Below are 288358 nucleotides of genomic sequence, written 5' to 3'. Positions count from 1 at the left end.
TAATAAGTCTCTATTTTTTTAAATTGTAGGACTATGTTTTTACAGCTGTTTTCAACAGTACTATGGTTTATTCTTTACCTGTATTGATGAATATCATTAGTAATTACTATCTTTATCATTCAAATGTGACTGATGAAAGCATCCAGGTGTGGAATACCCCATTCTTTCAAGTAAGCAAACTTAAAAAAATGTGTGTGTATAAACATAATAACTGTTAAAAACCAAGTGATAATAACAAACGAAATCTGTAAGTGTTCATCTTGTGACACTTCCTAGTCTTAAAACTTAAATTGGGGATGGTTTACATCTGGGTTCAGGAGTCTTAGTTTGCTTCAGGGTCAAGGAGGTTCTGTCTTGGTACTGATACTTTTGTAAAGCATAAGTATTTTTTATATTAATCATAGAAAAAAAGTGAGGTTAAAAATGAATATTGTTCGTCTAAAATCTAGATACTTTGAGTATTGAAAGAAGCTTGAGAAGTCACCCAGACAGTCATTTTTCCTCTAAATAGGACTGTTGGATTATAAATATGAAAATTAAGTCTCCAGAAAAATATTCAACATTTTTCTCTTAATCTTTATGTTTTGTTTTTCATATATTGAAAAATAAATGGACAAATATCTTTCTGTAATAGCATTTTCTATTTTCTATTGCTATACTGTTTTTTAACAGCTTTATTGAGATGTACCTCATACACTATCTGATTTACCCATTTAAAGTGAATAATTCAATGGTTTTTATGTTCATAGAGTTTTACAACCATCACCACAATCATTTCTATATTTCACCACTCTGCCAAGAAACCCTTGTACCTATTAGTTAATCACCCCCTAATTCCCCTCACCCCCAGCCAACCACTAATCTACTTTCTGTCTCTATGGCTATGTAATCTACACCCAAAACTTTTTTAGTTTGCTGTAATCTTTTGCCATCTTTAAATGGAAATCACATCGAAGATTAATTTAGTACTCATCTTATTATAGTTATACTTAGACATGGGGATAAATTAACATCAAATTTACATTTTAAAAAACTCACTGGCACCAAGGTGGAGAGGGATTTCTGTGGGGTGAATTGAGGTGGAGGATAGGAAAGAAAGTTAAAGAAATCGGATCAGAGATTCTTTTACTAAATAGTTTAGATGAGAGGAGATGATGAGTGTCTGAATTAATGCAATGTCAGTAACAATAGTGTTAGAGGGAAAAAGATGTTAAAAATATGTGACATAGTGACATACTTCATCACTGTTGCATTCATGAGGTGAGGAGAAGAAAGGAGTCATATTGCTTACAGTTTTGGGTGATGTGGTGCATAATAGTACCATTCACCAATTTTGAGAATATAGGCAGAAGAGAGATTTTTGTTTTGTTTTGGTGGAATGAAGATACTGATTCAGTTTTGAGCCTACTGAGTTGTTGGTTATCCTTGTGACATTTGCTTGATGGACATGTTAGGCATTTGGTTGTATGAATCTGGAGAGATTTCTGGATAGGAAATAAATATTTGTGAATTACCAGTGCATAGGTGATGTTGAAATCATTGAAGTTATAGATCGTCTTTTGTGATTTTTTTTGTGAAATATTTCAAGCCTACAGAAAATAAACAACCATGTATCTACTACCTAAATGTTTCAAATGTTAACTTCTTGTCATACTTTTTTTTATTTAATAAAACTTTAAAGATACAGTTGAAACCTCTAGTATATCCTCCCCAATCTTGTTCCTTTTCTACTCTGTGAAGTAACAACCACAATTCACAATTATAATTCCTATACGTGTTTTTATGATGTTACTACATTTGTATGTATCTATAACTATTACAAAAGATCTTCAACTTTCTGTCAAACACTGACATATAACCATACCATTTTTTAAAACCAGGGGAAAGAAATGAGACTTTTTAAAAATCACTATTCATGGATATAGTTTTATTAATGTTCTACATTTTTTTTTCTTCCTTTATCAGGTTCTGCATGATTGACTCCAACTGTAGTCTCATTAATCTCTACTTTTTGTACTACTTAGCTTACATATTTGTTGGTTCTATCTGGGTCTTCCACTATAATGTACCAGAGTTTGGGACAAATTCCTCAGTGTCATATGGCATGAATTAAGGAATTGGCTTTATTGCTAAAAACTCAGAAGGCTGGGGTCAACAAGATGCACTGTGTTTCCACATCATCCTGTGGAGGAGTGTGCCAGGGCCGGGGTGTCTGCTAGACATCGTGTGGGTTCTGTTCTAGTGCAGAATACTTTCCTGTCCCATGGGTATATCTTCTTACAGAACAAGGGTAAGAAGAGGGCCTTGCTGAAAGTGAGGGGTAATACAGTACCCTTGGTTCTGGGTAGTTTGCACTTGGGGCACCAGCTGTTAACTGGGTAGTCTGGAAATGTTTGCTCTCTGTTCCTGGTCCTTAGGGCAACTAGGACTGTTGGGGCCTGTGCGAGTTATAGTCCCCCCTGCTGGAGCGAAGAAGCTTCTAGTTCCGTGGGAAGCTGAGCTTGGGTACAGCTTTTCCCAGTGGGGAAAAGGAGGACCCCAAGATCCCAGCTGGTGCATAGTCCAGGCAACCAATGAAGGCGTCAGAGATTATCCTGAGATGCCCATGTGCATTGCATAAGACCACTGGTGAACATGTTAACTGCTTTTCATGTACCTTGTTATTTTTAATTAAATGGTGAAGCTTAATTTATATGCCATATTATTCGGTGTGGTAGATAAGAAAATGGAAGTACACTGATCTTCCCGGGATCATGTAGCTATTTAATAAGTAGCAGAGTTGGTACTGTAGCTCACTGCCTGTTAACTCTGCCACCTGTTCTTCCCTATAGACTGTGCCTAGGATAGATATCCTAATGTTTTTCTTCAGAGGTTTTGGTAGCCTTTTAGAAAGTAGTAAGATGATATAAAGTGATTCTCAGTTCCGTTTCTTATTCTGTGGTTGTCTTTCAGGAAATTACAGACATCGTTTTTAAAATTGAGCTGTATTTTCAAGCAGCTTTACTTGGAATCATTGTTACTGCAATGCCACCTTACTTTGCCATGGAAAATGCAGAGAATCATAAGGTAATGACTCAGTTAAAAAAATTACAGGTATACTTTGCTAATAAGATATCTCACACACAAAAAATAACCTGTTTCACATGAGTGCAAGACTTCTGTGTAATTATTACCTCAGGAGTAAGTAAATGGAGTATAAATACATTTATTAATAATAGTAATAACTATCATTTATACTTGAGTCCCTGCCATGTACTTTAAAAGTTACATTCTTTAATCTTTCAACATTGTGAAGTAAGTTTTATATTACCTGCTTTATTTATAGGTCACAAAATGGAGGATGTGAACGTTCATATAGTGTGCCCAGGTTGACTCAACTTAAGTAGTGGATCTAAGTGGATCTGACTATGATCCTTATGTTCTTAATTGGTACACTAAACTGCCTCTCCCCTTTAACCTTTAATAGAATGTGTTGAATGTATAAGGCATTTAATTTTTGTTAAATGAAAAAAAATAGGTAGGAAATGATTGTGATCATCAGGGCCTAGGAGACATTACTGTGTGTCCAGAGGTTCTTGGTGTTCTTTCATCTTCTTTTCTGCTCCTTTCTCTTATGAGGTCCCCAGTGAGTTGGTGATCTTGTACAGTCTTTTGGCTGTTCAAAGCCTTCCACTCTTCCACTCTTCTGAGATTATCTCTTTCTTACTCCTCTAATCAAAATTTTCATTCTTTCCATGTCTGTTCTTAGTTCAATGGAAGGAAATACGTCTAAATTAATTTACACAGTGTGGTGAATAATAAGGTTAAGCTTCACAGCAGACAGTTACATCTTTTAGTAATTTTCTTTAGTGTAAAAGCAATGCATGAATCTCAGGAGACAGTTTTAAAATATATTCAATTTTTCTCTTATAAATATATATTCATTGTACTAACCTAGAAAATATAGGAAAGTATAAAGAAAATAAAGAATAATTCATAACTCCCGCAACTCAAATATAAAACTTACTAGACAATTGCATTTTTCTCTTTTTTGTTTCAACCTGTGTTTTTTAATTAAAATTTTCATTTAGAGATAACTGTGGGTTCATATTAGATTGCAAGAAATAATACAGCAAGATCCTATGTACCCTTTCCCACTACCCCAAAAACATCTTGCAAAACGGTAGTACAGTATCACACCCAGGATATTGACATTGATACAGTGAGGATGTGGAACAGTTCCATCACCACGGAGATCCCTGCTATTGCCCTTTTCAAGCCCACATACCCACCCCACCACCTCCCTGACCTCTGGCAACCACTAATCTGTTCTTCATTTCTATAATTTTGATATTTCAAGAATGTATAAATGGAATCATAGCATATCTTCTTTTAGGATTGGCTATTTTCACTCAGCATAATTCCCTGGAGATTCATCCAATTTGAATGTATCAATAGTCCATTTTTTTTTTATTACTGGGTAATATATCATGGTGTGGATCTGGATTATTTCATTTTTGACTATTATGAATTAAGCTGCTTTGAACATTTGTGTACAGGTTTTTGTGTGAACATAAGTTTTCATCTCTCTGGGATAAATGCCCAAGAGTACAATTGCTGTGTCATATAGCGATTGCATGTTTAGTTTTATAAGAAATTGTCAAACTGTTTTCTAGAGTGGATACACTGTTTCACATTCCCACCAACAATGAATGAATGACGAAAGCAAGGATTATCCAAAATAATTGTATTTCACTTGGTTTATGTTTTTATACTTACATTGAAATTTATGTTTTTGTTCTTATAATTCATTGAACATGAAAGTTGTCCTTTTTTTTAATCGTTTCTCTTCTTAACTAATCTTTATATTCCATGCTTCCTTTACCTCGCTCTAGGGTTAGCTCTTTCATATAGCACTTTTAATAACTAGGAGTAGATTTTTATTTATTTATTTTATTTTTGGTGAGGACTATTGGCTCTGAGCTAACATCCGTTGCCATTCTTCCTCTTTTTGCTGAGGAAAATTAGCTCTGAGCTAACATCTCTTAGCTGTTAACCATCTTCCTCTATTTTGTATGTGGGACGCCGCCACATGGCTTGATGAGCGGTGCATAGGTCCGCACCCGGGATCCAAACCTGCAAACCCTGGGACGCGGAAGCGGAGTGAACTTAACCACTATGCCACTAGGCCAGCCCCAGGAGTAGATGTTTTTATAGATGAAAAAAATCAAGTGAATAAAATTATTAGATATTTGGATTTATAAAAGACTTAAAATTTCAAATTAAATAATGAGACCATGAGAGAGTTAGGAAAACTATGATCATTTAAGTTTACTGTTAGTACATATGAAAATGCTATTGTGGTAGTAATAATAACGTAGATGTATGTACTACACAGGAGTCTATAGGTGGCTTTTATTTATTTATTTTTTTTAAATTTTTTGTTTATTGCAGTAACATTGGTTTATAACATTGTAAAAATTTCAGGTGTAAATCATTGTACTTCTATTTCTGCATGGACTACATCATGTTCACCACCAAAATACTAATTACAACCCATCACCACACACACGTACCAAATTATCCCTTTCACCCTCCTCCCTCCCCCCTTCCCCTCTGGTAACCACCAATCTAATCTCTGTCTCTATGTATTTGTTTATTGTTGTTATTATCTACTACTTAATGAAGGAAATCATACGGTATTTGACCTTCTCCCTCTGACTTATTTCACTTTGCATTATACCCTCAATGTCCATCCATGTTGTCACAAATGGCTGGATTTCGTCGTTTCTTATGGCTGAGTAGTATTCCATTGTGTATATATACCACAGCTTCTTTATCCATTCGTCCCTTGATGGGCACTTAGGTTGCTTCCAAGTCTTGGCTATCGTGAATAAGGCTGCAATGAACACAGGGGTGCGTGTACCTTTGCAAATTGGTGTTTTCAAGTTCTTTGGATAAATACCCAACAGTGGAATAGCTGGATCATATGGTAGTTCTATCCTTGATTTTTTGAGGAATCTCCATACTGTTTTCCATAGTGGCTGCACCAGTTTGCACTCCCACCAGCAGTGTTTGAGAGTTCCCTTCTCTCCACATCCTCTCCAACACTTGTTGTTTCCTGTCTTGTTAATTATAGCCATTCTGACGGGCGTGAGGTGATATCTCATTGTAGTTTTGATTTGCATTTCCCTGATAATTAGTGATTTTGAACATCTTTTCATGTGTCTGTTGGCCATCTGTATATCTTCTTTGGAGAAATGTCTGTTCAGATCTTTTGCCCATTTTTTAATTGGGTTGGTAGTTCTTTTGTTGTTGAGATGCATGAGTTCTTTATATATTTTGGAGATTAAGCCCTTATCAGATGTATGGTTTGCAAATATCTTCTCCCAATTGTTAGGTTGTCTTTTCGTTTTGTTGATGGTTTCCTTTGCTGTGCAGAAGCTTTTTAGTTTGATGTAGTCCCATTTTTTTATTTTTTCTATTGTTTCTCTTGCCCGGTCAGATGTGGTGTTTGAAAAGATGTTGCTAAGACCGATGTCGAAGAGCGTACTGCCTATGTTTTCTTCTAGAAGTTTCACAGTTTCAGGTCTTACATTCAAGTCTTTAATCCATTTGGAGTTAATTTTTGTGTATGGTGTAAGGTAAGGATCTACTTTCATTTTTTTGCATATGGCTATCCAGTTTTCCCAACACCATTTGTTGAAGAGACTTTCTTTTCCCCATTGTATGTTCTTGGCTCCTTTGTCAAAGATTAGCTGTCCATAGATGTGTGGGTTTATTTCTGGGCTTTCGATTCTATTCCATTGATCCGTGTGTCTGTTTTTGTGCCAGTACCATGCTGTTTTGGTTACTATAGCTTTGTAGTATATTTTGAAATCAGGGAGTGTGATACCTCCAGCTTTGTTCTTTTTTCTCAGGATTCCTTTAGCTATTCGGGGTCTTTTGTTGTTCCATATAAATTTTAGGATTCTTTGTTCTATTTCTGTGAAAAATGTTGTTGGAACTTTGATAGGGATTGCATTGAATCTATAGATGGCTTTAGGAAGTATGGACATCTTAACTATGTTAATTCTTCCAATCCAAGAGCACGGAATATCTTTCCATTTCTTTGTGTCTTCTTCAATTTCTTTCAGAAATGTTTTATAGTTTTCGGTGTACAGATCTTTCACCTCTTTGGTTAAGTTTATTCCTAGGTATTTTATTCTTTTTGTTGCAATTGTAAATGGGATGGTATTCTTAATTTCTCTTTCTGCTACTTCGTTGTTAGTGTACAGAAATGCAAGTGATTTTTGTATGTTGATTTTGTATCCTGCAACTTTACCATATTCGTTTATTACTTCTAAAAGTTTTCTGGTGGATTCTTTAGGGTTTTCTATATATAAAATCATGTCATCTGCAAATAGTGACAGTTTCACTTCTTCCTTTCCAATTTGGATCCCTTTTATTTCTTTCTCTTGCCTGATTGCTCTGGCTAGGACTTCCAATACTATGTTAAATAGGAGTGGTGACAGTGGGCATCCTTGTCTGGTTCCTGTTCTTAGAGGGATAGCTTTGAGTTTTTCACCATTGAGGATGATATTAGCTGTGGGTTTCTCATATATGGTCTTTATTATGTTGAGGTACTTTCCTTCTATACCCATTTTATTCAGAGTTTTTATCATAAATGGATGCTGGATCTTGTCAAATGCTTTCTCTGCATCTATTGAGATGATCATGTGATTTTTGTTCTTCATTTTATTAATGTGGTGTATTACGTTGATTGATTTGCGAATGTTAAACCATCCCTGCATACCTGGAATAAATCCCACTTGATCATGGTGTATAATCTTTTTAACGTATTGTTGTATGCGACTTGCTAGTATTTTGTTGAGGATTTTCGCATCGATGTTCATCAGTGATATTGGCCTGTAATTTTCTTTTTTTTTTGTGTTGTCCTTGTCTGGTTTTGGTATCAGGGTGATGTCAGCTTCGTAGAATGAGTTAGGGAGCTTCCCCCCCTCCTCAATTTTTTGGAAGAGTTTGAGAAGGATAGGTATTAAGTCTTCTTTGAACGTTTGGTAGAATTCACCAGGGAAGCCGTCTGGTCCTGGACTTTTATTTTTGGGGAGGTTTTTGATTACTGTTTCGATCTCCTTACTGGTGATTGGTTTATTCAAATTCTCTACTTCTTCTTGATCCAGTTTTGGAAGGTTGTATGATTCTAAGAATTTATCCATTTCTTCCAGATTGTCGAATTGGTTGGCATATAGCTTTTCATAGTATTCTCTTATAATCTTTTGTATTTCTGAGGTGTCTGTTGTAACCTCTCCTCTTTCATTTCTGATTTTACTTATTTGTGCCTTCTCTCTTTTTTTCTTGGTGAGTCTAGCTAAAGGTTTGTCTATTTTGTTGATCTTTTCAAAGAACCAGCTCTTGGTTTTATTAATTTTTTCTATTGTTTTTTTAGTCTCTATTTCATTTATTTCTGCTCTGATTTTTATTATTTCCCTTCTTCTACTGATTTTGGGCTTTGTTTGTTCTTCTTTTTCCAGTTCCTTTAGGTGCATTGTTAGATTGTTTATTTGAGATTTTTCTTGTTTGTTGAGATAGGCCTGTATCGCTATAAACTTCCCTCTTAGAACCGCTTTTGCTGTATCCCATAAATTCTGGCATGTCGTATTTTCATTTTCATTTGTCTCCAGGTATTTTTTGATTTCTTCTTTGATTTCTTCGTTAACCCAGTTGTTGTTCAGTAGCATTTTGTTTAATCTCCATGTATTTGTGGCTTTTCTGATTTTCTTCCTATAGTTGATTTCTAGTTTCATACCGTTGTGGTCAGAAAAGATGCTTGGTATTATTTCAATCTTCTTAAATTTATGGAGACTTGTTTTGTGGCCTAATATGTGATCAATCCTGGAGAATGTCCCATGTGCATTTGAAAAGAACGTGTATTCTTCGGTTTTTGGATGGAATGCTCTGTATATATCTACTAGGTCCATCTGTTGTAGTGTGTCGTTTAAGGCCAATGTTTCCTTATTGATCTTCTGTTTGGATGATCTATCCGTTGGTGTAAGTGGAGTGTTAAAGTCCCCTACTATTATTGTGTTACTGTCTATTTCTGTTTTTATGTCTGTTAATAATTGCTTTATATATTTAGGTGCACCTACATTGGGTGCATAGATATTTACAAGTGTTATATCCTCTTGTTGGATTGTTCCCTTGATCATTATGTAATGCCCTTCTTTGTCTCTTTTTACAGTTTTTGTTTTAAAGTCTATTTTGTCTGATATGAGTACTGCTACCCCAGCTTTCTTTTCATTGCCATTTGCGTAGAGTATCTTTTTCCATCCCTTCACTTTCAGTTTGTGAGTGTCTTTAGGTCTGAAGTGTGTCTCTTGTATGCAGCATATATATGGGTCTTGTTTTTTTATCCAGTCAGCCACCCTATGCCTTTTAATTGGAGCATTTAGTCCATTGACGTTTAAAGTAGCTATTGATAAGTATGTACTTACTGCCATTTTTTAACTTTTTTTTTTTTTCTCAGTGTTTTAGTAGTCCTTCTCTGTTCCTTACTTCTTCTATACAGAACTGATGGTCACTTTAGTTTGACCTCTGTCTGAAAGCTGTACTCTTTAACTCCCCTCCTCCCTCCTTTTATGTTTTTGATATCATATCTAACCTCTTTTTTGTACATTTGTATCCATTACGTTCTAATCATGGAAATAAATAATTTTTCCTATTTATAGTCTTCTCTTTTCCCCTTAAATCAGTCCCTTTAACATTTCTTGTAGCACTGGTTTCTTGGTGACAAACTCCTTTAATTTTTGCTTATCTGGGAAAATTTTGATCTCTCCTTCCATTTTGAATGATAACTTTGCTGGGTAGAGTATTCTTGGCTGTAAGTTTTTTCCTTTTAGCACTTTAAATATATCGTGCCATTCTCTTCTGGCCTGTAAGGTTTCTGCTGAGAAGTCAGCTGATAGCCTTATGGGGTTTCCTTTATATGTAACTTGACATTCTCTTGCGGCTTTTAGGATTCTCTCTTTATCTTTAATTCTGGACATTTTTATTATGATATGTCTTGTTGTGGGCCTCTTTGGGTTTATCTTGTTTGGGGCTCTCTGTGCTTCCTGTACCTGGATGTCTGTTTCCTTCCTTAGGTTTGGGAAGTTTTCATCTATTATTTCTTGAAATAGAGTCTCTGCCCCCTTGTCTCGCTCTTCTCCTTCCGGGACACCTATAACATGGATGTTAGTGCGCTTGATGTTGTCCCAGAGGTCCCTTAGACTGTCCTCACTCTTTTTAATTCTTTTCTCTTTTACCTGTTCACCTTGGGTAGTTTCTTCTAGTCTTTCTTCTAGCTCACAGATCCGTTCTTCTGTATCCTCTACTCTGCTTTTGAGTCCCTCTAATGAATTTTTCATTTCCAGTATTGTATTTGTCATTTCTGATTGGTTCTTTTTTATATCTTCCATTTCTTTGTTGACATTCTCACTGAGTTCATCTATTCTTCTCCCCAGATCAGTGAGCAGCCTTAACACTCTTAGTTTGAACTCTCTGTCAGGTAGGTTGCTCATTTCTGTTTCACTTAGTTCCTTTTCTGGGGTTTTGTCCTGTTCCCTTACTTGGAATGTATTCTTTTGCCTCCTCATTTTGCCTCTTTCCCTGTGCTTGTTTCTACGTATTAGGTAGGTCAGCTACGTCTCCTGCTCTTGGATAGGTGACCTTATGTAAGTGATGCCTTAGGAGGCTTCCAGTGTGCTTCCCTCAGTTCTCAATGTTCCAGGGGTGACCCCTATGTGGGCTACGTGTGTCCTTCTATTGTGGCCTGTTAGCTCTCCCTATAGGCGCCCAGGGAGGCTGAGTTATGCTCCTGGCTAGCTGTTGTAATGCTCAGCTGCTTGTAGTTGTTGTGGGCCCTTCCGTCTCTTTATCAGGTGTGGGGAGCCCCAGCACGGTTGGCTGTAAGTTCTAATACCACATTTGTGTTGCAGTATTTCTTTTAATTGAGTAGGCCCCCAGCGTGGCAGGTTGTTAGGCTCAGGGCCTTACAATTGCTGTAAGCCTCTAGCCTATTAGGTCTCTTGTCAGCTCTCTGAGGATTGCAGCTGGGTGGGGCTGGCCTCAGGCACAGGAGCACCCAATTGTTTCAGGCTTTGGAAGGTGGGGCAAACCTCCTATGTGGGTCTTTGAGAAGCACAAGTCTTCTGCAGCTGACAAGCCCTGTTGCCCACAGGTCCACACCACTGCCAACACAGTCCTGCCCAGTGTGAGCGCCCCGACCTCCCCAAGCGGACCCAGTCTCACCACGGCGGGAGCCCCACACACTCCGCCACTGCCCCACACTCTCCACCCGCTCCTTGTGCACACCCTGCCCGCTCAAGTCGGCTCAGTTGCCAGGCTGCAGAGAATCCAGTCACCAATCTATGCAGGCCCACACGTTGCCTGAGGGCTTGTTGTTGGGTGGGGCCAGTCTCTAGGGTGGGCTGTCTGCCCTGGCTGAGCTGGGTTAAATCGGTGCTCTAGCGGGTGGAGCAGACCCTGGGCTAGCAGGCCTCAGGGAGAACTCCAATGGCGTCTGTGTCAGCATGCTCACACCAGGCCACAACAATGGCCGCCGCCAATGTCCCTGTCCCTGGAGAGGTCTCACCCCTCACCGAGATACACTCAGGGCCTATTAGGTGAGTCTCTTGTCACCAAAGCACTGTGCACCTTTCTTTCTGGTGATTTTAGGATGCTTTCTGGAACGGGTGAGTTTGTGTGTGGGCCCTTTAAGAGCCAGTTTTAGTTTCTTTGTGAAGCGGGTTTTCTGGGGGTCCTCCCCAATGCTTTAGCAGCAGGCAAAGTCAGATATTATGCCGCTGGTCTCGATTTTGCTGGGTCCACAAAATGCCCACAACGGGGGCGCTCCCCAGCTCAGGGCCCCGTGCCTCCAGGGAGGCTGCGTACCTGTGAGCTGCTCCAGGCAGCCGTGAAGCTGGCGGCTTGTGAAGGCGGCGTTTTTCCTCTCCGGAAGGGGGTCTCTGCCTCTTCTACCCCAGTTAGGATTGTCCGTTGTTGCAGGAGTTCCTCTCATCCAGTTTTCAGTTCTGTCTCAGGGGTAATTTTTCCACCAGTAGTTGTAAATTGGCTGTGTCCGCGGGAGGAGGTGAGTTCAGAGTCTGCCTACGCCGCCATCTTGACTCCGCCCATCCTATAGGTGGCTTTTAAATGCATTATCAGTACCAGGTGTCATGCCTAACCTGAAAGCCCTTTGTAAATGCAGAGGTTACTTGGCAGTTTGTTAGCGTTTTCATGAAAGGTTAATTTTTAAAAGTGAGAGTCCTTTTCCTGTTTAAAACATATTTTTCCATCTATTTCCACAGATTTTCAAAAGCAGCAATGTTTTGGCTCCTTACTGCTTGCACAGCCTTTACTTCTGTGAACGCCTTTTGCTTTATTTTAGTTTTGTGTTTCTTAGCTGCTCTGCTGTATTCTGATTCTGAAAAATTTTGTTGAAATTGTTATTTTGTTATATCTTAGAAATAATGAGCCAAATTAAAGGCTAAATGGAATTTATACTTAGCTCTAAAGAGGGCTTTTATTACTTGTAGATCTGTAATGTGACCCTTATTGTTTTGTTGATGTAAAATTAAGAGTTCTACAATAATTTGCTAGAGTTTTTTGTTTGCAAATGTTTAAAATTATAATCCGTTTTTTCCCTTTTTTCTTTTAGATCAAAGCTTATACTCAACTTAAACTTTCAGGTCTTTTGCCATCGGCATATTGGATTGGACAAGCTATTGTTGATATCCCCTTATTTTTTCTTGTTCTTATTTTGATGCTAGGAAGTTTATTTGCATTTCATTATGGATTATATTTTTATGCTGTAAAGTTCCTTTCTGTGGTAAGTTAACATCAGTTGTACTCATGCTATTTTTAAGTAAAATGTTATTTTAAAAAACTAAGACTTTATAATGTGGCAATTGGTTGGTTGAGTAATTTGGATATTAATTTTTTTACAGAAAATAGAAGCAGCATCTGTTTAATTATTGTATATGATACCAGTAATGACTGCAATTTATATTACTATAAGCAATTTTTAAAACAATAACTTACTACGATTATAAAATAATTCTTTGAAACCAACGGGGTCGTTCATGTAGACTGTCTACTTGTATGTAATCAGGAATGCTTAAACAGTCCTTAAAATATCTTCCTCATTTCTATGCCTGAAAATAACTTCCCAAGGAAGAAACTCTTTTATTCCATAATTTAAAATATGGTTTAAAATACTAAGGGAGAGTATGATTTGCATTCATGTTCACATGTAAATGACTGGTACTCAACCCTTTCATATGAATGATGTGTATTAGGAAAAAGGGAAGACAAAGCTAGGTGAGGGTGGGGTTGCTGAAAGGAAACTTACCAGTTTTGCCAGAGATCATACTGACCTTACATATTAATTTCTGCCTTATAAATTAATAAATGTTTTTCTTAAAAATTTACACAGTGCATTAAATGTTGTATATTAAAATGGTAGCTAATGGTTGAGAAAGATAAAGTTGTAACCAGCTGTTATACTTTTTTTTTATAATAAAATGATGAGATACCATTTTATTTGGCATAAAAAAGAACTACAAATAGTGTTCATTTTAAGTGACTTGTTCAGGATTATGTTAACAATTAGTTAAAGGCATGAGTTTTACTGATTTAGGAGAAATGTGCATGGTGACTCCTTAAGTAATCACAATTTCAGTTTTTGGAGTGATTTGTTGAGCAATAAAATTTGAAAAACAATTATTCCTTAATATTTTAATATGACTAGCATTTTATATCATATGTATTGCTAGCTATTCATGTTTTTACATAAAAGTGCACATTTCTGTTTTACAGGTTTTTTGCCTCATTGGTTATGTTCCATCGGTTATTCTGTTTACCTATATTACTTCTTTCACTTTTAAAAAAATTTTGAATACCAAAGAATTTTGGTCATTTATCTATTCTGTGGTAAGTTACATTTTATGTTATTTTACCCCAGCTTTTCATAACAGCTTATTTGAAAGTCATGAACTCTTTTGGGATTATACTCAAAAATGTTACTGTGTCTTTTCTAAGTATGGAACTCAGATAATAGATAGCTGGCAGCGTCTTTTTGTGTGTATATTTGTCTTCTGCATCATCCAGTCCATGAAGGGATGATATTGAAAGCATTTAAGAACTGCCGGCTACAAACAACTGGTACCAGCATACTGATGCTTCCTGGCTAAGTATCATCTCTGGTTCCATGTTTTACTAGAGGACTGAAAACATAGTTAATGCTGAGGCACAAACTTACAAGTAAGTTTGTATGAAATTTCTAAACAGTTTTTCACTTGTTTTCTCGTTTTTTTCTCTAGACAGCATTGGCTTGCATTGCAATCACCGAAGTAACGTTCTTTATGGGATACACAGTTACAGCTATTCTTCATTATACTTTTTGCATTGTCATTCCAATCTATCCACTTCTAGGTTGTCTGATTTGTTTCATAAAGGTAGGTCTGTTAGGTATTTTAATATTTAAAAAGCATAAATACTGCTTATCTTTGAGATATTAGTTCTTGTACTGAAAATAGAAAAAACATCATGTTAGCTGCTGCTACTTGATTTAAATATTATGAATGCAGCCATTTAAAATTACTGTGGAATCTTTTCAAGCATGTCTTTAAAACTTAAAGTCCCAAAGGAGAGGGACCATGTCCAGTACATGTTCTTTGGTGCCCAAAATGATGTACATGAATTACAAGTATGGTCTGACTTGAGTCAGTATTTGTTTTGGGGGAGTTTTTCAAGGATTAAATAATGTATTGTAGTATAAAGGGATGAGAGAAAATAAAGTGTAAGAGATTTCTTTCCAAGAAAAAAATAAAACAAAGATTAGTTTTATTACGCCTGGATAATTGAAAAACATTTCCATATGATTTGAAAAATAATTAAGTGATGAATTATTGACTTAGGATGATTGCTAATTAAGTCTACTCACTAACCTCCCTTCTTCTTTCTTTCCTTCAGTTTAATATGTTGAATTTATACCTCCCCAGATAGAAATATTTTGGGATGGGGAAGATTGTAATCTAACTAAAAATTATAGCTATTAATATTAATAGCTAATTTATGTATCAAGAATACGTTTGCTAACCAAATGCATTTTTGTCATTTTAATCCAAATATTTCTACTCATTGCAGCTGAAAGAAAACTAATCACAACACTTCTGACACCAAATGTGTGGGGTTTTTCCTCACATAAAGCAATTCTAACACTAGCTACCTAGAGTTAGTGTAGACCCCTCAGGTTAAGGGCTCAGTCCCACACGACTGCCTCCCGTTTCAGATGCCTATTACAAGTAGTGGGTCCCCCAGTTACCCACACTTCTGTCTAATTTAGATACAAATCCAGGGTTCCTGTGACCCCTTCTCAGGTTCAGTAATTTACTATAATGGCTTATAGAACTCAGGGAACACTATTTACTATTACCGGTTTATTATAACAGGTATACAAATGAACGGGTCAGATTAGGAGGTGCGTAGGGCAAGGTCCAAAAGGGTCTCAAGTGCAGGTGCTTCTGTCCCCATGGAGTTCGGAGTGTGCCACCCTCCCAGCACATGGATGCTCTCCCAACCCTGTGTTTAGGGTTTTTATGGAGGTTCTGGTACTTAGACGTGATGAGTTAATCAATCTCCAAACCCCTCTCCCCTTCTCGGTGGTCAGTGGATGGGACTGAAAGTTCCAGCCATCTCATCACTTTGTTGGTTCCTCTGGCAACCAGCTGCCATCCTCCATGAGTAACTTCATTAGCATAAACTCAGCTTTGCTTTAAAGGGGCTTGTTTTAAATAACCAGAGATGCTCCTGTCACCTCTATCACTCAGGAAGCTCCAAGGGCAAGAGAGTTAGAAGCTGTGTGCCAGGAACCCAGATCAAAGACCAAAATATTATATCACAATGTCTTGGCAGTGTATACAATTCAAAAATTTTTGTCTTAGATTTCTTGGAAGAATGGTAGAAAACATGAGGACACCTATAATCCATGGGATAGGCTTTTGGTGGCTGTTATATCGGTAAGAAATAACAGAAATGTTTGTGTGTTAGCATGTTACCTTAAGAATAGTTTGGTTGTATGATTTTAACTCTCTTTTTAATTTTTATCCTGTTGCATAAAAACAAAAGTGCATAAAAAGTCAAGTGTGTTAGTTAATGGTAGCTAATGTGCATTTTAGTGGTAATAACTTTCATTTACTGAATATGTCCATTTTAATATACTTGGCTTTTTCATGTTATTCTATTTAATTATAATTCTGGCTTCCTCAGAAGCAAAAACAGAGCTTTTTTTTCTTTGATTATATTTTATGAAGTTGACAACCAGTGGACTTTACAGAGGTAGAAAAATATGTGAAAGATTATTTTACTAGAAATCTACCTATTGAAATTTATTCTTAACTCATATGACATGCAAAAAAAAATTGTGATTAATTTTTTTGGTGATGGTAAGGAATCTGATGTATCTGGTCTTCATTCTGTTGGTATAAGGAGAAAAAAAAAGATTTGGTCGTGAGCTGTTATGTGTTCTTCTTTTAGCCTTACCTGCAGTGTGTACTGTGGATTTTCCTCTTACAGTACTATGAGAAAAAATATGGAGGCCGATCAATAAGAGAGGATCCCTTTTTCAGGTCAGTTAGTTTTTTTCTAAATTTTAATGTTTTTTAGTATGTTTACAGAGTTGTGTAGCCATCAGCATAATCTAGTTTTAGATCACTTCCTTTATTTCCAAAGGAAACCTTGTACCCGTTAGTGGTCACTTCCCCAACCCCCCAGTCCTATACAAGCACTAATCTACTTTCTGTCTCTATAGATTTGCCAATTTTGAACATTTAGATAAACGGAATTATACAATATGTAGTCTTTTTTTGTCTGGCTTCTTTTACTTACCATAATGTTTTAAAGGTTCATCCATGTTGTAGCATGTAGCAGTACTTAATTCCTTTTGTTTTTTTTTTTTGGCGGAGTAATATTCCATTGTATGGCTATACCACACTTTATTTATCTGTTCATCAGTTGATGGACATTTGAGTTGTTTCCACTTTTTGGCTATTATGAATAATGCTGCTGTAAGCGTATATATTAACTACTGGATACTTCCCACATCCGTGGAAGGCTTAGTGTCTGGTTCTCCTTCCTCTTTTCCCTCATTCCTGTTGTCTTAGGGGAGACTTCAGCATCCACCTAGATAACCTTTCTAACACCCTGCCCCCTCAGTTTCTGATTTTCTCCACACCAGTTACTTGTCTCTTTTCCATTTCACCTATCTCTTTGCGTCAGATCCATGCCATCTCTGCTCTTCACTTCATCTGTAAAATCTTAAACTTCAGTGTCCAACTCTACCAGTAACTTCATTTTTCCAGCTTTCTTATTTTATTAGTCCTGTTGGACTTTTCTCCTATGGTTTCATACCCTTGAGTTTTTTCTGTTCTCACAAATGTATTAGCTAATCCTTGTTTTTACCTTTTTCTCTGTCCAGCCTTGCTCACATGATTCATCACTTTCACCCTCTTTCAGCACCCTTAACTTCTATATCTCTTTGACCTGAACGCTAAAAATCATAATTTTTGGTGAATCTTAGCTGGAGAGAAATAACATAAAAGTGCAGTCTGAAAATACTGCGTATTTATCCTATATAAACTCAACTTTGACACTGTTTGCTAACTCTATCACATTTTCCTAGTCAGCACCTTCCTATCTCTTCCTTTTTGATAGTTATCCCAAACCTTTTTTGTATTCTTCAGATTCCCAAATTTCACTTGGCCTCACCTTGTTTCCTCCTTCTCAGTAGATGATCTTGCCGTCTAAGAATAAACAGAAGCACTTTATAGTTTTATAAATTTTTTCACACTTATCCATCTCTTCCATCATTTTTGCCTTTTCTTAGTCCCAGAGGAAGAAGTACCCCTCCTGTTATCTAAGTCTTCATTTATTCTGTCTACTTAAGGATGTTGCTCCGTCAATTTTCTTTTCTCTTCCTATGTTTTCCCCTTGTGGATCTTAATAGGGTATTTTTCTTTCAGGAGGAGGTCACCTTTCTCCCTTATAAAACAAAGTAATAGACATCAGAACTCATAAATCTCATTTAAACCTGAATCCCTCTCTGGCTCTTATCCCATATCTCTCTTTTCTTTCATGGCCAAAAACTTCCACCTTCAGTTCCTCACCTCTCATTTATTCCTTAGCTCCCTGCAATCTGGTTTCTGCCCTTACCCTTCTGTTGATACTGTTTTCAGTAAGCTAACTAATGACTTCTTTGTCTTTCAAGTAGGCTCAATTTATTTAACTAATCTGCAGCTTTTAATATGACTGACTTCTCCCTTCTTATACTTTTCTCTTGTTTGTTTGTTTTCTATAATGTCAACTCCGGTTTGCCTCTTTACCTCTCTTACTGTTACTTCAAAATTTCCTTTAGAAGAACTTTTTCCTCTACCTACCTTTATGGTGTTTCTGTGGATTCTTAATTCAGCCCTCTACATCTGCTCTCCTGGGCAATCTCATTTATGCCCAGACTGTAAATTATTTGAGGGAAGGGTACATTTTTTTAATCTTTTTATCTTTGTGTGAAATAGTACCTGACACATACTGATCAAAAATAATATTGTTGAATGAATGAATGAATTTAGGTACTGTCATCCAAATGGTATCACTGAATGAAAAATAGCTCTGTAATTCCACCTTTCAGAGATAACCATAGATCTCATATTGGTATATTATTATTTTAGTCTTTTCTCTGTGTAGTGCTTGAATTTCTTACAATTTTAATTTTCAGATCTACTATCTTTATATATTTAGGACCCATCCAACAAAGTCCAAAAATAGGAAGTTTCCAGAACCACCAGACAATGAGGATGAAGATGAAGATGTCAAAGCTGAAAGACTGAAGGTCAAAGAGCTGATGAGCTGCCAGTGTTGTGCGGAGGTAATTTAGTCTTTATCGCTGTCATGTTAAATGTGCAATGATTAGTTCCGCATACTTAGGAATTAATCTGAAAAATATTTTTCTTTCCATATGGATCTATTTGAACAAAAATCTTTCTTTGAAATAATAGTTTTGTCCACTTACTTTTGAATAAGCCATTATTTTAGTCATAAATGGATACTTATTTATATAATACCCTTTATTAGCAAATATAGTTCTTAGGATATGGACATGAGTTGTGTGCAGCCTGTCATGATGGGTATCTGAATTATAACTCTCTTTTTAAATCCTATTTCCCTTATTAGAAACCAGCCATCATGGTCAGCAATTTGCATAAAGAATACGATGACAGGAAAGATTTTCTTCTGTCAAGAAAAGTAAAGAAAGTGGCAACTAAATATGTCTCTTTCTGTGTGAAAAAAGGCTGGTATTTACTTTTTATTAAATAACTTTTCTAGAAGAGTAATTTCCATTTTTAGTTTGATTTACGTATGATGATTTTTCTTTCAATTCCTTTAGGAGAGATCTTGGGACTGTTGGGTCCAAACGGTGCAGGCAAAAGCACAATTATTAATATTCTGGTTGGTAATATTGAACCAACTTCAGGCCAGGTATGATATGTAAGGGTGTGGGGTATGTTGACTATGATTTACATTTTTAATTAAAATAAATTTATTAACGACAAATTAGGATTTTGATGCTTAAATTTTACATGGTTTTAGTATTAATTTTTTGGTATAGCTTGATCAAATTATTATCTTTTTTGGTTATCTGTGAAAATAATGTACATAGTGAAATTTTCATGTACACGTGCAGACACAAGCATATACAGTACAGTTATGTGCCGCATAATGACTTTTCGGTGAATGGTGGACCACATACACTATGGTGGTCCCATACGATTAGGACCAGGTAGCCTAGGTGTGTAGTAGGCTATACCATCTAGGTTTGTGTAAGTACACTCTATGATGTTCATAAAACAACAAAAGCGCCTAATGATGCATTTCTCAGAATGTATCCCTGTCATTAAGTGACACAAGACTGTATTTCTGCTTTTATAATTATTACAATTACAGGTGATTTGTCCACCAACTTAATGGAAGACAGTCCTATTAACTTCAGGATATATGGGAGCTAGTCTTGACCCTGCCATCACTTGGTCTCTGATTATAAGCATATCACTCACCACTTTGTGGAAACTTTACAAAACTGCTCTGATCCTATCTCTTGCTCCTCTCCCCCTTGCTTACATCACACCAACCACACTGGCTCACTGTTCTCCTGGAAAATGCCAGGGACACTCTTTTCCTTGGGTTTTTGCCTGTTGGCTATTCCTTACCCCTTAGAAATCCAAATGACTAAATTTACTTACCTGCCTGGCTCAATACCACGTCCAGTGAGGCTGCCTGATCATCCTAGTTTAAATTGGAGCTGGGCTTCCCAGTCAACCCTGCATTCCTAATTGCCCTTTCCGGCCATGTCACTGAACTCTGATTTAGCTACTTGTGTCCTTTCTTCATCAAAAGGAGTAAAAATCTCACCTGATAGTTCTCTGGCTCAAGGAAGGAGTTTGAATTCATTCACTTGCCACTTCCTTCAGAATGTAAATTAAGCAAAAATGGCTATTTAAAATTGATTTGTATTTCTGTAGGTATTTCTAGGAGATTATTCTTCAGACCCAGCTGAAGAGGATGATTCCGTTAAGTGTATGGGATACTGTCCTCAGATAAACCCACTGTGGCCAGATATTACATTGCAGGAACATTTTGAAATTTATGGAGCTGTGAAAGGAATGAGTGCAGATGACATGAAAGAAGTCATATATCGGTAAAATTTAGAACCTTTTTGTTACCTGGAGAAAGGTTTACATTCCACATTTAAAAAATTTCATAACAGGCATTTCCGTGGGTCATAATTTTCATGGAAAATGCTCATTACTTTTTCATATATTCTTTACTGAATTATGATAGCTATGAAAATAAAAAGGCAGTTTTTCTATTTCTAATTACAGAATGTATATATCAATAAGTGTCATGAAACATTTTAATTCAAAGTGAACGTTTTTTATTAATTTGTTTAAAATGATGTAAATTGGAGGTCTAATTATAGTAAGCTTCAACTGAGTGTTCTAGAAAAGAAAAATGTCAATGATCACAAACAGTAAGTGATAATACATTCATTTTGTATTATCTATTTTGCAGAATAACAAATGCACTTGATTTAAAGGAACATCTTCAGAAAACTATAAAGAAACTACCTGTAGGAATTAAGCGAAAGGTACTTTTATTAAAAAACAAATATGTGTATGTTTTCTTGATAGTTTAGTGCCTGATACTAAACCATTGATAAAATTCCTTATAGTGAAGCCTTATTAGTTCCCCCTCCTCCTGTTTTCTTTCCATCTAGTTGTGTTTTGCTCTAAGTATGCTGGGGAATCCTCAGATTACTCTGTTAGATGAACCATCTACAGGTATGGATCCTAAAGCCAAACAGCATATGTGGTGAGTATGATATTAAAGACACTTTTGAGACACATTATACTATATCACACTTCAGAATAAAAGAATATTTTGTTATAACTAATGGTTTTATAGTAGTTATATATACATACTGATTTAAAATCCTACACAAATGATTAAATAGAAATTAAAAATTAAGTATTTTGATTTCTAGAGACTCCTTTAAACTTTATATTTTTCATGAAGTAGTAATAATATTTTATATATTCCAGAACAAAAATGAGTATACAGGTAATTATTAAAATAAAGAGTACTGCTGACTGAATAGTTTTTTTTTGTGTGTGTGTGTGAGGAAGATCAGCCCTGAGCTAACATCCATGCCAATCCTCCTCTTTTTGCTGAGGAAGACTGGCCCTGAGCTCACATCCGCCCATCTTCCTCCACTTTATGTGGGACGCTGCCACAGCATGGCCTGACAAGCGGTGTGTCAGTGTGCACCTGGGATCCAAACCCGGGCCGCCAGCGCGGAGCGCGAGCACTTAACCGCTACACCACGGGGCTGGCCCCCTGAATAGTTTTTAAAAGGTTTTTCTTAGTTATTTAACATATAATTATATGATATATGTATAATTAGATATATATTAAATATATATAATATATAATATATATAATTCTTTCTTATAATAATACTGTCTTGAATTTATGTTGGAACTCTTTCTAGGAATGCACAGTGCCAAATAGCTGACCAACTCTTTGAGTCTAGATTTCCATGTCTGTAAAATGTAAGCTTTGGTTTAGATGCATGTTAAGGTTTCTCTGTGATTCTATGCTATTTTTATTGTAACGTGAAAAGGCATTTATTTTTATAATTCATTTTTTAATGCATAGAAACATTTGACATCACAGAATTTCTGACTATTTGACAAGCTTTCAAAAATAAGGGAAAATAAATTAGAATAGAAAAATCATAGTTGGGCAGAATATAGTAACTATAGCAATTGATATTTGATAAATTATAATTAACCTAATTAACCAAATAGCTGGATTTTTAAAAGCCCACGTATTTTTATTAGCATTCAGATGCTTTCTTCTCTTTTTATTTTATTTATGTTTTGTAGGCGAGCAATTCGAACTGCATTTAAAAACAAAAAACGGGCTGCTATTCTGACCACTCATTATATGGAGGAGGCAGAGGCTGTCTGTGACCGAGTGGCTATCATGGTGTCTGGGCGGTTAAGGTAGAAGTCTGAACAGCATGCCGTTTGGGGATGGGTGTGGGGAGGTGGATTTTTAATGTCATCATTTCAAAAACTTATAATAATACATAATAATTTAAATGTAAAAAAAATGTTTCCGTGTTTGAGTTTTTCAATCAGTTAGCTTTCTACAGAATTACTTGGAAATGTGTTTATTTTTTGAAAAAATGGCTAGCTGCTTTGCATTTGGAATTGGCTTAATTATTCAACAACTTGGAATGTTATTTTCAGGCATGATATTTGTTATTTTAAAAAATTGCTAGGCATTGTATTAGATTATAGCCCAAAGTATAAAATGAATATACATAAGTTCATACTTATATAAATAAATGATTGAATAAATAAATAAATGTGGGAGAAGAGGCAAATCTTCCTTGCAGAAAGATTTCAAATAATATATGTAGATACTAACCCCTCCAAGGGGGGAAGCTTAATCCCCTACCTCCCAAGTAGTCTGGACTTGGCCTGTCTCTTCTAATGCACAGAAAGGGGGAGAGAGTAACTTTACAGTAGAGAAACCTGACAAATACTACCTTAACCAGGCAATGTCATGTGGATGTCATGTACTGCCTGCTATGATGTGATAAGAAAGGTACTTTAGCTCTGTGGTCTCCAAAAACCTGTAACCCCAGTCTAATCGTGAGAAAAACGTCAGACTACTCCAAATTGAGGGACATTCTACCAAAACACTTGACCAGTTCTTCTCAAAACTGTCAAAGTCATGAAAAAGAAGAAAAGAGTAAGAAACTGTCACAGACCAGTGGGGACTAAGGAGACATGACAACTAAGTGCAATGTGGTATTCTGGATAGATCCTGGGACAGGAAAATGACGTGAGTGCAAAACTGGTGAAATCCAAATAAAGTCAAATAAAGTTAATAGTAATATACCAATATTGGTTTCTTAATTTTGACAAGCATACCATGGTAATATAAGATGATAAAATTAGGGAAACTAAAACTGCATGAGGGGTGTATGGAGACTCTCTTATTATATTTACAACTTTTCTGTAAATTTAAAAGTATTCCACCATAAACATTTTATTTAAATCATTCTTTAAGTGAGATATCATTCTTTGAAACTGTCAAATCATTTTATACCTGAATTTTCTTTTAAAAATTACTACAGATGTATTGGGACAGTCCAACATCTGAAGAGTAAATTTGGAAAAGGCTACTTTTTGGAAATTAAATTAAAGGACTGGATAGAAAACCTAGAAGTAGACCACCTTCAAAGAGAAATTCAGTATATTTTCCCAAATGCAAGCCGCCAGGAAAGGTAAAGATTTTGAAAATTTAGTTATATTTCTTTGTTTAGTAATAGTCATAAAAATTGGTTATTGTATTAAGGATTAGGAAAAAAAAGTCTGTATTATCACCGATATTGGACTAATGTAGTCAGATGGCTGGAATTTTATATCTAACTTAGTGTTAGATATAATCTAGATATAATATTTCAGTGTTTGATAGTATTTAAACTTTTTAAAGTTCTTGTTTAGTAGTTATGAGAGTTATTTTATTGTACATGGAAATACTTTAAGATTTCAAACAATTTTTATCTAATTAAGTATCAAAATGAGTTATTGGAGTTTAATTCTGAACTTTAAAAATTTTGAACTTTAGCTTTAGAACATAGTAGTAGTTATCTTTTAATTTTCCTACATTTTATCTTATTTTTCTTTTCAGTTTTTCTTCTATTTTGGCTTATAAAATTCCTAAGGAAGATGTTCAGTCCCTTTCACAATCTTTTGCTAAGCTAGAAGAAGGTAAGTAATATTTGAAAAACATTGCTAGGTAGCTTTCAAATTATAAAAGAATTTTATTTAAAAAGTCTGGAAGTTGGGACTCAGCTTATTATAGAAACTATAGTAAATAAGAAGATAACCTTTCATTAGTTTAATCTAAGATGTAGGTAAATACTAATATGTAGGGGTTTGGTAGATCAACTATATTGTAGTATAAACCTTTTCCTGTCTTTAGTAGACATCACCACAGTTTTTCACATTGTGTCTGTGAGGAAGTTCAGTGTAAGTAGTCCTCACTAATTCTGTCCGGAAGTGGGAGCATTGAGTTTCTTGAATCCTTACTTCGTATTGAGGCACAGAAATAGCGCTGGTGGCAAGACTCCAGTGGCAGCAGGAGAGAGGAGAGAATTCATAGTGCGGGAGGGTGGGCATTCCTAAAAGCTTTAAAGAAGCTTATTGAATCCTGGCATTTTTAAAGTAAATGGTAGTAGGATAAAGATATACTGGTGGCATAGAAAGAGGTAAGCTCCTGGATGGGGCAGGTATTCATATACAGGTTATTTTGTGGCATCTTTAAACGATGAAACAACCTATATTACTTGGTGATTTCTTTGTGATTCAAGAGAACACCTGAACTACTTAGGAAGAATTAAATTAAAGGAATGAATAGAAAACCAGAAAATTAGGTGTATTAGATTAGATTGCAAAAGGATCTGAAATAAATATAAAAAAGTATATAGACCTGTGAACAATATCCAGAGTCTAGTTCAAGAAGTCAAGAACAGGCTGTATTGGAATTGGGGAGTAGGAGATAGCAGGGATCGAAAGAAATCATGAAAAAAAGGAATAATGAGGAAGCAGATAGAAGAGGGTAAAGAGGAGACGCTTGGAAAAGGTGAAATAAGGCAAGTACATTAAATGTATAGTGCTTAGAGCTGTAGAGGAACTGTGCGAGGTGGGGGGGAGAGAAAGGAAGCAAGGTAGAGGAAAATATGTTTCGGCAGCTTCAAATTTAAATGAGTTGATTATAGAGATTTTTTTTAAAAAAACAGGTTGTTGGCTACTCAGTTACTGCCAATTAAGTGAAATATTGTTTTCATATTTTTTTTTCTCCAATATTTTTTTTTTTATTGATGTTTTAATGGTTTCTAACATTGTGAAATTTTGAGTTGTACATTTTTGTTTGTCCATCACCCCATATATGACTCCCTTCACCCCTTGTGCCCACCCCCCACCCCCACTGCCCGGGTAACCACAGTCCAGTTTTCTCTGTCCATGTGTTGGTTTATATTCCACATATGAGTGAGATCATACAGTGTTTGTCTTTCTCTTTCTGGCTTATTTCACTTAACATAATACGCTCCAGGCCCATCCATGTTGTTGCAAATGGGACGATTTTGTCTTTTTTTATGGCTGAGTAGTATTCCATTGTATATATATACCACATTTTCTTAATCCAGTCGTCAGTCGAGGGACACTTAGGTTGCTTCCACTTCTTGGCTATGGTGAATAATGCTGCAGTGAACATAGGGGTGCATAAGCCTCTTTGGATTGTTGATTTCAGGTGCATTGGATAGATTCCCAGTAGTGGGATGGCTGGATCATAGGGCATCTCTATTTTTAATTCTTTGAGGAATCTCCATACCGTTTTCCATAGAGGCTGCACCAATTTGCATTCCCACCAGCTGTGTATGAGGGTTCCTGTTTCTCCACATCCTCTCCAACATTTGTTGTTTTTTGTCTTGGTGATTATAGCCATTCTAACGGGCGTGAGGTGGTATCTTAGTGTTGTTTTGATTTGCATTTCCCTGATGATTAGTGATGTTGAGCATCTTTTCATGTGCCTATTGGCCATCTGTATATCTTCCTTGGAGAAGTGTCTGTTCATTTCCTCTGCCCATTTTTTGATCGGGTTGTTTGTTTTTTTGTTGTTCAATTGTGTGAGTTCTTTATATATTATGGAGATCAACCCCTTGTCAGATGTATGTTTTGCAGATATTCTCTCCCAGCTGGTTGGTTGTTTGTTCATCTTGATTCTGGTTTCATTTGTCTTATAAAAGCTCTTTAATCTGATAAAGTCCCACTTGTTTATTTTTTCTTTAGTTTCCCTAGTCTGGGTAGGCATGTCATCCGAAAAGATTCCTTTAAAACCAATGTCAAATAGTGTGTTGCCTATATTTTCTTCTATGAGTTTTATAGTTTCAGGTCTCACCTTCAGGTCTTTGATCCATTTTGAGTTAATTTTTGTGAATGGCGATAGCACATGGTCCACTTTCATTCTTTTGCATGTGGCTGTCCAGTTTTCCCAACACCATTTATTGAAGAGACTTTCCTTTCTCCATTGCATGTTCTTAGCACCTTTGTCGAAAATTAGCTGTCCGTATATGTGTGGTTTTATTTCTGGGCTTTCAATTCTGTTCCATTGATCTGTGTGTCTGTTTTTGTACCAGTACCATGCTGTTTTGATTACTATTGCTTTGTAGTATGTTTTGAAGTCAGGAATTGTGATGCCTCCTGCTTTGTTCTTTTTCTTTAGGATTTCTTTAGCTATTCGGGGTCTTTTGTTGCCCCATATAAATTTTAGTATTCTTTTTTCTATTTCTGTGAAGAATGTCATTGGGATTCTGATTGGGATTGCATTGAATCTGTAGATTGCTTTACGTAATATAGACATTTTAACTATGTTTATTCTTCCAATCCACGTGCATGGGATATCTTTCCATTTCTTTATGTCATCGTGGATTTCCCTCAATAATGTCTTGTAGTTCTCATTGTATAGGTCCTTCACCTCCTTGGTAAGATTTATTCCTAGGTATTTTATTCTTTTTGATGCAATTGTAAATGGTATTATCTTTTTGAGCTCTCTTTCTGTTAGTTCATTATTAGCATATAGAAATGCAACTGATTTTTGTAGATTGATTTTGTACCCTGCAACTTTGCTGTAGTTGTTGATTGTTTCTAACAGTTTTCCAACAGATTCTTTAGGGTTTTCTATATATACAATCATGTCATCTGCAAATAGTGAGAGTTTCACTTCTTCGTTACCTATTTGGATTCCTTTTATTCCTTTTTCTTGCCTAATTGCTCTGGCCAAAACCTCCAGTACTATGTTGAACAGGAGTGGTGAGAGTGGGCAGCCCTGCCTCGTTCCTGTTCTCAGAGGAATGGCTTTCAGTCTTTCCCCGTTGAGTATGATGTTAGCTGTGGGTTTGTCATATATGGCCTTTATTATGTTGAGGTACTTTCCTTCTATTCCCATTTTATTGAGAGTTTTTATCATAAATGGATGTTGTATCTTGTCAAATGCCTTCTCTGCGTCTATTGAGACGATCATGTGGTTTTTATTCTTTGTTTTGTTGATGTGATGTATCACGTTGATTGATTTGTGGATGTTGAACCATCCCTGCGTCTCTGGTATAAATCCCACTTGATCATGGTGTATGATCTTTTTGATATATTGTTGTATTCGGTTTGCCAATATTTTGTTGAGGATTTTTGCATCAATGTTCATCAGCGATATTGGCCTGTAATTTTCTTTCTTTGTATTGTCTTTGTCTGGTTTTGGTATCAGGGTAATGTTGGCCTCATAGAATGATTCAGGAAGTGTTCCATCTTCCTCTATTTTTTGGAATAGTTTGAGAAGGATGGGTATTAAATCTTCTTTGAATGTTTGGTAAAATTCACTGGAGAAGCCATCTGGTCCTGGACTTTTATTTTTTGGGAGGTTTTTGATTACTATTTCAATCTCTTTACTTGTTATTGGTCTATTCAGATTCTCCATTTCTTCTTGGTTCAATTTTGGGAGGTTGTATAAGTCTAAGAATTTATCCATTTCTTCTAGATTGTCCAATTTGTTGGCATATAATTTCTCATAGTATTCTCTTATAATCCTCTGTATTTCCATGGTATCCGTTGTAATTTCTCCTCTTTCATTTCTAATTTTATTTACTTGAGCCTTTTCTCTTTTTTTCTTAGTAAGCCTGGCTAAGGGTTTGTCTATTTTGTTTATCTTCTCGAAGAACCAACTCTTTGTTTCATTAATCCTTTCTACTGTTTTTTTGGTCTCAATATCATTTATTTCTGCTCTGATTTTTATTATTTCTCTCCTTCTGCTGGCTTTGGGCTTTGTTTGTTCTTCTTTTTCTAGTTCTGTTAGGTGTAATTTAAGGTTGCCTATTAGGGCTTTTTCTTGTTTGTTAAGGTGGGCTTGTATCGCTATGAGTTTCCCTCTCAGGACCGCTTTTACTGCATCCCATATGGTTTGATATGGCATGTTATCATTTTCGTTTGTTTCCAGATAGTTTTTGATTTCTCCTTTAATTTCATCAATGATCCATTGGTTGTTCAGTAGCATGTTGTTTAATCTCCACATTTTTGTCACTTTCCCAGTTTTTTTTTCCTGGTTCATTTCCAGTTTCATAGCCTTATGGTCTGAAAAGATGCTTGTTATGATTTCAATCTTCTTAAATTTATTGAGGCTTGCTTTGTTTCCCAACATATGGTCTATCCTAGAGAATGTTCCATGCGCGCTTGAGAAGAATGTGTAGTCAGCTGTTTTTGGGTGGAGTGCTCTGTATATGTCTACTAGGTCCATCTCGTCCAGTTTTTCATTTAAGTCTAATATTTCTTTATTAACTTTTTGTCTGGATGATCTATCCATTGCTGTAAGTGGGGTGTTAAGATCCCCTACTATTATTGTGTTGTTGTTGATTTCTCCTTTTAGGTTTGTTAATAGTTGTTTTATGTACATTGGTGCTCCTATGTTGGGTGCATATATATTTATAAGTGATACGTCTTCTTGATGGAGTGTCCCTTTTATCATTATATATTTCCCTTCTTTGTCTTTCTTAACCTGTTTTATCTTGAAGTCTACTTTGTCTGATATGAGTATGGCAACACCTGCTTTCTTTTGTTTGCCGTTAGCTTGGAGTATTGTCTTCCATCCTTTCACTCTGAGCCTGTGCTTGTCTTTAGTGCTAAGATGTGTTTCCTGAAGGCAGCATATTGTTGGGTCTTGCTTTTTAATCCATCCTGCCACTCTGTATCTTTTGATTGGAGAGTTCAATCCATTTACATTTAGGGTAATTATTGAAATATGAGGGCTGAATGTTGCTGTTTTGTCACTTATTTTCTGGTTCTTTTGCATTTCCTTTGTTTCTTGTCCCATTTGTTTTGGACTGCCAATTCAGTTTGGTTGTTCTGTCTTATGATTCTTCTAGTTTTCTCTTTGTTTATCATATGTGGTTTGTTTTGATTATTTGTTTAGTGGTTACCTTGAGGTTTGGGCAAAAAATCTTGTGTATGAGATAGTCCATTATCTGATAGCCTCCTATTTCCTTATACTAAGTCAATTCAGTCACTTTCCTCTTCCCCTTCTAAGTTGCTCTTGTTATACCTTATTCTGTCTTGTGTTGTGGCTGTGTGTTTACAGTGATGAGGTTAAATTTATTTTTGGTGAATTTCTTCCTTTGATCTTTGAGTTTAGTATTTAAGTGGTTGCTAACCTATTCCGGTAAAGATCTACTATTTCTCTGATTTTGTCTACCTACTTTTCTCCTTACTCCAAGCTTTGTGTTCCCTTTCTCTTCTTTTTTTCAGGCCTGAGGGCCTTCTTGAGTATTTCTTGTAGTGGGGGTCTCATGGCCATGAACTCCCTTAGCTTTTGTTTATCTGGGAGAGTTACTATTTCTCCATCATATTTGAAGGATATTTTTGCTGGATAGAGTATTCTTGGCTGAAAGTTTTTGTCTTTTAGTATTTTGAATATATCATTCCAGTCTCTTCTAGCCTGAAAAGTTTCTGTTGAGAAATCCGCTGAGAGCCTGATGGGAGTTCCTTTGTACGTTATTTTTTGTTTTTTTTCTAGCTGCCCTTAATGTTGTTTCTTTGTCGTTGACCCTGGCTAGCCTTACCACTAGGTGTCGTGGTGAAGGCCTTTGTCTGTTAATATATATAGGCGTCCTGTTGGCTTCGCTTACTGGTATTTCCTGCTCCTTCCCCAGATTTGGGAAATTTTCAGCTATTATTTCCTTGAATAGGCTCTCTGTTCCTCTTTCCCTCTCCTCTCCCTCAGGAATACCTATAATTCTTATGTTACATTTTCTAATAGAGTCAGATATTTCTCGGAGTCTTTCTTCATTTCTTTTTAGTCTTAGTTCTCTCTCTTCTGCCATCTGGAGTATATCTGTATTCCTATCCTCTAAAGTACTAATTCTTTCCTCCATATTGTCAGCTCTGTTCTTTAAAGATTCCAGATTCTCCTTTATCTCCTCCATTGTGTTCTTCATCTCCATCAGCACTGATTGGTTTTTCTTTATGATTTCAATCTCTTTTGTGAAGAAACTCCTAATCTCATTTAATTGTTTGTCTGTGTTGTCTCGTATTTCGTTGAGTGTTTTTATGATAGCTATTTTGAAATCTCTGTCATTTAGTTTATGGATTTCTGTGTCTTTGGGGTTGATTTCTGGGTGCTTGTCATTTTGTTTCTGGTCTGGTGATTTCATATATTTTTGCATTGTGGTTCCTGTGTTGGTTTTGATTTTCCTCATCCTGGAAGTCTCTGGTTGCAATTTCCACCTGCCGCCACTGTCTGGTGGTAAAGGGCTGTGTAGTCTAAGCCCCCTGCGCTCTGCCCTAGTTTTTCTGCTGCGATCTGCAGTTTTTTTTTTTTTTTTTTTTTCCCCCGCTGCGATCCACGGGTCCAGTCCAGTTTGTTCAGGTCTGCCTCAGATCGCTAGGTCTGGTCGAGCTGCAGACTCCGGGTTGCGGGGAGGGGGGAGCTCTCTCTTTTGCCCTCTGGGTCTCTGACGTGGGAGGCTTCTCGTTTGCCCCTCTTTATCTGCTCTCTGGGGTGCTCAGATGTTGATGGTAGCCCTGTGGCTCCTCTGAGCCCTCTGTGCGGGAGTTTCCCACTGGCTGAGAGAGCCCGAAGAGCTACAGTTTCCCACCGAGGGCCGCCCCTCTCCCCTCTCTGGGAGCCGCGCGGACCGGGATCGCTGATCTGATGGGGAGGGAGCGGAGTTCTCCTTACCTCTCCCCACTTCCTCCGGGGGCCCAGCATGTTCCGCTCTCAGATGTGCGGCAGTGTGGATCCCTCCGCTCTAGGTTTTCACTGTCTGGGATTCCGTTGTTGGTCTGTGGCTGTTGCTTTTGTTGTATCTTGTGGGGGAAGAATTCACAGGAAAGCTCACTCCGCCATGATGCTGACGTCACTCTGTTTTCATATTTTAATAGCTAAACATACTTTTGCCATTGAAGAATATAGCTTTTCTCAAGCAACATTGGAACAGGTACTATAATGTTAAATTTTTAAAAATTCTTTTATTGAAAAAAGTGTCTAATATTTAATTGTTTAGGTTTATATTGTAGAGGGAGGGAGTTTGGGAACCAAAGACAAGGTGTTACAGGATATTCTTAAACTTTGTATAATTTTAAACAACTTTAGGTTCTTCACTTATTTTGAATAGCTGAATTTTTTTCATTTTAGTAAAGAAAACTGATCATGATGATGGTATTTCATATTAGCATATCTGAAGTTACATTGGATAAATATTTATAAATTATTTTTTTATGACGGTGCTACTTAAATATATTAATCAGAAAACAAGTAATCTATTAATCCTCTAAAATAATGTTCATCTTTGTATGTGCTTAATGGAGATTATTCTGTTTAAGTAATGTTTATAGCAATAAATCTCTTGATACTTGACTTGTCAATGTAATTAGATATAACTTTATACCATTTCTGATTTAGTTAAAAATTCTTGATACAGAATACTGTATTCATTTATTTATTTTCATTTAGGTTTTTGTAGAACTCACTAAAGAACAAGAGGAAGAAGATAATAGTTGTGGAACTTTAAACAGCACACTTTGGTGGGAAAGAACACAGGAAGACAGAGTAGTATTTTAAATGTGAATTTATATTGCTGAGTCTGCGTATTGAATTTTTTTTCACTCTATTTTCACTTTGGTTTAAGCAGTGTGTTATTTGAGTGGTGACTGAAGAACCATGAAAGCACTTGGGATTTTCCTAAGTTCCTTAACTGAATGCTGTGGTTGTGTTTTGCTTTTCTTCAAATAAAACTTATGTCTAATTAATTGAAACTGCATGTTTGTATCTGAAATATGTTGAACTATAGTCTGTATGTGAAGCTGAAAATATTTACTTTTTTACCTTTCAAAAACAGTGCTTCTAAATTTATGATTTAAAAAATAGTGATAGAATAATTTTATTTTGAACAGTTACCTTCATTTTTAAGTTCATACCATCTTGTTATGTAAGTATATATGTGTCAATCTAAAGATAAAACTAATACGTAAATAGTACATAGAAAAGAGACATAAAGCAAAAGTTTCTTTTCCTTTTTAATTTCTAAAAGAAACTTTGAATGGAAGTTGGCATCCAAAAGCTCAAGCACAAACACGAGACAATCTCAGTGCAGATAGAGGTTTGCGGGAAGTGACACTCACTAGGTGGCACTCATCAATCATAAATGAAATGAGACCTTGTTCTAGTAGGTGATTTTAGACATAGGTAACTTAGGTATTTGAAGTTACATTTCTTTTGCTTACAGTAACATTCAGAGGTGTTTTAATTATTATAATTAAGGGAAGACTATGTCTAGGATCTTATTATGTAATAGTCTGTCTGTGGCTAGAATGACAGATGTCTATAGAGTTCGAAGAATTAGCCGTACCTTTTCCTCCACCCCTCCATGGAAGACAGAAATTTTTTTTGTCATTTTTCTTCCAAAAGCACATTTTATTTTATTCTAGAATAAAATAATTTGTTGGGTAATCATTTTTATCGGTAAACTTTGTTATTTGAGTCTCTCTCTCCTGTATAGAGTTTTAAGTATATCAGTGTGTAGATTCATTTAGTAACTCACCTCAGATTCACTTTGGAACATGGTGGGATGTAAATGAACTTTTGGGGTTTAAATTAAGGATTAGAAGCAAACTATACATAATTCTCTTTAATAAGAAACCGGAATTTCACTCTGTGAAATCCAGAGTTGAAGTGAGGTTATGGTTCATGCAATCTTAGAAATACTTCCTTGTAGAACCCATATATGGACTATAGGTATAATATAGTATAAATAATACTAGTTGACATTATATTTCAACCAGATGAATGAAAGTTTTAACTTTGCAAAAACAAATATATTGGGAGTGTGATTATTGCATTACAAAGAGTCTTAAAAAACAACAGCAACAACAGAAGAATTTGGTACTGAGTTACTTTAAATAGCCAAACCCTTTAATGAAGTTATTAGCTATTTAACCTAGGTAAACCTTAATAAAGTTTTAGCTCTACTGTGTAATAGGACATCTGTGATTTTAGGCTCTAGCAGCTGATTTAAATAGTATTCCCTTTTCAGTCTTGGTACAGGGTAGGTGACTGATATTTTCTCCATTGCTTTGGCAACTGCTGTACACCTTCCTAAAGAACCTACCTTACCAGCTGTCTCAGAGGTTTTCTAACTAATCTAAATGAGCTGCCTTACAGTCTCTGCTTGGATTTTACAACCTACAGCTAGGTTATTTCTCCTTGTAAGATTTAGTTGGCATTAGTTTTTAGTCTTTTATTATCAAGTGACAGTCCCTTGCCTCATAATACCAAGCTTTTGGATTCTTCACTTGGAATCTCACTTTTACATCTTTAGTAAAAGTTGTAACTTTACTCAGCTTCAGTACTGCATGATGAATCCAATTCAAGACACATTTGAAAGAAAATCTTTACCTTTGTAGATAAATTAATAAATAGCACATTGCATTTTCTAAGCAAGTCAATGCTAAATGGTGCCATAAATTTACAGAGATATCTTTTTGTATCTATTGTTCATTTAATTCCCAGGGGCTTCTCTTTTGAGATGTGTTTTTGTAGCTATAGATTACCTTGAACACTTAAGCTCAGCGTAAGAAACAAAACTATAGTTTACTAGGGCAGTCACTGAAAAGGTAGCTTTTTAGAACCTGACCGTACTGAGAAAGATGTTATTTTACTTTATTTATTATTATTATTTTTTTGTGAGGAAGATCAGTCCTGAGCTAACATCCATGCCAATCCTCCTCTTTTTGCTGAGGAAGACCGGCCCTGCACTAACATCCAGGCCGATCTTCCTCCATTTTATGTGGGACACCGCCGCAGCATGGCCTGACAAGCAGTGAGTCCGTGCGCGCCCGGGATACAAACCCCTGGCCGCCAACAGCAGAGCGCATGCGCTTAACAGCTACACCAGGGGGCCGCCCCCAGATGTGTTATTTTAAAATAGAGCATGACTAACGTAGAATGTTACCTGCTTTTGCACGTTGATTTGGTCACCTTCACTTTACATCTGTGTGTGATCAATGTAAAGTAAAATTTTTTTCTGGCAGAGTGAAAGTTGAGATTATGCTGATTAGTCATAATCATGTTCCTATCTATTATGTCCATTCAGTTACTTTACTATTATTGTACTCTTGTAAGCATTTTTTAAAAAAGACATTTGATTTAATTTTCAAAAATTTTTACATACTTAGAGTGAATCTATTTTGGTCATGAATTAAATTATTTGTAGGAATGTTCTGTTGCCTTTTTCACAGTAATAAAACCTTTCCTATTCAGAAGCTTCAGAAGCATAATTTAACTAATAGGAAAGCAAGGGTAAGTGGGGTGGGAAGAAAAGGAGACAGAAAGTCAAATGTGAAGTTTATCTTTATTTACAGTTTTTGAACATATATATTACTTTATTTCAAAATGTCTTAAATTTTTGGTCTCAAAACTTTTCTGTACCAATACAAATAAATATAAATACATATATTAGGCAAAAGTTGGAAAAAACGGCATCACCTAGCTTATGTTTTCCATTCACAATCAAATTTTAAAAGTAAAGTCCGGACTTCACCGAGTGATGTGGTTACTGACTAATAAGGCAAACCTCTGTCTGCAGCAGTTAAGACCCAAGTAGTTGGTAACAGTGAAAAACAGGATGAGTGTACTTTACATTTCACTTTGTGGGCTCTTAATTTTTTTCCGGTTGTTCTCAGTATAAGGCTGTAGGTTTTCTTTAAAAGCATTTTTTCCTTTAAACTGGCACAAACTACCTTAAGTCAATATTTTTATTTTAATCGTTAAAATATCATTAGGGTAATTTAATTCAGTAGACATTTTAGTGACTATGTTTCAAGCAGTGGGTTCTTTGGGTAGAAAGATGACTATCACTTTTGGCCCTGTAAGATCTTACAGTCTAGTAGGAGGAAGATAGATACTTATATAACTAACTATAATATAATATGACAGATGCTTTGCTAGTGCTACTAACACTATTTCATTGGAGCATAATTAATTCTGTTTAGGGTAAGTGTTGTCATTGTTTTTATTGTTCTCTTGGTCACACAGCATTTCATTCTGATTGTCCTCTGAGTTTGATGAAATACCATACTGTATTTTCATGTAACACATAAATAGGCATTAATTTTTGAAAAATAGAAATGCTTATCCTTAATGTATTTTTAATATTGCTGACATTGATTTTTCATTTTCTTTTTTGAAAGAACATTTATATATAATGAAAGAATTTATTCTCAGGTGAATAATTTTATATCAGCTATTCTTATAAGGTAAAAGTTTACTTATTTTTTATTCATGTGTTATATGTAATTAATTCTCAGTGCTGCCCTTTAAGAAAAATAAATATTATTATATTATTAGTAATAAGCTTTAAGAACTGAAAATGTAAGACAACTCTTCATTTTGTATACTGAAATTGATTCTTTGTTATTTAGTATTGATAAATGAATAATGAGTGGCTCATATTAAAAATGAAGGAAAAACCTGACACTATAATTGTTAGTAATTTTTTAAGTATCTGAGGGACGTTTTCAAGTACAGAAAGTACATTGACAGTTACTGTGTTTTAATTCACATTTATATTTTAAATTTAAATTAGATACGCTTGTAGAGCTTTTTATCTCAAGTCTGCTGAAAATATAAAGCAATCATTTTCACTTACATTTTATTACATTTAGCAGATTAAACTATTCCCAAGTATTTAACACTGCTTACATATTTATCAATTTCCCTTTGAATTTTTGAATAAATTTAATTCTCTCAAATACTTGGGCAAGATTTTAAATTTAAGGAACAAATTCTTCCCAAGCGCCTATGCAACTCTTGCAAATCTAATTAATCTACTTTTAAAATTAAGCACATCAACTTCTTAGTAATTTCAAGCATCTTAAAAATAGACAACATACACAAAACTGCATGATTGGAATGCTTCCTCTCACACTTCCGTGAATACAGGATTCCAGAAAAAGTACACAGAAATTTGAAGTAATTTTCTTTTCACTATGCTACACATAAACTTTCCCAGGGTTACACATTTACCAGTGAGAGGGCCATCTCAGGTCACGAAAGTTTATACCTTGATTACTTGAGACTAGGAGATGGGTACTGGTTAGGTTGCTCAGTTAATGTTTGGAACTGATCAAGGGCTATCTGTAAAGTAAACTAAATGCTAATGAAAGCATAAAACCTGGATCTACCTTCAAAGAGTAAGCTGGCAACTGTTAGGTGGCCCTTCTTTTAGGTTTAAGCTTTGACCTTTTGAACTTTCAGCTGTGGCTTAAAGTAAGTTTCAGGTTTTTGCAACCTAGTATTTTTCCTTAAGATATCAGTTAAGTTTTATTGTTAGGTGTTATCTAAATTCTTGATAATAGAATTTTCCAAGGTTCTATGTTGTGACTGTAGCCTAACCTTCTTAATTAAAGACTAGCTAAATGAATCCCTCACTTGGGTTGCAATTTTATTTCCCTTTGTGTTTTGTAATTCTTATATGTATCATTAAATGCAATATTATGGTCATTTAACAGAATGAGAGCATTATTGTTTTGGCTCACCTTATCTAATTTTTATTTATTAATGTCTTTGTCACAGTTGTAGGAAAAAGTACTGAATGCTGATTATGTTGTTTACATATTGGCTAGTAATTTCTTTGGCCAAGTTATACTATTGATATTATTATGTAATTATTATGTAGTTGTATTTGTTTTCTTTTGACTACTTTCAAACAGTATGTGAAATCAAGTTTGTGATTGAATGAGATCAAAATTATTCTTGGTCAAGCTTTACAAATTGATAAACCCTGAATTCTAATGTCATGTTTCTTAATTTTTCAAGATATTTTTGCTTTAATTTTTATTTTTATTTTTATTTTTTTATTATTATTTTTTTTTGTGAGGAGATCAGCCCTGTGCTAACATCTGCCAATCCTTCTCTTTTTTTTTTTTTTTTTGGTTGCTAAGGAAGACTGGCCCTGGGCTAACATCTGTGCCCATCTTCCTCCACTTTATATGGGACACTGCCACAGCATGGCTTGCCAAGCAGTGCGTTGGTGCGCACCCGGGATCCGAACCGGCGAACCCCGGGCTGCTGCAGTGGAGCACGCGCACTTAACCGCTTGTGCCACCCGGCTGGCCCCGCTTTAATTTTTAAATGAATAGGTGATACATGTAACACCTTCAAAATTTAAAAGTAAAGAGTGAAAAGTAAGTCATCCTGCTCTCTGGCTCTCCAAGAAAAGAGTAAATATTCCTATAGAGTAAAAAATGGAAGTTCTGGTCTTCAGATACATGCAGATACAGTTTTTATTTGGCTGGTTAAAGAAATACAACTTAAAAAGGGTGACTGTAACCACTCAGTATGCATATCCATGGTAGTGTCCACAATCTTTAAGGTTTAATCAAAGATTGCGTTTCCATATCTTGTGTATTCACAAGTATTTTATTGCATGCCTATTACGAGTCAAGCACTGTTATAAACACTGAGGATACATTATTGAAGCAATAAACAAAAATCTTTGCCCTCACTGAACTTTTGTTATAGTAGAGTGAGACAAACTACTAAGAAATGCATAATGTGTGGGTGAAAAAGGGAGATAAGGAGTGTTGGAGCCAGAGTGGGTGTTGCAGGTGAGACCACTCTGAGATGGTGACAACACACTGAGAAGGTGAGCTGGTGAAAAAGCATTATAGACGGAAGGAACAGCAAGTACAAAGGCCCTGGGGCAGTGTGTGTGTGTAGCATATTTGAGAGAGAGAGAAACAGGACCAGTGAGGCATGAGTGGACTGATCAAGGGAACAGGAGTGGAAGATGGGATCAGAGAGAGATCAGAGGGCCCTTATGGACATTGTATGGACTTGAGTTAGATCACAAGTCATTGGAGGATTTTGAGTAGAGGAGTGACATCATCTGACATAATTGAATAGGAACAATTGAGCTGCTGTGTTGAAGATAAATGGATGTGGGGTGTGGGAGGGGGTGGGAAGTACGGGAGACCTCTTAGGAGGCTACTGCATTTGATTAGGCAAGAGGTTAAGATGAGTTGAATCAGAAGTGCTAAGAAGTGCATGTGGGAAGAAGTGGATTGTCAGTGTTTTGAAGGTGGAGATAGGATGTGGGGTGTGGGAGAGTCACTCCAAGTTTTTTTGTCTGAGTACTGGAAGAGTGGAACTGTCATCAGTTCTCTCTCTGACCCCATCTTCTGCTGGTATCGTCAGATGGGCTGAAGACCATAGACGTTCAGGATTAAGGATGTGGAGGAAAGATCAGGAGCCAGTTTCGGACCTAAGTTTCAGACGCTCCTTAGACATTCAAGTGGACATGTCCGGTAGGCAAAGGAAGGGAACATCTGTGGCAGCGTTAGATTTGGAGCACATCCTTAAGCTGCGAGTCAGGTGGGTATTGAGCAGTAGAGTAAGAAGTGCAGAAGGTCCTGGCCGTAGTGAAATAACTAAGGTACACTGCCAAAAGGCAAGAATCCCACCCAGAGTAAGGAAATTCTAAGAACAGATTTGAGACCCAATGGACTCAAGTATTGGCTACAGAGGAATTGAAAAGAAGAAAGTTGTGAAGTGCACAGGACCAGACTGCTGGGAAGGAGGGAGACAATTTTGACAGGGGAGCCGTCCACTGGAGACTTGCTAATATAAAGCAGGCAACTGAAGTGTTCTACAGAAAAGTTAGTATCCGAGTCAGAAGACCACCAAAATCTCCTCATGGTACTATTTGCTAAAGGAACTGTTTAATTTTACCAACAGAAGAGTGCTCTTGGGCCGGCCGTGTGGCTTAGTGGTTAAGTGCACGCGCTCCGCTCCTGGCGGCCCAGGTTCGGATCCCGGGCGCGCACCAACGCACCGCTTCTCCGGCCATGCTGAGGCCGCGTCCCACATACAGCAACTAGAAGGATGTGCAGCTATGACATGCAACTATCTACTGGGGCTTTGGGGGGAAAAAAAGGAGGAGGATTGGCAATAGATGTTAGCTCAGAGCCGGTCTTCCTCAGCAAAAAGAGGAGGATTAGCACGGATGTTAGCTCACGTCCATGAGGGCTGATCTTCCTCACAAAAAACAATAAAAATAGAAGAGTGCTCCAGTCTAGAAACTGAGTTAGCTGCTCCAAATCCTCCATTTCCTCCACCCCCCAGCCCCTGGTCCATAGAATGGCCCTCTGTTATTGGCTGTAGTGGATGCTGTGATAAACCATCTATATTCTCTTTAGAGAATGAAAAACCTACTTCTCCAACTCCTGAGAGTGCCACCAGAAAACAGGCCTTAGCTTTCAACCTCCTAGGGCAGCCCTAGGAAACTAATGCAAGCTGCATTCCAGGATCTGCCCTTCCCTCTCTTCCTGGTCATTAAGCCAACAGAAGGGTTAAGTCATAAAATAACTTGGCCATAGTTGTGCTGGGCTTGCTGAGGGAAGAAAGGGATTCTAGGAGCTAGCCACATCTACCCACAGGAGCTAGGAGAGTATGCATAGGACTGAATTCTGAGAGTACTTGATTAAGTGATGCTGAACATAAGGTTGGATAAGAAAGAGTTCGTTTATTTGGGAGCACTCTTTGGGCAGGATTTTTAACACCCTGGCAAGAACCCCAGGAGATGGTGGGAACACACTGCTGAGTACCTCCTAGAAGCATAGAAAAAGCAATGGCCCATAAGATGTTATGTATAAAGGCTAAAAAGCTGTGGTACTTGATGGAAGAAGGGATGAAAAGACTCAGAAAATTGGGCATACTTGAGTAGGTGTACTATATGAGACTGAAAAACACAGTAGAGGGTTAAGGTCAAAGCAGTGAGGCCCAGACCTCCTCCAAAGAGATCTGTAGCCATTAACTCAGGTAACTATACACTGGAAAAGGAGGAGTGCCAAACATTTCAAGGTCAATTGGACACAGGGTAAAGGTTGATACTGAGACCCAGAGACCCAAAGCATTATGATGGCCCCTCTGTCAGAGTGGGGGCATTTGAGGGTCAGGTAATAAATAAAATCCTGGCCTAGATCCAGTTCAGAGTGAGTCTACTTGTCTGTAGACCTGTCTGGTGTTCATGTCTTCAGTCCCTGAATTTATAATTGGAATAGACATACTTGGGAGTTGGCATAACCCCACATTGTTTCCTTGGCTTGTGGGATAAGAACTATTCTAGTGGGTGTATTAGTTTCCCAGGGCTGCTGTAAAAGAGTTCTGCAAATTGAATGGCTTCAAACAACAGAAATATATTCTCTCATAGTTCTGGAGGCCAGGAGTCCAAAATCGAGGTGTTGGCAGGGTTGATTCCTTTTTGGGGGCTCAGAGGGAGAATCAGTTCCATGCCTCTTTCCCAGCTTCTGGTAGTTGCTGGAAATCGTTGGAGTTCCTTAGCTTGCAGCTGCCAAACTCCAATCTTGTCATATGGCCACCTTCCTTGTAAATCTGTCTTCTCTTCTTCTAAGGACACCAGTCATTTCAGATTTAGGGCCCAACCGACTCCAATATGACCTCATCTTAACTAGTTACACCTGCAATGACCCTACTTCCAAATAAAGTCACACTCTGAGGTTTCAGCAAGGATAAGAATTTTGATGGGGGCGGGGCGACACTATTCAACCTAGTAGAGTAGGGGAAGGCCAAATGGAAGCCTCTAAAACTGCCCTCCCCTTAGCCAAGATAGGAAATAAAAACAATATTTCATTCTGGGAGGGAGGATGGAGAGAGAATGGGAGAAGTTAAAGATGCCAGTGGGAGTGGTCTGTATCTCCATTTTAATCTACTAATCTTGCCCCTGCAAAAATCAGACAGATTCTGGAGGATGACATTAATCTACTGCAAATGCAACCAACTAGTAGCTCTTATTTAGCAGCTTAGCCAGATATACTGTTTTCGCAAGAGCAGATTAAGAAGAGCTGTCACATGGTATTCAACCACTGATTAGGAAAATCCCTTCTTTTCCATTCCAATCAGAAAGAGAATCAGAAACATTCTGCATTAATCTGGAATGCACAAAAGTGTACATTTCACCCTTGCCCTAAGGTTAGACTTGGGGTTCTCCACCCTCAGTATAGTCCCAAGACTTGGGTCAGCTGGACATCCCACAGAACGTGACTCTGGTCCACTCTTGACATCACGGATTAGATGAGCGAGAAGTGGCTAGGATGTTGGAGGCCTTCATAAGACATTGTGCTGCAGAGGGGATATATCAAAATGCAGCACAAATAATCTCCTGGAGAATAATAACCTTTCTCATCTTCCCTTTACTGTCTAAAGTATACTGAATCTCTCCTTAAAAAACTGATTTTGCACAAAGATGATTTATGATTGTTTTTTATGATTGATTTTATGATTGTTCAGAATAGCTTAACCTTGGTACTATTGACATTTTGGGCTGGATCCTTCTTTGTTGTGTGGGCTGTCCTGTGCATTGTAGGATATTTAGCAGCATCCCTGCCCTCTTCCCATTAGATGCCAGTAGCATGATTAAAAATGTCTCAACTTTGTCAGATGTTCTCTTGGCGCCAAAATCTCCCTTTTTGAGAAAACTGATTTAATGCATAGTTCTGGGTTGAAAATAGATCCAATTCATTTCCGTGAAGGTTTTAGTGGAAAAGTTGTCTTTAACACCTTTCTGTGCTTTTTCCATATACAGGTCATGCTTCATACTCTGTGCTCAAGGGAGGTGGGTTCCTGGTTCTGGTTCATTCAGATTGAGGTAATAGAGACATCTTTTAAATTCTAACTTTTTAAATGAACTTTCATTATTAGAGTTTAACAGACTATGTGCACTTATTCTGAAGGTTTGTGTGTGTGTGTGTATGTGAGGAAGATTAGCCCTGAGCTGACATCCATTGCCAATCCTCCTCTTTTTGCTGAGGAAGATTGGCCCTGGGCTAACATCCATGCCCATCTTCCTCTACTTTATATGTGGGACGCCTGCCACAGCATGGCTTGACAAGCAGTGCACAGGTCTGCGACCAGGATCCAAAGCTGTGAACCACCGAAGTGGAGCACGTGAACTTAACCACCATGCCACCAGGCCACCCCGCTATTCTGAAGGTCGTTGTGTGCATATTTGAGGGTTTCTCTTTTTTCAGTGCTGTTTTGAGTTAATCTTGGATTATCTTTTCATTATCGTGTGACCTATCTCCTTCTTACATGTCAAGTTACTTATCTGCTATTCTTAAGCCATTTGTTAATGAAGTTCCCAATTTGGGACTGTTCATTTTGGGGGTGGGGGGCATCACTATTTACAAGCCTACATTTTGAATATTAGAAATGGTTGCCTCAGATGAATGTTAACTGTCTATAAAGACAGTATGGCATATCCACACGTTTGTATAACTTTCTTACATTTTGAAGTTAAAGATAAGAACTTTTAAAAAAAGTCCTACTGGCACTATTTGACTTATGGCCATTAAAATCATCATATAAATTGTTATTGTAAGATGCAAACCCAGGATCTTGCTTGGCCCTCGTGGATGTTCTCATGCAGTTGAAGGTACAAAGCCTTTCAGCAGACCACTGAGAACTGAATTGTATAGGAAGCCACCGGATATTTCTTGATCATTTGTCTAATTGAAGGTCAAAATAACTTAGAATAACAATTTACAGTTTATTTTAATTAAAAAAATTTTTTTATTTGTTTCTAAACAAATATACAACCTATTTTCAGAGAGATGTAGTTTCGAAGAAATACAGTCAAAGAATTTGACCGTTAAAATAAAAACAATAAAAAACACTCAGAGATTCCCATTTTTATAAATTATCCATATCTTACAGGTTTCAGGTGACAGAGTCTGGTCCGTGGCTGGGCTTTCTGATGCCAATTCCAATCTTATTTCCACTCAGTATTTCATACCTTCTAATAAAAGTTAAGACAACATTCATTTTATGAAAATATAGAATTGTTTTCAATTTTTTAATTGAGGTATAATTGACATATATTAGTTTCATATGTACAACATAATGATTTGATGTTTGTATATATTGCGAAGTGATCACCACAATAAGTTTAGTTAACATTTGTCACCATATATAGTTACAAACATAATTTACAATTTAAAGTCAGAGCTCTGAGCTGGAGCAGAATGAATCTCATATTGGAAATGTGGCAATGCCAGGGTTTTTTATTCAAAAACATTTTATTTCAAATTTTACAATTAAGGTCCAGTCTCCTCCTCTTTTTTTTTTCACCTCAGTGACCATGAGACACAGTTTCTAATCCTGCCAAGTGAGAGCAACACAGTACACGCTGCTGGTGGCTAGCAGAGACGGGGCAAAGTGTGAAACCCTTTGACCACCAGATGGCAGCAGAGGGCTGTGCTGAAGGGGCGCCTTCCCGGTCCCAGACAGGGGTGGGGTAAGGCTGCCTGAGCAGTGACGGAAGGAGAGCCAAGTTGGAGCCACCCAGCCAGTGTGGGAAGCCCCAGGCCCAACTCCACTGAGCCAAAGGGTCGTCCTTGTTCTAGTTCATGCGGGAAATAGTGAGGAGGCAACAGGATTCAGGAGATTAGAACAAAGAACAAGAAATAGGTGAGCCAGAAGACAGTCCCAGCCGTTCATCAAATGGAAGAAGGCAGAACAGCCAGAGATTAGAAAGGACAGGAATTGTGTGGTAGACAAGCGCTTGAGTCTGGATTTTAACAAAACAGTTTTAAATCCTTCCTTGGTCCTTTTAAGGAGCCACAAAATCTGAAACTTCTAAAGTACTCTCCAGAAGGCAGGCAGGGAACCCTCTGTTATCATGTCTTATCCTAAAAGTAAATTTTATTGATAACTGGAATAATTAGGAGGGAGATGGGCAGAGATGGTAAAATGAAACCTCCAGGAAAGGTGTTATTGGGGTATCATTGTTAATAAAGATATAACCACGGTCTCTAATCTGATTTTCACTTCTCCCTCTTATTTTGCTTCAAATAATAAAACTAGTGATACTCACATACTTGGGAAAATTCAGTTAATTTTTTTTCTCATATAAACAGTTACTTAAGAATTTCAATGATAATTCTCAGATGGGAGAGAGCATTAAGACGAGTCAAAACAAAAGTCATTTTATTGGATTATTTTAAAAGTAAAATAATTCCCACCGTTAGAAGAGACTTGATATCTAAGAGCTGAACTTTAGAAATAGTAATTGCTGGCATTTATTGAGGGCTTACTCTGTACAGGGCGTTCTTGCATTGTTCTACGCACTTTTTGCAGGTTAGTGGTTCCCTGACCAGCCATGTCAGAATCAGCTGGGGATTCACTAGAAGTGTAAATTCTCAGGTCGCCCCAGATCTATCAAATCAGAGACTCCGGGAGGAGTCAGCCATCTGTTTTAAACCCTCCAGGTGATTCTGATGCTTGCTAAAGTTTGAGAACCACGGGTGTTGAATATTACATTTAATCCTCACAACAACTCTAAGAAATAAGGATTATTTATTTCCACCTTCCCCTTTATAGCTGGAGAATCTGGGGCCAGAGAAGTTAAGTGATTTACCCAATGACACTGAGTTCCTAAGTGGCAGAGCTGGGATTTGAACTCAGGCAGTGTGACTTCAGAGCTTATGTTCTTGGTCTCTTCCTCTCATAGAGAGTGCCACTTAGCCTTTTTGTGGTATCTGGCTTCTGTCCTATGGCCCTTCTAAAATATTGAATTCCCTAGGTAAGCACAATATATATAATAGATAGACATCTCTCTGGTGTGCATGCACCTCCACACACATGTGAGGGTGGTGTTGCCAAAGGTGGCTGGTGGTGGCTAGTGGAAGGTGGCTGAAGTTCCACTATTTGTCTGGTCTTCCTGCCGAGTCAACTGAAGATAATCAGTCAAAAGTGATCCGTTGCAAAATGTGTGGAAAAATGAGAATTAGCGTTAGCTAAGGCAATGATTTTCAAACTTAAATGACTACCTGAATTGTCTGCTTTGAGAAGATCCTGATTAGAGTGAAACCTGAGGGATCTGGACAAAAGCTGTGAAAGGCCTAAGGAAGGAAACAGTTCTTCAAGCACAGCCTTTGGTGTATTGGACACCTTTTCCCGAGGGGTTTCTGAGAATTAGCCCTACCTGATTTCCATTCCAAAGCTGTTTAATCACTTAGATTAGAAAAGACAAATTTGTGAAGAGTCCCCGATTAGCAGATTATTTTATTGTGGTAAAGATGTTTTACATTCTGAGGTGTGTGAGTGTGTGTGGGAAAGTGAGCCTGGTGTATAGTAAACTGCCCCCAGACTGGACTGAGGTTCAGTCAACGCTGAGTAGAAGTCAGTCTTGTCAGTGATTAAATTCAACATTTTCTTTTGTTTTTAAATTTCTACATTGGGCCAGACACTAGGTTAGGAGCTGGGCATACATAGGTAAACAATACCTAGTCTTGACTTTAAGGGCTTATAGTATATTAGGTGATACAGAGAAAAAGATAGATGTACTGTCTATTTTTGCATCACAAATTACACCAAAACTTAGCATCTTAAAACAACATACATTAATCAACTCACAGTTTCTGTAGGTCAGGAATCTGAGTGTAGCTTAGCTGTGTGGTTTTAAAATTAATGACCAAACAGAAAAAAAGGAATTTGGAGGAAAAGGAGACTGTATAAGGAAATATGAACTACAGAAGATATAATTAATACAGCATCATGAAAAGAAACAGGATGCTATAAAAAAGAACAGTCAGAGGATGAGACATCAGGAACGAGTTGGGTTTATCCCAGGAATTCAACTTCAGAGAGTTGTAAGGATTGTTAGAAATCATAAAACTGTCATTATTTGCAGACAAATTTATTGTTTAGAAAATTCAAAGAATTTACAATCAGAATAAATGAGAGTTCAGCAAAGTTCAAATTAACATACAAAATTAGTACTGCTCATATATACAAGCAACAATTAATTAGAAAATATGTTAAAAAAATAGATCCTATAAGGTTAGTAATGGAAACTCTATGCTATGTAGCAATAAATCTTGCAAAAGACATAGAAGGCTTTTAGGGTAAAACATATACATTTTATTGAAGGACATAAAAGTGACCCAAATAAACAGAGAGTTTTATCATGTTAAGGGAGGGAAAATTCAATATGATATAGAAGAGAATTCTCTTAAAATTAAATTATAAATGCAAAAATCAGATATTGTTGGAGAAGGTCATTGAGAGGATGTGACTGCCGGGTGACCCACGAGCTGGACCCACGCAATCAGAGGCTCCTTACCCGCTCCTCTGTCCTTGGAATGTATGTGCTGCTACTATTCCTGTGCTAGCAGCTGTTTCAAGGACGTAGCCTTGAGAGAGCACTGTGTTGTTGAGCCCATCTGGATGGTACACGTGACTGAACCCCATTAAGGCCTCTATATAAACTTTTAAGATTCTAGCAGGTGGGTATGGAGATCTGCTCCTCTTGTGGCCGCCCAAGACAAACTTCATAAGTAAAAGTTCCCTTGCTTCTTACACCCGCCACCTACCGTTCTGGGATCTGCCTCTTTCTTCAGTCTCTCCTTGCCCTCCAGGTATGGAGGCCAGTTTCAGATTTCACCCGGGAAACTCTGGAGTCTGTGAACCAACAATTATTTCATATATAATTTTCAAAATTTTACTAACTCTTATAGTGGAAAGTGTTGGCAAGGAGTTAGAGAAATGAGAACTTTCATGTAGTGTTGGTTAAAATCTACATTTAAAAAATTTTGGACAACAGGTGGACAGCATTAATAGAGCTGAAACTGTACAGGCCTCATGACAAAGAAATCCCACTTCTCGAGCTGTGTCCCTACATTTTAAAATTTTACAACGTATTAGTAAAATAATTTTGATCATGAACTCCTGATATATGTGTGTAAATTTAATTTTTTAAACTATCCACATTATGTACATATATTACTGTGTTAATATAAGGCATTCACAACAACAGACTGGAAAGGATAAGACAAAGATGAAAGAGTTCTTGTCAATTATGAATTTTTTTTCATAATTTTTACCTTGTAATATGGTTTACAAGAAGCTCTTACTTGTAGTGTCATTTTCTTATTTTTTTACTTGGATGTGCATTATTAGAACGATTTTCAATACACAATCCCTTTGCAGAAATTCTTTTAAGTCATGTTAAGGGTAAATTGAGATAGTATAATGTATAAATCTATATAACCACCCAACTGTATGTGGTTAAATGCTGAAAAATGAATAGATAAGTGTGCCACCATCCATGCCTCAGCATTGTAGGGCTCCCACTCATATTTCAAATGTTTTGTGTAGTCTCCATGAGACATTTCCGATTTATAGGTGTCCTGAATCAAAGCACCATTTTCAGTCCATGTACTAAATATTAATGTCTTAATATTTTTTGGTGAAAAATAAACGTGCACAGAAGTTCTAATATTTTCTTACATCACATTAATGCGCTCTCTGGAGTGTGCTGTCTGCTCTGTGCTGACCACCACCATAAAGAAATCCTTACATATACGCAGAAGGGGGCAGGTGCCAGAATGTCACGACAGCCTGTTTGTAAGAATGAAACACTGTACGAAGCCTCAATGACCAACAATAGGTAAGTTCTAAAGAAATTGTATTTTATTCACGTTTTAAAAAGTTAAAACAAATTAACTAGATCTACAAGTATCAACATGGGTATATAAAAGATAAATAAAATATTAAGTGAAAAAGGCAAGTTGCAGGATGATGTATACAGTGTTACACCATTTTTGCAACTTAAAAACACATAAAATAATGGTATGTTATGTTTAGGAATTCATATATAACTAACAAAGCGAAAATGAGTAGGAAGAGAGGCCCTGGGGTGGAGGAACAGGTGTAAGATTGGGGAGGGGTTACAAAGGACACTTTAAATGTACATGTAATTTTTTTTTCCTTAAAATAACTAAAGCAAATGTGGCAAAATGTCAACTTTTTTTAAAGTTTGGGGAGCTATACATGGGATTTTGTTACATTCCCATGTGTTTTTCTATATGTTTGAGATATTTCATAATATAAAGGAAAGTAGAGGAGATATGAATGATCAAAGTAAAAATCATGGGGTGAAAATAAAATAATGAATTTAATCGTTAAAACCAAAGCTGGTTTTTTGAAAAGATCAATAATAACACAAATCATGTAATCCATATTAGGGAACAAGAGAAGAAGAAAATGAATTTTAAAAAATATAATTACTTTTCTTTTCTAAAGAAATCTGAATTATTTTTCTTTATGCAAAAAATAAACCTGGGATGCAAAACAGTTTATTAAAGACCTTAAAATTGATCAACCTACAGCAGAAGAAGATTCAAGAAGCTAGCTTTTTAGTGTAACTGTAGAAGATGAATTTGAGAAGAGAGCTAGTTCCTTTATTCATCCCTACAGTTCAGGAAAAGGACTAATCTCACAAGACAAATAAAAATAATGTCATTTCTAGAGACATACATGAGCCCGTAAGTGCCAAAAGAGCTTAGTAATTAAGTTGATAGTGATTGTGAAGGACAGAGATTAAACAACAGTAATAATAACAAACGTTAAAATTTTGAACCAGGTGTCTATTGAGGGAAAGGAAAAGATCAAGTGAACTAAGTACATTAGGAAGATAAGTTAAACTTGAGTTTAGACGTATTGAAATTGAATAGATAGACCTAATAGAAAGATCTAATAGAGGTCATGGATAGAAATATAGATCTGGAATGAAGCTGAGAATGTGGATATATTTATTAAAGGGAAGGTTAAAACTTAAAAAGTGCCAGGGACATAAATAAATTGACGATTTTTAGAAGCAGGGGAGAAAACAGCAAATTGTATCACAGAGCTCCTAGCAATGGGTCTCAACAGTGCCAAATGCTGCAGAGGATAAAAAAAATGAGAGAAAGGGATTGAAGATGTTGATGTCAAGATGTCAGAAGTCATTGGCAAGTTTTGAGAGCTTGTTTCATTGGAATGGATACAAAGGTAAGGAAAAATGTAGAATAGCCATTAGATGTAAAAATTGAGGCGTAGACTATGAACTATGTGATTGTTATGGGTTAAATTGTATCCCTCAGAAAGATTTGTTGATGTCCCAACTCCTGGTACTTGTGAGCATGACTTTATTTGGAAATAAGGTCTTTACAGATGTAATTAATATGTAAGTTAAGATGAGGTCATGTTGGAGTAGGGTAGGCCCTTAATCCAACATGACTGGAATCCTTGTGGCAAGAAGGGAAGAAACACACACACAGGGAAAGCACCATGTGAAGACTCGTGCAGAGTGAAGAGGGCCCTGTGATGACAGAGGCAGAGAAGGAGTTATAAAGCAAGTTAAGGAAGGTGAAGGATTGCTGGTAACCACGAGAAGCTAGAAGAGAGCACGGCCCTGCCGACATCTTGATTTCAGGCTTCTAGACTCTGGAACTGTGAGAGAATAAATTTCTGTTTTAATGCACCCAGTCTGTGGTACCTTGTTACGACAACCCCGAGAAACTAATGCTGGGGGGATGTGCACAGTGACTGTGAGAAGACGAGCTCGTTTGTAAGGAAGTTTAGATGATTAGGTAGTGTAAGAAGGGTGACAGCAGTCAGTGACAAATATTTCTGCATATTTAATTACTAGGCATGTCTGAAAAAAGCGAGGAGGAGAGAAGATCTCATATTAGAAGTTAACAATAAAATAAAGAGGGAGCCAGATTGTAGAGTAGGTTATGAGACTAGATTGAGCGATTGTGCAGTGGAGTTGAGTTTGGAAAGAACTGGCCCAGTTTCCTCTGGGAGGTGAACAGGAAGTACAGACATTTGGAGGGAATGTGCCTGACAGGTGGTCTCTGACTTTTCAGTAAAACAGTAAATTTATCTACTAAATGCAAAAGTGCAGAAGTAGGGTTAAGGACCTGAGCAGAATAAGGAAGATTTAAAAGATCTGTGAAAAGTGTGATGAGGAGGGCTGGGTTGACTTATGTAGCATGGGCACCCATAAATCCAAGTTTGGAGGATTTCAGCCTCGTGACCCTGTCCAAGGCACATAGCCAACGAGTGACAGGTTTGGAAGGTAGATCTCAGGCTCCTAACCCAGTAACCACTTCACTGCATGATATTGGAGATTAAAATCCCTAAAATGATGCGAATAAACAAATTATCCTTTAAATTGTTTACTAAGAAAGTGTATGTGTGTTATATATGATTGTAGTTGTTTTTTTCCACCCACTAAAATAAATATTTTCACTAATGTCTGGGATTGGAACCAGGTTAAATATTTTGTTTTTTCCAGTTCTTGAACTTTTACTTCTAGTAGTGGTTGGGAAAACAAGAAGAGAAATGTGACTACCGGCAAGGGAGGGAATGCAATTAAAGTCAAAGAAAGTGTTTATTTCCATATTCTTAGTGAAAGCAGTCATCATTTGAATAGTCTTGGAGTGCTTCGCCCTTTCTCTGTCCTTCACTTTCATGAATGGTTATTGACTATACATCCCAAGAAAGGTATCGAGTACTGTAAAAATTATGTGCTGAAATTTTCAGGTTGATAAACAGGGGTTATTTACAATTCTGAGAATGTCCGATTTATTTGTAGCTGGAAAAAAAAAAAGTAACACACTCATTAAAGTTCTGCCCATCTAGTCTAAACTGTTAAATGATTAAAATGGGTATTAGATATCACTGTTTTGATTGGCATAATTTTCACAGTGGTAGTTAAGAGCGAGGGGGCTTGGAGTCCAGACACTGTTCTGGACTCATGTTAGTTCTGCCTTTATTTTAGCATCTGCAAAAAACTTCATCTTTAAGCCTCACTTTTCAAATCTAAAAAATGGGTGTAAATATAGTACAAACTTCATAGGTTTGCTCTGAGTATTAAATGAGATAACTCATTGTAAACACTTGGCATGCTTTCTAGCACATAGGAGTCAGCCAGTACAAGAAGCCGTGTAACTGAAGGGCACTTCAGTCTCAGGTGAAGCTTTCTCATATGAATTATTCTGAGATGACTGATCCTCATTTTCCCTCTTCTCTTCTTTTTAATCTGTTCTTTTTGGGCTTGGCTTTCAAATTTTTAATCATTAAAAGCTAATATAAACTTACTCAGAACTGTGGGTTTTTTCTTCCTTTTCGAATCTGATCACCTTTTGCATATGCCAGGAAGTTGGAGCAATAAACAAATACCTCGTGACACGCTCAGCCAACCATCCACAACTACACACTCCCTGCAGAATAAATGGACAAGAAGAAAAACGTGGAAAAAACTCCAACTTATCAAGTAAAGAACGTTTGGCAGGACTTTTACACATAGACAATGGCCTGTTTACAGAAGCCAAAATGAATAAAAAATTTTAAAAGAGGCAAATATTCATAGAAGAGTCCTCGGAGGGTTCTTAGCTGTTCTCCTGGACCAAAAGAGACCCATGACTCAAAGGTGCTTCTAAGTTCCTCACTCTTGTTTTCCTGACAGTAAGTCAAATTTGTTTTTACCGCTCGCTTTGCAGAAGGTAATTACGGCAAACAGTATGTAGCCAATGCCAGGCATCTTGATTGACATTGTTGAAATTATTATATTGTTCTTATATTTCTAAATTATTGTATGTTTTATGTTGTGGACCTAATGATTGATTTAATTTTTTAAACTGAGTTGTATAATATTTTCCTGTGATTGTGAAGCAGAATACTTCCCCCAATTTTGAGCCAGGAGTCGAGGTTGAAGTCATCATTGCTGATGCTTAAATCAACCTTTTTAATAAATTGATTACCAGTTGTTAAAAAAAATATTGTCATATGGTGATCAAATGAAAGATAGATAGACTCAGAAGTGTGTGTAAATATTATTAATTTTTTTTTGGCAGACTGACACTTCTCTGGATAGCCTTTTGAGAATTTGCAAGGTTTTACTTCTTGGGAATGTATAGGCACCAGGACAAGTTGCTTTTCCCTGTGGTTTCCTTTTTCTTTTAAAGAGTCTGTGGGTTGCTTACTGAGCTGTTCAAACAGACCTCTGTAGCCGTAAAGTAAAGACCAGTGTTATAACTTTCTCAAGTTAGGATTTAGAGATTATTTTGGTATGCGGCAGTTTTACTTTTATCAAAAAAGGAAATATAGCAAGTTGTCTGAACATTGTAATTTGTATACAACATCAACATGTTTGAATGAATTTAAGTAACCAGAGTTGTTATACCAAGTGATCATCTCTGGAATTTCAAATTGAGAACACAGAAGGATCCTTGTTACCTATGATGATCTACAAATCAATAACTGCAGTCATATTAGCTGACTAATGTTTTTGGTTTTCACCTGTATGTATCTTACATACTGACTTCATAAAAGGGACTCATGCATTTAAAGAGGAGAAATTAGCTTTCTGGATTCTAAGAATGCCTGTAATGTTATTCAACTTCCCTTTACTCACTGGTTACCTAGATATTAAATAAGTGTGCAAAAGCATGCCATTCAAAGTTCAGACCGCTTGCGGGCAAATCTGACTGACAAGAAACTGGAGGCAGTTTTATTCCTGGCATACTTTTTTTAAAAAAAAAACAAGTAAAGGGCAAAGTGTTTTTTGGATTCTAAACATTACTAACACCTTATTCACTGATTTACTTTAGATTGTTGTAATGTTAAGACTTGGCAGAAAAAAGTGACTTTTGAGACAAGAAGGGAGAGGCCTCCCATACCATCGCCCTCATCTCTCTCCTAGCCGTAAGAGCCTGGAGAAAAATACCAGCTGACAGGGTCCTTTACATCCATTAACACTTCATACTTGCAAAAAACCCCTATGGAATGTCTTACTGCAATGTCAAAGAAGGCACTAAATTAGTGCATCTGAAACTATGTTTTAAAATGTTCAGAAGCTTTTTTGTAACTGGACTTTTTTTTCTCTGAGTTATTGCTGTGCAGTGTTTACTTTACCCTCTCTCTCAATGAACAGAACAAAATGATTAAAAAAGAGATAAGCATGTGTCAACAAACTCAGGCCCTTCTATACAAGAATTTTAAAAAATGGAGAATGAAAAAAGAGAGCTTATTGGTATGGTTTACAATATATGTTTTTCCATATTTAGTGAATGAAAATCCATCATGCAGTGTTTTTATCCTATCTTTATTACTTTTTTTGTGTTCACAACTTCTACAGGCTAGTTGATTAGGAGTTCTAAATATAATATTTTACAAGTATTGCAGAATAAGATATATTGTAGAATAGGATAATATTTATGACAAAACATGAAATTAACCAAAGGACTCATGACAGCTCCTGAAAAATAAAGTAACATTTTATTGAATAGAACTAGCCATTCTCCAAATAATTAACCCACTTGAATTTTGTGGCGATGTTCTAATTTACCCTGAGCCAACTTTGGTGTTAGGGGAAAAAAAGGAAATAAGCTAGACAAAATGAAATAGATTTTTAAATAGGCAAACCATAGCACTACACTGGGGACATTTTGATTAAGACTCTGCTAATTGGTGGGTCTGGGGGAAAAAAATCTGTGAGCAAAAATTAGAAAACTTTTTTTGGATCTCTTTTCAAGACTATGCTTTTTATAAACATAGAGTGGTTTCAGGGAGCCAGATCACTGACTGTCAGTATTTTTGCATTCTGTTGAGTTTCTGATGTAAGGAGTGGATATTAGGATGAAGAGATTTGCTATATTTTACCATGAGATATATCTTGGACTGCCTTGGCCACGTAGAGGCTGCATTCTGTTTAAAAATAGTGAATAACATTTCGGTGGATGCTAGCAGAGTTCACATCGTCCTTTTCATTCTCTGTGATAGCTCTTGGGGCAATTCAATTCTAATATTTTGGTTGTTATAGTGACAAAGGGTAAATTTATAATGATCACGCACTAGAGTTTTTAAAAAACTTATTAAAAATGTTTTAAATCCCCAAATGTAGAAATATCGGTCAAATGAACCCACTTCCTATACCATTCACCCACAGCAGTTGACAACTGTTAACATCTTGCTGTCTTTGCTTCATCTCTCTCTCTCTCTCTCCCCTCTCTCTCTTTCAAGATATATGACACTTTACTGCTAAATACTTCAGCTAGCATCCATAAAAATTAAGGACATATTCTCCTACATAACCCCTAATACACTTCACAAAGTTAGCAATAATTGCATATAATCATCTAATTGCACGTCCAAATTCAATTTTCTAAATTTTCCCAAAAATGTCTTTTATTTTATTTTTTGAGGGGAGGAGATCAATTTATTTTACTTTAATTTTTTATTTTTATTTTTTTGAGGTAACATTGGTTTATAATATTATATAAATTTCAGGTGTACATCATTGTATTTCGACTTTTGTATAGAAATCAGAAAAATGCCACTTAACCAGGAAATAACTACTGTAGCAGTAAATCAGGAGTATAAAAGAATTCGTTCAATCATATTTTTAAAAATGCTAGATTTCTAGAAATAAAATTAATTTAAGGGCCGACCCCATAGCTTAGCGGTTGAGTGCGTGCGCTCCGCTATTGGCGGCCCGGGTTCGAGTCCCGGGTGTGCACCCGCATTATATCTCTAAAACCACTACTCTTTTCAAAGACACTCAATTTTTAGCTCTACCTTTCCCACATATTTTTCTACATGTCTCCAACATCTTTTGTTTTCGTAGTTCTAGAAGTCATATGTTGTTGAATCTCTTCCTTTCAGCATCTCTTTTGGAGTGGCACTTGCTCAGGTTTATCCCCTTATATTATAGTAGCTTTCAGTAACAGCTTGTTGTGTAATATTATGTGTGAAAACTCCGTGTTGTTTTAATTATCCTATAGTCTCTGAAAAATCTATTAAATTCCTTCCTCTATGACTAATAAATTCATATTTTATGGACATATCCTTAAAATACCATCTCATTTTATTTTCTTTGATTCTTTTGATCCACAGCTGAACTTTCTATTAATTCTCCTTTCTTACCATTAAAACATAAGTCCATTTAAATGTCAAACAATTTTTAATTGATTATACATGCAACCCATTCTGCCTTGGAATGATATGAACTATCTCATGATGAAAATCCTTGTATAATTTCCTGAGGTCATAAAAAAGGATTATCTGTGTATCTGGTTGAAAAAAATCTGCATAAAATAAGACAAATGAAGATGTGGCAGAAACAGTTCGATCTGTGTTTCTTTCATTTTTCTAATGATTTTTAATATTTCCTATGCTTCCCACTTCTGATCTCTTAACTTTAATTTTTTTCCCTTCCACACCCTTTTCCTAGATGCCAACAGTTATCCAGCCTTACATCCACCTTTCTGTTCTTAATAACTTAATATTTCTGCTTTAGTTTTATTCTTAGGCCTTCGAAAAAGGTTAACTTTTGATTTATAGTGACTACTATACTCATTATTTTCAATATTTGTTTTTCTATATTATCAAAATAATATTTCTTCGTATACTATGGCAGGAATCAGCTACAACTTTATTTTCTTTGATAAGCTCTTCTATTTTTATGAACCAGAGCTGAGAATTTATCAAAGACCAAAACACTGTCTTAACTTTAATATCCCTGTGATACTTTACTTTTAACATTATAACTAAATTCCCAACATAATAACTTAAATTCAAAGTTGATATTAAGCTACTCTAGGACAGAAGTCATTCTTTACTGATGTGGTATGGTTGATTCCATATGTAATTGTGCCTTGATTGATTACATGAAGATGGCCACCAGTATTCGCCATTGTTTTTCTAAAGTCTTCGTATTGGTCCCAACATCAAAATGCTCATCATGAAATCTTTGAGAATGAAATAAATCCTGAGCATTCCTCTGATGACTCTTTTTAACCGTTGTCTCCGGAGTTCCATGGAAAAGAAGCCATAAGATAACTAACAAATTATGTGACTACGTTCACTTACACGTAAAAGCTTAGTAAGCTAAGCTGCAACAGGGCCACGCACAGGTCAAATGTTGTTATAGATTATGTGTTTTTGAAAGTTCCTTTCTTTCAGGTATTTCTACCATCATCCTAAATTTCTCTCATTCGTCATTTTAAAAGTAAATACTGTTGATATTGCCAGCAGCAAAATTTAGTAGCCCTATTCATTTTCTTGTCCTTCATCTTCTATTTTCTTTCCCTGCCATTTATACTCTCCTCCCTGCGTTGTCTTCTAATACACACACACACACACACACACACGCGTATATGTTATGAATATGTATGTATGTACATATATGGTATTTTGGATATATAATACACACACGTTTTTCAAACTTAGACTTATCGGCCTTTAGGGAATGTATGGATTGAAATTTTGAGGTCAAAAGACTTCATCATTTAGTAGCTTTGTGACTTTTTGCCAAACTATATGAGCTCTTTAAGCCTCATTTTCTTCACTTCTAAGAAATATGTAATGTAATTCCATAGTATAATGCTGCCTTCTTGAGTAATTTAAAGAATGAGTGAGGTAATTATGTAACAAGCAAATATGCTTGTTACATAATAGGAACTGGATAAATGTTAGTTCTTTATCTTTATCCATATGGGTTTGGTTGATTGAAAGGGCATAGAAATAAGAAATAATGTAGGGGAAAGCATCAGTAAAAGATTTTAAGGGAAACCAGGAAGATATATAGACAATGCCTAATTCTTAATTCCATCATAATTTAGTGCATACTTTCCTAGGTGTTTGCTTATTTTATTGAAGGAGATTATTGAGAAATACTGTTAAGTGACATTCCATTTATGTGAAGTTATCTTTTGAAAAGTGTATTCTGAGCATAGTGATTACAATGTGGTCTACGGATTTAAATCACCTGGTTTGAATCCTGGCTTTGCCACTTGTTGATTGTGTGATCCCAGCTAAGTTACTTAACTTGCCTGTGCTTCAGTTTCTTCATCTTAAAAATGGGCATCACAATGGTATTAAGTTTGTTATGAAGAGTAAATGAGCTACCACATGTAAAGCTTTTAGAGTAATGCCTAGCCCATAACAGGCATTCAATAAATGTTTGCTGTTAAGAATATCCCAAATAAATGCAGTCAGATACACCTATATCAATTCACGTATTGTGAAACAGTTAGGTAGAAAGCAATTGGCAAAAGTCTCTGAGAGAAGAGGGAAATGAGCAGGGAGACAACAGAGGAAGGAGAAAATGATAACCTGACATGGAAAGATCAAAGAGAAAGTACTCTATTCCCTGGAGTTGAGGGAACTTCTCAATTCTACCATTTTTAGTAGTCTTTCAAGCCCTATCTTCTATGTGGAGACTTCTATAGGTATTCCAGTTTATCATGTTCCTTACTATTAACTTTTACAGTAATTATGTTGACGCCAGAAAATTTAGCTAAATTAACATGTTAAATTAGGACTAAATCACATTAGTTCCTCCTTTTCAGGCCAAAAGCTCACCTTTTAGCAACATGATTCAATAAAGGCCCAGAACCTTGACTCTGACTCATATTCATCCAGTGGGCAATGGCGATGGGTATGGTTGTGTAGTGTGAAGAAGGGTCATTTAGCAATCCTAACTAAGTGGTCACCACCAGTCGTTCTATTGACTGGTCTTAGATTCAATTTGCCCTTAATACTTTAATATAAACTGAGTATACTCAGGTCAATATGATAGCTTTAGCCTGTCTAAACCTGCACACCATGTCATCTACCTTGGCTTTCCCTCCATCTATAGTTAATGGCCCAACATGTCTCAAACCAGCTTCTGTTTGATCATTCTGCTGGTAAATTAGTTACTTCATTCATTTATTCATCATTCATTAAGCCCTCTGCTAGAAGTAGGATTCAAAGATTAATGGCAGTCTTTAACCTCAGTAAGTGCAGCATCTAGAGGAAAACTGGCACTTAAACAGAAATTATTTGAAAGAATGGTAGAGATGGACAGAGAGAATTAAAGGAACATAGAGAAGGATCATCCAGCCGAGCCTAAGTATGGTGGAAAAGGTCATAAAGAGATGACACTTGAGGTGAGTCTTATGGAAAGAAAAGGTCTTGGTCACATAAAGTGTGGTGGGGCATGTGAAGGTTCTTCCAAGCAGGGGACATGGCATGAGCAACATAGGATGGCAAGAAACAATATATGTGTCTAAGGAATCACAAGAAATCAACTTTTCTGACTCAAAGAGGGAGAAATAAATCTTATGCAGTAGGGACCAAATCAGATCATGTAGAGTTTTGTTTGCCAAATTAAGAACAAGCTGTCCTGTATAGTGTGGGGAATCACTGAGTGATTTTAAGGAGGCAAATTAGACAACCAGACCTTTGATAGAGCACTTTCACAGCTTTATGGAGCATGGCTTTGAGGGTGACACAATTGGAGAAATGGGAAACATTTAGGAGATTGTGTCAGTCTCGGTTTAGTCAGGAAAAGTGAGGCGCTGGAAATATTGTGGGAGTAAAGGGATGTGATATAGGAATTAGGAATTCATAAATGTACAAGGGATAGAAGAGAGAGGGTCAAGAAAGTTGTAGCCAGAAAGTCAGGGAAACAGCCACTGAGGACCTTAGCCTGATGCATGGAAATGGGTGGTTCTCAAGAAGTTTGCTGGCAAACTGCTGCAAGTTTCAGGATTCTCTGGGAAAGTGCCCACCAATTTTCTTAATCTGCAGCTACAAAGCAGTACTTGTCAAGAAGTCTGAGAAGCTGGTACAAACCTTAAGTCTGCCCATGTGTCTGGCCTCCAAGACCTTTGGAGAATAATGACCTTTCTTCACTTCTGCTCTCCAAATCTTCCCAAGTTCTTCTCATTGGCAAAGTCCAATACCGAGAAGGGGATTCTGGGAAATGTAGTCCTTGGTGTGTCCTCTGCATTGCACAAGAGAAGGGGCTAGGACTGATGCAAAGGGGATAACTGACAATCAAGTACAGAGGTCACAGCCCTGGTTGAGGTGAGAAATGATTTAAGTCTGGACTAGAAGGTGGTAGGCAAGGGATAAAGGGTTAAATTCAACAGATTCATAAAGATAAATTCACAAGGTTAAATTGTAATAATTTTGTAGATCTCAGGATGCGGTGAGAGAGGGAGGGAGAGAAAGAGTTAAGGACGCTTCTCAGGCATTTAGCTTGAGTTCCTGGTTGGATGGTGGAAACACCAACTGAGAGAATGGAAGTGGGACAGGTTTAGAGGGACAAATAATACACTCAGTTTGATATCCACACGCAGATCTATAGCAAAAAGTTGAATATATAAATCTGAACCTTTGCAAAAAGGCCTAAAGACACAAATTTGGGAATCATTAGGTCTAGGTAAGAATTGAAGCAATGAGAGTGGACAATGTTGTATGGCAAGGATTTGAGAAAAAGAAAAATAGTTGGTCAAGTATAGAACCCAATTCAAGGACTCCAGAAAGTATGCTGAGAAGGAATATTGAGAGAAGGATGTGGAAACCAAAAGGATAGAAGCCAAAAAACAGAAAAGAGTGAGCAATTGGTAAGTCAGTGATGAGGTCTATTAAAGAAGGACTGAAAGTTTCCATTGGATTCGGTTGTTATAATGTCATTGGTGACCTCACTGAGAATAGTTTCAGTGGAGTGGTAGGGTCAGAAGCTGTGTTGTCTTAGGCTGGAAATAAATGTGAGGTACAGAAATGGAAACCAAGAGTAGACACTATTGTTTTGAAAAATTGGCCTGTGAAAGGGAAGAAGACTGAATAATAGCTAGAGAGGGTGCAGGATGAGGGAAAGCCTTTCTCCCTTCCTCCCTGCTCTTTCCCTGCCTTCCTTCCTTTCTTTCAATTGTAGCTTTCTCTTCATTTGCTCACTTAGAGAAGTAGCTGGATTACATGAAATGCCGAGCTTGGTAAGAGTATGAGCAGGTCTGTGTACATCTCTTTTGGAGGTGGTGTGGGCTTTTACTACTGTTCCCTTTGGATCCCGTTGAGGTAGTGACACCCTACATTGTGAAGTTTAGGTTCAATCATGAACTGTAGTATCGGCACTTAACGTAATTTATGTTCCTAGAAAATATATTTACCTCAAAGTTGCTTAATCTTCTTTCAGAACAGAAATGTTAAAAAAGAATATAATGGAAAGCCTGAAAAAATAGTAGCATTGCAAGGTAAAGAGAAAAACTTCACTGTTTTGATGATATTTTTAATTAAAATTTTTTTCCCTGAAAATACAAGTAGTCATAGTGGAAAATTAGAGGATGAATATAGAGAAAAAGAAAAATTAAAAAAAAATTTCTACTATGAGGGATAATCACCAATAATATATTATCTTTTTCTATGTATATATGTATGTATAAAATATTTTTTAAAAAGTAGGATCGTACTACTTATGATGGTTTATAATGTTTGACCTGAATTTGTCAAACTGAGCTTAGAGGATCACTGAAATTGTTTTTACTTTCATAGAACTTTTCATCATCTGTTTTGGGCTGTGGTTTGCCTTATTTTTAACTCTTCCAAAATATAATTCCTTATGTTTTCTGTCTTCAGAGAATCTCTTAAAATTCTGGGAGGCTAATGGAACTCATTGTTGTTTTCCAATGGAGTTAGATAGTTTTTCAAATATTAAAGAAAAAAATTGTCCAGTTCTAAGCACACATATACGAAAATGCCTATGACATGTCCTGGATCCCAACATACCTCTCTAGAGACCATGCCCATACTTTTGTGATACAAAACGGAACAATGACCAGCGCCAGGGGAGAATTTACCATCCTCTCCTTAACCCAATCTCCCTCCTCATATGGAATAAACTCCCCCTTTGCCTCTATACCTGGCCCGTCTGTCTCCAGCTCTGGGATCCTCTGTGAGACTATTTCTTAAGTCATGCTGCTTTCCTTTGCCCGGCAAACAAACACTCTGTTTACTCTGTTTTTATCCTTGGTAGCATTTGCTCTGTTCTTTAATATTAAATTTATATATTCTTTGACATTCAAAGAATTTGAGATAGGGAGGAAGGTAGAAATTTACATTCTCAGTCTTGATCCATATTCTCTGGAGAAATTTGATGCTTTGTCTTCTTAAATAGACACAATTAAATATATAATTTTATAGGGGACATATTAGAATACCAGTGAAATGAAATGCTGAGATATATTTTACTCTTCCCATTTTTTTAAGGTCCATTGTATCTGAAAATAGTCCAAAGTCTAATTTTCACATTTTATTCTAAAACAGGCATATTTCTTGAAATATATGAAGGACAGGTCACTGCAATACTTGGACATAGTGGAGCTGGTAAATCAACACTGCTTAACATTCTTAGTGGGTTGTCTGTTTCTACAGAAGGTAAGAAAATAATTTTAGAAGGCAAGTTGACTGAAAAGCAGTTCTTCAATCTGATCATGTAAAAGAAAAATATTTCTCTAAAGCAGGCTTTTTACACGTTGAGTAATTTAGAACAGGAAATATTTATTTCGTATTTACATAAATTCATGAGAAAGCTTGTATCTCCATTCCACTATCATGTGTCATTCCGTGTATATTTTGCATTGCTATAGACACTGACATTTCTATTAAGAATAATCTGAATTTCTCAATGTATTCATTATGCAACTATAAAATGTGAAGTTTCTTCAACTAATATCCTGTATTATCACTCTGCACAGAGTTACTATCCTGGTGTTAAATACTTTAAAATTTCTATTTACAGGATCAGCCACTATTTATAATACTCATCTCTCTGAAATAATTAACATGGAAGAAATCAGAAAAAACATTTGAGTCTGTCCACAATTCAATATTCAATTTGACTTTCTTACTGTGAGAGAAAACCTCAGGCTATTTGCTAAAATAAAAGGGATTCAGCCAAAGGAAGTGGAACAAGAGGTAGGTGAACATATTAGAATTGATGGCTTTGGAAATAATTTACTTAATTTGCTCCTGACCATATTTTTAACTATTACCTCATTCTTTCATAATTAAGTTTTAATCAATGAAGTTCTAGAATAAATTTCTCCTCATTAGAGAGTAAGAATGCTTAAAGTAAAATATTTTGTATTAATGCAGGTTTTTTTTGGATAGGTAAAAAGAGTTATAATGGGATTAGATATACAAAATATTCAAGATGTCATTGCTAAAAAATTAAGTGGTGGACAGAGAGAAAATTAACATTTGGGATTGCCATTTTAGGAGATCCTCAGGTGAGAGAAAAAACATTTTTTAGGATTAATTTGGGTTGGATAGTATAAGACTATCATTAAAGTCCAAACTCTACTTTAATTACCAAGTGTGAGAGAAAATTCATAATAAAGGATCATGCAGGCCTGATAGGGATCCAGTGAAGGACTGTATTTGAATCTAGAAGTCATGTTGCTTTCCATGCTACTTTCTGAAGATCCTCACTCTGAAGTGGAAGATACTTCCATACATTTTCTCCTCTAGGTTTTGCTACTGGATGAACCAACTGCTGGATTGGATCCTTTTTCAAGGCACCAAGTTTGGAACCTTCTGAAGGAGTGTAAAACAAACCACGTGATCCTTTTTAGTACCCAGTTCATGGATGAGGCTGACATCTTGGCTGGTTTATTTTAACTAGTTATTTAAGGATTTAATATGAGATAATATTTTAATATAAGGACTTTATAACCTCTTTTTAAAAGAAGAAAATCTTGTTTGCAATCCATTTGAGTGTCTGTATTCTAAAGATCAGAGGAATTCTGATCTTCTAATGAGTTCTTAAGCCCATGCTTTATGTATCTTCTTGTCTGTATTTTCCTTGACTGTGTACGTTAATCACAAGTATAGTTTTTAAAGTTTGAAACTCCAATGTTACCTTTCATATATAGCTTTTTGTTGGATAGCTGGGAAAAATTCTTTTTAAGTGTACGATTTTTCATTGACTTCTTAGGAGGATCCTTTGTTCACTGAGTACAGTGTTGGGTGTGAAGATGCAAGCTTGGAGAATTAGGACAAATGTGTTTGCCTAGGAAATAGTGGCAGGTAGGGAACACTAGTTTTAGTGAGCCAGGAGAGTGTGTGGAGGAGGAATCCAGAAAAAATGAAATCGGAAAGGAACTCAGTGAAGGAAGTGAAATTTTTGCTGTCTGATGTGCAATGTAACGCTGTTCTGTTTCCTCCATGAAATCTGTGGTAAAGTATACTCCTTGTATCAGTTATCTCCTACCGCAATAACACTATGTGACAAACCATCCCCAAACTCAGTGCTTTAAATAAGCAAGCATTTATTTAGGCCATGACTTGGAGAGTTGGCAGTTTAGCGTGGGCTCAACTAGAGAGATTTTCAGGTCTCGACTGGGTTCACTCACATGTCTGGTGGTTGAGTGGCCATTGGCTAGGTTGACTTAGATGACTCATCAGCATTCCAGGTGTGTTTCGTCTTCCAGCAGTCTAGCCCAGTCACTGACATGTTCTCATGAAGGAACAAGGAGAGCAAGTCCCAATGCATGAGCCCATTTCATGTCTCTGCTTTCCAGTGTCTGCTAACCTGCCACTGGCCAAAGTAAACCACATGGTGGAGAGTGGTGTCAAGAGTGGAACAGGTCACTTTGCCCGTGGTGAGAGAACACTGAAAAGATACATAGCAAATTATGTAGATAAAGGGAGAGGGGAAGAATTGGGCCATCCTTGCAATATTTGTGCCATTGCATTAGCTGTGAGAGACGCAGTGGATTTCTGAGTCCAGCTTCAAGGTGGGCGTAGGGGTGAGAGGTGATGCTGCATCCAGGAGCTCAATATATCATGATGGTGTTTACACTGAAAAATTCCTTTGGTATTTTGGTCTCCAGAATGGAGAATATACCCATGTAAGGAATTCACATAATTTATTTTTTCTTACTTTCTACTCAGATAGGAAAGTGTTTCTGTCTAATGGGAAGTTGAAATATGCAGGGTCACCTTTGTTTCTGAAGCAAAAATAGGGTATCGGATATCATTTAAGGTAATGTATTCTCAGTGTAGTTGTTTTTAATGTGAGTATCAATACGAGGGGTGACATTCCATGTAATCGTTTAGAGATATAAGAAAGTCAACTTAATTTTGGGTGGAAATTGATTTACAATAAATAGTACAAAATATCTCCCTCATTAACATTTTCCTTGTTGGTTATCTCTTGGAAATTAAGCATGCAAATTTCTAAAATCGTATGTATCTTTCAATATAATATTTTTTGGCCAATATTTATATAGGAAAAATTTATGTTTATGTCCCAAAAAGCAATTGATCATTTTTAACAAAATAATTTGTCCTCAAAGTCTGAAATTGTATTCCAAATTTACTTCTCGGAATGTCAGAATATCACATGGGGCATTTTAGAAAGCATGACGTATCAACAAATGAGACCTGTACATGGGAGTTGTTGGCATTAAGAGAGGCCAGTTACTACATAGATAGCAACTGTTTATTAAAAACCTTATTAATTTTTCATTGATCTAGAAGCAATGTTTCATGCACTTTACACTCTATCATGATTTTATATGTGTGTGTGTATATATATATATATATATATATATTTTTTTTTTTTTTTTTACCTGCTAACCTATCTATCTATACATATTATATATATACTGAAATTCCAACTGGCTTTCAGTTACATTTTAGGAAATTGGTTGGGGGTTTGGGGTTGACATGTAACGTACTGTATTTTTTCCCATTTAAAATAAGGCAAAATAGGCTGCCAATTAGCACCTTGAAGTGGCACATCTGATTTGTGGGAACTGATTACTGAATTTAGCAGGATATACCTATAAAATGTACAAATTTTTAAATCAAAAACTGTCTTTTCATTAGCGGTAGTGTTGGAAAAGAATTCAAAAGACTTATGCCCCTTTTGAAACATTAGTTTACACAGGAATGAAACGTGCAATCCAGAGAGAATCACATTCCTCCTTAGACAGCATGTCCCTGATGCCAAGTTAACAGCAGAGAGTGAAGAAAAACTTGTGTATAGTTTGCCCTTGGAAAGAACAAACAAATTTCCAGGTAACTTACTGTATGATCCCGTAAAATACAGCTAAAGGTCCATGATTTTGCTGATTGCCTTTTCTGTTTTCTATCAGTTGGGTTTTAAAGCTTATACACATGAAAATATTTATTCATAAGTACTCTGCCTCCCATTTCTAACATGATGAAGTGTGTTACCAGATACATGATTTTAATGTGAAAGCAACTAAAATTTCCCTGAATGTAGTTCACCGAGAAACCCAGATTTGTTCTCTTTGTCAGCGTTAAATGAAGGTTTGAAATATCTTTTTTCTGAAACAGCAGAAACTTTTAATTTCTGTTAGAGGCACAGATTAAATAAGGTCTTATTTTTTAACACACTTGTAAGCGGTTCAAGGGTCTTTGTAAATTATGATTTTAATTATAAATATAATATGGTTAGTACAGAAAAGTTAGAAAATACAGAGAAGAAAATATAATTTACCCCATGCCTAATGAGTTTTTAAATAGACATACAGATACACACTTATACAAACACATGCATGGCCATAGTGACACAAGAAACTTTAAAGCTTATGAAACAAAATAAAAATGTAAAATAATAAAATCGATTTGAAAGACAGGAGAACATCTTATGGGAATGTTTTCCTTGGATTATTATAGCAGCTCTAATATGAAAATATTTTTTAGATTTATCTCTTCTGAGTAATCCTTGGAAATTAGTATTTTAGTGTACTCATTACCAATTTTACTTGCATCATTTTGTTACTATTTGCTTTTTAGATCTTTACAGTGACCTTGATAAATGTTCTGACCAGGGCATAATGAATTATGGTGTTTCTATGATGACTCTGAATAAAGTATTCTTGAACCTAGGGGGCAAATCAGCAATTGATGAGCCAGGTATGAAAATGTGGGTCTAGCAGAAAATTAAGAAAAAGAAAAAAGAAAATGACCATGTATTAGTTCATATTTGTAGATTTTTATGTGGAATTCTGCCTAGAATGTATATTGGATATAAAATAGGATTGTCCACTTTTAAAAGTATCATAATTATTTTGTATCTAACATAGGCTTGGTGCTAGGAAATTACTTGATGACATTTGTCCACGTCGCATGTCTGTTAACAGTCGCATCCCTTTGCAATGCTCACTTCCCCCTTATTACCAATAGCTGTCTGCTAATGTCATGAATTCTAGCATTGTCTCTTACATACCATTCCATATAAAAATGTGCTCTTACTTAGCTAATAAACTAATTCTAATTAACGTATTAATAACAGATAATTAAATAAGGTATTATCTTCCTTTAGTTTACTTTGTAATAATAATAATAATTAGAAGAATTTAGGAGCCTACTATGTGCCAGCCATTGTGCTCAGCTGTTGGATTTATTGTTCTTAATTCCCATAATAACTTCATGATGCAGGTGAGTAAACTGAGATTTAGAGAAGTTGAGCGATTAGCCAAAACTGTACAGCTAATGTGTGGCATATGTGTGATTTGAACAGGAGGGCTTTCGTGGACTTTCTATTACTTAAAACCATGGTGTCTTGAAAGAGTCACTGAGATGTCAATCATCAGTGATGAACTAATCTTGTGAAGGAGATTCCAGACGGCAGAGGAGACCTTTTAGAACCTCAGCTCTATAGATTTATCCTTGTGCTTTTTTAAGACTGGCTCAGCAAAAATCCCTTAGTGAAGAGCTGCTGCTGTTGGTGTGAAAGAATAAATGCTTCCCGAGAAGCCTAAACCATCTTCAAAAATTAACTTATTCGCTTATTGAAGTAGGATCTATTATATTTGTTTGAAGGAAAGATTTTGAATATAAGAGTTATGGATACCAGTAGCTTGACTTGTTAGAAGAGTTGTTTCAAATATTCTAACATAATTTTCAAAGTTTCTAAAGAGGAAGTACAAATAACATAGCCTATTATAATGGTTTATTAGCTGGCTGAAGCTTTTGGCACTCAGAAACAGGAGAAAATCAATGTGACAAGAGATACTGAAAGGGAGTCTGAAATGCAACCGGCTCTTTGTTCTCTCCCTGAAATAAAAAGGGTCGTCTGTACTGGAACTCTCTGGAGACGACAGGTCTATGCAATGGCAAGGCTACGCTTCTTAAAGTTAAGACGTGAGAGGAAAGTTCTTTTGTCCTTGTAGGTATCAGACTACTTTAAATCTCTTTTGTCAATATATACAAAAAAGATTTAAATGTGAAGAAAATAAGTCTAATAATTTCTTCATTCATTTAACAATTTTTTTTGAATGCTTACAGTGCTATCATACAGTAGTGAACACGGCTGACAAGGCCTTTAGACTTACTATCTTGTGGGGTGAGAAAAGTACCAATTAAATAATTTCCCATTAAAAATATGTTACTCGTTCATTATATCACAAATCATTATTGAAGCCTGTTACGTGCTAGGCATTGTTCTAGGTGCTTTGGTTACATTAATGAGCACAAAAAGCAAAGATCCTTGCCCTCATGGTGTTTACCTTCTGGTTGGGGGAAAAAGATAAAAAATAATAAATATAAAAACTAAGTAAATTATATAGCAGGTTATACAAAATAGAGTAGAGTAAAGGTATGGGGGTGCTGGGGAGAGTTGGGAGTGCCTTACAATTCTAAATAGAGTGGTCGGTGTTGGCCTTACTGAAATGGCCACATTTAAGCCAAGATTAGAAAACACGAAGAGACTAGCAAATAAGAGGTGGAGAATGGCAGCTCAGAACAGAAAGTACCTATTGGATTTGGCAAAAAAGAAATCATTAAAGGTTTTATCAAGAGAAGATCTGACAGTTGACAGCTCTTTTGGGGTGCTTGACCACGGAGGGAAGTAGAAAGAACAGTAGCTGAAGGGAGATTGAAGTGAGGAGGGAATTTCATTTTTTTTTTTTTTAATCAACGGAAGATAGAACATGCTTCAGCGATGATGGGAATAAGCCAGGACAATGAAAGTAACTGAATGAAAGGAGAGATGAGCTAACTGTGCAAGGTCTGGGGGAGGGTGCAAAAGGACTGGAACCATAGCAGTATTGAGGCCTGGCCTTTGATAGGAGCAAAGACATCGTCTATTACAACAGAAGGAAAGAATGAGAAGATGGGTGCATCTGTGGATAAGTTTTCTTTTCTTTTGGTGGTGATAAGACCAGAGGGAGTTTCTATCTGATGGACTTTCATTTTTTTTCTTTCTATGAAATGTGAGGCTGAGGAGGAAGGAGGTAGGGTCTAAGATCTCATGAAAAAGTAGTTATCGCAAAGAGTGGACTCGTGTATTTATCAGAGAAACAGAAAGATTGCTTGGAAGTGTTTTGCTTGTAGTTTGGGTTGGGGGGATGTGTTCTAGGATCTGAAAATAGTGTATTTTGCACTAAAATATTGCATATAGTTTTATGAAAATTAAAATATATGTAAAATAACAGCTGATGAAAGTTCAAGTTTTACTTGAAACTTTGCACATTGCGAGCTTGAGGCCACAGTGTGAAATAGGGCTTCTTTCCCTTCAGTGCTACCTAAGCAGGCTGTCTGACGCTCCTGGTATCCCATAAAACCGTTTCCCATTTCCCATTTTGTCTTAGTCAACTAGCAGGCTCACAGAGGAACCTCCTGGATCTCGACTTCTCTCTTGATGCTCTGTTATTCTTGGACACCTTGCAATGTGATAAGAATTATGCAAAATTTGGAGGCTGTTTTCAGTTTAATCTCACTTTCAGTTTTATTTTATGTAACTAAATGCTATATTTGTATGTTGAGTTTCCATAGGTTGCCATTTATATAGCATGTTTGTGACTTAACTAATCAGAGGGAAAATGCTTTAGACTCCTGTTTTAATTTTCTTTACTTAGGTTACTGGTACTTGGAATTGCTTTTGTCTTCACCATTTACAAGAAGATAATGTCTGTAGTATTTCTTCACACTCATCGTTGGGAGTTTTCATCTAGTAGGTATTTCCTCTCTCTGGAACAACTCCCACAGACTCCTCTTACCAGTCTACTGATCATCAATAATACAGGTGAGAAATAGGGCTTAAATTTAGTCTTAATTTTTATTATCAAAGATCTTTAGAAAGCACAAACCTGAGAGGCAAAAGGACCTATATTAAAAACAACTTGAGAGGAAATGGGAAAAAAGTGATGTGTGCTCAGCTTGCTTCGTTTTCAAAATAAGGAAATTGATGGGCTCATTTTCAAATCAAGAAAAATAATACAGATAATGGAAAATATCAAGTTCACCTAATTTCATGAAAATGTTTTGAATGCTTCAGTAATACTATAAACATCATTCCAAGTTTAGCAAAATTCATCAGGTTACATAATGAGTAGCACTGACTTGTATCACTAGGACAAGCCTGGGTCCTGAGGCATGCAGTTTGTATGTTTTATTTGTAATTACAAACATTACAGGGTTCTGGCAAAGTTTATAAAAATCACTAATAAAAAGTTTTGTTTCTGTGAGAATTGCAAATCTAACTCTCAGGAACAAACTCTTTTTCCTTTATAAGAATTACAAGATAAATTAACATATTTCTGAAAGAAGTCTGTTACACTGCAAATAGTAGACTGAATTTCAATGTCCCAGCATCAGAATTAATTTCATCATATTCTTAAAGAGTGAGGGTCTTTACCATGTTATTCTGGATCTTCCTTAACATGAGAGGAAATCATTCTTATTTTAAAACTTTCATGTTGATTTTCTTGCTTTTATGCTGCCTTCCTTCCTTGACTCCATTAGGATCAAATATTGAAGACCTCGTGTGGTCACTGAAGCGTCAGGATATGGTTTTGGAAATAGATGACTTTAGAAATAGAAATGGCTCAGATGATCCTTCCTACAATGGAGCCATCGTAGTGTCCGGTGACCAGAAGGTATGTTTGCCTCCATGTACTGTTTTATCATGAATGGGTTTTGCCACGTTCTAATACTTTAGAACTATAGAAAAGCAACTCAACCATTCTATATCAGCGTGACTCAGAACACCACCTTGGCCCTTTTTGAGTAAGGTATGAAATTTTATTCCTTTAAAGGGCATGTTTTCCATCCTCAGTAATTTCTTAAAGGGATCATTTTTTATTAGTGATTTGATTTGTCATAAAAGCAATGCATGTTTTGTGACAACATAGATGGACCTTGAGGGCATTATGCTAAGTGAAATAAACCAGACAGAGAAAGACAAATATTGCATGGTATCACTTAATGTGGCATCTAAAAAAAAAAAAAAAGTAAAACTCGTAGAAACAGAGTAGACAAATGGTTTCCAGGGGCTGGAGGTGGGAGAAATAGGGAGAGATTGAAAAAGGGTACAAACTTTCAGCTAGAAAATGAATAAGGTCTGAGGATTTAATGTAAAACATGCTCACTATACGTATTTGGTAACACTGTGTTGTGTCATTGAAATTTGCTCAGAGAGTAGAACTTAACTGTTCATAGATATATGTGAGGTGATGGATGTGTTAACCAGATGAGAGGAATCCTTTCACAATGTACTAGACGTGTATCAATCAAATCATCACGATGTACACTTTAACTATCTTACAATTTTATTTATCAATTTTACCTTAATAAAGCTGAAAAAAAAAACAATGCATGTTTGATAGAGAAACTCAAACATTACCAAAGTATATAATGTAGAAGGTAAAATTTTCTCTATAATTTCATTCCTTTATTTTTCCATATTATATTTCTATTAATAGTTTGGTAAATATCTTCTATACTCATTTCATTTATAAAAACACAAACTCACTATGTATATTATGATCTTATATTTGAAAATATATTTTCTAAATTGAAATTGTATTAGAGGAGTCCCGCAACTTTCTTTGTCACATAAAATCTAAGTCTTTGATATCTTTCCGTGTTAGTGAATGTTACTCTATTTCATTTACGGGGTAAGTCACTTGAATTACAAAAATAATGCATTCTTGTACCGATTCCAAAAGGCAGAAGTGTCAAAGAAAAATTAGTCTCCTTCTCACCCTAATTCCACCCTAGTAATATGTTAACTATACAATAAATATATTTACTCTAAGAATTTAGAACTTATATTTGTGTGCTTTCCTTTTTTTAAGGATTACAGATTTTCAGTTGCATGTAACACCAAGAGAACGAATTGTTTTCCTGTTCTTATGGGAATTGTTAGCAATGCCCTTCTTGGAATGTTTAACTTGACAGAGCTTATTAAAATGGAGAGAAGCACATTTCCTGTCGTAAGTATAGTATTGACTTATGTAAGGGGCGGTGTAGCAGAGGGATAAAGGGCGAGGACTTGAGAGCCTGCCACCTGAGTTTGAATCCTGCTTCTGCTACGTATTAGCAAGTTTCTTTTTCTTTTTTTTTTTTTAAAGATTTTATTTATTTATTTATTTTCCACCCAAAGCCCCAGTAGATAGCTGTATGTCATAGGTGCACATCCTTCTAGTTGCTGTATGTGGGACGCGGCCTCAGCATGGCCGGAGAAGCGGTGCTTCAGTGCGCGCCTGGGATCCGACATATTAGCAAGTTTCTTAGCCGCTCTTTGCCTCACTGTCCTTATCTGTAAAATGAGGGCTATAATAGTACCTACTTTATATGATTGTTGTGAAGATTAAGTGAGATTACTAAGTGCCTAGAACAGAGCCTGACATATATATTTTTCATTCATTCTACAAATACTTCTTGACTGTCTCTCATGTCCTGGTCCTTCCAGATGTTGGGGATACAGCATAAACAGAACAAACAAAAATCCCACCCTATGGAACTTACATTCTTGTAAGGGAGAGAGTAAGCATTCAGTACACATTTGCTATTATGTATTCTGAAAGATCAAGAATTTTTCGAGTAGTTTTATGTTTAGTCTCATTAAATTTTTTCCATTATATTTATATTTAAAAGATTTAATGGAAAAAATTTAAATATATAATAGAATTCCTTACTTTAGTAAATTAAATGTAACCTATTATCTTCTATCCCTTCTGTTGATTTTTTTTCCATTACATTTATTACCCCTTGAGGCACTATTTGAGTTACGTTTTATTGCTGGCCTCACTCCTCTAGTCTGAAATCTTGTCTGATCAAAAATTGCACCCAGCTGCCCAAGACATAGAATATTAAAAGAGCCAAGATCCAACAGGACACTGAAAAATTTTAAATGATAGGGAAAAATCATAGAACTGTTAAAGAATCATAGTTTAGGCTTTGTTTGGTTCACTGTCCAGAACAATTCTTCACACTTACTAGGTGAAATCATACATATTTGCCGAAATCAATGAATGAATGGATTTGCTTGGAAACCTAGAACACAGAGAAGCCTCAAACTCAAATCCTTAATCTTATGTCAGATTTCCTTGGGGAAATTTGCTGAGTATGTCGTATACACTGATTAAAGCAAGCGTGGTAGGTATATATGTGTATATACATATGTACCTCAGTGAGACTTATGAGAATCTATGGCCCAATCCTAAAATTATGATTATTTAACAGTTCTGTAGTATTTTATCTATTATTTTATTACTATTATTTTTTTTTTGCTGAGGAAGATTGTCCCTGAACTAACATCTGTACTCATCTTCCTCTATTTTGTATGTGGGATGCCACCACAGCATGACCTGATGAGCGATGTGTAGGTCCATGCCTGGGATCGGAACCTGCAAACCAAAGCAGAGCTTGAGAACTTAACTGCTGCACCACTGGGCCGGTCCCACGCTCTACTATTTTAAATTCTGCAGTGTTCTTTTGGGCCTTGGCTCTTTTATGTTTTATATCTTGCAGAGTGCAGTGCAATTTTTGACCATATGTGATTTTAATAACCCTTTCTCAGCCTTCAAATAATTTCTAACAAGTGTGTTCGATTATGGTAGATTAAAAAAAGGGAAAAGCTAGGGAAATTGGGTGGATATTTGCAAGTATATGCATAGTGGTTATGGAAAATGAAATTTTACTGGAAAATTTCACAATGAGAAATTAACATAATGCCAGCTCTAGTTTTTTACATATGAAATAGGGCAATTTAATTATAAGTATAAAAACCGTTTAATATAAAACAATATGATGTCTTTCTAGATGGAAATAGCAATGTGCTACCAACTCAGAGCAAGAATAAGGAAAATACAATCAAACCTCAGTCCCAGTAATTTCTCAAGATTGAGATCTAATATCGTTTCATCTATTTCCCAGTGCCCCAGAGTTAATTGTGCCCTCATTTAGCCTTCATTACATTTACTTATGTTACAGAATTTATGTTGTCTTGCCATTATTTGTTTATTTTTCAAATATAAACTTCTTGAGGGTAGTAATCATACCTGATTTCTCTTTTTGCTCTCATCACAAAGGATAATGCCTGGCACAGAGCAAAACTTCCATAAGTGTTTGTTGAATGGATGGGTCAATGGATAAATGAGTGAGTAGACTGGATAACTTCCGTCATGTCAGTTACCAATTATCACCTCTAAACCACAGCTTTCTCTCCTGCAAGATGAGAACTGCAAGCAGATAATCTGTAATCGTTTTTCTATTCCTAAAATTTTGTGATTCTAATATTTGCTCTTTCTAACTCACAAAGTAGGTGTAAGGTTCAGCTGAGAGGTTATTTTTGAAAGTACTTTGGGAGTGTTTAAGGTATCGTACAATCATGAGCCATTGTTATCCTTACTGTGGAGCGTGTTACAATTATCCCTCGTCAAAATCTTCTCTTCTCTGCTAAGAGATAAAAATTGTCTTGCAGCCTTTGAATGAAAGGGCTAGAGGGCTTTCGATCTGTATAACTGAATGAACATTTGGCTTACTGAATGCAAACCAACTGTTAGGTCACCTTGCATTTAATCAAAAGCTTTCTCTGTCTGAAGGGAAAGTAGGTCTGGCTGAGCATGATAGCCTTAGAGGGAGAAAGACAGTGTTTGGGGGTTTCCTCTCAATGATAGCAAGCCTTGCCAAAGTATAAATGATGCCTACCTCTGTTCACTAGATAAAAGAGCCTAGGGACTCTGGGTATTGTCAGAGTGAATTCCCTAGAAAAATATCAAGATGAAGAACATTCTGCTCAGGCAGAAAGTACTGCCAATGGAGCTCTTTATCACCTACAGTCTCATAAGGGTACCTTTCCTCTTGACTCTCTCTTCAGCTTCCTCCTTCCTCACTTCTTTTTCCCCAACATTATTCAGAATGTTTTTTCAATCTTTAGGCAGAGTAAGTAGAAATGGAACTGAGGGGAGAACTTAACTCTGGGCGCTTTTGCTTCAGGTGCAATATGATACAAATTTATCTTTTCCATGTAGCCTCTCACTCTGAATGAGTCGTATGTGGCCAGTGGACCCCAAAGGGATGCATTAGTTGCTTTAGTTTAGTTTTTGAATCTGCTTGCGAAGATTATTACTCATGAATTTGCAGAATATTTGTCTCAGCATATTACCTCCAGACATCAAATATGTTCATTGTTGATTCTCTCAATTTATTAGCTAGAACCCCCTTTATTAGTTAGGGGTTCTATTCTTCCCTCCTGACACAGCTCTGACACAGCTCCTTGATTTGCCCTTTTGCTAAACCAGATCAGAAAATGAGAGATGATGCATGGATGCCTGGGCTTCCTCCCTTACCATCTAGGTAAACCCAGACGAAATCGGTGTGTGTGTGTAGGGGGAGGGGAGCTTGTCAAGAAAGTGATCTGGGATATTAATTTTGTTTTCTGTGGATCCAGGGCAACTGAGTTGTCCCTTAGTCCCTCATGAATACCTTTTAAAATATTCAATTGGAAATTGTATTTCTTTAGGAAAATTACAAATTTCAGGTTTTTTTCTAGTTGTTACATTTTCACCTGATACAGGTATTTTCTTTTAAAGAAAATAACTATTATTCATTTTTTACACATGCATAACCTAACAAAGTAACCAATTATAGTCAGAATAGGGATTAGTATAATATAGTTTACTGCCCACTAGTCGAGGGACATGATTTATTTTTATTTTTAGCCACAATCACCCTTTTAGTCAGGTATAACAACTTCCTGTATCAGCAACACCTCAGATCTAGGGGCTGGTTTTATCCCAGCAGAAAGCACAGACCAGTAGTTCTCCTACTTTAATGTGCATCAAAATTACCTGCAGGGCTTGTTAGAACAGACTGCTGGGTCCCATTCCCAGAGGTTCTGAATCAGTAGGTCTGGGATGAGGCCTGAGGACTTGCATTTCTGACAAGTTCCCAGGTAATATTGATGCTGCTGGTCTGAGACCACACCTTGAGAACCACAGGCATAGAAGTGTCTATATCTCCACAATTCAATTTACAGAGCCAGCTGTACATTGCCTCTGATGTCTGCAGGTGTCTTCTAATGCTGTCAAGACTTCTTTTAATAACTTCCTTTACACATTCCTCATTATTTCTATACTTTGAAATGGGTGCTTCACTTAGCTCTTTGTTATCTGTCCCTTCTTGGTTCTTGCCTGATATTGCTTCCTGGTTTTTCTTAAATTCTACTGTTTTCCTCCTCACTTAGGTTAAATACAACTGCTTTGAGTTATTGAGCACCTCTCACGTGGCAAAGACTACACTAGCTAAGAATCATGATTTCACTTAATCCTCACTAATGCCTTTGAAGTTAATATCATACTCATGTTGCAAATAGGAATACTGAAGTACATAGACAGAACATTCACTAGTTAATAAGTCCCACTAGTCAAATATTTAGCATTGGAATTCCAATGCCTACATTCAACCTCTGCCCAGCAATGAGTTTCATTGGTTAGCTCTGACCTTCCACGTATCTGGACCGCCTAAGCCTCCTACCAATATTCATATTCATATTTATATTCACATTCATATGTCCATTTCATATTCAAGGGCCAGTCAAGGCACTTTTTGTCCAAGGACAGAAAAGGAGTCTGGACAAGGATACGGAAAGAAGAATAAATGAGAAATGAAAAACCCAAGGGAATTTTAAGGAATAGTGATTTTTGATGGCAGATTGAAACAAGTTTAAAAAAGAGAGACACGTCTAAGAAGACACTGTTTTCTAGCTTAGAAAATTGAAAAAGTCACAATACTACTGATAGAAACAGGGAAGTTGTAAACACAAGTTTATTTGGAAGAGATGTTGGTATTAGTTTTGGATTTAGTATATTGGGTGAAGCAAGAGCCGTAAAGAAGAGAGATGGGAGAGCACAGAAGAGCAGAGATTTCGGTGAGAACATCAGGAAGTACTTACAGGTAGAAGGCATAGGATGTAGAGGAGGAAACATTTATCTATCTGGCCAGACCGATGGGAGAGAGAACAACAGATGTGTGTCAACCTATAATATTGACCCATTCAGTGTCCGGCAACAGGGTCAAACAGATGGGTAACACCCCTTCCAGAGGAGTGAGGCTAGGAAGCTATGGGTATGGAGACCCAGGTGTTATTGCTTCCTCACACTGATGATTGTGTATGTGTTCAGCCTCTGCTAATCTCACTCTTCCCACGTCTTTCCTGATGCTCTGGAAAGTATCTACTGCTTCTTTTCTGTCCTCCCACTTCCACCTGCATTCACAAAAAAATCTTATCTTTTCTGCACTCCTTTTTTTTAAGTCTATTGTTATAACAGTAATAAATTAAAGATTGTTTAATTTAAACATTTCTAGAAGTCGAGAAATTATTTATGCAGGAAAGATTTGCTCCCTTCTAATTATATCTTGTATGTAGGAGCAAGAACATAAGAACAGCTTCAAGACAATTACTATTAGAGTTTTAGAGGCTATTATTTATAATTCATCTACTTGGAAATAGGGAGCAAACGACAACTTAGCTCAGTGCTTCAAAGGCTATAAATGTAGTTCCAAAGAGTGTTGGTCTTCATTTAAAAATTACTATGTACAGGGGGCTGGCCTCGTGTACTGCTGCTGGTGGCCTGGGTTCGGATCCTGGGTGCGCACCGATGCACTGCTTGTCAGGCCATGCTGTGGCGGCGTCCCATGTAAGGTGGAGGAGGATGGGCATGGATGGTAGCCCAGGGCCAATCTTCCTCAGCAAAAAAAAGGGGAGGATTGGCATGGATGTTAGCTCAGGGCTGATCTTCCTCACACACACACAAAAAAATTATTAGGGACAAATGAAAGAGAAACTGCTCTTGCCCTCTAAATATGTGCATTTAAAATTAAAAATTTCAATTTCTTTTGATATCACATTGTTCTTGGGAAAGGAATCTGCCATTAAGGGTAACAACACATGCTTACTTCTCTTTTTGTTTGCTTTTTAAATCAGATATATGCTTTCATCTTCAGTTTTTCACAATTTCCCCAAACATACCTTATAATTATGTTTGAGTGTGTGATTTGTAACAATTTCAATAGCTTACAGGTGTGTTTTGAACTTCTAAGATGACATATGCTGGGAATTGGTTTTTTGGAATGGCCCGTATTTTTGTTTGTTGCAAACTGCGTTTGTTCTTATGTCGACATGAGCAGCATCAGTGATTACAAGTCAGAGGCAGTGGGAGAGGGAGGAGGAGAGGGGGGAGAGAGAGAATGATTTTATCTGACTTTAGGAATTAGAATTTCTTATACATACAGGATTGCCCTTCAAGAAAAATATGTTTAAGTATAAATTACCCTATCCTAATCTCATTATAGATTCTAGTAAATGGTTAATCGTATGTCAGAGAGGTCAGGAAGTTCATTACTCAACACAATAAAATTGCCTCAGCTTTAAAGGAAATCATACTAAATCAACTTCAGAGATGAAAATGTGGTCCTTTGTGATTGCATGTAGTTGTGTCACAATTCCAAAGGGAATTTGTATTTCTAACATAGCATGAAATATAAGATATACCACATTTCCAAACTTTTAATTACGCTTTTGTATACTAGCCTTCAAAAATTTATGGTATAGTCTATCTACAACAAAGTGTAAATCAGCTTCACAAATGGGTCAGACTTTTCCTGTTGAGCCAATGGCTGTGCCTTCCCGCATTGCTTGTCAGATACTTAGGAGGATGCTATTTTCCGGTCACAGAGACACTATTTTCTTTGGAAGAGTATTGGTGTCTTAGTTGTCCGGAGGCCTACTTCCCTAAACCTGGGCTGGAAAGTTACTGAAGCTCAGAGTCACTATATAAAACAACATAGACTAAAAGAACTAGCTGCCGCTATAACGTCATGCTATTTAATAAAATTTATTAAACATTATTTTACAGAAACAAAATATCTTTTTCTACCTAAGATGTCAACCCCTCTTGCATTCCTTCTATTTCTTTATCAGCAAAAACCTCAGTCTCAGTTACGGATTGCAGGTCTCTGTCCTCCAGCATACTGGTGTGGACAGGCTCTGGGGGGCATTCCATTACTGCCTGATTCTTCTTTCCATACATTTAATTCACTGCTTCATGTTTTCGATTTTCACACTTTCATTGGGACTCATGTTTGCTCTGGTAAGTGATAATTTTTTTCCCAGGCCAAATATAATAAAAGAATCAAAACAGAAATTCATTTGTATTAATATTTTGTCATTAACAAAAGGCATATGCAAGAAAATTGCCTTGGACAGCTTTATGATCTGATTCTCTCCCTGCCCCCTGTCCCATACATGACCTGCCATCTCTAATCTTGCTATTAATTCTATTGTTTGCATGTGGTTTGCATCGTTGGTTAGGCAGCTTCTCTTATATTCTTCACATATGTGATTTCATTCATCTTTCGCAAGGGGAGAAAAAGTGACGGCTTTTGCTCTCTTGGCTTTCTTATTGTATCTATCTATCTATCTGTCTGTCTGTCTGTCTGTCTGTCTATCTATCTATCTATCCATATGCATATTTATATTAAATTTTCTTAAAGTTCATTTTTAAAAATGCAAAGTTAAGTACAAACACTTTACTTAGAAGAGAATGGAGTTACTTCTTTTGTACTTCCATTATTGTTGGACCATGTTCATGGTTTCAAGTATTTTTTGCTCATTTTCTTTCTCCTATTTTCCATCTGTTCTTTGAGGTTTCTCTTTTACACCTCTGTTTCTTTGGAAAGAAACAAAATATCTGTAGAAATCCTGGCAGGTCGCAGCTGAAAGACTAGATCGTTTGGGACAGTCTCCTCATTTTACAGAGTGGGAAAAACTTAAAGAATCAGACCTGAATGCAAGCCTCTCAGTGAGGTTTTCCTCCTGAATAGTTCTCCTTATTTAAAAAAAAAATGCATGATAGGTGGCCATATTGACCAATAACATAATCGAACAAAAAATATTTAAGTTTCTTAATAAATTGACATTATTGATATATTGATACATTGATATATTTATGAATAAATTGATTACTTTAGGCATGCTCTACTGTGTCTCCTTCCCCATGCCTTGTTGACATCTTGAGCAGACACCATAGCTTTCTGATCATGTCAGATGTTAAAATAGTCTCATTTTGTTAATTAAGATTCACTTTTGAAACTAAAAATAAAAGCCCAGTCAAGTCCAAATCATAATTTTTATCTCATAATGTAAAGCTCTCTCTCCACCCCCATTTCAGGCATGCCCTTAGTTTGGGAAGCAGTGATGAGAAAGGGAACAAGGTCTATTTTTTTACTCTTCCTCTTTTCTGGATTCTCCTTTCTCTTCTACATTATCAGGAGGGATTAGGGTAAAGAGACCAAAGTCTTACTTCTCTGAGGCTATTATAGTTACATTGGCTGGTCTTTGTGGGTAATATCCAAAGGTTGGATTTAGTATGCACTGGAATGTCACAAATATAACCATTTGTGAATTAAATATATCAGCAAAAATCCTAAAAGATATTAAATTGCTTCTCAGCCTCTAATTCTGAGGCTGTGATACTTAATCACATTATTCCTTGGGCTAATTTTATAAGTGGTTGTGTGTGGTGGTCAAATGTCATGAAAAGGTAATGCCCCATTAACTATTGGAATAGTCCTTGTTCTGTTGGGTTTTTTCCTGATGCATCCCAATATAAAGGTAGATTTGTCAGTTTGTTCCTTTATTTTAATCAATTTTGCTTTATATATTTTGACACTATTTTGTTGAGTGCATTCAAATCTGGAATTATTATGTAGAGATCCTATTTATTCTAATAATGGCTTTTGGTTATAAAGTCAAATGTGCCAAATATTAATATAGGCACACAAGATTTCTTTTATTTAGTATTTTCCTGATAAATCTTTTTTGCCATGTGTTTACTTTCGACCTTTCAAGTGTCCTTATGCTTTAATGTGTGTCTCTTGTAAAGCGAATCTAGTTGTATTTTATTTGTTGTTGTTTTTTAATTGTCTGACAATCTCTGCCTTTAATTAGAGTTTATTGTGATTGCTAATATACTTGAACTTGTTTATCTCATTTTACTTTGTGCTTTATATTTGTGATATACGTCATATAATTTCTCCTCTTTCTTGCCCTTTTCTTTTCTTGATTGAATTTGTTTTGTTTTGTTTTGTGAGGAAGATTAGCCCTGAGCTAGCATCCACACCAATCCTCCTCTTTTTTTGCTGAGGAAGACTGGCCCTGCGCTAACATCCATGCCCATCTTCCCCCACTTTATATGGTTCGCCGCCACAGCATAGCTTGACAAACGGTGCGTCGGTGGGTGCCCAGGATCGGAACCCTGGCCTGCCAGCAGCCGAGCACGCACACTTAACCGCTGCACCATGGGGTGGCCCAGAATTTGTTTTCTTTTATTCTATGTTTTGCTCCCTTTTGGTTTGGAAGTCATAAACCATATTTTATTACTTTGGTGGTTACTCTTTGTTTTAGTTTTCTAGAGCTGCCATAATAAAGTACCACGAATTGGGTGGCTTAAACAACAAAAACTTACTTTCTACAATTCTGGAGTAAAAGTCCGAGATCAAGGTGTCCACAGAGTTGTTTCTTATGAGGCCTCTCTCTTTGGCTTACAGATGGCTATCTTCACATGGTCTTTTGTGTGTGTCTGTCTCTAAAAGTTCCTCTTCTTATCAGACAACAGTCATATTGGGTTAGGGCCCACCCCAGCGACTTCCTTTAATCTTAATTACCACTTTAAAAACCCTATCTCCAAATACAGTCACATGCTGAGCTACTGGGGTTAGGATTTCAACATATGAATTTTGGAGACTCAATTCAGCCCATAACGCCCTTGATTTTTTTTTTTTTTTTACGCTAAACTTAACAAAGCCTAAAGTTAATCAACATCCTAATTACTTTCAACACTGTATTTTGGAGACTTTATCATCAGTAATTTGCTCCTCCTACTTACATGCTCTTTTCTAATGTTTTGGTTCTCTCTTTTTTCAATCCCACAAATAAACATTACTATTATTAAGAACTTAAAAAAGATTTGTAAATTTTTTTCATCCATTTATTTGTGCACCATTTACACTGGGAGCTTAGTCTTCTTTCTCTGTCATTTTTTTCTTCCTATAATGTATTTATATATTCTTTATGAGGGTCAGTTAGCTATACACTTTTGCAATTTTTATTACCTTTTTTCTCTTTTATTCTTACTGCATATGCATTTCTTGGTTGACAATTATTTTCTGTCATCACTTTGAAAATTCACTATCTTCTTGCTTACATTTTTATTATTGAGATGTCGTTTCTCCGTCCAATTCTGATTCCTTTGTAGAGGATCTGTCTTTGCCTGCTTCTAAGATCTTTGACTTTAGTGTCTTTCTTTTCATTACAATGTTTCTAGATGTGGATTTCTTTTTATTTATCTTTTTTAAAATATGAATTGTACTGCCTGGATCTGTGAATTAATTTCTTATATTAGTTCAGGAAAATTCTCAGTCAATTATCTCTTCAAGTATTTCCTCTCTTACTAAAGTAAGAATAAAATATTTATTCTTTGCTCCCTGAACTCTACTGAGATAGTCTTGCTGTTAGTTATTCGCAGTCTATTCTCCACATCTCTTAACATTTTGTTAAAATTTTTCATGTCTTTTGTCCTTGCCACATTCTGGGATATGCTTAGACTTTTCTTCCAAGTCACTTATTTTTTTAATCAGTTGTGTCTAAGTTATCTTTAATCCTTGAGATTTTAAAAATTTCAATTTTGTTTTCCAAAACTCTATTTCAGGTATGCCCAGTTGTTCCTCATAGTCTTTTGTTACTTGATTGTATTTTTTATTCCACATTTGATTTCTTCATACATTTAATTAAAATAGTATTTGTTATTTGGCAATTCTAACCTAAAGTCTTCAGATAGTTTTTTTTTTTTTCCTGAAGAAGACTCACCCTGAGCTAACATCTGTTGCCAATCTTCCTCTTTTTTTGCTTGAGGAAGATTAGCCCTGAGCTAACATCTGTGCCAGTCCTCCTCCCTTTTGTGTGTGGGTTGCTGCCACAGCATGGCTGATGAGTGGTGTAGGTCCGTGCCTGGGATCCAAACCTGTGAACCTGGGCCACTGAAGCAGAGTGCACTGAAACTAACCACTATGCCACAGGGCCGGCCCCCAGATAGTTTTAATTTATTGTTTTTTCCCCCTCTTGATTCACACTTATTGTGTCTTGTTGCCTTGTATGTTTGATAATTTTTTTTTGTTGGGAGCTCATATTTGGTTGACCTTTAAGTATAGAACTCCCAAGATCCTAAATTGGACATATTTTCATCCCCAAAGAATTTTCAATTACTTTTGTGAGAAATGCAGTGTAGAACCCACCTAGGATTGCATAAGCCATCTTAGTGTCATGCACTAATGTGGTATTTGCAAGGAACACCCATAAAGAGGGTTTCATTTCATTTCCCTGAAGGTATTTGCAAGGAACGACCTTAAGTAGGGCCTGAGTCTTAGCCTCCTGATCCCTGCACTGGATTGGGCATTTGTTCCCAGGTCTCTCAGATTTAGTGTTTACATAACCAAGTCAGGTTTCAGGCTTTGTTTTTGCCCTTGAAGAATTCCCTCACTTTTTTCCTGAGACGGGTAGTACACTTAAAGGACATTTGTTAACTTCCCCAAATTTAATCGTATGGTATGGGTAAGATCCTTTAGGGTATCTATTCCTCCGTATTTCTACATATGGAACTCCAGAACTAACTTTTAATACTACAGTTTTATAAAGCAGTGAATGTAGAATCTGGTTTACAGCAGATAGAAGAGTAAATATAGAATGGGGAAGTAGAAACAGAAAGTGTTTTACTACTCCTTAAAATGTATTATTGTTGCTTGCCAGAAGGAAGAGTTAATGGAAGGCTTCTTTTTATTTTTTCTGATGGATAAGACAAGATAGATAGGCTGATTTGTGCAGTAAGATAATGACAAAAAGGAATGAGAGGAAGGAAGTAGAGTGGTCAAAGATAAGTTCTTTCATTGCATCGTTAAAATTAGAAAGTTTAACTTCAATTTCTATGAGACTGAAGATATATTGCTGCATATTTTTGTTAAAGCAACACCTTTAATAATTATAAATGCTATGGCCAGTAAATCTTCGAGGAGAATCTGATATAAGGTTATAAAATAAGCTGACGCACCCTCAGATTATTTCAATTTATATTGTGTTTTCCTTCAGAAAATGATTCCTGTGCTTGTGGAAGAAGTGTTATTTATATGCTTTTTTGTACTATTGTCTGTTTCATATGTGTAACTTCTGGGTACCCAACACATTATACATTGGCTTGATGTATGGACAGTTGACACATACAATATCTTCTTGTAACAAAGTATAGTTGTTAAGAATTTGGCCTCTGGAGTCAGACAGCCCCAGATTTGAATCCTTGATCTGGGTTAGGATTGAGTTTTTAAAGAGCATTGACTATCACAGTGCTGGTAAATCGTTCATCAAAGTACTCGGTAAATAGCAAATGCTCAATAGGTACACAGTAGGCGTTTCTATCCTTTTCTTCCTCTTCCTCCTCTTGTTATTCCTATAACCACACTGACTACAATGCCATTTAACAGAATGTTTTGCATAAATTGGACTCTCAATATGCATCTTTTTTGATTATTTAAGGAATAAAAACATAAAAATAGAAATTCTTATTCTTTGTCTTTCCCAATATTAATTAATTAATTAATAAATATTTATTGTATTTCCCCGGCACATACCAGACACCTTGCTTGACCACAACAAAGTCTCTGCAATCAAGGGGCTTACGTTCAATGGAATATATAAAAGAAAGAGATTCATATTCAATTTGAAATATATATTATTTGGAATGTCTCATAGATTTGTAATGGATGGAGAACTGGAGGCAGGGGGTCCACTTAGGAAACTACTGAAGTAGTCTGAGTGGGGATAGGGGCTGCCCTGTACAGTGCTCTATCCATATTATTTTCCTCTGGGGATGTTTTAAGCCTTTCAATAGTCCTACCTTAGATATCAGAATGGATAATTCTCGTATTTCTCCTGTTGCTTAAATATGGCAATAAATATCCAGTTCAAAATTTATTTTGTCCTTTTACCTTTTAAGTTAATTGGTTAATGTCAGTTAACTGATATCATATCATCAAGTCATATCATCTGTTAATTCTTAACTATATCCTGGTGCTGAAAGCATATGAGGATTTATGGTAAGAAACAAAGTAAATAATGTTACATCTCTTTCTTTTATTATTGCTTCTATCCATACGTGGTAGTGCAATTCTTTTAGATATGTATGTCAGACCTTATTGTAATCCTAGGTTTCAGTTGTAATGATAGTTTGGTGCTTCCTAAAGAGGAAATCCTAACAATATTGGTGTAAATGAGGTGAAAATTGAAAGTGAGAATATCTCCTAGGAAAACAGATTATTCATAGAAAATATCTTAAAATATGAAATATAACTGAGAAAATTATAATACATCTGGATTTTTTTCTTCTAGATCTCAATACTTATATTAATTATCCTGGTATCAACTCAATCTGGAAGTTTCAGCTTAATTTTATGCATGATTTTAATACCTTTGTACACTTTGGGTTTTTCACATTTTTGATAGAAGCAAGCAATATTACCTACTGTGTCAGTGGGCTTGACCACGTAGCCCATTAATAAAATCTGTGCCCTGTGTTGGAACAGGTACCTCCTGTAAAATTTAGAAATTATTCAATGCTGATAAATCATGAAAATAAGATTTTAAAACTGTATAAAGATGAAAGTTGTCAAATTCATTGAGACCAGTATTCACACCCATAGGAAAGTGGGTAAATCTATTTAGAAATGCAGTAGGAAGCAAAACCTTGGTTTATGACTTCCAAGAGGGGTTATGAGAGAGAACCTGAACTTTTCCATTGTTACAAAACATACTGTCTTGGGCAGAATCAGTCTTATCATAAGGTAGAAGTTTCCCATTTCAATTTTGATAAATATCTGAAATTCCTATTGTGCTTAAGTCTATCTTTTCCTAAAATATAGGACTGCATGGAAGATGTGACATAACTGTGCTCATTGATGGCATACCACTTAGTGTCAATAAATTGCTTTTGGAGTGCAATAGGATTGATTGCATAGGATTCATAACAGTGTGATATATTTGATCTTATTCAAAGAGTGGGAAATTGAAATATCCTAAAAATACCTGCTCTTACTATGTTCTACATTCAAATATAATGGCAGTAAAACCTAAAGGTATTTTTCTAGGTAAAGTCATCGATAGTATAATATATACCGGAAATTCTAAAGACTTTATTGCTATTATTATGATATACATTGTCGATATGAGATGTATATATATCCAAAGACAGTTTGAGGTGGTTTATAAGAAATATCACAGATGTTTTGTGACTAAAAATCATTTAAATACAGATAAAAAGATAAGTTAATTTGAATAATGAAAAAAAAGGGGAAATTAAGTGGAGTTTTATACTGGGGAAAAATACGGACACAGAGTGCAAATGTTTCTGTGTGTTATGGTAACGGGCGGAAGCGGGAAACGGGCTTACAGGCTTCTTTTTTCCTTTTAATGGCAGAACAGCAGATTATCGAAGGAGGAAATTTCCTAAATTTTTATAAATTTATATACATTTTCACATAGGTCTTTGTGTATTGAATGTATATTTTTCCTATTTTGTCAATGTATGTGGAGTGTTCCATGTACAGTCATTTTTAACTGACCATTAATAAATACTAAAGTTATACAATTGTTTGATTGGGACATATATTCATTAAAATTTGCAACTCTGGCTAACGCCACAAACAAACCCTGGAACCTCCAAGGCTTAAGACAATAGAGATTTATTTTTCACTCACATAAAGTCCAAGGTGGGTTCTGTGGCCCTCTTCCATTTTGTAGCTATGTCATCTGAAACTCTTCATCTCCAGAGTTGCCTCTGAAGGTGAAGAGGTTGGAACATTGCATGGGATACTGAGGGTCAGCCCTAGAAGTGGCTTGCCTGACTTCCTACCATATGCTTCATGGCTCTTTGTCTACCTGTTTTTAGTCAGTTATATGTGGTTGTAAAAACAACTGCAGGTTTTTTTAGATGTAAATTTTTTTCAGCTTTTTAAAATTGTGATTAAAAAAATACATAACATAAAATTTACCATTATAACCATTTTTAAGTGTATAGTTCAATAGTGTTAAGTATATTCACATTGTTGTGAACAGATCTCCAGAACATTTTCATATTGAAAATGGGTAACTCTATACCTATTAAACAACCGCTCCCCTTTTCTCCCTCCTCCCAGCCCCTGGTAACACCATTCTATTTTCTGTTTCTATAAATTTGACTACTCTTGACACGAATATAAGTGGAATCATATAGTATTTGTCTTTTTGTGACTGGCTTATTTCATTTAATGTCCTCAAGTTTCATCCGTGTTGAAGCATATGACAGGATTTCCTTCCTTTTTAAGGCTGAATTATATTCCATTGTATGTATGTACCACATTTTATTTATCCATTCATCTGTCGATGGACATTTGGGTTGCTTCTACCTCTTGGCTATTGTGAATAGTTCTACTATGAACATGGATGTGCAAATATCTCTTTGAGACCTTGCTTTCAATTCTTTTGGATATATACCCACAAATAGGATTGCTGAATCATATGGTAATTCTATTTTTAATTTTTTGAGGACCCTCTGTTTTCCATAGTGGTTTCACCATTTTACATTTTCACCGGCAGTGCCAAGGGTTCTGATTTCTCCACATCCTCGCCAATACTTGTTATTTTCCATGTTTTTGATAGTAGCCATCCTAATGGTTATGAAGTGGTATCTCACTGTGGTTTTGATTTACATTTCTCTGGTGATTAGTAATGTTGAGCATCTTTTTATATGCTTGTAGGCCATTTGTATATCATCTTTGGACAAATGTTTATCTGAGTCCTTTGCTCATTTTTTAATTGGGTTATTTGATTTTTTTGTTGTTGAGTTGTAGGAGTTCTTTATGTATTCTAGGTATTAACCCCTTATCAGATATATGATTTGCAAATATTTTTCCATTCTATAGGTTGCTTTTTCACTCTGTTGATTGTGTCCTTTGATGCACAAAAGTTTTTAAGTTTGATGTAGTCCCATTTGTCTATTTTTGCCCATGCTTTTGGTTTCATATTCAAGAAATCGTTGTCAAGTCCAATGCCATGAAACTTTTTCTGTATTTTTTTCCTAGGAGTTTTACAGTTTTGGATCTTAGATTTAGAATTTTAATCCATTTTGAGTTAATTTTTGTACATAGTGTAAGATAAAGGTCCAACTTCATTCTTTTGCATGTGGATATCCAGTTTTCCCAACTCCATTAGTTGAAGAGACTGTCCATTCCCCATTGAGTGGTAGTGGCACCCTTGTTGAAGTTAATTTGACAATATATGTGAGGGTTTATTTATGGGATCTCTATTCTATTCCATTGGTCTATTTGCAGATATAAGTTTTGTACCTGATGTATTTCTTTATTCTCTTTCTCTCTCACAGTATAGTGATGGCCACCTAAGTCAATTTGGAACAAAACAGTCTGAGAATGCTTTTATTTCACCTTTAACATTAAAGGATAGTTTTACTAGATATAGAATTCTTGGGTGATTTTCTTTTCAGCTTTTGAAAGCTCTTTGAATATGTCATTCCAGTTTCCTCTGGCCTCCATTGCTTCTGAAGAGAAGTCAGCCATTAATTGTATTGATACTCCTTTCTAAGTGATGAGTTCTTTATCTGTTACTGCTGTCAAGATTTTCTCTTTGTCTTTGGTTTTCAACAGTTTGACTATAATCTGTCTAGGTGTGGATCTTTTTATAGTTATCCTACTTAAGGTTTGTTGAGCTTCTCAGATGTGTAGATTGTTTTTCATTAAGTTTTAGGAGTCTTTGGCCATTATTTCTTCAAATATTTTTTCTGCTCTTTCTTTCTCTCCCACTATTCTGGGATTCTTATGACATGTGTATTGGCATGTTTCATGTCTCCCACTTCTTTAAGGCTTTGTTCATTTATCTTTCATCTTTTTTTCTCTGCTTTTCAGATCAATTATGGAAAGTCTCTCTTTGATGAGTCATACTTTTAATTTTTTAAACATGATTTTCTTTGGGTCAATGGGCAAACTTACAATAGCTTCTTTTTAAGTCTTTGACTGCAAAATCCAAAATCTGGTAATACTTGGAGACTATTGACTGATTTTTTTCCTGAGTATGGCTCACTCTTTCCTATTTCATGATGTTTGCTCTTCTTTTTACATACTTAAATGTTTAACCCTCTGGATATTTTTTATGGTTTGTTATATGATAGAGAATAACATTTTAATTTAACTTCTCCCCAAAATGGGCATTCAGTTATCTCAATGCCATTTTTGAATACTCCATTTTATGCTTTCTGAAATTAAATAGCATCTTTATCAGTATTGAATTTGCTTATGCATATGGATCTAATTCTGTTGATATTCTCTTTACTCCATTGATCCATTTGTTTATATCAGTGCCAGGACCACATTGTTTTAATTACTGTAGTTTTGTATATTTTGCTTAATCTGAACTGATAAGTACCCCCTATTCATTCTCATTTTTCAAAAATTTTCTGACTGTTTTCACATAGAATTGAGTAGTCAAGTGCCAGAAAGTGGTATGTAGATTTTTGTGGACATTGTTTTAAATGTCCAATTCATTACAGCATAATTTATGAGTTCAAAATATTGATTTTTAAATATTTTTCTGCATTTAAGATTTATTTTATATACTTTAATACTTTTATTTTATATTTTTATTTTATTTCACTTTTGCACATTTCTGGTTCAGTTTATTCCTGTGTACACTTATTTATTTATACCTTTAGCCATTAAAATTTTTTCACTGTATATTCTAATTAGTTCTTAATGGAATATAGGATTTTTGTGTAGTTATCTTGTATTTGTTTACTTTGCTGAATTTTCTTATTGTTTCCAGTCTTTTTTCAGATACTTATCTTGTATTTTATAGTTGAATAACATTATATTGAAATAATTATATATATTTTTGAAACTATATACTGTATTATATATTCTTGCCTCATGATATTGGCTTGAATCTCTAAAAAAAAAATCAACTAATACTGTTGCTAGCAGTCATCCTTACATTGTTTATGATTTTACTGAGGACGTTCTTAGTGCTTACCATTAGCATTATATTAACTGTTTGTTTAAAGTATCAACTATTTATCTTAATTCTCTCAATTTCTACTTTACTAGAGGTTTTAGTCTTCTGTTTTTTGCTTTTCGGATTTATCAAGAAAGAATCTTGAATTTTTTCAAAGGCTGTGTGCATTAAGAATAGTCAAAGATTTTTTTACTGTATCTATTAAGATAATTAATGCATTTTATTTCATATTTCATAATGTTTAAGAAATCCTTCCCTCCTTGAGGCCATGAAAATATTCTTTTATATTGTCTTCTAAAAGATTTATATTTTCCTTTCATATTTATGTCTCTAATCATCTAAAATTGATTTTTTTCTGTATTGTGAGGAAAGGGTCCTATTTTATTTCTGTCTTTAAGGAGACCCAATTGTCCCAGTACTATTTATGGAAAAGTGTGTGCTTTTCTCATTGATATTCAGAGGCACTTCTGTTCATATATAAAATCCCCATAGATGCAGGGTCTGTTTCTGGGATATCTATTTCACTTTGTTTGCTTCTGCCAAGTTCTTAGGGAGGCTTCTAGTCTGATACTGCTTTCAGTTACATTCTAGGCTTGAGGTTCTTTGGACCATTCAGGTGATGTGAATTTGGGCTACAAATCTGTGCAAAGGCTGGCTTCCATTTCCACCTTCACTCCCCATGGTCACCACCCACAGCAACTGTCTTAGAAATATCCTGGGTGTTCTTTTCACCCTTCACTAAGAGTATAACCCTATGAAGTCCATGCTTTATTAGGGAAAGGATCACCTATTCTCCTCCTTGCTTGGAGAAAACTCTCTATTTGTATACTTTCCTGTCTTCTGCTCCTGGACATGAAAATTGAAGTTTGAGAGTTCCAGGGTTTGGAGAATAACTCCAGGAAAAGAGTTGCTTTGATGCCAAGCCTCCCTCCTACTGTCACTTAAAAAGGCCTTACTATTTGTCAGGTTGTCTATGCTTTAAATTTTTTAAAAACAATTTAATCCAGGATTTCTAGTTTTTTTCAGTGGGAGGGTTGGTTTGGATAAACTTCTCCATGTGAGAAGTATTTTATAAGATTTTTGTCAAATTTATAGGAAAACGGTCAAATCTTCTACGACAAAAGGAAAATATTATCCGCTGAGTTTGAACCCCATGATGATGCTCATTCTAATTATCTTTCCTTGCCTTTAGCCGTACCTTCAGAGTGTCATTTTCCTTTTTGTTATAAGGTGTCTGGAAACGAAGTATGGAAAAGAAACAATGGGAAAGATCCAGTTTTCAGTAGGGAGAACACTAACTTCTGAATGTAACTTAAATATTTAATGTTTATGGCGGTACATTTAACATCAATTTATTAGGACAGATTTACTATCCAACTCTCGGCTAGGCCCATTGGACAGTGTTATTCTGAAACAAAACAAAACAGGACTAGATTGAATGCAGGGATACATAGTCTAAATCATAAGTCTTACTGATTTTACGCAAGCTGAGTTTTTGTCCCGTGCATCTCCATAAGCAGTGGTTAAGCACCAAAGCTTGTTTTTCTCCTGCTTTTGGCAAGTATAGGTCCCAGTGTGTGAAATGTTTTGAAAAGGCAAAAGAAGCCAATTATGGTGATCATTTTGATGTAATGTGATGGTGATCTGGATGGCAACTGACTAAAAAAGACTGATAAGTCTACATTTGAGAGAATTTAGAGAGCTAGATGACAGATGGGATAAAGCTTTTAAAGAGAAGAAACAAAGAGAATTTCAAGGGACTTGGCTACTGGAGGGGTTATTGCTGTTAAGGGGAATCTTATAGGTAGTAAATTAATCATTTAAACTCCTTTTTTTTTGTGTGAGGAAGATTAGTCCTGAGCTAACATCCGATTCCAATCCTCCTCTTTTTGCTGAGGAAGATCGGCACTGGGCTAACATCTGTGTCCATCTTCCTCTACTTTATATGGGACACCGCCACAGCATGGCTGGACAAACAGTGGGTTGGTCTGCACCCAGAAGTGGGAACCTGTGAACCTTGGGCCGCCAAAGTGGAGCGTGTGAACTTAACTGCTACACCACCGGGCCAGGCCCCATTTTATATTCTTTTAAAGCAAAGGATAATAATTTAATTATAGAAGCTTACATTCTCTTAATATTTGTTGTGCAGCTAGAATTGCATTTTTCTATTTTATTTTCTCTGTAGAATCTCTCCAAGAAGTAGGGAAAATCATCCAAGTCCAGAAGAGCTAGAAGAAAAAGATGAAGATATTCAAGCTGTAAGAGTGAAAAGGCATTCACTACTCCAAACTTGGATGAGGTGAACACAAGTGACTGGACCCTTCGTGAAATACTGAGATAGATAGCTTGTCCTGTAGAGCTGAGGAACTGTTGGTTTTTAGTTTGACAATTTACTTTTGTTTCTGTAACAATTCCATTTGTAGATCATATCCAAATCATTATCTTTTGAAGTATTTATTCTATCATCACTCTTATGATTTTCTCTTCCTTAGCTTTTTGTGGGTCTTAATCTGCCAGGTTTTCCTTCATCAGTACAATTCAAGAAGTTCTGTGATATTTTTATCCACTTTAATAAAAATCCCACATTTTTTTGCAAGAGTTTCAATTTCATTTTGCATTATATTGAGATTGTAATATTAATAACTGTAAATAGCATATAAAAAAAGCAAGTGAATTTACACTATGTGAAAATCAATAAGAAATGCACTAGAAATGAAATTAGTGCAAAGGGCAAGGTAGATGCTCAGCACAATGCAAAGGGAATATTTTTGATTGGGAATTAGTTTTAGCAGTAGTTGATAAAGTAGTCTTCATTAATGAACGTACGTTTGGGCATTTTATTTGAAGAAAGAGGCTGACTTACCACTCACACAAATCTGATTAGATTCATAGGTTAGGAAATCAAAGGTAAAACACGAGTGCACAAAATTTAACAAGAAAATCTTGCTTTGTCATGTTTTCCAGAAACCAGTCCTAATGGCAAGCTGTTTACACAAGGAATATAAAGAGAAAAAGAAAAGTTGCTTTACAACAAGAAAGAAGAAAATAGCCATTAGGAATGTTTCCTTCTGTGTTAACAAAGGTTTGGATAGTGTTCCCTTTATTAGAATGTTCCTTATTCTCTACATTTAGGACGATGAAGGGGATAATTTTCCCTTCTTTGAGACTATTCATGTATCTTGGTTAAGTGTAATTATAAAAATATTTGACACGTCAGCAGAGAAACCTTTTCTACTTCAAAATCCTGTCCGAATTCAAACGGCAAGAAACCCAATCCTGAATCAGAAAGACCAAATTATTCTGCTGTAAATCCAAAGTCTTTCCATTAACATTGTCATATAAGAAATAAAGGTGCTGTTTGAAAATGTTATTTTGTTTCAAAATGTTTCTGAGCTAAATGACTTTGGGCTAGTCAACCTTTCAAGTACAAGTATTGATGGTGACTCTTTCTTCCAGGTGAAGTTTTGGGATTGCTGGGACACGATGGAGGTGGCAAAAGTACTTCTATTTAAATGATAACTGGGGACACAGAGGCCACTGCAGGAGTGGTATGTGGCATGTAAAGGAACAAGTGTATTGCCAGGGGAAATTTCATTTTAAGTATCAATGGCATCCTTATATTATTCCTTTGTGAATTCCATGATTTTGTAAAAAATGAATAAATAGATGAAAGAATTTGTAAAATATCTCTCGCATGCTCAAAAAATACTGCCTCTTAATGGCTACTCCATGGAGGATTGGAGCATAAGCCGGCTGTGGATCTGACATTCATTGTTCCCTGTAGGTGGTTTTAGGAGGCTGCAGAGTGTCGGTGAGGCCATGGGAAGATGATATCCTCAAGTTGTGGGGGTTCTGTCCTCAGGAGAGCTCCCTGTGGCCCAGTCTTATGGTAAAAGAACACCTGGAGTTGTACGCGGCAGTGAAAGGACTGGGCAGAGAGGATGCTGCTCTGAGTGTGTCCTGGTGCAGAGAGAAGCCTCCCTCACACTTCGCAGCTGGAGGAAGGGAGGGATATATCATTTCCTCATTGAATATGGAAAGGAGATCCTAAACAACATCTTTAAACTTTCACGCAAATAAAATGATTGAAAATCTGAATAAGAACCAAACCATAAGATTTAGTGTTTGTGACAATGGTCCTTAAGTGTACTATTTTCAGATCGATAGTGCTGGGGTTCTATATGGTTGTTTCAAGTAGGGACAGGTGCCTCATGTATAATCATTTTTTTTTGTCAGGTTGGTGGATGCGCTCGCGCTGCAGGGCCAGCTGACGCTCCGGGTGAAGGCCTCATCGGAGGGAATGAAGAGGAAGGCAGGGGCGGGGCTCAGTGTCACTCTGCGCATCCCGCAGATCCGAGCCAGACGCGCTGTTCCTCCCCTTCCAGCTGCGCTTCGCGCTGAGCATCCTGGGAAACCCGTGGGTGGTGGTGCTGGACGAGCCGTCCACCGGGATGGACCCTGAGGGGCAGCAGCAAGTGTGGTGAGGGGTGTCGTATTAAGTGTCAGCAAGTGTGGTGAGGGGTGTCGTATTAAGAGAAAGAATGTATTTCTTTCTCTTCGCCTTCCTCTTCGCCTTGCCTCTTGCTTCTTCCATTTTATTTTGCAGTTATTGAAAATCCTACAATGTGGTGTTTCTCTTTACTCAAACTGTTCTTTTTAAACCAACATTATTTTACTATTTCCTACCCTGTTAATGTGGTAACATAATTACATAATGCAGTACAATATTTATTCTTTCTCTCTAGAGCAATGATTTTTTCTTATAACCTAATATAAAATTTTCTATTTAGGCTTCATACTTATTCCCATTCATCTGTTTTTTCAAATTACTTTCTAAATGCAAACAATTCCTTACTTTATCTTTAGGCAGGCAGTTTGGGCCACCTTTAGAAACACGGAGAGGGGCGCCCTCCTGACCACTCATTACATGGCAGAGGCTGAGGCCGTGTGTGAGCGGCTGGCCATCACGGTGTCCGGAAGGCTGAGATTGGAGCCTATGGGGAGCCAGCACCTGACCCCACGTTCTTGAAGAGAGGATTTGGGTTCACTGTGAACAGCTGATGCTCTTCAGCAACTTGATCTGTGATCCAGCACCTTCCTCTGTATTTGCAATTGAGGAAGAAATTGAGACAAGTATTTTTCCTTCACCTCTTCTTTCTCCTCCCTGGATTAGGTGTATTGGTTCCATTCAACATCTGAAAAGCAAGTTTGGTAAAGATTATTTACTAGAAGTAAAAATGAAGGAACGCACTCAGGTGGAACCCCTCCACGCAGAGATGCTGAAGCTGTTTCCACAGGCTGCTCGGCAGGGAAGGTGAAGGAGGTTTTTGGTTGGGGTAACAGGTGTAGGGGTTTTCCAGCCCACATCATATAGTCTTGACCTAGTCTAGACAGGAGGAGAACGATTGAGCTGGCTTGTTGATTACAGAATGAGTTGTTTGGGGGTCACTAGGATGTATGGATAAAGGATTGTAATTGAAAAGTTATTTTCAGTGAGTGTTTCATACCTCAGAGAAGGCGAACAGAGAGTGTGTGTGTGTGTGTGTGTATACACGTGTGTGTAAATGGTGGAATAGCTTAGAGGTTAGAAACAAAGTACAAATGAACTAAACCATCAATTTAATGTTTTTTTAAGTAATGAAAATTCTGTATCAACCCATAGCGTTTTACCAAGTATAAAATTGCATCACGAGCTCAATTAAGCAGACTCACATGCTTCAGAAAGATTGACTCTATTCTAAATTAATTGATGTGGTTCTTTTCAAGTTGTACGTGGTCAGCTATGAGTTACAAGCAAGGTTAACCAAACCCATGTGAATAGCAGAATGAGGATGAATTTAATTGAAATACATACAGGGTGCTCCTACGTACTACTTCTATTCATTTTTTAAAATAGTATTTATTCAGCTCCTACTATGCGCTGGAGACTATGTACGGAGTAGTCAATGAGTAGACAAGGTTCATATAGTGCTTCCAATGTTTTGGGGGCAGGATATTAAGGAAATAAAAATACAAATAAATGAGAAAATGACATTAAGGTAGGACTTTAAGACTGAGCTGGGTCTGGCCAGCTGAGGAATGGGGATAAGAGCCACTCTTTTGAGAAAATAGCATGTATAAAGAACTTAACTCAAGAATAAACTTTATACATGCAAAGGGTGGAAAGAAAGCTCACATAGTTGATGTGTAAAGAGATATCCAAGTGGAGATGCCAAAATACAGAGATGTAGGCTGTGGCTCAGAAGAAAAGTGAAAGGTCATTGAGAGATCTGGTCTGGCAATAAACAAAGTGGGGGCATTTTTCCCATATAGAAGACCATTAAGCTAGGAGAATGGATGAGGTCAATAAGGTGAACGGAAGGGGGAGACGGTCTAGGATGGAGCCCAGAAAGTCTCAGTGTTGAGACTGGATTGAGGAGAAAAGCTGGTGGGGGAAACTACCACCACCACAGCAACAGCCAGAACAGCAAATACTAAGGTGTGTCTAGAACAGCACTGTCCAATAGAATTTCTGTGATGATGGAAATGTCCTGTATCTGTGCTGTCCAGTATGGTAGCCAATGCCCACATGTGGCTACTGAGCACTTCAAATGTGGCTAGTGTGACCAAGGAATTGAATTTTAAATTTTATTTATTTTAGTTAATTTAAATTTAAGTAGCCACGTGTAGCTAGTAGCTAACATTTTGAACAGAGCAGGTCTAGAGAGTTAGAAAGAAAATCATAAAAGTGCAATTGTCTCGGAAGCCAAGAGACAGAGACAGAGAGAGAGAGAGAGAGTGTGTGTGTGTTTTAAGGAGGATGTGTACAATTTTATTTAATACTTTTGAGAAGTCAAAAAAATAAGGCCTATAGAGTGTTCATGGGACTGTGCTTCATGGAGGTCGTGGATGAACTCATTTGGGGAGGAAGGAGCTGGAGGTCAAGAAAGAGTTTTTTTAATGGGGAGAGTTCAACAGGTTTTATTTATTTTTATTTTTTTCTAGTTCTTTATTTTTTATTATTTTTTAAATTTTTTGTTTATTGCAGTAACATTGCTTTATAACATTGTATAAATTTCAGGTGTACATCATTATACTTCTATTTCTGCATAGATTACATCATGTTCACCACCCATGAAAAGATGTTCAAAATCATTAACTATCAGGGAAATGCAAATCAAAACTACAGTGAGATATCACCTCACGCCCGTCAGAATGGCTATAATTAACAAGACAGGAAACAACATGTGTTGGAGAGGATGTGGAGAGAAGGGAACTCTCATACACCGCTGGTGGGAGTGCAAACTGGTGCAGCCACTATGGAAAACAGTATGGAGATTCCTCAAAAAATCAAGGATAGAACTACCATATGATCCAGCTATTCCACTGCTGGGTATTTATCCAAAGAACTTGAAAACACCAATGCGTAAAGATACATGCACCCCTGTGTTCATTGCAGATAGCCAAGACTTGGAAGCAACCTAAGTGCCCATCAAGGGATGAATGGATAAACAGGTTTTAATTCTTATAGGAGAGATTGAACATTAAATGCAGAGGGAAAATTTTGATTAAAAGGTTCCAGGGAGCATGTTGAAGGATTGGCTTTTGAGAGTAAGAAATATAGCACAGTAAGAAAGACAGCACAGGCTGAGTATGAAAGATTCTTTCTCAGAGCTATTTTTCAGAATTTATCCTGAACATTAAATTAGGAGCAACCCGGATTTTTGTTGTTATCAAATTTTTATGACTAAAGATAAGTTCTTTGGCTCAGATTCATGTTCTATCAAATTAAACTATTTACCTTTTTATTTAAAGAAATCTTTGAAAAATTCTTTTGTTATTTTACCTAACAATTCCTTCTCGATATTATAATACTGCAACACGGTAAATCTCACTCTTTCCTCCCCCCAGGTATTCCTCCACAGTGGCATATAAATTACCTGTGGAAAAGGTTCACCTTCTGTCTCAGGCCTTTTTCAAATTATAGGCAGGTAAGTTTAGACATATTTAAGACTTTATGTATTGTGCATATTTTACATGGAATACATACTATATAATTTCAAGTTGAACAATTATATAATCAGTCAAAATTTGGAAAATTTCCCGTGGAATAGTCTTAAAAATCCTGAAGGGAATGGAGTGGTAGCCCTAGATTTAGGCATATTCCACCTGATTCTTCCTCTGCTAACAGGGACACCCAGCTACAAATAAGTCAGAACATTCTGTCCTGGTTCCATTGCATGGTGTTGGAGGATAATTATCAGCATGTTGTCCCAAAGAACACCAAGTTGAGCTTCTAGCATCTGCATATTTATCAAAGTCAGAGGTACGAGGAGCAAGACTATGGAGCCGATGATCAGAAGCCCAGATGAAGATCAGAGAAGAAACACACACAAGGGTGAGATGTGACAAGTCAAGACTAGACTCTGAACTAGTTCCAGAGACACTGACTAGGGCTCACCCTGGGTATTTATGAGGTCTTGACATGTAAAAATGTGGGATTCATTAAAAGGGGACCAGCATGGAGTGTACTCCTCCATAGATTTACAAATATAGAATGAAGCAATACTCAACAGTTTATTTGAAGTCCAGAACATACATATGTAAAGAATCAAAAGACAAAATACTTTGTCTGAAATAGGACACAAGGAGCTCTCCAAAGAAAAAGTTTCCTGGTCATTTATACATTTGTGCATTGCTATCTTTTGATTAGCCATGTCAGCACTCTGCTTTAATTTATCCTTCAAGAAAATTGAATTACTGGACCTGTGTCTTAAAGTATCTCATGGATTTGAAGGTGCTGTTTAGGTTGCATACTTTAAAAACACTTTGGGGGAAAAATATGGAAGCCATTAATGTCAGTCCCTTTAAATGCAGTGAAATAGACCTTCCATCTGGAGGAATACAGCCTCTCTCAGGCTGCCTTGGAACTGGTGAGTTTTCTTTAAACCAGTGAGCATCGTCCGGATAACCTTTGTGTGAATCTCTGTGTGCATCTGTCTTTCAGAAGCACGCTGACGTTTTTGTTTCCTTATTGATTTTCTCCTACTTAGGTATTCTTAGAACTCTCTAAAGAGCAGGAGCTGGGAAATTTTGATGATGAAGTTGATACAACAGTTAGATGGAAACTCCTCCCGCAGGAAGAACCTTAGAAACCTGAACCCCCTAACGTTAGATTTAGGTCTTACTAAATTGTTAGTTTCCATAATTCTAGAAGAATCTTTCATATTATTGCAGTTAACAAAATTAAATATTCAGTAGTTTAAACATTCAATGATGATGAAGGTTTTAAATGGTTTTTAAAATTTTAGAATGGAGGGGAGAGGCAAAGATAGGGAAAGTTAGTAGACAAAATTAACATAATCACACATTAAATTAATCAGTAATATAGGCCTATTTTGTGCTTAATATTAATTCAAAAATCACATAATGTTAGACTAGTTTTTTATTATTATCAAGAAGGCTGAATGCTGAGCACATTTTACAAATAAAACATTGTAGGTTTTTTTAACCTATACTTTAAATAAATCAGCCATCTTTATGCATTATTTAAGTATCAATTTAATGTGACATTGACTATAAGAAGATCTAATAAAATGACAGATGACATTACATAGTATAACCTTTAAATATAATGATATATTCTTATTATAAAATAAATATATGCTAATTTTAGGATATATAGAAATTATTTGGAGAAATATAATAGGAATTTGTAATAAAATACCACAGTAGATATTTTGGCCTACATATATTCAGTATGCTTTTTTTGAGTGCTTTTTCAAAGTTGACATCAGTGAGCATAGTAATTTTTTATATTTTTTCACTTCATAATTCATGACCATTTCCCATGTCATTATGACACTTTAGTGTTCTGTAACCACTGCATTGCATCCCTTTGATGTACTATCATGGTTTTTACTTAACCTTTTTACTATTATCTGACATTTTGGGTACGTGCAAGTTTACCTCATAAATAAAGCTGTGATGAACTTCTCTTAAGTCTTGTTTATTATAGTCTTAGGGTAAGTAGTTCAGATATCAACTGATGGCTCTCTGCTCTGTGAGATAGGTAACTTTGTTCTCTGAGCATAAGAAAATTCAGTGCCCATCCTAAGCTTCTGAAAACTCCCACAGGAACTTTCAATCTCATGCTCATCTCTGACTCGGACTTCCCTTATCTGCTGAACTCTGTTATCTGGTCTGTGGTTGGTGTCAGTTCCTTGACCTCCACCTTGACATTGACTTAAAGGTAGGACTTGGCCTCTTACCTACAAACAACTATTTCCACAGGTAACTTGTAAAAGAGGCAAGTCTTCCTAACTTATAGGAATATTTAAAATGTGTATAAAAATTTGACATATATTTCGCGTGAAGTAAAGCTGAAGTAAAGCTGAACATCATTTCATATACATTATATGTTTTCTCATAAACAGAGTATGCCGTTGAAGATACAAAGAACTAAGACATTGTCCTTAGCAGACCTTGAAATACTGTCAAAGTATATAATAAGAACATCAATGAACAGAAACGAAAATAAAATATCTAACATTTACACTTAATTCCACATAAATACAAATTAATTAATGTGAGTGGGGGCAGAGGCGGAGTGGAAGGATATTAGGGGAAGGGGTCTATGAGGGAGGAAGAAAATCTACAGAAAACCCAAACTTATGGTTAAAACAAAATTATAGTTACTCCTCCATTGTTCAGGCTTTGGATTTTTTTTTGATTTCTGATTAACCTAAGAACATTTATGGGTTCACCTCTCCACCCTGGGTTAGAAATTAGGTGCCAACTGAATAGTGAGATTGCTGAGCCTTTCCCATATCTTTAGGGAAGGAGAAAGGAACTAAGTCTCGGGGCTGCTCTACCTCGGAAAAGGAGACAAAGTAGAAGGAACCGCTCTGATTGAAACAGGGTGTGAGGGGCTTTGGAGCCTGGTGTCCTTGGACAAGTCTTGTTTCTTCTCCTTCCACCTAGCAGAGGGCCCACAGCTGTTGACTGCCAGTCACTGTTGAATCAACTCCTGTTGCCTGGATAATTATGTCCTTGGTCCCTGATGCACTTTAATTGTGTTTTATGAGCCATTAGATAACCAAGAATTGCCCATTTACTAACCACATGGCATCTCTTAGCTTTTTTGGCTGCAAGGAATAGACATTCAAGTCAGCCTAGCTCAAGTATGGAGCTTTTACAGTAAGGATGCATGGTTAGAAAAGAAACCAGAATCCAAAAACAGAGATGGATTTAGGGTTTACTCAGCCATTATCTCTTCTTGAAGGATGATCTGCAGCCATGCAATTCTAGGAATCTGAGCAGCAGAAGATCTTGGATCCCTACCCTGGTACCCCTCTTTGGGTCTCTCCTTGTCTTTATGCACTTTGTGCTCTGCTGCTGTTCCTACCATGGCTGACTTCTCCACCATCTTCTCTGAAAGGCACTTACTCTTCCTCTGGTCATATACTTACTCATAGATTTCGCTGCTGCACAACGTTGGCTTCTTTATGGCTCCCCTGGCATCATGGCCTGTGTCTACGCATTTTTTCCATAAAATATTCATAGCTTCTTCATTGGAAACTGCCCTCCTGAGGGATGAGGGCCCAGGCTGTTCCTAGTGTAAGGCTGACCATAATTTGTATCATGGGCACAAGACCACAGTGCATTCAGCGTATGTGTTGTTGGTTGTAGAAAGCTCAGTTCAAATAGAGACAAAACCAGTCACAAACTTTGGCTTTCTGGAAACTGAACTGGAAAATACAGAGGAAGCTAAAAAGATGCACAGAGAGAGGCAATGAGGCAGGAGGGACAGTGTAGGTCATGGGGGCAATTTTTTTTTTTTTTTTGTGAGGAAGATCAGCCCTGAGCTAACATCCGTGCTAATCTTCCTCTTTTTGCTGAGGAAGACCAGCTCTGAGCTAACATCTATTGCCAATCCTCCTCCTTTTTTTCCCCCAAAGCCCCAGTAGATAGTTGTATGTCATAGTTGCACATCCTTCTAGTTGCTGTATGTGGGATGCGGCCTCAGCATGGCCGGAGAAGCGGTGCGTCGGTGCGCGCCGGGATCCAAACCCAGGCCGCCAGTAGCAGAGCGCGCGCACTTAACTGCTAAGCCACAGGGCTGGCCCCATGGGGGCAACTTAAAGCTAGAAGTAAACAAAAGCTTTAAGAAAGCAGAAGGAGTAGGTTGAGAAAAGATGTACCAAGCAGTGGGCACTGTAGCCAGTTAATTGGGGGAAGAAGTAAGACTATATCTAATGATAAGCAAAGCAGAGCAAGAAGCTGAGTCTCTATCATTGGTGGATTACTCTATTGACGTCTCATGATTTCTGGTTATGAAGATTCCTGTGGCTGTCTTGAATGCACAATGACCTTCAAGCTGTCTCTTTCAGTCTTGTTCTTATTCTTGGATATGCCTGGAATTACAACAAGCCCCTCATTACCTGAATTTAGCACATGTGAGTCTATTTCTTGCAACTAGAGAAATCCAAGTAATGCAGAAATTACTACCAGGAATAGAGATTTGTGAAATATGAAATCAACGAGAATGTGGAGATTTTGCAGTTAGTTAAAACATCATGACTGGAAAGCACTGAGAATGTTCCACTTATTCCAAAACTGTATTTTCTTTGTACTCATACCATGTGGCCAAAGAAGATGAGGCTATGGGCAACAGCTGCAAAGCAACAATTTTAAGGGCATAGGAAATGAAACGGAGCAGAGCTGGATTATTTTAATTTACAAAGTTAAAGTCAAGAATGTCCTCCTCAAAACAGCTAATGAAATGTGTTAGAGGAGGTGCTTTAACGTGATAGCTGACAGTGCCCACTGCCAAATGGTTGCATCAGAAGAAATCAGAGAACCTTGCTGCATCTTTTTTGGTCAAGGCAAATCCTTATTTAACAGGAAGGGGAACATTTGTGGAAAGTGGAAGGCATTAGTTTTTACTGAGCTCCTCTTTTGACGGATTGTGATAATCCATCACAAATATGAAGCAAGCCCTAAAACTATCGCCTTTTTCTCTGATCAAGCCACTAGGACCTAGAAGAAAAGACTCATGCAAAAAAGTCCCCAAAAGATCATAGACTACAATAGGGCTGTGAGACAGGCTCAGATGCTAGATGTTGAATAATCCGAGCCTAGAGGATGTGCTCATATAGTTAAAAGTAGGAAAGATCATGCTTTTCATTCTCTAATCTACAATTGATTGTGCCTTAACCCAAGGACCCTCATTTCATTGCCTGGGATAATGGCCGTTAAGGTGTCCTAAAAAGCAAAACTCTAAGCAAAGAAGGATGAACTGAGGGGACTTCTGTTACAGAATTTAGACTAAAATACATGGAGAGAATCTGGCAGTTAGCAGCAGGTAAGCATCATATTTGTCATCTTCAATGAAACCTATATATATACCACATATATAGAGTTCGTGTCTTTTAACACAGATCCTCCTCCCATTGAATATAGGTGAAATTCTGGATAAAATAGAACAAAACCACTTAAATACCATCAGAGCAGTAAGCTTCAGCTTGTGTTGCAGTGGCCCAGCATCATATTGAACCTGGATATAAATCCCCAAGAATGAGCCTGGGATTTGCAGGCCTACATAAGTATCAGAGAAGTGGTCTCAAGTTGATGAGAAGTGAGGCCATAGAACCATGCCTGCTGCATAAAGCCAGCTTCTAATAAAGGCTTCCCAGGCTGGGACAGGGGTATGATACACAGTGTTCACCACCTGGAGAAGCTGTCCTGATGCTAATGGAAATAGAAAAGTCTGAGCTATACTCATGTAGGGGGCTAGAATTCATACTAACCATGTGGTTCAGGAATCTCAACTGAAAAAGTCAGCCTGTATCATCAGATAGACAAGAAGTAACGAGTGTTGGAGAGGGTGTGGAGGAAAGGGAATTCTTGTGCACTGTTGGTGGAAATGCAAATTGGTACAAACTGGAAAATACTATAGAGGTTCCTCAAAAAATTAAAAATAGAACTACCATATGATCCAGCAATCCCACTACTGGCTATATATGCAAAGGAAATGAAAACAGGATAATAAAAGGTATCTGCACTCCCATGTTCATTGCAGCATTATTCATAATAGTTAAGGTGTGGAAACAACCTATGTCCTTTGGCAGATGAATGGATAAAGAAGATATGGTAGATATATACAGCAGAATATTATTCAGCCATGAGAAAGAAGGAAATCCTGACATTTGTGACAGCATGATGGACCTTGAGGGCACTATCTAAGTGAGATAAGTCAGACAGAGAAAGACATACTGTGTGTTATATGATGTCACTTATATGTGGAGTCTAAAAAAGCTGAACTCTTAGAAACAGAGAGTAGAATGGTGGTTACCGGGGGCTGGGGGCGGGGGAAATGGGGAGATGTTGGTCAAAGGGTACAAACTTCCAGTTATATGGTGAATAAGTCCTGGGGATCTAATGTGCAGAATGATGGTTATAGTTAACAATACTGTATTATGTACTTGAAAGTTGCTAAGAGAGTAAATCTTAAATGTTCTCACCACGAAAAAGAAATGATAATTATGTGACATGACGGAAGTGTTAGCTAAGGATACGGTGGTAATCATTTTGCAAAATGTAAGTGTATCAAATCAACACGTTATACATTTTAAACTTACACGATGTTATATGTCAATTATATCTCAATAAAGCTGGGGGAAAAAAGTCTTCAAGTGACCCGTGGAACACCTAGGAGGAGAGGAGGTCAGGCAAGCAACAATGTCTATGCAAAATGTGACTTGTTCCGGAAGAGGCGGGAGAACCAACTGCCACAGAGGCCACCCTGAAAGCAGAGTCAGAAGTGGCAGTGGGATGATAGGGTTGGTGGAGGCAGAGCTCACATGCAGTTGCTGTCTTCCCAGTGTTTGACACACGCAGCATTTGAAAGCAGACCAGCGAAAAATGCTGATGGGACGAATGCAAAAGCAAGTGTCTCAGAAGATCTAGCAGGATTGCCCTGGATTAGGTAAAAAATACCAATGGTTGCAAAAAAAATGAGTGGGCATCTATTGCCTAGAAATTCTCAATGTCTTAATCCATTTGATTTTTTAAAATTATGGGAAAGTATATGCATAACATAAAATTTTCTTGAAATAAACTAAACATAAATATTGTATGAATATGAACACTCTTATGAAATATCTAGAATAGGCAAATTCACGGAGACGGAAAGTAGATCAGAGATTACCGGGGCTGGGAGAGGGGTGAATGGGGAGTTATTGCTTAATGGTTACAGATTTCCTGTTTAGGGTAATGAAAATATTTGGGAACTAGATAGTGATGATGGTTGCACAATATTGTGAATGTAATTAATGTCACTGAATTGTATACTTAAAATGGATAAAATGGCAAATTCCATCCATTTAATTTTTAAAAATATAATTTAAAATAATTCTGACATGATACGTGTGTGCTGGAAAAAATCATACAATTTATCTAGGTCTAAAATATAAAAATTCTTTTGCTTACCTAATACATTTTTCTATCATATACACACACAGGATAATATTATAGCTACTGTTTTATAATTGTCTTATTTAACAACATCCTATGAACATCACACCTTCCCAGTTGATTATATATCTACATCATTGTAATGCCTATGTATTATTGTTTCAGTGTTTGGATGCACCAGAAATTTTTAGTTGAAAATCAATTGAAAGATACATAGGTTCTTTCTAAATTTTCCTGTTATAAACAATGCTGCAACTAAGAATGTTGCACGTATATCTTTGTCGATTATCTACTTAATCACTTGGAATACATCCTAGAGTGCCTGGGGCAGAGGCTCTGGGTGTGTCTAAACTTCCAACAGAAGTCTCACTGAGAAGTATCGCCCGTACACTCCAGCCACCTCCTAGGACGCAGAAACTTCCCAAGAAAGGAAGGAATTAGAGACTGCTAGCAATAATGACAAGTGAAGCGTCCTTTCCGTAAAGCCCTCACTCTTATCTACTAAAATGGAAAAAAACAAAAAAGTGGCAGAAATGGAACTAAGAAAGATCCCTGACTCTTCCTGTAACTCCCAAATACCTCTGTTAGCATCCCAAACAATTATTTACTAAACTGAAGGAAGATGCCAGGAGCCAGCACACAGCTCTCCAACCTGTGAGCAACGTGACAGGTGGAAGGTGAAGCAGAATCTGAGAACGCCTATTATGTTCTGCCTCTTCGGTTGGGGGCATCCTGAGGCACGATCAAGCTAAGGGAAAGCCTGTTCTATCACTGAACAGCTGGGAGAGGTTAGTCAGAGGAAGAAAATGCTCAGCTAAGTGCTCATTCTACCAGGTACCACCATGTGGTTGTATTGTCCTCCCTCAGAGCCAGGTTGAGGATCGTGTGGAGTGAAAAATATACTAGGAAGGACTTTGGATACTCAGTTGAAGCCATCCTCAGCTGTGGTAGCAATTTAAGTGAAGAGGGCCTTTGTTTCTGAGGAATCTTGTATTTACTCATCTTACAGAGAAAAGGGAGGGGAAGGCAAAGAGAGGAGTTAGCTTACCCATTCCCCACACCCCCCCTCAAAGAAAAGGAAGAAAAGAGAAAAAGTTTTTTTAAAAAAGTAACATTGGCCTTTGCTTCTGGACTGGTGCAAGAGGCATAAAGGATGGCCTCCTCAGATCTGGAATAATTATGCTCTCACATTAATGAAAATATTGGTAATATTTAAAAAAACCCCCAAAACTCTGCCATTAAGAAACTGTGGCCAAGAACTGGCCTTGAAGACTACATGAAATAAAATAGGAGATGAGATCATTGCAGTAAATGAACTTCTAAATAAATTAGAATTGGAAATTCAATATCAAGAACAAACTGACAATTCACTCAAGGGACCTTGTACATCTCTTGAAGATTATAAAGATGTGGAACATCTCAAAGAAAATAGTCCTCTCCATTTGCTTCAAGTAACAGTAAGCTAGGGCTTTATTAAGGGATCAGATTTTGACCCTGAGGAACCAGTCAAAGTTGAGGAACTTGCACCCACACAGAAGCCCCCAAAAGAACAAAGGAATATTAAAGAAATGCCATTTATAAGTTCTGATAAGTTCAATGGTATTCCTGTGTATATGAAATCTCGCTTCAGGTACTGTCAAATTAATGCTGTTATTTAAGAAATCAATAAGGCAGTAGTTAGTAAACACGAGACCTTATATCAACCAAAAAGTCTATGAGTTCTGTGGCTAGAAATCTCTATCACAGATATATTGATGAAGAAACAAAAGATACCAAAGGTCATTATTTTATAGTGGAAGCTGACATAAAGGAATTCACAGCTTTGAAAGTTAACGAGAGGTTTCATGCAATACTGAATATTTTATGACACTTCCAGAGGCTATCAGAGATCTGAAGGGGAGGACTTACCCATCATGTTATAATCTAAGGCCCTTGTGAATTTTTGACCTGATTTTGAGGCTATTCCTATACAATTATATACACACACACACACACATATATATATACACAATTTCTTTCTCTTTTTCATGTTCCTTTTCTTGTTTCTTGTAAAAGTAAAAGTTTTTTTGATAAAGCATATATATTTAAAAATTTACTTCATTTCAGCAAATATTTAACCACCTACCGTATGAGCCTCTGTGCTAGGCATATAAAGCAAATAAAAAAGTGTTCATGTCTAGTTTTTATGTTTAGTGGACAATGCTGCAGACCCCAATAAGGTGGGTATATATGTGGTAATGGCAGAAAAAGGTCAAGAAGATAAATAAAGTCAAGGATACTCAGGTCCTTTGGAATTAAAGGTCATTAATGTCTAAATTCCATCAATGACATTTCAGTCTACAGGCAACCTTCCCAGAAGCTGGATTTGGAGGCAACTCATCCATCTGATTATTCTGCTCTCCCATATGTCGTTAGAGAAGAGCTTACCTGAAATGCATTCAGTATAAACCAGTTTGTAAGCTTCAACCTGTAATGAAATTGTCATAAAAGTATACTGAGATAAAAAGATGATAACATGTGTGAGCAGGTTAATAGTCATGGAAAATGGGTGGTTGGATTGTAAGAACTTAGCCATGTTTCTCTTCCACACCTAGGGAGACTCTCTGGTCTGTCTATGTCTGTGCCATCTGCTTGGCAGGTTTATCCCTGTAGCAGAGAAAAAAAGCGTCTCACCAGGCCCTGTGGCCTGCTTAACACAATCAGTGTGATGACCACACAGTACATTATGGGCATTGCAAAAACAAACAAACAAAAAAAAGTAACATTGACCTAATCAGTTGCCAAGAGAGACCACAACCACCACCCACCATGCTGGGCGATCTAGACCTCTATCGTATGGGCCATTAATGGAAAAAATCATTGGCCAGATGGGGAGAATTAGACTACAGCAAGATTGAACCTTAGTAGAATAAGCAAAGTTCTCTGAAGAAAAAAACACAATTAATTCTAGGAACAGGGAAGATCTTAAAAGTACTATTTAGTATTCTGTATTACTCACATTTGGAAGTGCTTGCTGAGCTCATAACAATTTCCCCTTTTCAGGGGACAGCTTTATCGCCTTTTGGCAGGCTCACAGGGATGGGCCTCTAGCAGCTGTACCTACATCATGTGACTCCAAACCAAGGACAACAACAGATTGGAGCTGGAACAGTGCCAAACTCAGGCAGGGATCATTCAGGCTTTAGCCCAGAGGTCTAAGTACCGAGATGCTGACAGCTAGGGTCACTCTATAGAGAGGTCTACACACTCGTGGTGCTGAGATTTTATTCCAGGGTAATTCTGGTATAATCCTGATATGTGAGCCTAGTCCCTCTGGCCACAAATGGGTGTCTGTACATGTTCTTCATAAAGCAGAGAAGCAAAATACGGAAGCTTGTAAGAGAAAAACATGCAAAAAGAGAAGAAATAGATGGATAAATTACTGCGGCAGCTAAAATTGCGGAAAACCTGTGGTTAGCTCTAATACGCTGACCGAACTGCTCAGTTCCAGTGTACTTGAAGTGTCATTCCTTAGAAGATGAATCATGACCACATATTTTGTTTTATCTCAGTAAAGCTTTGATATAATCTTAGAGAGTCAGCTCTCTGCCATGTAATTGAAAGCATAATTTGGGAGCCAGTGCGCCAAATGAGGTTGGCAAGAAAGAAGGACATCTTCCTCTCAGACTTTCCAATGAGGAGTCCTCACCTTTCAAGAGAGAGGCTTACCTCAGCTGGTAGCCACTTCCTATCTACACCATCAGTGCTTCCTGTGTACGCCCTCTCGCCCTTCATCATAACTGCCTGGCAAATCTTGGTTAAACCTGTATAAGGGAGATGAAGATTGGTAGAAAATACACATGAATATAGTGACTAGTCTCACTTTAAATGAACAACCACTGCCTTCAGGTGGAGCCTTAGTTCTGCCTGCCAACTCCACTACATCGCCCAATCTATTCACTTTTTCACTGAATTGGGTAACTAATTAAAGGACTTAGTCACATCGTCTTGCTTCTCAGACTCTAACATCTCTTTCTCCCCTTCACTCTCAGCAGAGGACCTTGCTTTCCACTTGACTGAAAATGGAAGCAATTAGAAGAGAATGCCTTCACAACCTCATAGTTTGCCATGGGGCCCAAAGTTAACCTCAGTAGTTAACCAGGTTTCCTTGTACCCATATACTCTGACTTTCTTCTTCTTAGTGTGAATAAACAACATTCTTATGTAAGGCCAATATCCCCACCTGTGTGCCTGATCCCTATTCAAGAACTTACTCTGTCAATGCCACCCTCCTAGCCTGCATTATTATTATTATTATTATTATTATTATTATTATTATTGGTGAGGAAGATTAGCCCTGAGCTAACATCCATTGCCAATCTTCCTCTTTTTGCTGAGGAAGATTGGCCCTAGGCTAACAACCGTGTGCATCTTCCTATACTTTATATGGGATGCTGCCTCACCATGGCTTGACAAGCAGCGCGTGGGTCCGTGCCCAGGGCCCAAACCTGCGAACCCCTGGCTGCCAAAGCAGCACATGCGAATTTAACCAGCCCAGCCCCTATTTTTAAGAATATAGCTCACAAGGGGTACTTTTTAAGTGAAATGGGAGGATTTCCAGTGACAAATAGATGAGAAGGACAGTAATCCAGATAACTTTGGGCCCCACGGCAAACTCTGAGGAAAACAATGACATATTACACGTCAAAACCCCTAACATTCTCCACTCCCATGCCAACTTTGTCTCTGCTCTTAACTAGCAATTAAAGCCCTACAAGATCATAGAAACCTCCAAGATTTCATCAGCAGAGAGTGAAGAAATGTGTAGGTTGAGAGGAAGTTCTGCTTCCTTTGGCACAAAATTGTTGTTTACAGCCAAGAATATTTAATTTTGGTAACTTATTTGCCAAACACTTCTGACACTTAATTCTTTCTGAGTTCAATTTCCCTTTTAAAAATTATTATTTTATTTTTTACTGAAGTATATCCTTTAGTATTCTTTCAGCCTGCCTGTGTAAGGGGTAAATTCTCTCTGAAGATATCTTTATTTCATGCACATTTAGCTGGGTATAGACTTTAAGGTTGACAGTTCATTTTCTCTCAGCTCTTTGAGGACATTATTCCATTATTTTATGACATCTTTTGGCTAACTGTTGATCCTTAGTTGATAATCTGTCTTTTCTATTTTACTGGTTTTTAAAAATATTTCCCTCTCTCCTCTATCTCTCTTTCTCTCTCATGTTTTGAAAGCTCACTGCAAAACAGTTAGTTGATGGATTTTTGTTTGGTTTTACACATCATTTTTCTAATATGAGGGCTCATGTCTTCAATTCTGAAAAATTCTCATCCATTTTATCTGTGAACATTCCTCTCTTTATTTATCCTTTTTATTTTCCTTATTATAAAATGCCTATTAGACATGTGCTGGACACCCTCATTCTGTCTTTCGTGTCTTCTAATCTCTCTTCAATACTTTTTCATCTTGTTCTGTCTTTGCACTAAATTTTATATGATTTCTTCAAATATATTTCTGGTTTATTAATCTTCTCTTCAGCTGTGTCTAATTTGCTGTAAAATTTATCCATTAAATTTTTAATCTTAACTATCATTAATCCCTTTAAACATCTATAAGTTCTAATGGGTAATTTTCCTATTAGTCTTCCTTTTCATTGTCTCCTGTTTTAACTAACTTATATCACTTCTTTAATACTTTAGATATATATTTTATGATCTGTCCTAATTTTTATTTTCTTCAGTTCTTGAGATTGCTAACAGTCCCATTTTTTTGGTCTGCTGATTCTCTTTTATGGCGGACTTTTGATTATGAGCTTAGCTGCTAGGAGGAATATTCCTTTTTAACTCTGTTGCTTTGTGCCCTGAATTCTGGACATACCTCTATAAATTGTCTCTGTAGGGCTCCAGGATAATAGTAGTAATAAGAGAATGAGGAGAACAATGACAATGAAGAATAGGAGGAGGAGGATTGTCAGCAGCAAATAACATCTGTTGACCTTTTACAATTTTCCAGGCATTGTTCTATGAACTTTACTTATATTAATTAATCTAATCCTCGCAGTAACATTATATATATAGGCACTGTTATTATCTCCACTTTTATGGATGAAAAAACTGAGGGGGGGAAAGGTTAAATAGATTGTGCAAGGTCACACAGCAATGACAGAGTCAGAATTCAAACCCAAGTTTGGCTCTAGAGTGCGTACCCTTACTGCTCTGATAGTGTGCTTAGGCATGTTGCTTTGCAGGGAAAATTCAGATCCCATTCCCGTGTCCTGTATCTGACATGTGCTACATAGGCGTGAGTTTTTCATTTTCTGTGGAGGAGATGTATTTTTTAACCCAGAGATTGGGCAAAGAGTACATAGCCTTACTTTTCCTGGGGGTAGTTGGTGAAGTGTTTCTAGACTCTATTTCTAGCGCTGAACAGTCCCGTGAAGCCTCTGGATTCAAGCAGAGGTATGAAGTCCAGCTTCATAACCTGTCAAGCACCTAGTCCAGGTCACTGGGTTATGAAAACACCTCTCTGGCCTGCTGGGTTTCTGACATACCACTCACAGTTCTGGCGTTAATTTCCCTTTTCATTTTTAACACTGAGGATGTGCCTTCCTTTCTCTTTGTGTCTTCCATTCATTCTTACTTTCTTTCCTTCTTTTTTAAAGTTTGTTTATATATCTGAAATTCTATTTTACATATATTTTACACACCATTTCAGTGTGCTTCTAGCTGGAGGTTAGGGGCTTCCTTATCATATGAGGTCATATTTATGGGGAAATCTTCTGGTTTAAATGAGGAAAAAGGCCCTCAAAATAAAAATAAATCAGAGTAAAGAAGTCAAGAGAGACAAATACAAAGAATACACAAGGAATAATGATAAGAAGTGAAACTAGTAAAATGTATATAATCTAAATAATTTTTCATATTGTAGTTGTGAATTTCAATGCAATTGTAAGAAAAGCAAAGTGATAATGATTTCTAAAATAGAGTACATTATTGTTCTGAAACAACAATAACAACAACAAAATTAAAAACCTAAACTATATTCCAGGTGATTTAAAAGAAACTTAGAATTTTTGTTTGGACCATTGACCCATTATTAATACAAAATTTTAACAGTGTTTATGACTTTCTACCCTCCCCCCACAATAAGACCTTTAGAACATCCTCATTACTTTTATTTTTTCCATTTTTTGATGTAAAAGGCATGTAATATTTTGCTGTTGACTATTTTTTAAAATAGAACTAATTACCAAGGAGAGAAATGTATCTACATAACATCATGGTCTTAAGAGTTTTTTAAAAAATTATCCCCCTTTCCTCCAGGAAATCTCTCAGATTTATGATTATTAACATCTGTGGATCGGGAGCCATGTCAAATATTTGAGATTTCCCAATTCACGGACTTTGGTTTCCTGTTTTGCCATTAACTTTGGCAGGTCAGGAAAAGTTTGCAACTCTTTGCGGAGAAAGATAGACTGTGCAACGGGAATTGAATAAATTTCAGGGTTTTTTCCTAGCTTTCATGCATAAAAATTGACCTGAATCTTTTTGTATGTATTTTAGTCCTTAGCAATTCACTTACTTTTTGTTTGTGCATATGCCTTATGAAATCCTGCATCTACTATGACCAGAGAGAGAGAAAGGAATTTTTGTTCACAATTCTTCATTTGTCCAACTTAGGTGCTTCTGCAAGGCAAACTGTGGGTTGCTTAGATTTTATTAGGTAAAAATAGGAGCTGGTTCAGCTCCAGCACGTTCTGCCCATTTGGTCTAAATTAGTCAACTATATCATTGGCAGTTGTGTTTATGCATTCGTAGTGAAAAAAAAGAAAAGAAAGCATAGCTAAAGATTCGTCATACAAATTTAACTCCTTTGTTTGGTTAGTTATTGTTTTCACTTGTTTATTGCTCTTTCCCCATCTTGGTCTCATCATATCTGAAGGGCTAGTTTCATTTTTCTCGTTTACCATTGTCCCCCTTATCCCTGGAGTTGAGAGGCCAAGTCACAAACACAGGGTTTGTTTTTTTCCCACCAACCAGGGAGCAGTCATTTCCCTGCAGAATAATTGGCTTAGGGAAAAAAAGACAGAAAACAAAACAAGGTCATCACGTGCAGCTTGGTCTGACTACACCCCTTTTCAGAAACCAGCCTGGGTCAGAACTATTGGGAGTAGGTACCCATTTAAGGAATAAATGAAGAAGTGGCGATAAAGAAATTTTCACTGTTGCTTTGGACGAAAGGAGAACTGTGCTTTGACAGTGTTTCCAGAGTACTTTTTGTAATTTCTTGACAGTAAGTAAAGCTCTGTTTTGTTGTGCTATGCCAAATATGTGGGTGGACACTGCTAAAATCAGTCTATTTTTCAGATCTTACCAAATACATGTTTTATAGTGGAATTTTAAAATTTTTTCCCAACCAAATTTTATTGTGTAAATACAATGGTAGAATATAGAAAAATAGTAAACTTTACTTCTATACTAGCTGAGGGAGAATTGTCTGAATATTTTGATATGCAAATCTAAGATAATTTAATTTTGAGATTATAAAAACAAATTATCTCGGTTTATTTGCAAACATTTGGGCAAAATTACTTTCATATGTGATTTTTTTTCTTTTCTTTCTTTCCTTTTTTTTTTTTTTTTTTTTTAACTTACTTTGTGGTTTGTTTCCTGGGTTATTCAGGGACTTCTGAATTCAGAAAATTGAGATAAATTGTTTTATTCTTGCTGTGTCTCAGAATCAAGTTTCAAGTAGTTTGAGTCTGGATTGTTATCTCACGGCCTAACTTTTTTGATAAAAGTTGTTCAGTTCAATCTGGAAGGTAAATAGTCCAAGAAAATATTTCCCTAGGGTTACATCTAATGGACATAACTATTCAGATGAATCTAAGTAATCCAAATTTTGACGTTAATTTGATTAGCTCTGGGATTTCTATTTAAATGCAAAGAGATGAGATACAATTCAAGTACTCTATTCATATAGGTGAATTTCATTATAAAAGTTCAAAAATGTGAAGTATCTTACAGGTTCTGAAATATAATGATATTTTTTCTTTTGCAATATTCCATATTATTGTAGATTGTGAAAATATTCACTCTACCTCCCCACCATTACCCCCTCTCCCAAATAGCTTACAGTGAGTATATTTGATGTCAAATTTTGCAGTCATGAACTATCAAAATAATATTTTATTTTTTAAATTTTTTATTTAGTTATTTTTAAATTAATTTTATTTTTTATTGCAGTAACATTGATTTATAACATTATATAAATTTCGAGTGTACATCATTATATGTCGATTGAAATAATATTTTAGATCAATTTTTTTGCAATTCTTAAAGGTAGGAAATGTTTTCCAGAAAAATATGTTCAAGGTTTTTCTTATTACACTTATTTTTCTAGTTAATGCTCTGCCGTGTTTACTTTCTCCTTGTTCATTTAATGAACAGGCTGAATACATATGAAACAGAAAAGTGTGTATCAACAAACTCAAGCACTTCTGTGCAAAAATTTTCTTCAGAAATGGAGGACGAAAAGAGAGAGTGCGTGGGTACGTTTGAAAATTTGTCTCTTCTGCAGTTAGCATCATTCTTTTATTTCATTGCCTAATGATTCCCTTATTTTATATTTTAGGTAGCAGACTGGCTTTATTGATTTTGAGGTTGTCTCTAGTTGTATTTGTTGAATTGAAAGACTCACAGAAGTCCTGAAAAATAACATAGAATTGTAAAGACTGAAAGTATTAACTCATATTTTTTTAAAAAAGGAGATTAAGTGAAAATTTAATTATATGGTAAATTATAACAACTGACAAGGCTGCTATAATTTACATGTAATACATTTAGAGTCAAGAAATAACGTAAGTAGTGCCTAGCAGAAGTTGAGATATTTTAATTTGGGGGACTTGTATTCAAGACCATGAATTTTCTACACAGAGATTATTTCCAAGAATTATGACCAAGTAACACCACTGATTGTCAGGTCGAATTAGGTAGGTGGGCTATCTACAGGTAACAGCCCCAAATCTCAGTGGCTTAACACAGCAAATGTTTATTTTTTCACTCTTTTCATAGTTTGAATAAGGTTGGAAGTGAAAGTGAAGTGGGTTGAGTAGGTGAAGGAATCTTCTCCACATAGTCATTCAGGGACCCAGGCTTCATCTAGGGATTCTGCCATCTCCCTAGGCCTTGGAGACCTCCACTGGATCCTCTGCATTCAGTCAGAAGATCAGGACATAGAGCGACCAAGACAGAGAGAATATAGAAGGTTGTGCGAGGTTCCACGATCCAGAACTTGAAGTGGCACATATCACTTCTGCCCACATTCCCTTGGCCAGAACTCAATCACTTGGTCCCACCTAATTTCCAGAGGCTGGGAATGTAGTCTAGTGTTGTGGCAAGCAGGGAGAGATTACTGATATCAGTGAAACACTAGACAGTCTCTACCACTCAGTTCCTTTTCATTTTCTTTGATTTCCAATAGGAGGATATGACAACTGACAAAAGTGTTGCTATTTGCCACCATGAACTCTATCTGGGATACTCTGTGCCTTATAGACTTTAGAATCAGTTGCCCATGCATATAGAGATTGTCAACCTATTAGTTTCTTTTTTCTTTTTTTTTTTTTTTAAAGATTTTATTTATTTATTTTTCCCCCAAAGCCCCGGTAGTTGTATGTCGTAGTTGCACAATCATTCTAGTTGCTGTATGTGGGACGCGGCCTCAGCATGGCCGGAGAAGCGGTGTGTCGGTGCTCGCCCAGGATCCGAACCCAGGCCGCCAGCGGCGGAGCGCGCGCACTTAACCGCTAAGCCATGGGGCCGGCCCTATTAGTTTCTATGATAGCTTCTGCAGTAGCTCGTGATTTAATGAAAAAGTTTAGCTCTAGTATTGGAGAATGATCCATGTGGCAACTATCTTGGTTTGTATCTTTCATTGGGTTCCCTCTGCTCTGAAGAGTGGAGAGCAAAGAGAAGCCAACAATATGGCAAAATTGGAGTTTGTCTTCAACAGTTCTTTGGCGTTCACTGAGCTGTTTAAGGAAATACAATCTAATTTTTTTTCTGTGTTATAGGAATGGGGGGTCCCAATACTTCTAGGACTGTATATGGGCCTATTTTCAAATTTAAAAGAAAATATCCATTTTCCTGAAATGCCTCCTCAGGATCTGGGAAGGGTAGATAAATTTAATGGCTCTTCCATGGTTGTCGTGTATACACCGATCTCTGATATAACCCAGCAGATAATGAATAAAACGGCATTTGCTCCCTTTTTGAAAGGTAGGTGTACTAATGGCAAAAAATGTCTGATATTATTTTATATCTTTTTGAAAAGATGTATACATGTTTAATTTGAGGTTACAGTGATCTGTTACACTAATTATTTAGGTATCAAGATAGCATACAAATTTGGTTAGTTTTTATTTTCTCTCTCACAACAATTAGCTTTTTAAACCCTTTCAGCTTGATGGGAGTCCAATTTAGGGAGGCCTACATTTCTGTTGGAATTTAACTAAAACAATAGATTTATAATTTTGGATTTGCAGAATAGTGTCTAGGAGGAGTATGCCATTGGTGGATGTGGGTGTTTTTAACATGGGAGTACAATAATTAAGACTTGTAACTCAGGAAAAAATATCTAAATAAAAGAAATTCAGTTATGGTTATTAATCAATAATTTCAGAACTATGTAAAGTAAAGATGGGTAATCTAAAGATATTCTGTCCGTGTTTGGCGTAATTTGCAAACATCTTTAAAGGCCTTCATTCTACATGAGGTGACTGAGATAACCACTAGGTAACTGAGATAACCAAAATGTATATTTCACTCATGGGCAAGTTGGGTGCAATCTGACTGTCTACTATTTATTCCTCAATTTCTAACAGGTGAAATTGCTGGCTGTTAGAAGTAGAGTCAATTTATGATTCCTGCATAAGGCAAAGTTCATATGAGGTGCCTTTGCTTCAATAACTCTGAGCTCTTATGCATACCAATTATCTTATGCATACTTATGCTGGCATAATCTTTTTATGTACCTAAAACTTGCCCAATACCTGTCATTATTAAAAGAAAACACACTTAATTCTCATACATGTCTCCTGATTCTAGAACCTAACACATTAGAATAAAATTTCCCTTCTTGCATTTGGGATAAGTTTTATTAAAATGGAAAATGATTTTAGTTTAATTCCAATGAAAATACATGATGACACAGTTGGATATCACATTCTGTTTTGGTGAAATGCTTCAACAATCTTCTGTTTCTATTTTCCCTTGTAATTCCCAGGAAGAAGAGTCATTGGGGCACTAAATCAGAAACATATCGATGAAATGCTTCTAGATGATTTCCCATATGTAGTAGGAGTCATCTTTAATGACACTTTCTCTTATAAGTTAAAATTTCTTCAGGGATATGCCATTCCATTTTTGAAGGAAGAACTTTTCTCAGGTAACTTTCCATATAAAATATCATTATGGCATTTTTCATGTTTTTAGCATAAGGAAGGGGTCAGGATGGGCAAGAGAGATGCTTTCAATGGCACATGAGGAAATAGATAAAGCACATTTCATTGCTGAATTTATTCCAAGATCAATCATATCTTCCCACTAGAGGATGATGCTCAAAAAATCATAAAGTCATCCAACACATAGATAGTGAGCTCACAGATGTAGGCTGCAAAGGATACAGAGGGTGATCAAGACTGATAGGTCTCAGTCTCAAGTGAGATTCCAGGTTAGCAGGAAAGAAAGACATTGAACAGTTAATGTCAAGTGCAAGGAAAGGTGCTCTGGGGCACTTAGACCAGAGGTTCCTAATAAGCGGCGGGGTTAGAGAAGACCTACCTGGGGAAGTGTTGTTTAAACTAACATCAGAAGGAATAGCACATGTGAGGTACTAGAGGCATTGGGTTTCAGTTAGAAGAAGGTCCAGTGTGAAGGCCCTGAGGTGAAAAGGGGCGTCTTTTGGTATATATGGAAGAAGAGCAGTATAGTTGAATAGAGAACATGAAAGAGAATGTGATGGGAGAATGAGGCCAAAGTTACTCAAGACCTAGATCCCATGGCGTCTTGTAAACCTAGGGTGATGGACAGCCATCAAGGTACTTGAATCAGGGCAGAGTCTAAGGGAGCACTCTGGATATATAGCCCAGAGAATGGATTGCCGAGGAGTCAGTCATGCCTTGAAATGTACTAGTGTACATTTCACTAGGGAAATATACACTAGACCAGAGTGGAGGCAGCTGAGAAGGAGAGAGGTGAATGGATTTGAGGACCTGTTAGGAAGCGGAATTGCTGTGAGTTACAGCATTGGTTCTTTTCCATTCATTCACTGTATCTACTACGTGTTTCACACTGTTCTTGTTCTTGACCTTGAGGACTGAAGTGAACAAAACACAGAGCCTGTTTGCACGAATCATTCTAGGCAGGGACAGGGGATGGGGGAAAAAACAACCCACTCTGTCAAGTGATGATAAAGCAACAAAGTAAAATAAAGCAGGGATAGAAGATAGAGATGAAACAGCTATCTTAGATATTTTTATTTATGGTGGCCAGGAAAGACCTCTATGCTAAGCTTACTTTTGAGAAGAGATCAGGATGGAGGGAAGGAGTGAGCTGTGTATCCATCTGAAGGGAGAGCATTTGAGGCCAAAAAAAGTTCAAGCACTGGAGTGTGTTTGGCATTTTGAGCACAGCAAGGAGTTCAGTATGGTTGGAGCAGAATGTTTTCTTTCATTTTCTTTTGAATTTTCAAGACTTCCTATGCATGCTATGGTCTCCATGAATAAAATTGCCTTGTTAAGAACTTTCATTTGCTTCTTTTTTCCAAGTGGTTAAAAGTTCTGACTGGTGGAGCCTCCTCTAGGTTGTTTCCTCTTTGATTCTTGTTTCTTATTTTCTGATTGCCCTCATCCTATAATGTTGGTTATGCTTTTCTTTGTGCCTACAGCTCATTGCTGGGATACACATTATGGGTTTTCATGTTCACTGGCCAAATACTGGAATAGAGGATTCGTGACTTTACAAGCTGCAATTAATGCTGCTATTATAGAAGTAAGAAAAGTTCTAATAATTAACATAAACTAATTCCAGAAACATCAAGACTTTCATGAAAGATGATGAATACTCAGGTTTTCATATGTTTATATAGTGAAGCAGCTATACAAATGCTGAAATTGGATTTAGGCAAAGAAACACATTGCTTTTTCTTTTTAACTTTAAATTTTCCAGTAATTATAGAATGATAGGAAGTTGCAACAACAATGTACAGGGAGATCTATGTGCCCTTCACCCAGTTTCTCCTAATGATAATATCTTACATAACCACAGAACAATATTAAAACCAGGAAATTGACACTGGTACAATCCCAATAGCTTATTGATTTCACCAGTTTCTCTACTTTAAATAATGATTTTGTTTTTGTAAATCCTTTTTTAGATCATGACAAATCACTCTGTGATGGAGGAGCTGATGTCAGTTACTGCTGTAAATATGAAGACATTACCTTTTATATCTAAAGACATCCTTCAAAATGAGATGTTTATTTTCTTCTGTTTACTTTACTTCTCCCCATTTATATATTTTCTATCATTCAATGTTACAAAAGAGAGAAAAAAGAGTAAGGATTTGATGAAAATGATGGGTCTACAAGATTCAGCATTCTGGTGAGTGACCTATTCAAGTAATACAAATGAATAAGAGAAGTTAAGAAGCCGTGTAAAAGCATTATTGTTTCAGAACATTATGATCTAAACTTGACACATTGGCTACTTTTTCTTTTGTTCTGACTTTTTGATCTAGTCTTTGTTACATTTTGCTGTGCAAAATAGTGGTTATGATTTGCTGAACACTTTTTCTGTGCCATATGTTAAGCTAACGCTATGATAGAGGAAGCGTTAAGATCAAAGAGAATAAAAGAGTTGCCCAAAATCAAGTGGATGATGAGTGCCAGAGCTGGGGCTCCAAACCAGCTGCCCTGATTGCAACTCTCCTGCTTGGTCTGCCCACAGTTATCATTTGATTTCTCGAGATTTCCTCATGTTGAAGAAAGTATAATCCTATAATGGCTAGTTTGTGTTCAGAGGTTTGGTCACCAGGGATGTATTTCTTAGAGCAACTGAATACCATATGTTGAAGTTAAACAAGAAAGGCTACATAATGTTCCCAGCGTATACACATAGAAGGGCATATAGGACGAGCTTAATAAGAGCATTTGCTTCATATATTGATATATTTGTATCTTGCCCCATTCCACAAATGATTTAAAGTGATTTTGAAATATACATACATGTATACACACACGTGTGTATGTATGTATCTATCTATGTGTGTATTTATATTATAATGAAAACAAACAATTGAGGATTAGAAACAAAGACCTAGAAAAATAATAAATAGGTAAGTTTAGCAGATAACAATGCAAATCATACAAGCTCTAAGCCTCCAAGAGGCCAAAGCAGAGAATTCTGCAATATAATTAGTGACAAAATCCATGCTAAAAAAAGGAAAGAAGGAAAAATAATCTGTCTCACCCCAAAAGAAACCTAACATTTTTCGATATTGAATCCTGGGAGATATTTCTCTGAAGACTCCTCATATCAAGAAAATACTCTTTATAAATGTGGAATTATCTGGAATGGATGAGGAACTACTTACTGAATAATTCTTTGCAAGCCACATGTTCCCTGAAATAAAATTATGGTCTAGGAAACTTTAAATTTACTATAAAGTATATTTTATTAACAGAGAGATTCTAATTAGATTATATTCTAATTCTAATCTAATTAGATTAGATTCTAATTCTAATATACACGAAGGTTGTAAAATAGAAAAAGGGGAAACTCTTGAAATAGAAAAGAAAGGAGAAGAGTATTTTTGCAGTGGAACTTTGGGAAATAGAAAGGAATGGATGGAGTCTGTTAGGAGGGAAGAGAGAGGGGATCTGTGTAAAAAGGGTGTGTCCCGTGGGACAGCATACCTGCAGTCACCTGAGAATAGGTAGGCACAAGTCAACTCTAGGTAAAATCAGAAAGATATTGGATGTTTAGATGTGGATTCATTCTCGGGATAAATGCTTCTTGGTATACATGTAACCTAAACCTTAGCAAAATGAATTTATATATACATTCTTAAAACTAAAAAGGAAAAAGATTCTGAAACATTTTTGTTAAGTACAGGGTGTCTGTTGGAAATAAATTTTATGACCACGTTTTTTTTTACTAAGGTAATAAATGTGAAATGTCATCAGTATTTATTCTTTAAGTGTGATGTCTGAATTGCTTTGTTTTTATCATGAAAGTTTTCATAGGTTTATTAACATCTCCCCATCCCCCTCAGCTCCCTGCAACCAGTTCCTTTTTCTAGGTAGTGTTTTACTTTCCTTCATTTGTAATTCCCCTATCCTACGTTTTTTCAATTCCTACCTATAGTAGTTCCTGTCTGTACTCAGGAAGTGGATTCTGCAGGATGTGGTATGCTTTTTCAAAAACGCTGATGTTTCTAACACAGTCTGAATCATTGTAATGACGTGAAATTTAAAAAGAAATCAAATAAGCGGTAAACATGTTCTACCGGGACATATTGATGCAAGTTCCTGATTTTAGTACTTTTGCTATTTTCTTTGGTTGTTGAATTCTTATTTAATTAGGCAATTTTATGTGGAGGAAAGAGCTCTGGACTGAGTGAAGGCCTGTAGCATCATCTTAGCTTTGTTATTGATTTACTTTATTGACCTTGAATAGACCCATTAACTAATAAAAGGGACTGCAGTTTACGCATCTGTAAAATGAGAAGCTTGGACTAAAACACCATGTAGGCTTGTCAGATCTAAGATCGAATGCTATTTCTTAATACCTACTCCATAAAAATGAGGACACCAGCTCATCCAAAGCAAAACAATGTGAACTACTTAAGGGTGTACCATAATTTATATCAGTTTAAATAAAGAAATCATGAATAGGAATAACAAGAATGGAATGGCCTTAGTGCAGTTATGAAATGTCCATTTTCCGCTACCGGGGAGAGTGGAGGTGCTGAGATCCTCAAGAATGGCCGAGTTATCATCTGCCCCCAGTGCTTCTGTGGTTACTTGATTGATCAGCAGCTAAGTTTCCTTCTAATTCTACAATTAGAACACTTTGGTAATATACAATAAAGCTGAAGATACAAAATGTTTATCTCCTTTAATTCAGCTATTTCACCTTAGAGAAATTTTTATGCATTTTACCAAAAAAGACAAGTACGAGAATTTTCTTAACAACATTGCATTAGAAATAAAAATTGGAAACAATCTAAATATCCATAAGCAGGAGAACATTGGGTTATATTCATACAATGAAATATTATACAGCAGTGTATAATATTGTATGTATTGACTGATAAAGGCAAGTTGCAGAATACATACAAGATGATACTATTTATGCAATGTTCATACTATTTATACAATACGTGAATACAGAGCTGACACCTAGCCAGTAGGCACCTGCACAGCCATGCCAATGTAATATTAGTAATATCTTAGTTATTAATCTAGGTGGTACAAGGGTAATCGTAATATTCTTTAGACAATTTTCGTATGTTTTAAATATTTCATAATAAAGTTAAAATAATTGAAATAACTTTTTTCTTTATTTAGGCTTTCCTGGGGTTTAATTTATGCTGCCTTCATCTTCATTACTTCCATAATCATTACAGCTATCATAACATCTACCCAAATTGTAGTCATGACGGGCTTCATGGTCATATTTACACTCTTTTTCTCATATGGCTTATCTTTGGTAAGTTCCTACATTTATTACCACTTTCTCTGATTTAGGTCTTAATTATATACAGCAAAATTAATGTCTCAGCAGGCTGCTGCAGTCACTTCATTCATGTCCATGTTGTGTGTGTGTGTGTGTGTGTTTGCTTGAGAAAATCTCTATGGGTATGAGAAAATGATGTAACCTAAATAAAATTGGACCTCTCTTTTGCATAAGGGTTTGAATTAATGAAATGATGCATCAAAAAAATTGTTTTGACTCAAAAATATCAAAGACTTTTCTAGATGATTAATGAGGATGCTCTTGAGGAGTGAACCCATCTTTTTTCCCCAAAGGTCCCCCATCACATGGTAGCTTTCCACAACGTCTCTTCTCCCTCAAAATAGCCCACCTTGTGCTGACTTCCCACATCACTCTCCTTCTCTGAACAAGAACCTCTAATTTCTCCCACCTTCCAGGGTGTTTCTGCAGAGGGTATGTGTATGTTCTTGCTTAATACATTAATTTAGTTTCTTTCAATCTTTCCAATTCTGCATTTCTATCCTTTCCTTAGCTCTTCATCCCGCTTTTTCCATCCTTTCCTCAACAACAAAAGCCCAGCATCTGAGTAGGGTAAATATGTATCCTCTTTACAAAGGGGTTGACAGAAGGACTGAGCATGATTATGCCTTAATATTTTCATCACTGTCTCACTGATAAATGTTTATGTTATGATATAAAGACTCTTATTTTATTGTGCTACCAACACTTCTCAGTGAACTAAACCTATATAACAGGTAGCTGTCTTCTCTCTCTTTCAGATAGCTTTAGCATTCCTGATGAGTGTGTTGTTAAAGAAAACTGTCCTCACCAATTTGGTTGTGTTTCTCCTCACTCTCTTTTTGGGGTGTGCGGGATTCACTGCATTTTATAGACAAATTCCTTCATCTTTGGAGTGGATTTTGAGTATTTTTAGCCCCTTTGCCTTCACTGCTGGAATGACTCAGGTAAGAGCATAGTTAATGGGTTTATTTTTAAACTTTCAAAAAGAATTTGATAGTTCATTACTCTTCATAATCAACACTCTTTCAAATTAAGAGCTCTTGCTCTAAACAGTTCTACTCTAAAGCTAAATTTGAAAATATTATTGCATTGCATAAAAATTTTCATCTCACAAGGAAACTTGAATAAAAAAATCTCAAATAGGGGCCAGCCCAGTGGCATAGTTGTTAAGTTCGCACACTCCACTTTGTCAGCCCAGGGTTCTCAGTTCAGATCCCAGGCGTGGACCTACACACGGCTCATCAAGCCATGCTGTGGCAATGACCTACATACAAAATAGTGGAAGATTGGCACAGATGTTAGCTTAGGGACAATCTTCCTCACCCCCCCCCAAAAAAAAAAACAATCTCAAATAAGACATTTTTGCATCTCTGATGTGTTTTCATTTTGAAGTATTTTCTTCTAGTTTTTTCTATATGCAAATACTTACCCTTCTTTTTACTTCATATAATGAAAGCATTCTGCTAATTTATTAAAATTTGTTGTATAAACCTCTTTTTGAAACGTCAAATATGGAAAACTTTCAAGACATAAATATACAGATTAACAAATAATTATAAGTATATAAAAGTACTCATGAACTAGATCAAGAAATAGACCATTGCTACAACCCCAGAAGCTTCTCCAAAACTTCCTTCTAAAGGTAAAAGTTTTATGATAATCACTTCCTTGCTTTTCATTATTACTTAAGTATGTGTTCCTAAATACAAATTTAATTTTGCTTATTTTCAACTTTATATGTCATATTGTACAAAGTGTATTTTTGAGAATCTGCCTTCTGTCACTCAACATTATGTTTTTAGATGTCATCCATGGTTTGTGTGTAGTTATAGTATAGTGTTATGTAGTATTCTATTGTACGAATATACTATTGATTTTCTCATTGATGGACAAAAATATTCTCCAGTTTTGGACTATTATGAGTAAGTCTGCAAAAAGAAATTCTTATACATGTTTCCTAGTGAATATGGGCATTCAGTTCTGTTTGGTGTATATCTAGGAGTTGAATAGTGAGACCTAGAGTTATGTATATATAATCTTCGTAGCTGCTGCCAAATATTTTTCCAAAGTAATTGCATCAGTTTACTTTTGCACCAACAGTGTTTCAGAATTCAGTTGCTCCAGATCTTCACCAACATTTGGAAATGTCAGTCTTCCAAATTTTAGCCATTCTGGCAGATATGTAGTGATATATTGTCGTGGCATTAATTTGCATTTTCCTGATTATTGATGAAGTTGAATACCTTTTCATATGCTTAGTGGTTTTTTGTATTTTCTCTTTTACAAATTGCCTATCCAGTTCTTTTCCCCATTTTTTTTAACAGAGTTTTCTATCTTTTTCTTATTGCTTTGTAGAAATTCCTTATATATGCTGGATATGAGACATTTTTCAGTTATTTGTTGCTCACATTTTTGCTCTTTTAATGATGCTTTTAATGAACAGAAGTTCTTAATTTTGATAAAGTCCAGTTTGTCAAGTTTTTCTTTTATGTAGAGGGCTTTTGTATCTTTAAGAAATTATTGCATACCCCAAGATTATAAAGATATTCTCCTATGTTTTATTCTGGAAGCTCAATTGATTCAGCTTTTATATTTGGATATAAAATCTATTTCAAAATAACTTTTATGTATTTATACATAGAGACAATATTAATTTTTCTACGTGAATATCCAATTGCTTCAGCTCCATTTATTGAAAAGACCATCATTTCCCCAAATGAATTGCAGTATTTTCTTTGTCACAAGTCAGCCAATCATGTATTGACCCGTCTGTCAATCCTTGCACTGTTGTCACGTTGTCTTCATTGTTTTTCTTTATAATGTGTCTTGATACCTGGTAGTAACAATTTTACTACTTTATTTTCTTTTTCAAGAGAGTCTTTTCTAGTCTAGGTTCTTTGCAGTGATGTAAATTTTAGAATTAACTTATGCAGTTATACACACACACGTGTGTGTGTGTGTGCAAAACTGTTGAGATTTTGATGCAGTTGAATTTTTTCATCAATTTGGGGAAAATTAACACTTTTTTTTGGTCATGAACATAATATATCTTCACATTCATTTTCCCTTAGTATTTGTTTTAGTTTTCAGTATAGAGTCTTGCATATTTTTTTTGATTTATTCCAAAGTTTTTGATACTTTTGATGCCATTATAAATAGCATCTATGTTTAAATTCTTATTTCTAAATGTTTGTTGTTAATGTAGAGAGATGCAACTGATTTATGTACATTGGCATTGTATTCAGTATTTTTGCTATTTTTTTAAATTAAATCTAGTATTTTTCTGGGTTTTATCTTGGGATTTCCTTATATATAATCATGTTGTCTAAAAATAATGATGGTTTATTTTTTCTTTTTGCAGTTCTTTATGCCATTTATTTACTTTTCTTGCTTTATTGCACAGATCAAGACCTCTAGTACAATGTTGAATAGAAATATGGGTAAAGCAAAAGCTTTCAACATTTCACAATTAAGCATGATTTTTGGTATTGGTCTTTGTACATCTAATTCATCAGATTAAGGAAGATCTCTTATCTTCTTAGTTTGTGACGAGCCTTTCTTTATTATAAGCACATATTGAATTTTATCAAATACTTTTTCTGAATCTATTATATTTATCACATTATTTTCTCCTTCAATCTGTTTTATGTTGAATTACATTGATGGATCTTCAAATGTCGACCCAGCCTTGCATTCCTAGAATAAACTCAACTTTGTCATGAAAAGTTAACATTTTAATTAAGTTGAGAAGTTGTATAGTGTCTATGGTGAGGAATTGGGCTTGGGAGCTGAACTTCCTGTATTCTGATTTCAGCTTTGCCACTCCTCACTCTGGTTTTTGACTTCATCTGGTTAAGCTACTCAATTTCTCTGTGTCTCAGTGTCATCATATGAAAAATGAAAAATGCAGATAAAAATAATAACGCCTTCCCCATTGGGTTATGATGAAAATTGAATGGGATTATATAAAAAGTATGTAGAACAGTGCATAGAACATGGTAGCTATTATTACATGGCAAAATTATAAATAGAAATATTTATTTGTAGTAATAACTAGAAAAAGAGGTAAATTCTCTTATCACTATCCTAATAAGATGCTTCAAAGAATTTTTCATATTCTTTCTAAAATTTGTATTTCTTTGTTGCATAGAACAGATATTTTACAATATTGCAGTGACTTTATGAAAACAAGCAAATGAATTATAATTTAAATTCCTGTTATTAGAACACTGTATTTTTTTTTCTTCTTTTTGGAGAGGAAGATTGGCCCTGAGTTAACATCTATTGCCAATCCTCCTCTTTTTGCTTGAGGAAGATTGTCTCTGAGCTGATGTCTGTGCCAGTCTTCCTCTACTTTGTATGTGGGATGCTGCCACAGCATAGCTTGATGAGCGATGTGTAGGTCCTTGCCCTGGATCCAAACTTGTGAACCCCAGGCCACCGAAGTGGAGCATGCAAACTTAACCACTATGCTACTGGGCCAGCCCCAAATATTATATTTTTTAAATCAGTGTTTCCTCCTAATATTCCTTGGACTGCTATAAAATAGAAATAGTTTCACTAATAACTTCATTTTCAGGGCTTCTTGAAAAAGCTACTTAACAAAATGATAATTCTTGCTTCTACACTGAATTATTTTTATTTATTTAATTTAAATATTTATTATTATTTTTGTTTGAACCTTAGATTATCCACCTGGATTATAATATGAATGGTGTAATTTTTCCTGACCCTTCAGGAGAATCATATATGATGATAGCGACTTTTTCCATATTGGCTTTTGATGCTCTCTTCTACTTGGTATTGGCATTATACTTTGACAAAATCTTACCCTGTAAGTAATAGGGGATTTTTCTCTGACCTCTACTGATATTGATCACATTGAAGATGTTTTTCTTAAGGTTATATAAATACATTTTTTAAAAAATAATTTTATTTATTTATTTATTCCCCCAAAGCCCCAGTAGATAGTTGTATGTCATAGCTGCACCTCCTTTTAGTTGCTGTATGTGGGACGCGGCCTCAGCATGGCCAGAGAAGCGGTGCTTCGGTGCGCGCCCGGGACCGAACCCAGGCCGCCAGCAGCGGAGTGCGCGCACTTAACCGCTAAGCCACGGGGCCGGCCCTATAAATACATTTTAAGAAATGAAGAATAACAAATATTTCCTTTCACAGGCTGGATGAGTTTTTTATTTCTACTTCATAATTTTAATGATCCCAAAGAATTTTTATGTAGAAAAGCTATTCTTCTGACTTTAATAATAATACATATTATAGATATACAATAATGATAATTTTAATACGTATTATAATTATATAGTATTAAATAATGTTACTTTTTTCAAAGATCCCTGAAAGTGTTTTCAAAGAGCGATATTTAGGATTTGTATCAGAACAAGCTGAAAAAAATTAGTTAAGATGATTTTGGCTAGTATAAGACCCTCTTAAGGTTGAAGTGCTTCCTAGTAAATATTTGTTCATTTTACAAGAATGTGGGGCAGACTATAAACTAAATGCATCTAGAAAGGACCTCAGGTGTGAAATAATCAGTGTCTTCCTCACTGCCCCCTGCTTCTGGGAGGACCATTTCAGAAGGGGAGATGTCTATCCCTTAAGGAAATAACAAAATGAAAATTACATTTTCAGCATTATTCTGAGATTTTTTCATATACTGTGCATATTTACAGAAGTATGTTACCCAGTTAGATGTACTTTTTCTTGCAAACAACCAAAAATTTCACTTATTATAAGCCCAGAAATTCTTCACGTACACCAGGATCAAAATGCTTTTTTCTTTCTTACCTTCAATAGACGGTCTTCTTGTTTTTTATGTTCCTTCTACTTTGACTGTATTTAAGGTTGTCTTATATGTTTCTATGTATTCCTGTCTTTTGATCACTTCTGGTTAATATCTGAAGGCCCTTAATAACAAATACTACTTTATTTTTTTAAATCTGGAAAATTACTATATGTTCATCCTGAAAAAATGTAACTTTTTCATGTACTTTTTATCCATGTACTATATAGATTTCAGTATTATGTTCAATTGTATTGCTGTGGTCAAATGATTTATCAAGTTCACAAACATGTTTATAATTATTTTTATGTGCCATGTTACAACTTTGCCCCAAATATTTGGTTTTATTCATTCTTCTAAATACCTTTTAGGACATATTTTATTCAAACTTTTGATTTATACTTTGTTGAAAGTTCTATTATATTGTTTAACTTCTGTGATAATATGTTATTTCTTTGAATTTTCACTGTTTACTTCAAAATCAAGTTTTCGTGTCAATAATAATAAGTTAGAAAGAAAAGAATTTCTCTGTGATGCTTAAAAGTCCAAGACATTCTGCTGTCTTCTGAACAAGGCTTCTTTGCTCACTGTTTTAATGTTACTGATCCAATATTTATTGCCTTTTGATTAATTAGATGGAAATGAACGCCATTATTCTCCATTATTTTTCCTGAACTCATCATGTTGTTTCCAACGCCAAAGGACTGATAATAAGGTCACTAAGAAAGAAATAGATCCTGAGCATCCCTCTGATGATTATTTTGAACGAGTATCTCCAGAATTCCAAGGAAAAGAAGCCATCAGGTAATGCACTTATACTAATATATGGATGTGAGGCTAATGAATTATTAACCAACAGCAACAAGGTGAGCCTAAGGCAGAATATTGAAGAAGAAATTTGTTTTTGTGAGCATCACTTTGAACTCTTCCACTGCCGTCACCAACAATGTCCCCTAACTGCTACTTGGAAGGAAAATTCTCTTTGCTTAGCTCCACATAATGTCACTGCATCACTCTCCATCCTGTCTCCCTCTTTGTTTCTGTCCCTTGTCCCCCACTTCTCTTTTATACTTGCTCTTTTCTTTCTCTGTCCCTTCCTCCTTAGTTTTGTCTGGCTTACGTGATATGATGGAAGGAGTAAGAAATTTAGAATCAGAAATTCTTAAATCTTAATACTACACTTCCCTCTCATTTTATGTGTAATCTTGGAAGAATGAATAAGTTTCTCTGAGTCTTGGTGTCCTCTATGAAACAAGAGTAGCATTTACTTTGTAGGGTTGTTTGTAATAGACTTATATGAGTTCTTAAAATATCCCTGCTCTCAGCCCCTACCTCCAGTGATTCTAACTCAGGGGATGTGGGCTTGAACCCAAGTGTCTGTGGATTTTAAAGAGCCCTGTAGATTTTTCTAGTGTGCACTAAAGTTAAAAAATTAAAGTTTTATTATTTTTATTTTTTTAATAATTTTATTTATTTATTTTTTCCCCCAAAGCCCCAGTAGATAGTTGTATGTCATAGTTGCACATCCTTCTAGTTGCTGTATGTGGGACGCGGCCTCAGCATGGCCAGAGAAGCAGTGCGTCGGTGCGCGCCCGGGATCCGAACCCGGGCCTCCAGCAGCTGAGCGTGCGCACTTAACCGCTAAGCCATGGGGCCGGCCCAGAATTAGAGTTTTAAATATTAACTGTATATTTATTTAGCAGATATTCATATAGTGCTTACTATGTACCAGACACATATTTAGTTCCCGCCAAATACTTATACGGCAGGCGCATTTATTTGGCCCGTATTACAAATGAAAAAATTGAAGTACTGAAAGGTTAAGTCTCTTGCCCAATGTCACACACTTGTAAATGGGGAGCTGAGATTGGAATCCAGTCTGGCTCCAGAGTTTATGCTCTTACCCTCTGGCTACTGTAGAGATGTCAGGAGGCAAAGGAAGATGAATAAAATGGAACTATAGCTGGAAAGTGAAATATTTCTCTCTAAGACAAAGAGCATAGGGTGAACCTATGTACCTAAGCTTCGTCCTTCTAATTCTGACCCTATTTTCTGTTAAGCTTTCTGAGAGGCAACAGCCACTCCCAACCCCAGCTCCATGGAAAACATCTACCCCAAAAAGAAAGGCCAAGTCGGGAATAATCATGAAAACTCAATCCCAATGTCATCAGTCCCTCTCTTCCAGTTGAGAGCACAAAAAATCAAATTATATTACTATTCAAATTATAATAATTTTCAGATTCAATTTTCTAAGAAAGTCTTAAGATTAGTTACATAGATCAAAAAATGTTTGTTCTTCTACTGCTGCAAAGGAGAGAAAAGTGAAATGTCCTCACCCACCCACCCACCATTCCCCGTACCCTCAACGCTGACCAATCTATGCAATGTTGACTCTGGACAACTCTGTCTCTTGGTATGGATTCTTCATTAAAGTAGAGATCTGGGGCCACTGACAAACTGGGAAAGGAAAATCATCTGATCCAAAGCCTATCCACTGAAGCTTTTGGCTCCACTGTGGGACACCTCACCCCAGATCCACACCAAAGTAGCAAAGTAGGCTTAGGTGCCCAACATTATAGCTCTTCAGTGACAAGATGCTCATATTCAGTCACCACTGAAGCAAGTTCTGGGGTTGCAAGACAGCCTAAAATTGACCTTTACTCCCCAACATTAGATGCAGGTCCCAATCCACAAGTCTTATCTCTTCTTTCTTCACAGCAACCCTTTCTTAGGACAGTGGTTGCCCTTTCCCACCACTAGACAAGTGTCAACTCTGTCGTAATCAATCCCAACATGTGAATTTGATTTTGTATGGCTATAGAAGGTACTAAGGTGTCAATTCTCTTTTCCTCAGGCAGTCTCTTCTTATATACTAATGAACTCTTCCCCTTTCCCTAGCAGCCCTTAAGCCATATGTATCTGGAATTATGGAGGAAATCTTGCAGAGTTATAACCAGAATCTAGATCTTGGTTATGTAAAAATACCTATTTTTATTCAGCACTGGCTCCCTCTCACCCATAACCCCTCCCTCAATTCTCCTTCTTCTTTGGGGGCGTTTGTACGCCCATCTGTCCATTACTGGAATTTTAGACCGTACATGCAACACTCCCAGGACATAGGCAGGATGTCTGCCCCAAGTGTAAATGGATGTCTTCATTTCTGAAATCCCCAAATAACCAGCTGCTCCTAAATGGAAGTTTATTTATTAAAATAAAACATTAAAGCCCCACTTCAATGGGTGTCCCACCACACAAAGAAAGGTGGAAATAAAATGCCCTGTCAGATTCAGCACCTTTTAAGCCTTTATCTTTTAAATTTCCCTACTCTTTGGTGTAACCCCAAGACCACCAGCATCCTGGCTGAATCAACGTCTTTACCTTTATTCTGATTCATGCTCAGAAAAGAGGGTGACTAGACTCTGTTTCCCTTTGGAAGTGAAGATGCATTGTACACGATCTTATGTAATCATGACATCTCTAATCTGTCTGGTTCCTGCCTTCGCCTGCAGCAGTTCCCTTTGAGATTCCAATGTGCATTCAAATTTGATAATCACTCATTTAGAGGTGTGTGTGTGTGATATTTGGATGAAGAAATTCAGCAAACCTTTAGATATGTGAGCTCAGGGAAAAGGATGAGGGCAACTTTACGTTGGTGTTGAAACCATGAGAACCATTGAGATCCTATTGAGAGAGTTAAGAGTGAGAAGACCTGTAATATACACAGAGAACCTGGTCGAACATCAAGATGATGTGTCGGGTGAAAGAAGAGGACTTTATAAGGAAGCAGAGAAGGAACATTTGGAAAAACAGGAAGAAAACCAATAAAGTGGAATGTCACCTTGAAGTAGACACTTTCAACAAGGAGAAAGTCATTAAGAGTGACCTGTAATCCAATAAGTAAGGATGGAAAAGTATTTATTGCATTTAGTAATTAGGAGGCCACCAATGAGTCAGTACGAAGAGGTTTACTAGAGTAGTGGATTCACAAGCCAGAGTGTAACTGAATAAGGAGAAAGTGAGAAGTGAGGAAGTGGAGATGACAAGTTTACATTTTTAATTTAAGAATTTTGTTAAGATGGGGAGGAGAGAGATTCCATTGTATCTAAAGCAGAGTTAGAGGTTAAAGAGAAGTTATCAGAGAGGAAACTATAGAAAATGCAGGTGACAGGCTCTGATTAATGAACGAGATTGGAAGGGATGGGAGATAATGGTTAAAGAGTGCAGATAAATGAACTGATCTTGAACAGGAAAAAAACCCACAAAATCTTCTAAGAATAGAAGAAGAAAGTGAGAATAATTGCAGGCACTCTACTTTTCTAAGCAAAGCCTAATAATTTAATTGTAACTTTCTAAAAAGACTCCTTTATTTTCTACCTCAGGGGAAATGATTAATCAAAAATAAGTCTTTGTCTTTTTCAGTAGATGGTAATGCCATCCCTTATTTCAGGTAACAGGCTTGACTACATCCATCACTCTAAGGGGGGTCATGATCTGTACTATTTTGCCTCTGTGTTGGCTAAGTAAGCACCCCTTTTGTCATTCCAGAATCAGAAATGTTAAAAAAGAGTATAAAGAAAAGTCTGGGAAAGTGGAAGCATTGAAAGGTAAAGAAAAAGCTCTTCATTGTTTCATTGACTTCTTTATTACAAAAAATGGGGAAAATTCAATGTGAAAAAGAAAATATAGGTAAGCAAAACAGAACGAGAAAAAAGAATACAAACAGTCTAACTCCACTACCTGGAAATTAACTATGCTTGAGAATGGATATAAAATCCTTCCAGATGTTTCACGGCTCTATTAATTTACAAAAATGAGATCATACAATGAAAAATGTGATTTTACTTTGTTTTTTAAGATGAATTTGCTATAACCAATATTTTATTTGCAATATGAGGAAAGAACACCTAGACTTAAAATTGATAGTTTTTTTGACTAGCCAGGAAATTTACATAGTTTACATGTACTGGTGACATTCATTAAAACAAAATGAGTAACACCATTGACCATGAATTAAATTTCACAAGTCAATATCCTATGACAAACATAGTTTATAATTTTGAATAAACCAACATATTTGATACTAAAAATTCTAACAAATATGGTTTTCTATAACAAACATTTAGGCAAGCATCAGAGCTAGTGGCTACATTTTATAGAGGACAGCTTGCTTTTAAAAATTAGTTAATTTTTATTGAGTTATAATTGACATATAACATATTAGTTTCAGATGTATAACATAATGATTTGATATTTGTATGTATTGTGAAATGGTCACCAAAATAAGTCTAGTTAACATCCATCCCCATACATAGTTACAAATTTTTTTCTTGTGATAAAGACTTTTAAGATCTACTCTCTTACCAACTTTCAACTATGCAATACAGTATTATTAAGTGTAGTCATCATGCTGTACATTATATCCCGTGACTTATGGATTTTATAACTGGAAGTTTGTACCTTGTGACTTCCTTAACTCATTTTGCCCACCCCCCACTGCCTGTGGCAACCACCAATCTGTTCTCTGTATGTATGAGCTTGGTTCTTTTTTTTTTTTGGTTTGTTTGTTTGTTCGTTTAGATTCCACATATAAGTGAGATCATACTGTATTTGTCTTTCTCTGTCTGATTTATTTCATTTAACATAATACCCTCAAAGTCCATCCATGTTATTGCAAATGGCAAGATTTTGTTCTTTTTTATGATTGAATAGTATTCCCATTGTACATATAGTTTGCTTTTATTAATAATGATTTTAGGAAGAATGTAAATCATTTTTTCAAGGGACAGAAGTTTTAAAAGTTAAAAAAGAAGAGCTGTAGACCCTGAGAAAGATTAAGAGTTCTCTCTCTATTGTGTTTATATTACATTTATTTTCTAACAAATGCAGCATCCCTTAACTCAATCTTACTTATTCCTTTGAGATTAGTTTTTACTTTGAGAATTTAATGTACTTGTGTCAGCAAGTTTATTCTCACTCCAGGTTTTTCTCATCAAACTCCATCTAGACCTGTGGTTTCTTTAATTTTAGCCAAGGATATGTTGGAGTATTCTTAAATTTATCATTTCAGTTTCCAGAGCACATTATGAACTGCCTTTGCACTCATCAGTAACCATGAACTTCTTTTTATGTCTAAACGTCTTCAACTTCTGCAAGAATTTCTTCTGTTTTTAAAAGTAGCAGAATCTTAAGAAAAATTGAAAGCACTGAACATCAATGCATAAAAAAATATATGAAACAGAACCAATTGGAGTTGCTCTTTTGGAAGTAAGAGTGGAAGTTGTCTCTCTCAGCCTTGTCCCCATGCAGCTAGTTCCTGCAGCAACTTTGGAACACCTTTTGGGAACACACTTTTTTGTGGGTGTGTGCTGAGGAAGATTGTCCCTGAGCTAACACCTGTGTCAATCTTCCTCTATTTTGTATGTGGGTCACCACCACAGCATGGCCACCAACATGTAGGTCCGGGTGTAGGTCCCCACCTGGGGTCAGAATCTGGGCTGCCAAAGCGGAGCGCATAAAGCTTAACCAATAGGCCACGAGGCCAGCCTCAAGGGAACACACTTTTGAAATCGCTTATCAACAGCCAACCTTTCAATGGCTAAATAGCATTCCATTGTGGCAATACCGTGATTTACTTAACTAACACACTAGGGTATGAAGTTCTGTTTGTTTCCAATATTTTCACTATCATAAAAAACACTATAATGAATATTCTTGTTCAGCCTCTGTTAAGATCATTATTTCCTGAATATAAATTTCTAGAAGCAGAATTATTCATTATTCAAAGGGGCTGCAGTTTTAAGATTCTTGATTCAAATTTCAAATTGTTTCCTTCCAAAGTTATAAAAATTCATACTCCCACAAGCAATAATTAACCACAACAACAATAATAACACCGATGATGATAGCAACAAACACTTAAAGTTCATTGAGCACTTAATGTGTGCCGGGGACTATGCTCAGTGGTTTACGTGTACTTTTTTTTTGTTTAGTCCTATGAGATATATAATATCTCTCCCATTTTGCGGATGAGGAAACTGAGGCTTACATTTCTTTTTTTCAGTTAAATGGGGCAGTTCCAGGATAGCTAGTGTCATTTTTCTCTTATTCTTGAAAATATTTATTTTTCCTTCTAAACAAAACTCATAAAATTTGTTAATGTACTTTTTTAGTTGTCCCAATATTATTTATTAATTAATTCATCTTTTTTGGTGAACTTGAAAGGTTGTTTCATTAATATATTTCTTATGTTTACCTTGGTCCATTTTAGGCTTCTATTCTATTTCACTGATCAGTGTACCGTGGACCAGTAACATATTATTTTAATTATTGTATTTACTCCACTGGTATTACTGTATTAGTAACATATTATTTTAATTTTTATAGTTCTCCAATGTATTTTAATATCTTGTGGCCAAGACTAATTTCTTACTATTCTTCAATTTTTCTTAATGATTTGAGTTTATTCTTCCAATGATCTTTAGAATCTTTTAGTCAAATTATAAATGAAAGTTTTAATGGATTGGATTAAAATAGGAAGAATTTTCTCATTACATATCACTATTATTGCCAGCACATTTAATAGCTGACTAAACCGAATCTTATAGAGTTTAGTTTGTCCAAGATCACTCAGACAGAAAATAGATGAACTGGAATTTCAGCCTAGTCCCTAATTAATTTCAGTAATGCTTGAAAATAGGTCACATAATTTAATCGAAAGGACCTGATCTTTTAGATATAACGTATTACATACAAGATTCTTAAGAATTTTATCTTACTCTGTCCAACAAATTTCCATAATAAAGTTTGATTTTCACTTGATGGTAAAGCAAACAAAAATAATACCTCAAATATTCTTAGCTAAATGATTTTTGCTATTGACATGTAAATGCAAAAAGTTTATAACAAAAGAATAGAAAAATGGGCATGGGGAACTATAAATTTTTGGTGAATATATTTTAGAAGGTTATTAATGCCTTGGAAAATGTTTATGATTTAATATTTGAAAAGGCAGACTAGAAAAGAATAGAGTATGATCAATGTTTGTAAATATATATGTACATTTACATATTCATATATGCAGATGCATACACACTGGAAATAAGTGTATTACAATGTTAATATTTAGAATTATGCTTAATTTTATCCTCTTAAGTGATTATATTTATTTTTCAAGTATTCTACAGTAAGTATGTTATTTTAGCAACCAGAAAATATTGAATATTATATATTTTAAACTACTGAAATGCTTGAGAATACACAACTAAAATAGATTGTCTTATTCTATTTTTAGAACCAGCCTTGTCTAATGTGCCTCATTTATAACATTAATATTTTATTCTAAAAACAGGCTTGCTCTTTGACATATATGAAGGTCAAATCACAGCAATTCTGGGTCATAGTGGAGCTGGCAAATCTTCATTACTAAACATCCTTAATGGGTCGTCTGTTCCAACAGAAGGTGAGCAAAAACAAATTTTTTAAAGGCAAGATGTCTGATAATAGAATGAGGTGACGGGTATGCCTCTCTCATTTTAAGGTTTAAATTTGACTGCTTAAGAGAAAATAATGTTTGTTTATCTAAAGTTGTTTATCAGAACTATATGATTTTGAATATATATTTTCTTTCCCAAATTTTTATGAAAATCATTATCTTTTTCCATTGCTGTGTGATGTTCCAGGGGAAATATACACTACTCTGGGCATATATTTATGTTAAGAATAATTAGTAGTTGTTAATAAGTTATGAAGTCATCATTTTAGATATTTGCGAATATATGCCAATATTTTCCTGAATAAGATCTCCAAGCATTAATAAAATGTATTATCTTGCCAATGTTAAATTATTTTTAACTTCTATTCTTAGGATCACTTACCATCTATAACAAAAATCTTTCTGAAATGCAAGACTTAGAGGAAATCAGAAAGATAACCGGCATTTGTCCTCAATTCAATGTTCAATTTGACATCCTCACTGTGAAGGAAAACCTCAGGCTATTCGCTAAAATAAAAGGGATTGAGCCACGGGAAGTGGAGCGAGAGGTAGATAGACGTGCTTGGATTGATTGAACTGCCACCATTTACCAAGTTAAATCACGACCACAGAATTCCCCTCAGTGGTTTACCACCCTGTTATGAATAAAATTTAGCCAATAAGGCCCTATTAAAAACATCTGCTGCTGTAATGAACAGTTAAAATTGCATACCATGAATCCTCTTGGATTTTAAGCTTTCTCTATTTTCTTGTATAGGTACAAAAAGTTTTGTTGGAATTGGACATGCAAAACATTCAAGATAACCTTGCTGAACATTTAAGTGAAGGCCAGAAAAGAAAGCTGACCTTTGGGATTGCCATTTTAGGAGATCCTCAAGTAAGTGAGATCACGCATGTGGAGGAATGCAGATTGAATATCAACAAAAAGTCAAGCTCTTCTTTTACCACTGAAAGTAGTAGAGCTTTCACTGTAATGTATCGAGAGAGAACCTGGCATGTTTAACTATGAATCTAAGTATATTGGACATAAATGGTTCGATAGTTATTTATTTATTGGTTTTTATTGTTGTCCATACTGTCATGTGGAAACAATTAACGTGAGAGAGAGACATATTTTATATATCTTCATCCTCTGCAGGTTTTGCTATTAGATGAACCAACTGCTGGATTGGATCCCTTTTCAAGGCACCGAGTATGGAGCTTCCTCAAGGAGCGCAAAGCAGACCGTGTAATCCTCTTGACTACCAATTTCATGGATGAGGCTGACATCCTGGCTGGTAATTGTTGGTTTTATCTCAGTGTCACAATAACGAATTTTGTAAATGTTTATTCCCAGGGCAAAAGCCTTGCTCTCAGTGTGCCTGCATTCCATAACATTCTGGGGATGACAGAAGTCTAGTCCCATTGTAGAATTCCTCGCTGACTGTACATTTACTAGATTGTGACCCCTCATAAAAGATTGTGATTTTTTTCAGAACAGCTATCAATTAAACATCAAAATCTTCTTTAATATATGTTTGGTTGAAAAATATCCACTCATTCTTTAGCATCCAGCATAGAAAATATGCCAAGTAATTTATACTTTTTTTCAGAAGTATTGGAGGGCAATGAAGTAGACTGGAATGCATAAGCTCCTTTTAAATGCATAAATTTTAGTGTGTGTTGCAAATTTTTAAATGCACATTAGATATAGTTATGCCCACAGAATACTTCTTTAGAAATCTGAGCTTTGGCTCCTGATCTATATTTTCTAGAGAGGGAAGAAATGACTCAATATCCTTTCTTTCTGGCTTCTTTTTACTCAGATAGAAAAGTGATCTTGTCCAATGGGAGGCTGAAGTGTGCAGGCTCTTCTGTCTTTTTGAAGAGAAGATGGGGTCTTGGATATCACTTAAGGTAAAGACTTCGGGGCTAGATTAGAGATAGATAGCTAGATGGATAGACAGATATACTGGTATAATCAAAAGGTAGACACTTAGGAGAGAGAATTGGCCTTATGCTTCATCTCTGCCAAACTGGATGGATCAGTGTTTCCCAAATGCTTTTTCTACATTCCTGCCTCCTTGTGTCTTTACTAATGCCAATGATAAGCAAAATTTCAAAATTATAAGCCCAGGCTGCCTGATCTCAGCAGGGCTACACTTTCAGGATGTTCCTCTGTGCAGCATAAACCTTACTTTCTTCCTACTCTCCATTTTCCTCAGCTGATCCGTATGATTCTATAATATATTTTCATTCTTTCATAGGGCACAAAGTCAAATAGTTTCAGAAGCTAGTATCAGCAGAGATTAAATCTGGTGGTAGAGGGTGAAGAAGACTGTGTCTAACAAGAAAATGTATCCAGGCTAAAGGAATTAAAAATAAAGAAACTTATGGTCAAACAAAACATGAACATAGGACAAATTTCCCTATTAGCCACTAATTTCTGATATCTACGTGGTCTTGTGTAACCATCATTTCCCCTAAGAAGTCTCTTCTGCCTAATGTTCTCACCTCCCTCTGTGTATCTTCATATTTGATATATATAGTTTTAATTACGTTATGTATTTGTTTGTATATTTGTAGCTCTTCTGAGTTTATACACCTTCTCTGTGTAGATCATAAGATTTTTCAAACTGATGGTTTGAATAATTATTAACAATTATTATTGTTGTTATTGTTTACTCATTTTGTTGGTTCCATAAAGCCAAGTAAAGTAGTACCCAAAGGCTAGATATTCAATAAAAGTTCTTCTTTTGTGGTATAGCAGTGGAGAAAATACAAATGAATTGTCTTTTCTTTTAAATATTAGTTTGTACACAAATGAAATATGTGATCCAGAAAAAATAACATCCTTCATTAATCATCACATCCCTGATGCTAAATTGCAAGCAGAAAGCAAAGAAAAGCTTGTGTATACTTTGCCTGCGGAATGGACAGATAAATTTCCAGGTAACTTAAATATGATTACAATGGAATGAAATTTTGGAACAAATGTTCACATTATTGCTACAATCTACAATTTTTTGTTTAATGGAGTTGGGTTTAGTTTTAGGTTGGGTTCCCCAAGGAGCAGAACTTGAGATGAGGATTTTAGTGTAATTAACTGTTTGAAAATTGATGCTTAGAAGCACCAGTAGGGAATGGGGACATGAGCGGGAAGGGAAGGGAGCCGGGGAAGTTTATATTATCGAGCAAGTCGTTGCGACAAGAAATGAAGGTGTAATACCACAGGAGAAATAAATGGACGAGTAAACACATGGGCTCAGAGTTATGTCACCGGAGGGATGAGAAAGCTGGGGTATTTATTCGCCATTCCTTGTCCATCATGGGTTAAGAGATGCTCCAGGACCATTAATTTTCTGACCCTTCTTTCTTGTGCTCAACATGAGCTTAGCATACTTGGGAGCCCAGAAAAAAAATGCCTTCAGGCAGGTGTTCTTAGTAAGCAGATTTGCTAAATATAGGCAAGAATAGAAGAGTTGGGGATGGGGCTTCAAGGTGTTGGCTACAGGTTCCCTTTTGTATTTTAATTCAATTGTATACGTATTTATTTCACAGACAAAAACATAGTTTATTTATTCTGCAAAAGTGTTCACCGTGAGTTCCCAGCCTGCTGGGTAGTGGTAGCAACCTAGGCTTTGTTTGATAAGTAGTCCTAATCATCACTAACTCTTTGTACAGTGCTTAGTCTGAGCCAGGCACTGTTCTAATGGCCTCATATATATCAGCTCATTTAGTCCTCACAAAGATTCTATGAGGTGAGCGCTATAATTTTCCCTGTCTTACAAGTGAGGAAATGTATCTCATTCTTTTATGACTTAAACAGCTTCCTTTTTGTTTAAACATTTAGTTTATTATAAGTTTAACTCCCTATAGGCCTGATTTACACAGGCTCATTTGGATGATTCAGTCTCATTAGGCAAATACTCAGGAATTCAGACTTAATCCACCTCCAAATATGGCACTCTGTGTGTCCTTGTAGTAGCATGGAAGATGGCGTCCTCAGGACCATGGGCTATATACTATGTTATTCTGTTCTTGGACTAATGTCCAGTGAGATGCAACTAGCCCACCTTCTTTTTGATTGGGGAAGGGGAGTAGTGAGTTACATGCTAGTACCACCACTAAAATATGTCACTTAGCCAGAGTCCCTGGTGTTGATGTGTCAGCCCATGGCAGCCTCTTTATGTAGGCCCCAGGCCTCTGCAAGTCCAATGGTATACTTATGTTTTTGCTAGGACATAGGAGACTCCTAGATCTCTGGCATGCCATGTGCAGGCCTTGGGGGAAACACAGTGCTGCTACCACCTCAGCACTCATCTAGTTCCTCTCAGTAGTGTTGCTGGCCATCATCCCATCCGGTGTAGAAAGTGGCACTGAGAGTCTTCTCAAAGAAGCTTGCGTCCTCATCCAAGTATCCATCATGGAAGAAGTACACAAGAACCTTTATTGGGTTTATTGGGAAGCTATTATATAAAAGGTATTGCTCAAGGTGCTAGGGATATAGAATTAAAGAAGACATGAGTCCCTACCCTCAAGGAGCCTACATTCTTTGTGTGGGGAGAAGAGGAACACACAATAAAACAAACAGTATTACAATTGTATAATAAAATAATAATCAAGGCCATATGGATTGGAGAAATGACTGGTGTCAGGCTGGGGTTTATACAGAGTGGTCACAGAAGGCCACAAAAAGAAAATGGTCTAGAGCATTCTGAGCAGAGGGGAAAAGAGAGTGTCTGTCGTGCAGTGAGTAAGGGAGGAGAGTGGCAAGTGGGGAGGGGTCAGGTTGTAGGCAGAGCGCCTCACTCAGATGGAGCTTTAGAGGCTGTGGTATGGTCTTGGATTTTATTTTAAATGCATTGAAAAACCACTGGAAGTCATTAAGTGGGGGATTATTGATGTGATATGACTTATATTTTCATTCTCTGGCTATAAAAGGTCACTCTGGATATAGAGGAGCAAGAATAGATACTGGGAGACCAGCTATGTGACCATTTCAGAGGTATAGGTCAAAGATGATGGTGATTGGGCTACCGTGGTACTAGTTGAAAGATGGATGGAAGTGGGTGGATTTGAAACATATCTGGAGATAAAGTCAAAGTGTCTGACTGATGGCCAGTCTTTGGAGCATGAGGAAAGTGAGAAATCAAGAGGGACTTCTAGATTTTTGGCTTGAATCGCTGGGTGGAAGGTGGTGTCATTTATTGTAAAATGATGGTAGAGACAGTTGGGTAGGATGGAGAAAGAGAAATTAATATTCTATTTTGGAAATGTTTACTTTGAGATGCTTTTAGACTTCCAAGTGGAGATATCAAGTGGCTAAGAATATAGTTGGTTATAGGACATGAGAAATCAGAGAACAGTCAAAGTGAGAATTGAATTTGGGAATCATCAGGATATAGATGGATTTAATGCAAAGAGATTGGATCAGAGTGTATGAAAAGAGAAGATGATCTAGGACTGAGCCCTCAGGGGAAAGTAGAGGAGGAGTCAGAGGGTGGTGGAAATCGAGACCTCCCAATGAAGTTAGAGGAAAAACAAGAGAATATGTTCTTAATATCTCAAGCGACAAAACGTTTCTAGAAGGAGAGAGTAGTCAACAACTTTGAATGCTACTGAATTAAAACAAAAAAAAACAGAGAGAGAGACCAAGTTAAAAGAATAAAATAAAAATAGAAAAAACTTCTCCCTTGAATTTAATGACATAGAGTCGTTGATGACCTTGAAAAGAGCAGCTTCTGCGGAGGGATAAGGGTAGCATTTGGATTTGTGGGGGTTAAGTTGAATAGGATGTGACAACTTAAAGGCAGAAAAGTAGACAAATCTTTGAGCCATGCGCATGCATGGGCGTGTGTGTAGGAAGAGATTGTTTTTTTGTTTGCTTTTTTTTTTGTTTATCGGGTGTCCTTACAGTATTTTTGCCTGCTGTTTAGGATGACCCAGTACACGTAAGAGACATTGATGATACAGGAGAGAGAGAGAGAGAGAGAGCAGAGATTAATTTGGCAAGTCCCTGAGATGCCAAAAGAGGATAGAATTCAGAACACAAGTCAAAGAGGTAGCCTTTGATAGGAGCAGCTTCAAGTCCATACAGAAGGAAGACCCAAAATATGGGTAGAAATACACATGGATTTGTGGTGTGGAGATGAGAAGATGATGCTCTTTCCAATTGCTCATATTTCCTCAAAGAAGTTTGTGGGGTATTCATAGGTGAGGATAGAAGATGGAATGCAGATGGTTTGAGGATAGAGGGAGAGGTCTGACATATTCATTTTAGAGAGGGAGAGCATTCTAATGAAATTTTTCTTCTGCTTATTGTGATATTCCAAAGACATAAATTTTCTGAACGATATTCTGCATCATCTTTTAAATGTAGATTTTAGATTTAGGTATCAATGTGATATTTCCAATGTATCTGATCTGATCTGTTGCCTTAGACCTTTTCAGTGATCTTGATAAGAGTTCCGGCCAAGGTGTGATGAGTTATGACGTTTCCATGTCAACTCTGAATGAAGTCTTCATGAAACTGGAAGGAAAATCAGCTATCGAACAAGGTAAATCCATTTGTAGAATTCACAGAAAATCAACTTCCAAGTGATCACGTACCAATTTAGTATTTATAATGTCTTATGCGTGATTCACACTAAAGAATATGACAAATTCCAAATTTGACTCTGCTGTTTGGAAAGGGCTGTCATTGTTTCCTAACATCACTACTAGGACTGTACACAGACTCCTTCTTGGAAAATACCAAATTGCTCTTTGAAAACTATTTGCTTCAATTTAAACAGTGTCCTCCTATCTCCAGATACTCACTGCTTCTTGAACACTTTGAGGATGTGAAAGGCTCTCAATCAGGGTCATGAAATCTGAGCAGATATTTCTTATAAAAAATTGTTCTTAGCTTGTTAATATGCAAACTTCCACAAAGATCTTAATGGGGAAGTCTTGGGACCATCTCATATGTATTTTAATGGGTGATGCTGATAAGAGCAGTCATTTATAGAGCCCCTATGCCAGACGCTTTGATCAATGTGTGAATATATTGCATTACCTTCCTACAATAACCATACTTTCCACCAAGTGTCATTGGCGCTATCTTACACATGAGAAAATCATACCGAAGTTTAGCAGTTAAGTGATTTGCCCCAAATCATCCCAAGTCATATATGTGGGAATCAGGTACAGATCTGGTGGTTTCAGAGCTGGTAGTCTTTCATCTACACTTCTTGATAGCTTAATAGTAAACATTTAGGCATCAATGACAGCCTATTCCTGTGGAGAAGATTTCTTGGAATCTCTCAGAATATTGTTACATGTGGGACTTTCTATGCCTGTTGACAGACTGGGCATAATGAGGTCACTCTTTAGTGAATTTTTCGTTGGGTATGAATTCAGCATTTTTTATCACTGGGTTTATTGAACGTGGACATCATAAACATAATTTGTTTCTTATATTGTTTGCTTTGTAACCACAAACATTCTAAAATAATTTTTAATGTTGAAAAGAGAAAACTGTGATACCCAAGGGTGGCATTAATAATGTGTCTGTGTGTATGTGTGTGTGTGCAGACTTTGAACAAGCAGAAAGGATAAGAGACACAGAAAGCCTGCACAAAACGGAGCTGGCTCGCTCTTCTCTCCCTGAAATGCAGAAGGCTCTGAGTGACATGGGCCTCTGGAGGATGCAGGTCTGTGCAATAGCGTGGCTCCGTTTCTTAAAGTTAAAACGTGGAAAGAAAACGCTTTTGGCCCTGTGAGTATCAGAGTACTGTTGTTTTGTAAGTGAGTTTCAAAAGAGGGTCAAACCAGAAGAGAATTTAAAACTAGAACACAATACGCAACATTCCTGCCAGAGGCAACAACATTCCTGCCGGAGGAGGCAACATCTGATTTTACTGATAGTGGGAATACCTGTCTGTTACCACTTGATTAGCTTTATCTACAGGTCTGCTTCGTTTTCATAGTTTGATAGCCTGGTGTTTATATAGCAATGCCTTTTAGTACTGTTGGCCCGCTAAAGTACAACTTCCAAAATTTTAGCACCTATAATCAAGGTGTAGAGTTGGCACTCGACAAATATTTGTGAAATATTTGACTGAATAAATAAAATTGCTATAGATTTATATGGTTATTTTTCTTTATTGGTAGACTATTGGTATTTGGAATTGCAATGTTCCCTTTGATTGTGGAAAAGATACTTTATGCTGTATTAAATGAAAAGAATGATTGGGAATTTAAACCTGAATTGTATTTCCTCTCTCCTGGACAACTTCCCCAAGACTCTCGTACCAGCCTTTTGATCATCAATAACACAGGTGAACAGAAAAACAAAATGTAAATCCAGAAATAAGTTATTTTTATTGTTACATAGCACATGTAAAGGGGAAAAAGCAAATCATGAGAAGAAAAATGTGTATTTAAACTTCATGTATAGAAAACAACTTTGAGGAGTAGTGCGTATTTGCTCTGATTTTGGAGATGGTGGGGAGGGTGGGACAAGATAGAAGGAACCCAAGTCACTATAGGAACGGAATAGAAGGACCCTGGTAGAGCAGGGCTGCCTATTTACCTGACTACCCTGAGCCGTTATGTGAGAGAGAAATAAACTTCTATATTGACTGAACCCCTCTATTTTTAGATCTCTTTGTCACTAGCAGCCTAACCTCCACTATAAATATTATACACACTGATTGACATGTAAAGATGGTATTTTTATACACTGTGCCCCTCCAACAGGATCTAGGAAGATTCCTTAAGAGGATTTGGAACCTGTGCTCTTGTTATCCTAAATGATGGGTAACTGGTTTTGTCTAACTGCTTATTTAACTTTGAAGAAGAAGCTTTTATGTTTCTGCCCAAGCTATTAAAATATATTCAGAGTAGGAGTCCTCTCTGGATGAGTTCTCCAACACATTCCAGTTTTCCATATACATTTGTGATTCAAGGTATAGAAGTCTCCTCTTTAAACAAAGGTTGTCTTTTCATTTCTGTTTCTCATTCTTGTGGTTTTCTATTTGGGTTTTGGAAAGTAGATTGTATTCACTCTCCTATCTCACTGAAAGCCTTGCTAATTGTGTATTTGACTTCCAAGATCTAGAATTGTTTCTTCACCTTTCAGCCTGTTGTTGTCTCACGTATGTATTTTCCTCTCTAATTACTCTGAGAACAATGTTCTTGTGTTAACTTATTTATTTTTTCTTCTCTGTGCTCAGTTGTTAGGTATTTTGTGATATAAGTTTGGAGTTTCTATGCCATCTTGTTTCTCTTTTCTCAAAATCTGACGATTATTGGTAAGATGTTCATATTTAAATTGGAGAATCCCTATTTGCCCAGGTGAATGTGGTCACCATTAGGGTATCTTACCTCAAGTAACTGGGGAGATGCAGTGGGACAAACACTGCCCCAGGGTACATGGAAAGCTTATTTTCTATGTGTACCTCCATATCCCACCTGGTGGAAATCCTAATTAGGATTCTAATCCCAGAGCCCCCTCTGAGTGTCCCCAGTATGAACTCCCATTTCAAAGTCCAAAAGAGCAAAAAATGAGAGTCCTCCTTTCTCTTTTCCTATTCCGTCCTGTCCTTCTGATTGCCTGGAGTTACTTTAGGTCCTGCCCTACTGTTATCTCCAGATACTGTCTCTTAGAAAGTAAATTGGGGGTCTTGTAGCCTGGAGACAACTACAGCTGCTGCCTGCTCTGTGTGGAACGCAGGGAGGGGCCTGTGGTCACCTTGTTCCAGGTGTGGTTGACCAGTCAGTGAGCCTGACTGTGGCTTCAGAGCCCGCTTTGCCCCTTGAATTTCTCCATTCTGAGTTCTGATATCCTGGAAATTGGTTTTATCTTTGCAATTGTTTGCTCCTATGTGCTCTAGGCTGTGGGTTTTTCTCAGCTCTTAGTTCTCTGTCAAACAATCTCATCTGCTTTCTTCCTTAGGGGCAAATCAGAAACTTCAGTCTGATAGTGGCACCTTTTTCGTTTCCCAGTTCCCAAGAAAAAATATATTTATGTACTATATATGTACGTAATACATATGTAAATATGTAAAGGTATATGTTATATATACATATATTTATTTTTATGTTATTTCAAAGAATAAGGGAGAGAGGAGAGTGTTATTATTGGCCATTTTAGGCTGGACAATCTGAAGTACTCCTCATATAATTATTGTATCTCCACAAACGTTTGAGTTCAAATGTATTTTTAAGCAAGAATCATAAAATAGAATTATCTTATTTTAATGGTCACGTGTTAACTTGCCTTAAACAGAATTTTAAAGCTAACTCATCACAGCATAAGATTCCATAAACTGAAGACGGTAGAGTGGTTTCTCTTTCAGGGGCCAATATTATTACTGTGGTGCCCAAAGAGACATGCCTGCACATAAGATTCTATAAATATTGACTGTTAAAAATTTGACACATATGTCCTTGCTTTTATATTGTCTTCTATTATTGATTTCATACTAGACTCAAATATTGAAGATTTTATACAGTCACTGAAGCATCAAAATATACTTTTGGAAGTAGATGACTTTGAAAATAGAAATGGCACTGATGACCTGTCATACAATGGAGCTATCATAGTTTCTGGTAAACAAAAGGTGTGTTTGCCTCTTGCTTCTTGTTTTGCTTTTATGAGAAAAAAAAGCCCCAAGACGTTAATAAAGTGCTACGTTTTAACTGTTTCAAAAACTGCGGAAAGTCAACCCAGGTAGTATACAGCAATACGATTCAAAAACATTTTGGGTCATTATTGAATAAATTGTGAAGTTTAAAGAAGTTTTTGTAAAATATTTCCTTTTTTTCTCTTCTATGATAATTTGTACTTTATTTTTTGTAATTTTTTAAAATGTGGAAATAATATTTCCGCATTTATTATACTTACACAGAAGTATATAGAACACATATGTACGTCTTCATTATTGCAAAGTGAATTAAAATATTAAGTGAACACTCACATTACCCATGTTATCACCATTCATGTTAAACAAAAGAACATTGCCAGCATCCCAGAAGCCCTCTGGTTGTTTTTCCTAATGATAAACCTCTCCCTCCCTCCAAAGTAACCACTATCTCACTTTTACGCTCCTCAGTTTCTTGCTTTTCTTTGTAGTTTTACCACTTACAATACTTCCCTAATCATGATAGTTTAGTTTTGCCTGTTTCTGACCTTCACAAGTGTACAACTTGTAATCATAAAATATGTTGTCTTTCTTGTCTACTTTTATTTTTATTTTTTCAAGTTTATTACTATTACTTTTTTATTGACATATAATTGACATATAACATTATATTAATTTCAGGTGTGCAACATAACATTTTCTATCTTAACTTTTGAATTAGATAATTTTTACATTTCAAAGTAGCTAAATGTAATTGCCTTATTCAGACTCAATAAAGTAATAGACCTTATAATTACTGACTCATATAGTTATGAATTTAAGGAATCCTATTCAATAACTAACTACCCAAATAATGTTTTCATGTATTGAGAAAAGACATTAAATACTTTAATAACCACATGAAATCTCTGAGAGAAAAGTGTTCTCAGTCTGCTATCTTAACATCTTTCAGTTTGGGTAAAAAAAGTGCAAGCAATAGAGATCCTTCCAGGATCATGACTATTGTAACTACATCATCAGTAAAACTCTGAGTCTTACTTACATTCCATTGAAAATTAGGGAGCCACATTAAATGAAAATACCTCTTTATTTCTTGCTACCAGGGAAATAAAAACAAAAACTAAAGCCTTTGAAGCTGCATCAGTGAATTCAGTTCTACCTAAACTAGGTACATCATAAAAAATGGAATCTCTTTGTGCCAACTGTAGGAAACTATGTTGTTTGTCAGTTGCTTTACTTGTTAGTTATCTAACATATTTATTACATGAACTATTGGTAATATTTAAGCAATACTGAGCCTCTTGATGAATATATAAACATTTTCATAAACATGAAGAACATAAATATTATCGTAGAAAGTGTGAAAATGCTTCATGGGCAGTGTAGCCATGAATATTTTATGAACCCCGTGCTTGTCTCTTATCCAGAAGATCATGGTTCCTTCGCTTGCTCACTGCAAACTGAGTGTGTCTCCTTGTCAGGGCTACTTTTAAATTCCGTTAGCTGAAATTTCCTCATCAGTAAAATGGAGACAAAATGATCTAAAATTAGTAATATTAATAAAAATTCATCTTGCCAACTGTGCTATCCACTGTACTAGGGTCTAATATACATTATCTCATTTGAACCTTATAATAACCCATTTATTACCCCCTTTCACAGATGAGGAAGCTCAGAAAGGTCAGTTAACTTGAAGATGGTCACACAGCTAGAATGTGGCACTGTTAGGATCTTCTATAGAAAAACTTTGTTCTTTAAGAACAAATTAACATTATTTATTTTATTTGCATTTGTTTGTTTTATATTAAGGATTATAGATTTTCAGTTGTGTGCAATACCAAGAGACTGCACTGTTTTCCTATCCTTATGAATATTATCAGCAATGGGTTACTTCGAATGTTTCATCATACACAATCTATTCGAATTGAGAGAAGATCATTTCATTTGGTAAGTATCAGATTTACTCATTCTGAATAACTAGGAATTTGACAAGAAACCCATGTATTCCCCTTTAGCTTTTAAATATTCATAATTGGTTGTTATCCTAAAAATTATTATTTTGTTCTAACATTTTAAACAGATTATATCTAACAAAATATGATTTTTTTCTTGTCAAGTTATTATCAGAGAATTCTCCTGGGGGAATACTTTTCAATATTATGTCATAGTCTCCTAGGGAATCTTCTGAAAAATTATGCACACTTGAGTGCAGAAGGAGAGAGAATGAGAGCGTGTGTGTACACTGTACTGGAAGTCAAGAGCACTTGGAACCCAGCTTTAGAATCTTATAAATCTAACATAACTTGTTAGTGGACCGTCCACTGACTAAATAGGCGATAGACTGACTGACATGAAGGAGAATTTGCCGGTTCTTGGGCTACCTGCTTTCTGATGAACTCCTTCACCTCCCGTGGTTGCTCTACATTGCAGGGGTGTCTCATACACACAGGCTGCATTTTCAGGATTCTATGTCTGCCAGCTACAGGCTGGGTTTAGGCAACTGGAAGCAGTGGTGGGAGCCAGGAGAACAGGAGGATTCCCCACCCGGGGCTCCAGTCACATCACTTCCTTCCTTTGTCCCTCTAGCTGAGAAGTGACAGTGGCTTCTCACTTCATCATCCTTGTTGGCTTCTCTGCCCTTTCCACCCATGTAACCATTACCACTGCCTGATTAATTTCTCTCTGTTTTAAGTGCTGAAGGTGGTTATGGTTTTCTGATTAGACCCTGACTGATATCCAAGAGGGACCTCTCAAAACTGACTCCAACTGTTTTAAGCCAGGAGGTTGGAAGAACAATAAACATGATTAGAAATGGAGCCATCAAAAAGGGAAGCCCATTTTGTGACAAAGGAGTCGAATTCAGTTTTGGCTTCACTGCATAAGTGGTGCTGGGGGTCCACGCAAGAGCAGATGGACGGAGTATACTTGAGAGGTCAGCAATGGAGACATGCATCTGTGAGTTGAAGCCACCACTGACCGTGTGAACAGGGAGAGCAAGGGATGGTTCAAGGGTAGTGGAAGGGAACTCTCCAGAAAGTGGAACCAGCTGGTAATAGAAAGAGATAGACGTTATCCCCACTTGGTCCTTTAGTTTCTTCATGTCATTACCTGTTTGCTCAGGATCAAAATGGATCAAGGCCCCATGGCTACACTCTTAGGAATCCCCAGTGGCACACATCTTTCCTCTCTCGGCCATTCTTATGAAGATGGTAATGCATTTTCCCACCTGGTGAAAAATTGGAATTTATAGGTGTAGCCTCCAAAGCCTTATATAAAGTTTGAGAATTGTAGAATTATTTTGAGATAGGCTATTGCATTGCTCTTCTGTAATTATATCCATGAAGCAGTCTTTGTACCCTACCTGAGCATAGTCCCAGCCTCAGGCAGACACCAATTTGGAGGTGGTGATTTGAAGTTCATCTTGAAGATGGGCTCAGTGGCATCGAGTTTTCTTTTTACGTCTATGCTTCAGAACACACCCACCCAGCTTCACATATCCATCACTAGGTTTGCTGAGAAAGATATGCTCATGCCTGAATAATTGTTCATCTAGGATTGCAATTTCTGAACTATTATTTTTTTGTATGGTGGTAAAAAATACATAACATAAAATTTACCATAACCATTTTTAAGTGTATAGTTTGGTAGGGTTGAATATATTCACATTATTATAAAACAGATCTCCACAACGTTTTCATCTTGCAGAACTAACACTCTATACCCATTAGCCAATAACTCCCTATTTCTCCCTCCCCACGCCCCCTGGCAATCACCATTCTACTTTCTGTTTCTATGAATTTGATTACTTTTGTTACCTCATAAAAGTAGAATCGTATAGTATTTGTCTTTTTGTGACTGGCTTGTTTCTGTCATCTATGTTGTGCTTTGTGACAGGATTTCCTTCCTTTTTAAGGCTGAATAATATTCCACTGTGTACACGTACTACATTTTGTTTATCTGTTCATCTGTCCATGGACATTTGGGTTGCTTCCACCTCTCAGCTATTGTGAATGGTGCTGCAAGGAACATGTGGGGGCAGATATCTCTGAGACCCTGTTTTCAGTTTTTGATATGTGCCCTGAAGTGGGTCCTGAGTTATTTTGTTAATTTTTTTTTTTTACTTCTGTTTTTTTCTAGGAGTTGAAGCCTCATGTTAAATGATTAGAAATCATTTTCCCTCCCACCTTCATGTGTAGATGTTGATGAACTAGATGTACACTTTTTATTTTGATTTTTCAATATTTCAAAAACCATATTCCTTTTTTTGTTTTTTTGTGAGGAAGATTGGCCCTGAGCTAACATCTGCCAATCCTCCTCTTTTTGCTGAGGAAGACTGGCCCTGGGCTAACATCCATACCCATCTTCCTCTACATTATATGGGACACCGCCACAGCATGGCTTGACAAGCGGTGCATCGGTGCGCGCCCGGGTTCCGAACCTGTGAACCCTGGGCCGCCGCAGCGGTGCACACGCACCCAACCGCTTGCGCCACCGGGCCGGCCTCTCAAAAACCACATTCTTTATGATTATTAGTATTCGTTTCATTTTTTAAAATATTCACTGGTTTAAAGTACCTTTTATATTTGCAGAATTATGTACTAATCTGGGCTGAGCTGCTGGAAGGCTCCTTTTTCTTATTTCTGGTTGTGTGCAGCATTTCTCCCTACATCGCCATGAGCAGTGTCAGCGATTACAAAGTAAGAAAAGAGAGAAAAAAGAAAAGGGACTTCAGGGACTTCTGTAATTGTATTTTGCATGCTATGTGTTCAAAATATTTTTCTGTGATAAAAACATTTAAACACACGTTTAATTTAGATAATGTGGTTAAGCATTATTTCTATCAAGTCAGAAAATTTACTTCTACAATAACAAAATGATTTTTACTTCAAAATTACAGGAAAGGTGCAATAATTTTGCAGGGACTCAAAGGGAGATATTATAAAACTTTTGACTATATTATTTCCTAACCACAAGGAGGAAATCATTGATGTTGAAATTGAGGACCAAATTTAAGACTTGAATTCCCCTATGTACTGTGGAGAATATGAATTTTTGTTATATTTGTGTTTGATTATGCTCTTTATCCAGGAAAAACAGTTAAATCAAATTTAGACAAGTCACCACAGTCACTCTCCCAGAGAGTATTTGGATAGTGGAGAATTTATTGTCCTTCAGGCTACAAAGTAACATTTCTTTTGAAGGAAATTAATGCCTTGAACATTTTGTGGTCTCCTTTTCTATTCATTTTTCATGAGCTAAAGTGGGGTTATGAATCAAACCTGTCAGATAAAACCATACTCATTTTCAAAATTGCCACTTATGGAATTGGCTCCTAAACAGTATGTGCATAATTAAAATTATAAAAAAAATAAAATTATTAGAAGATTAAAAAATATTAGAAGATTAAATTTATATTTATCTTTTAAAAAAACCTTTCAATGTGTTTGTTTTGGATTTGGATTTCAGTTGAATCTGTGTACCTCTTGTGTTTTTTCATCAGAAAAGAACGAAGTCCCAGCTATGGATTTCGGGCCTCTACGCGTCTGCTTACTGGTGTGGGCAGGCACTGGTGGATGTTACCTTCTTTGCTTTTATTCTCCTTTTAATGTACTTAATTTTCTATGTAGCAAACATAGCGCACATTTATCTCACAAGTCGAATTGTGTTTGCTTTGGTAAGTCACACGTTACATAGACAATATCTTATAATGTAATTCATAATAAATTTTAACATTGATATTTTATATAATTGAGACATTTTCATTTCTATTTTGTCATAAACAAAACAAAAAAAAACAGGAAAAGTACATGTGCAATAAAATACTTTAAAAATATTTGTAATTGAATTTTTCCCTCAGTTAATATTTCAGTTTTTGACTTTGATATCATTTGTATTATCTTCAGGTTGTAATTACGCTTGGTTATGCCATTTCCCTTATTTTCCTGACCTATGTGATATCGTTTATTTTTCGCAAGAGGACAAAACACAGTGGCCTTTGGGTATTTTGCTTCTCTTTTGTAAGTACATATACAAACAAATAAATAGAGAAATGGAGTTCTTTTTCAAACTTTCAATGTAACACTAAATATAGTCACTTTTGTCTTGAGCAATGGGGAAAATTAATATCTTAAAATTACACCATAGAAAGGAGAGGGAAGTGTAATATGTTACAATATTGCCTTTTCTTATTTTAATCCATAATAATTCAAAAATAGTTGGCAGCAAAGGAAAAAAGATATCCCATCATATGCAGATGTATTTCAATTTGAAATATACAGTGTTTCAGAGTCACATGTTTGATTCTCTGCTGTGGTCCTTTATTTGCTATAGTTTGTTCATATCACAATGAGAACATCTTAATCATCACATTAGTTTGCAAACCTACTAAAAAAGATGTTCTGCATTGTCTTGACTTTCCTTAGAAATAACAAAGTCAAATTGCTTCATTTGTTCATTTATTCACTTTGCAGCTGAGGAACTGTGCAAGAGGAATGCATAATTGATAATGCAGATTCTATTCTATATACATGGCAGAAGGCAGAATAGAATCTACATCTTATGTAAAAATGTATCATAAGTTGATGGTCAGTGCAGTAGTCCTTTTTGATCTTGGGTATATTTGGAAGGACAGTTTAGGCAATGTCTCTTCATCATTAAGTAAAGCCACAGTTAACAGTTAATTTGTTTCTAGAGTCCAATGGACTCCAGTACCTGCAAGGAGGTGACACTTCATGGATATCTTAGGCCCTTGTCTAATAAAGAAGCACCCTTCTAGCCCGTATTGCAGCCCAGTGGTGGAGGTATAGTAGCACATCTTCTTAGCACACTGAGCCATAGGGTATTTCCTTTGATGCTGTTTGAAATCCTATCTTGATCCAGTGGGTGAGAAAGGAGGAAAAAACGCCTACAAAAGCAGAAACTTAGAGGCAAGTAGAATAAGAGGAGTCGGCTAAGTTGACTAAAGGACTTAGAGTTATAAAAAAGAAGGAGATAGGAGAAAAAATAGAAGAACGTGTTGTCCTGGAAGCCAAGAGAAGAGAAATATGTAAACATGGACAATTGTGCGATACTTTTGCAGAGAGATTGTGGTGATTGTAAAATGAGAAGAGTCCTATGGATTTGCTATCTAAAATGCTTATTGTGCTCTTACTGAATACTTGATTATAAGTTATATGGTTCTATTCCCAATTGCTTTTTATATGTATATTACATATTCCTCAAAATTGTAAATTGACACAACATTCCCTTGTATAACAATCCTCAAAATATTATAGTTCTCTGACATAAAGACTTAGGAATCACACACACACGGAGTTTTGAATTCCAGCTTTGTCATTCCCTAACTGTGGTTTTGAGGCTATTGTCTAAGGTGTCTGGACCCTAGATTTCTCATATATAAAGGGAGGGATAATAAGAATAACCACATTATAGAGTAGTTGTAAGGATTTAAATAAGTAAGGCACGCTAAGTTCTAAATGCCTGGCATTTGTATAATATTCAGTGAATTTAGTAGTTATGATTCTTATTATTTTTATTATAATTAATACATTAATAAGATTCAGCAGAGATTCAAGTGCTCAATACACACTTGTTAACTGATAAATTGATCCTTAAAACAGAAAAATTTTAAATACACATTTCCCAGTATTCTAAAAGAAAATGAATCCATGCAATAAAAATGCACAATCTTGGAAAAATCATTTGTTTGGAATGGGGAAGAAATGCACCAGGGAGGACAATTAGAATGCTTTAGTCTAGGTGAGAGGCAATATGGATTCGTCTTTTTTATAACTGCTCATATACCTTTTCAATATTTACAGATTTTTATACATTAACAATATTGTTACCTTAGCTATAAAAAGTTAATTCCTCTCTTTATCCTGTTATCTTAGATTGCATTTAACCACTGTCAGGAAGTCTATTTGGTCATTTTAGCTTTCACCTTAATCTCCTGATTTTTTGATCTAAAAATTTTCTGTTGGGGAGCTAAAAGTCGTATATATTCTCAATAACAAATGCTCCTCTCTTCCCTTCTCCTTCTGGAAGGGGTGTATCTGCATATGGGGAAATTCTGATATATAGGATGAGAACACCAGCATCTTCAGTATTTTCTCACATATTAATGGACTGAGTGTGTCTGACATATATTTCAACTTGCCTTGTAGACCTCAATCATCATGTTTGGCATCGTTTCAATGAATCGAGCCGACTTACGTAGCTTGGTTCCTAGCATGGTATTAGTTCCCTCATCTACCTTGAGTGGATTTATAGCTTTTTTGGGAGAGGTAAGAAATGTTACCAATTGTGTTATTAATTTTGAATATGCAGCGTATTCAAGTGCTTTACCAAATCTATAAAGACAGAAAGTAGGCTGGTGGGTTCCTGGGGCTGGGTGGGAATGGGAGTGACAGCAAATGCATACCAGGTATCTCTTTGGGGTGACGTAAATGCTCTTAAGTGGAATTGTGGTGATGCTCTCACAACTCTGTACATTTACTAAAAATTCTTGAATTGTACACTTAAAATGGGTAAATTTTATAGCATGAAAATTTAACTTCAATAAAGCTGTTAAAAAAGCTTTGCCATATGCACTTTGCAAAATGTAAGCACTGTCAAATGCTATTCAAAACTAATGTCAGATTGAAAAAGGTGGCCTAGCTTGATGAGTATTCATTATTCACTGTGAGGATACACTCGTGTAGAATATTATTCATTCATTCAAAAATATATATTCAACACTATTCTTTGTTAGGCACTGTACTAGTAACTGGGGACGCCTGATGAACAAGATAGCACAGTCCTTCCTTTCACGGAGCTGAGTGGAGACAAAGACAGACCAGCCCCAAGCAAGTGAATGCCAGGGGTTTAAAGGTTACAAAGGAGAAGGCGAACTGCCAAGGGAGAGAGAGGAAGAACAGGTGATGTGCTCTGGAGAGTAGGGAATTCTTCTGGGGGAGCAGTGTTTCCACAGAGTCTTGAAGAATGAGTAAGAATTCATTAGCGGGAGAGTGGGGCAGGAGTAAGTGTGCTCTGCAGAGGAAAGCAGAGGCATTGAAACAGGAAAGACCAGCAGGTGTTAAATAAACTGAATGTGATTCAAACGGAAAAAGGTATATAATGAGAAGAGCAGAGCAGCTCAGTCAGGAACGTACTTTTTAGGGCCCTGCACCATCCTGGATGAAGAAAGCAGAGAGGACTCCCCTAATCGCTTGTGTTCTTGGGGTCCTGGGAAAGCCTTCCAGCTACAAAAGCACTTTTCCATTGGCTGAGCAATGCCTGGAATTCTCAATTGGAAATTCATTGCTTTGCTTAAAGCATTTCTCTCCCAAAATACAAGTAGACCTACAAGGTGAAGTACATTAACCTAGGTCTGTCACACATTACTTAGGAGGGATGAGTTACTTTTTGAATGCATTGATTGATGAAGAAATAATAACTGGATGGGACCAATTATTGTCATGGGAAATAGTCACCACTGGGGTAGGAAGGACCCTGTAAAGGCCTGTGAGGGGCATTTAGGACAGTTATTGTCAATCTCCAGAATTTTTCATGGTGCAGGCACCTCTCTCTGTCATGTGTTCAATATTTTCACCAAACATTAAACCAAAAGATTAAAAAAAAAAAAAAGAATTGGAAGAGAAGAACTGACATAGGATACCTGCTCATTGAGAGACAGTGAGAGTTGAGTAGGGCCCCCTCTCTTCTCTGCAGGCAATTGCTTGGGCACACAAGGGAGCCCAGCTTAATGAGGAAAATATTCAATATGCGAAATGCCATTTTATTTAAATGCAAATTGTAAAGCTGATGAATTTCCATTTAGCCATTTTTTTGTCTTTGCAGGGAGTCAACAAGCACCAAGATAATGTTCAAGACCCAAATTATGATCTAAGTGGAGTTGATTTTCTGTTATGCCTAATAGTAAGGACTTTCTACCTCACCATCTATTTTTTTGGATAGTTATCATTTACTATAATAACTATTTGATCTTGTCTGAAGTGTGCCAACTTCGAAAGTGTTTTTAATGTAATCTTAAATAAAGCAATTACATTCAGACATGATTCTAAATCCTAGAGTTACTTTTTATGTGCATGAATGGACTGTGTAAGTCCAGAATTCAATATAAAGTTAATTTTTCTTGTGTATTTATCCTTTTTTGCTGCCCCTTCCAAATTTGAGAGAGCTTGTAAAAAATACACATGCAATATGACTTAAATCCTTTGAATTAGAGATAAAAAAGCAAAAGTCGAATAATAAAAAGGAAAAGAAAAAAATGATTACATTGGTATATTTAGCCTGAAGAAAGCTATTGTCTTTGAATACAACGTGTCAGTATGTTGCTAGGTATAGGAGGAAATACAGACAGAAGTCCCTGCCCCCTTGGAGCTTATATTCTGATGGAGGAAGACAGATAATAAACTAAATACATAACAGATACTGTGTTAGATGGGTGGTCAGGAAAGACCTGGCTGAGAAACAAAGATCTGAAGGAAGTAGGCTCTCAGGGAAAGTTTGGGGATGAGCATTCCAATGGCAGGGGGCAAGAGTGCCCCTGGCTTATTCCAGGGTTAGCCAGGAGGCCAGTGTGGTTGTGGCCGAGTGACCAAAGGGGAGAGTGGCACTAGAGATGGTCACAGAAGTAATAGGGTAAAATGTAGGGTGGACAGAAGGGGTTGCAGAGAGCGTTCTGGGTCACTACAAGGACTCTGACTTGGAGTAATTGAGGAGTCATTGGAGGGTTTGAAGAAAAGCGATATCATCAAACTTACGTCTTAAGGACCTTGTGTTTTAAAAGAGTAGCCCTAGTGACTGTGTTGAGAATAGATGTTTGAGGCAAGAGGAGAAGAGGGAGACCAGGTAACAAGGTGCTGTAATATTACAATAAGAAATTATAATGACCCTGGCCTGGGGGGAGTGGCACAGCAAGGGTGAGAAGGAGCTGGGTTCTGGATACTTTCGAAGGTAGAGCAGATAGAATTTGCTGACAGACTGGATGTGGGTTGTGAGAGGAAGAAAGCAGGCAGGATCCACTAAGCTGGGTAGTCACTGTCTAGCTGGATTTCTCCCCCGATTTGTAAGAATGATTCATATCTGTGTTACCTGGAGACAAATGGCCACCAATATAATTTAAATGTTTAAAAAGTATTGTGATTTTATGCCTAAATATAACTGTTTTTCTTTGCTCCTAGCCTTACTTTCAGGCTTTGCTATTTGTTTTTGTTCTAAGATGCATGGAAATAAAGTGTGGAAAGAAAATAATGCGAAAGGATCCTGTTTTCAGGTTGGCATAAAACTTAATTTCATACTTAATATGGTATTTTAATATTCCTAGATAGTGTCTGTACTATCAACTTGTTAATGTGGATTCATATTTACAATGTAAACAGCATGGTGATTTTCACGATGGTCTGTGGGTTGCTGGCTTACTGCCAGGAAACAGGACTCTCAGGCAGAGTTCTGCCACTGACCAGTTGAGGGAAGCTTTCAAATTCCTCAGAAACTTAATGGGGGGGGGGTGCTGGTCTGGTGGCCTAACAATTAAGTTCATGCGCTCCTCTTCGGTGGCCCAGGGTTCACAGGTTTGGATCCTGGGCACGGACCTACGCACTGCTTATCAAGCCGTGCTGTGGCGGCATCCCACATAAAGTAGAGGAAGATGGGCATGGATGTTGGCCCAGGGCCCATCTTCCTCAGCAAAAAAGAGGAGGATTGGCAACAGATGGTAGCTTAGGACTAACCTTCCTGAAAAAAAAAAAATTAATGAGTACTCAAATATACCATTCTCCCATTGAAGATGATTATACATCCTTGAACAGAAGAGATGGGGTGGAAATGGTTGAGCAACATAGTTCAGAGTGCTTCACGAGTAGAGGGGCTCTAGACAGAGTGAACAGGGAAAGAAATTGAGGTGAATGTCGGATAGATTAAGATGGGCTCAGAGTGAACAGAGAAAATGTAGGTGACCTGATTTTTAAAGAAGCGGCAGGACTTGCTGACAAATTTGAAAGGGTCAAAGATGCAAACAAAGTTATGACAACACCACCAAGAAGAAGATTCTAGCTATCCGGTTGGAAGTTCTTGGCAAAAGCAGAAGCAATGTTCACACAGCCATCATCCTCACCAGTTTGTTGAAAGAAAGGCCAATGGTAAAACCAGAGGGAAACTGATTTTCAATGTATCTTTGACAACAAGAAAGCTACATGTCACACATTTCATTTTCTCCACAGAATTTCCCCCCAAAGTAGAAATGTTCGACCAAATCCAGAAGAACCTGTAGATGAAGATGAAGATGTTCAAGCAGAAAGAATAAGAACAGCAACTGCCCTGACCACTTCAAACTTAGAGGAGGTAGAAAAGCAAGTGACAAAGTGGATTTAATGGAAATATTCAAGAATTATCAAGAATAGAGGTTGATATGCTGGTTTTCATTTTGAAAGTTTGGATTTTGGTGCATTTTCGTAATATGTGTTTTCATAATCTTAAATATGCAGGCATTTCTTTGGAGTGTTGTGGAAGCTCAAAGAAGAACACAAAACATGATGGTTTTAGTCTTTTGAGAAAAATGGACTTTGATAAGTAGAGCTATAATTTCAAAACCAAAAATTTCATGAGTTGAGGAATTTATGTGAGACTTGTTATAAAATCCTTAAGATTTTAAGAATTATTCTTTTATTTGATTTAGATGTTACGATGTTTCCATGAGATTAGACACTTCTGTTCTGGGAAGGCCATGAGCCGCCTTCCATGAAACCATGCTGTTTTCTCAGTCCATTTAGAAGTAAGGAATATTATTGACATCAATGAATGCATGTTACATTTGAAACAAGCAATATGGATTACCCTCAACTCAAAATATGGTTTGGTTTAAGACATAGGGCAGGGAGGTTCCAGTAGGGAGAACATAGGACCGTAAAGTGTCTGAGTTTAAGAGAAAAATCACGTTGTCCTCTATTCCAGAAACCAGTCATAATTGCCAGCTGTCTACACAAAGAATATGCAGGCCGGAAGAAAAGTTGCTTTTCAAAGAGGAATAAGAAAATAGCAGCAAGAAACATCTCCTTCTGTGTTAAAAAAGGTTTGGAAGAATCACTTTTTTTATTTACCATTGTTTTTAAAAATATCAACTGAACATATATGTTATAGGCACCGTTGTAATTGCTGAAGCATTCATTCATTCATTCATTCAACAGATATATATATTTTTTTGTTGTTGTTCATTTGTTTGTTTTTTTGTTTTTTGAGTGTGCCAGGGACTGTTTTAGGCTCCGGAAATGTAATTATGAAAGAATCAGGCAAGTTCCTGTGTTCATGGATTTTACATCCTAAGAGGAGTTGATTAACAAAAAATAACTTATCAAGAAAAGTGTCAGATATCACATAGGCAAGTTCTGTGTGGAGCATTCAAATATGTGAAATGACGTGAGTGACTTAGGGCTGCGTTCACTGAGGGTGAGAGAAGGCCTTTCTTGAGCAGTGACGGCTAAGCCAAGATCTGGATGAGGGCAAGGTGGCAGCTATGTGAGCATGACAAGAGCACCCCAGGCAGAGGAAGCAGTGAGGGCAGGGACCAGGCATGAGGACGCCTTTGGAGTGGTTGAGGCACAAAGAGTCCAGTGGATGCATCTGCAGAGGGGAGGGATGAAGTTAAAGAGGTGAGCGGGACCAAAGACAGCTGAGAGTTTAGATTTCATACCAAATTAGGGGAATGCTACCGGAGGGTTTTTAGCAGGCTTTTTGTCACCATTTAATGTATATTTTGAAAAAATTACACATTGGCTATTGTTTGTTCATGAATTTGGGTGGCAGACAAGTTAAGAGGCTTTTATATCAGTTCAGACAAAAGAGGATGGTGGCTTGGACACAGGTGGTGGAATTTGGGGTGGAGAAAATGTCCCTGACTCCCCAAGTTTAGCAATCATTTATATGTGTACACAGCACACAAGCCATCTACTATCAAAACCAATCTGGGGACATTTTTAACTGAAAGAGTAATCTGGAAAAAAAAGACAGATGTATTGACACCAAATCCATAAGCTTTTCACTAACACTTATATAATTATAGGAGTTAAAGGACATGTTTTGATGACATGGATTACGTATATGTTATAACTTTCAAAATGGTGCTAAGTAAGGGGTGCACGTATCTCAGAAGGTCATTGGAGAAACAGGTTTATGTTAATCAATATTCGCTTCCAATATTAATAGTCAGTGTTCCTTTTTCAGGTGAAATTTTGGGATTGCTGGGACCCAATGGCGCCGGTAAAAGTTCATCTATTAGAATGATATCCGGAGTCACAAGGCCAACAGCTGGAGAGGTACTGAAAAATGAAGAAATGTTTCCATTCTTGAAATATAAATTTTGTGGTAAATATAGGCTATATCTTTGTAAGACTATACTTTTATATTAGTAGTTTACATAGTTTTTTTTACAATAAATATATGAAGTAATTTCCATATATTTCTTTGACGCTCAAAATTTTAGGCATTTATCAGCTATGTGTCAGTTTCTTGAGTAATCGTGTGATTGGAGAAGAGGATACATGTGTTTCTAAAACTGGTTTACTTTCTTAGGTGGAATTTCAAGGATGTAGTTCAGTTTTGGATCATCAGGTAGATGACACGGTCAAGTTCCTGGGGTACTGCCCTCAGGAGAACGTGCTGTGGCCCAACCTGACAGTGAGGGAACATCTGGAGGTGTTTGCTGCCGTGAAAGGGCTGAGGAAAGGGGACGCCTCCGCTGCCATTTCACGGTACAGAGAGGTCATGTGATTCTTTTGTGTCAAGAGGCAGGGAGGCTGTACCATTGACGGTGAACTCACTAATAAAGAATGGAGAGTGGAAATGATGTCTCCACCTTTTCAGAGTGTCAGTGGTAGAGCAGGGATGGGGGACAGGAGCTGTTTCCTGCATCCCTGATTGAGGGGTCGTTAAAAAAATATTGCATAAAATAATTGACAATGATGAGCAAATGAATAATCATCCATTTCAGTTCCAAATTCAGAATTCTAGTTATTCTTAAAATCTTTTTACGAGGTGAAGAATCTTTCATGTTCCAAAACAAAGTGCTGCTTCTTTTGATCAGTAGAGTTAGAGTTTTGAGAATAATAGTGCCAAGCTTCCCTCCAAAGCTGTTACTCTTCCGTGTGATTACATTTTCCCCAAATCCTCTCTTGATCTGATATTCTCGTCCTATTTTCCATCAGATTGGTGGATGCTTTCAAACTGCATGAGCAGCTGAATGTTCCAGTGCAGAAATTAACAGCAGGAGCCGCTAGAAAGGTATGTGTGGTGTGTGATGTTATTCTGATGTTATTCTGTGATGGTGGCAGCAACTAGGTGTGTTTCTCTGCATTTCAGTTGTGTTTTGTGCTGAGCATCCTGGGAAATTCACCTGTCTTGCTTCTGGATGAACCGTCTATAGGCATGGATCCAACAGGACAGCAGCAAATGTGGTGAGAATTATCATAACCCTCAGAGCCAGGAGGATAAACCTAATGTAAAAGTTGCATTTTTAAACTGATCTTGGAAAACCAAAACCGCTGGTTCCTAATTTAGTGGGGATAATCCATATTATTAGAAAAACAAGTATTTAACAAATAGATTCTCTAATGTTGCATCATATTCATGTAGTATTCACACTAAAAAAACAAAAAACCTCTAGGTATTTTGTCAGAGTTTTAAGTCTTGCAATTTGGAATGTATTTTAATTATTGAGATGTCTATAAGTTTCCTTAGAAACTATTAACTTTCTGACATAAATTCCCCATTTCCCTTTTTTCCTCCTTTTACCTAATCTGTCAAATTTATTTGTACAGTTTTTCTTAGTTTTAAATTCTTTTTACTTTCACATCTAGGACTTTCCATTTGGATTAATAAAACTCTCCAATCCAATTTTATATTTGTGACTGCCCAATATTTTCTCGACTTTTTAAAAGACTTGTGTTATGGAAATTTTGCACAAATGTGAAGAGAATCCTTTATGAACCCATTATACCCATCACCTAGTTTCAACAGTTACCCACGTAAGACCATCTATACCTCCACCCACTTCTCCCCACTCTCCAATTATTTTGAAGCAGATACTAGGTGGCATATGCTTTATTTATAAGTATTTGTTAGTATCTCCAAAAGATATGAAGTTTTCCTTTTCTTTTTTAACTTAACCAGAAGACCATTAGCATAACTAAAAATATGCAAAACTTTTCTTTATGTTATCAAAAATCTAGTCAGTATTCACACTTCCTGGTTTTTTTGAATTAGTATCTAAATATGATTCATAAACTGTATTTTATCTATAAAATTTCCCCTCTATCTTTCTTTTTTTCCTACCCTCTTTCTTTCAGTGGTGTTAATTTTTTGGCTTACTTTAGGCAAACGATCCAGAAAGCCGTTAGAAACACAGAGAGGGGCGCCCTCCTGACCACCCATTACCTGGCTGAGGCTGAGGCCTTGTGTGACCGCATGGCCATCATGGTGTCTGGAAGACTGAGGTAGGTGTCTTTCCAGAGCCTGCACTTGGCTCCCAAAATGAGATTCCCTATGAAAAGGGCAAAATCATGATGCGCACCTTGAGTTCTTCCTTTCCACTCCCTCAGTGGCATCCTTTCCCCTACATTTGAAATTTAAGAACAACATGAAAAAATTTAAGGAGTAATATTTTTCCCAACATGTTTTCCTTCTTGCCCACAGATGCATCGGCTCCATCCAACAACTGAAAAGCAAATTTGGCAAGGATTACATTCTAGAACTGAAAGTAAAGGATGCTTCTCAAGTGACTTTGGTGCACATCGAGGTTCTGAAGCTTTTCCCACAGGCCGCACAGAGGGAAAGGTGAAAGGAGCTTTCGATGATGAAGAAATCTGTTGGCTTTATGCACTCAGTGGTTCTTTTTCTGCTCTGTGAGACTTTCAGGGTTATTTGACTTTATAATAAAGTTAGGGACCTCAAAAACTGATTTGTTGAGTTTTCCAGATTATAGGAGATTTGGGAGCTACCCAGGAAGCTGTCCCCACCTTCACTGCCCCTGCCCCCAGGGAGGCTTGGGGACACCCTGTGTGGGCCTTCTCAGCCATCCAAGACTGGTCCCTAGCCCTGGAGGGGGACTTGTAAAAATTAGGAGAAGGAACGTCTGATAACTCAGATCTACACAGGACTGCTGCCAAGCCCATGACCCCCATGCCCCCCAGGCCTCCCTGTAAATATAAAAAAGATGTAAATATTTATAATTTAAAAGATGCAACTATTTAGAGTGAATCTTCCTCATGTGAAACAAACAGCAATTGAGATAATTAAAGAGTCTCCCTTTAATGGAGTTTTCATGCCTCAAAATGGAGAATAGAAAGGGGTAGGATGTGTGCATGCATATACGTATGTGTGTGTTTGTGTATGTCTGTGTGTTACTGGGGAGGAGGGCCAGGGAGTAGAGCAGGAACTAAATTTGAAATTCCTTGGAGGGATAAGCACAGCAAAGACGCAGGACATAACAACTGGGATTTTTATTTTAGCACAGTGTGAATGTAATGGAATTACCTTAGGTATATGCCCGGACATGTAACTCAGTCCTATTCCCGGACCCTCGGTGTCACAAATCCAAGAAGCGGCTTTGATACAGGTGGAAAGGTCATGACTAGTAAGACTGGAGGAGCAGGGAGTGAGCTGAAGAGGGCCACTCCCGGAGGTCTGGGCAGCTTTAGGGCTACTTGGGGCAATCAGACTTCTGTTTGGGGTTGTCGGGGAGGAAAAATTTTCCTTTACCCTTCTAGGTTCTTTTGCCTGGCGTAATAATTAAACTGACATAAGAGAGATTAACAGGAGAAAAACAAATTTTAATTTTGTATGTACAGGAGCCCCACAAATATGTGGGAGGCTTCCCGACAGTCAGGCAATTGAGGCTTATATGCCACTCTGAGCTAAGAAGAAGGGAGTAGGGGTCTGGGGCTTCAAAGAGAAGGAAGACAGTTCTCAAGCAGATGGGAAGAGCAAATGCTTGGTAAACAAATGTTTGCCACGCCAAGCAGAGACAATGGGACACAGAGAGGACTTTGAACAAATCAGGCCCTGCTGAGCTCCCCCAGCTTCCCCCAGCTAGCCCACACTCTGTAGTCATCTCTGGTGGTAGCTCTCTACCTGGACCAGGCCGTCTATCTAAATTCTTGTAGGCAGTTGAGGGGGAAGTAAAAAGCTCTTCCTGAGTCTTTTGGGCCTTTATTGTGTTCAGCTCAAAATAATCAGCATGCCAAAGTGGCGCATTCTGGGGACGTTTGTTCTGAACCCATTGAAGGTCATATAGCCAGAAGTAGCACGTGGAAACAAGATGCCAAAAATCAGTTCTGGCTCTTCCTCTCCTCAGAGGTCAGGGAAGTTTTTAGTTAAAGCCTTTTGAATCCCTCCACTATTATGTCCCTCTCTCCCAACCTCATCTCTCCCTTTGCTTAGCTTTCTGGTGACAAGGATGAAATATTAGGTTAGAATTAGTTCCAACCTAAATTGAACTACTCAGAGGGATTAGTTCAGAAGATCTGTATTCAACAAGAAAAACGTTTGCATAAACTGAGCATGAATGTAATTATGCTGGATCATTTCTAGAACTATCTCCAAAAGCCAGCTACCGAAGCCATTTTAAGACTTGTCCATTGATAAATTATTTTATTTATTTCATATGTAAGCCAGACATTAATTTGCATTACTTTTATTTTAAAAAGGAAATTGCTGATAATATCAGTATTTATTTTGATGGTCATTTTTTTTTTTTTAATAATTATTTATTTATTTATTTTTTTTCCCCCAAAGCCCCAGTAGATAGTTGTATATCATAGTTGCACATCCTTCTAGTTGCTGTATGTGGGACGCGGCCTCAGCATGGCTGGAGAAGCGGTGTGTCGGTGCACGCCCGGGATCCGAACCCGGGCCACCAACAGCGGAGTGCGCGCACTTAACCGCTAAGCCAAGGGGCCGGCCCTTGATGGTCATTTTTTTCCCCTTGAAACTCAAGGTCAATTATGATATTTTCCTATTCCCAGGTATTCCTCCTTCTTGGCCTATAAACTGCCCGTGGCGGATGTTCACCCTCTATCTCAGGCCTTTAACAAATTAGAGGCAGGTAAGAATGACCATTTTTTAAAGAAAACTTTTGAAGAATAAATTCAGACTTAGATAATAATTTAATTGGGAGATAATTGTGTAATAAATTTTAAAAGTAGGCCCTGGAGGGTAGGATTTTAAGAATTTTAATGGTAGGTAATGGTAGAATTTAACCCCAACTTTGGATAATCCAGCTCTCTGGAAAGTGGTTAATCTCCAGTGCAGAGACCAAAGCTGCAGGAAACACACAACTGTGCTGATTGGTTTTACTGTGAATTCATGACATGAACCTCAGACAGCCCCTTAGTCCAGCCTGCTTTGCTTCCATTCGCACCAAATGTCCTAACATTACTTCACTTCTCCTCTTACATATCCTTCTCCTTCCCGCTTTTCTCCCTCAGTTGATGCCCTTGCTTTGTATTTCACTGATAAAATAAAGGCAAGAGAAAACCTCCCTGCGGTGCTGTGTTCTGCCTTCCTGTTAACAATGATGAACTGTCTGTGTCTCTAGCTAAGGCCGTCCGCTGCATTGTGCATAACTCCTCTTGCCGCTTAAAATTGTCCATTCCCTCTTTTCATCATCTTTTTCCCACTTTCAAATGGGTCATTCTCAACAGCAGACCATCATGTGTAATTTCTCAACACAGCATGGTGGCACAGAGCTCAAAGGAGTGCCAGGCTCTCTGGGGTCCTGTCCCAGCACAGCTGCTGACCGGCTAGGAAACGCTGGGTAAAGCCACATAATCCCTGCATGTCTAGATGGCTCACCTGTAAAAAGAGGGATAAGATCAGCACCCACGTGGCAGGGTTGTTAGGAGGATTTAATGAGTTCGTTTGTGAAAGCCTAGAACAGTGCCAGCTCATTGTGTTTGAGATAATATAAATCTCCGGTTCACGCCTTCCCCTCCAGACACCCTGACTTCCTGGCTCTTCCTAAATGTTGCAGACATGCATACTCTGCCTCGGGACTCTGCATTTGCTAATTCTTCCTGGAATTCTACTTTCTAAATATCCGGTTGACTTCCTCACTTCTTTCAGGTTTCTGCTCAATTATTGCCTTATTGCTGTGGCCTTCTCTAACCGTCTTGTACCAAGTGCCAGCACTTCCTGTTTTCTTTACCTGATTTATTGTTTCTCCGTAGTAGCTATCAACATTTACTTTATTATATATTTAAGTGCTTATTTATTTAATGTCCATGTTCCTCACACTAGAATGCCAACTACACGAAGGCAGGGGTTTTGTTTCCGCCTGTTTTCTTTACTGCTCTATCTCTGGCACCTAAGGGTGGCTCACACATGGAAGATTCTCAATGTATAAATGGTGAACTCTGGGCGTGTGAATATGTGAATCTGGTGACTACTGTCATGCAGAGTTCCTGGTGGGGAAGCCCAGGAGAGAGCTGGTACGGCAGATGAACTGGCTGAAACAGTTACGTGGAAGGATCAGGTCCTTTTAAAGGGGATGGAATGGGATTGAAAGAATACGTATATCAATCAATTATGCAGTTCCTCAAGAAACTTACGTATCTCCCCAAGATACATATACTAAGTTATAAAAGACATTATCAAAATGTAATGTGAGAAAATTCTAATATCAAGATTAATTTAAAATGTATTTGTATTAACTCTATGACTTTTCATGATTTCATTCTTTCACCAAGCATTTGCTTATTCATTTGCTATATTCCTGTATCACTGATTTGCATTTTTATTTTTTATGACTTTGAAAAAATTCTTGGTAATAAATTAAAAGCATCTGCTACTAGTCTTTTTTTTTTTTTTTTTTTCCCAGTGAAACGTAACTTTAACCTGGAAGAATACAGCCTCTCTCAGTGCACACTGGAAAAAGTAAGTCAGCTTTCATGGTTTCATATCATCCCTGTGAATTTCACATGAAAGTAACTGCATTTTTCTTGTTTATTTGGAAGACAATCAACAACTTGATAATTCTTTTTCGTTCTTCTTTACCTCCTATATAGGTGTTCCTGGAGCTTTCTAAGGAGCAGGAGCTGGGAAATTTTGATGAGGAAGTTGACACAACCATGAGATGGAAACTCCTCCCTCATTCAGACGACCCTTAAAACCTCAAGCCTAACCATTCTTTGTTGATGTCATATAAGCTTCGTTGTATGTACTAATCAGCAGTATGTATAATTTTAAAAATCATCAACATCAATATTAGGTTTATTTTGTATATTTAGTTAATCAATGAATAAGTTTTAAAATTATTCCTCCCCTCAAATTTAGGGGTGATAGAAAATCTGGCGATAAAGGTAATACAAAATATTAAGATACCTGAAAAGCCAAGCACTGGGTGTTGTGGAAATAATACCACAAACTTGCAATTTTTAAAAATATAGTCTTTTAGAAATATGATATTTACTAAAAAATTCCCTTGCTGAAATATGTGAGGGATATATTTAACAGCCAGAAGCTGCGTGATCGCTGCATGCCAGTATGTGATACACTGGGTTTATGAGCTTGCTTTAATACATAAGCACAACCCAAGAGTCTTCCTCTGAAACCTTTTCAGAAATTGTTTTAAAATTCACGGGGTCTGGAGTCCCTTGAACTGGATGAACAAGCATGTGCATTGGAAGAGCAGTTCAAATAGACTTATTGAAAACAATGCGAGTCATAGCAGCATTGGTTCAGATTTTTAAAATTTGAATACATTATATTGAGTTCTTACGATTGTGGGGGATGCTGATTTCCCTCATCAATAGTTTTCTGTGTATTTACTGCTATTTTAGATCATGCCCCTCTTATATGCGTGTATGCACATGTGTGTATATCTATATACACACACACGTGTGGGTATCTTTTGTATTCCTCAATTTAAAAAATCTATCAGCTTTACATATTATTTTATTTTTTTCCTTAAGCCATAGCTATTTCATTTTGAATATTACCAGAAAATTTTTTGAAGACCAAGCAGTATTCTTGCTGCTTTTTTTGGGAGATGTGTTATATAACTTAAAAAAAAATTGTTACACTCATTGAAGAAAATTGTATAATGTAGAAAAATATAGAGATTGAATAAAACTGAATAAAAGAATCACTACAATTTCTCCATACCAAAAGAAAATCAACTATTTCCCTTTTCCTTAGTGCATTTTTTACATAGTTGGAATTATTATAGTACATATAATTTCCTCATTAAATATATATGCATATTTGCTGATATAACATTGAAGTTGTTTTAATTTACTTTTAAACTTATGGGGAATTTGTAGCTTTATATTTGCGTTTTATTTTGTGTTAATTATTTGTATCTTTTGTTCATTTATTTTTGTGTTTTAGTCTTTTTCTTATCTATTTTATAGGCTTTTTTATATAATTAAATATTTTATCTGTATATTTTACATATATCATAATTATATCTGGAGTATTGTATTTCCAAATCTATGATGAATCACCTATAGTTTACTGTTTACTCAGGAGCTTTTAGTGTCCTACAAAATAAATCTATATCATAGTGAGAGTAGAATTTAAATTATTTCTAAAACTCAAGCAATAAATTCTCCTGTCTTGCTCAAATGTGTAACATCACAACATACATAACCATTTCACATAACAATATGATGAAATCTTCGCTTGTATTCTTTATAAATTATAAATTTTCTTAACTGTTATAGAAATCTGTTTAGAAAGTACTGAATAACCAATATCAGATGTGGTATGAATATTTTAAAATGTTAAACTAGACATAGTTTGCTAAAACCAATATAATATGGTTACTTTTGAAGCTATTAACTTGGGTATTTATTAGGATTGTGTTCAAGAGCAAATGAATGGGTATGAAAAGAGATGGAGATGAGAATAAAACAAAGGAAGCCGTTTAAAAAAAAGGAAGACAGATCTGTGCTGGTTTTGTTCTCTATTTTCCTAACATACCCCTTCCAGAGAAGGCTGACCACTGTGGACTGCATCACCAGTTCCCTTCATTGATGGTTGGCTTCCAGTTGGGTTTGACCAATCCAAGAGGAAGTAGCAACAGGAGGTGGGAGGGTGGAAGAAGAGAGAGGTCAGAGGATTTCTTCCCTTTACCCCCTGTTTTGGTTCCAGATCTCAAGCCGTAGACATATCCTTGCAGGCTTATAGCCTTTGCCCTGCTCCAGTTACACCCACCTGCTTCTGCCCGCCCCCCCCACCCCATACTGTTGACCCCAGGAGTGTCTCACTCTTTCCTAGTCCACACTCAGCCTCCAGGAATTCATCGTAATTACCATTTAAGTGTTTTTTTTCCTACGAATTTGTGACTCTAGTGGCTTCTGCTCCAGATAAGCTAATCCTGGCTGCAATTCTCCGCATTCACTTCTATAAAAGAATAAGATATATATTGGTTTCTGCCCCTGGTTCCTTCTAATATTGGGTCTTTGACCTTGGTTCCTGGCACAGAGCTCCTAAGAGTCTTGGGATTTCCTGGGTGATAGGAGCATTTTCTGTTCTAATGAGATAACTCTGGTGGGCTCCTGGATTGGGGCTGTCACCAGAAAGACCAAGCCGTGACTAGAAGTTTGGTACTTTCAACCCCACTTCCCATTCTCTGGAGATGGGAGAAGGGTTGGAAATTGAATTAATAATTGATCATGCCTAACTGATGAAGCCTCCATAAAAATCCCAAAAGTACTAGGTTTAGAGAGCTTCCAGATTGGCAAACACATCCACGTGCCGGGAGGGTGGTGCAGCCCAATCCCACAGGGACCAAAGCTCCTGTGCTCAGGACCCCTTCCAGACCTCGCCCTATGTATCTCTTCATTTGGCTATTCATCCGAATCCTTTATCGTACTCTTTATTATATAATAAACAGTAAATATGAGTAAATGTTCTCGAGTTCTGTGAGCTGTCCTAGCAAATTGTTGAACCCAAGGAGGGGGTGATGGGACTCCCAATTTACAGCCAGTTGGTCAGAAGCACAGGTGACAACCTGGGACTTGTGATTGCTGTCTGAAGTGGGAGCTGTTTTGTGGGACTGAGCCCTTAACTTGTGGGATCTGATACTAACTCCATATAGATAGTGTCAGAACTAAATTGAATTGTAGGACACCCAGCTGGTGTTGGAGAATTGGTCAGTATAGGAAAAAACCCCACACATTTGGTGGCCAGAAGTGAAGTGTGAGAGCAAAGGAAAACATAGTGTGTTTTTCCTAGACATCTAGCGTCAGTGAAGTGGGATTTGCCTGAATGGCTCTGGCTCACGGAAACATGGTTTGGGAAGAGAAAGAATGAAAGGGCAGAGTGTGAGGAACCGTTGCTGCCTGGATGGCTACTTCATCACTCGTGGAGTAAACTGCAGCTATGCTTCGATCAGTTGCTAAAGGTAAAGGTTAACAGCAGAATTAGAGATGAGAGTAGACCCAGCTCCTGAGGAACTGGCTCACTGGGTACATAAGAAAATGCAAAATAACATAAAGTACGCTAAACATAGAGTCTCTTGGTTATTGTTATTTGTAATAGCTAAAACGAGGGAAAGTGCTGGGTGGGAACTTGATGCTGGACTAAGCTCAGATTTGAATCAGTCTGAACTTTGGCCACTAACGTCAAAGCTGCCCACAATGGGAAAAATCATGCCAAGAAAGTACCTTGAAGGCCTCTGGTCACCAAAAAAGTAGTCAGTGTGGTGAAGCATAAAACCAAGAAACTACTGAAACCAGGGGGTACAGTGTGAAGGAGTTGCCGCATTGTGTGGATGGGTATCATCAGCTGCCTGAGGAACCTTTACTAAAATGGATTGTGAGAGTGACTAATCTGGGGGCTGTGTCTTTGGTTTTGAATGTTGCAGAAGGAAGAGCGTGTTTGGGTTGATACCGGGCCCACAGTTCGCTGCTGAACAATTACAGATGGCTTTAAGTGATCCAGACACACAGAGGTTATTCCTGAGGGAACGGTCTGCCTGGTGGACTGGATAACAGCCACCGTCAAGTGTGTTTATCCTGAGAAGGGAGACTGCCCAATTCCCCCTGTAAATGCCAAGCAGAACACCTCAGATGAAGCAGCTGATCTGCTTCACGTGCAAGCCATGAGGGATTGGCTTTATCATGACTGAGATATTCACCCACTGAATATGCCGGTTGCCAGGTTATGGTAAATTCTGTGATTAAGGGGGCCCGTTTTACATGGGCACCGCATGTGACGTTACTCTTGCAAAATGAAACAGTCTGAGAAGTTTTATCAGGTTGCTGTCTCAGCTTCCCTCTATGGATATTATTGACAACAGGGTGTCTGACTGCACACCCAGCTGTGCAAGCAGTGTGGGATAAGTAGTAGAGAGGCTGAAGAAAAGACCCAGAGACAGTGTACGAGACATAAATGTTGATTGGGACTTACATACAGAGAGTGTCCAGGAGTGGCTGTTTGAGTGAAAGTGTGCACCTGCACCAGCTACGGTGAACAGAGCAGGAGTTGCTTAAGTAGGCAGGGGAACAAAAGCTACAGGCTTGCCAAGAAGGACTGTCCCTGCATGACCAGCATTCCAAGGACCAGTAGCTCATGTGGAGGGGCTCTGTGTTCCTCCAAGACGTGATGTTCTTTCTGAATCGTTGCAATACTAGATGGTTGACATCATGCCCAGAAGGAGGCCAGAAGGACACATGGTTGCTATAGGGCACGTAGTCTATTGCCAGACAAGTGTGACGCTACACAAGGTCACTAAAGTAATTAAAAATAAAATGGGGAGAGACAGAGAGGAGAGTCAAGGGACTGGTCTCAGCAAGGTTGAAGTCTTTAGATGGAGTGATATTGTGATTTATAATAAGACATATATATGTTTGGTTTTCATCTTTGTGTCTGGCACAGATCTCCTAAAACCCTTGGAATTTCCTAAGAGATGAGAGCAACAAAGGTGTCTCTTGTTAAGTTAATGACGTGAGTTTTGGACCCACCTAAGGAGAGGGGCTAGTTGCCAGGAGAACCAACCCTGTGATTAGAGGGTTGGAACTATCCAGGGAGGGGAGAGGGCCTGGAAGTTCAATGGATTGCCAATGGCCAATGATTTAATCAATCATGCCTGTGTAGTAAAGCCTCCATAAAAACCCAAAAGGACGGGGTTCAGAGAACTTCCAGGCTGGTGAACTCGTGGAGATGCGGGGGGGAGTGGTGCATTCAGAGAAAGCGTGAAACTGTGTGTCCCTTTCCCCATACTTTGTCCCATGCATCTCCTCCATCTGGCTGTTCCTGAGTTATATTCTTTTATAATAAACCGGTAATCTGGTAAGTAAAATGTTTCTCTGAGTTCTGTGAGCCACTCTAGCAAATTAATCGAACCTGAGGAGGGGGTTGTGGGAATGTCTGATTTATAGCCAATTGGTAGGAAGTATAGGTAACAACCTGGGCTTACCATTGGCATCTGAACTGTGGATTTTGGGACTGAGCCCTTAACATGTGGGACCTGATACTATTTCTGGGTAGATAGCATCAGTATTGAGTTGAATTGTAGGACACCCAGCTGGTGTCTGAGAAATTGCTTGTGGGTTTGGGGAACCCCCATCATTGGAATTGGTACAAGAAACTATTTACATGGTTATGGAGAAATTAGATGGAGGTGGCAGATATTGATGGTGTTGAAACAAAGGTGTTGATGTAGCACTATCAAAGGTTGGGTGGATCAGTGGGACTCCCTGCTGGTCCCCCAACATTAGAAGGCCCCAAACAAGCCCACTCCATTTACCCCAGTTTAGAGGAATTTAAAAAGCCAGAAGGCAAAAATTACAATGAGAAACCCCACCTAGAATTGCCTAAGGTATAGGTTAAGCAGATTAATCAAGGTAAATATTGAAGGAGAGGCCAGGGTCTTCTGGCTCAACCTGACGGGAACCCAAGGCCATATGCACATGTGTGGATAAAATGGCCAGGTTGGGGTGGAAGGAGAGAGACTTTTCTGGGACTCCTCGACACAGGAGCCCAATGCTCTGTGATTTGAAAACTGTTGGTGATGTCTTAATGGCAGCTAAATTTAGATTGGGAGGAAATGAAGATGCAAAGGTTAATGGGATTAAGGTGAAAGTTTAGATGACAATTGGGATTTTTGAACAAACTTTATATGGGGTAGTCGGGTCTTCTTTACCTGAACTTATCATTGGGATGAATATTATGTCCAAGCAGAGATGGTTTCCCCTACCTAGTATTGTAAAGAGAAGGCATGAAAGTCCGCCTTCAGGCCAGTCTTAGTTGGACATGCTAAATGGGAACCACTAGTTCTGTCTGAACCCACACAGGTGGTTAACTTAAAACGATATGGAATTGGGCCAGCCCTGTGGCTTAGCGGTTAAGTGCGTGCACTCCGCTACTGGCGGCCCAGGTTCGGATACCGGGCGCGCACCGATGCACCACTTGTTGGGCCATGCTGAGGCAGCGTCCCCCATACAGCAACTAGAAGGATGTGCAGCTATGACATACGCTATCTACTGGGGCTTTGGGGGGAAAAAAGGAGGAGGATTGGCAATAGATGTTAGCTCAGAGCCGGTCTTCCTCAGCAAAAAGAGGAGGATTAGCACGGATGTTAGCTCAGGGCTGATCTTCCTCACACACACACAGAAAAAACAACCAATATGGAATACCTGGTGGGCAGAAAGAGATCACCACTTCAATGACATGTTAGAAGCTGGAGTGCTGGTACCGATGAATTCTCTGTACAATAGCCCCGTGTGGCCTGTGAAAAAGGCTTATAGCTTGTGGACACTAACAGGAGACTATTGAGGCTTAAATAAAGTTGCACCGCCCATAGCCTCAGTAGTTCCAGACATGGTTTGGACGATACGAAAAAATGTAACAGTCTAAAGGAGACCGGCACTCAGTTTTTTCAAATGCTTTCTTCTCTATCTCAGTCTTGGAGAGGAGCTGTCTGGCCGCATGCCCAGTTGGGTGAGCAGGGTGGGATAGGTTGGGGAGAGACCAAAGAAAAGAGCCGGAGTTGGAGAACAAGACATACAGGTTTATTGGGAGTTACTTACAGGGACGTCCAGTAGCGGCCGGCTGGACAGCAATGTGCACCTGCATCCGCTGGTGGGTAGGGGGTTGCATATATAGGCAGGGGACACAAAGGCTATATGCTTGCCAAGAGGGGTTGTCCCTGGTATGACCAGCGTTCCCAGGAACTGTAGCTCATGTGGAGGGGCTCTGTGTCCCTTTAAGATGTGATGTTCTTTGAGTGAGATAAGGTAAGATCCGGGCTAGCCAGGCTCTGGATTGTTACAAATCCCAGCAGCTGGGCGTCCAGCTCAGAAGGGAGCCAGAAGGACACATGGTTGCGATGGGCTTGTGGGCTTTTGCTGAGCAAGCAAAGCCCAGGCCCTACAGGAGCCAACTGCAGTTCACTTTCACATGGGAAGGATCCCCTCTTACATTGACCGTGCTGCCTTGGGGTTGTCTAAACTCACCAGCTTACTGTCATAATTCGGTCAGAAGGGATTTGGACTTGACACAGGTCTCCAGTGTAATAATACACCATATATGATGATGTATGATGTGTTGGAAACTGAACAGCAGGCTAGGACTAATTTGAATGCAATGGCTTGCATAACCAACCAAGGCTGGTTAATAAATTCAGCAAAGCTCCAAGGACCTGCCCTAACGCTAAAACTGTTAGGAATAATCTGGCCAGGAGCCACCTGGAATATTCCACAAGTGACTAAAAATAAATTGCTTTTGCTACCCATCCCTAGGACCAAACAGGGAGCCCAGCATTTGGTTGGTTTATTCGGGTTTGGGGAAACGCATATCCACATCTGGGAATACTGCCAGCTCCTATACATAAGACTACCTGAAAGAAAGCTGTATTTGAGTGACCCCAAAAAAGTGTGCCATGACTGAATTATAAAAAGCAGTTTCAATGCCTTTGGGTCCTTATGATCCAGATTTCAGGGCTGTGGTTTGCCCTGAAAACTTAATCTCTGACGAGTCCAAGAAACATCATCGATTTTCAATTTGCTTAGCTTTTTCTTGTTGTTAGAAAGGAAATGATGACTTCCAAGCTCTTTATATGTCAGAGGTGAGGGAATTGACTTTTAAATTTTATTGATCTTTAATGAATTAACATTTAAATTTAAATACCCTCCTGGAGCTGGTGGCTACCATATTGGACAGGGCACTTTTAAAGTTAATCAGTATTTCCGTCCTCCTTAAACTATAAGATTTCAAGAGAACCTGGTTCTGATGACGCCTCTCTCTTCTCCCATATGATTGCTGTTTGATATTTTAGTCTTCATTGTGTTTAACAATCCCGCCCCACACAAATTAGTCATTGTCATCATTATTTTCCACCATCAATATTTATTTAGTTTAGCAATATATTTATTAGTTTCTAGCACCCAACTACTTCCTTCCGGTTAGTTTCCTTCTTCTGGAAGGATTTCTATCTATTAGCAGTTCTTTCAGAGATATCTATAAAAGAGAAGTCCCAGATTTTGTTTAAAAGATGTATCTATTTTATCCTTACCCATGAATTATATTTTAGCTGGTGTATCAATCAGCTTTTGCCAAACCACCCCAAAACTTACTGGCTTAAAATAGCAATCCTATTTTAGCTTTGTTTTCTTGTTTCATTTTCTGGCATCTGAATATTTATTTTTCTTTGAATTTGATCTCCACTTTTGTTATATTTTATGCATCCACTTTATGTCTTTGTTGAGAAAGCAAACACACCAGCATAGTCCAACAACTGGTAGAAATCTTGCTATTGTCTTTTAAAATCACACTGTGTGCTATTTTGTTCCAATGATTAATAAAAGTCAACTGGCCCCACATTTTCTTCAGCTTTTTAAGTTTACACTGACTTGAAACAGAAAACTGGCAGAAGATACTCCTAGGGTGGAGTTAGAAGGGTAATGATTGTAGATTGTCAACAATACTTTTAGGTGACAGAATATATTTTTGTTTGGAGTTCTCATTGAATATTTTACTAAAAAGCTGAGCATCTGAGCTTCTTATCTAATAGTCAGTAAATAATTTCCATGAAGAAAAAACGCTCATGCAAAATTTAAGATCTATGAATTCAATCAAACATCTGAAAAACAAATATAGAAAAGATTAGTAGCCAAAAATGTTGTGAATGAGGCCTGAATTTCCTAGTTTATAAGAGAGAAGGAAATGAGATTCCCATTTTCCATTTAGGCATTCTGCACTGGCATCTACCATAACATCCACCATAACAAATAAACTCACTTTTTGCATACTGCCCTGAGATATTCCCCCACTGCCAACAAAAGTTGAGAAGAAATTCAATGGCGGTATTGCTTAGTTCTTTAAAACCCAATAAGCTGTGTGCGGCAGCTTCTGTAAAATCTACCTAGAGCTTGTAAAATGATGTGATTATAATTGATGGTGATGTTCGAGGAGCCACAAGCTTAACAGTTAGGCTTATATAAAGTAAGAAAATGGGAGAAACTTGTGTAGACCCAATGACTTTATTTTATAAATTCAAAATTGGTGAATATAAGTAAAAATGTTAAATTGTATTTAATTATGCATCAGGCAAATTACGTTTTGTAAAAAGAATGAAATAGCAAAAATATTACAAAATTCAACAATACATATGTCAATTCATGCACTTTTTGTGTTGCTATTTTGTCACCGAGCTACCACTGCTGATGACAGTGTCCTGAGTTTGAGTAACTCACCTTGTTTGATAACTATGTTTTTTCTTTCTTGCTCATTTTAAGCATTTTGAACTCTTTAAGTAGTTCATTACTTATCAGTTTCAGTAGCTGTTGACACCTTTATTGATATGCCAAAGATTTTAGTCAACCATAAGCGACTTCTGAAAATATGTTATTTTAAACCATCCATTTAGAAGTGTCGACACAAATAATCAATCTATAAATCAAGTTTATTATATGAGCCAATCTGAGGACTATATCGCCTGGGAAAATGACCTTCAGTAGGGAATGCAGCACCCTGGAGAAGTGAGGTGTACAGCACAGTTATATACCGTTTTTGGAACAAGGAACACACATCAAATATGACAGAAATATCTCTTTTTACAACATTCACAAGATGTTTTGCTAGCACAGCAGGTCAGTGGTCACAAGATGTACACAGCAGGTCAGTGGTCACAAGATGTACACAGCAGGTCAGTTTGACCGTTAATTTCGGGGAAGAAACGCTTATCTTTAAAGAAATGCTTATATGAGAGGGAGGCAACATTCCTATCTTTAAAGGCAGCATTCTTTGCTTTGGGATATTGCAAATATTTAAAGCAGATGCACAATGCATTCTTGACAGGCCACGTCAGGCCATTCTGGAAAAACAAGATCAGGCTGAATTAGTTTTAAACCAAATGGCTTCCTCATATACCTCAATATATTAACTCTTCTCATTGCTTTTCATTTATGATTCAGAGGCAAATTTCACAAGTTTTTCTTTTGTTTTAAGGAGTCCTACCAACCTCAGCAGGGCTTTCAACATGACTTGAGATCTCCTAACATGTCTACTGTAAATATCTTCCATTCTCCTGACAGCTATTTCAAGACTGCTAACACTATCCTCACTTGCCAAGCACATCTGTTGGTCTGTTCTTAGAATTTGCTTCCTACTTCACAGAAAAACATCTTAACTCTCAGGGGTGAAATCTCTCCTTCTTGTTGTCGTATTTAAAAATTCTCTCTGCTCTCACATTCACCTTCTTTTTTTCATGTGACAAAGAAACTCTCTCTTCTCCTTTTCAAGTCTGTCCTCTCGTCTTGGTTCTGATCCAATCCGTTCTTATCCCTACCGTCCCCCCAAAAAGCAATGCTCCACCTGTTACTTGATTTCTCCTGTATTTTCAGCATTTTCCTTTTTCTTTCCTCTTGTAAATACCATCTTTAAAATCCTTACCCTTGTGGCCAGCCTGGTGGCATAGTGGTTAAGTTCACACTCTCTGCTTCGGTGGCCCAGGGTTCGTGGGTTTGAATCCCGTGCATGGACCTACACACCACTCATTAAGCCATACTGAAGCAGCATCCCACATACAAAGTAGAGGAAAATTGGCACGGATGTTAGCTCAGTGGCAATCTTCCTCACACACACACAAAAAACAACCCTACCCTTGACCAAAATAACTCATTTTGGCTACCATCCAACCAATGACCTTTCTTTTATAACCAGGCTTCTAGAAAAAATAAATAATACATTTTCTTGCTTTCCCACCTCATATTCAACATTATATATTTAAAATTCAAAATATATGTATTGAGCAACTTTCATGTCCCAGGCTCTGTGATGTGTACAGTGACAAAGATTCTGCAGTACTCTTCAGATGTGTACAATCTACAGTGGAAGAGAGATGAGTATAATTAGTTTAAAATATGGAGGAGTACATACTACAATGACAGTAACCATGGTGTGCTAGGGAGCATCTGGGAGGGGCATCTAGCCCAGATGGGAAGAGGGCCAGGAAGGCTCCTGGGAGAGGAGAGGTTAGGCTTGAGACCTGAGAGACAAGTAAGAATTAAGCAGATAGATGTAGCCATTATAAGAAGGCCAGTTGAGAGAGGGGGTAAATAGGTTCTGGTACGAATTCTAGTGGGAGGTGGGTTCCCCACACCACCAAGCAATACTTGGAAAATCAGCCAGCTGTCCTAATTCAACTCAGTTCTCACACTATCTACCCAGAGATAGCATCAAATTCCACAGGTTAAGGGTTCAGTCCTAAAAGGCTGTCCCCCCTTTCAGACGTTTGTCACAAGTCCAAGTTGTTACCTGTACTTCTGATCAACTGGCTATAAATCAGACGTTCCCACAACCCCCTCCTCGGGTTCAATTAACTTGCTAGAGTGGCTCACAGAACTCGAACAAACATTTTACTTACTAGATTACCAATTTATTATAAAAGGATACAACTCAGGAATAGCCAGATGGAAGAGATGCATGGAGTAAGGCATGGGGAAAGGACATCTCTCCAGGTGCATAACTCTCCCCAGATCTCCACATGTTCCCCAACCCAGAAGCTTTCCAAAACCTGTCCTTTTGAGATTTTATGGAGGCTTCATTACATAGTCATGATTAATTATATCATTGGCCATTGGCAACTGATTCAACCTTCATATCCTCTCTCCTCCCCAGAGGTTGGGAGGGTTGGACTGAAAGTTCCAACCCTCTAATCACATGATTTCTTTCCTCGGCAACCAGCCTCCATTCTTAGGTTACCTAAGGGCTTTCCAAAAGTCATTTCATTAACATAACAAAAGACACTATTATTGCTCTTATCACAGGAAATTCCAAGGGTTTAGGAACTCTGTGCCAGGAGCTGGGTTGAAGACCAAACATATATTTCTTATTATAAGTCATTATTATGACTTATAATCACAAGGGACTGACTACAGAAGAGCAAATAGAGGTTAATGAGAATGCATTGCATTCATTTTAAAAAAATAATCATGTCTAACTATGACTGGGGTTAGAGGAAAGGTTAAGGCAAGGAAGCAGGGAACAGATGATAAAATGTCTTGTGTGTTTTTGCTACAAAACCAGGACATTGTGAAGGTAACAATGGGAATGACATAATAAAAATTGTGTGCCAGAAAGTTTGTTTCTATGTGATGTGAAAATGGACTGCTTTCCAGTTTCAAGATAGTAGATGGACAAAAGGTAGAGATAAAGATGATACTGGCAAGAGGTTGAAACAAGGGAAGCCATAATGCAGAAAAGAAACTATACCGTAGCTTTGAATGACCTCCGATTAACTAACCCAGCTGGATATGCACCCTCCAGGAGATATACATGCTTTGTAGATTTTATGGCCCCTGTGTGTATATGTACCTCCCAGCTGCGATAAGATGATAACTTTGTTCTTTTGAATTCCCTAGGAATGTGATGACTCTCAGACAGAGATTCTATTCAGATATCCATGACAACTGAAAGATCTGGTGTGGTGACTACCAGACTAATGCCAGAGGGTCAACATAACTAATCCTCTCCCCTATAACCCACTGGATTTTATAACTGCTTCAAGATTCTGTGCCCCCCTTAAGATGGTTCTTTAGGATGTTAGTCAACCCTCTCCCTATTTGCTAGCTCATCATTTAATAAAATTCCCTTTCTCTGCCAACATCTTGCCTCTTGACAGATTGGCTTTTGTCTTGAGGTGAGCAAATTGTGCCCTTTGAGCAGTAACAGAAATTGGCAACCATGAAGGGATCTGCCAATCTGCCCATGGCTAGCTGATTTTGGGGGAAATTCTTGGGAAAGTCCCTAGCAGCTGCTGAGGTTCTCTTTGCCTTGGGGATGGCCCCTGTCAGTTTCTCTCCACTGCCACCTGCTTCCAACACTCCCTATGGTGGAAAGAGAAACAGCTACTTCTCGTGGGTCAACTGGCTCACATCTGGAGTAGGGCAAGTTGCCTCAGGGGTACACCACTGAAAACCTCCTTCCCCTCCATCTGGGGTCCCCCTCTTTTGGGGGGGAACATATGGTTAAGAGGTTGCCCTGCCAGAGTGGGAAGAGTTATAGGACTTCACCTGGAATCTGGGAACCAGTTCACAGGTGTCTGGTTTTTCTGTGTCTCTGTCTGTGTCTGTGTCTGTAAACAGCTCCAGGTTCAGACATCTTTTGGGTGAGTGATCTCATTAAAATGCACCTGTGCCTAAAATTGTCTAATACCTTATCAGGATTGTGGGTTAGAGGTCCCACTGGTAGATTTCTGCAGGGTTAGAGTCCCAAGGCTAGGATTGAGTGTTTAAGGGAGAAAATATAAAAGGGTTACAGCCAATGGGGCACTCAAAAGGATTGGGTTAGAGTCCTGAGCTTTGGGGTAGGGTCCCAGAGTACCCTGGGTTAGAGTCTCAGAGTACTGGATTTTGGTGCCTGTTCATGTTTGTCTATGTCTGACTGTTTTATTTGTTAAAATTTGCTGTTTGGGGATTTAGTTTCTTGGTGATCGTAATAAACTTTCTTTAGAAATTACCTTGTTTGTTGTGGCCACCTTGGGAAAAGCCCCCTAAAATGGGATAACTGTAAACAGCTGGCAAGATAACCCAGGATAATTTAAAATTACAGTAGCCGGGGGCCAGCCCCATGGCATGGTGGTTGGGTTAGGCACACTCCATTTCAGTGGTCCAGGTTCATGGGGTTCAGATCCCAGGCACAGATCTACACCACTCATTAGCCATGCTATGGTGGTGACCCACATGCAAAACAGAGGAAGATTGGCATAGATGGTAGCTCAGGGTGAATCTTCCTCAGCAAAAAATAAATAAAATAAAATTACAGTGGCCATTTTGGGCTCTTTTTGAGCCTCCAAACCAAGAAACAAGGAAAAATATTTAATCTTTAAAGAGTCAAGGGCTCCACCTTTCAACTGAAAGTTTCCAGAAGCTTTAAATATTTACAGAGAATAGCAGAATCTTACCAAGCTTGTTTTGCCTCCTGAGGGCTTAGCTTGATAATCATCATGTGGGGGGGGGGTCCCAAAACTACAGTGGGACAAAAATGCAGTTGCACTCCATTTTGCAATCAGAGATGGTTGGACAGAAATATGGATTACACTCCCACTTGTGGCTAAGGGTCCTACCAAGCTGCCATCAGTTTTAGGGGAATTACTTGGGCCATTAGAAGAAAAGTTCTATTAGATAAGATCATTTAAAAGTGCACTTAAAAAAATTGAAAGTTTTGTTGCAAAAAGCTATGGAAAATTAAATTATAATAGGTACCTAAAAGAAAAGCCTATTAGGTCATGGTTTTATGGACATCCCATAATCTACCTTTGGAGGAGGGCCGCAGATGAACCCCTCCCAGAGTTAATGAAACTCAGAGGTTTTCTGGGAAACTGCTGTTCAGTACAACCAGGTATAGTTACTGTTTGTCCCAGCTGAAACTTGACAAGGTATTTGAAAGGATTTAGCAACTTATGCTCAGAAATTTAGCCAAACTGGAAGCTAATATTCAGAGCTTGATAAGAATTTTTTAGGCCTTCTTCCCTAAGTTAAAATAAAACTAAGAACTCAGAGGGAAAGAAGCAAATTAGAGATGATGTAGTTGGACAGGTAGATCAACCTATGATGCCATTTGAGTTACAACCCAATTTCTGAGGAATCAAGAGCAATTGTCCTTAAAAAAAAATCCTTGTAAGACTGGAAATGCAGCTCTAGAGGCAGTTCAGGTTCCACCCATTACCCTTATCTCAAAGAGCTTGCAAACCCTCCAGGGCATTAATGATCTAGACTACCACTAATTCCTAGGACTGAAGAAAAAAAAGGAAAAATGAAAGAAAAATGGCCATAAGAGTGCCCTCACCAAAAATTTAGCATCTTGAGTGTCTTCTCCACAAAAATTAGTAAAAAAGGCTTTAAAAAAAATTTAGATTCATAACTAGGGAGCCTTGTATTACTCTACCTGATTCATAGCAGTAATTTTAAAACAATAGCTGTGGAGTCTCTGTGTATATGTGTCTATACGTATGTTATATATGTGTGATATCTTACCTCCAGATAGTATAATTTCTAAAGAGCTCTATTCAATTGGCTTAAAGTAAGCACTTACACAAATGTAATGGAAACTAACACAAATGTTTTTCAAGTTAACATAATATAAAACAATCTTTGGCAAGTGAAAGCTTATTTAAAATTGTTGGTTTGATTAAAATGGATATATCCTCAGAGTTATCAGCATTGGATATGATGCAGACAGGTCACCTTTATTCTACATTTATTGGTCAAATAAACTGATGTCATCTCTACTACAAAACTGGTTAGCAAAAATAATAACTTAAAATGATAGCTAATTTTATCTAATGTCTCATGAAGTTTTATAGGCAATCTAAATAATTATTGGGAACGAGAAAAGTAAATAGATGTGAAAAAGATAAAAGTGTTGGGTGAACTTTTTATATGTTACAGCATGTATATTTAAGATAACATCCAAAATCTCTCTGGTACCTTGCAACTTTGAAGTTTTGCTAGGTGAAGTTAGTTGATAAAAAATTTGTTGAATATCTAGGTCATTTTCAAATAAGACAACGTACTGAAACATTATCAATAAAGATGTCTAAGTTTATCTACTTTTGGCATCTTGTTACAGAGAAACTAAAAAATGTTTGGGTTTATTAGTAAACACATCTTGTATTTTATTAAAAGATTGCACAAATAAAATTAATATTATTAAATATTATATATAATAAAATAATATTATATATAATAAAATAATATTAATAAAATAGTACATAATTGCTTACTTTTTAGTTTTCACTAAGGTCTATAAGGGTCAAAAATTCTACTAAAAATTAATAAGGAAAACATCTTTGGATTCGAGGAAAGTAAGATGTATGTTTTCAGTAAAGAAGGTATAAATAATGGAAATATTTTTGTTTTTTTGCTAAGAAAGATAAATTTGTCCCAAAGAACTGGGAGGGAAAAAAAAAAAGGAAAGCATGGGACAAATTCTGATGTAAAAAGAAAGTTATAGGTTTGTGGAAGAGGAAAACCTAAAAAAGAGTTTTATGCATAGTCAAGTTGGCTAAGATTGAAGTAAACCTAATTAAGTAAATGAGTTTTAATATAAAAGGTAAGCTGTTGTAAAAATTAAAATTTGGTTTTCTTTCTCTTAAAAGGGATAATTTTCTTAAACTCTTAGTCTGCTCTTGATAAAGCAGTTATAAATGATTTTTCTTTACCTTTGAGTAAATCTACCTAAAAGACTAAAAATCTATGTTTTGTTAAATAATTTCCTATGTTCAAAAAGACTGAGGTCTCTCTATTAAGGTTTTTTGACTGTTTCTGTTGTCACTTTAGTTGAATGGATAACTGAGCATTGTTTCACAGTGAGCATTGTTTCCTATTTGACCAACTGTTTTAAAACATTTTAATAATTTTTGACAAGCTTGCCCCAAAATTCAAATCCTAAGTGAAATCTTTCTTTTGACCCGAAGGAAAAAATTTTCTTTGAGAATTTTCAGAGGACCCCTGGGACTACTCAAAGAAATTTGCGCTCTCTCTTCCTATAAAGAAGAAGATATTAAACTAATTAGGCTTATTTGGTATGTTAAATTACGTGGGAAGCCTTGTCAAATAAGTGATGATAAACCTTCTTAGATGGTATTATGTGGGTTAGTGTTATTGTTATAAACGTTTTAAAAATTATATAACATTCCTAAAATTCTGATCCATCCTGGTTGTCAGCTGTAATTCTAGTTATTGTCCTAAGTGTTGTATGTCACAGAAATAGCCAAGTTTGTTTGTCAATTGCCCTTTTTCAGTCTTTTGTCCTTTGTAGATAGTTGTTGTTTTACTCTGATATTTTTACAGACGTATTTCATCTTCAGAGAGATTCAAGGAAAGAACTCTGACACTTACTCTAGAATACAGGTTTCTGATAAACTTTCAGATCATAAAGCTGAACTGGTAAGAAATTACAGAACTCTAATGGAGAAACTGATGGTCTCACAAAACTGCTAACAGAAGATTAAGATCAAGACTTGATTACACAGGACTGAATAAATTGATGAGAATGATTATAATTTTTATGACTTTTCATTTGAGATATTGCTGATTTTTTAATGTTTTGTTTCTTCCAGATTTAATTTCCTTAAATCTCCTTCTCTTAAGCAAACTATGACTTATAGTAATTTGGTAAAATTATACCTTTGTGAGTAAAATTGAAACATTTATCTTTTTTCTCCCTACCTGATGCCTCCAGAATTTGGAAACTCTTAGTGAGTATTGTTTTCATGGCAATACAGTTATTTGCATAAGTTAATGAGAATCTATTCTCCTTATAATAGGACACACATAGAAACATTGGTTATCTTACCAAAGTTTTGACTGGAATGTCATATTTGAGAGAAACATGAAGACACAGATATGACAAGACAGATTTGAGGAATAAAGATTGACTTTATAAAATAAAGCCACTTGAAAATACTGGCCTGGTACTTTGCTGACAGGGTTCCCAGCAACCTTACGAGGTGAGTATAGGTCACTTTTCTGACAGGTACAAAGAACTGTAGGACATTTTGGAGAAACTCAAAAGAAGAGAGGAATTCACCCAAATCTATAAGTATCACAGGTGAAGTCTGACAGTAAGTCCGTGGCTTTGCTGGCCTTGAGAGGCCTTTAAAGTTCAATCTGAGATTTCTTATAACAAATTCCAGAAAAGGAGATTTGGAAGAGTGTATATGATCAATTGCTATGTTTGCTGTACTTATGTAAATAACTGGGCCAAGTTTATTGAAACTAGACTTATTTTATAAACCAGTTAGTCTTAATTTGGCTATCTTTGGTAAAAATGAGGATGATCTTAGAAAAAATATTTTTCATAAAAACTATAGTACACATTCATGGATATTAGATTCTAGTTCTGTTAATTATCTTTGAGGTTTTTGTTTTCTATCTGTAAACTGGACTGGATCCTGAATTCTTCTAGTCTCCTGAAATGTCTGGCTACAAATCTCCAAACTAATGTTTTCAATTTCTTCCCATCATTTTCGTTTGAAATCATTGAGAACTGAAACCACTCTTTTTCCTGAAGCCCTACAAACTGAAGATAGAGAATTTGATATAAACTTAAGAGAGATTCATGTCTGTTGCCATGTAAGTCACTCAGAAAGATACCTGAACATCTGATGACATCATCAAAGACATTTCAAACTGTAGAAGATACTTTGATTCTGATGTCTAGAAATCTTTTTGACTAGCTGCCCCCTGGGCTCAGAGACTGGTTTATAATTTGCTCCAACCACTAACCTTGTTATTTTTTGTTTGTTTGTTTCTCTAGAAGTGCTTCTTATTAAATACCTGGTTACTTGCTTACACAATATAGGCCTAACTTTGGGAGGCCACCTGCATCACCATCTTACTAAGAGACTGGTTCACTGATATGGAACAGCTTACACCTCTTATCAATAGGAATTAGCTAAAGCAGTCATGGCCCTATATCCCTTAGGACTGAGGAATAAACAACAAAAGGGGGGAATTGATACTGGCTCAACACAAGGTTGACAGAAGGGAGGCCATATTGTAGAAAAGAAACCATATGGTAACTTTGAATGACCTCTGATTAACTAATCCAGCTGGATATGCACCCTCCAGGAGCTATACATGCTCTCCTAGATTTTATGGTCCCTGCTTGTGTATGTACCTCTCAGCTGTGATAAGATGGTAACTTTGTTCTTTTGAGTTCCCTAGGAATGTGATGACCCCTGGACAGAGATTCTGTGCTGATATCCATGACAACTGAAAGATCTGGTGTAGTGACCCCCAGTATGTAATGCCAGAGGGTCAACATTCTTAACCTCCTCCCCCATAAGCCACTGGCCTATATAATTGCTTCAAGATTCTGTACCCCCCTTAAGATGGTTCTTTAGGATGCTAGTCCACTATCTTCCAATTTGGTAGCTCATCACTTAATAAAATGCCCTTTCTCTGCCACCATCTTGCCTTTTGACAGATTGGCTTTTGCCTCGCACTGAGCAGACCATGTGCTTTGCACACTAACAAAGACAATAGATCTAATACCTAATAAACTTTCAGGAAAAAGTACATAGAAAGACTAGAAAGGAGGCAATATTTGACAAAAATATTAGCCAAAAGTTTCCCAGAACTTAAAAAAAAAAAGACACAAGTTCTTTGATTGCAAGTGAGCACAAAATGCACTGCAGGACAAACAAACAAACAAACAAACAAAAAAACACAACCCAAAAAACAAAACCAAAAACCTACACCTTAGCACATTGTCATGTAATTTTATACACCTGTGGTTAAAGAGAAAATTCCTAAAATATCCTAGAGAGAAAAACAAAATACCTCAAATTAATGAGAATCAAAGTTATGTAAGCATTCTTATCAGCAAAACTAGATGTGAGAAGGCAGTAACATATTATTTTTAAAATGAATAATTTGAGACATTTTAAGTCTGGGTCAAAACAAGAATATAAACAAAAAAACCAGAATGACAGAGTAACAGAAACATAGGTGGAGAAAATGGACAGATTTATTAGTCAAATAATTTACAACATAGTCAAACATTATGTTCAAATATGCTTGACAAGTAATCTAAGAAACGTATGTTAAATAATCAAGGTGGTGGTATAACTACAGGACCAGAACCAGAATTTGTCATCACAAAATGTACTTCTTTGGAATAAGAATTATTTTAGGCTGATTATTATTATTTTTTTTTCTTTTTTTTTGGTGAGGAAGATTGGCCCTGAGCTAATATCTGTGCCCATCTTCCTCTATTTTGTATGTAGGAGGCTGCCACAGAATGGCTTGGTGAGCAGTGAGTAGGTCCATGCCGGGGATCTGTACCTGGAAACTCCGGGCTGCCGAAGCGGAGTGCATGACCCTAACCACTATATCACCGGGCTGGCCCCTAGGCTGATTATTTTTAAGAAACAGCAGACATAGGGAAAAAAGCTATGAAAATCTAGTAGAAGTTACACACTTGTAGGGGAAATGTACATTTATAAGATAAATTTCCATTTGTAGGGGTGCCTTCTTCTCTGAGCCTGCTGACTAAATCTCTAGAAACTCTTTATCAGTAGAGAAGGGAATGACTTAAATCTACATAAGAACCTCACCCTTGTTTACTGTGCTGACCTCATCTTAACAACAGAATGTTAAGACTATTTTTCAGGGGCCATGAGCCAGCCAGGAGTATGCACAGAAGAGACAGCCGGTGGAAACCCATCCTGCCAGCGCTTCTGCATACCAGCCTGCCCTCCCTAATCCCTTAAACCTTACCCTATACCCTGGATCCGGGAGACGGAGTTGAGAGGCTGTCCTTCTGTCTTCTTGCCAAAGGATTGCATAACAATAAATTGCTTTTTCCCTCAAAGCCTGGTGTACACAGTATCGGCTTCTGTGCGCATGGGTGGAAAGAGAACCCTCGCTTGGTAACAGTAGTATGTTTTATCAATCAGATTAGTAACTTTTAAAAATACCTGTAATTCCAGTTTTGGCAAGGCTATGGAGCATATAATTGCCAGCATTTACTGAGTGCTCATTCAGTGCTAGGTATTGTGCTGAATACATGTATTGTTTTCTACCTATCCTACCCCTAAAATCCTAAATTTTTAAAATCCTAAACAAACCCCATTAGATACTGTTGAAAAACAAAATTCAACTGAGTAAGTTTAAAGATCTAACTGGCTTTATTAAGCGATTCAGGAGTCAGGCAGCATCCCTTCTAGCAAGTAGAGCGATACTCTGAGGAGTTATACAAAATAGCAAGTTTTTATGGGAGGGAGAGCGGGGCAAGGAAGTTATTGGCAAAAGAAAAGAAAGGATTATTTGGGGCCAGGACATCTTTTCTCTGGAGGTAAGGGAAAGGCAAGGCAGATTGCCTCTTCTTCTGGGGGTGGGGGGATGGAGAGGGCTCACACAGGTTACCTCATTGGTCCTGACCAGAAAATTCCAGACTGGTTGATTAAGATTACATTTTGGGGGAAGGAAACTGCAATTAGGGTAGGTATGAAATCTAAGTTTGATGTCATGGGATTTAGCACAATTGATGCCATTTTGGGCCTGTGGTTTTCTCTTTAACAATCCTACTGTATCCTCTGTATCTTGCAGGTGAGGAGACTGAGGCTTCCAGGGTAAGTCACTTGCTCAGCAGTAAGCAGAGCTAAGGTTCCCAGGTCAAATATGCTGAAGGACTTATCCTGTAAGGGGTGGCATGGAGGCACATGCATAGCAGGTCACAGGAGGAAAGAGAGCTGGAGATATAGGCTGATTTTTTACATCGCCAGAGTAATGTATGTTCAAATATGTTTGTCAACATGTAAGGATGATCACCAGTAGAATGAAATAACAGGAAATTCTCACTCAGAACTTTCCAGATGGGAAGAAGAAAGAAGGGCAAGGGGAACCTAAAAAAAGGAACAGAGAAAAAACATGATCAGAAATGGAGAAATGGAAAACCACAGGAAATCTTAATTTAGAGACCATAAAATCAGATGACTGGATGAAATGGATTGGTTATCCTAGGGACTTACCTTCTCTCATGCAAAGTAAAAGATGTGCAGACAAAGTGAAAAGAAAAATAAGATTATACTGTTTCAAGAAGATATTCTGTAAGCAGATAATAGAGGTAGGCCAAAATATACCTGAGAATTGGAACTGCAAATAAACAGGATGGGGGGCAGAAATATGTCACACAAGGGATGTTTCAAGACAAAAAGAAAAGGCATAAAACAGGACCAAGTAGAATTTGTTTCTTATATTTTTAAGAAACAAAAAGAAGTATTTGGAGAGTATCTGACAAAACCCAAATGCAGGCAGTGCAGCTGGGTCTGAGGAAGGATGAAAAGAACAGAAAAGTCCCTGGAAATGAGCAGACACTCCCAGTCTCTCTTTATCAGGTTGCTGGACTGCATCCTTCTTCTCTCCGTGCAAGTCAGGTTTTTCATCTTCTGCACACACAATGTTGGGGGTTACACACAGGTCTGCAGTACCAAGTACTCTGTGCAAGTAGCCAGGAAAGAATCCAAGAGGAGTGTTTTAGCCTGATGCAAAATACATGACATGAAATCTATAAAGCTTCTGGCACCAGAGAATACTGCTGCAAAATATATGAAGCAAAAGGCAAGGAAAATTGTAAACCATGTGCACTTCCAGTGAGAATCATTGAATGAACAGAGACAGGCACAAAGGAGACAGGACGGCATTTGTTATTTCAGCTCACAGACTGGAGATGGTCTGTACTAGAAATCAGTCGTTGCTTACAGAGAACCCAGGATCTCTGTAAGCTGCTACTCACCAGCTGTGTGAAACTGGGCAAGTTATTTCAACTCTCTGGGCCTCACTTTTCTCCTCTATAAAATGGGGGTGATTATGATAGTGCCTGCTTCATGAGATTGTTATGTGGATTAAATTTGTTAATATTTAAGTATGCTCTCGGGGTGGGGAAAATCCCCTTTCTTCCCTACTTGTGTTCTTATGGCTGGACTAATAATAAAATTGACACAAGGCCAGATGAACAGGAGAAAAACCCAGTTTAATATGTAGGTATTGGAGATCATAGATAAATGCTGCTCAGAGAGTGAACAAAGCGGACAGTACCTATATATATTTTTTACACAAAGAAACAATAAATTTGTGAGGAATGACAGGACAAAGAAATTTAGATTTGAAGTACGTAATTAGTGAGGAATTTAAGCAGAGTTTAGGCTTGAGGTCGTAAATTAGCAAGGTTTGTTTATTCAGGCTTCTTCGCCCTGAATTCCCTAGCTCTGCTGATAAGGATACAGGGAGGGAACCTTTCACATGGGAGATTTATTTTCTGCTTTCAGGGAGAACAGAGACAGGAGGGTCAGAATGCACTTTTTGCTTCTCAAGTAACTTTAATCCATAATAATCAATATGTTATTGTGGGATATTTCGGGGTGGGCTGCCTGGGCCCCAACAGTGCCTTGCATATAGTAAGTACCTCATGTGGTCGCTAAGTAACCCCATTATGTTATAAAATCAGCACATTCCACTTTTTGAAATCCCAATGGGACTTTTTTTTTTTTAATTGGCAAGTGGATACTAAAGCTTATTTAGAAGAGTGAAGACGTATGACTTGATCAAGGAAAATGTTGAAAAAGAAGATTAATGAGGATGGGCTTGCTCACAGTGCTACAGAGATTACTGGGTGGTACATGTGAAGGGGCCAACATACTGAAGGAAAAGAATAGAGTTTGGAAGCCATCTAGAGGACCAGAACTCACAAACTCCATCCTAGATACAAAGTTCTTCTAAGAAACAAGTTATTGAAAAAAAGTTTCTAAATAACATTCTCTGTGTTCGAAATACTGGCAGTGTTATTAAATATGATAATTTTGTATCTTCTACAGGAGACAGCAGACATACAGAAATAATCAGAAGTGTTTTTTTTTAATTTGACAGTCTCATGCATTAATGAGTTCAGTCTGTTTCTACTTTGCTTGCTGAACAATCTCTGGATTTCATATAATTAGTAAAAGAGTAAACATGATTGAATAAATATTGAGGGAATGGGAAATGGTAAGGAAGATTTCACACGATTATCATGGACAATGGGACACAGATGAAAGTCTGAGTTAAGAATTGCATGCTTAGCACATCGTTTCCCCTTCTGTTGTATATTTAGGAAGTAATTAGAGTACAGAAGAACTTAATAGACAGACTGGAAGCAAAAAGATAGTGACCCCTTTCTACTTTTCTTCTTCAGCCAAAGACAAACTCCATGAATTACAAGAAGTTTTGGAACTGCCTTGTTACATGAGGTGCTCAAGAAAGATAGACTGGCAGCTCTTACCTGTTAAAAATATTCCTTGAACTTTACTGGAAAATAGGATGTACTAGAAACCAGTGGTTTGTTACAGGGAAAGTAGTATGTTTTCTGGGACTTGTTGCAGAAATAACAAGCCTGTAGGTCTTGGGAATGCAGGTGTTTTTATTTGACATTGCTGTAAGGATTCTTCTATTTTCCATTCCAAGAAAGATGCTGCAGTTGGGGCGCATGCAATGCAACTGAGATGCAGGTATTCAGAGTTCATTTTGTTATCCTGAAAAAAATCACATTGCTTCACTGCCATGTTTCTAGATCCAGGTATTAAGAACTACATTTCAGTTCTGAACTACTTTCTGACCTGATTTGTATGTTTATAGCTATCATTAAGAAAACAACAATCTCTTCTTTTCCCTTCTGTCTGCTCTGCTTTGTCTGAACTGGCTCTTATGCATCTTTAAAAGATTGTGTTGGGAGTCGACTCTCCCATGAGGGCCTTGTATGAAAAAGCTCATTAAGAAAGCCTAGATTCTCTTGGTTTGAGAGTTCCTAATGTTTTGATCTGTCCAGCTAGCATCTGGAGCTATGAACTCCCTGCTGAGGAACTGGCCGGGAGACAAAGAAATGGAAAACTGTAAAGAAGTCGCCCTGTGATGTGAGCAAAGAGTTTTTGGCAGCCTGGCTGAAGTAAGACCATAATCCTTTTCGGAAATCAGTCTAAAACGGAACTATTCATAAAAAACATGAAATTAAAAGCATGGTGTAGTAGTGACCCAAAAGGAATGTGAATTCTTCTCCAGGACATGCAGAGACCCGTGGATGAACTGTTTCTAGATTCTTGGTAAGCTTTCCTGAGAGTAAGTTAACCTCTAAAATTGTGGTTATTCTGCATATGGGAATATAACCTAACGACTTCAAATAGAAAATGCCAAACATTTGGATGGAAACTATTTAATGCAGTAAGTTATCAGCGAGTTGTTGTGATTATTCAAACTGTCTGCGCATTTCATATTGTATCACTGAATAGTTAGTTGGAGAAGTAAGATATTTTTTTTCATTTTTACCCCATGACTAAGGCATGTTAGGACAAATAGCACGTATTATGGAATAGGCTATTGGGTAAATTGAAAGGAATGTAACTTTATGTTGCCTCTCTTCAAGTATGTTTCCCAAGTTATTAGAATTACTTACTCTTTTTTGTTTGTTTTCAATTTTTACTGCCAGAGGATTTGTGAGCACGGAGGGATACTGATTTTCTGAGTTTTGAATTCTTTTAACTGGCTTGAGAATATTTTCATAAAGAAAACTTAGGGCAATATTTTTATTGAGCTTGTTTATCATACTAAATACATAAGAATTTTGATCTAATTTGTTGTGCAATGTATTTATTCTGCGAATACTAGGAATTCTATCTGATGGGAAAGGACTGGCTTTTTATAGCCAAGTTATTATTTCTAGATCACTTGATTTCCTATCAGAGCAATTTAAGCTAGTTTGATGTTTTGTGCTACTACGGTGAGCAGTATTTTTTTTTCCTATTTATATCAGCATGTGCAATGGAAAATAAATGTCTTAACAGTCAGAAACAAATAGCCACAATCACGACAATTGGATCATGTTAATTATTATTTATTCATAAATAATTTCCAGCACATGCATTAATCCACAGAAAGAAAGAAGAGTAGGCCCTCGGGCAATAGATTTAACCCTTTCAGATACCATGCTTTACTGCCACATTGATTTCCTAATTGGAAATGCTGCAGGTTGATTTCCTGGACAATTTTTAAACATAAATTCATGTCCTTCTGTGTTCCTAAAGTCCTTGCTCTGGACCCACTTTAGAATTTCTTCCTGTCTTGTTCTCAGTGCTCATGCTCTCAGCTCCTTTTATGCTCCTTGAATTAGTTTTTTTTTTTTTTTTAAAGTTAATTATTAATGATTGTTTGGAATCACTTCCTCAGTAATTTTATAATTTTATTTTTCCCCCAAAGGCCCAGTAGATAGTTGCATGTCATAGTTGCACATCCTTCTAGTTGCTGTATGTGGGACATGGCCTCAGCATGGCCAGCGAAGCGGTGCGTCGGTGTGCGCCCGGGATCCGATCCCGAGCCGCCAGCAGCGGAGTGTGCACACTTAACTACTAAGCCACCAGGCCGGCCCGAATTAGTTTTCTATTGTTGCTGTAACAAATGACCAGACGTACCGGCTTAAAAAGAAACAGATTTATCACCTTACAGTTTGGGAGGTGAGAAGTGTGACATGAGTCTCACTGGACTAAAAATCAAGGTGTTGGCGGGGCTGCGCTCCTTTCTGGGGGAGGTAGGGGAGAATTCTGGTGTCTTGCCTTTTACAGCTTCCAGAGGCTGCCCACATTTCTTGACTCATGCCCTTCTTCCTCCATCAGAAAGGGCAGATTGAGTCCTTTTCACATTGCATTCTCTGACCTCCTCTTCTGCCTCCCTTTACCACTTTTAAGGACCCTGCTGATTACAATGGATCCGTCCAGATAATCCAGGATTATCTCCCTGTTTTAAGTCAACTGATTATCAACCTTAATCCCATCTGTTACCTTAATTCTCCTTTGCCGTGTAATGTAATATATGTATTCATAAATTCAAGGATTAGAACTCGACCATTATTCTGCCTACTGTGTTCTTCTTCAATTATTCCTTTTTCAGACTTAAATAACAGCAGCACGGTATTCCCCGAAATAAACCATGGCTTGGCTTTGTCTCTGGCAGTGCCCTCGGGGCTGCCTTGAGTAGATCATCTTCCATTTGAGCTGCCTTCTGATACCAGCAGGAGCCAGCATATATTCATGGCTTTACTCCTGCCCCATGGATACGATCAGGATTTTAGGCCATGAACCTAGTAGCCAGAAGCAACCTCATTGGTAAAATGATGGAAAAGACAACAGCAACTCTATGATTTCCATTCCTCTTCACTATGGGTCCAATTCTGGCAGAGCCTCAGAATCCAAGCTTCCTAAGAATGCACAGAACTTCAAGGGTTCTGTCTCTTCAAAGGTCCTCCAGGGGCCAGCCCCGTGGCTTAGCGGTTAAGTGTGCGTGCTCCGCTACTGGCAGCCCGGGTTCAGATCCCGGGCGCGAACTGACGCTCCGCTTCTCGCACATACAGCAACTAGAAGGATGTGCAACTATGACTCACAACTATCTACTAGGGTTTTGGGGAGAAAAAGGGGGAAAAAAATAAACATAGTTTAAAAAAAAAAGATCCTTTTCACTGTTGCTGTTTTTGGGAAAATCTAAAGTGGCTGTAGGGTGAAGGAAAAATTACGTAGGCAATTTTTTTTCCTTTGCCTTTTGGACACTTTTAGATTCCACTTGTTCCTCCCAGCTGTACTATCATCTAAGGGTTGATTTTTTTCTCCTCATCCTTGCAAATACTCTTCCTAGTAGACTCAACTTCTCTGTCTGCCCACATCCAGATGAGGTTCTTGCCTCAAATATGGAAGCTGCAAGGTGGCTCTTCCCACCCATCATGGACTTACTTTTCTTGGGAATTCAGTTCATAGGGTCTCCTTGCATCTACTGTTTTTTGCTGGTGCCATGGAAAATAAGATTTTAATTTTGCTAAGGTTATTGTTTTTGCCATTGTTGTAAAAGCATTTCACATTCTTCTATGCCCCAAACGTGGAGTTGAAGAAAGCAAAGCTACTGTATTCATGCGGATTCTGCTGCACCCACACCTCCTTGACATTCCAGGACGTGGAGTCAGACCCCATGCTTTGGTCTTGGCCTTTAACAACTACAGGTCATCTCAAGCGAAGGAATGTTGTGTGGGTTTCAGTGCTTTCTCAATAATTTTAGATGAAATTAATTTTCTCAATTAATTTTAGATTAATATGCACATTTAGGTCATGAGAGTTGAAAAACTATTTTGTTGTTTTTTTTCTTAATTTGAGGCAAATTTTAATAATTTGGCTGACTTTTCAGGGAAGAAAGATCTGTGGTTTGGGGTTAAGTCATATTCTAGTTTTATTGGGAATGGATATTTCTTCAGTGTTCCTCTTTATTTTTGTCCATTTTGGTAGGTTTTTCAAAAGAAAATGAGCCACTCATTTTTTCACTTCTACTTCAAAGATATCAGGCTGATTTTTGTTCCATTTTAAACTGTTTACTCACTCCCTCCTGACCTACCCCACCCCACCCCATCCACTTGATTCTTACACACTTCCTCCTTTATCTTTTAACTTGAAAAATATCATTATTTTTTAATATTTTTTGTCATTATATTTGATACTTGGAGGGCCCTTTTGGGAAATACACATATCTTCCCACTGCCTTGAAAAATTAATTTTCATTGTACTTTTTACAATATATATATTTTTTCTTCAGTGTATTTTTCTTGCAACTGTACTTTCTTCTTTGTGGATATCTCTTTACCAAATACTTTACTTGTCATCATTTTTTTCTCTCTGCTCCATGTACTTTTATTTCTCTCATTGTTTTCAAATGTGTTTTAATTTTTTTTGAAAATTTGACAGGATTACAAAATTTTTCTCTGTATTATGGAAGATTTTATGTTCTTTACTGACTTAATGAGAATTTGTTATTTGCTTTTTATTTCTTTTTACTTTTCTTCTTGAATTTTATTATAGTCACTAAAAGGAAGATTTGAAATCTTCTGCTCATTGTAATAAAGTTTTCTTTTAAAAATTACGTATGTTCTCTGCCTCTTGAGGGTAATCTACCTTTCCTTATGTTCCAGCATTTGGGAGCTCCTGATAATGACCGCAGAAAATGAAGCCTGTGAATAAATAGCCTGAGTAAATCCCTCTGAGAGCTCCTCACTGCCTGTCTGGATGCTGGTAGAATCTCTGATCTTGCACTGGAGGGAAAATTGACCCACATGATCCCTAGTCAAATTTCTATAAGAGCGTGGCACACTGGTAAAGAGTGCAGTCTCCAGAACTTGGCCATCTGGGTTCAAGTCCTGGTTCTGCCACCATTAGCTGTGTTTGGCCAGTCATTTCTCCTTTCTCTGCTTCACTTTCCTCATCTTTTAAGTGAGAGAATGATAGAATCTATCCCGAAGGTTTACTGTGAGGATTAAACTAATTAATTCTTATAAAACACTTAGAACAACCCAGAACATAGGAAACCCTCATGAAACAGTCAATATTATTTTCTTTTCAGTATCCTATATTCAAACTCAAATTCTCTGAAATTTCATGAGATTTTTCTATCGACTTACCTTTGGATTTTGTTGCCCTTGGGCTTATTGTTTGTTTGTTTAATGGTTGGTTTGAGACTTTTGTACTCTACAAGGATCGAGTTAATCATACTTTCGATTTCATGGCACACAAAATGATTGGTTTAAACAAAGCTCCTTTCTTGCTTTGGTTATTTATTTTCTTAAATTTACACTCTCATTTCATCCTCAACCTCCATTCTCATTTCCCACTGCCACAGGTCACCTTTTCATTGTACTTGATGGCGATCCTTCAGTTCTCGGATATTCTTGAAAAATGTGTATTACAAGTAGTGTTAATCAACACAAATGATATGGTGATATAACTCTCAAACTTTTCTTATTTTTATTTAACTGGCACTGTTTTTAAGATCTCTTCATGTTGATGGGTGGATGCCAATCCATTGCTTCTGAATCCGACACAGTATTCTATGGACTAATGTTTGTTTTACAACACTGCACCACAATACTCTACATTATGATGACTAGCTTTGTACAGGTCCCCTCATGGGTCCATGTGGGAATTTCCTTGGCACACATACCAGGAGCAGAATTGATTGATGCGAGGATATTGCTAATAGTAACGAATTGGTAGTGAGTCACCAAAATGGTTGCATCAGTCTATACGCCCACCAGCAGTATGTTAAGTTCCTTAAATTCCTTTAATTTAGAAAATTCAAGTATGCCAAATGGTGGGGACATCATTTGACTCTGTTACACTTTCTTTTATTTTTTTTTTTAATTTTATTTATTTACTTTTTTCCCCCAAAGCCCCAGTAGATAGTTGCATGTCATAGCTGCATGCCTTCTAGTTGCCGTATGTGGGACGCGGCCTCAGCATGGCCAGAGAAGCTGTGTGTGGGTGCGCGCCCGGATCCGAACCCGGGCCGCCAGCAGCGGAGCGCAAGCACTCAACCGCTAAGCCACAGGGCCAGCCCCTCTGTTACACTTTCTAATTTTGTCAGTCCAATGCGGGATAAATATAAATTATGTCTCATAAATTGTCTTAATTTTTATTTCTTTCCGTCCTGAGCTTGAACATCCTTTCATGTGATTTTTCAGCCTTCTGGCTCCCTTCTGCTATGCATGCAATTGGAAACAGCTGTTATGATGTTTCTTTTTGGTTTGATTGCACAATGTTTTCTATTTCAGAGCTTCAAATTTACTTCCTTTACTTCTTCGTTTTAAAATAAACAGGTCAGAATGAGCAAGAGGCACATAAGCGTGGGTCAGCAAACGTGGGCCCTTCTCTGCAAGAATTTTCTTAAAAAATGGAGGATGAAAAGAGAGACATTGATGGTACGGTTCAGAGTTTATGTCTTCCCCATATTTAGAAAAGGATAAAGTATTTTCTCCAGCAGTGCAAACACTTTATCTTCATTATTTAATGTTTTATATATATTCTATTTCTAACTAACAGGCTGGATTTTTCTTTGTTCAAATTGTGGACTTTGCTATTATTTTAAATAAGATTCCTTTGAAATGTATCATTATTACATGTCTTAGTGGAGGCATTTTAAAAAGAATTCATATTCAGAAACTCCCTGAAAAATAAAGCCACATCTTTATACTGCAGAGACAATAATTCTTAACGTTTGAACTCATTTGAATCTCATAAAGGAATAGGTACAGAAGTTCAGGGTCAAAGTTGAAGAAAGAGGCAGAATTTAATTCAGAAAGTAATCCAAAGTTTAAAAAAACACTCAAAAGACAAATTGTAGCACTTGCACACAATTGTACTGTGGATTCAGACAATGCCAATTTGAAATAAATAATGGGCATATAAACAAACAAGAAAAGAAAATGGCATTTTGAACTTTTGCTTCTATTCGATAGTACTTATTTTCTTCTGATCGTAGAATGATTAGATGTGCTTTGTGTAGAAAATTCAGAAAAATATAATAAATAAATTAAAATCACTCATTAGATACCATAGATCAAGGTTTGATAGATTAACATTCAATCTCATGAGCATTTTGTGTATGGGGGTGTGTGTGTGTGTGTGTGTGTGTGTGTGTGTGTGTTCTTTCAGCAAATATGTACTGAAAGCTTGGATTGGTGGTGAATAAGATATATAAAAATTCCTACATGGAGTAAGGATTATATAAATATAAATATAAAAGTTGGATTCTACTCTATACAGATGTTTTACTTACAACCTTTTAACTCTTTTTTATATGAGCATTATATCTGTCAATTTATCTATCTAGATAGATTAGGTATAGATTAGACCAACACTCACAGCTAAAACCAGATCATATGGTGAATAAGATATACACCTCTTTTAAAGGCCATGTATTTAGAATTACAACTAAATAATGAAGTGTGTTCTTGTCACTGGACTTCGAATGCATTATGTGCATTTCCAATTCCAGAATGTTGTCACAATGATGAAGACCTTTACAATTCTTTTTATGAGCAATATTTTGGGACTATCTTCTTCCACATGTGGGCAGCAGAAGATAAAATATGACCTCGCTCCTGTTTATGGAAGCTGGTTATCTATTTTATGCCACCTAACATTTCTTCACCATTGTCACTCAGGTGTCAGCGTAATTCTAAACTGTTGCGCTGTTCATGAAGCAATCCAGCCTTTAGCATTTGCATTAAAGTATGATAAACTTAGATTCTCAATTATCATTGGAATTGATGCTGCAACTCTGTCTTGATGGATGATGCGCATATTTCAAAATATGCAGATTAATGGACAAAAGAAAATCGAGACATTTAAAAACTGGGAGAGAGGAAAAAATGGAATCTAAGCTACATAACAGAATTACAAATTTTAAATTGTTTGTGGATGATTAATTCATAGTTGAACTGCTGTTGATTTGCTTCATTTTTCTCTCATTGCTGTGTAGGAATGGTTTTTCTCATTTCTTCTAGTACTGTTTGCATACCTATTTTCCTCCGATTTACATCAAGTTAATGACTTTCCTCAGTTGCCTGCAATGGATCTGGGACGTGTAGATAATTTTAATGATTCTAATTATATTATTGCATTTGCACCTGAATCCAAAACAACCCAGGAGATAATGAACAAAGTGGCTTCAGCCCCATTCATGAAAGGTATGTTCTCTGGCAGTTCATGGTAATTTCCTTATTTGCATGGTACATAAATTCATTTTGGGATTTCCTTGATAAACTGTGTTAAATGTCCAAGTTTTTAGATTCAATTAACAACATTAATGCATATTCCTTTCCAATATCAAGGAGATTTTCTTACTCTATTTACTAGTCTCCTATTTAGAAAATTTTATGTTAAAAGAGTTATCCTCATTATAGTCCATATCAAAATGAGATGGTCCAGGATTGTTCAAATGTTTGTTTATGAAAAGATTCTGGAAAGATTGGGCAGTGGTGACAGCATGGTTTTTTAATGTCTTCTAATACACACATAGAAATTGAGAGAAACGTTAGCAAAACCAAGAAACCATGGATAATATTTACAACAAAACTAGATGACAAGGTCTTTCTTTAAACCCCAAAATATGAGTGAGCAGGGAAGAAGCACTAACAGTCAATAGGCCTACATAGTATCTCTCTCAGGAGTGGTGAGAGAGCAAAGGGAAGCAACAGGGTATCTGATGGACCTGAGAGGAGAATCAGAACCCCTTACGAGGAAACTAGTAGCCACAGCAAAGCAGAGAGGGCCAATTTGAGAACAGCAACTGAAACCATCTTCAGTAATTGCATTGGTAATGTAGTATTAGCATGTTATTCTGAGGCTGTTATATATTTCAAGTGGGATATATCAAATAAGTAATCATGGAATAGTCAAATTCTCTCACACCTGTGTCCTTGAAACACAGGAGTCTCAGTATGGGAAGAAAGGAGATGCAGAGATCTGGGACAGGAAATTCACGGGGTGAGGAATCTTGTCATTCCAGATAGCTAGGAAGCCACTGAGAGTGAATAGGTTATGTCAAAAGCAGTCAGCAGTCAACTTAAAGAGACTTCCACTGGTCAAAGTTGGCACCCTTGAGCTTCAACAAGAATAATAAGTGCAATGATTTGAAACTCATCCAATATGTATTTAAATCCACACTTTCATAATGATATTGGAAGAAAAAAATTGTTTTGCCTTTAAACGGTGATAAGAAATCAGTTCTTATTATGGAAATTTGTAAATAAAGGGGAAATACCAGCATTTATCCTATATGAGCTGTACTGTTAGATAACCAGACAGATGATGGGAAGTGCTGTTTTATAAACATTTTCTACTAATAAATGAAAAACAAATGATGGAAATAGAACATCACCATTTTGAAACTCCCATTGAATTAACAGATCTAGACATTGAGCAGCAATGGCTGCTAATATCTCAAATAAGAGAAACAATCAGAAATTATGACACACTGATGAAAGAATACACCACCTACAGTCTTCCCTAAAGGATTGGACCTGAGTCTGATTAAGACTGTGGATACAACTGCCAGAGTTCAGGAAATACAGAGGACAAAGGAACATGTTGAACTGTCCCGGGAGCATGCATTCAACAGAATCCAGACAGTGGGAAATTATACGGGTTAAACGGCCTGGGTTTGATCAGTAACAATCGTTCATTCACAGTATATATTTTAGAATAGATAAAGTCTCTTGAGAAAGCACTCTTCAAATTTAACAATTTTATGCTGTCTTTGGAAGTTTGACCATGTCAATACCATTGATATATTATAATTATAGTATATATTTTAACTTTAGATACATCTGTGTGTACATGAGTTTAAATGAATGCATCAATGTTGCTATTATTTCAAGTTCATTGTGCTTTAAATTATTGGTTAAATAGTTTATTTGGGAAGGCACAATCTATTTGTGATAAAAATGATTGCCACATAACACTTCTGATTTTATCTAGAATGTTAGAATTCCTTGCCCCACAAGTGTGAGTCTCTTATTTAGGACCAGCACTACCTTTAGTTAGTTAAAGAAATAACTTTAACATAAAGTAGCTTTAACATAATTGAATATGGCATGCTGTCTTTGGACCACATAGAAATCTTCTTATTTAACTATTCCCTTCTTTCACACGGCAGGAAGAACAATCATAGGGTGGTCTGATGAAAAAAGCATGGACGAATTGGATTTAAACTATTCTGTAGATGCAGTGAGAGTCATCTTTAATGATACCTTCTCATATCATTTGAAGTTTTCCTGGGGAGGTAGGATCCCCATGATGAAGGAACACAGAGACCATTCAGGTAACTTTGCTGTTAGAAAAAAATTTTTTTTGCTGTCATGTCATTAGTCACAGTGGGCATATGTGATAGCAGAAGTTTACACAAATATGCTTAACATATACTTCTAATTTCTGAACATAAATGAGATTCATTCTTATTAAATAAAGCTTATATTCTTAAGTATGTTGTTTACTAAGAAATTATATTTGCTATTATTCCTATGTTACTCCTAAATAACTCTTGCTCATTGATTGCCAAAGGCTCTTGCTCATTGATTGCCAAACATTAAAAGAAAAAAATTCAGGGGGTAGCCCGGTGGCACAGCGGTTAAGGGCACACTCTCTGCTTCTGCAGCCCGGGGTTTGCCGGTTCGGATCCCAGGGGCGCACTGACGCACCGCTTGTTAAGCCATGCTGTGGTGGCGTCCCATATGAAGTAGAGGAATTTGGGCGCAGATGTTAGCCCAGGGCCAATCTTCCTCACCAAAAAAGGGGAGAATTGGCATCAGATGTTAGCTCAGGGCTGATCTTCCTCACACACACAAAAAATTCAGTGCTTTCTTGGCAAAAGCAACAGAAGAGCAAAGCTCAACAAAACCTTCTTGACTAATGGAAAGAATTATAAGATTGAACAAAAATTATGGAGAACTGATCTGAGCAACACTAATAAAGCAATTCTGGTGTATCCTCCTTGGGTGTACTCTACAAACCTCACCTGAGAATCTTACTACACACTATATTATCATGGACTGGGAGTGCATTTTGGAACATTTGAACTTTTGATTTTTCCTATAACCAAGATTATCCCATTCTGTCATAATAGTTGTGTTGTTGTTCTTTTCCTAAAGCTCATTGTCAAGTAATGGACGAAAAAGTCACATGTGAAGGTTCAATGTTCTGGGAGAAAGGCTTTGTAGCTTTTCAAGCTGCCATTAATGCTGCTATCATAGAAGTGAGTAGTAAGTTAAAGGAATCTAATTACATTGTAAATTAAATTTTGATGGATGGTGATATAATGGATTGTTGTAGGTTATCATTTAATTAATTTATTCACTTAATTTGGTACACTATGCTGAACAACTACTATATTTAAAACTTTATGCTAAGCACTGAGGATCAGGAAATAAATAGAACACAGGCGCTTTTCTCTAGGGATTCCAGGTAGTGGGAGGATAGAAATACAGATAAATAGTCATAATAAGAGTTTAGGTTCTACCATGGAACTATAAATGACATGCTAGGCAAACAATGAAGCAGAAGATACTCTGATGAGAAATATCAGCGAACACTTACTAATTGAAGTGACATTTCAGCTGAGACTTCAAGCTTGAGTAGGATTTTGTCCTGAGAAGATGGTAAGTAGGGATGTTCTAAGGAGTCAAGACAGAAACCGAGTGTTCCAGGAACTACAAGGGGACAGATCATGATGGGCATATATATTTAAATGCAGAATGCACATAATTTCTTATAATTGAGAGAAAACACATGAGGTTATAATTAGCTTAATGATAATTTGTTCATTGATGTCTTTCTTTAGATCACAACAAACCATTCAGTGATGGAAGAGCTGATGTCAGTTACTGGTGTAAATATGAAGATATTACCTTTTGTTGCCCAAGCAGGAGTTACCACTGATTTTTTAATTTTCTTCTGCATTATTTCTTTTTCTGCATTTATATACTATATATCAGTCAATGTTACACAAGAAAGACAGTACATTAAGTCATTGATGACAATGATGGGACTTCGAGACTCAGCATTCTGGTAAATTACATGGCTACCATCCATCATGCAACATAATAAACGGAACAAGTTAGCTGGTTGGACCCCCTAGACCTATTAAGTACCATATTTATTAGATTTATCATATTGATGCTTTCATAAAGTAGTGCATTATAAATGAATGGAGTAGATGAATGTAAAGGCTTGGCAAATGAAACTCACTTCTTTGAACTAAAGAAAGCCTGATCCTGTAGACTGCTGAAACCCAGGTCACTAACCAATACTATTGATGACTATCAGTCATCTGGTTACCATATATGGGGGAATCCAAATATATAAGAACTTGAGGTTTCTAATGTTTGATGAAATATATGTCTCAGACATTTCATTAGCGAGGGTGAGTGATTTTGCCCTTACATTGAATGAGTCATCACTTTTATGACACCAAAAGGGAAGAAGACTGTCAGGCTCTTTAAGCATAGAGCTTTCCTTAGTGGCAGTGGAGCAGGACGGTATGAACACAGGCCTGGGAGGCGGGAAGCTATGGGTCTTCTTCATCCAAGCATTTAGTAGCTACCATCTTGAACAAGTTACTTAATCTCTTTAAATCTCACTTCTCTTTTCTGGAAAGCGTTGATAATAATATCTCTCTCTCATTGGCCATGAAGATTAAAGAAGAGAGTGTATTTAAAATACTTTGCACTGAGTTCAACACAAACTAAACTCTCAATATTAGATAGCAGCTGATAGAACTTTAGGAAGTATTATGACCTAAGAGGGCACTAGATGCAAATTAAGAAACCAAGGATCCAATCCTCAATTAGCAACAAAAATTTTTTAATGAGTTTGGCCAAGAGATGTTTTTGAGACATACAGTAGTAAAAGCATATGTTCTGGAGTCGGAAAGCAGTGGTCTGGATTTGCCTTTTACACACTATGGTATTATTCTCAATGTTTCACAAGATTTGTAGAATATATAGAATAGTTCTAGATATATACCACAGAGTCTTTAACAAAATGGTAGACACGTTGAGTAGCAAGACTCCACAGTTTTAATGTTGCCAATTTACACCAAATTTATTTATTTTTCCTTAATAAGTGTTCAATAGACTGAGTGTAAGAGTGGAGAAAATGGACTGCTGGTTTGGTCTAGAATGGGAGTTTTCTTTGGTGTCTCTTTTTGTGTTTACATTGTTTAACTCAATACTGAAGGAAATTTTGGTCACTGTATTTAAAAAAATAATGGGAAGGTACAAAGAGTCAGAGAAAAGCAACCAATTAGATAAATTTAAAAAAGAAACCAAATATATTCAACCAGGAAGGGTTAAAAAGAATCAGGGCTTTTTCCCATGAGAAAAGACTGTGACATCCTATTCCCACAACGTATGAATGCAATTATGGAGAGGTTTATATAACACATAGAGACGAACAATTTCAGATGAACAGAAGTGTGTTGTGCAAAGAGAATCATTACAATTAAGCAAGACTTTCCAAAATATGATGGCATTTTTCTACTTTGAATAAAAGAAAACTAATTGTTCATTGTGGACCCATTATAAACCAGTTGCCATATTAAACCCATAAAATACAATATTTCATTTAATTCTCTTATTGTTTTTCAGTAGAGGATAAGGAAGTTTAATAAGATTAAGTTACTACCTCTGAGGATCATATACAATGTAGCAGAGAAAACTTGCACCCAGATCTGTATGATTGGAGAGTTTATTCTCTTTCCCCTATAAAGAACTTTCTTCCTGTTTCCTTGACATCGATAGCAAGAAAAACATACATCGTATCCATCTGTGTATCTGTATCTATCCATGTCTTATGTCTATGTGTATATCTGTAATTTATTTCAGGGGTTGGCAAACTATGACCCATTTTTGTACAATCTGCAAACTAGAAATAGCTTTTACATTTTTAAATGCTTGAAAAAAATCCAAAGAATAATAATACTTTGTGGCACACAAAAATTTATATGAAATTCAAATTTCAGTGTCTACAAATAAACTGTTATTGGAACACAGCATTTGCATGTTCCTGTGACTGCTTTTGTGCTGCAAAGGCAGTGTTGAGTAGTTGCAACAGAGATCATATGGTCTGAAAAGCCTAAAATATTTACTATCTGGCTCTTCAGAGAAAAAATGTGCTGATCCCTGCTTCATGGTGTATTTTTTGCCCATGGTGTTTATACAATTACTTTGCTGAAAGAGGAAGTCCAGAACTGACAAATGGTCACAGATGTCTTCCCTCAAAACCTCTCCCAATTACTCTCATTTTATCACTCAGTTTCTTTCTTTCTTATTTTGCAATTAGCTATCTATTTTAGCTGTTTACTTGTTTATTGCCTATCTTTCCCGATAAAATACGAACTTTAGGGGCAGAGAAGTTTTCTGATTCATTGGCTCTTGTATTCCCTTTGCCCTTGATATATGGTAAGCTTCACAATCATTTGCTGAATAAAGGAATGAATGAAGTGATGAAGTACCAGTATTCTGAACGTTGCTTCGTTTCTGTGCTAGGCTCTCCTGGGGTTTGCTGTATGCTGGCTTCATCTCTATTATGGCCACTCTGATGGCTCTTATTATAAAATCTGCCCAAGTTTTCGTCCTAACTGGCTTCGTGGTGGTCTTCGCTCTCTTCCTCCTCTATGGCTTGTCTTTGGTGAGTTGGCGAATTTAATATCAATCCCTCTCTCTCTCTTTGGACTCTTTCTCAGGGAAACATACCCATCATTTCTCACTGATTCTGGTCACATCTCTTTTGTTTTGTTTGCAGTATTTGCATGAGACGGTATCTAGGGGTGGAGGGGAATGGATGAAATATAGTTTTGTAGTATGAAATTCTGTTTATTATGCTATTGATGAGTCTCAGAGAATTGTATACTACCTGAAGTTTTTCTCTCCTCTCAGATAACTTTAGCTTTCCTGCTGAGCGTGTTGGTAAAGAAACCCTTCCTTACTGGGTTGGTTGTCTTTCTCCTTATTGTCTTTTGGGGGAGTCTGGGATTCACTGCGTTGTACAGACATCTTCCTGCATTTTTGGAATGGATCTTATGTCTTCTTAGCCCCTTTGCTTTCACGGCTGGAATGGCTCAGGTAAGAGTTAATGTAACTATTTAATTTTTTTAAAAAACAGAGTCCCTCTGAATAATTGATGCTACATCAATTGATGCTACATTTAGTGCTAAACATTAAAATTCCCACCCACTTTTGTAAAGATACACACTGAAGAGCTAGGAAAGGTTTTTATTTTTCTTTCTCAGCATAATTAGTTTTCTTTTTTTTTTTTTTTTTGGTGAGGAAGACTAGCCCTGAGCTAACATCCATTGCCAATCCTCTTTTTTTTTGCTGAGGAAGCTTGGCACTGAGCTAACAACTGTGCCCATCTTCCTCTATTTCACGTGGGATGCGTGCCACAGCATGGCTTGATAAGAGGTGCATAAGTCCACGCCAGGGATCCGAACCTGGGAACCCCAGGCTACCAAAGCAGAGCGTGCGAACTTAACCACTACGCCACCAGGCCAGCCCCATAATTAGTTTTCTTTTATGTCACTAAGTATAAGCCAATACTCCATGATTGATGTGGTTCAGCTTTTCTTTTAATGGACTGTCCCAAAGAACATTTATCTAATTTAATGCTCAGGAAACATGACCCTTAATGTTATTGCAAATATTTGAAAACCAGCAACTTGGTAGAAATAAACTGTTATTTTTTGATTGGCCAGTTATATACGAAACTGAACCTCCTCTCAGAAAATTTAATTCTAGTTGTGACATCATACAAAACGCTAAGTGAAGGGTTATGTTACATATAAACTCATTTTATCTTACTATAGTTCCGTATGAAATTATTCTTCTGTCAACCGCCCAGCTACCGAAGTACTTTCGCCTCTCCATGTTTTTACTCTCAAATGGTGTTCCCTGTCTAGAATGCCCTCTTTTTTCCTCCATCCTCAGCCCGATGAAATCCTATAGGCAGCCCAGCTCAAATATCACCTTCCTTGAGTTTTTATCTCCTCTTGGAGGACATGCCTGCTGCTGCCTGTGGCTCTCTAAGCCCTTGGTACCTACCTCCACTAACTTCCCAAGTTGCTTTGTAGTTAGATGGTTTCATTGCTGTACTTTCCAATAGATTAGAGCTCTGTAAAGACAAGAACTACGTTTTATTTATTTTCAATCCTGGTGTCTAGCAGAAATAAGACAATAATAATTTTTAATGCTCTGTTTATCCTTTTTAAATTCAATGTATGTATCTTTTTTCAGCTTATACATTTGGACTACGATGTGAATTCTAACACCCATTTGAATTCTTCAAACAACTCACACCTAATAATAGCTACTCTTTTCATGTTGGTTTTTGATGCTCTTCTCTATTTGATATTGACATTGTATTTTGACAAAATTTTGCCGAGTAAGTAGTAACATGATTGTGATTCAACATAATTTCATTCTTTGCCTTTCTTTAAAATAACTGTCTACAATGTATTGGGTGTAAATTATCAAGCTTTTTTTCCCACAATTTCTAAAATAAGCTTAATGGTATTTTGCACTTCGTTTACAGAATCACGTTCTAAGATCTTGTTCTACCATAACACTTTAAATTGTTTATTTTTAGAAAGAGACACTTGCAAGAAGCTAAGGATAATTATACAGTTAGTGCTTGTACCAGAACTAGATGAAGAATGCTAGTGCTTGATACTGATCTTAGGAATTTCTAAATGTTTCCTAAAACAATTGCATTGACATGCTATCCTATGGTGACTATAATCCTTAAAGTGGTGACAGACCCTATATTTAATTGCTTCCTCTTCATGTAGCTGAATATGGACATCGACATTCTCCCTGGTTTTTCCTGAAATCCTCTTTTTGGTTTCAACGCCAAAGGGCTGACCATGTGGCCCTTGAGAATGAAATAGATTCAGATTCTTCCTCTAATGACTCTTGTGAACCAGTGTCTCAAGAATTCCATGGGAAAGAAGCCATCAGGTAAAAATAAATTACATGGAGGTGCAAAGGGAGAATGGGTCAGAGACCAGAGATCTATCAGACAAAACACCAATGTGACAAACATTTCCTTCATTGCTTCTCTGTACCCACCTATATCCAGGCTGCTACACTCATGAAAGCCTATACTCATTCTTTTTTTTTTTTTTTTTTTTGGTGAGGAAGATTGGCCCTGAGCTAACATCTGTTGTCAATCTTCCTGTTTTTGCTTGAGGAAGATTGTCCGTGAGCCAACATCTGTGCCAATCTTCCTCTATTTTGTATGTGGGTTGCTGCTACAGCACGGCTTGATGAGCAGTGCGTGGGCCGTGCCCAGGAACCGAACCAGCAAACTCCAGGTCGCTGAAGCGGAGCGTGGGAACTTAACCGCTACACCACTGGGCGGCCCCAGCTATACATTTACAAATATCTTATGGTGTAGTGACAACCACCAATGAATAAATAATCTTTACATTTCCACTTTCCTCATTATCTCTTTTTTCTCCTCTTCATGCTTCTTTCTCTTTCTCTGCCTGTTATCTTTACGACAGACCCTGTCATCAACTCTATTGCTATTCTCACCCCCTTTTCTGTGATTCACTTTGTCCCTCTCCTCTTTGCTTTCTGATTAATAAGATGAGAAGGAAGAAGCGGGTGACGCAGAAAAAGAGTGGGAGACATTCCAGAGAGGTGGAAAGAAACATAAGTCAGGGGTACTCACGCCATCTTCCCTCGGAGATGATGGATGTATTTTATTCAATGCTGATTGCTTTATTTCCAAACGCTAGAAATCTCTGAATTCCCTAGATCTCTGCTCAAATTCTGTCCATCATTCAACGTTGCCTTTGTCTCACTCCTCAACAAAACCTTTCCAATTCACCTCCTCCAGTGATCTATTTTAATTCTGAATATTTATGATACTTACAATCTCTAAATGTTTAACTTCTAAAAACATAGGTCCAATATGAACAGACAGCAAAGAGCAGTATTCTCCCATTCCTCATGTGTTAGTGCTGTGTTATCAAGAATTTTGATCTCCCTTCAAGCTGGAACTCTAAGTTTTGTGTCCCTTGCAGTGTCAAGGCCAGAATCAGGTGCTATCAGAGCAGTGATGGAAAGCCTGGAATACTGAGAGAAGGCATTTTGATTTATCCAGGGGGCAAGACGGAGGGTATTGAAGGTTTGTGAATTGTATGTAACAAGATTAGCCCTACGATCCAGGAAAATTATCCCTGGCAATGGATGGAGGCATTGGAAGCAGAGAGTCTCACATATCTGATTGTTGGTGTAGTCTAGAAGGTTTGATCTATGGATCAGCAACACAAGGCTGTCTGTCCTGCTTCAGTGCTGTGGCCTGCACTGCATCCAACAGACCAGTGCACAGAGCTCTGAAGCTCTGGGTCATTCTATTCCAGAGGCCAAGCCAGCTGGACTCACAGTTACCTCTCAGGATAGAAGGCAGAAGAATGGAATGTCAATTAAAACACGCTGTGCCAACTGCAGAGTAGATACCTAAACATTAAGGCTACATTGTATTAAAATATATGGAAAAAAGCCATCATTCATATTGTCTATGAATTCCTTATGAAGGAAAAAAACAAGCTAATACCTATTACTGCCTGGAAAAGAAAAGAGGGGGAAACAGAGGCTGGGAAAAGCTGAGCTAGTGGCCTGAAGTTACACAGTTTAGGAAGAGAGGCAGTATTTGAACCCATATGTGCCCAACTGCAAAGCCATTGCACCTCACTGCCCATTCTCTTCATAGTTATTTCTGTACTTAACTGGATTATACCCATGCTATGGACTGAATCATGCCTCCCCAAATTCATCTGTTGAAGTCCTAACCTTCAATGTACTGGTATTTGGAGATGGGGCCTTTGGGCGGTAATTAGGGTTCAATGAGGACATGAGGGTGGGGCCCTTACGATGGGATTAATGTCCTTATAAGAAGAGGAAGAAAGACCAGAGCTCTCTCTCTCTCTGCCATGTGAAGACACAGCAAGAAGGCAGCCATCTGCAAGCCAGGCAAAGAGCCCTCATCTGCTGGTTTGTTGTGGGGATATAAAAAAGTAATGCAGATAACATGCACAGGACCTGGCGTATAGTAGACCTTCAATACATTTTAAATCCTTTTTCTCTGTAATCAGTTTTCCTTGTCTTCTTCCTCTTTTCTCATCTTCTTTGGAGGTGTAAAAGCCTTTTGCATTCTGTACATGATATCTTATTCATTCTACAAATCAACCATATGAGATAGTTACTATTGTCATTCCCATTTTACAGCTGAAGAGCTGAACTCAATAAGTTTTGAATCCACAGAATTTGTGAGAGAGCTAGTGAGCGGCACAACTGGACTTGATTCAGAACAGTCTGACCCCAAAGCGCTGACCCTTCTGTTAGGGTGGTCTCTGCTTCTCTTCTTTTCTCCACCAGAGTCTTTCCTAAGCATTGAGTTCATCTCCTACTTTCCTCTCATCCAGTCATTTGTCACAATCCTTACAGCATCTACTTACATGCCCTCACTGCTGCCTCTGTAGTGTAACCTGTTCACTTGACAGTGATCGGGGGTGCTGCCTCTAATGAGAGGCCCTAGATGCTTCTGCCAGTCACCTGGGCCTTTGTGAGAGAAAGAACCCCCAGATTTTCTCACAGCCTCAATGGCATGATTTATCAGTCTTCTGTATACCTCTACCATGACCTCAAAACATTTTCCTTTTTTTCAGAATAAAAAATCTTAAAAAAGAATATGGAACAAGAAAGCATGAAAAGGTAGAGGCTTTGAAAGGTAATAAATAGCATCATATTTAACATGGCTGTTTGATTTAGTAACTATGCCTCACTGTTATACTGTCTTGGTAGGGACCAAGAACAAATATCCCAGATGTCATGTCTCACCTTTATTTGAACACATTATATTTCCTTCCAAGTAAATTAAAAACCATGGAACAATTTTAGAAAGTTGTATGCACCATTGATATCTTATGGGTTTGAAAGATGTATGATAGCATCATGATATTCTTTATTTTCAACTCATCATATTCTCTAATCCTAAAGCTATCTTTATTATAGTCAGCCTATTTTTAATGACAAAACTGCTTTTATCCAAAAAATTGCTAATCACATAATAACATCGTGACAAGGCTACAATATAAAATGTGTATTATATGAGATGCAATTTTAAAGGAAAGAATTTTGGGATGGATTTTATTTTGAATACTGCTAGCCAAATATACACATGCTGTAAGAAATTATAAAAATTTTGGAGAACATAACGTTACTATGCAGGCTCTGAGTGTAGTTTATTTTGTAATAATGCCAGGTTTGGTATTTGACATCTATGAAGGCCAGATCACTGCCCTCCTTGGTCACAGTGGAGCTGGCAAAACGACGCTGTTAAACATTCTCAGTGGACTGTCGGTCCCAACATCAGGTGAGAAGACAATTATCCAATGACAAGAACACGGGCAAATGAATCAACTGTGCGTTTCATTAGTTCATTAGTTTCATTAGTTAATTTCAATAGTCATACTGAGGTATTTAAGAGAAAAGTTTTAGAAGTTTCTTCAAGCCATTCTTTTATAGATTTACATTTAACTGATTTCAGAAAGTCTTTGTGGTTTAAATATTTCATGATAAATAGCTTTATGCTTACTAATTGGTATTCCAGCTGGATCAGAGGTATTGTGAATATTAAATTTTTAGTCAATAGTGTATTCTGTATAGGTAGAATATGTTCAAAAGACTGTAGTGATTGATACACATTGTTTTCCATTCTAAAATATTGTAAGTGAAGCATGGCACATTATCCTGATGCTGACTCTCTCCCTTCCACTTTTAGGTTCGGTCACCATCTATAATCACTCACTTTCAGAAATGGCTGACTTGGAAACTGTCAGCAAGCTCACTGGAGTTTGTCCACAATCCAATGTGCAATTTGACTTCCTCACCATGAGAGAAAATCTCAGGCTGTTTGCTAAAATAAAAGGGATTCAGCCACACGAAGCGGAGCGAGAGGTAGAAGAACAAGTTAGATGTCACACAGCAATGAAAATGAGCTTGTTTACCCAGAAAATCTTAAATGTATTTGTTATTTCCACACAATTCATCGCATAAAAGGCAAAAGGCCCCTTGTAATGAACAGCAAAATGATAGTATTTTAAAAATAAACATTCTGGGTTTTGGACTAAATATTCTTTATTTGGTTAGGTGCAACGAGTTTTACGGGACTTAGAGATGGAAAATATTCAAGACATTCTTGCTCAAAATTTAAGCAGTGGGCAAAAAAGGAAACTAACTTTTGGGATTGCCATTTTAGGAGATCCTCAGGTAAGTCAAATTAAAATTACTGGTGAAATCCCATTGAAAGCTGTGCAACTATTGTATTTGATCAAACTTAATTTGCAAATGATAAATGTAAGAGAACTGTTACAATGAAAAATTAAGTACTAAGATATCTCTGCCAAGTACTTTTACAAGTATATTGCTTTTTAAAAGAATTTTGCCTGAAAGGGGAAAATGATTATATGTGTTTTCCTACTGTGCAGGTTTTGCTGTTGGATGAACCAACTGCTGGATCAGATCCTCTTTCAAGGCACTGTGTATGGAACCTCCTGAAAGAGAGGAAATCAGACAGAGTAATTCTCTTCAGTACCCAATTCATGGATGAGGCTGACATCCTAGCTGGTGATTCTTGGTTTTCTTTCGTGCATCTTAGTGAGAAATTAGGGATATGTGTGAAATATGTATATATATGTCCCAACACAGCTGCCATGTGTGTGACTGCCATGAACCAAGAGAGGAGAATCTTACTCTCATCCATTTGAGTGTCTACATCCTCGAGAACATTGTGTCATGGAGATATTCTGATCCTATTGCAAAGCAGCTCATTGGTTGTAAAATATACAGCATACTCTCAAAGACATACTATGTTTTATTTAGTATGAATGTCAGTTGGCTTGAAACAGATCCTTTCGAAGTATGATAATTTTTCTAAATATACTAGAGAATCAACTAACATATCATTTTAGTTATTGGGTGACAAAGAAAGTGGCTTACATGTGACCAGAATTAGAAAGCATCTATTTTAGTGGGTCATGCTCCCAAATTACATTATTTATTAATGGATTTGTTCTTTTATAAGTAGTAAAAAATAATCTCTTAATACAATTTATTTGATTCTTTCTACTTAGATAGGAAGGTGTTTATATCCAATGGGAGGCTGAAGTGTGCAGGCTCTTCTCTATTCCTGAAGAAGAAATGGGGCATTGGGTACCATTTAAGGTATAGACCTTTTTGTTGGAGACATGTTGGAATATGTTGGAAATGTTGGGGACAGGTGATATCAGTATTAGCATGGTAAAGTAGGCTCTCTGATTAGTAAGTTCATTTCAAGAGAGCTGTGTTAGAACTATTCCACAACTCTCTCTTTCTTAACTAGAATGAAGGGTAAGTGAGATTGTAGACATTGAGACTATAAGGATGATTAAGCTAAGTTTAAATAAAATTTTTGGAAAATATTTTCACAACAGGGTGTTTGCTAAGAGAAATTTATAGATATTCCAGCCCTCTCTTTTATCATATATCTGATGTTTGTTTTTGTTCATCTTGACAATTTCAATAGCCTCCTCTCTGTTCTCCCTGACTTCGTTTTCTCCTTTGTTCTTTTCTGTCTCCTTCTCTTCCTGATAATAACTATTATCATTATTAAGTAACATCTATCACTTATTAAGTGTTGGCTATCTTTTTAACTTAGTTAATTTAACTTTTAAATTATGTGTTGCTAAGATATTTACATATGGAATACTCATATAATCATGTTTAATCCTCCAAATAATTCTAAGAAGATGGCATTATTATCCTCCTTTGACATGTCAGAGAGTTTTAATAATCTGCCCAATCTCATATGATTTATAAGTGGTAGAATCTTTGGAACAAGATTACAGGTGTGATATGAATTGTTTTTTATATTTCCCACTAAAATATTAATATTTCTTTTAAAAATTCAAATCACTTCATCCCCAGTGGTTAAATGGATCCCGCATTATTTACTCTAAGTGTTTAACCTGACCAAATCTACCATTCCATCATTATCGATAAATTTAGGACCAAAAAAATGATAAAATTAGTTAACATAGATAGAATATATGAAAGTTTACTTAGTTCAAGGCCCTGTGCTTTCTCATACACAGTTTTTTTTTTGTTCTGTGTTTTGAAATTCTTTGAGAGCTGAGGATTATTTCATCTCACAGATTAGAAAACTAGTGCTCAGAGACATTAAGCCTGAGTTCTGGAGCATGGATCAGCAGGACATTAGGACCATGTTCTTAGTGACTGTATCAAATTACCTCCGTTTTTGTTTTTACCATGTTCAAATCTTAGTTTCTGCAGAACTCATACTTTACTGCAAAGAGAGAGTTCAAAGTTGAATTTTTTAATAGGTGGAGACAAAATAGCGCATTCTCCTCTACCTCACTCTAGCCAAGATTTAGCCAAATATCTCTTTTTCTGAATAACACTCTTTAAGTCAGCTTATCTGTCTCTAATTATCCTTTCTGCTAGTTCTTCTGCCATGTTGTACGGATTATACCGTTTGGACTACATTAGTATTTTTATGTCTTGCTTCTTCCATTAGAGTATACATTTGTTTGTCTCATAAATATTAATGAAGCAACAAGCACATATTACAATTGTTTGTAGAGATAATGTTAGAGAAAAATAACTTGAATTTACTCTTTTCAAATGTTAGTTTGCATCTGAATGAAATGTGCAATCCAGACAGTATAACATCACTTGTTAAACAGCACATCCCTGATGCCAAATTAACAGCACAAAGTGAAGAAAAGCTTGTATATATTTTGCCTTTGGAAAGGACAAACAAATTTCCAGGTAACAGAACGCAGAGACCACAGAATGATTTATAATGGAGTTACTAACAGTAACAGTGGTGCTAACAATGATGACTAACATTTTAATGCCTATTAAGTGCATGGCACTGTGCATTAATTCATTTAATATTCCCCACCCTAAGGTCACTTCTAATATTAGCCTCTGATAACATCCCCACATCACTTATGACTGAACTGAGGCACAAAGACGTTGAATACGCCTCAAGCTGCAACATGTGCAATTAAGAGGTACGGGACAGCATCAAGCTAAAATTAGGAATATTTGGGAAATACGTTTTAGGAATGAATGAAAGAGTGCAGTCTGAGCAGGAAGAGATCTGGGAAAGCCTCGCAGAGTATCGAAGGCGAGTAAGGGAATGGTACACAATATGTAGATTGCTTTATAAAGATCATGACATGATGTTATACTCTAAGTAGTCAAATAGTAATTATGATCAATCTTCATGTTGCCAAACGTTCTAAGACTCATGACTTTGCTGCAGATACAAAAGCCTGGAGGACCATTGTCTTTACCACTTTTGTATCTGGTCTCCCAATGTGCTGTTTCATTTCCCAAGAGTTTTGAGGCAGATTACATTTTTTTTAAAATGTAACCCATCAAATTTTGTTTGCTTTATCGAGTTCAAGGAACTTGCCAACTTTTAATGGAGGATACTGGGTCCATCGCTGCATGCGTGAATCAATAAGCCTGCCAGAATCATGGTTAATGAAGAAATACAGCACCAGGCAATAGGGTGCAGTGATTGAAAGCTCCAGTGCTAGAGCCAGACTGGCCCGTTTCCAATCCCAGCGATGTCGTTATTAGTTCTGTAATCCCGGACAGGTTATGTTACTTTTCTGTGCCTCAGTTTCCTCATTTGTAAAGAGGGGATCATAATAGTACTAACTTTATAGGGTTTTTATGAGGAGTAAATGATTTAATATATTTACATTTATTATTAAAATATTAAATATAAATAGAGCACCTAGAATAATACCTGACATGTAGTACCCATAGTATTTCACCAAGTCTAAGATACCCTCTACTACAGGATGTGCTACCAAGAAACAGAAAGAAATCATGTTGACATTTAAAATATGACCTACCTGCATTTATAATACATGCTCATTTCAAATACATTAAAAGATGATGAAACGTATTCATCTTAAAATCAGTGAAATAATGGTAGTCTTAGATGCATACACAATGTCTTGGATATAAGTATCACTTATGAAAACAGAAGTCCTTATGAGGTCCTCAAAACCAAGTGTTACCTGATTGCTTATTAAATGCATTTCAAAGGGGGATGCACAATTTAGAGAAAGACTGAAAAAGAACCAACATTTAGATGGACTTAAGGACTCATTAGAAATCATGAATACATCTCTATTTTTCTTTATCTAACATACCATTAAGATAGAAACATTTAATTTCTCCCAATATTTGAATTATTCTTTATTCTACTTTCAAATTTCCTGAACTGTCCAAGGATCATTTCCAATATCTTTTATTAAAAAAAAGTAACCTCTCAAAATGACCCACTAATCCCTCATGAAGACCTACCATCTTTCAAGGCTTTTATGTAATTTTCATACCATGGGCAGAAGCTGGAAGAGGAGAGGGGGGAGAAAATGAAAAGTTACTTTGTTCTTTCCTTTAACGTATATATATATATATATATATATATTTTTTTTTTTTTTTATAATTTTATTTATTTCCCCCCAAAGCCTCAGTAGACAGCTGTATGTCATAGTTGCACATCCTTCTAGTTGCTGTATGTGGGACGCGGCCTCAGCATGGCCGGAGAAGCGGTGTGTCGGTGCGCGCCTGGGATCCGAACCTGGGCCTTCAGCAGCGGAGCGCCCGCACTTAACCACTAAGCCACGGGGCCGGTCCTAACGTATATATTTTTAAACAAAGGAAAATTCTGCAGCACCTAATTATTTCTATAAACATTAGTCCTTTTTCATTTGTTATTACGTTGCCTAACAATTATCCCTAACATGAAATCACAAATCTCTATTGTCTGGAAAATATTCCTTAATTAATGTAGGTTTAGAATTAATCATTTCCTATCTTAGTTTGGGCTGCTATAACAGATACCATAGACCGGGTGGCTTACAAACCACAGATATTTATTTCTCATAGCTCAAGATCAGGGTGTCAGCACGGTTGGGTTCTGGTGAGAGACGTCTTCTGGGTTCCAGACTGCTGACTCCTTGTATCCCCACATGGCGGAAAGCAGAGAGAGGAAGCAAGCTTTCCTGTGACTCTAGAAAGGCATTACTCGCATTCACGAGGGCTCTACTCTCATGGCTCCATCTAATCCTAATCACCTCCCGAAGGCCTCACCTCCTACTACCATCACATTGGGGGATAGAGTTTCAACATACGAATTGTGGGGGGGAGCACAAGCCTTCAGTCCACTAACACTCCCTATAGTCTAATAGAACTAAATTTTTTAAAACAGTAAATAAAATATAATAACTTTTTTCAAAACCCCCCATATAGCAGTTTTCTAAGAATGAAAAAGTAAATGTTTAGAATTTTATACTCAAGAAGTCATGGAAACTAACACACTATATAGACTATTTTAGAAACAGGGAAATGTCTATATCATAGTTTTGTTTCTGATTAATGCATTTGGCCTATCACAAATGTTTTCTATTTTTAAAGACTATGATTATTATCAATCTCATTATAAACTATAGTTTTTGATGCATTTTTGTGCTTACTTTTAGACCTTTATAGGGATCTCGATAGATGTTCTAACCAAGGCATTGAGAATTATGGTGTTTCTATGACAACTTTGAATGAAGTGTTCTTGAAGTTAGAAGGAAAATCAGCTATTGATGAATCAGGTAAAAAAAAAACTTGAATTTTGTCTTTCTGTGCAATATTTTATCTTGAAAATATACTCTGAATGATGAAGTTATATGCTTTTGGAGGTGCTATGATTCAGTCTGGTCTTGGGAAAACTTAGAGCAGAGAAGAAATGTATTTCTGTCTCCTTCTTTCTTCTTCTCTCAGTGCTGGTCTCCAACCTTGAATTTCTGATCTTGTACCATGCGTCTTACTAAGCACAGGGAATACAGCAGTGTGCAAGACTAGGTCCTCATGGAGCAGACAGCAAATATGTAATGTAAGTGCTGTAGAGAAAAGAAAATTAGAATTGTAGATTGACACTTACTTGTAGTATTTTGAGGCTGTTATTCCATTGTCTTCAGGATTCCATTGTTGCTGTTGAAAAATTTTCTGTCAGTCTAATTGTCATTCCTTGGAAAATATTCTGCCTTCTCTCTCTAATTTCTAGTTAATTATTTTCTTGTTTCTGGTTTACTATCATCCTACTGTATTTACTCTTTACTACGCTTTTTCATTTTTTTTCTGATTGATCAAGTATTTTTTAAATCTCTGTTTGATCCACTTTTGAAGTTATGAACTTGATATCTTCTTAGTGGTTACACTTAACTTTTAATGTACTTGTCTTATAGCTTTCTAAAAATCTAAAGTTGATCAGTTTCTCTAGGCTCCTCTTCCAAAAGAAGTAACTTTTACCTTGTTTTCACCCAGGGCTATATTAAAAAATATTGTCTCTACCAATTTCCTATTCTTATGGGGGTGAGAGGTGGGTCTATATGTACTGACTCTTCCAATTTGGTCAGAAATACTAAGACTATTTATCTCTTGCAATGAATAGATTTTTTCTAGGCTGAAATAAGGGTTTCTTTTCATTGGTTTCTGCAGAATGAATTAAGTCCTTTAAAGCTGCAGACACAGAACTATTTTTCAGAAAATACAAGATTTTCTTTTATTATATCACTTTTGTCTTCTTGCATTATATCATTTCTTTTGCTTCCTTTCCCATTTCTTCAGTTGTTTCTCTAGTAGTGCCATGAAATAGATTAGCTCTATCTTTTGTTCAAGACTCTCTACTCTGACACCATTTTCTGAAAAGATGATCACAGCAATATCTAAATAATGCACATCTAAAATGGCACTTTATAAATCACTGATTTTATGTTTTATAGACATTGGAATTTGGGGACAGTTACAAAGTGATAGAAACAGAGACACAGAAAGCCTTGTTGAGCTGGAACAAGTGTTGTCTTCCTTTAAGGAAACAAAGAAAGCAGCCAGCGGCCTGGCTCTCTGGAGGCAGCAGCTCTGTGCCATAGCAAAAGTTCGCTTCCTCAAGTTAAAGAATGAAAAAAAAACTCTGTTGACCATGTGAGTACCCAAGTGTTTCAGGTATGTTTGGTCAGTGCATTCAAAAGAGAAAAAAAACTTCAGATAGAATGAATTCCAGCAACTGCATATGGTCTTATGAACATAGAAGCCAATTTTTAATTGCTTAGGTGGGTATGTATTTAAGCCAAAGAAAGTTTGGGATTTTTTTCTTTTAATTTCATACAGAATCTGCTCTTATCAAAGGGTTGAAGTAGTTTTTCAGAAGCATGGAAGTTAGCACTGAGGTCCCATCCGAAACACTTGCCTCTTTCCCCAAAGTAGCTCTGTGCCAGGGCTTATCTTAACCTAGGCTTCATGTTACTCTCTGGAACCTACTATGTGGTTCACACATTCCTCTATAGCTTCAGACTCTTCATTGAGTAATACTACCTGCACTCCACTCAGGACACTCATTCATTCAAAAATATTTGTGAGCACCTCTGCATAACACTCTGTTTTAAATGTCTGTAAGACATCAAAATCAATCAAACATGAGATTCAGCTCTTGGTGATTAGAGGTATAGTGAAAAAGCATAGTACAAAATTAGGGCAATTTTGTCAAGTGTAACATTCACTATGAGACAGATTGTTTCCAAATAGAGAAATCTGAAAAAAGAATTTTACATGAGAGAGAATTTGAATTTGGTGTAGGAAAATGAAACATTTAGCTAAGGAAAGAGAAGAGAATGGAAATTCAGACAGAGGGGGCAGTCCTGAGCATAGAGATACATGGGGAGTCTGAAGAACTGTTATTAATTTAATGGCAGCATAGAGTGTTCAAAAGAGTAAAAATAATTTTGATAATATATTATATGGAGCTAAAGAGTTTGGACTTTATGAATAATAAGGAACTATTAAGCTTTTATTTTTTATTTTGAACAGGCTATTGATATAACTAGAACAGAATGCTAATAAACTTAATGGGGCAACAGTGCAAAATGGTTTGGAAACAGCAGACTTTGGAGACAAGGAAAACAATCATTTAGGACAATATTGAAAGAGGTCAGGAAAGAAAAAATTAAGGTCTAAACTTGAAATGTGGAAGAGAGAAGAAGATTTGGAGGCAAGCAACGATGATATGAGCTATAGAATTTTTCAACCATTTGGAAAAGGGACTTAAGAGAGAGAAATGAGTGTAAAATGACTGAGCCTTGGAGCCCAAGTGAATGAGAAAATGTCGTAATTTATAGAAATTGGGAGCAGGAGGGAGAAAATGTTCAGAGTGTAGTAAGCCAGGGAGTTGGTGACATGCCAGCTTGCAGTAGTCCAGTAAAAGGAAGAAATGCAAGACTGAGACAGAGCAAAGAAGTGGGCACTGGAGAGAGAGGTTTAAGAGTCATAATCAGCAGACTTTATAAGCTTGAATGAGACGTCCAAAGGTTGAGGGGGAGGGGCATTTAGAGAGAGAGAGAGAGAAATCAAGGATAACTACACAGGAACAATCTCATTTTAGAAAGAAGAAAAAAAGGGGAGAAAAAGCATGATTCATATGTTTGGTTAGTGCTTATAATTTATTTCTGTTATAACATCCATTATCTGCTCAAACTTAACCGACGAAAGTTGCTATAGATGATTTTTTTTCTTTTACTTTTTCCTCCATGTAGATTATTGCTTTTTGGCATTAGCCTTTGCCCTCAGCTTTTGGAACATCTATTTTATGAGTTATATCAAAAAAGTTATTCTTGGGGACTGTCTCCTAATATGTACTTCCTCTCACCGGGACAACCACCTCAGGCTCCTCTGACCCACCTACTGGTCATCAACAAAACAGGTGAACGTGGGGCTACAGAGCAACTTTCACCTGCCGGTTCTTGTTGAGAGATTCCACAGACAACACAAACCACAAAGGAAAGATATTCTGTATGTTTTAGAAAGCACATATGAGGCCAAATAGGAAATTAATTTCAAAATGAAAAATACAAGGTTGGAGAGTTTGTTTTAGAAACACATTATTGCAAGTTTACTTAAACCATAGAGCTTACTGCACAAAGCAACACAAGGGGATTCAGGAAGGTGGATCATTGACTGATCTTTGAGGTTTTTCCATAACTTTTTTTTTTTGTTTGGTGAGGAAGATTGGCTCTGAGATAACATCTGTTGCCAATCTTCCTCTTTTTGCTTGAGGAAGATGATCCCTGAGCTCACATCCATGCCAGTCTTCCTCTACCAGTCTTCCTCTACTTTGTATGTGGGACGCCGCCGCAGCACGGCTTGATGAGTGGTGTGTAGGTCTGTGCCTGTGATCCGAACCCACGAACTCCAGGCCACCAAAGCGGAGCAAGTGAACTTAACCACTATGCCATCAAGCCAGCCCCCATAACATTTTTTTTAAGTACTATGCTTTCTTGATGTCTGGAAAAAAAATCTGTTCCAAATTTCTAAGAAAATAGAAGATTAAGATCTTCAAGGATTATAATGTTAATTTTAAATAGTATTTTTATACTAAGAGAAATTATAAGTAAATGTCTAGGCTCTAGGTAAAGAAACTTTGTCATATCCTTGATATTAGAATGGATTTTAGTACCACAGCATCAATTCTGCTTTTTAAGGAAATCGTTAGACAGTTCTTATTATGGTATGCTTTGAGTGACATCATTTATTTTTTTCTTAAATATTGCTTGACTATTGTTTTTCTTCACTGTTGCTTCTTTTGATCTTTACCTTCATGGTAGGGTCAAGCATTGATGACTTTATACAATCACTGAAGCAGCAGAACATTGCTTTGCAAGTGGATGCCTTTGGAACTAGAAATGGCCCGAACGAGCCATCATACAATGGCGCAATCACTGTGTCAGGTGATAACAAGGTATGTTGGGCTCTGATTGCTGCATCTCACCAAAGATGGACTATGAGTGTGCAATTTGAGTAATACATATCAACTGGCATAAAAGACCAATTTGACGCAAACAAATGGGATATTTCTCATTTTTAGAGAAGCTGGACTATAATTATTTGCCCACAGCCTCCATTAAAACAATATATAATGAAATGCCATTTGATTTTATTCCTTGTTAAATTGTATGCACTGTTATAATTAATAATGCATTTAAATCTTATTATAAATTGTATTTCATTCCAATAATTAATTTAAATCTTATTCTTAATTGAATTTCAACTCAAATGACATTTTGATGAATCCTCCAAACATAAATCTGATTAATGTATATTGTGAACTTCAGCTCCAGTTACAAAAAAAATATTGGCTCTTAATTTTTTCATGGTAGATTTTTGTGTGTTTTTAATGGGAAAAAAGCTCAAGTCCTACTAGCTAAACTTTACACAAGTGGGTCAAACCTTCAGATAAATGTTTATGCTCAGCTATCTGATGTTTAAAAAAAATGCCTTAGTTTTCTGCAACTCAAAGGGTGGTTCCTGAATCAACATTACTGGATCACCTGGGTGCTTGTTAGAAATGCAGAATCTCAGGCCCCTCCCCAGACCTACTGAGTTAGAATCTGCACTTTAATAAGATCTGCAGGGGATTAGTCTGCTCATTAAAGCTTTAGAATTGCCTTATTTGGCAATTTTAAGATTGGCATATTTCACATAAAACTAGATTTCTGGCTTCTCTTGAAAAATTCCTCCATTTACCAATTCTGGCAGTCTGCAGTTGGAACTGAGAAACCGTTGCCCCATGTAGCCTTGGACTTTTCTTTCAGCTTGCCATATCTCCACACTGCTTCACTCATGTATATTACCTGCGTAGACCCTGTAGGAGTTTGGGTAGAGATCTCTATAACAGACAAGTGGAAAAGATGGGAAGAATGTTACATGTATAAATCACAACAGTTAAGTGTCACAAAGCTTGACCACTGGTAGCTTGTCTGAGCTAATTTTCAGAAGTAATTTCCATGCCAAAAATAGAGTAAGAAATTACCTATGATAAGTAAGAAATTAGTCCTTGATATGTCTTAACCAAGTTAGTTTCTAGTATATCCAGAATAATAGTTTTAAAAAATGGCGCCCTTAATATCAATAAACATCATTTTCAGTAATTAGACTAGATACAAGGCACTTGATTTATTTATGATTGCACAAATGTATGCTCAAAGCTTGCCCGTATTTTGGGCAATATAGATAATTTACTTATATTCTTTCTATTTGAAGGACAAATAATCATGTTTTTAATATATATGTAATGTCGTTTTTAAATAGATTTTACATGCAGGTTGCTATTACCAGCTCAGTATTTGTGCTTTCATTACAACAGCTACCTGCCTCCTGCTTTCCAAGTATTCACACATTCTTTATAAAATCAATGTATCATATTTTGAAATAAAGCCTACTGCCATGTTAAAGTGAGGTTGCATTACGGAGTTTGATAGTGTTGCTGCTAAAAAATCATTTGGGGTATTTTGTCTTGTGAGAGTTTAGGCATAAATAACCACATGGCTGATGCTACTGTAGGTAGAGACCAAAATACTGGATTCCTGGAAGTATATTGTGAATTAATGGGATGATACGGGCGATGGTGATATCAGTCACATTCAGTGCTTTAGCCCTACTGTATTGCCAATAATTTGAAGGATTTTCTACTTTATTCTTTCATTAAATTTTATATTTACTTTTTGAGGACTTAGAATGCATATTTGTTATATTTTAGGATCACAGATTTTCAATAGCATGTAATACCAAAAGGCTAAATTGCTTTCCTGTCCTCATGGATATCATTAGCAATGGGCTACTTGGAATTTTCAATTCTTCAGAACACATTCAGACTGACAGGAGCACATATTTTGAAGTAAGTATAATATTATCTCACTTATACCAAGCCATAAGAAGTTTTCAAGAAAATACATGAAATGCTGAAATAACATCACGTAAATTTTTGTGAACTTATTCTTGAATAAGTTTATGTTTATATACATATTAATTACTATACATACACACACACATATACACACACACACAATATTTAGCAATGATTCCATAACGTTATAATTTTAGTTGGATGACTTAGGGTCAATGGAACAGCAGATAATATAATTAATCGGGAAAAAGAAATGATGACTTTTGGTCTTAGATCTGTCACCATTTGTGGCCCTAGGTAGTAGGACATAGTTGAAACAGCCAAAGTCTTAAGGGCCAGACCATGTGGCCTTCTTAACAACTTGACTTCTGTAGGCCTTGGTTCACCAATCCAAAAAAAAACACAGATAAAAACTTTATCATAAAGGTTTTAAGAAGTAAATGATGCAATGTGAACACCAGACCGAGTTGGCTGAGTTATTGTAAAGACCAGCGATAAGGCACATAAACCTTGAAAACCATGGGTGCTCAATAAATTGTACTTATTGTCATCACTGATGTTAATATTATTTTTCTAGGGAATGCATCGTTTCCATTGAAGAACGTACAGCTTTGACTAGATAGGGGACTGGCTGAATTAGAACTAGGAGCAGATCTTGTTTAAAAAATAACTTGCCACGTCTGCTCAGATCCTGAGTCAGAATCTCCACAGTGGGGAGGAGGGTGTGCACATCTATGTCTTCAAGTCATCTCTTTCATCTTGCTGTGTTGAATCTCTCTTTGCCCAAATGACACCTTGGGCATATTCTATAGTTTCCTGGTCACTTTTTGTTATTGAGAAATATTCCAGTGCTGTCCCAAACTTCAATTTCCTAGCTGATTCAAACACTGGGGGTCAATATGTGACCTAAAGGAAGTGGATTGGGGCAGGTGGTGGTGGTGTGATTTGCTCTTTCATTCCTTTTTATTGTCTAACATCTTGGAGTAGAAAAGAGAGAGTGAGCTCTCTCTGGAACACCTCCCTTTCTTCTCCCTTCTGAACAAAACATGGCCAGCCTGGGAGCAGAAAGGAAGGATGGAGAGATCAAGGTAGAAAGAAATGGTGCTGTGGAGACACCTCTGCTTTCTCCCGTTGTGTCTGTTACTGGTACCTTCTACTTATGCGGTTGCCACAGCCTAGGTGACCTGTGTGATCGTCTTGGGGTAGTGTTTAGCTTTGACCCTAGTCCATTCTGTGGATGAAGACACACTCACTGTTGCAGAGCAAAATGTCTCTTAGGCTGCTGAAGAGAAGCCCACACCATCAAGCTTTCTCCAGTTTCCATTGTTCATTGTTTGATATGGCCATCATCCAGGTAGTTTAACAACTTATTCCCCTCTTTAACCTCCGTGCTTTTCAAAAAGAGCTCTGAGAACTGTTGAGTGCTTCTTGCTCACTGATGGAAAGCTATAGAGATTTAGGATGTGATGGGGTTTCCTCCATCTTCATCAGCACTTTATATTATTGTCCTCTCAAGCCACATCTCGGCAGTTCTCCTTCCTTCTGAAATCTCTAGAGCAGAAAAACTGTCTCCCTGTTCACGTGAGGCCCCAAGTGAACCTTGAATATTTAGAACATTTACTATGTGATTTACATGTATTATCATATTTAAATATCCTAACAAGACTTTGAGATAGGCGGTATTATTATTATTGTTATTATTATACAGCTGAGGAAACTGCAGTACATAGAGGTGTGATATGTTTCATTAGGTGTTATATTTGAAGAGACAAGTCAAGTATCTGGATAACCAAGAATAGAGTGTGCCCAAGGATGAATAAACCACCTGACCTGAGTTCTTGCTTTTAAAAAGATGGCTTTACTACAAAATATTTGCTACCCTCCAGCCCAGCTGACCTTGAGATCATGTGTAGATAAATTCTCTCTCTTTGAATTGCTCCTGATTTCCACACTCAGCTCCTGGCATACTTATACAATTCTGAAGCCCAATCTCCTTGATCCTAAAGAAAAGAGCTCACTGTAGCTCAAACCTTGCTTCTGACTCCACTCAATGACTTTAACCATCTATCAGAGTGTCCTGAAGTGTTCCCAACCAGCTCCTCCTGTAAGTTTTCACCCGACCAAACTACCCAGTTAATATCAAGTGTCTCTGTGGGTCCTTCCAGTCTAAGCCCCAGTAAACTTGACTGTAGGTGGGTATAATCTAATAACATAAAATGTTATTTATGAACCAAGTTGCGAGTAAGGGAGCTGGCTGTTGAGACTAATTATGAATTTTCCATCCCAAAGATCTTCCAAATCTGGAAAATCAACAAGGGTGACCATAGGCAAAGATGTCAAATGGGTGAGGTGGTCCTTGGTACTCTTTCTTCCCCTTCCAGGGCTTCATCTCCACCTTCTCCATCTCCATCTTCATATGCATCTTTATTTAGGCAGTTTTATGTGCTATACGATCTCTGACGGGCACCAAGTTTTAGGAGGGGCTAAGAGAAAAGTAAGGAGATCTTAAAACTCATGACACCTGACCTCAAATAACTTGCAGTATAGTGAGGCAACTTATTGTAGATCAACTAAAGGCTTCTAGCAAAACCCAAGGCCATCTTTAACCTGTACAGGATTTTGAACTTTTTTAAATTCAATGCCTTTATATGGAATGTGTGTTGACCATTTTTATTCAAGCCCCATCACTTTTATTTCCTAATGCCCACCTACTCATTAATTTATATCTGCCAGGTTCCTGAAGGCATTTGAATTTGTTCCTTATGAATAAAGTTGAGCTAGAGGAATGATTCTTCATAAATGTTGAACTGAACTGATTTGCCACAAATTTCTGAGAGTAATGAAGTAACTCATCCATTGACAGTCCACAAATGCTATTGTCTATTAAAACATCAGCCTAGGGCCGGCCCTGTGGCTTAGCGGTTAAGTGCGTGCGCTCCGCTGCTGGCGGCCCGGCTTCGGATCCCGGGCGCACACCACTTCTCTGGCCATGCTGAGGCTGCGTCCCACATACAGCAACTAGAAAGATGTGCAGCTATGACATACAACTATCTACTGGGGCTTTGGGGGGAAAAAATAAATAAATAAAATCTTTAAAAAAATTAAAAACAAAAACAAAAACAAAAACATCAGCCTAAATGTTGTCATCGTGATGTCAGACAGCAGAAATTTTATGCTTACCTTGTTACCAAGCAAGGGCTTGCTGCCTGATCTGCATAGAAGCTGATACTATAGCACTGGCTTTTGAGAGAAGAAAGGGCTTTATTGCAAGGTCAACTGAATCAAGGAGACAGGAGGCAAGGCTCAAATCTGTCTCCCCGAGCTGAAGCAGGGACAGATTTTAAGGAGTTGGGAGTGGGAGTCATTATGTAAAACACTAGCTTGGTGGGGTCTGATTGGAGGGTGGGAGTGTAACAGTCTTATAAGTCCAGTGTGCTGCAAGTCAAGGGAACCCTTGTTTGTTATTAAGTTCCCTGCACCACTTTCTGTTCACGTTGAGTTCCGTAGTTAGGGAACTTTTGGTTCCCAGGTGGCTTGAGGTCATCTGAGAACAAGGTTTCTGTCTTCTGAGCATGCTCCAGCTACATGACTTGCAGTTTTTGCTCATTGCCCCTGCAAAATAACTTTGATACTTTGTTATTGATACAATAAGATACAATAGGTCCAGTACCAATTGGTCTATGATGGTTACAACCTCACAAGTTATTAACTGTGGGACCTTAGCCAATTCATACAACATGGTGGAGCTTGCTCCTTCACAAGTAAATCAAGACACCTGTTCAAAATGTCCAAGTTGCTGCAACACATGATTGAAAACGAATGTGGGTAAGAAGTTGCAAACGGGACCTTGGGAAGTGCTTTGAGTGGTGAGACTGATTCATTTATTTGAATGATTTAGTTAGGAAAGTACAAGTGAATCATATGCTCACCTGCCATCAGCTCACACGTTTTGTGTAATTTCAGGAGCACATGTCTTATGAGTATGAGTTCCTGAGTGATGCCTTCTTCTGGATACTCGCGGCCGCTTGTTTTACTCCTTTTATTGCAATGAGCAGCATCGGTGACTATAAAGTAAGAAGAGTTGACAAAGCCTTTACATATTCTTCATATCCAGAGAACCTGTCCCCATCTTATGACCATAAACTTATATGTAGGTGGTGCACCTAATTTATGTGCTTGACACAATGAACAATCAAGCATTTTAATAAAAGGTTGACAAATATGAAGAAATGCTATTTTTCTTAAACAAATGTGAGACCTCAAGAACGACAGCTTAGGAGATATCATCAGCTAACAAGGAATGGCAGTTTTATCCAGTATACCCCTTAGAGTTTTATTTCCAGACACTCACTGATGTAGTCACATCCCTTCTCTCAGTGGTGGTTTCCACTTTCCAGATGGTGGTTATGTTACTCAGTTAAACAGCCCTAACCAACTCGCCACAGCACTTTGGCTTTTTGTTGAAAAGACTGTTCCTTTAAAGCTTCATTTTTGCAATTCTTTTATAAAAATTCAAGAAGCCTATAACAGAGTCCTTCCGCCTTTCCATGGTACTTCTGTTCCATGGAAAGGCCCTTTCTTGTGTCTCCATGTCCTTAGCACTGTCATCTGATGCTCCCTTTGTGCTGTTGAGCCCTGTGAGAATTCAGATGTTGTTGATGGGTTTGAATTAATTTTCATGTATTCAGCTCTTAAACTGTCCCTATATTTAGCAATTTCTCACATGAGAAACACAAATATAATTCTTCCTTCACTTGTATGAGACCATACATTCACCACTTTCTTTTACTGCTCTTGTCACGCTTTCTCATTCTTTTTTTTGGAGTCAATCTGCTTCATTCAAATCTTGACTCTTCCATTGTCAAACGGTATGAACATCTAGAAATTGCTTAATCACTCTGTGTCTCACTTTTATCACCTGTAAGTAGGGAATAATAATTACATCTATTTGAAATAGATTCCTGTGAGGATGTGGTGAAATAATATCTATTAATTACTTAGAACAATATCTGGCATACAGTAAGTTTCCTGTAAATGTCAGTGCTTTATGTCCAAATGTCCGGGATTTAGTCCTGGAGCCCCTTTGCCCCTATTTCCAGAATTCTCGACTTCCATATGTACAACAGCCTACTTGATATCTCTACACTGATGCCTAATGTACATTTCAAATATGGGCAAAAGGAAACTTATGATTTTCCTGGCTAGATCCACTCATCTCCCAACTTACCCATCTCAGTAAATGGTGCTACAATCTACAGTTGCTCTATCACAAACTTTTGGAGTTATCTTTGCTTCTCTCCTTCTTTTACCTCCCTTGTCTCATCCGTCAGCAATTCCTTTAAACTCTACCTTGAATGTATCAAATCCATCCACTTCTTTCCATCTCTACTATTTTGGTCCTGGTCTAAGTCATTTTCATTCCTTGCCTGAACCACTGCAATAGCTACTCATCAGTCTCCTTCTTTGCAATTAATTCCACATACACAGCCACAGCAAGCTTTCAAAAGTTTTAATTGTTACCTTGCCTCCAGTAACAACCTCTAGTAACATCTTTTTGCATCTAGACAAATCCTAATTCCTTACTTTGTCTGGCAGAGTCCTGCATGATCTGTCTCCTATCTCTCAATCTTCTCTTATTGCAGTCTCCTCCCCTACCCACCCCACATTTCTTTCTGTTTCTCAAGCATGCCAATATCATTGCCATCTCTGCGCCTTTGCATTGGCCGCTGCTTCTGTGGAATGTTCTTCCTCCTGTTCTTGGCACTGCTCGCTTCTTCTTGTCATTCAAATCTCAGCACAAATATCATTTAAACAGAGACTCCTTCCCTGCCTGCCCATTCTAAAATAGATTCCCCATCACTGCCACATGAGCTCATTTTAAAAATCTATGCATAGTGCTTATTGCTATCTGAATCTTTTCTCATTTTTTTTTGTTAATAATCTCCTCCCCAGTAGGAATAAGCAGCATCAGAGCGGAAATATTTTTCTCTAAATTTTACCTACTCCATTGTTGCTTATCTCTATACATAATGGATTACCTTTCATTCTTTTACTCTTGACTAAAACCTAGGAGCTATTTCTGTAATGGTTGTCAGAGTAAGCAAATAAAATTACAGATACCAAGTTAAACTTCAATATCAAATAAACAGTAATGTATTTTTTTGGTATAAGTATGTCCCAAATACCGACTGGGACATACTTATACTAAAAAAATTGGTATGTATCTAAAATTCAAATTTAACTGGCAACCCCATGACAGTGATACCCCTCTCTCCCTCACCTCCATAGCCGGTTAGTGGTGAAGTCATAGAATTTACTTCTGAAATATATCTGGAAGCTTTCCACATTCCTCCATCTCTCCTACGACATGCTAGTCAGAGCCTCTATCATCTCTTTCTCGGATGAGCACAACAACCTCCCTAACTGCTCGTCATGGATCCACATTAGTCTTCTCCTTATCCATTTTCCACACAGTGTGACAGAGCAATATCTTAAAAACACAGATCTAACCATGTAAATTACCTGCCTAATCCCTTCAGTGGTTTCTCATCAGATTAAGGAGCAAGAATGAAATCCTTGCCACAGCCTGAAAAGCATGTGTGATCTGGACCTGGGTGTCTCTCTCCACTTTTATCTGATGCCACTATCACCTTAATAACTATGTCCAGCCACACTGGCTTCTTTCCAGTTTCCCAAAAATATCAACTCTACCCACTGCAGGGTCTTCCCTCCCGTTCTCTCTGCCTGCAATGCTCCCTATCTGTCGCCTGGATAACTCCTACTCATTGCTGAGACCCTAACTCAAACCCTTCACAAGGAAACCCTCCCTGACCCGACCCCCTAATTATAATTCATCTCCCTTCTAAAGGCTCTTATATGACCCTGAACCCTCTTAATACTTCTAATTTTACTTCTTTAATTTTTAATTTTAACAATTTTAATTATGTAGCTATTGCTATGCTTATTTACTTTTCGCCTTTATCTCTCTTCCCTTCTGCAACTTAAACCCCACAAGAGCCCCAGGACCAACACAAAGCCAGGCACACGGTATAAGCTTGGTAAATATATACTGAACAAATTAATGAATAGGGAATGTCAAGTCCTCTAATGCATCCTCACAAGCATTCTCTTTTCTGCTTCCTTCCAGATGCACTCTCCTTTCCAGAATATTTATCGGCATTCCAACTTTTCCCCTAATGAATCTCTTTATTTTATTTTATTTATTTTTTTGTGAGGAAGATTAGCCGTGAGCTAACACCTGTTGCCAATCCTCCTCTTTTGTGCCGAGGAAGATTGGCCCTGGGCTAACACCTGTGCCCATCTTCCTCTACTTTATATGTAGGACGCCTGCCACAGAATGGCTTGATGAGTGGTGTGTGGGTCCGTGCCCGGGATCCCAACCTGTGAACCCCAGGTTGCCAGGAGCAGAGCACACGAAATTAACCACTATGCCACCAGGCCGGCCCTGAATCTCTTCATTTTAGATTGAAAATTTTAATTGCTTTTGTGCTTTACTTTTAGAAAAGTCCAAGTTATAGTTTAAGACCTTGTGTTAAGACACCCAGTGCAACAACAGGGCTTATAATGAGTCACAATGTCAAAATCCACACACTAGTTTTAACATATAATCATGAAATATATGGTTTAGTTCAAGACGATGTATCACATTTTAACGGAAGTCTGCTTATGCCACCCTAAAGAGTTTTTAATGTAATTGACTCGTTAGATGATCGTTTCTTAGACCCAAAATAAGATGCCAATTATAAATGCACTGTTTACGTTCAGCATAAAATTTAAGAATCTTACAAGAAACTGTAAACCTACATCTCTTGAATCTTTGTACAATTTGCAAGTCTTTATAGTGTCAAAGGGAAGAGTAGCTTTGGAAAGAAAAGAACAGGTATCTTCTCATTGAGGCAACCCCCAGTCATTCTGTGATGGAAAGTGAGCTGGTCACGTTAGTGCATTTTCCCTTTAGACAATGAAGTCGCTGTGTGGTTTGCAGTGTTATTAATGCCCCTGAAGTGAGAGTGTGGCAGGCAAGTGACGATGTCATTTACTAAATCAGCATAATATATAAAAGGGACATAGAGAAAATGAATGCTTTTGTGACCACATATTTGCAATTTCTCAAGTCACAACTGTTTAGAACCTTTGATGATTCTTCTATTTCTTTACCAGAAAAAAACTCACTCCCAGCTGCGGATTTCAGGGCTCCATCCTTCTGCTTACTGGTTTGGGCAGGCGCTGGTAGATATTCCTCTGAACTTCTTGATCCTCCTTCTAATGCAAATAACGGATTACATTTTTAGCCCAGATGAGATTATATTTATAATTCAAAACCTGTTAGTTCAGGTAAGTGACAAAAATTATGAGATGGTTTTATTAGACTATTTTTCATGAATGCAGTAACGTTATTAACCTTAAGCCAAAGAACCTCACATTACCTTTGCGATAGCTTAGTTTAGAAAGCTGTGGTTTAAGTATGAATACTTTCCTAGATAACATTTACCTTATCCAACTTTAATATTTTTATTTTCAGATCCTGTGTAGTATTGGATATGTTTCATCTCTTGTTTTCTTGACATATGTGATTTCATTCATTTTTCGCAATGGGAGAAAAAACAGTGGCATTTGGTCATTTTTCTTCTTAATTGTAAGTATGCAGACAGTGCATATTATTCTTAAACCATTTTAAAGATAATTTTAAGGACATATTTTAATCTTTGTTCTAAGCAGAATGGAAAATTAATATTGCTCTCTTGGAATTCTAATTACTCTAAGATAATCATAAACATATATAAAGTACTGTATGTGTGGATATCTACCATTCATAAACTATGAACCCAAATATGTCTCCAGGTCTAACCTCTCCCCTGAGCTAGAGACTACTGCCTCTACCAGTTCACTTGCAATTTCACTTGAATATTTAAAAAGCACCACAATGATCACATATCTGAAATAGAATCCTTTCTGCAATCTATTCTTCATATCTTAATACATCACATTATTGCAGCACAATCTACCCAGCTAATTGCTTATACCAAAGATCTAGAATTATCTTTAATTCCTCTCTCTTTGTTTCTCTTCACATTCAATCCATTTGCATGCCCTTTAGACTCTTAACATTTCCCAAGACTGTTTGGTATGTCCCAACTTCACTGCCATAGCCATTGTCTAAGCTTCCATCATCTCTCAACTGGAATATTCCAGCAGGTCTGTAACTTGTATCCTTCTTTCTAGTCCTGGCTCCTATAAACTATTTCCACATAAAAACCAAAATGATCTTTTAAAATAAATTTTTGTTAAAAAGTATAACTGACATACAGAAAAGTACACCATAGATTAGTCTAGCCAGTTTCTGAACTGAATAAACATGGAATCATGTAGAAGGTATTATTCTCTATCTGCTCTTAGTCAGCAGTATGTTTTCAGTCATCCCTGATGTTGTATCTAATTACTACAGAGTAGTTCATTCCTTTCCATTTCTGTAGTATTCTATTGATGAATGTGCTATTATTTGTCTGTTCTATTGTTGACAGACATTAAATTGGCTTCCTGTTTTGGACTGTTATGAATAATGCTGCCATGAGTTTTCTTGTCTGTCTTTTGGTGCACATATGTAAGACTTGAAACCAAAAAACTCCTTGAAGAAAACATAGGAAACAAAGCTTCCTGATATTTGTCTTGGCAACAATTTTTTGGAAATGACACCAAAAGCACGAGCAACAAAAGCAAAACCAACAAGGGGGCAACGTAAAAAGCTTCTGTACAGCCAAAGAAACCATCCTAATATCCAAAGACTAGAGAGAACTCACACAACTCAATAGCAAAAAAAAAAGGAAACAATCCAATTAAGAAATGGATAAAGGACCTGAATAGACATTTATTCCAAAGAAGACACCGAAATGGCCAACAGGTACATGAAAAAGTGCATTAACATTGCTAATCATCAGGGAAATGCAAACCGAAACCACAATGAGATATCACCTCACACTGTTAGAAGGGGTGTCTTCAAAAAGACAAGAGATAACAAATGTTGGCAAGGATGTGGAGAAAAGGGAAACCTTATACCCTGTTGGTGGGAATGTAAATTGGTAAGTCACCATGGAAAACAGTATGGAGGTTCCTCAAAAATTTAGAAATAGAACTACCTTACGATCCGGCAACCCCATCTCTGAGTATTTATCTGAAGGAAATGAAATCACTATCTCATAGAAATATCTGCACCCCATGTTCGTTGCAGCATTATTCACAATAGCCAAGACATGGAAACAACCTAATTGTCCATTGACAACGAATAGATAAAGAAGATGTGGTGTATATATACAATGGAATATTATTCAGCCTTAAAAAGAGGAAATCCTGCCATTTGTGAAGATTGGAGTTTCCTTCATGGATTCTCCTTGAGGGAATAAGGCTAAGTGAAATAAGTTAAACAGAAAAAGACAAATACTGTAAGATTTCACTTATATGTGGAATCTAAAAAAGCTGAACTCATAGAAAGAGAAAGTAGAATGCTGGTTATCAGGGGCTGGGGGGTGGGAGAAATGTGGAGATGTTGGCCACAGGGTACGAATTTCCACTTATTAGATAAATAAGTTCTGGGGAATCTAATATACAGCATGATGACTATAGTTAACAACACTGTGTTATATACTTGAAGTTGCTAAAAGAGTAGCTCTTAAATATTCTCACTATAACAACAACAAAAATGGTAATTATGTGAGGCGAAGGATGTGTTATTAACTAACTTTATTTTGGTAATCATTTCACAATATATACATGTATCAAATCATCATGTGTACACCGTAAACTTACACAATGTTATATGTCAATTATATCTCAATCCAGCTTCTTTTTAAAGCTGGAAAAAAAAAAGATGAGCTGATTAAGGATGAAATTAATCCAACCAAGAAATAAGTCAAAATAAAGAATTCAAGAAAATAAAAATTGCTGCAAAGCACCGGTAGGGACCGCTGAATTCTGTTAAAAACGCATGAAGATTACATAACTTTGGGAATCATGGTTATGACATTTACATAGCAAAATCCACAAAGTTTAATAGTTCTTTTACAAAGCAAGCTTAACTTTAATAAAAAATCCTGAAGAAGACAGAGTAAAAAAGAAAATCATTGATAAATTCACTTGGAAAAGTCAAGGACAGCTCTCTAAATAAAACGATGTAACAGCAAACCTAGAAGTAAATTAAAAGAATAATAATAAAAAATAATCAAGTATGATTTATTCCAGAATGCAATGATGGTTCAGTATTAGCAGCTATCACACTAAAGGAGGAAAACTGCATGAGCTAAGAAAACACCATACAATTCCTAAAAAAACACCCAGTGAAAAGAAAATATAAACACAAGAAGGACAAATTACCAAAACCAATGGCGAATATCTTAGTACATGGTAAAACTATACAGTTAATCACCTAATACCAGGAGTAAAACAAGGACACCCTCAATAATTAATTAGCATCCTGTGTCAGCGAGGTGGCATAATGTGCACTCTAATTCCTGGTTTGTAGGAGAATAGACTGTCATAATCATTTTGAAAAATAATCTGTTAATAACTGTTGAAAATTTCAATGCACATAAATTTTAGCCTGCAATTACAGTTCTCAGAATCTCTCTTTAAAGAATAAAAGTGTCAATATATAAGGATTTATGTAGAGCATCATTTTCAGGAGCAGAGAAATTGAAACAACACATTTTATGAAGGCAAAATTGTTGAATTCTTGCATATCCACTCAAAGAAATACTATAGAGCTATGAAAATGAGCAGCTGGTATGCCTAAACCTAAAAAGATGTCTATGGCCTATTGTGAAATGAAAAAGAGAAAAATGCAGAATAATGTGTAATAAATGGCCCCTTTGTCAGAATCTGAATTTCAGCAAGAACTCTAGCTGATTTGTATGCACACTGAGTTTGAGAAGCCCTGTTGTGCCTTAAAAATTTCATAGTCAATCCAATACAGAATTGTGACACAGTGTTGCAAAGGACAAAACATGACAGCAGTACTGTCTTGCAGTGGGGTGAGATAGAAGTTGAAAGTGAGAGCATTTATAAGATGAATTGCCACCCTCTTGGAAAACATCCTAAAATTTGGATTGTGACACTAGTGAAACTGTGCTGTGCTTTTGTTTTAGATCACTGTCTTCTCGATAGTTGCTACTGATCTAAATGAATACGGATTTCTAGGGCTATTTCTCTGCACCATATTAATACCACCCTTCACAATGATTGGCTCTCTATTCATTTTTTCTGAGGTAAGTAAATTCACTCCTGTCCTAGGGTCATGAGATGTGTGGCCGGTGGAGAAAGCCTTAAGTATTGTAAAAATGTAGGTAGAGTCCTTAGCTGCACAAAGGTTAAAGTCTCTGTCTTCGGAAAGCCAATTCTCTTACTACAGGCAAGAGTCATGTTCTCATTCGATAGGAAGCCCTGCCTTGCTTTATGAAGGTCAAAGGCAACTCCACAGTACTAGAATTTTACAGTTCTCATGATAAGCATCACTCCTGGGAATAAATGACCTTGCTGGGAGGCTGACGAGATGCCCTTTTTCTGTTAATTTTGGACATGTTAGGTTTAAGTTTCCTAATAGACATGCAATGGGAAATGTCAAGTAGCCAGTTGGATATGTGATTCTGAAATTCAGCGTGTCGGCTTATGTGGAGTTTGGGACTAAAGTTAAATTCCTGTGATTCATCAGTATATAAATGATATTTAAAGCCACAGGACTAGACAATATAACCTACAGAATAAGTACAGATAGAATGAAAAGAGGGCCAAGGATTTGGCCTTGAATTCCAAAATTTAAAGACTAAGAAGAGGAAGAGTCAGCAAATCAGCTTGAGAAGGAGCCTGTGAGGTAGGATAAAGAATAGGGGACTGTTGTGTGCCAGGATCTCTTCTCAGAAACTCTCCTCAAACACTTAAAGTATCAGTATATGAGGATGTGGGCCAGACCGCAGTGAAGAATGTTTCAAAAAGGAGAGAATGATTCACCCATCAAATGAGAGGTCTAGAAAGATGACAACTGAGAAGAGACCATTGGATTTGACTACATGGAAGTCATTGGTGATATCAGCAAGACAGATTTCAATGAAAGGATGAAGACAAAAGCGTAGTAATAGTCAGCTTAGTAGAGAATGTGAGGTGAGGATGTAGTGCAGTGGCTAGAGACACAAATTTCTAGAAATTTTGCTAAAAACGTTACCAGAGAAATGGAAGAGTAAATGAATGAGGAGAATAGGTTTTTGTTTAAGAAGGGCAATACTAGGCTGATACGAGAGAAATTTCTGATGAAAAGAGACGTATGGAATACCTAAGAAGCCAAATCCTTGAATAGCTGAGAAAAAATGGCATAGAGGGCACAAGCAGAGAGGTTGCCTTCCTTAAAAGCAGGAACATTCTGTCTATTTATCAAGATCGTAGCCAGAGTATATGAATACAGAGGCAGATGGTTTAGTAGTTTTGATGGTAGAAAGATGCCGTGATTCTTTTCTGACTGATTCTACTGTTTTAGGGAAAGAGGTGACGTTATCAACTGAAAGTAAGGTGGAGAGGGGTGTTGGGATTTGGAGGATAGAGGAAAAGATGTGAACAATTATTTCAGAGAGTAGGTCAGTGGAATTGACAGGCAGTGCTAAAGGACCCCTCACCTACTTACAAGTGAAGTCAGCAAAGTCGAGTGTTTTATTACCCTAATTAGCTTCTCAGAGGCAGTTCAGGGCAGGTGGAGAGTTGGGTTCACTCAGGGTTTAGTGTTTTGCAAGACGAGTCTGACAAAGAAAATGATAAGGGAGCAAGGGTTCTGTATAAGGAGGGATTATAACAACGGACCATGGATTCTAAGCTAGGGGATGAAGAAATGAAGGAAATGAGGCTTACGGACAGTGAAAAGGTGGTGGGGTTGGTGGATGGGAGGTTCACAAACTCCAAATTATGGAATAATCATACTAGAGAAGGAAGCTGAAAAAATAAGATGTGGTGGCAGAAAGGACAAAGATCAGGGGCCTGAAAGTGATCTTGGATGCGGTACAGTTATTGGAAGCAGGTGACAGAAGCTCTTAGGAGAACAATATCATTTGCAATGATGTCAGGTCCTGGCAAATCATCCAATGTGAAAAACAAAATCATCTCGTTTAGATGGTGGATGGCTATGATAGTTAGAGATTTACTACATCAGCTTAAAGTTGCTCAGAAAAAAAGCCTTGGAAAATATAGTTCAAGAAACAAACTTGGCCCTTTACTCTTTATTCACTAAAGAGTTGGAGGATGTTTCAGAACGTATTGTAAATCTAATGAAAACCGTGCACTTATGTGTATGCATGGGAAACTCCAGGTGGAGAGCTTTGTTTTCAGCATGAGGGATTGTCATGATTATTCTCAAGAGTGGATGCAGCAAGGGACAGCAATGTAATGGTCCCAGGACTCTTGGGGAAGAAGAGAGGGAAGGAGCACAGATGCAGAGAGAAAGGCAGGTAAAGTTAGGGGAGAGGGTTGTCTTAAGACAAATCTTGCCCGTGGCTTTGGTGGGTCCTGCCAGCACCACCCAGGATTCCCCTCGCAGGCAAATCCTGCTAAGCCACAGTGTTACACATAAGAGCATCTGAGCCTGTGACCAAGCACAGGTTAACAGTCACTGAGTGAACTTGGAAGCAAGGAAGACACACTGCACAGTCAGAAATTGGCTTTGACCTGATGCATCAAAGAGAATCGCATCGAATGCTGGCAAGGTCATTTAACAGACGTGAATTTGTCTTTTGTGAGATGAGACTCACGAATAGATGATGGTTCATCTAAATGCACTTTTTCCTCATTTTACAGATTTCTCCCGACTCTATGGATTATTTAGGAGCTTCAGAACAGCAAATTGTATTTCTGGCATTGCTAATAGTAAGAAGACATTTCCATTTAAATGTTCTTGCACGAGGGGACACATTTGTATGTTTTGCATTAAACTCAAAATTTAATTTTGGCACGTAAAAATTCGGCATTTTAGGCATCTGAAGCAACACAAAGACACACAGAGGCTTTAAAACCTGGACCACCATCTTTATCATGATCATCTGACACTGAGTGTGAAGCCCAAACTCTAAACAACATGAAAAGCACTAGCATCAACTTACCACTACTATTTCTGTCACGGTTTCTCTGAGAGCAGTGAAGCTGACTCTGAGAGTTTCATAGAATATTGTTAAATAGATTGTCTTTCAATCTTGTGAAAATGCTACCAAATCTACCTTTATATATGATCAAACTCCTTAAATCAATTCCAATACTGAAATTGTTGTTTTTATGGTGATGCTCATTTTGATTGTCTTTTTTTTCCCCTAGCCTTACCTTCATTTTTTTATTTTCATTTTTGTTCTACGATGTCTGGAAATGAACTTTAGGAAGAAACCAATGAGAAAGGATCCTGTGTTCAGGTTGAGAAAATTCAAACAGAATTTCTTGTTTTATTTTAATATTCACTGTGTAAAGATATTTTAATATGCCTCAATTAAGTAAAAAGTACTGTACAAGATTGTTTTTAAGGGACTGTGTAGTATACAAAATTATAATTCATGGTACTTTAATGAACTTATAATCTAGTTAGAGAAGCCATAGTAGCATACACCAGACACTGAAAAATTAAGGCAGACCATAATTTCACCGACATATTAGAAGAAAGTTGCATACCAGAGGTAGAATCTTTAAAATAATAGGTAAGTATAGATAAGCAATTAGATAAGTATAGCCAATCCAGGAAGGAAGAACAGTCTGAGCAAAAGAACAAAAGTTGAAATAAATACCACCTTCCTGTAGATTTGAAAAGGCAGCTGGAACAAACTTGAAGGCTTGTGTCGGAATATAATGGAAAATTAAACTGAAGCTAGATGTTAGAGGGTCTTGGAGTAGGAAAGGTTTTGCAGATTACAGGGTGGGAAACAAAGACAGGTGTGTTCTGAAAACCTGGCTTAACTCACACAATATGAATCAAGCTCAAATCTAATGGAGGTGGTGGAGCAGGAGAGTGAGAAGGTGACGGCCATGTTTTAGGAAATCAGCTGACAGCAGGAATTGCGTATGACATGAGGGAGAGACAGGAATCAGCAGGATTCAGCGGTGGGATAAGGAAGGGAAGAATTAGATTGCTATCAGTCAGGAAAGAGTGATTCTGACACAGATTCCCAAGGAATGACAGTGCTCAGTTACTGATGATTATATGTCCTGGGTTTTCTGGGACACATCTCTACTTCCAAATGTTCTGGTCCATTGTTCTCAGAAAGCATTCAGAATTCCAAATTAGCTGTCAAAATTGCAGTTTCTAGATTCCTTTCTCATGCAAGTCTGCTCCAAAGTCCTTTGTCAGAGAGTGTGCACTGTTTTATTATTTAAAAAAGAAGTCATGACTGACAAGGAGAGTTAAACTTAGGCAAAAAGCTAGGATGATTTTAAAAGTAGCATCATTTGACTCATTGATGAAAACTAAGCTGTTTGAAAGGCAGATGGTGTAGAGAAAAATGGGGATTATGTTGTGCTCACAGTTAATCTATTCACATAACTGATAACAGTATAGAGAAAATTCATTATTTTTGCTACAAGTTTTTCAACTGGAAACCTGTTATTATCACATTGTTTTGATTTTAGAATTTCCCCAGGAAGCAGTGATGTTTTTCCAAATCCAGAAGAACCCGAAGGAGAGGATGAAGATGTTCAGATGGAAAGAACGAGAACAGCCAGTGCTGTGACGGCCCCAGACGTTGACGAGGTAGAAAGACTGAAAACGCTCCTCGTCAAATAATTTTCTCTGGCAGATAAAGTGGGCAACTTTCTAATCTTAATTTTTGAAAAACACTTTGAGGTTCTTTCATCCTTACACATACAGCTCATTGCTTCACTTCAGTAAATAGGTAATGCCCACAAAGATAAGAGAACAAAGGAAATACAGACACACGCACACACACACACGCACACACCCCTGTTAATGTATATTTCAGAATCATAGTTTTGGTAAGTAAAGCTAAACATTACAAAACCTAAGTAAGACTTCGTGAGTTTTAGAAACTGAGTAAAGCTTACTGCAAGCAATTCAGAGAGCTTTTGTCTGAGGCATATATTGTTTGTGTGCATGTGTGTGTGTGTGTGAGCATGTGTCTTAACAGTACTGTTGATTTGGTGGCTGTCTCTATTCCTATCTTCTGAGGAAGGGCAAATACAAATCATATGATACAGTGCACATGTCCTTTCCCTGCAGGAATATAGAGTGAGAGAGGTCACCTGAAAATGGCAGTTTCTAGGGGAAGGATTGGTTTGATTCGTGATTTGGTATAGGGGAAGATTTGGTCATAAGCAGTACAGAGCACTCACTTATTTCAAGGTGAGAATAAAGCCCCGTTGTTATTTACTTGTCTTTACAGAAACCGGTCATCATTGCCAACTGTCTACGGAAGGAATATGCAGGCAAAAAGAAAAACTGCTTTGCCAAGGGGAAGAAAAAAGTGGCCACCAGAAACGCCTCTTTCTGTGTTAAAAAAGGTTGGAAAGAGTAGTTCTGTTAGCAGAGCGATCTTCACCTCTGAAGATGCGGTCCTTTGAGGGGAATAATGCTATCCAAGCCTGGGGCCCTGTACTGATAAACACGAAAGGCAGCCAGCTCATCAGCAGGCTAAGGCTGATCCATCCTGCTTAAAAGCCTCAGTTACGATTATAACAACGTTTGTACTTTGCTTAGGGAGACAGTTAGGTTTGTTCTGTTAAAATAAACAAACAGACAAAAAGAACAACAGCAGCCACCAGAAGGGAGGCAATCTTGCTGTTAAGGAGGATGGGATAGCTTTCTGAATGATAAAAATAATTTCACAGCATGGAATACCACCCAGAAGAGAACTCACTGGGGCATAATGGTGCATTCTTCATTCTCACAAATAGCACATTTTGTGGAGAGTTGGTTAAGTGTAACAGTCTTTGGAATCAAAACTTGTTTCAAATTCCAGCTCAACCTCTTATTGGCTGCACGACCTTGGGCAAGTTATTTATCTTCTTTGTGCCTCAGTTTCCTCACCTATAAAATGATGCTAGTGATAGCACTCAGGTTTGTGTGTAGGTGTGTGAAGAATAAGTGAAATAATGTATATAGTGAGTTTGACATAGAACTTGACACAGAGTGAGTCTTCAACTAGTGTTTTCTTTTGATTTTTGTTGTAATTATTTGAAGTTATAATTCTGAGCATACCTATTTCTTTCAGGTGAAGTTATAGGGCTGTTAGGACACAATGGAGCTGGTAAAAGTACAACTATTAAGATGATCACTGGAGACACAAAGCCAACCGCAGGGCAGGTCAGTAAAACACACAGAAATGTGGTCATTAATGCTGCCTAGAACAGACATTTTACAATGAATATTGATGACAACCTTAAAAATACTTAGATGATCCTGTCCTATCAATCAATGTGGTTTATGCATTGAATGAAGAGGATTAATTTAAAATTTCTCTCTTTAATTCCAAAAATAGGTGCTGAAAAGGGCTACATATTATCTATACTATGCCTTTTACTGAATGAAAAATAGAGACATTAAAGGAAGTATTTATTCCTCGTGGTCAGAGATCTTTGTTTTGTTGACTTGTGTATCTCAAGAACTTGTTGAATTGAATTGCCTTATCCAGCATCACATCAGAAACCAGTGTCAGAAGAAGGACAAGTCCTGCTTGTGTGGTTGCAGAGACATGAATCTTCATACAGTCATGTGTCACTTAATGACGGGGATACATTTTGAGAAATGTGTCGTTAGGTGATTTTGTCCTTGTGCAAACACCATAGAGTGTACTCACACAAACCTAGATGGTACAGCCTGCTACACACCTAGGCTGTATGGTACTAATCTTTTGGGACCACTGTCTTATATGTGGTCCGTGGTTGAACCAAATGTCTTTTTGTGGCACATGTCTGTATTTAGTAACTATTCTCTACCGGTATGCTGTAATTAAATATTTTATGCGATTGTGAACAATAAAAGTCCATTATCAAGTACAAGTTCATAGGTCTTTACAAAGAGTATATACAACAGACATTCTCTTATAATTATTGAGACATATTCTGGCCCAATTGATATAATAGGGTGACCAGTAACCGTAGATAAATTGAGCAGCAGAGAGTATCATTATAGATACATTGAAGTTCTTGAAGCACAACAGTAATGCTGGGATAGGGGTAAAAGATCCAGGATTTATTATGAAAATGGAGATCGTAGGTTAGAGAAAAAATTAAAAATTGCCTAAATTCCAAAGCAAAAACTAGAAGCGTATATGAATACTACTTGGCAATATGTCTAGGCCAAGATGGGTAAAACGATGGACTGAGGTCCAAAGGACCACGACTTTGAAGGGGAGATGCTATTGACATTTGAGAGAAGGTTAAGGTCAGCAGGAGTGTTCATCGAGAGAGGTTCCTCAGTGGTGTTGATAGCTACCAAGGTTTGCTAAATTGTCTTTCCATTTCCACTCTTGCCTCACACAGCAACCAGGGCAGTCCTTAAAAAATGCAAACGAGATCATGTCCCTACCCTGCTTACAACCCCTCACTAGAATTGATCCCAAATCTCTACCGTGGCCACAAAAGGCCCTGCAAGATGTGGGCTGTCAACCGCATCTCACACCACATCCCTTGCTCACATTGCCTTCGGTCGTCTTCCCACTGCAGGATCTTTGGTTTTGTTTTCCTGTGGTTAGAGTATCCTTTCTTGACTCTTCATGTGCTTGGTTATCTCCTTCTCATCACCTTCAAATTTACCTCCCCTAAAGGCCTTTCCCTGACTACACTAGTAGCTAAATCGGAACCCCCCTTTTATTCTTTAGCTCATCTGTTTCCTTGAAAGCATTAAGCAGGGGCTGTAATTCTTTCACTCATGTGTTTACATGTTCATTTTCTGTTTCTCTCTCTAGATCAAAAGTTCTATGAGGCCAGGTTAACTAGTTCTCTACTTTATATTGGAGAGACACCATATAGCATCAAGGTCAAGGGCTTTGATTCTGAAGGTAGATCCAGGTTTCAACTCCCACGTTTACCGTGACCTTCTGCAAGTTTCTAAATCTATGCACATGTCGCTTTTCTCATATGCAAAACAAGGATGATACAACTAATACCTAAGTCACATAGAGTTTTTCTAAGGATGAAGTAATCTAAAACATAAAATGCTTATATTCTGGCACATAGTAAGTATTGGTACACAATGCTTGTTGTTATTATTATATAGCACAGCATCCGGCTCATAATAATAATAAATGCTATCATTGGTTCCTATGTGCCAGACTAGTGCTTATAACTTTTCGTTTATTACCTTAGTTCAGGATTTCTCAAGCTCGGCACTGGTGACATTTCGGACTGGATCGTTTTTATTGTGAGGGACTGTCTTGTGCATTGTAGGAGATATAGCAGCATCCCTGGCCTCTACTCACTAGGTACCCACTGGCATCCCAACTGTGACAACCAAAAATGTCTCCAGACATTACGAAATGTCCTCTGGGAGGAGGATTGCCCTAATTGAGAACCATTGCCTTATTTAATCCTCACAATAAACTTGTGAAACAGATCCTATAATTACAACTCTTTTAACACTGGGGAGTCAGGATCCTCAGCAAATATCTAATGCTTTGAATGTTTGGGTCAATGAATGGAGTCAAACAGTGGACAACCAAATAAGCAACCTTGAATTTAACCACAGAGATGGACTTGGTAATAAAGTCTAAGCCATAATGGAGAGACATAACAATGTGGAACAATGTTCCACATTGAGTTTTGATTTATTGAGTTTTTATCATCTTTTCCTCAGACCTAAGTGATTACTTATTTGCTTTGGTATTCTTGGCAGCCATGTGTGTAAGAGGAGGACATCACTGAAATATACACTCAGGTGCACATATAAACACACACAATTTTGGTGTGATTGTGAGAATGAACTTTTTTGTATAGGTGACTTTGAAAAGCAGCAGTGGAAGGGACACTGTCGGGTTCCTGGGGTACTGTCCTCAGGAGAACGCACTGTGGCCCAACCTGACAGTGAAGGAACATCTGGAGGTGTTCGCTGCTGTGAAAGGACTGAGGAAAGGGGATGCCACTGTCGCCATCACACAGTATGTGGGGAGCCACACCTGTCTCTACTGGGGGGATGTGATAGTAATGATGTTCATGCGGTTAAGGAAGGGAGATTCCAACTGTTGCCTCCGTGCCTGTGGGAGAAGACGTGGTCATCTAGGACCCAGTTTAGTGCTGTGTTTTCTCACTTTAAGCCTGGAGACCAAAAGTTTATTGATTATTCTTAATATGGAAAGAAGTCATTGAAAATATGAGTTGGACTACCATGAATGGTTCATAAAGTATCTTAGATGGTTTCACTTTTCATGATCACTCTGAATACTCTTAAAAATTTGTCCACTGTAGTGTTTGTTCTGATTTGCTCATTCCCCATTGAGCAGGGGTAATGCGGATTGACTCACTGTTTCCTTCAGGTTGGTGGATGCGCTCACGCTGCAGGACCAGCTGACGCTCCGGGTGAAGGCCTTATCGGAGGGAATGAAGAGGAAGGTAGGGGCGGGGCTCAGTGTCACTCTGCGCATCCCGCAGATCCGAGCCAGACACGCCGTTCCTCTCCTTCCAGCTGTGCTTCGCGCTGAGCATCCTGGGAACCCCGTGGGTGGTCCTTCTGGACGAGCCGTCCACCGGGATGGACCCTGAGGGGCAGAAGCAAGTGTGGTGAGGAGCTGTCATGAGCAACCCTAAATGAATTTATTAGTCTTGTAACAGCTAACCTTCAAAATTATAGTTTACTTATAAAGTCAAAGATATCCACATTATCAAGAAAAACAATATTAAGGAAAAAAATCTGATGTTTTATCACAACCAGTTTTTATTAAGGAGAAAAAGATAATTCTCACAACCTAATATGCACTCTAAGAATTTCATTTTCCTCTTAGATCTTCTGGGGTGCATGGCCCATTTTTATACTCAACCGAATCAGTCTATTATTAAGTTTTAAATTCTTCAACTTCACCTGATACACAAGACTTATGGAGGAAAAAATATTCCCAGTCTTCAATATATTCTGTAGTTACTTTAGGAATATTTTGAAATCTGTCATTTTGTACATTATATCATGCTTTTAAATAAATTCTCATTTTCTATCTTTTTTCCCACTGCTTTCTCATAAATATTCTTGAAATTCAGCATGTTTCTAAACAAGCTTGTACCCAGTATCATTCTCTACATTCAGCCCAAGCCATGCTCTGAATTAGACACCCTAATCAAAAGTTTGTTTATTTCCACGCCTGTTGTCTCTCCAAAAACCTTTCTTGTCTAATCTGAATTCACTAAATTGTTTTATATGTGCCAAGCGAAATTTCTTTAAAATTTCTTTTCATTGTATCTTGAGCATTCCCCCTAGTTAACATTTCCCTTAACCACCTTAGGCAGGCGATCCGGGCCACCTTTAGAAACACGGAGAGGGGCGCTCTCCTGACCACTCACTACATGGCAGAGGCTGAGGCCGTGTGTGACCGGGTGGCCATCATGGTGTCTGGAAGGCTGAGGTGGGTGCCCGTCCAAGCCCACCCTTGGCCCCCCTGGTGCCCTGCACAAAGGACGTTGCCCTGCACATGGCTATCACTGTGAAGAGCTGGAGTGGCTGGCTGCTATCTCTCCTTTTTCTTGCTTGACTTCGTTCTCCTCCCACCTCCAGATGTATCGGTTCCATCCAACACCTGAAAAGCAAATTTGGCAAGGATTACCTGCTGGAGATGAAGGTGAAGACCCCCACACAGGTGGAGCCCCTCCACAGTGAAATTCTGAGGCTTTTCCCCCAGGCTGCTCGGCAGGAAAGGTAAACACAGGTGTTTAGTTTCATCTTGGTCTTTGTTTTGTTTTTCTATTATGGCAATGAGAAACAAAAGCTTTAGCTTCTCATTCTTTTTGTTTGTTTCAGCTCTGTGGTAATTGTGAGTACTTTAATTACTAGAGAAAGGCTCAATTCCGAGAAATACCCTAGGAGGGAAATAAAAGAACAAAGTACCGATCTGGAAGCTGATTCTTGAAAGGGAATTACATTCCCGGGGCTCTAAATGTGCCCCGCACTAATGTGTGCGTGTACCTAGGTCATCTCAGTGGTCCATTGTAGAGGATAAACCCATCTCCATTATATGAGATCATCTGCATAAAGCCTGTCTGTGCCCAGTACCAGGCATCAGTCCCAGCTCAATGAACAGTGTCTCTTAGCATTTTTATCATTCTCAGTAAAGGCACTTGAGGCTCAGGTAGGTCAGATAACGCCAAATAACTAGTAGTGGAGCCAGGAGGTGAACCTAGTTCCTGTTACTTAAATAATCTTCTCTTCTCACTAAGGAAGAAGGATGGTAAGTAATTTTGCTTCATCCCTTCCTGAGCTGTAGGTGCTGTCAGTTTCCTCCCCTTTGTCTCCCATCCCCCATAGGGTAAAATGGAGCCTTTTCTTAAGAGCCTTCTAATGGTTCTGCTTTAGTAAATTGACTTCTTGTTGATCAAAGAGCATTCCCACCATGGCTGTCTCCAATGCTATACAGATGCATACACTTAAATGAATTATTGACGAGATTGTTGCTCCTTTTCAGACTTGCATCCATCAGTGGTCATGCTCTGGAAACCTGGAGTTCAGCCTCACTCTCTTTTCCTCACAGGTACTCCTCCCTGATGGTCTATAAGTTGCCTGTTGAGGATGTGCAACCTTTATCACAGGCTTTCTTCAAATTGGAGTTAGGTAAGAGTGACTGTGTAGAGATAAGACTCTGGGAAACAGATAAATTCAAATCTTGCACAAAACCGTTGTAATAACTACATGGACAAAGAATTGTGATATTATACTATAAATAGATTATTAAGACATTTAATCGAGTGGTTCTCAGTCAGGGGTGATTTGGCAATGTCTGCAGATGTTTTTTGGTTGTCATGATGGGGGTGGGTTGTGGAGAGGGGGGTGCAACCGTTAGCCAGTGGGTCGAGGCCAGGGAGGATGTTAAACATCCTCAATTGCACAGGTCCACCCTCTCCCAGAATAAAGAATGATCAGACCAAAAGGTCATTAGTGCCAAGGTTGAGAAACCCCTCCCTTATAGAATGAGGCTCTAGAAGGAAGAGACCATTGGCTTTTGGTCTGGAGTATCCACAAATTCATACAAACAGAAAGATATACATTTGTTTTTGTCTCTCTGTACTCTTTGATAGCATTAGATGCTTGGAGGTTCCTTTCTGTCGAGGTGGGCTAAGCCGTAACTCTTTTCTAGACTCTTGAATTTTGATCTTTGCATAATCGCTTGATCTATCATGGACTGTTTTGCCTGTCAGACCAGTGTATGAAATGTAATTGAGACAAGGTTAGGATCACTCCAGATAAGTTTTCTTTTCACTTTCTCATTCTGCTGGTCACCTTCGCTCTGTGGTCTATGGGACCATGTCCCACACTGACCATTTTGGCTTAGTGACCAATTTTGCATCATTCCAGTGGAAAGGATTCCTGCAATGGCTGTGATCAACACGAAGGCTTTTATAACTAAGTAGGAGCAGAGAGAAAGATGTTCCAGGAAGGCTACCTCCCTGGAATACAGTGTAGGCTTTTCTTAAAAGCCTTCAAATATTTCTGCTTTCAAAAATGTTCCCTCCCACCTCAAATTCCTTCTGCTGTGCTTAATTCATTAAAACTGAAGTTTTCATTTAGGAGGAAAAAAATAACTTTTTATCATAGTTTCTTGCCCCCTTATGTGAAGATTACACGAAGTACAAAATATTGAAATGTAAGCTGCATTTTTTTTCTCCAAACCTTAAGTAGACACAGTTACATTCTCAGCTGGGATACATTTATCGAATGAGCCAGGCCCAGTCACAGTAGAAGCAAAGTGCAGGGCCCCATGACTATTCCTTTGGCTTGCTACGTACACTCATTCTTCTATACCATCAGATCACTTTTGGGTAATGCAAAGCCCAGCAAAACTCAAGCCTCACGTATCCCCTCCAGGTCAGATTTACTTCAGATTTGAAAACTTGAAGCTAGGAAGGTAGGATGGTCAGTTTTCTCTCTCTTCTTAGTCTATTCCCTCCTCTACTCAAAAGCTGATGTTTTGGGCCTCTCCAGGGTGGAGTGGAAGGGGAGGGAGAAGAGGTAAAATGGCAGCAGAGCTTGATTCCCTCATAGAGCTGTACTGTGGCATCAGGCCTGTAGAGAGGGACAGTTGCTGGTCTTCCTTTCGTGGAGTGCTTTTGTGAATTCCTTGAAGACTCCCTCTCCCATCCCATCTGTAGCCTCTGGTTACATCTTCTACCATGTGGGGGGTGATACCTCCTCCTCTTGGCCTCTTGTGAATACCTTGCAGCCCCTGGGCCCCTTCTCAGAGTCCATTTACCCTGCCAGGAGATCCTCTTGGGGCACATCCCCCTTCGAAGTCCATGAGAAACATGCAGATTCTTTGCTTCTCCAACCCTGAAAGTGCAGGGCCATCAGCCATCTACTGCATTTTTTTTCTTTATATGTTTCTAGACATGAGTCAAGGACTCATTCCCATGTCCCCAAATTGCAGGCCAATGCCACCACGTCCTCTGTCCATGGAGAGGAGAAAGGAAATGCCACAGTAATCTGATAACTGTCCAAAAGAAACCTTTGCTTTCCAGTCTCACCTTTCCATTCATCATTTTCCTCCTCTTATGTATCTGCACCTTTGGGGTCTCAGTCACAGTCCATATTGGCGACAGATGGTAAACTGAAAATAGGATAATTCAAGGAATTTTGGTTTATAAAATGACTCTTCACAAAGGTGCAAGGAACAGTGCAGTTACCTGAGGCTAGAAACAGAAGACGTGTTACCATTCTTAGGTCCAAAGGGACTAAGAGAAGAAGCAGTGATTGGAACCTGGAAGTAGAGTCATGTAGAATTTGCCACCTTGAGAGAAGTAGTGACCTTGAATCAAGGGACACACTTCGTATCAGGGAGGAAGTGAACGAAAAAAGGCCTTCATCTTCCCTGTCCTCTGTCCCTCCCCCTGGGCTTTCCACTGGTGGAACCCACCAGGAGGAGCTTCTTAAGTCAGCCTCTGGAGCAAAGAGCAGGATGGAGAAGAATGGGGGCAGATGTAGAGAGGCACATGGTGGTTGTCCAGAACCGAGGGAACCATTTCTTAGCTTATTCTGCGTGGGTGGTCTGGAACCTCTTATACTATTTTGCAGTTTTGTGGTGCCTCTGCCCAAACTTGAAGAGGATGGGAGAGTATTTCCACCATAGTACAGAACTATATGGTGAAATTGCTTTCTCATATTTAGTCCAAGAATATTTACTACCTTATATTTTATATTTAAGATCTATTTGGATGTACTTTTTGTATATGACTTGTTAAAACTCTCTGAATGAAAAAATGTATGAACTCCTAATACATATTTACCCTTACACAGTTAAACAGAGCTTTAACCTGGAGGAGTACAGCCTCTCACAGTCCACCCTGGAGCAGGTGGGTCAGTTTTAGTGATTTTATATCACCCTTGGAAGATAAATGTGTAATATGTGCATATGCTTTGCACTCACTTGGAGCCATAGGAAGCAGTGTGACATCCTTTCTCTTTATTTCTTGCCTCCCATTACAGGTTTTCTTGGAGCTCTCCAAGGAACAGGAGCTGGAGGACTTTGTTGAGGAAGTTGATCTCTCAGTGAAGTGGAAGCTCCTCCCACAGGAAGAACCTTGAAGCCCCAAATACTCTATGTCTCTCTTTAAGCTTGTGACTAATTTTTAAGATAATATTTTATAGCATTTATATACTTTGTCTCAGATATGGTACACAATTCTTTTGAAACTCATGGCATCATTTTTCTCAGTAATATTACTTGTAGAGGAGTTAACAGGACCAACGTGGGTCTGCTCGTTGGTGAGTTGAAATCAAAATCTTTGTCAGAAGTAGTTGTCACACAAAGTAAAATTTTATTTGCAGCATGCAGCAAATAAAGGAGACCACAGGGAGTAATTTCACAAAGCTGTGGCTTCCCAAGCAAAGGGGAAGCAGTGCCTTTATTTGGGGTAGGGAATGAATATTCAAAAGGGATGTTTTGTCATCACATGTGGAGGTGGGTACAAGCCTGCTCATGCTTATAAAACATGCTTCACATGCATCACATGTTATGCTACCTTGGCTTAAGCTCCTCTTGGGGCAGTGATCTTAGCATTATAATGAGGCAAAATTCACTTTTGCACATTTCTCCACCAATAACTATACCCTTGGACTACAGTCATCTTGGGAAGATCTGCAGGAGCACCAGCAAATGTGGAGGTGGTAGTGCTGCCTGAGATGTGTAGCAGTTTTTTAAAGGAGGAGGCAGGAGGGATATTGTTACTTCTTACAGAAATAAAAATGACTACGGTCATGCATCACTTAACAAGGGGGATACATTCTAAAAGATGTGTCTTAGGCCATTTTGGTGTTTATGAACATTATAGAGTGTACTTACACAAACCTAGATGTTATAGCCTCCTGCACACCTAGGCTATATGGTACTAATCTTACGGGACCACCATTGAATATGCACCATTGAATATGCATTTGGTTGACCAAAATGTTGTTATGTGGCACATGACTGTATAAGGGAATACTATGAGCAACTGTATGCCTACAAATCAAGTAACTTAGATGAAATGGAAAAATTCATGGAAAGTCACAAACTGGAAAACTGACTGAAGAAGAAATAGAAAATTGGAATAGATCTGTAAAAGAAAACAAATTGAAATAGTAATTTAAAAACTACCTTAAAGAAAAAACTCAGACCCAAATAACTTCACTCATAAATACCACCATATATTTAAATAAGAATTAACACCAATTATTCTATACTAATTCTTCAATTAATACAAACTCTTCCACAAAAAGAAGTACAGGGAATATTTCTCACCTCATTCTGTGAGACCAATATTACCCTGATACCAAAACCAAAGACATCACAAGAAAACTGCAACCAATATCTCCTATAAGTACAGATGCAAAAATCCTCAACAAAATACTGTCAAACATAATCCAGCAACAAATGAAAACCTGCTCCATAGCTAAGTGGGATCTAACCCAGGAATGCAAGCTTGGTTTAATATCCAAAAATCAAGCAATGTAATACATAGTATCCATAGAATAAAAAATAAAAACCACACTATCGTCTCAATTGACACAGAAAAAACATTTTACAAAACCCAACAACCTTTCATGATAAAAATGCTCAACAGACTGGAAATAGAAGAGAACTTCCTCAACCTGATAAACAGTGTCTATGAAAAATCCATAGCTAACATCATACTTATGATGAAAGACTGAATGTTTTCCCCAAAGATCAGGAAAAAGATAAATACGTCTGCTCTTACCACTCCTATTCAACGTTGTTCTGGAGATTCTAGCCAGGGTGATTAGACAAGGAAAGGAAATAAAAGGCATCCAGATTAAAAAGGATCTGAATAAAAATTTCCCCAAAGAAGTTGTACAAATGGCCAACAAGCAGATGATAAGATGTTTAATGTTATTGACCAATAGGAAAATGCAAATCAAAACCACAATGTCATACAACTTCATGCCTACTAGGATGGCTCTAATCAAAGACAGATAATAACAAGTACTGGTGAGAACGTGGAGAAATTGAAATACTCGTACATTGCTGGTGGGAATGTAAAATGGTGCAGCCACTTTGGTAAACAGTTAAGCAGGTCCTTAGAATGTTAAATATAGAGTTACCATATGACCCAGCAATCCCAATCCTAGGTATATACACAAAAGAAATGAAAACATATGTCCACATGAAAACTTGCACACAAATGTTCGTAATAGCCATAAAGTGGAAACAATGCAAATGTCCATTAACTGATGAATGGGTAAATTAAATGTAGTGCATCCAGACAATGCAATATTGTTCAGCCATAGAAAGGAATGAAGTATACGTACATGCTGTAACACAGAAGAACTTTGAAGACAGTATGCTAAATGAACAAAACCAGTCACAAAAGGCCACATAGTGTATAATTCCATTTTATATGAAATCTTTAGAGACAGAAAGCAAATTAGTGTGTGCCTAGGGCTGGGGGGTAGGAAGTGACTGTTAATGGGTTCTGAGTTTCTAGTTGGAGTGATGAAAATGTTCTAAAATTAGATTGTGGTGACTAGTGTACAACTCTTTGGATATACTAAATACTATTTAATTGTACAATTTTTATGAGTGAATTGTATGGTATGCGAATTTTATCTCAATAAAACTGCTTAAAAAACAACAACAGAGAAGGAGGCAGTTGAGGGAACTTGAGAAGCTACCTAAGTTTTGCATCCAGCAAATGGTTTGTCATCAGCAAAATCTCATATCTTTAATTTCTTCCTGTTTCAATTGAAAATTGGCAATTCACTGAAGACACTGCTTCTCCTGCAGTCCTCTCCAATAGTAAATTTTTTTTTCACCTATCCTCTCAGATATGACAGGGTTAAAAAATGAGGTAGGTACTCTCTTTTTTTCCCATCATGTCACTTCTAAGCAATTTTCCTCTCTCTTTTCTCAAAAACACAAATCCCTTTAAAGTTTATCATTAATGTCAGTCACTTAATTCTTAAATCATCTACCAATTTCTTTATTACTCTTCTTCATTCTTTAAATATATATGTATATTTATTTTTGGTGAGGAAGATTGGCCCTGAGCTAACATCTGCTGCCAATCTTCCTCTTTTTGCTTGAGGGAGATTGTTCCTGAGCTAACATCTCTGCCAATATTCCTCTATTTTGTATGTGGGACGCCACCCCTGCATGGCTTGATAAGCTCACACCTGGGATCTGAACCTGCGAACCCTGGCCGCCAAAGTGGAGCATGCAAGCTTAACCACTATGCCACTGGGCCAGCCCTGATTCTTTAAATATTTTTGACATTTGAATCACAGTATTTCTTTCACCACTACCCCTGACATCATTCTTGGGTACTCATCGTCTACACAGATCATCCATACAATACGCTGGTCTCTCATTTTCTTGGCCTTCTCATTTCCAAAGATCTCTTCCTTTGTTTCATTTCTGTCATTGTCCCTCCCTCCACCAAAGAATTATTTAGCGCAAAATGCCAATAGTATTGAGGCTAAGAAACCTTGAGAAATGCTATATAAAAAATAAACAAAGTAATATGATCAGGTAACAGAGAAGGTGAAGGAAAGATTAGAGGTTATTCAGAAAAGACTTCTTTGGCAGATGACAATTAAACTGAGGATTCAGTGACAAGAAGAAGGCAGTGCTGCTGAAAACATGGGAGAGATGGACAGGCCAAGAGAAGAGCACATACAATGGCCCCAGGTCAGAAACAGGTTTGCATGTTTAGAGATGTTGTTGGAGCAATTCAGAGGGACCTGGTAAATTGGGAAGTTGACATGGGTTTTAAACTAAGTGCAGTGGGAAGTCTTGGAGGGTGCTAAGAGGGAGAGTTACACATTTTAAAAAAGAAACATTTGCCTCTGAGTGGAGAATAGATCATATGGTCTCAACAGTGGGTGCAGGGGAATTCATTAGGAGGATATTGCAATAATACTAATTGAGAAGTGATAGGGGCTTAGAGTAGGGTAGTGGCAATGGACATGGAGACAGTGAATAGATTGCAATATACTTTGGAGCTAAAGTTGATAGATAAGATGTGCTGATGGATTGGTTGTGAGGGGGCATGATGGGAGAGGGAGGGAAGGATAGTCAAGGAGATTTCCTGTACATATTTTATGTTGAGCAAGGGGAAGGAGTTGCTACTTCCTGAGATACAGAAAATAGGGAAGGAAGATGTGATATAGGAAGTGGAGAAGAATGAAGAATTTGCTTTTAAAATGTTAAAAACCTGATTAGATAACCTGAGTCAACATGTCCAGAAAATCCAGAACCCCTGAGTAAAGATGAAAGACTTTTCTCTGACTAAACTCTTTAATTTTTTCATGTTTAGAGATAGTGTTTGATATTTTGAAATTAGCCACTTTCCTCTGAGGCATAGAAGAGAACATTTACAAATATTAGATTCTCTCTGTGAGATACCTCTTAATAGGATACAGCCAGCCAATCGAGTAGAGCTGACACTTCTCTGCCACAGGAATTGGACGGACGTCAATAAAAAAGCAATTTATCTGAGTGATCACATGAATTCAATGTTCTGAGGCCAAGAGAAATGCCATGACAATCTCCTCCCAGAAAGCAGTATTAAGGGGAATTTTCAAAACAGTTCGACCGTAACTCAGAGATGTAGAGACTAGGAAGAAGTGTGAATAGCTTTTCCTGAAAATAATGAGATCAAGGGATAAGCTGAGTTTCTAGATTACTTTCCCAAAAGGTAAGTTCAGGTTTTTTTTTTTTTTCTGTTTTGTTTGTATCATGCAATTACAAATAAGATTCCCATATACTAAATGCCAGAAATCTCTGGAGAAATTATTTTTAAAAGTAATGAATTTAATGTTTATGAATTGCTGCTGATTTATACTCTGCAGAAAATAAGGGTTGGCTTAATGATTTTAAAAATTTTGCAACTATTTTATCATTTTAAGACCAAAAACGAGTGTGTGAACAAGCTAGAAATTTGCTAATGGATTGATCATGAGGAACTTAAGTAAATCTTGTGAATGCATTTACAAGTCTGAGTTGCAAAACCAAATACATATATATGCATATATGAGTATGTATACACTTCTATTGCATAACAATTTGCAGGTATTTTGGATACACTTTCTCTAACTTTGATACTTTTTCACCAGTAACATTTAGAAAAATGTTTTTGTCTCTGCCTTGCTCTCAGACTTACGTTTTTTATATTTATTTATTTATTTATTTATTTATTTATTTATTTATTTAATTTTTTGTTTATTGCAGTAACATTGGTTTATAACATTGTATAAATTTCAGGTGTACATCATTATACTTCTATTTCTGCATAGATTACATCATGTTCACCACCCAAATACTAATTACAAACCATCACCACACACATGTGCCGAATTATCCTTTTTGCCCTCCTCCCTCCCCCCCATCCCCTCTCATAACCACCAATCCAATCTCTGTCTCTATGTGCTTGTTTGTTGTTGTTATTATCTACTACTTAATGAGGGAGATCATACGGTATTTGACCTTCTCCTTCTGACTTATTTCGCTTTGCATAATACCCTCAATGTCCATCCATGTTGTCACAAATGGCTGGATTTCATCGTTTCTTATGGCTGAATAGTATTCCATTGTGTATATACACCACATCTTCTTTATCCATTCGTCCCTTGATGGGCACTTAGGTTGCTTCCAAGTCTTGGCTATTGTGAGTAACGCTGCAATGAACACAGGGGTGCATGCATCTTTATGCATTGGTGTTTTCAAGTTCTTTGGATAAATACTCAGCAGTGGAATAGCTGGATCATATGGTAGTTCTATCCTTGATTTTTTGAGGAATCTCCATACTATTTTCCATAGTGGCTGCACCAGGTTGCACTCCCACCAGCAGTGTATGAGAATTCCCTTCTCTCTACATCCTCTCCAACACTGTTGTTTCCTGTCTTGTTAATTACAGCCATTCTGACGGGTGTGAGGTGATATCTCATTGTAGTTTTGATTTGCATTTCTGTGATAGTTAATGATGTTGAACATCTTTTCATGTGCCTGTTGGCCATCTGTATATCTTCTTTGCAGGAATGTCTGTTCAGGTCTTTTGCCCATTTTTTAGTTGGGCTGTTAGTTTTTTTGTTGTTGAGATGCATCAGTTCTTTATATATGTTGGAGATTAAGCCCTTATCAGATGTATGGTTTGCAAATATCTTCTCTCAATTGTTAGGTTGTCTTTTTGTTTTGTTGATGGTTTCCTTTGCTGTGCAGAAGCTTTTTAGTTTGATGTAGTCCCATTTGTTTATTTTTTCTATTGTTTCTCTTGCCCGGTCAGACGTGGTGCTTGAAAATATGTTGCTAAGACTGATGTCGAAGAGCGTACTGCCTATGTTTTCTTCTAGAAATTTCATAGTTTCAGGTCTTACATTCAAGTCAGACTTACATTTTTTAAATGAATGATGCTTTCCTGTATTTTTTACCCCTTGGGTATAATATGTTGAATCAGATTGAGTAATATATAGTACTTTTCTTTAGGCTGGTATTATTTCAAATCCACATCCTTTGTTTTTCAGAATAGTTTGTAGTAAACAGTCTTTTGCACTCACGGTGAATAGGAAGAGTTTTCTTCTGACATTATCATCAGCGTGACAGGAGAAAAACCAGAATCTTTAGAGTTAGATTACAGTTAAAAGCAAACAATGAAATTCTTAATATAAGTCTACATTGTTGTTACTTTTTCTTTAGATAGGAGCTAAAGAACGTACATGAGTCAGAGAATGAAAATGGAAAATAAGCACGAGGGGCAGCTTAATGAACTCATTTGTACTGCAAGACTGATGCACAATGGAAAATCTAAGGGTTTGGAGTCAGACTCAGTTCTCTATCCTACATTGGGCTGTGGTTGATTCCATAGCTAGGAGACCGCTCTCTTGGCCAGCTCACTCTCTTATACAGCCCTGCATGGTCCCTTTGAAAGTGTCCACACTGTTAGGATCAATTCCTGGGGATCCCTGAACACTTGACCCAATGCTTTTTCTCTGGGCGTCATCTTCCTCCGCCCACTGTCACTCCACAGGCTTTCTAACCCTTTTATGTCATCTGCTTCTACCTAGACTTGCCTCTCAGCCTCATTGAGCAGCCATGTGTAGGTTCTCCCTCTGGCAATGCCCTCTGAGGCTGTCTTGGATAATATGCCTCCCTTTGGAACTGGCTTCTGCATGTCTTACCTGGGCTTTGTCTCTAGGAAACAGCACAGCCTTCAGCATCATTCTGTTGCATGAGTGAGATGAAACCTTCAGACAAGGTGTACCCACTCCTTATCTCCATGCAATATTCCATTACAACTGTGTAGACTGTTCTTGGCTAACATGGTATAAAGGGAGGAGGTCTTTTCTCTCCGGTGCCAGGACCTAAAAGCCAACTGAGATAAGCCAGGATGGAGCTGCTGGCGTTATGTCTAAAAGTCCTGATCCATTTATGCAAGCCGTACCCCTGGCATGCTTTCCAGAAAACTAATTTTCATTTTAAAATAACTTTTTTTTCTTTTTTTTTTGTGAGGAAGATCAGCCCTGAACTAACATCTGCCAATCCTCCTCTTTTTTTTTTTTTTTGCTGAGGAAGACTGGCCCTGGGTTAACATCCATGCCCATCTTCCTCCACTTTATATGGGACATTGCCACAGCATGGCTTGATAAGCGGTGCGTCAGTGCACCCCTGGTGATCCGAACCAGCGAACCCTGGGCCACTGCAGCGGAGCGCGAGCACTTAACTGCTTGCGCCACTGGGCCGGCCCCATTAAAATTACTTTCTTGGTAATTCAGATTGAGAAATCTATTTTCTTATGCGATTAAGACCTTTTGTGAGCACTTAACTTCCCACAGTTTATAGAAGAGGCCCAGAAAATCATATTTGTATGAGATGTGTTGATTGAGGCCATGGAAAGATGCGATATTTGACTAGGCACTGAAGCTTCTCCTTCTGGGAGATATTTTGTGTTTCCATTTATGATATTGTGATTTATAATAAGAAATACATATTTAGTCTTTGTCCATGTTTCTGGCACAGAGCTCTTAAACCCTTGGAATTCCCTAAGTGATAAAGATGTCTTTTGTTATGTTAATGAGGTAACTTTTGGACCAGCACCTCATGATGGAGGCTGATTGCCAGAAGAACCAACCATGTGATTAAAGGGTTGGGACTTTCAGTTCAACTTCCTGACCTCCAGGGAAAGGAGAGAGGCTGGAGGTTGAATGAAGAGCCAATGGCCAATGATTGAATTAATCATGTCTCTGTAGTGAAGCCTCCATAAAAACCCAAAAGGACAGGGTTCAGACAGCTTCTGGACTGATGAACACGTGGAGATTTGGGGAGAATGGCGTGCTCGGAGAGGGCATAAAAGCTCCAAACTCCTTCCCACGTACCTTGCCCTAGGCATCTCTTCCATCTGGCCCTTCCTGAATTATATCTTTTTATAATAAACTGGAGATCTAGTAAGTAAGATGTTTCTCTGAGTTCTGTGAGCTGCTCTAGCAAATTAATTGAACCCAATGAACTAGGGGGTCATGGGAACCTCTGATCTATAGCCAGTTGGTCAGAAACACAGGTAACAACCTGTGCATGCATATCCACACTCACATACACAAACAATAAAAATCAGAAGTAGCATTTTTGTATCACATTCTTGGAAATTACAGTGGTTGCTCTATCTCCTAGGGGCAGGGTGACTGGACCTGCCAAATGCCAAGTGTATCCAACACAAGTCCTTCTGCACATCTATTGACAGCACCCCCTTTCCCAGCAATCCCTATGTCCCTATGTCAACAAGCTCCACCACAACGCAACGGGCTGTCAATGCCTGCAAAAATCTTCTCTTCCCAGGACATTATATAGCAGTATCTCAAACTATCCATGGTGAAGGACCATTTTATTTTTAATCTGAAGACTAATACTTTTTTTAATTGATGTTTTAATAGTTTATAACATTGTGAAATTTTGGGTTGTACATTTTTGTTTTTCCATCACCATATATATGTCTCCCTTCACCCCTTGTGCCCACCGCCCACCCCCACTGCCCTTGGTAACCACAATACAATTTTCTCTGTCCATGTGTTGGTTTATCTTCCACATATGAGTGAGATCATATAGTGTTTGTCTTTCTCCTTCTGGCTTATTTCACTTAACATAATACCCTCCAGGTCCATCCATGTTGTTGCAAATAGGACGATTTTGTCTGAGTAGTATTCCATTGTATATATATATCACATCTTCTTGATCCAATCTTCAGTCGATGGACACTTAGGTTGCTTCCACTTCTTGGCTATGGTGAATAATGCTGCAATGAACAGAGGGGTGCGTAAACCTCTTTGGATTGTTGATTTCAGGTTCGTTGGATAGATTCCCAGTAGTGGGATAGCTGGATCTTAGGGAATCTCTATTTTTAATTCTTTGAGGAATCTCCATACCATTTTCCATAGAGGCTGCACCAGTTTGCATTCCCACCAGCTGTGTATGAGGGTTCCTGTTTCTCCACATCCTCTCCAACACTTGCTGTTTCTTGTCTTGGTGATTATAGCCATTCTAATGGGTTTAAGGTGATATCTTAGTGTTGTTTTGATTTGCATTTCCCTGCTGATTAGTGATGTTGAACATCTGTTCATGTGCCTATTGGCCATCTGTACATCTTCTTTGGAGAAGTGTCTGTTCATTTCCTCTGCCCATTTTTTGATCGGGTTGTTTGTTTTTTTGTTGTTCAGTGACTAATACTTTTTTAAAATAGAAAAACATGTACCATGAGGTTGCTATAAAAGCTGCTAAAGCATATGCTCACTTTCTTTACTATTTCTTCACTGGCCAGAAACCAGCCATGCCTTGAGTTATATTGCCTAAGTGCACAACATGCAGCGGCTGAGGATGGTGCCCATGGCAGCAACACCCTCATCAAGGAAGATTATGCAGGAGGATATATATCCTAGTCTGGCTCATATTCTACCATATCTGCATCCCCAATATTGCACTAGCCAAGACTCCGAAATAGAAAATACCATTTCTCCCATCTCCAGTTTTCCCTACCCAAACATGCTCAACCCGTTTTTCTTTCATATGCCTGCCCAACTCAGATTATAATCACTCATTTTATAATCCACACCATTTGACTCTCCCAGATGATCAATGACAGGAAGCTAAGAAGACAGGTCAACAGGTCATAGGTTTTTAATCCAGCTGAAGCCTATCCAATCTCAGTTACAGGAGGAGACTCTTCCCATCCCCGCAAGCATATCACAGCCTTTTCATGGTAACTGATGACATCCATTCATGCATCTAATTAACTCATGATTGTAATAAGACATCTACTCGTGTGTATCACAAACAGAAAAGGTGGAACTAAAATTCTATACAGCAATAACAAGGAAGATGATGATTGGAAATTCCAGAGAGTTAAGGTATGTTGAAGTTTCTTTCCTGTAAACCAAGGTGATTGAGATAGTAAGTAATGTGAGGCTTTGATAGACTAAATTATAGTTATGAAGCAATGTCCAAAATGTAAGGATTAAACACTGAAGGAATAAGACAAGTCATTACTGAAATGTTTCTAAGATGTTTCTCGTCAAAATGTTTCTAAGATTTGGAAGATGTGGAAAGGTAGACAAGTTAGGCTGCAATAACATACCAACCCAAAAGAGTGTAATGGCTCAAACAAAGAGAAGATTAATCTTCTTCACAAAAGAATCCCAGGTAGCTATGCCTGGTCAGTGAATACCTTTCCTCCAGTGGTGATTTACAGAACCAAACCTACCCATCTGTTGGCTTTGTCATGAGCTTTGGTATCCAGGGAAAGAAGGTCCATTGGGCAAACCCAATTCTTAAAAGTCTCGACTCAAAACTGGCTCATATCACTCCTGCACATTCGCCTGTCAAGATCAGAGTTTCATGACCACACCTGACTTCAAATAAACTGTGAAATGGAGGTAGGTATGTGCTCAGGAAAGAAAAGGGAAAATAACAACAATAAATACAAAAGAAATGCCTTTTAATGAAGAGCTAAGGCCGTCAACTGCAGAGGGTAAAGTCCCAGAGTAGCCAGGACAATTTTTAAAGAAAAGAATAGGGAATTGGGCTGGCCCGTGGTTTAGCGGTTAAGTGCGCGCGCTCCGCTACTGGCGGCCCGGGTTCGGATCCTGGGCGCTCACCGATGCACCGCTTCTCCTGCTATGCTGAGGCCGTTTCCCACACACAGCAACTAGAAGGATGCGCAACTATGACATACAACTATCTACTGGGGCTTTGGGGAAAAAAAAAGGAGGAGGATTGGCAACAGATCTTAGCTCAGAGCCGGTCTTCCTCAGCAAAAAGAGGAGGATTAGCATGGATGCTAGCTCAGGGCTGATCTTCCCCACCAAAAATAAACAAATAAATAAAACTTTAGGGTATGTGTGATCTTCAAAAAAAAAAAAAAAACAATAAGGAATCATATATCAAGACTTCTTATAATTAAGACAGTGTGGAAGGGATATATAAAGGGATACATAGTAAGAATAGAGAGCCTGAAAATGAGAGGGAAGCATAAAAAAATCCATGAGGAAAGAGAACTATTAAGTAAATGGTGTTGTGACAATTAGCTTGACAAATGCAAAAGAAAAAAAGTTAGATACCTACCTTGTGCCATACACACACAAATAAACTGCATGTGGATTAAAGAAATAATTATGACAAACAAAACTTCAGAACTGTTGCAAGAAAATGTAAATGAATGTATTTTGACTTCCAGAAAGGAAAGTGCCTCTAAAACAAGACACACATGCACACACAATCATAGAGTAAAAATTGTTACATTTGATCACAGGAAAAATTAAACTTCAGTACAATAAAAGAAATGATAAACAAAGTTGAGATGAAGAAGGTTAAAGAGCTAGCAAATGTCTAAAGGTGTCTGAAACGGGGAAAATGGAAAAAAGGAATATCTAGAATAAAGAACTCCTACAAATACATTAGTTTTAAAAGTCAAATAGGAAAGTGGGCAGATAATATAGAAGGACAATTCAGCAAAGAAGAATCTAAATGAGAACGTTTGACTTTTCTGGAAAACAAGGGAACATGGACTCAAAAAGTAGTGAAATACCATACACCCCCATCAGAGAGGAAGAGAGAATGGTGACGTCCAGCACTGGTGTGGATGTAGGAAAGTAAATTCTCATATAATTTAGGTGGGAGTATAAATAGAGTAGTTTGGGGATATGGATACACACACACACACACACACACACACATCTTCCATACCCAATAATTCTGCAGTTCCTCTTCTAGGTACATCATCTAGACATAGTCTCATACATGTACACAAGGAGTCCATGTTATTCTTGATACAATCCTCTTCACATTGTGAAAAAGCACAGAATCGTCTAGGTCCAAAATTCCGGTAAGTTTTCTGTTTCAACACTGCAATGTTTTCAAAGAAGGAAAGTGAAGACTATGTTTTCCTTTCAGGGAAAAGGTCATGTGGTAGTTTCCCCACATCAAATTCGTGTAAAGGAAATGACTTCTACCAGAATTAACAATATACCCCTTACGTTGCGTTAGATAAATCAATTTCTGAAGATTAGTATTTATTGGTATACTTAAATGGCCAAGTACTATGGAGAATCTAAGTTTGAATACAAATGTACGAAAATATGTTAATGGAAACACTAAACCCGGACTTTTTTTAAAAAAGGATGCTGTTCATAGAAAGTGCCCTAAGAACCAGGTAATGAACTTGCTGAGATACACACATTGCACTTCAGAAATTCTTGATTTCCACACTCCTTCTGGCACTCTGAGTGTCATCTACTAAAAATACTTGCACATTCTAACTTTGGAACCAGTGAAGTATGTTTAGATTTTAAAAGATGCTCTTCATTTTAAAGAAAGAGGATAAAAATTCTAAATTCCCCAATCTAAAAAAAAAGGGTCAGTCTGACATATATTCCCAAAGGAACGGTTGTGTCCAATCACCTAGCTAGAATTTTCTCTGATAGTCCTGATTGCAACTATTCTAGCCTATCATGCTCATAAAAATTTTCATATTGTTCACATTTTGGTGTCAAAACTATGATTCCCAGAATAATGATTTCACAAATTGTGGTATAAAATTTCTTTCCTAGACTATATGGATTAGCTTCCCACTGAGATTAAAAACTCTACATAGTAAAGAGAATGAAAGAGAGGTAAGAAGCAATAATTGCTTAATTTGGTAGTACCAACCAGTAAAGGAGATATTTACAAAGGGGCTAGGGTTTGCCAAGGAGAGATAGAAATTATGAAGTTATTAATCATCTAATCTACTCGAGTATAAAATTTCGAGAATGAAATAATCTTGGTACAACATTGGCAACCTGATGTCGATTATTCTTGGATTGTTTTGACTATAGAATTTCTCCAAGAGATAGCAACATGTGTCAAAATCCAGAACAGCCAGAAGAGGAGGATGAAGATGTTCAGATGGAAAGAGTGGGAACATCAAATGCCTTGACTTCTCTGAGACTTGAGGAGGTAAAATTTGCAAAGTAGTTCTTTCTCCAAATAATAGAAATCATTGCCAGTTACAATGAACTACCTACCAATCCAATTCTTAAATGACTGTGTTACTCTACTCCAATATTTCTAAAATCTGATTTCAGGACCTCTTGCACTCTTAAAAATTTTTGAAGACCCCAAGGACCATTGGTTTATGTGGGTTAAATCTATCAAAATTTACTGAATTAGATATTAGACTGAGAAATGTCTAAAATATGCATTTATTAACTCATTTAAACATGAAAATAATAAACCCATTACATGTTAACATAAATAACATATTTTTCATAAATATAACTTTATTTTCTGAAAAATATAGTGAGATGAAAAATTGTTTTACATGTTTGCAAATCTCTTTTATGTTTGACCTAATAGAACATAGATGTGTTCTCATATCTTCTGTATTCAGTCTGCTGCAATGTGTTATCTTGGTTGAAATACATGGAGAAAATTTATCTTCACATAGAGTAGCTGGGAAAGACAGCAGTATGTTAATAGCCTTTGTTTTTGGATAAATGTGCATATTTTTCTTTCATATTATACCAAAATTAGACAATTGGTAGTTTCTTAAAGCTTAGTTACAACGTGAAATTTGAAATCTTATCAATAAACTATTTTACTTGATTACATTAAAATCCATTGGTCTATCTTACACTTTGAATAGATCTTTTACCCATGCCTGATTTTTTAACTTCGTGCATTGGTCATTTAGAAACTATTGATTCATTGAGTTATTACAAATCTTCTAAACATGGACACATTTCATTCAATACCAAAAGCTCACATTTGTTAATATCACTATCAATCTCATCGAAAAGTCATGAAGTTTTTGGAAGCTGTCGAGCTCACAGTGATGGCTACATGTTCAAGAATTCTAAAAGTCTGATTTTTTGCTTGAAACCTTGAACTTTATCATAGGCAGCAGATACCATTTTGTGTTCTTGAAGTGTGTTCCTTGTTGTGTTCCTTGAAGTGATTTAGTTCACTTAGTTTTGAGAAATCATCTGCCAAATTCCAGACTGTTTGCCAATTGCCCTTTAAAATAAAAATAGAGTTCCATTTACAAAGCTCCTACTTGAGAGCAGAACTCAAACAGTTCCTGGAGAGTCATTGTTATTAGCATGCAGCAGAAGTGCCTTTTGTGTTTATGTTCTGCAGCATAAGGCACAAAAAGGAAAATGAATAACCTCCATCAGACCAAGGGGGAAAGGTGGCTTTTGTTATACTTTGATTCTTACTTCCAGCTTCCTTCAGCTGTTTTGTTTTAAGTAGATCCTTCTCTTCCATCTATCAAAGAACTTAGCTGTGAGATGAGAAAGCAAGTCTAATCTCCCCTTTTTAAACATAACAAATATTTAAAAAATTGTAAGTATTTATTATTTGAAATAAAATACCATTAAACTCTAAAATAATGAGTTTTAGATAAAATTTAAAGTTTAGATGAGTTTTCAAAAAGTTTTTAAACATTCTTGAAAACAAGACAATTATTTATTTCTTACTGTATTTCCACGTAGATATGGGGAAAGCTCGGGGGTTTCAAAATAACTGTTTATTGGACAGTAATGAGGTTACAGAGATTATAGCAGAAATAACTGAAGATAGCTAGTAAGAATACAGTGGAAATACTAAGAACAAATTCAGCTAATTTATATATATATATAGTGTTTTTAGGAATATATATATCTCCGTAAAATTCATTCCCTGGTGTGATGTTCTTGTCATTTACAGACGCCAATCATTATTGCCAGCTGTCTACGTAAGGAGTATACAGACAAGAAAAATGCCTCTTTTCCAAGAGAAAGAAGAAAATAGCAACAAGAAATATCTCTTTCTGTGTTAGAAAAGATTGGATATGTTGGCTCTTCTGCTTTTGCTCCGGGACTTTCTCCAAGCTTGAGCGTCCTTGACTGGAAGTGTTCTGAACTCGCAGAAGCCAACGCTGTCTCTTGTTTGACGTGCAGAGTGACCTTGACTATTTCTCTTCTAGTGAAAATTAATTTTCTCCTCGAATACGGACGTAGTTACGTCTACACTAAAACCACAAGCTTTCTGTTAAAATAAACCACTGAAACCACAACCTTTCCTTTTAATTAACATGATTGATTTCCTAATGGTCAATACTATTCACAAGGGAACTGCCATGAGGCCATGCTAGTGCATGCTGAAATCTTGACAGCGGGTGCAAGAGGAGGCTATTTTGACTTCTATCCTCCTCCAGCACACCTGGCAAAGGTGTGGCTTTGCCACTTCCTACAGGTGTGACCTTGGGCAAGTAATCACAAGTCTCAGAGCTTCTATCCCCAAATGTGTAACAAAGGAATGAAGATCACAACCTCTCAGACTGACAAATGAGATGCTATATATAGAGCACATAGCATAGCGCTTGTTGCACACTGAGACTTCTAGTCATTTTTCTATTATCATTAATGTTTCTTTTTTTTCCAGGTGAGGTTTTAGGGTTATTAGGACATAATGGAGCTGGTAAAAGCACATCCATTAAGATGATAGCTGGAGAGACAAAACCAAGTGCAGAACAGGTAGGTGGACGAAATAAATAATATGTTATCTAACACCCAGGATAAATTTATAAAGATGTGGCAACCTAAAAAATGTTGTCACTCCTTAGTTGATTAAAGCAATTTGAACATATTTTGAAGAACAAATTGAAAAGTTCTTACTTTAAAGCACACAAATATTAGTCCCACGGCATGGGAATACTTAGTAACTACCTTTTTTTCCTTTAAGTATATAGAGAGGGAATGTGGCTTATCTAGCATCAGATAAGGAATCATTCTGAAAATCATGACAAATCCTACTTATTGGGCCATTTAATTCACGGATTATAACTTTCAATGAGCAGTATCATTTGAGTATGTTATTGTTTAATCTTGAGTGGAACTGTGTAAAAGATAAAATAAAAATCTCTTATTCCTTGGCCTTTAAATTGGCGTTACCAGTACATGGATCTTTGAGCATATACAGTCTTACTAGAAGCTTTCCTGGTACAAATTGGATAACATGCTTCCTGGGATGGCAAGATAATGAGAAACAGAGATGTAAAGTTGATCTGTTTTCCACTTTCATTGCCCATATCAGAAGCAGTGAGGTCAGGCAAACCGCCAGAGAGCTCAGGATTATCAAAGGGAGAGACATCACAGAACAGAGACAAAATATTTTCCCCCTAAATTCTATGTCAGAAGGTAGAAAAAAGGTTAAGGATGTCTTTGGAAAGTATGTCCAGGATAAGAGAGAGGTCTGTAGAACTGTGCTGTGGGAAAAGCGTTGGTGGTCAAACCAGGCAGGAGAGAAGACCTCTAGGTAGATAATTGACGAATATTCCACTAACGAGGGAGGACAAAACAGACGTTCACAGTCCCTCTAAAGCCAAAGTAGAGTGGGTGTTCAGGAAGGGGGTCTCTGAATTGATGGCTCAGCTGACCCTAACTGGACTCCTTAGTTCAGTGGAGACCACCTCCAATTCGATCACCACCTGGACCCTTAATCAATATTTTATTTCTCATTAAGCCTGGGCAAAATGGAGGTAACTGTGCATTGATATATTGGAATGAAATATTTTGAAAAGTAAGTAAAATCTGAATGATAAAGCCAACTAGTTGGGTGTCATGAAATCAGCTTTAATCAGATCAGCCAGTGTGATCTTTATAAACAATGTCGTCGTCTGGCTTAAATACTTCCAACGACCTCTCACTGCACTATGGCTGGAAGGAACTCTCCCCCCTTGTCCTGCAGGCAGCGGCAGGAGCCGATTTCCATGTCCCTTCTGCCACACGTGTGTCCTTCTCCCTTGCTCTGCTCCAGGCCCCCTGCCTTGGCCTCAGAACACATCAAGCTTCATCCCTCCACCCGGCTTTGCTCTGGCTCTCTGCTCTGCCCCAAATTCCTTTCCTCTGGGCTCTTCCAAGGCAGGTTCCTTCTGGCTCCTGCTGAAATGGTTCCTCACAGACAGGCTTTCTGTAATCATGCCACCTAAAGTGACTTCCCCGGCTATTATCCACCCCAGCCTCCTGAATACTTCTTTTGAAGGACCAATCACAAACTGTATGTATCCAACTTACTAATTATTGGCTCATCCTACCACAGAATGGAAACATCAAGTGGTCAGAGACACTGGTTAGTTTGTTCTCCTCTCTGGACAAAGCTCTTTGTGCGGTGACATAGGAGGAATAAAATTAAGTGGTGTGAGTCAAGTCAAATGCTGAACAATTAAGGTGCTTTATTCTGATAATGATGAAGGCATTGATGGTAAGATTTCAGCTACAAAGGCAAGATGCAGCAAGCCTGGGATATTTCATTTTTCCACGATGTGCTGCCTCTGTGTGCATCTGATGGTCTGTCTTCCTTGTCTACGTGGATTCTCTCCCCTTTGCTAGATTGTGACCAAACCTAAAATAAAGAGAAGGATGTCTGAAAATACTCAGAGGTTGTAGGCTCCGAGAGTGATCTTTCCCTGCAGGTGCGACTCAAAGGGAGCAGGGGAGGGGACGCCCTGGGGTTCCTGGGGTACTGTCCTCAGGAGAACGCGCTGTGGCCCAACCCAACGGTGAAGGAGCACCTGGAGGTGTTCGCCGCCGTGAAAGGGCTGAGCAAGGGGGACGCCGCGGATCACAGGTGCGCGGGGAGCCACCCTGTTCTCTACCTGAGTGGCCGGGGGACCAATGGGGTGACGACCTTCACGGGAAACTCAGGACGGGAGCGTCTGAGACCCAGACCACACTGGGTAGATTTGCAACTAGAAACCGATTTCCCCGATTTCAAAGTTTTGGGGTATTTTCCCCCTCAGATTAAATATAGAAAGAAAAAAGTATTCACTGGTAAAATTTATCAAAAATACTAAAATTTCAGTATATTTTATTATAGGACAGCTATTTTGATATCACGAAATCTGCTTACATTCTTTTAAAAGGAAAAACTATCTTTTCTGGGGGATGAGACCAGCCAGTTTTTAGGCGGCCTGGTGTCTGTGTTCTGAACCCACTTCTGAGCTCTAATCCCCACGCTTGTCCTGCGGGGACTCTGCTCCCGTCAACTTTCCTCGTTGTCAAGAAGCCTGTAACGCTGCATCGGTTTGTCAGGTTGGTGGATGCGCTCGCGCTGCAGGACCAGCTGACGCTCCGGGTGAAGGCCTCATCGGAGGGAATGAAGAGGAAGGCAGGGGCGGGACTCAGTGTCACTCTGCGCACCCCGCAGATCCGAGCCAGACGCGCTGTTCCTCCCCTTCCAGCTGCGCTTCGCGCTGAGCATCCTGGGAAACCCGTGGGTGGTGCTTCCGGACAAGCCGTCCATGGGGATGGACCCTGAGGGGCAGCAGCAAATGTGGTGAGGGGCGCTACCCCGTCAGGCCCAGCATGGACGCCTTGTGAGAAATCCGTGAGTTTTGATAGTACTGTTAAAGAAACAAACAAAAAACTGTCCTTTAAAACCGTTTTTATATGTAGCAAACATCATCCCTATCACTAGGAACTAATAGTTTGCAAAAAAAAATTTTTTTTAACCCTTATCTATATTTTATATCCAGTTCACTGAGGGAAAAATAAGCTTTCAGAGTTCAACACTCGCTCAGTGTTTCATTTGCCTGTTGACCTTGCAGGCGTGCAAATGTTTTGTGTTGGTACTAGAATGAAATGGCTTCAATACTTAGCTTGAGGACCTGATTTTCAATAGCCTGAGAAGTCTGAGGTCTCTGGATGCCCTCATTTGTACATTTCCTATGCATTCTTTTTCTTCCTGTCAAGTCCTGATGATGCTGTAGTTGAGTTGGGTCTCTCTCTGTTTGCCTTCCTTCTGTCTTCTCATAAACAGTTTCTTTTTATTGGGAATTTTCCTTTCATGTAAACTTCTAATAAATTTTTTTCTACATTCCTCCTCCAATTTAAGTTTCCACTTTTCCTCTGGAATCTGATTTGTCCTCATCTTTGCTTTATCTTACCGTCTTGCTTTGTCCAGATTATGCTAATTGTTTCACATTTCTGCCATTTGGAATTTCCTCTCCGCCATTTCCAGATTAGTCAGAAGACTTCCATTAATTGTGAATATTCTCTTCCCAATTTAGGCAGATGATTCAGACCACCTTTAGAAACACAGAGGGGCGCCCTCCTGACCACTCATTACATGTCAGAGGCTGAGGCCGTGTGTGACCGGGTAGCCATCACGGTGTCTGGAAGGCTAAGATGAATGCCTTTCCAGAGCTAGCACCTGACCACTACACCTTATGCCCAGAGGAAAGCAAGTTTTGCCATTGAATGAGTGAGATCGTGGGGCAGAGTTGCTTCCTGATTTACCAATGATAAGACTACGATATTTACAGTAGTAGCTGAATAGCAGCATGACATTTTCTTATATATACTGCTCTTACTTGTCTTGTTCACTCAGTATTCCTGTTCCAGATGTATTGGTTCCATCCAACACCTGAAAAGCAAATTTGGCAAGGATTACCTGCTGGCAATGAAGGTGAAGACCCCCACACAGTCCATGCTGAAGTGCTGAGGCTTTTCCCTCTGGCTACTCAGCAGGAAAGGTAAAGATGGTTGCTGGTTTCCATTGGGTATCAAATGTCAGCTTTTTCCTGATAGTTGTTTTGCTTTGTAAATACTGAGGGTCACTTTTACTCCCAAAGAAAACCTAAAACAAAGAGATTATTGAGCCTGATGGCCTAGTGGTTAAAGTTTGGCACTCTTACCACTTCGGTGGCCTGGGTTCATTTCCTGGTCGCGGAACCACACCACCCATCTGTCACTTGCCATGCTGTGGCGATGGCTCAAGTAGAAGAACTAGGAGGACTTACAACCATGTACGGGGGCTTTGGTGGGGAAAAAATATCAAAGAGATTTTTTTTTGGGATACTACAAAAAAATAAACCAGAGAAGAAAGCGCTGATTTAGAAGCTGATATAGTATGTATTGTGGACCTGCTATGGACCACATATTGTCCGATCTTGTGTTGTCTTATCTGATCCTCACCAAGACCTTCAAAAGTAGACACTGTTATTCCAGTGATAAGTTGACTAAAGCAAAGTAAGGATCAGACTTTTATGAGTAATCTGATGAGTGGATTTTATTAGTATTTTTATTAATAGGAAATGGACACAGAAACAAGATAGGCCATGTGACAAAGCTGATCAGTGGCAGGGATAGAATGTAATTCTTATTTTTATTTTAAATCTATGTGTTCCAATTTTATATAAAAGCTGCTGGGTGACACTATCCTTGGAAAAGTAATAGATGTTTTATACTTCAAATTTGCTGCAGAAGACAGATGATTAGGAGTTAGAGGGAAAAAAGCAGAAAATGAGAAATATAATTCAAAATAGCAAGAAAGGCTATATATTTTTTCAGTGAATTATACAAAAGTAACCTATGCATTGCAGTACTAAATTTTAATGCGTCACAGGGACATTATAGGTAAGCATCATGGGTGGGAGTGACGGCCCCATAAATGCAAGAAATAAAGTGTTATGAAATGGAATCTAATTCATTCTGATCATTTGTGAGAAATAAGCGGATATATATTTACCTGAATCACAAATTATGAACATTGTGCCCACCTGAATGAAATTTGGTGCTGAATTCCTGAAGATTTTCACTTTCCTCTCAGAGACCTATTTACTTTACCCCATGTTAAGAAAGCATTTTGACTGGGGTAACGGGAGTGGATGAAGAAATGGAGAGGCTCTGTAGAGAATGGACCTAGTTTCTACTATATTCAAAAATTTTCGGAAACTATAGTGTGGTATGAGGACCCTGCATTCCTGGTGTGGGGGACCTCAAAACGTACAGTGGTCCCCCCTTACCTGTAGGGATACATTCCAAGACTTCCCAGAGGATGCCTGAAACCAAGGATAATACTGAATCCTTTACATACTATGTTTTTTCCCACACACACATACCTGTGATAGTTTAATCTGTAAATTAGGCACAGTAAGAGATTGACAACAATAACTAATAATGAAGTTGGCTTTGGGGCCATTATTATTATTATTTTTTTTTCTGAGGAAGACTGGCCCTGAGCTAACATCCGTGCCCATCTTCCTCTACTTTATATGGGACGCTGTATGGCTCAACAAGCAGTGCGTCGGTGGGCACCCGGGATCCGAACTGGCGAACCCCGGGCTGCCGCAGCAGTGGAGCGTGTGCACTTAACCGCTTGCACCACCGGGTCAGCCCCTGGGGCATTATTAAGTAAAATAAGGGTTACTTGAGCATAAGCACTGCCAGCCACGACAGTTGATCTGATAACCAAGTTGGCTACTAAGTGACTGATGGTCGGGTAGCGTCTACAGTGTGGATCCGCTGAACAAAAGGATAATTCACGTCCCAGGTGGGAAGGAGAGGGACAGCACGAGATTTCATCACACTACTCAGAATGGAGTGAAGTTTAAAATTTATGAATTGTTTATTTCTGGAATTTTCCATTTAATGTTTTCCAGCTGCCGTTGACCGCAGGTAACTGAAACCATAGAAAGTGAAATGGCGGATAAGTGGGGACTGCTGTACTTAGACTGGCCCAACCCACTTTCCTCCAAGGAGCCTAAGATATGAAACTGAGTCTCATCCTTTTCTCCCAGTCCTCCTGCTTGTGAACTGGCTTCCTTTAATTACCGTGAATTCATCCTAGAATTTTCTACCACAGACACTCTTATTTATGAAAATAAATAGTGAAGATGTTTTCAGTAGATTTACGTCAGCCATAGGTGGTAACCTGAATACCCAGAGATCAGCCCCACGTCTAACTTCCTTTCAGGTACTCACCTATGATGATTTGTAAATTGCCCGTCCAGAATGTGCAACCTTTGTCACAGACTTTCTTCAAATTAGAGACAGGTAAGAGAGGTCCATTTGAGTTAAGACCCTGGGAAGCAGATAATTCCAAAACTTAAAATAACCCGTATAGTTGATAAATTGAATTGAGACATAAGATGCTGAATCTCAAAGTTAAAAGTTCACTTTGGATTTCAGAAGCACAAAACCAGGAGGTGAGACAGTTCTGTATATGGATGTGTGTGTGCATGACAAAGGGTGAGGGGTTATATTTCACTTTTGATTAGTGTATTTTTACTTTTTTTTTTGCACAGATAGTGGTACACGATAAGACAAAACTTACTACACATCGAAGGAGGTTACATTCTTTAGATCTTCTAGATCATAGATATACACTCACTTTGAACACTGTATTTAAAATGTGTCCCTTTGCATTGCCTGTTATTTTATTGGCTCAGGCTATAGATCAAGAAACAGACCTGCTGTGTAATCATGAATAACATACTTTCACACTTTAAAACTAAACATCCTGCTTCCCTCCAGGCGCTGTTTTTCGTTTTTGTTTTTTTTTTTCTATTTCTTGCCACTTTAGCCCATGAACTCTGCTACTTGGAGAGCTGTTTTCATTGTCACTGCTTAGTGATATCTTTGCTTGCTTGTGACCTGCCCTAAGGAAGATATTCAGGTCTCCTCGTTCTAGAAGAGACTCTTCTTACTCCTGTTGATAGCATCCGTGGTCACAGTGATACATCTCCTTTCTCTTCTCTGGGTTGAGTACCCCAACTTTCTGGGCCATGTGGTCATTCACAGCACTCCCCAGATGGGCACTGCGACCACTATTGGCCTGGGACTTTTGGTGGCATTTTCCCAATCTGCTGAGCTCCCATAGGGGCTCTAACTGCACTTCCCAGTTTAGTTGTTCAACCAGAAGGATTTTCAACCCTATTAAGGGTAAGTTGCAATGGCTTTTGGGAAGAGGCCCAAGAGGCTATCTGGCCCCTAGAAAACCACAGACATCTTTCTCTATAGTCTCCTGATGCATCCCTTTTCAGAATGTCTCTTCTTCCCGCAGCTTCCTCCTGCTCTTCTGAGTCTGCTGACACACTGGGTCACATGCAGGGAAGGAAGCCTTCTCAGCACCATTTCCTCCCTTAAATAGAGATCCCAAAAAGTGTGCAACATGCAAGTGTAACACAAGCTCTCTTCCCCTAGTCCTAAGCAAACGTGTTTGTATATGTCAGCTGTAAGATGTGCTCAGCCCATCACTTCATTTAAGATTTGCATGTATTTTCTATTTGGACCTTATGATGATGTAGTAAACCATCCGGGTTTAAAATATATGGAGCCCTGATGTGCATCCATCCTTACACAGTTAAACAGAGCTTCGACCTGGAGGAGTACAGCCTCTCACAGTCCACCCTGGAGCAGGTGGGTCAGTTTTAGTGATTTTATGTCGTCCACGGGATACAAATGTATAAATGTGCATACGCTTTGCACACACTTGGCGCACCAGGAGGCAGTGTGACCTCCTCTCCATTTCTTGCCCCTCTTTCAGGTTTTCCTGGAGCTCTCCAAGGAGCAGGAGCTGGAGCACTGTGACGAGGAACTTCCCGCCTCAGTGAAGCAGAAGCTCCTCCCGCAGGAAGAGCCTCGAAGCCTCAAATACCCTGTGTTTTTATGAGAGAATTATGATGTTATAATCTTATTAAAATGTTTTAGCATTACAAAGCTATCATGTTATCATTTTTCTGAGAAATACTGACATGGTTCTTCACGTGGTGGAGAGGAGAACGAGTGCTGGGCAAATGCAGGTGACAGTGTGGACAGAGACACTCGACTGAGCCCACCTCCCAGTCACAGCTTCCGTATCTCTGCACGTCACATCTATTTTGTGTCTAGTTTTTTGTATTTTTTTTTAAATTTAACATTATGTGTGAAGTCCATCCATATGGCAGTGGATCACTTTCATTTGTTGTTGTGTAGTGTTCCACTGTATAAATACACCACAATTTATTTATCCATTTTGGCTATTATGAATAAACCTGATGTGAAGATCCTTTTATAGGTGTTTTGGTGGAAATAAGCCTTCATATCTGTGTGTCTATGCCTAGAGTCCAATTGCTGGTCATAGAGTAAGCATTTCTTTACCTGTAGTAGATACTACCGAACATTTATGAAAAGCAGTCATACAAATTCACAATCACATCAATAGTATGTGAGAATTCTAAGCCTTCCACATTACCTATCTATTTAATATCAGGCATTCTGGTGGATGTACACAGATATTTTATTATGATTTCAATCTTCATTTCACTGATGACTAGCAAGGTTAAACATGTTTTTACATGTTTGTTGGCCATTTGGAAATTTTTTGGTATGAAGAACCTATTGAAGTCTTTTACCCATTTTAAAAAAGTTAAGTTGTATGCCCATTGCGTATTGACTTGTGGAATTTCATGTATATTATGAATGTGAGTCCTTTGTTGAACAAATTTGCAATGGATACATGCAGCAAATATTTTCTCTTAATTTGTGGTTTTCATCTTCACTCTCTCGATAGTTCCTTTTAATGAACAGAATTTCTTAATTTACAGTTAGTCTTGTTTAAAAAGTACTTTGTTCATTGCAAGGATGTAGAGATGTTCCTCTGAGTGATGGTCTTAATTCCTTCTCCTAATAATTGTCTCTTATTTCATTTTTCTCCATTTTTGCACTGCTAAGACCTCTAATACTACACTGAATACCAATTCTGATTGCGGACATGCTTCTTTTTCCCAATCACAGGGATAAAACATTCAAAATTTCACCATTAAGAGTGATATTAGGGCCGGCCCCGTGACTTAGTGGTTAAGTGCGCACGCTCCGCTACAGGCGGCCCGGGTTCGGATCCCGGGAGTTTACTGACCCACAGTTTGTCTGGCCATGTTGAGGCGGCATCCCACATACAGCAACTAGAAGGATGTGCAACTATGACATACAACTATCTACTGTGGCTTTGGGGAGAAAAAGGGAAAAAAAGGAGGAGGATTGGCAATAGATGTTAGCTCAGGGCTGATCTTCCTCACACACACAAAAAAAGATTAAGTTTTGCTTTAAAAAAAAAAAAGAGCGATATTAGCTGTATTTTTTAAAAAATATCTGTTATCATATTGAAGAATTCCCTTCTCTTCTTAGTCTGCTGGTAGATTTTATTATAAATGGGTGTAGAACTTTATGAAATGATTTTTTGTTCTAGTGAAATAATAATTAATTATTAATGATTAATGTGATTAATTAACTCGATTGATTTTGAATGCTAACCAACCTTGCATTCTTGGACCAGTTGATGCCCAGTTAGGTAATATCTGGATTTGATGTATTTGATACAATGATGTATTACCTGGATTTTATTTGGTAACATTTGCTTAGGATTGTTTATCTATGTTCAGGAAGCATATTTTTCTATAAACTTCATTTCTTGTAATGTCCTTGTCTGGTTTGGGTATTAAAGTAGTCCTGGCCTCATGACACAAGTTGAGAAGGTGCCTAGATTGCACAGGGTCAAATATCTGAAAGGATTCTCACGACTCCTCACACAAGCTTTAATAAAAGTAAAGTGCTAAACCAGAAGAAAGCAAGCTTAGGCAAGCGTTGGGGCTCTAACAGTAGCTCCCTAGGGTCTTTGTCAGTCACACAGATGTGCTTCTTTGAATTAATGATCTCCCAAGATATGTGCAAGAAATTTGACATCAGGAACATCTGGGCAAAAGTTTCCAGCAATATCTTCTATACCTCACTGCTCATAAAGCCAAGCCATCTTCAGGAGTTGGGCCAAAAGACCCTGGCCCTCTCATCACTCAGGATCACAATACTACCCTTTATTTCACACCATTTTAATTGACACTGGCTTTTCAGGGACTCTAGATTCCTCTTTGGAGTAATCATCAAATATTTAAACAGTCATTGATGTCAGGATAAATTGAGCAAATATGTCATGGTCTTTTTGTAGTTCTAGGTGTGGGTGAAACATCTGAATCATCTAATCTCTTTAGTTATCCATTAAAATTTTAGTAACTACCCAACTCCTCCATTTTCATGCCGTTTTTAATTAACCGTCTGAACACTCTAACCTAACTAAATTGTCCCAAGGGTTTTTTTAAAAACTTGTATTTAAAATTATTTTCTTTCTTCTGAATAACTCTTTTTTCACACACACACACACACACACACACACACACACACACACACACACACCATTATTCAGCCACATTTGTGGTAGCTGGGTGAGGGAGTCTGTGACAGCTTCCCTCACATCATCCTGTCCCCCTAACAATAAAGACCCTACAAGGAGCCAAAACAACGGAGTCTTTTTTTAACATAACATCAGCCGCCAATTGAATTAAAGACATAGAATAAGAAGAAACTTTAGAATCATCATTTAACAAGTCCAAAGTTATTTGCATTCTCAACATTTCAGCATCCTCAGAAGGAGTATTCCATTTAATATATATGACTGCAGTTGCACAATTCCCTTTTTCATTGTATTTTATATAATCCCACATTTACCCTTTTTAACAGATTGGGGATTGGGGGTTGTCCCTTTATGTGTATTTCTGCAAAAGTTGTTGCTAACTGAGGGTCCTCGTCTGAGTAAGACCAAGCATTTCTTCCACTTGGGTGTGTCTAATGGAAGGAAAATAGTTCCTTGATATCCATGTGTAAAATTCATTTCTCTAGAGGTTCAAGAGAGAGTTCCTGATACGGGCTTACTGGAAAGTGGCCTTCCTCTTTGATCAAATTCCCCATGTTTAGGTAGTCTCTTGATTCTCTCCCCCTACTACCTGTATAATCTTTTTGATGATTATTGTTTGGACAGGGACCATATTCCTATCAAAAGAGATAGCCACCAAACTCCTTTGTGATGTTATGTCCCGCCCTTGTAGACTGAATCACCAGTCATAAGTCAGCAACTCTGGCAGCCTCAGGCTATTTCTTAGTTGCTTTCATTTTTGATGAAAGAACCAAAAGTAGCCAAGGTACCATTTTTTTGGCTGACTTCCTTTTAGCTTGACTTTCTTTTATAATGTACTTGTAATTCATCTTTGGCCACAGATGTACCAACTCCAAATCCCACGGATATGTTTTTCTTTTTGTCAATGATTGGAGAGCTTTAAGGATCTTCCCCCAAGGCCAGCCAGGAAACCCAGGCCAGCAACAACGGTTCCCAGAGCCATAGCCATTATTAAAACTTGTAGAGGGGCCGGCCCGGTGGCGCAAGCGGTTAAGTGCGCGCGCTCCGCTGCAGCGGCCTGGGGTTCGCTGGTTCGGATCCCGGGCGCGCACCGATGCACTGCTTGGTAAGCCATGCTGTGGCGGCGTCCCATATAAAGTGGAGGAAGATAGGCACCGATGTTAGCCCAGGGCCGTCTTCCTCAGCAAAAAAAGAGGAGGATTGGCAGATGTTAGCTCAGGGCTGATCTCCTCACAAAAAAAAAAAAAAAAACAAAAAAAAAAACAAAAAACTTGTAGAGTCGGGTCTGGCCCCATGGCATAGTGGTTACATCTGGCACACTCTGCTAAAGCAGAGTGGCCCAGGTTAGTGGGTTTGGATCCCAAGCACAGACCTACAGCACTCATCAAGCCATGTTGTGGTGGTGACCCACATACAAAATAGAGGAAGATTGGCAACAAATGTTAGCTCAGAGTAAATCATCTTCACACACACACACACAAAAACTGTAGAGTCAAGGGTAATTTAAAAAATCTTGCACACAGTGCCAATTCCATAAATTTTATAGGATCAGATAATTGAAAAAACTCACAGACTCTTCAGGTGTACTTATGTAAGGTTTTTGTTGTTAGTGCCTTTGAGTCGATTTTGACTCCTAGTGACCCTGTGTACAGCAGAGCGGAACTCTGTCTGGTCTTTTTGCACCATCTTCTCACCTTCCGGCGCTATATCAGATAATGCTCTGCTGCTATTCATAGGGTTTTCATGGCCAATTTTTTCAGAAGTGGATGGCCAGGTCCTTCTTCCTAGTTTTTCTTAGTCTGGAAGCTCCTCTGAAACCTGTCCACCATGGGTGGCCCTGCTGGTATTTGAAACACCAGTGACATAGCTTTCAGCATTACAGCAACACACAGCCACCACAGTATGACAATTGACAAACAGCTGGTGTGGTTCCCTGACTGGGAAATGAGCCCAGGCCTCAGCAGTGAGAGCCCCAAATCTTAACCACTATACCACCATAGGGACCTTTTCAGTTGCACAGGTTACTCTTTGTTTTTTAACTATCAGCCACTAAGATATGTGCAAGGAATATTGGTTTCAGGTGAGTCCAGGTAAAAATAGGTAGCAGGATATTTTATATGCTGTTGGTGGTGTAGCCAAACCAGGCTGTGTAACTGGTTAAATGAGATGTAAACAATCAGTCTATATCTCTAAACGATGAAGACAAAGTAGCCCCAGGTACCAGCATGGGAATTGCAAACTTTAAGCTGCACATTGTAAATTACTAACTGGCCCTTCTAGTCTTCTCTTGGCCGAGAGTCAGTAGCCAGCTTCCAATGTCCCTGGAGATAAACATGGAGCTGTCCAGTCCAAGAGTAAGGTAACTTTTCACATAAGTATTCCTTCTTCCATTCTCCGAAAAGTTTGTGTAAGAGTATACTCATTCTTCCTTAAATATTTAGAAAAATTTTCCATTCACACCTGGCTTTCCCTCCTCCCCTCCAAGGAAAGTTTTATGACTACAAATTCAACTACTTTAAACTGATAGAGGATTATTAGATTTTTTATTTCTTCTTGTGTTACTTTTGGTTGTGTTTTTAAAGATTTTTAAAGATTTCCCATTAATCAAAATTTTCAAATTTATTGAGGTACAGTAGTTCATAATACCCCTCATTATTAAAAAAAACCTTTTTTTCATTCCAGATATAGGTAATTTGTTTTGTATTTTCCTATTTTCTTACTCAATTCTGCTAGTGGATTATCAATTTTTATTCTTTTTTTTAAAGAAACAAATTCTGGCCCTGTTGGTTTTTCTCTTTTGGGCTACTATATTTCTCTATTGGGTTAAATTTGCTGTTCTGATTCTAGTTTTTTAAGACAGAAGTTTCAATCACTGATTTTCAAACTTTTTTCTTTTCTAACATATGCATTTGGAGCTACAAATTGCCCTGTAATTATTACTTTAGATATAGTCACAAGTTTGATATGTTGTATTTTCATTATCATTAAGAAATAATATTTTCTAATTTTCCATTTTCATATATTTTGTCCCATTTCTTATTTAGAATTGCATTACATAATTTCCAAACATTTGTAGAATACATACACACATATGTATACACCTGCCCGCATTATCATATTTTTAAAAATCTTTCATTTTAATCTGTGTTTCCTTTTAGGCCCCAAAATGATTAAATTAGCTAGTGGTTTGCATACTTTTAAATACTTATTTATAAAAGAGTTTAGGTTGATTAATTAGATCTATTTTTCTATTCTCCACTCATTAATTTTTGCTTTTCTTTTTAATATCTCTTTGTTTTGGCTTTCTTGTTGGTTTATTTTCTTATTATTTTTCTAGCTTTCTCTGTTGGAAATTTATTTTTATTCTTTTTTTTTCTGATAAAAGTGTTTATCGGAGGAGGTCATCTAGAGGACATGACCGCCCATTCACCCTCGAGCTGGCCCAGGCAATCGGACGCTCCTTGCCCCCTCCCCTGTCCCTGGAAAGTATATTCTGCCCACTGTTCCCACAGTAGAAGCCATGTTCAAGGATGCAGCCTTGAGAGAGCACTGTGTTGTTGAGATCGTCTTGATAGTATACGCTACTGAATCCCATTATGGCCTCTATATAAACTTTTAAGATTCTGGCAGGCAGGCATGGAGATCTACTCGTCTTGTGGCTGTCCAAGACAAGCCTCATATGTAAATTCCTTTGCTTATTAAACCTGCCACCTGCCAATCTGGAGTGATCTGCCTCTTTCTTTGGTCTCTCCTTGCCCACTGTGTTCCAGGGCCAGTTTCAGATTTCACCCAAGGAGCTCCTGAGTTTGTGAACCAGCAGTATTTAAGGCCATGAAGTTCCCTTTCATTAGTTATTTAAATATGTAGTGTTTTGTTATCATTATATTGTATAAAATTTCAACTTCAGTTTTTATTTCTCTTTCCACTCAAGAGATGTTTAACGGAAGGTTATTTAATTCCAGGTGTAATGCCTTTTTAAATTTTGCTACTAATTCCTACTTTTATTGCATTGTTTTCTGAGAATGTTGTTTATAATATTTCTATTTTATATAGAACTTAGTGATTGTTTTTGTGACCCAATATGGGATCAGTATTTCTGACTGGTTCACGTGCACTACAGAAGAAGGTGTATGCTCTATTATTAGAGTGCAAAGTTATTTATATTGGCACATGATATATTGACATAAATTCAGACTTACAGAAAAGTTGCAAGAATACTTGCACACATGCAAAATACACACACACACACACATGAACACACACCCTGAACTATATATATAGTACCTTGTTGATTATTATTTTTAAAATAGGTAGAACTATATATATAACTATAGTTTTATGTATCTGTGTCTATATTTAGTACCTTTTTAATTATGCTGTTCAGACCTTCTATATCCTCACTATGTCTTGTCCTGTTCTTCTGTCTTGTACTGAAGGTGGTGTGTTCAAGTGTCCCACTATTATAATGCTCCTATTTATATTATCTTGAGTCTCTGTAATTTTGTTTTTATAAAATTGGTTGCTGGGTTTTTGGTGAGTAGATAATATGTTATAAATTCTTTTTTTTTATAATTTTATTTATTTATTTATTTTCCCCCAAAGCCCCAGTAGATAGTTGTATGTCATAGCTGCACATCCTTCTAGTTGCTGTATGTGGGACGCGGCCTCAGCATGGCCGGAGAAGGGGTGCGTCAGTGCGCGTCTGGGATCCGAACCCGGGCTGCCAGCAGCGGAGCGCGCGCACTCAACCGCTAAGCCAAGGGGCCGGCCCTATAAATTCTTTATCATGTTTAGTTTTTCTTCTTTAAATTATATTTTGCCTGATATCAGTTATTGCTACATATGGTTTCTTATTCCCAATTACCTGGTATATTTTTGCCAGTCTTTCATTCCTGCTATCGGCAATTGTATCTTCTGTCTTTTTTTTTTTATGATCAGTTTAGCTAGAGGTTATCAATATTATCAGTCTTTCCAAAGAACCAGCTTCTAGTTTCATTGAATTTCTCTATTGTTTTTTCTTTATTCTAGCTTTTATCTTTATTTTCATCTACTTTACTTTTGTCTACTTACTTTTTGTTTAATTTGCTCTTGTTTTTCTACTTTCATAAGGTGGGAGCTTAGATCGTTAAATTTAGATTTTTCTTCTTTCTTACACTCACATATAAAATCATAATTTGTCCTGCTCTTTATCTCTGGCAATAATTCTTGTCCTGAAGTCTTGTTTGTAGCATATTAATAGAACCACTCCAGCTTTCCTGTGAGTAGTGTTTCCATGGTATATCTTTTCCCATTGTTTTAGTTTTCATCTTTGGGTTTTTAAATTTAAAGTGGGCTTTCTTTTTTTGTTGACAGCATATGTTTATGTCACTCTTTTAAAATTAAGTCTGGAAATCTCTCTTATAATTGGAGTGTTTTGATTATTTGTATTTAGTGTAATTATTTACATGGTTGGATTAGGGCTACCATATATTTTTTTTATTTCCCATCCGCTCACTCTTTGCTTTTGTCTCTATTCCTATCTTAATTTTTTTTTTTTACTGATTTTATACTTTTTTTTGCCGATTTTATACTTTATAGTTAAAGTATTCCACTTTATCTGTACTATTGCTAATTAGCTATATCTCTTTAATTATTTAGTTATTTTTAGTGGCTGTTCTAGGGTTGACATTATGCATCTTTAGCAATTTTTTTGCAGTGGGCCAAACTCTCTCAGCTATTTTTGTTTTTCTGAGAAGTGTTTATTTTGTCTTCATTTTTGGTAGATATTTTTACTTGGTTAGAAATCTAAGTGGACTAATCTCTTTCTCTACTACAATGATGTGGCTCCATTGGCAATTTATTGGTTTGTATGGTTTTTGATACGAAATTCATCTGGCTTTTTTGTAGTTGCTGTAATAGAAGTTAGAAACAATGATCTGACACGATCTGCTACATCAGAAGCCTCCAGCAAACTTCTGTTCAAAGTTCATGGGTTTGTGAATATTTGCAAAAGAACATAGGACTCAACACTGAGTTGCTCAATCATCTGTAAACCATTTATGCATGAGAAAACAAAGAATCAAAGCAAATGAATTGTAACATACACTGATTAATGAGACCTCTGAAAATTTAATTGTAGCAAAGAGTATTGAAATGATAGAGAAGTCATCTGCCCAACTGGAGCCACTCAGTCTTAGCCAGAAAAATAATTATTGAAAAGTTGCCCTGTGTTTACACTGAGATAATGCCCCTCATTTTGGTAGCCTGACTAAACACAAGCTCTTCACCTGAGGCTTAGGAGTGCATTTTAGCCAGCGTTAGAGTATAATCATAGTATATAGACCTGAAATTGTCCATGGAGATCATAGTGTCATTCACTTACCTTACAAGTAAAGAAACTTATCTGCATGTACGAGAACAGAGAGAACTTTGTCTCAATGTGTTATAAATATAGCACAGTGACTGATCGCTAATGATCGAAATCCACTCCAGGATGAGAACCATGCTCAGTTTTATCAGTTGCCTGGGCTATGAACTTGTAGTCCACCTCACAGAGTAACTTATAGCAATCCAGAACTATTGTGGCCGAGAGAATAATCGCCTTTACAGTTGGCTCAGTCTGGATTCTGCATCTTTGCGTGTCTCAAGCTGCTCTTGACCTTCACTCCAGGCTCCGGCATATCGACTCCTTCTCTGAGGATGCTTATTTCTCCAGCAAAAATTGAGGGGGTACACTTTGGCTGATGGAGCAGAGGTAACAAAATGATGGATTGGAAGAGGTTAGAAAAGCCTGTGTCCCGAAAAAAAGGGCTAAGAATTAGGCACAAATGTACATATCACTTAATGCAGTTTTCCGTATCTTGTTCTATTTATCTTTGTTTGGGTAGCTCAGTTTGCTTATTTTTCCACAATGTTTTCCAAATTTCTTTTGGCAAGTGTCTAGAGACATTTACATAGATTATGAAAAGAGAATTATATGATTTCAAGACTAGTGAATACACTGACTTGTCTATATTTTCTTCCCCACTGAGACATGTCTCCTTTCTTACCATCTAGTCCATGTCCAATGATACGTAAACTCTATCTCCATCAGAGTCTGTCTCCATGAGTCAAATCGGGGTCAATCCCACACTCCTATTTCTATCTTTCTGTTGGAGGCTGGACACTGCTGGAGGAAATCACTTAACCTTGGAATAATGCCACTTTGGCCTTTGATTTATCGAGCCCTCCATTCATTTTAGTCACAACCTCTCCCATTCCCTTCTCCAAAAGTTCCCCAACTTTTCCCTTCTCTTCATGTCATAAACTCAGTACAACGTTTATCACTCTAACCAATGACCTCACATTCTAATTTACTAAGAATAGTAAGGTGCTTGGGCAAAAAAACATTTCTTCAAAAATCATTTTCTCTTTTTGTAGAGTTGCAAATAGATTTTGTATGTGTTCTTTTGAACCTCAGAATACCATGTGCTCTATATTCTGATCAAAGCTAAACCTTCACCCTGTACTCTTGGTCTTGTCTCCTCTTTATTCCTCTAGGACCACTCTCCATCATTTCCCCCTCTCTCTTATGTCTTCAGTCTTTGCTATATGATTAAAACACTCCACTCCAAACATGAACATTCTTTTCTCTTTTGTCTCAAAAACATCCTCTTGACACTGCTGTCTTTTAGACTCCACAGTCTTTCAGATTGTCCAGACTTCTTAAAACAGTCATCTGTACTCATCATGCTCTCCTATGATGTCCACGTTAACCCACAGTAATTTCACCCCATATCTATCATGCGTTGTGTTCTAGCAGGCCCACTTCCATAATCTTCTTGTTCCTTCCTCTACCACCGCCCTGGCAGTTTTGTCATTTCAACTTAGCTCAGCATGGACCATTGGTTTTTCTGTTAGTGAGTTTGCAGCATTTGCAGGAGTCCTTGTAAGGGTGTTAAATTTGGCACCTTGAGAGAGATCTCCTAAGTTAATAAACTCTTCCCTATCCCTAGTTTATATTCTGACCCCTCAGAGTCTAGTCTCACATGTTCTTCTCCAGCTCTTACTGGTACATGTTGGCTAGGTCCTACCTTTGGGGTGTAGCCCTTTTCTTCCCTAATCAGGCCCAATGTGATGGCTAAGTTGATGTGTCAACTTGATTGGGCCAAGGGATGCCCAGTTTCCTGGTAAGGCATTATTTCTGGGTATGTCTGTGAGAGTGTATCCAGAAGTGATTAGCATTTGAATCAGCAGACTGGGTAAAGAAGATCTGCTCTCATTAATGTGAGTGGGCATCATCCAATCCATTGAGGGTCTGAATAGAACAAAAAAGTGAAGGAAGGGTGAACTCTTATTCTCTCTTCTTGAGCTGGGACGTCTATCTTCTCCTGCCCTCAGATATCAGAGCCCATGATTCTCAGGCCTTTAGCCTCAGAATGGAAGCTGCACCATCAGCTCCCCTGGTTCTCAGGTCTTTGGACTTGTACTGAATTATACCACCAGCTTTCCTGGTTCTCCAGCTTGCAGACAGCAGATTGTGGGATTTCTCAGCTTCCATAACCAGGTGAGCCAATGCCTGTAATAAATCATCTGTATATCTATACCTATGCCTGTGTTTATATCTATATCCTATTGGTTCTGTTCTTTTTCTGGAAAACTCTGGCTGATACACCCAGCATGTCTCTGGCTATGTTACCCTGCAACTTTACCTGTTATAGTCTAATGGCCAGGAGGGCAGAGGAGGGCAGATCCTGAGGGGTCACCTGTTGCCTTCCATAGGAGAGGCTTCTAGATTGTTTTCCACTGTGGGGAAGTGCTAAACTTACTAAGGTAGGGTGGGCCACTTCTGCAAGCTCAGAAGGTTTACAGGATTTGGAGAGTCAAAATATTTGGAAGCCCGCACCCAAATGTCCCCATCATATGTATCAGGATCCTGGATTTTCCCAACCAGGGCTGCAATGGCGTGACAAACCTGGCATGGTGGGCAGTTAACTGTCTTATAAATTCAGTCACGCGGACTATTATGCTGTGAACTTGGTTTTCTGCTTCCTCTACATGACACAGACATGGGCACTTGAAGAGTCCTTGTGGCTTTCACACCTGGTTTCCAATTG

The 288358-nt window shown here is 37.4% G+C and overlaps 3 protein-coding genes and 2 pseudogenes across 4 annotated transcripts in view; all 5 read left to right on the top strand.

The window, feature by feature from the left end:
* The window catches only part of ABCA5 (ATP binding cassette subfamily A member 5), a 78328-nt gene extending 45822 nt beyond the window's left edge, over positions 1 to 32506 (top strand). For both annotated transcript variants that reach the window (XM_058561442.1, XM_058561443.1), the window contains 18 exons: positions 30 to 170; positions 2953 to 3066; positions 12677 to 12847; positions 13837 to 13950; positions 14340 to 14474; positions 15963 to 16037; positions 16555 to 16646; positions 18811 to 18937; positions 19243 to 19360; positions 19457 to 19548; positions 20589 to 20764; positions 21139 to 21214; positions 21344 to 21438; positions 22515 to 22634; positions 23780 to 23929; positions 24337 to 24416; positions 31629 to 31684; positions 32200 to 32506. In XM_058561442.1, coding sequence (XP_058417425.1) covers positions 30 to 170; positions 2953 to 3066; positions 12677 to 12847; positions 13837 to 13950; positions 14340 to 14474; positions 15963 to 16037; positions 16555 to 16646; positions 18811 to 18937; positions 19243 to 19360; positions 19457 to 19548; positions 20589 to 20764; positions 21139 to 21214; positions 21344 to 21438; positions 22515 to 22634; positions 23780 to 23929; positions 24337 to 24416; positions 31629 to 31684; positions 32200 to 32307 — 2040 coding nt within the window. In that variant the 3' untranslated portion in view covers positions 32308 to 32506. The remainder of the gene's footprint in view (positions 1 to 29; positions 171 to 2952; positions 3067 to 12676; positions 12848 to 13836; positions 13951 to 14339; positions 14475 to 15962; positions 16038 to 16554; positions 16647 to 18810; positions 18938 to 19242; positions 19361 to 19456; positions 19549 to 20588; positions 20765 to 21138; positions 21215 to 21343; positions 21439 to 22514; positions 22635 to 23779; positions 23930 to 24336; positions 24417 to 31628; positions 31685 to 32199) is intronic.
* Positions 32507 to 48149: 15643 nt separating this feature from the next.
* On the top strand, positions 48150 to 98910 carry LOC131417960 (ATP-binding cassette sub-family A member 10-like; annotated as a pseudogene).
* Positions 98911 to 106388: 7478 nt separating this feature from the next.
* Positions 106389 to 107162, top strand: LOC131417959 (spindle and kinetochore-associated protein 1-like; annotated as a pseudogene).
* A 7525-nt stretch (positions 107163 to 114687) lies between these two features.
* Positions 114688 to 171179, top strand: ABCA6 (ATP binding cassette subfamily A member 6). The gene is made up of 38 exons (XM_058561444.1): positions 114688 to 114780; positions 116305 to 116509; positions 117516 to 117677; positions 119178 to 119281; positions 119667 to 119893; positions 122863 to 123004; positions 123790 to 123975; positions 127718 to 127865; positions 129464 to 129632; positions 133374 to 133432; positions 137176 to 137286; positions 137692 to 137867; positions 138077 to 138196; positions 138458 to 138596; positions 139125 to 139215; positions 140111 to 140250; positions 143742 to 143858; positions 144877 to 145060; positions 145456 to 145622; positions 147775 to 147908; positions 149739 to 149876; positions 152519 to 152626; positions 153430 to 153603; positions 153833 to 153946; positions 156095 to 156214; positions 157770 to 157847; positions 159116 to 159207; positions 160154 to 160274; positions 160884 to 161001; positions 162150 to 162241; positions 162498 to 162676; positions 163130 to 163205; positions 163284 to 163378; positions 164297 to 164416; positions 164616 to 164756; positions 166946 to 167025; positions 168799 to 168854; positions 168986 to 171179. Exons 1-38 carry the CDS (start codon positions 114691 to 114693, stop codon positions 169085 to 169087), a joined length of 4875 nt encoding a protein of 1624 aa, XP_058417427.1. The 5' UTR covers positions 114688 to 114690; the 3' UTR covers positions 169088 to 171179.
* A 28404-nt stretch (positions 171180 to 199583) lies between these two features.
* On the top strand, positions 199584 to 255749 carry ABCA9 (ATP binding cassette subfamily A member 9). The gene is made up of 38 exons (XM_058561445.1): positions 199584 to 199679; positions 201242 to 201449; positions 203420 to 203584; positions 204411 to 204514; positions 205100 to 205326; positions 207807 to 207948; positions 208197 to 208382; positions 209550 to 209697; positions 210104 to 210272; positions 212990 to 213051; positions 213586 to 213696; positions 214105 to 214280; positions 214473 to 214592; positions 214811 to 214949; positions 215456 to 215546; positions 217012 to 217151; positions 219893 to 220012; positions 221183 to 221381; positions 222986 to 223152; positions 224054 to 224187; positions 225985 to 226122; positions 230095 to 230202; positions 234313 to 234486; positions 234674 to 234787; positions 238287 to 238406; positions 240970 to 241038; positions 241480 to 241571; positions 242776 to 242896; positions 243546 to 243663; positions 244374 to 244465; positions 247096 to 247256; positions 247632 to 247707; positions 247781 to 247875; positions 248589 to 248708; positions 248858 to 248998; positions 249828 to 249907; positions 252584 to 252639; positions 252773 to 255749. The coding sequence occupies exons 1-38, from the start codon at positions 199584 to 199586 to the stop codon at positions 252869 to 252871; spliced, it is 4878 nt and encodes a 1625-aa protein (XP_058417428.1). The 3' UTR covers positions 252872 to 255749.
* The last annotated feature ends 32609 nt before the right edge of the window (positions 255750 to 288358 follow it).

The sequence above is a fragment of the Diceros bicornis genome, chromosome 18 (genome assembly GCF_020826845.1).
Source record: "Diceros bicornis minor isolate mBicDic1 chromosome 18, mDicBic1.mat.cur, whole genome shotgun sequence".
NCBI lineage: Eukaryota > Metazoa > Chordata > Mammalia > Perissodactyla > Rhinocerotidae > Diceros > Diceros bicornis.
Note: the sequence above shows the minus strand (reverse complement) of the source record. Positions and strands in the feature narration are given on the sequence as shown.

Bases quoted from the DNA above. Each gene is read 5' to 3' on its own strand.
- ABCA9 (XM_058561445.1), top strand. From the start codon at position 199,584: ATGAGCAAGAGGCACATAAGCGTGGGTCAGCAAACGTGGGCCCTTCTC. The intron at 220,013-221,182 runs GTAAAAAAAAAA...TATGTTTTATAG, and splicing joins ATCAGCTATTGATGAATCAG to ACATTGGAATTTGGGGACAG. The intron at 234,487-234,673 runs GTAAGTGACAAA...TTTTATTTTCAG, and splicing joins TTCAAAACCTGTTAGTTCAG to ATCCTGTGTAGTATTGGATA.
- ABCA6 (XM_058561444.1), top strand. From the start codon at position 114,691: ATGAAACAGAAAAGTGTGTATCAACAAACTCAAGCACTTCTGTGCAAA. The intron at 152,627-153,429 runs GTAAGAAAAGAG...TTTTTTCATCAG, and splicing joins GCAGTGTCAGCGATTACAAA to AAAAGAACGAAGTCCCAGCT. The intron at 163,206-163,283 runs GTATGTGTGGTG...TCTGCATTTCAG, and splicing joins CAGCAGGAGCCGCTAGAAAG to TTGTGTTTTGTGCTGAGCAT.